Below are 234610 nucleotides of genomic sequence, written 5' to 3'. Positions count from 1 at the left end.
CTGCAGCATGGACCCAAGGTGTGCTTTATCTGAGCAGGTGAAAAGCTTGACTCAGTCACTGCAGAAGCTTAGTTTGGAACACCAAGCTCTGGCCCAGTCCCAACAGCGGGTTGAGGACTCAGTTCAGGGGGTACTTTCCGCTGGCTTCCAGCAGGTGGGGAATAGAGATGTCATTTTAGTCCCACCTGAATCCCCGGTTAAATTACCAGATGTTTTCTGGTAACAAGGATGATTTCAGGGCATTTAAGGAGGGCTGTAAGCTTTTTTTTTCTTTGAGACCCCGCTCCTCTGGGGATGAGAAACAGAGGGTGGGGGTGGTGATGTCCCTGCTTAGCGGGTCCCCACAAGCCTGGGCAGTCTCCCTTTCCTCTTCTGCCCCTGAGAGAATGTCTGTGGATGCATTTTTTTGAAGCCTTAGGGCTTATTTATGATGAGCCTGATAGAGTGCGGTTGGCTGAGGACAAAGTGATGAGTGTCTGTCAGGGGGAGCACTCGGCCGAATGGTTCTGTACTGAATTCAGACGTTGGGCAGCGGAGATTTCTTGGAGTGACGCCGCCCTGCGGGGGCTGTTCCACAGAGGCCTGTGTGAACGTCTGAAGGATGCTTTGGCACTTCATCCTCCGCCTGACTCCTTGGAGGATGCCATGGTCCAAGCGGTTCGCATGAATCGCAGGCTGCGGGCTAGAGGCATTATGCAACGGGAAACGCCCTTATTTTTCAGTGGAGATGAGACCCAGACTCTTCCTGTGGCTATGGAGGTGAACGCTGTCACCTGTGAGGGAAAGGAAAGAAGACGCCGCCGGGAAAAGCAGTTGTGCTTCTATTGTGGGAAATCTGGACATTGGAAGAAGGACTGCCCCTCCTGTCCGTCATCCTCCAAGATGGCGGGAAACGACTAGGTCTGGGTAGTAACCGAGGAGGCTACCCAGACCTTCAGGTACAATTTTCCTCATGTGCAAAAATGGTGCTGCAGGTGGAACTGGAACTTGGTTATGGTCCTGTTCAGACTACTGCTTTTATTGACTGTGGTTCGGCTGTGAACCTGATTGATACCAAGGTTATGACTCTTTATAAGATAGGGACAGTCAGGCGTCACGATCCTGTTAAACTTGTGGCAATTGACTCATCTCCTCTTACCCAAGACGGTATCTGTTGCAGGTCTGAACTTTTTTCTCTAAAAGTGGGTTCCACTCATGTGGAGAAACTAAGTTGTCTGGTGGTAGATAACTTGCCTGCAGGACTGGTACTGGGGATGCCTTGGCTTCAACGCCATAATCCTACCAATGATTGGGTTACAGGGGAAATCACTCAATGGGGATGCAATAGTAAATGTGGTAACCGGGGACATCTTGTTAACACTGTTAAATCAGTGTCTGTGTCGTCTGTCGATCTGGAAGGTATTCCGGAGTACCTGAAAGATTTCGAAGATGTTTTTTCCGAAAGTGAGGCTGAGGCGCTGCCACCACATAGACCCTATGATTGTGCCATTGATTTAGTACCCGGAGCCAAGTTACCTAAGGCTCGATTGTTCAATTTGTCTGGGCCTGAGCGCCAAGCCATGAAGGAGTACATAGCTGAGAGTCTCCGCAAAGGGCATATCAGGCCTTCTGTGTCACCTGTGGCAGCAGGGTTCTTCTTTGTGAAGAAAAAAGATGGTGGTTTACGGCCGTGCCTTGACTTTCAGGAACTGAACAAGATAACGGTTAGGAACTCTTACCCGCTTCCCCTCATCCCAGACTTATGTAACCAGTTAGCTGGGGCGCAATGGTTCTCCAAGTTGGATCTGCGGGGGGCCTACAATCTGATAAGGGTTCGGGAAGGGTCGAGTGGAAAACGGCATTCCTCACATCAGAAGGACTCTTCGAGAACCTGGTAATGCCATTTGGGTTAACTAATGCACCCGCTATTTTCCAAAATTTCATCAATGTTGTGTTTTCTGATCTGATAGGCCGTTTTGTTATTATTTATTTGGAAGATATTTTGGTGTATTCCCCGGACAGTCAATCTCACTTGCAACATCTAAGGACTGTTCTCCAGAGACTCAGGGAGAACCAATTGTTCGCCAAATTGGAAAAATGTTCATTTTTTGTACAGGAGCTGTCTTTTTTGGGGTTGATTGTGTCCTGTGAGGGGTTTCGTATGGATCCTAAGAAGGTGCTGGCGATCGCTGACTGGGTTCAGCCTAGAGATCTCAAGGGGCTCCAGCGCTTCTTAGGATTTGCGAACTATTACCAGAGATTCATTAAAGGTTTCTCACAAGTGGTTAAACCACTCACGGATCTTACCCAGAAGGGAGCTGATGTAAAAAATTGGTCTGTACTCGCTAAGGAATCCTTCTCAGCAGTTAAGAAATGTTTTATGTCTGCCCCGGTGTTGGTGCAACCTGACCCGTCCAAACCATTCATTGTGGAGGTGGATGCTTCTGAAGTGGGGGTGGGGGCTGTGCTGTCCCAGGGTCCGGCCACCCTTACCAATCTCAAACCCTGTGCCTTCTTCTCCAAGAAGTTCTCTTCAGCTGAGAAAAACTATGATGTAGGCAATAGAGAACTTCTTGTGGTCAAGCTGGCATTTGAGGAATGGAGGCACTTTTTGGAAGGGGCGGCTCACCCTATCACGGTTGTCACGGATCACAAAAATTTGGCATACCTTGAATCTGCTAAGAGGCTTACTCCTAGACAGGCCCGTTGGTCACTTTTTTTTCACGATTTCAGTTCTCAATTACTTTTCGACCGGGATCCAAAAATGTTAAAGCGGATGCCCTGTCCAGAAGTTTTGATCCAGTGTCTCCCCCTGAGCCGCCGTCCTCCATTCTTCCCCCAAGGGTGGTAGTGGCGGGGGTCTCAACTGAGTTGGAACAAGAAATCCTAAGGGCTCAGGCCCTAGCTCCGGCAACCAGGCCAAGCGATAAACTGTTTGTTCTAGATTCATTGCGGCCTAGACTTCTGCAGGAGTTTCATGATTCTAGGCTGAGTGCTCAGCCAGGTATCACGGCCACTAGAGAGGCAGTAACCAGGGGTTTTTGGTGGCCTTCATTAAGGTCCAATGTCAAGGAATTTGTTTCTGCTTGTGGCATGTGTGCCCATTCCAAAAGCTCGCATAACCGACCGGCTGGGGAACTCATACCTTTACCGGTTCCTGATAGGCCATGGACTCATCTTTACATGGATTTTATTACCGGTCTTCCACCTTCCAGGGGCAATACCGTGATCTGAGTGGTGGTGGACAGGTTTTCTAAACAGGCCCATTTCATTCCCTTGGCAGCATTACCTTCAGCAGAAACATTGTCAAGGTTGTTTGTGCAGCATGTGGTCCGATTGCATGGGGTACCCCTGAATGTTGTGTCTGACAGAGGTGTGCAGTTTGTGGCCAAATTTTGGAGGGCGTTCTGTATGAAATTGGGCATCTCACTCTCCTTCTCGTCGGCATATCACCCGGAGAGCAATGGTCAGACGGAACGCACCAATCAATCCCTGGAACAACCGGGTGAGTCAGTCCACCAACATGTCCCCATTCCTGATTAACTACGGCTTTAGTACGCATTTTGGGGAGTTTTCTCGGGTGGATTCCGGTTGTCCAGGAGCAGAGGGATCCGTTCAACGGTTAAAAAACCTCTGGGCTGAAGTCCGGCATAATATCTCTCGGGCCCATGGGAGATACAAATATTTTGCGGACAAAAAGAGAGCCTCAGGAGACATGTTTCAGGTGGGAGAGAAGGTTTGGCTCTCCACGCGTAACATCAACTTAAAGGTACCATCAGTGAAGTTGGGACCAAAGTTCATTGGTCCGTACGAGATTATGGAGATAGTCAACCCTGTGGCATATAGGTTGCGTCTCCCCGCCTCCTTAAAAATATCTAATGTGTTCCATAAGTCTCTGTTGAAACCAGCAGGATCTGTCAAAGAGAACTCTGAGACTGTTGTTCCTCCAGTGCTGGTGGAGGGTCAATTGGAGTATGAGGTCGGACATATTGTGGACTCTCGGCGGGTGCGCCGCTCTTTGCAGTACCTGGTCCACTGGAAAGGATATGGACCAGTAGAGCGCTCATGGGTCCCTGCTCGTTCGGTACATGCAGATCGCCTGGTTCGGGCTTTCCATGCCAAGTACCCGGGGAAGCCTGGGGGTCCAGAGGCCCCCCGTTGAGAGGGGGGTACTGTCATGATCCCAGTGCAGGTTTTTGAGCTGCACACCGGGGGTTAATGTCTGGAGCTCTGTGCAGGTTTTGACCTGCACACTTGGGGTTAATGATTGTGGCCTCTTTCTGGTTCTGGGAGAGCTTCATAAACCTCTGGGTAGCTTCAATCCCTGCCAGTTATACTTTTGCCTTTGGCCTAGTGTGCTGACCCCCGTGTGCCTGTTTGTTGCTATAGCTTGTTTATATGGTTCTGACCCGATTCTGTTTCCCGTTGTGAGTTTGCCTGTTGTTTTTGTACTGCGTTATTATCTGTGTATGACTCATTGCCTGTGACCTGACTACTCTCTGCTCGCCCCTCTTGTACCTTGCAGCTATCTGTGTATGACTCATAGCCTGTGACCTGACTACTCTCTGCTCGCCCCTCTGGTACCTTGCAGCTATCTCTGTGTGTGACTCATTGGCTACGTCCTGACTATTCTCCCTGTCTATGCCCCTTGGTAACTTTGTCTCGCAGTTACTCTGCTAGGAATTGTCTTGCAGCTCCTAGCTCTGTGGAGTTTAGGCCACGCCTCTAGCAGTCACGTGCTTCAGGTCCTGCGGCTCTGAAGTACGCATCTAATTGGTTGCTGCCCGCTCCACAGGTAGCTTTGAGCACGCTTTCGCTTTACTCAGGGCACGCGCACTGGCTCAGTGAGCAAGTTCAGTGCGGTGTCTCTGACAGATATGAAGTGTTCCAACACTTTGGAATTCCATGCTGCACACAATGCAGTATTTCATGTCGTATAACCTGGGCCAATGCAGTATGGACGTGGTGCATATCACATTTATGGAGTTGGCACAGATTTAGGACATCTGCACCCTTCTGCACAGTTTCGAAATGGCTACTAAGATGGTTAGTGCTGACGATGCTGTCATCAGCGTCAGTATTCTGGTCATCTATATGCTGGAGCAGACTTTGAATAGCCTGCGGGAGGAGGTCGTGAGCCCAGAGGAAGAGGAGGAAGAAGAGGAGGATGCGGGAGGGATAACATTATCTCAAAGTTCCAAGCTGTCGTCACACAGGCGGATGCCAAGGGAGGGTGGATTACTGCGATCGAGGGGGCTGCTGATAACAGACAAACTGTTAGTGAAGGTGCAAGATCCGAGGAACAAATGGAGGAAGAGGAGGTGATAGGTGAGCAACTGTCAGGAGATGAAGAGGATAATTGTGGAGACACGGGGCTCGGTGGGTGCCCCAGGTCCACTAGCCGAAACCGCATGAACCTGGGATCATCCCGCTGAACTCCTGCTCCCCTCACAGGGTGAGGGTAAAACAGTGTGGCAATGCTTTATTGAACCACAAGACGGGCAGATAACACATAGAACAGTCCAAGCAAAACACCCCAAGATGGTGCATATTACAGAGTCTCACCCTTCCGGTGACTCGCCGTGATAATGGCAGCTGTTACATCAGAGCTTCCAGGGTCTACTGCCCCACCTATGGCACGCACAGAGAGAAGGTAACGACAAGCGTAGGAAGGTGACAGTATAATCAGATACATTGGCCAGTTGACTGGAAGGTCACAACCTGGCTTTTTCCAGGGTCAATTACCCCACCTGTGGTACACACAGAGAGGAGGTAAGGACAAGCTTAGGAAGATGACAGTCCCATGAGGTACAGGCCAGTTGATCCGAGGGTAACAACCTGGCTTCTCCGTACATCTCCATGGAGTCAGGCTACCAGCGGGACCCAAACCTGGCTTTCTCCAAACGTATCCATGGTTCAGAGATGGTCAATGGTGCAGATCTGTATTCTTAAAGCCGTAGCCGTAGTGAAAGAGATATCGTTCTCCATTATACTATTTCTATTCTGGTGAAATTGATGCTACTTCAGTGGTGTCAGACCCTAATTTTTGGAAATGTCAACACTCCTGATTGGGTGGAAAAGATGTCGCTCCCCACTATACTATTAGTACTGTGGTGAAATTAGTGCCACTTTGTTGGTGTCTGCCACAAATTGTTGGAAATGTGAACACTCCAGGTTGTGTGTCCATCTGCTGGATTGGCTGTCATGGAAAAGATGACGCTCCCCATTATAATATTTCTACTGTGGTGAAATTGGTACCACTTTGTTGGTGTCTGCCAATAATTTTTGGAAATGTGTACACTCATAGTTGGGTGTTCATCTGCTGGGTTGGCTGTAGTGGGAAATGTGTCAGTCCCCATTATACTATTTCTACTGTGGTGAAATAGAGGCCGATTTGGTGGTGTCTGCCACTATTTTTTGGAAATGTGAGCACTCCTGTTTGGGTGTCCATCTGCTGGGTTGGCTGTAGTGGAAGATATATCAGTACCTATTATAAAATTTCTACTGTGGTGAAATTGATGCCACTTTGGTAGTGTCTGCCACTGTTTGAAATGTGAACACTCCAGATTGGGTCTCTCCATTTACTGGGCTGGCTGTAGAGTAAGAGGTGTCAGCCCTATTATACTATTTCTATTGTGGTGAAATTGATGCCACTTTGTTGGTGTCTGCCACTAATTTTTGGAAATGTGAACACTACTGGTAGGGTGTCCTTCTGCTGGGTTGTCTATCATGGAAAAGATATCGCTCCCCATTTAACTGTTGCTACTGTGGTGAAATTTTTGCCACTTTGGTGGTGTCTGTCAATAATTGTTTGAAATATGAATACTATTGATTGGGGCTCTCCATCTGCTGGGTTGGCTGTAGTGGAAGAGATGTCAATCCCTATTATACTATTTCTACTCTTGTGAAATGTATGCCAATTTGGTGGTGTCTGTCAATTTTTGGAAATGTGGAAAGTCTTAATTTGGTCTCTCCATCTGTGGGGTTGGCTGTAGTGAAAGACATATCGTTCCCCATTATACTATTTCTATTCTGGTGAAATTGATGCTACTTCATTGGTGTCAACACTCCTGGTTGGGTGACCATGTGATGGATTGGATGTAGTGGAAGACGTGTTGGTCCCCATGTTTCTAGTTATACTGTATTGAAATTGATGCCGCTTTGGTGTCTGCCACAAATTGTTGGAAATGTGAACACTCCTGATTGGGTCTCTCAATCTGCTGGGTAGGCTTTGGTGGAAGATGTGTCAGTCCCTAATATTCTATTTCTATTATGGTGAAATTGATGGTACTTTTGTGTCTGCCACTAATTTTGGAAAGTGTGAACACTCCTGGTTGGGGGTCCATTTGCTGGTTTGGCTGTAGTGGAAGATGTGTCGGTCCCTACTATACTATTTCTACTGGGGTGAAATTGATGCCATTTTGGTGGTATCTGCCACTAATTAATTGAAATATGAACACTCCATCTGCTGGGTTGGCTGTATTGTAAGAGATGTCTTCAAAGGCGGGCTACTAAAATGATAAATGGAGTTGGTTCACTACAATACCCAGAAAGGTTATCAAAATTAGGTCTATTTACTCTAGAAAAGAGAATACTTAGGGGAGACTTAATATATATGTACAAGTATATCAGAGGGCAATACAGAGATCGCTCCAATGAACTGTTTGTACCAAGGACTGTGACAAGAACAAGAGGGCATTCTCTTCGTTTGGAGGAAAGACAATTTCTGCACCAGCATAGAAGGGGTTCTTCATGGTAAGAGCAGTGAGGCTCTGGAATTCTCTTCCTGAGGAAGTGGTGATGGCCAACTCACTGAATGAATTTAAGAAAGGAATGGATGCTTTTCTTGTGAGTAACAGTATAGAAGGTTACGAATAACATAATATTATAGGTAGATGGTTGACCCAGCTTAGGGGAAGGAATTTTTTTCCCTATGGAGAAAATTGGCTTCTACTCTGTGGGTTTTTGCCTTCCCCAGGATCAACAATGCAGAACAGCTGCACTAAAAATAGGCTGAACTAGATGGACATAAGGTCTTCCTTCAGCCTTCAAAACTATGTTACTATGTTACTATGTCGGTCCCTATTATACTATTACTACTGTGGTGAAATCGATGCAACTTTTTTGGTGTCTGCCACTAATTTTTGTGTAGACTCCTGGTTGGGTCTCCTTCATGTGTGTTGCCTGTATCAATAGGCCTCCGAGACCGGCAGACCTCCACTACTTTTGAGTCAACTACCCATGTTTCCTTAGATTTTTCTGACAATAGTAGTCTACAAAACTGATATTTGTGGCACCTGAGTGTGGTGCAGTATGAAAGCATGGTGAGCTGTTGCATGTGGTATCAGGGCTCCCAGCACAGCAGGCCTACTCCAATCCCTCACCCACCTTGTCTTAATTTGAAGCTTAATTCAAAGCTGTAAATGCTGACCCAGACCCTGATACCTAATGCATGGCTGATTGCTCCCATGCTATTCTAAAATTTGTACTCTGAGTGAATTGAGGCCACTTTCCTGATGTCTGACCCTCATTTGATGTGTTTTGGCAGCTTTTGGGCCCTTTTGAAGGTGTTTTTTATGCGTTTATTTTTGCCTCCTATTGACTATAATGGCATTCGGCTATGTTTAGCAAATATTCGATGAATAAATCGGTGGATATTGCAAATTTGGCAATCGTAATCCAAACCGAACATTGAAATATTCGCTCATCCCTACTCCTCATCCTCCAAAATAAATTCAGCAAATTGTGCACTCCAAATCCAAATGCTATATAGCGTAAACATGTTTGGCATGACCTCCGGGAGGCAGAGCCAAGGAATGGGTGCATTCTAACAGAGCTCCCTGGCTGTAGAGGAAAATCCCTCTCCATCCCCTTAACTGGGGCATCAAAAATCCGGGATAAGGACCAAACAAGGGCCTCCACTTACAGACCCAACTCTTCGGAGACCCCGGGGTCGATAGGCGCAGGCAGCGCCATAAAAAACAGCAGAACTCCAAAGAAGGGAGCAAGAGCGCTGAGGACCACACTACTCACAGGGTCTTGAGAACAGCACAAGGGCTGCGGAACGGATCATTGTCCATCTGCGGGTGCTTGGCGGCGACGTGAAAGGCGGGCGGAAAACGGAGGCCAGGACGACCAGGTGAATGGTGGTGAGTGCTCGAGACGAGTCGGCATTGTGCAGGCACCGTTCCCCCTCAACCTCCTGAAATGTGAGGGAGCAGTACTGGAACAGATAAAGGCTAGATGATTCAGGCTGAGTGGGCCCTGAGGCTCCTCTTATTGAAGATAGTTTGGGACACAAGTGAGACAGGCTGGGAAACCCCATGAGCTGGCACTTGAGTGTGTGAGAGTGTGCTAGAGACTGGGAGAGACTCTGACCCGGGAACACCGCTACCCCCAAGGTGGGCAATGCAATATAACACCATCCACAACTCAGAGGAGATAGTAAGACAAGAGAACACTTAACACCTCTGAAACCCCTCAAGTGCCTGCTCCAGTGACTCATACCAAGGGACAGGATATACACTGCTCAAAAAAAGGGAACACTCAAGTAACACATCCTAGATCCGAATGAATGAAATATTCTCATTGAATACTTTGTTCTGTGCAAAGTTGAATGTGCTGAGAACAAAATCACACAAACATAATCAATGTAAATCAAATTTATTAACCAATGGAAGCCTGGATTTGGAATCACACACAAAATTAAAGTGGAATGTAATGTCCTTAAAACAAGTCAAAATGAGGCTCAGTATTGTGTGTGGCCTCCACGTGCCTGTACGACCTCCCTACTGTACAACGCCTGGGCATGCTCCTGATGAGGCAGCGGATGGTCTCCTGAGGGATCTCCTACCAGACCTGGACTAAATCCACCAACTCCTGGACAGTCTGTGGTGCAACGTGACGTTGGTGGATGGAGCAAGACATGATGAACCAGATGTGCTCAATCGGATTCAGGTCTGGGGAACGAGCGGGCCAGTCCACAGCTTCAATGCCTCCATCTTGCATGAACTGCTGACACACTCCAACCACATGAGGTCTGGCATTGTCCTGCATTAGGAGGAACACAGGGCCAACCGCACCAGCATATGGTCTCACAAGGGGTCTGAGGATCTCATCTCAGCACCTAATGGCAGTCAGGTTACCTCTGGCGAGCGCATGGACGGCTGTGCGACACTTCAAAGAAATGCCACTCCACACCATTAGTGACCCACTGCCAAACTGGTCATGCAGAGGAATGTTGCAGGCAGCAGATCGCTCTCCACCACGTCTCCAGACTGTCACATGTGCTCAGTGTGAACCTGCTTTCATCTGTGAAGAGCACAGGGCGCCAGTGGTGAATTTGCCAATCCTGGTGATCTGTGGCAAATGACAAGCGTCCTGCATGGTGTTGGGCTGTGAGTACAACCCCCATCTGTGGACGTCGGACCCTCAGACAATCCTCATGGAATCGGTTTCTAACCGTTTGTGCAGACACATCCACATTTGTGGCCTGCTGAAGGTAATTTTGCAGGGCTCTTGCAGTGCTCCTCCTGTTCCTCCTTTCACAAAGGCGGAGATAGCGGTCCTGCTGCTGGGTTGTTGCCCTCCTATGGCCCGCTCCAGGTCTCCTGGTGTACTGGCCTGTCTCCTGGTAGCGCCTCTAGCCTCTGGACACTAGACTGACAGACACAGCAAACCTTGACTCAGCTCGCATTGATGTTCCATCCTGGATGAGCTGCACTACTTGAGCCACTTGTGTGGGTTGTAGAGTCCGTCTCATGCTACCACGAGTGTGAAAGCATAACCAACATTCAAAAGTGACCAAAACAACAGCCAGAAAGCATTGCTACTGAGATGTGGTCTGTGGTCCCCACCTGCAGAACCACTCCTTTATTGAGAGTGTCTTGATAATTGCCAATAATTTCCATCTATTGTCTATTCCATTTTCAAAACAGCTTGTGAAATTGATTGTCAATCAGTGTTGTTTCCTAAGTGGACAGTTTGATTTCACAGAAGTTTGATTTAATTGGAGTTATATTCTGTTGTTTAAGTGTTCCCTTTATTTTTTTGAGCAGTGTATGACCATCAAATAATCTGCATAACTTCTCTGCCAGGCACTGGAGAGTGGCTGTGAAACATTTAATACATCCAGTTCTTTGAAGTCATTTACTTCTTTAAGCATACCATTACTGCAGCAGGAGCCAAGGTGGAATACATATGTACACACTCTGCCCTAGTGCTGCTCTAACCAGTCTTTCTTCTGAATCAGCAAATATTCCTCTATGTAGCTCACAACTACCAGCATCTTGGCTGATCTGCCTTACAAGGCTATATGTTATTACTAAGTCACCAATGATGTAACTGCCTTCTATACAGGAATACATTAGTGACTCTATACACCATGGATAAATTTGTGGGCAAAAATAGCAAGGGAGGCTAGACCCTCGACACGTACTCAAACCGCAAATTCCCTCACAAAGCTGGCAAATGATAACAGCAGAGACGACCCACAGCCCATAGCCCAAGCTATAATGGACCGTCTAACGCCAGAGATTGACAACCAGCTGGTGGCTTTCCGAGCCTCGCTGGAGATGATAGTGTTGCACATCAAGACACAGGGGTCACGTCTCACTGAGGCAGAGCAGAGAGTTTCTGATCTGGAGGATGCTGTAAAGGACATCACAGGAAGACTAGAGGCCAAAGAAAAAGAGACTTCTTTTCTAGGTCGATGACCTAGAAAATAGATCTCGTCACAATAATTTAAGGCTGGTGAGCCTCCCCGAGTCGGTCCCATCATCTGATCTCATTAACATCACATCAGAATGGCTTCTGAAAGCATTGAATTTAAACCTAGCTTCAGGGGAAATTAGGATTGAGAGAGCCCACCATGTGGGGCCATCAAGGAATGGTGAGAAAGACAGATGGCGACCGGTCATCTTTAGGGTCCTGGACTTTTAAGACAAGCTATGAATACTATCAGCCTTCAGGAAGAAACAGAAGTTATCCTATAACAACAACAAGCTCCTTCTTTTTCAGGACTACTCTGCTGCCCTAGCGGAGAAACGTAAAGCCTTCAGCCTAGCATGCAAAATCCTGGTGGATAGCAACATTTGGTTCAGACTAGAATGCGTGGCTGTCATACGTTGTACCACATCCGGAAAGAATTGGGCTTGTGACGATCCAATAAAGGCCCTAAGCTATCTATGTTCTGAGATCCAGTCATCACCTCGATATCTGGGTGACACTTGAACACGCGGGGTCACCATGCTTACTCATTTCTTTGACATCACTGAATTTTAAAGGCAGTGGCTATTTTCACACGTTTTACATTACCGTTATGTTATGGTTGTTTTTATTTTTTTCAAGTCATAATAGTTTGTGGGAAAAATTATTGTTGACAAGGGAGGGGGAGGGTCTCTGTGTGCTCCTATACAGCTTACAAGTTTCAGCAGCTCCAATACTTACTTGCTGAGATGAGTGGGGAGATGGAACACAAATATTGATAATTTCATGTCTGTTTCAGCGCTCTGGGATAGGATAATGGTGGATACATCTAACTCAGAGGCATCCATAACACAATCTCTTTATTGCTGTTCTTGAAACGTAAACGGACTTAACTCAACTGTAAAAAGGAAGAAAGTCCTGAATTATTTACAACGTGCAAACTTCCATATTGTTTTCTTGCAGAAAACGCATTGGGTAAAAAATAACCTTCCTTCTTTCCTTAGCAAACAATATACCGTATACACGGAGGCCTCTTATGTCAAAAAACAAAGAGGAATGTTTTTCATCCTCAATTTCAGCCACAATTAATGGCAAGCATAACCAGCTGGGAAACATTCAGTTTAATAGTGGGGGGACTTCAATGAGGCCCATGATGTGCCATTCGATAGGTCCAACCCCCACACCTCTCACCAGTCATCACAGAGCGGTTACATACAGTATCATCTGGATCATTGAATCATCTGGGATTGACTAACATATGGAGACTGCAACACCCCATAGAGAGGGATTATTCATATTACTCTCACGTACACGACTCCCATGCTGCATTGGACTGCTTGTTGCTGGGCACATCTATGCTGCCATTGGTGCTTCAATCAGATATTTAGAATATCCATATATCAGATCATGCCCCTGTGACTTTTAGATCCCACTTGGTGAGCCTAATGAAGAGGCAGAGAAGTTGGAGATTTCCTGCATATTTACATAAATCAGATGATGTCAGAGCATTTCTGCAAACCTCTTGGGACACTTATAAGAATGACAATCAGGAGCAGAGTCAAAATGCTCCCTTATTTTGGGCAGCCTCCAAGGCTGTGATAAGAGGGCAAATTATCTCCTATATAAGTAATAAAAGGAAGAAATTAATGGAAAACACCATAGAAACACAAGAGTTGCTGACACTAGCATATAAGAACGTTAAACCCAACAATACTCCCATTAACAAACAAAAATTCTTGGAGGCGAAAGAAGTAGCGGACACATTGGCACACAAAAAGGGCAATGCATAATTTAGACTACCGAAAGCATAAGTATTTTAAAAGGGGTAACAAACCAGGACGGTTGCTAATATCCCTTACTAAACCAAACCCTTCAGAGCACAAACTAGGATAAATAGGATTCACAAAAAAAGTGACCAGACAGCATCTAAAAACGAGATCCAGACAACGAACAAGACAGTGGACGAGTTCCAGAGGGTGTAGGGGGACTTGACAGTGACTCGTGCTTTTTACGGAGCGACGTTACCCCTGCACTCACAGCAGAACAAAGAATAGCTCTTAACACACCCATCACTCCAACAGATGTGGTGCAAACCATCAATACTCTAAGTATATCTACAGCTCCTGGACTGGATGGGTTTGATAATGAGCATTACAAACTATTAGGAGCTGCAGTAGGCCCACACCTATGCGAGGTGTTCAGTGGAATAGTGAGAGATGGTCAATTACCCGAGCGGTTTAATGAGGCTAATATTATTGTATTGCCAAAACTGGGTAAGGACCTCCTAAAGGTCAATGGGTATAGACCAATTTCTTTACTCAACTCTGATTTTAAAATCTTTGCAAAAATCTTGGCAAATAGAGTAAAATAGATGATTCCTGATCTAATATCACCATACCAAACAGGATTTATCCACGGAAAAGCTATCACATATAATATCAGGACAGCGATAGGGGTGGTATCCTCTAGCAGAATGCATGGACACAAAAAAAGCATTGTGGTCAGCCTTGATTCACACAAGGCCTTTGACCGAGTATCTTGGCTCTACTTGCATAAATTGCTAGAATCTCGCAATTTTGGTCCATGGTTCTGCGAGGCTGTCAAGCTAATATATAAAAAACCCACATCCTGGCTCTACTTAAACAATACATTTTCCAAACCCGTTCAAATACAAAGGGTTGCGAGACAGGGCTGCCCACTATCCCAATTATTATTCAACCTAGCATTGGACCCCCTCCTCAAAACCCTTCAAAATTTACCTGGTTTCCAAGGAATTACAGTGGGAAACATATTAGTTAAATTACTAGCCTTTGCTGACTTGTTGTTTATTGCTATCCCAGCTCAAACCATCCCAGCCATAATGAGGATCCTGGTCTCATTTGGAGGAAATTCTGGCTTCAAGGTAAACTAGTCGGAGGCTCTAGCTCTGTTCCGATCGGGCAGGATAAAAGATACAGCTTTCCCATTCCACTGGAGTGAGGAATCCATTATGTATTTGGGCCTTCGACTCCCGTCAGACCCTTCAAAGTTATATTAAACTAATTTTAGACCACATATAGTATTGATAATTGGTCTTTTATACTCATGGAGACATTTTGCACTATCCTTTTCAGGTAGATGCTATTTGATTAAAGTGGTCATCTTTCCAAAGTTGCTATACTTATTCCAAGCTCTCCCGCTGCTATTGTCACAACCAGATATTAGACAATTAAATGGAGCCTTTAGGAGGTTCATATGGGTTGAGAAAGGAAGAACGCATATAGGATTGTTCAAGCTACAATTGTCCAAAAGAGTGGGAGGAATTAATTTTCTGGATATTGGAAGATACAATCTGGCAGCTAACTGTAGGTACATTGGGGATTGGATTTGTGGGGTCTCCTATTTTGCTAACGTACAATTGGAGCAACAGTTGAGCCCTCGGGTGTCACTAACCACTCTGATCCATCTGGGTAACGATGAGCTCCCTGATGATATTAGAGGGCACTCAGTTTTGTGGCAAACTATTTTGACATGGAGGTGAGGGAGAAAAATTCGTGGAGGGACAGATGATCTATCTCCCTTACAGCCATTTCTAGGCAACCCTAAATATATGAATAATTGTCCACCTGTACATTATGCAACCTTGGCAATACAAGGATGCACCATGGTGGCTGACATGCTGGATCAGAGTCTCTCTCTGCTACTACTATCTTTTGAAACAATGACACAGCGCTTTCCTTCTTTTAGACACAGGTTGTTCCTCTTCCTTTAGGCACGTAGCCTAGCCCAAAAATATATTAGTGATAGGAAAGACACAGCTCAGACGAATAACATAGAGGTCTTTCTTAAAACCTCGAGGTTGCAGAATGCTTCAACGAGTAAAATATACTCCATACTACATCAGCGTTGATCTTGGGAGGGGAGAGACATCAGGCCTTCTAGATTGGTGAGAGATATCCAAGGGTTTGAAGTTGGGGGCTTTTTGAATGCTATGATGTCACAGAAGAAATTTATTCCCTATAGTAGTTACACGGACATGGCTTTATTGATTCTCCATAGGGCATACATCACTCCGTCAATGCAGGCCAAAAGGACACCGACAACATTATACGCGTATACTTGCTCAAAATGTGGAACACACAACACAGACATCCTCCATCGCCTGAATATAAGAATATAAGATCTGTGGCATAGGATACATGTAGAACTACAGACTACCTTTCATATTACATTCCCACTTACACCGCAATGTTCAATCTTCAATATGCTAGGGGAATCTCAGCAAGTATAATTTCCAAAATGGGGTCACTTGATGGGGAATTCTGCTCCGCTAGCGATTAGGGGCTCTATATATGGAGTTCTAAAACTGTTCTAGGAAAATCTGTGCTTCAGGAGCCAAAAAGCGCTCCACTCCCCCCCGAGTCTCTCCATATGGCTAAGTAATACAGCCACATATAGGGTATTGCCATGTTCAGTAGAAATTGTGGGACAAATTATGGTGCCATTTTTACCCACTTCTTGTGAGAAAATGTAAAATGTGGGGCTAAAGCAAAATTTTGGTGGTAAAAATGTAGTTATTTTTTCTTCACTGCCCAATGGTATAATATTCTGTGACACACCTGTGGTGTCAATATGATCATTGCACCCCTAGATGAATTCGTTGAGAGGTGTAGTTTGTAAAATGGGGTCACTTATGGTGAGGTGCTGCTGTTCTGGCAACTCAGAGGCTCTCCCAGTATGTCATGGCACCCGCAAACCATAATAGTAAAGTCTGCACTACTATAGTAGTAAATATTTCCCGATTACATGTAGGGTATTGGCGCACTCAAGAAAAAATGGACCTCAGTTTGTTGAAAAAAAAAATCCTATTAGCTGTTAGAAAAATTAGAAGCTTGGGGCTAAAACAACATTTTAGTGGCAAAAATGTAATTTATTCTTTCTTCACCACTCATTGGTATAAAATTCAGTGAGGCACATGTGGTGTCAATATGATCACTGCACCCCTAGATGAATTCATTGGGGAGTGAAGTTTGTAAAATGAGTTCACATATGGGAGGTTTCTGTTGTTCTGATACCTCATGGGCTCTGCCAATGTGACATGGCACCCTCAAACCATTCCAGCAAAAATTGGAACTCCAATATGGTGCCTCTTACGTTCTGAGCTTTGAACTGTGCCTTAAAAGTAGCATTCCCCTACATATGGGGTATAGGCGAACTCGGAAGAAATTGTACAACAAATTGTATGGTGCTATTTCTACTGTTACCCTTATGAAAATGCTAAATATTGTGCTAAAATAACATTTTTGTGGTCACCACGCATCTAAATACATCCCTTGAGGGGTCTAGTTTCCAAAATGGGTCACTTTTGGGGGTCTTGAACTGTTTAGGCACATTAGGCTCTCCAAATTGGACATGACGTCCGCTAATGATTCCATGAAATTTTACATTCAAAAAGTAAAACGACACCCCTTCTCTTCCGAGCCTTGCTGTGCACCGAAATGCAACATTTGCGGCTAAGATAACATTTTTGTAGGGAAAATGTGATTTGTTTTTTTATTTTCACTGGTCAACTTTATAAACTTCTGTGAAGCACCTGAGATTTCAATGTACTCATCATACAACTAGATCAGTTCACCGAAGGGTTCTAATTTCCAAAACAGTGTCACTTGTGGGAGATTTGTACTGTTTAAACACATCAGGGCCTCTCCAAATGCAACATGGTGTCTGCCAATTGTTACAGCAAATTTTGTGCTCTGACGTGCGCCCAAACAGTGGTTTTCCCACATATATTGGTATCAGCATGCTCAGGAGAAACTGAACAAGTTTTTTTCTCCATTTTTTTCTGTTACCCTTGTGAAAATAAAAAATTGGCATCTAAAGTTAATTTAATTAAAGTTCATTTTTAAATGTTCATTTTTTTCCACATTCCAAAAATCCCTGTGAAGAGCCTGAAGGGTTAATAAACTTCTTGAATGTGGTTTTGGGCACCTTCAGGGGTGCAATTTTTATAATGGTGTAATTTTTAGGTATTTTCTATCATATAGACCCCCCAAACTCACTTCAAATGTGAGGTAGTCCCTAAAAAAATTGTTTTGTAAATTTTGTTGGAAAAAGGAGAAATCGCTGGTCAACTTTTAACCTTTATAACTTCCTAACAAAAAAAAATTGTTTTACAAATTGTGCTGATGGAAAGTAGACATGTGGGAAATGTTATTTATAAAGTATTTTGCGTGACACATCTCTCTGATATAAGGGCATAAGAATTCATAGTTTGAAAATTGCAAAATTTTCAAAATTTTTGCCAAATTTTCATTTTTTTCACAAATAAACGCAAGTTATATTGAAATTTTTTTACCACTATCTTGAAGTACAATATGTCACAAAATAATCTCAGAATTAGTGGGATCAGTTGAAGCGTTTCAGAGTTATTAAAGTGACAGTGATCACAATTGTAAAAATTGGCCTGGTCATTAACGTGCAAACCACCTTGGGAGGTAAAGGGGTTGAATTAGGATAAAACAAGTATATGGAGGATATATATAAAAAATAGGAATATACTTTATTAATGTAACAATCACCCTGTATTTTATACTAAAAATTAAGAAAAAATAAAATTCCCACATTTTTAACAAATAGAAGAAACACACACAGAAAATCTCTATCTTATGAAAAATAGATGGTTTATATAGGGCTCATGCTATTTTATGAGATATTTTATGAGGTGGGTCTTTCAACACTCAGAGATACAATCGATGGGCTGTAGGAGAAATCAGCACAAATAGGGTTTTATTCGGTAGACACAAAGAGTGTTTTCTCAAATTATGCTAACCTGATGTACCCGCTGTAAAGACATAGAATGTGAGCATCAGTTGCAGCAGATCCACAGTACTTGTAGATGGTACATGTGGCCATATCCAGAGGAAGAAGTAATTTTGTACTTCAAAACGTGTTGAATAAACCACTACTTTTTTATCTCACCATACTAGGATATAAAGTACATCTCAGTCTATTCAGCAGCACGGAATTTATCCACAGAAATCCTTTGATTTTGGAACACTCAGAGAAAGGCTTTCTTTTAAAAAAAAACTATACCAAAGATTAGTACAAAATACTGTTGTTAACCCCTTCACCCCCAAGGGTGGTTTGCACGTTCATGACCGGGCCAATTTTTACAATTCTGACCACTGTACCTTTATGAGGTCATAACTCTGGAACGCTTCCATGGATCCCGGTGATTCTGACATTGTTTTCTGGTGACATATTGTACTTCATGTTAGTGGTAAAATTTCATTCAAATAACTTGCGTTTATTTGTGAGAAAAATGGAAATTTGGCGAAAATTTTGAAAATTTTGCAATTTTCAAACTTTGAATTTTTATGCCCTTAAATCACAGAGATACGGCACACAAAAAACTTGATAACTAACATTTCTCACATGTTTATTTTACATCAGCACAATTTTGGAACCAAAATTTTTTTTTGTTAGGACGTTATAAGGGTTAAAAGTTGACCAGCGATTTCTCATTTTTACAACACCATTTTATTTTTAGGACCACATCACATTTGAAGCCACTTTGAGGGGTCTATATGATAGAAAATACCCAAAAGTGACACCATTCTAAAAACTGCACCCCTTAAGGTGCTCAAAACCACATTCAAGAAGTTTATTAACCCTTTAGGTGCATCACAGAAATTTTTTTGAATATTTAAAAAAAAATGAACATCTAACTTTTTTTCATAAAAAAAATACTTCAGGTTCAATTTTTTTTATTTTACCAAGGGTAACAGGAGAAATTGGACAGCAAAAGTTATTGTGCAATTTGTCCTGAGTACGCTGATACCTGATATGTGGGGGGGAACGACTGTTTCGGCGCATGGCAGAGCTCAGAATGGAAGGAGCGCCGTTTGACTTTTTCAATGCAAAATTGGCTGGAATTCAGATCGGACGCCATGTCATGTTTGGAGAGTCCCTGATGTACCTAAACAGTGGAAACCCCCTACAAGTGACCCCATTTTGGAAACTAGACCCCCCTAGGAACTTATCTAGATATGTGGTGAGAACTTTGAACCCACAAGGGCTTTACAGAAGTTTATAACGTACAGCGGTACAATTAAAAAATCATATTTTTTCCACAAAAATGATCTTTTCACCCCAATTTTTATTTTCCCAAGGGTAACAGGACCCTAAAAGTTATTGTGCAATTTGTCCTGAGTACGCTGATACCCCACATGTGGGGGTAAACCACTATTTGGGCGCATGGCAGAGCTCGGAAGGGAAGCAGCGCCATTTGACGTTTTTGGCTGAAATTGAGATCGGACATCATGTCGCGATTGGAAAACCTCTGATGTACCACAACAGTGGAAACCCCCCACAAATGACCCCATTTTGGAAACTAGACCCCCTAAGGAACTTATCTATATGTGTGGTGAGAACTTTGAACCCCCAAGGGCTTCACAGAAGTTTATAACATACAGCCGTACAATTAAAAAATCATATTTTTTCCACAAAAATGATCTTTTCACCCTCAATTCTTATTTTTCCAAGGGTAACAGGACCCTAAAAGTTATTGTGCAATTTGTCCTGAGTACGCTGATACCCCACATGTGGGGGTAAACCACTATTTGGGCGCATGGCAGAGCTCGGAAGGGAAGCAGCGCCATTTGACGTTTTTGGCTGGAATTGAGATCGGACACCATGTCGCGATTGGAAAACCCCTGATGTACCTAAACAGTGGAAACCCCCACAAATGACACCATTTTGTAAACTAGACCCCCAAAGGAACTTATCTAGATGTGTGGTGAGCACTTTGAACCCCCCAGTGCTTCACAGAAGTTTATAACGCCCGGGCGTGAAAATAAAAAATTCGTATTTTTTCCACAAACATGATCTTTTAGTCACCATTTTTTTATTTTTCCAAGGGTACCAGGAGAAATTGGACTCCAAAAGTTGTTGTCCAATTTGTCCTGAGTACGCTGACACCCCATATGTGGGAGAAAACTACTGTATGGGCACACGTCGGGGCTCGGAAGGGAAGTAGTGACGTTTTGGAATGCAGACTTTGATGGAATGGTCTGCGGGTGTCATGTTGCCTTTGGAGAGCCCCTAATGTACCTAAACAGTGGAAACCCCCCACAAATGACCCCATTTTGAAAACTAGACCCCCTAAGTAACTTATCTAGATGTGATGTGAGCACTTTGAACCCCCAAAGGCTTCACAGAAGTTTATAATGCCAGGGCATGAAAATAAAAAAATCGTATTTTTTCCACAAACATGATCAATTAGTCCCCAATTTTTTCATTTTCCCAAGGGTAACAGGAGAAATTGCACCCCAAAAGTTGTTGTCCAATTTGTCATGAGTACGCTGACACCCCATATGTGGGAGAAAACTACTGTATGGACACACGTCGGGGCTCGGAAGGGAAGCAGTGACGTTTTGGAATGCAGACTTTGATGGAATGGTCTGCGGGTGTCATGTGCGTTTGGAGAGCCCCTGATGTACCTAAACTATTGAAACTCCCCACAAGTGACCCATTTTGGACACTAGACCCCCCACGGAACTTGTCTAGATGTGTGGTGAGCACTTTGAACCCCCAAGTGCTTCACAGAAGTTTATAACGCTCGGACGTGAAAATAAAAAAATCATTTTTTTCCACAAAAATGATATTTTTGCCCCCAATTTTTTATTTTCCTAAGGGTAACAGGAGAAATTGGACCCCAAAAATTGTTTTTCAATTTGACCTGAGTAGGCTGATACCCTACATGTGGGGGGTAAAACACTGTTTGGGCGCATGGCAGAGGTGGGAAGAAAAGGAGCACCATTTGACTTTTTCAACTCAGAATTGGCTGGAATTGAGATCAGATGCCATGTTGCATTTGGAGAGCCCCTGATGTGCCCAAACAGTGGAAACCCCCAATTCTAACTCCAACCCTAACCCCAACACACCCCTAACCCTAATCTCAGCCCTAACCTTAACCCTAGCCCTAACCCTAACCCTAGCCCTAACCCTAGCCCTAACCCTAACCCTAAAGGAAAAATGGAAATAAATACATTTTTTTATTTTATTATTTTTCCCTAACTAAGGGGGTGATAACGGGGGGGTTTGATTTACTATTTATGGCGGTTTTTATATTTGGCAGCTGTCGCACGCTAAAAGACGCTTTTTTTTGTAAAAATAGTTTTTGCATCACCACATATTGAGAGCTATAATTTTTCCGTATTTTGACCCACCGAGTCATGTGAGGTCTTATTTTTTGCGGGACGAGTTGACATTTTTATTGGTACCATTTTCGGGCATGTGACATTTTTTGATCGCTTTTTATTCCGATTTTTGGGACGCAGAATGAACAAAAGCCAGCGTTTCATGAATTTCTTTTGGGGGGGTGCGTTTACACTGTTCCGCGTGCGGTAAAATTGATAAAGCACTTTTATTCTTTGGGTCAGTACGGTTACAGCGATACCTCATTTAGGTCTTTTTTTATGTTTTGTCGGTTTTATGCAATGAAAACTATTTTATATTAAAAAATAATTATTTTTGCATCGCTTTATTCTGCAAGCTGTAACTTTTTTATTTTTTAGCTGATGATGCTGTGTGGCAGCTCGTTTTTTGTGGGATAAGATGACGTTTTCAGTGGTACCATGGATATTTATATGCGTCTTTTTGATCGCGCGTTATTACACTTTTTGTTTGGCGGTATGATAATAAATCATTATTTTTTGCTTCGTTTTTTATTTTTATTTTTTAAGGGGTTCACTAAAGGGGTTAACTAATGGGATAGTTTTATAGGGCAGGTCGTTACGGATGCGGCGATACCTAATATGTCTACTTTTATTGTTTTTTTTTTTTTTTATTTCCAAAAAAAGGATTTATTTGGGGAATATATTTTTTTTTTTCTAATTTATTTGGCGATTTTTTTAAATTTATTTTAACACTTTTTTTTTATTTTTTTTTAACTTTATTAAATAGTCCCAGGTGGGGCATCACTGTCCTGTGACAGATCGCTGATCTGTCACATCACAGATCACTGTGACAGATCAGCGATCTGTCACAGGCATTGAAGCAGACTTCCTCATGCCTGCGCTTTGCAGGCACTGAGGAAGCCAGCTTCCTGCAGGCCCCCGAAGGCCCCCGTCGCCATCTTGGATTCGGGGGCCTGCAGGAAAGGAGCCCCCCGCAGCAGCGCTGCACATTGCGCTGCCGTGGGGGGCTCAGGGAAGTACGGAGGGAGCCCCCTCCCTGCCGATGCTTCCCTTTAACCTCCGGTACACCGCAATCGTGTTTGATCGCGGTGTGCAAGGGGTTAACGTGTCGGGGGCGGTCCGTGACCGCCCCTGACACATTGTGCCGGGTGTCAGCTGTGATAATCAGCTGACACCCGGCCGCGATCAGCGGCGCTCACCACGTGGGCGCTGCTGATCGCGGTAGACGTACTATCCTGTCCATGGGCATAGGGGCCCAGGTCCCATGGACGGGATAGTACGTCGGATGTCAGAAAGGGGTTAATATATTGTATGAGCAAATGTGGGAGATCAATTCTATGTATGTTGTGTAGGGATTCGCTCTGGTAGGTAATGGCAGGGCTGCAGTAACGAGGCAACACACAGGCTTAAAGTCCAATTTCAGTGGTTTAATGTCACGTTGCAAACAGCAGATTAACAGAAAGTAAGGAAAAACATAGATATACTCCAGCTTGGAGAACCACTGGTCCCAGACTCACCCCTTGCATGGGACAGGCTTAACTAAGCGGCTGCCAGATCCGCGGCATCCGCCAAGTGCCATTCCCAGGGTTGTTGAGAGTCTTGCTGCACGGGGATCCTGTATACAAGTTCATGCTAAGTCCAGCCAAGTTCCTGTAACTTCCAGACACACTCATCATGTGCCAAACACTAACCTCCATTACATAGCCCATAACCCCTACTACAAGTGAGGTAAATATCATATGGGCTGATCAACGTGACCATGACATCATCGCAGATCCTAGGGAAAAACCTGGCCAAACATTAACCTGCTAGGAGAAATGTATCTCCCATCCAGTAAAACACCCTTTACTGTACCACAGTTGTTACAAAAGTTGTTGATTGCATTATATATATATATATATATACAGTATATATAGATATATATATTTATATATATATTATACACACATATATAGATATATATTATACACACATACGATACAAGAAAGAAAGAAACTAAGGGAAGATATAGAAAGACGAAAAAGTGAGGACAGGTGCTCTGAAAGTAATTGCTATGCAAAGGAGCTCCACATACTACTAGAATCGGAAAAGGTATAATAAGTTGCATGTTTCATTATTGAGCTACTTCCTGACGAAGGCTGACTCAGCCAAAACCCGTTGTGTTTTTATATTTGCAGAATCCTTGAAACACAGAGTGGAAGTTCCAATTTGTTGTATTTTTTGTTTAAACATGGACCACTCTTTTATATTGCCCCTCTGTATTACAAGCTGTCCTGCTATTTGACCTCGGCCCTCTTGATTACTGACTCCTGACTTGTCTGTGAGTAATGACTCAACACATCACACATTACTCCACTAAATAAAGGTTCACCCCTAAACAAGTGGTTTAATGGAGTTTTCAATTCTGACATTTCCTCAGGATATCTATGTATGCCCAGGTCTCATCTATAGGTGACTGTTTTAATTGGTTAAGCTAAGCAGGGCATTAAATGGTTACCTGGACAACTGCCCTGCTCATGTACAGCATCATGTCTCTATGGTCAACATCAAATATGATGGAAGAAAGCGTAAATAAACTACCATTTTACTCTGTAGTTATACAAATGTAAGAAACATACTTTGTTCAAACATACCGTATATACTCGAGTATAAGCCGAGGCACCTACTTATGCCATGGAAAATTGGGTAAGCTTATTGACTCAAGTATAAGCCGGGTTTGCATTGTCCCCTCATCCCTGTCCTGGTATGCATGGCTCCCCGTCCCTGTCATTGTATGCATGCCTCCCTGTCCCTGTATGCATGACTCCTCGTCCCTGTCATTGTATGAATACCTCTCCTGTTTCTGTCATTGTATGCATGAAAGCCTCCCCCTTTCTGTCCCTGTTTGCGTGGCACCCCCGTCCCGTCCCTGTATGCATGGCCCCCCGGTCGGTCCCTGTATGCGTGGTTCCCTCATCTAGTCCCTGTATGCATAGCTCCTTATCCCCTATCCCTGTTTGCATGTTTCCTATTGAAAAAAACAAACAAATATCCTACTCACCAACCTGCGCTCCCTGAGTGCTTGCACTGCATCTCGTTCCGGCCGCTGACGCCTGCAGCTCTTCCTGCTGAGTGGTCAAGTGGCACTGCTCAGTAAGATAATGAATATGTGCTCCACGCCTATGGGAGTGGAGAGCAGTGCATATTCATTACTTTAATGAGATGGGCCACGTGACCACTCAGCAGGAAGAGCTGCAGGCGCTGGTGGCCGGAACAAGATGCAGTGCCAGCAACGAGGGCACGCAGGTAGGTGAGTATGATGTCTGTGTGCTGGAAGCCGGCGGCTGCGGCTGGCACTGTGCGCTATTACAGCAGCAGCACAAGCTTTAGCCACAGCTGCCACCTGTTGCCTCTGTGACCTATCGCTCCCCCTCCCCCACCAGCTTTCTGGGACAATGACTCATGTATAAGCTGAGGGAGGCATTTTCAGCACAAAAAAATGTGCTGAAAAACTCGGTTTCATACACGAGTATATACGGTAGGTGTATTATTTAATGCTGAGGCCTCTTTCACACTTCAGTTTTTTGCATCAGTTATAATCCGCCAAAAAGGCGGACAAGCGGATCCGTTCTCAACTGATGTGAACGGATAGCACAGGATCCGTTTTTAGACGGATCCTGAAAATGAAGAAATTTAAAGGAACTGCTGGCCGGGAAGGAGAGAGAGAGAGAGAGAGAGAGAGATTGAGATTTTTTTCTTGTTTTGTCCGGCACCCAGAAAGAAATTCGGGTTAAATCAGTGTCTGCAGGATCCGCCAGAGAAAAAAACGTTACAAGCTCCGTTTTGAAATCTTTGAGGATGGTGACGGACAGCAACTTTTGCCGGATCCTCACAAAAAACGGATGCAAAGGACAGCAATCCGTCACAATCCGCCATTAATGCAAGTCAATGGGAAAAAAACGGATCCTCAAAAAAAAATTGAGGATCCGTTTTTTTTCAAAACCTGGCGGATTGTGACTGATTGTAAAAAACGGAAGTGTGAAAGAGGCCTAGTTTTTCTCCTGTGTGAATTATCTGATGTGTAACAAGATTTGATTTTGTATTAAAAGATTTCCCACATTCTTGAACAGACAAATAGCTTCTCTCGTGTGTGATTTCTGTGATGTATTCTAAGTTTTGATTTCTCACTATAATATTTCCACATTCTGAGCATGAATATGGCTTTAGCCCTGTATGAATTCTCTGATGTATTTCGAGGGTGGTTTTCAAACCTACTGTATAACGTTTCCCACATTCTGAACAAGAAAATGGCTTTTCTCCTGTGTGAATTCTCAGATGTCTAACTAGACCTTCTTTCCAATAAAAACACTTGCCTCATTCTGAGCATGAATATGGCTTCTCCCCTGTGTGACTTCTCTGATGTGTAACAAGGCTTGATTTACTACTGCAATATTTTCCAAATTCTGCACATAAAAAAGGTTTCTTCCCTGTGTGAATTCTCTGATGTTTATCAAGATCGGATGTGCCTTTAAAACGTTTCCCACATTGTAAGCATGAAAATGTTTTTTCCCTGTGTGAATTCTCTCATGTCCTGTTAAAACTGATTGCTGTCTAAATGATTTCCCACATATGGAACATGAAAATGGTTTCTCTCCTGTATGAATTCTCTGATGGGTAACAAGATTTGTTTTCAGGTTAAAACATTTCCCACATTCTGGACATAAAAATGGCTTTTCTCCTGTGTGAATTCGTTGATGATTTACAAGTTTGCCTTTCACTCGAAAACCTTTCCCACATTCTGAACATGAAAATGGCTTATCTCCTGTGTGAATTCTCTGATGGGTAATAAGACTTGCTTTGCCATTAAAACATTTCCCGCATTCTGAGCATAAAAATGGCTTTACCCCGGTATGAAGTCTTTGATGTTTACACAGATATGGTTTTTCTGTAAAACATTTCCCACATTCTGAACATGAATATGGCTTCTCCCCTGTGTGTATTCTCTGATGTGTTACGAGGCTTGATTTACTACTGTAATATTTTCCACATTCTGACCATGAAAATGATTTTTCTCCTATGTAAGCTGTTTCATTTTCATCAGCACTTTGACTTTGATTTTGCACATTTTTCTTTGCTGAATCAGAGGAGAGGACTTTTTTATAAGGATCAAATGACAGATTTTTTCTTAGCTGAGCTTGAGGTGTATCTGTGAAAATTACATGTTCTTCGTTTGTATCTGGTGTGCTACTATAATTATCAGCTGCAAAATTAGAGAATATCACTTGTCCCTTGGAACTCCTGGTGCAGTCATCTGCCAAGAATAAAACTGATTTTATTATGTTTAAATAATATTGCATTTAAATTATATTATTATTTACTTTTTTACATATATTTACATAGTTTCCATGCAAAATGTAATACATATACATACACTGCTCAAAAAAATAAAGGGAACACTAAAATACCACATCCTAGATATCTCTGAATGAAATATTCCAGTTGCAAATTTTTATTCATTGCATAGTGGAATGTGTTCGGAACAATAAAACAACAATTATCAAAGTAAATCAAAACGAATATCTCATGGAGGTCTGGATTTGGAATGATACTCAAAATCAAAGTGGAAAATCAACTTACAGGCTGATCCAACTTCAGTGGAAATGCCTCATGACAAGGAAAAGATGCTCAGTATTATGTGTGGCCTCCACGTGCCTGTATGACCTCCCTACTGTAGAACGCCTAGGCATGCTCCTGATGAGGCAGCAGATTGTCTCCTGAGGGATCTCCTCCCAAACCTGGACAGTCTGTGATGCAACGTCACGTTGGTGGATGGAGCGAGACGTGATATCTCAGATGTGCTCAATCGGATTCAGGTCTGGGGAATGGGCGGGCCAGTCCACAGCTTCAATGCCTTCATCTTGCAGGAACTGCTGACAAACTCCAGCCACATGATGTCTGGCATTGTCCTGCATTAGGAGGAACCCAGGGCCAACCGCACCAGCATATGGTCTCACAAGGGGTGTGAGGATCTCTTCTCGGTACCTAATGGCAGTCAGGCTACCTGTGGCGAGCACATGGAGGGCTCTGCGGCCTTCCAAAGAAATGCCACCCCACACCATTACTGACCCACTGCCAAACCATGCAGAAGGATGTTGCAGGCAGGACATCACTCTCCATGGCGTCTCCAGACTCTGTCACGTCTGTCACATGTGCTCAGTGTGAACCTGCTTTCATCTGTGAAGAGCACAGGGCGCCAGTGGAGAATTTGCCAATCATGGTGTTCTGTGGCAAATGCCAAGTATCCTGCACGGTGTTGGGCTGTGAGCACAACCCCCATCTGTGGAAGTCAGGCCCTCAGACTATCCTCATGGAGTCGGTTTCTAACCGTTTGTGCAGACACTTGGACGTCTGTGTCCTGCTGAAGGTCATTTTGCAGGGCTCTGGCAGTGCTCCTCCTGTTCCTCCTTGCACAAAGGCAGAGGTAGCGGTCCTGCTGCTGGGTTGTTGCCCTCCTACGGCCCCCTCCATGTCTCCTGCCTGACACTATGCTGACAGACACAGCAAACCCTCTTGCCACAGCTCGCATTGATGTGCCATCCTGGATGAGCTACACTACCTGAGCCACTTGTGTGGGTTGTTGAGTCCATCTCATGCTACCACGAATGTGAAAGCACAACCAACATTCAAAAGGGACCAAAACATCAGCCAGAAAGCATTGGTACTGAGATGTGGTCTGTTGTCCCCACCTGCAGAACCACTCCTTTATTGAGGGTGTCTTGATAATTGCCAATACTTTCTATCTGTTGTCTTTTCCATTTGCACAACAGCATGTGAAATTGATTGTCAATCAGTGTTGCTTCCTAAGTGGACAGTTTGATTTCACAGAAGTTTGATGTACTTGGAGTTATATTCTATTGTTTAAGTGTTCCCTTTATTTTTTTGAGCAGTGTATATAAGATAACGTTCCTAATTTGTCAGAATGAAAGAAAAAAAAAGGTTTTCTGCAATGCGCACAATGTATGGTAATTTCCACAATCGGAAAAAAGAAAAATTAAAAAGTCAAGACCAAAAATGAACAACAAAGCCTGAAAATACAAAAACTGGTATTGCATCCAAAATTAAAGGATGTTCCAATTGTGCAAACAGGATGGAAGCTGAAAAACTACCAGCTGGATTGTAACCAGCTCTCACAATGAAAATACATAAAACCAGTGGTCGATAGACAAATAGTACAAAAGTTAGATGTAAAAAGCTGTGATAGGTAAAAAAAAGCCCACTCACACTCACCCCTGTGGAAACCTGCAAAATTCCCAAGACCGGTGTATACATTTGGTTGGTGCAATATTGTCCAGTAAATGTCCCACATGCAGGTCATCTACGGAGTGCGTTTGTGGAGGCAGAGAGTGTGGGCGAGTCTTATTCAAGTAAAGTATTTTTTCTGTGTGTTTTTATTTTTAATTACTGGGTTAGTAATGGGGTGTCTGATACTAACCCCCAAGGCTTGATGACAGCTGTGATATTTGACAAATCACAACTGTCACCAATCCCAACTACCATTACCCTCATTGTCACCGCATCATTGCAATCGGGAAGAGTCGATCAAAGTACCAGAATTGGGGCATCAAATGTGATGGCCGATTCTGGGGCGTCTGCGGGCTGGTATTTTTAGGCTAGGAAGGGACCAATACCCAGGGACTTAGTGCACATGAAAGGCAATAAAGGGTGTAAGTTTATCATATGTAGGGGGCTTGTGATGTTATATATCTACTGGATATCTATCTATCTATTCCATATATCTTTCTAGTATGAAGGTCCTGGCTGTGAGTTTACTGTACTCGGCTGATTAATTTTCGGGTTTCCTTTGAGATATGTGTGTAAAAATCGGGTGGCATACACATGGTCATTGTGAAGTCTGATTTTTTTCTCACTCCCATTGACTTGCATTGACGATTCCGTCCGATACACGGGGCCACTCACAGCATGCTGAACACTGACTCATTTAATAACATTGGCGTGAGAGCAAAGAAATGTTTTCTCACATTGCACTTGTCCGATTTAAACACAAATGGGAGCGAGCCCTTAGAAAGAGAGCGGTTAAATGTTTTCGTTAGGTACATAGCAACAGTCGGGAGAGCGACTGAAGCAAATGTGAGGGAATAGGGTAATTTTGTTGCCATTTTCCAGAGACACATAATGTTTTCATTTTTTGGGACTGAGACTGGTCGGGGCTTATTTTTTCCTATCTGAGCTGACCTCTTTACTGATACTTTTTTGAGCTACATACAATGTTTTGAACAAAAAAATCGTAATTCTGCTTTTTCCTCGTTTTTTTTTATATCGTTTACTTTAAATTTTGATAGATTGGACATTTCTGAACGTGGCAATATGAAATGTGTATTTTTTCAATTTTTTTCTTTTTAATGAGACAAAAGAGGGGTGATTTGAACTTTAGCATTTTTTTATGTTTTTAAAAACTTTTTTCTTTTTACTGTATTTAGGAGACTTGAAGCTCTAATTTCCAGATAACCTGTGCTATACATAGCAGTGCTTGAGCACAGGAGGATCGTAATGACAGGCATGGGGGTCTTCAGAAGACCATCAGCTGTCATAACCACCTATCCGCGCCCCATGATCATGTGATGGGCGCGCTTATGAGTGAGATCAATGATGCGCTTCATGTCTGCGCATGTTAGCTAGTTAACAGTCGTGTGTGGATGGGAGAAAAAATTTAAATCAGTCATCAAGTGTGGGGAAAGATTCAGCCTAAGTTTGTGAGCCCGCATCAAAGGCTGGGACATGGCCGATGACGTGAAGGGGTTAAACGAAACAAAAATTATGCATGTTTGGCATCTCTATAATCATTCTGACCTTGAGAATCATATTGTAAGGTCACTTTAACAGTAAAATGAATGATTTAGATAAAAAAAACTATTGTGGAATTGTGCTATTTATGCTATATCACCACTAGAAATGAGCAAATATTTCAATTTTCGGTTCACGATCGCTGAATTTGCAATATTCGCTGATTTAATTGTCAATTAAATTGCCGAACATAGCTAAACATACACAGCACAAAAGCCAGTGTTTCACACGCTGTGTGACATTGTGGGAAATACCAGCATAGCACTTCTGATTGGCGGTGAAATCATCCCCGCCGGTCAGAGAGCCACGGTTCCCACGCTGTCAGAAGACAGCATGTGCTCAGCTGTGATCAGAGGTACAAAGTTTAACTCTGGTCACTGGTGTCAGCTGATGGGACTACTGATCCCATCATCCGACACCTGCTGTCACTAGAGTTGAGCGAAACGGGTCGAAAAAATTCAAAAGTCGCCGACTTTTTGCAAAGTCGGGTTTCATGAAACGAAACCCGACCCTAGGATGAGGTCGGCCACGAGGTCGGCGACTTACGCGCCAAAGTCGCGTTTCAAAAGTTTGTTTTGTGCTCTTTTTCAGCCAATCAGGATCCATGGACACTGTGGGCAACGTGATGACATAGGCACGGGTCACCACCATCTTTCAGAAGGGCATGCAAGTGATTGGCTTGCTTTGGTGGGCGTCACAGGGGGTATAAAAGGGCGTGCACGCCGACCGCCATCTTACTTCTGCCGATCTCAGTATAGGGAGAGGTTGCTGCTGATTCTGTAGGGAGAGCGTTAGGCAGGGAAGAAGACCAAAAAACTGCTTCTGCTGCTAGCGATTTGGCCTGCACAACACACCAGTCACTGTGTGTGCAGTGCAAGGGGAGGCTATATAGTGGTGTATCAGTGGTGTTGGTTGTTGGGCTGCCTTCTAAGGCTTCCTGACAGGCTGGCATTGCTGTTTACCCACTGCTCCGCAAACTGCTTTTTTAAAAGCAATCCAATCTCCCTTATCCTCTAGTCACTTTGGTCACAGCTGTGCCATCGAGCCTGTCACATAGCGCTCAGATATTCATTGGGCCTCAAACTGCTTTTTTAAAAGCAATCCCAATTTTTTTTTTTGTCCTGCTGAGAAGAAAAAAAAACTGCTTCTGCTGCTGATAGCAATTTGGCCTGCACAACACAACAGTCACTGTGTGTGCAGTGCAAGGGGAGGCTATATTGTGGTGTATCAGTGGTGTTGGTTGTTGGGCTGCCTTTTAAGGCTTCCTGACAGGCTGGCATTGCTGTTTACCCACTGCTCCGCAAACTGCTTTTTTAAAAGCAATCCAATCTCCCTTATCCTCTAGTCACTTAGGTCACAGCTGTGCCATCGAGCCTGTCACATAGCGCTCAGATATCAGTGGGCCTCACACAATCCAAAAGTGTCCAGTGTCCAAAAGTGTGTGCAGAGATTCAAAATCTCACTTATCCTCTAGTCACTTAGGTCACAGCTGTGCCATCGAGCCTGTCACATAGCGCTCAGATATTCATTGGGCCTCACACAATCCAAAAGTGTCCAGTGTCCAAAAGTGTGTGCAGAGATTCAAAATCTCACTTATCCTCTAGTCACTTAGGTCACAGCTGTGCCATCAAGCCTGTCACATAGCGCTCAGATATCAGTGGGCCTCACACAATCCAAAAGTGTCCAGTGTCCAAAAGTGTGTGCAGAGATTCAAAATCTCACTTATCCTCTAGTCACTTAGGTCACAGCTGTGCCATCGAGCCTGTCACATAGCGCTCAGATATTCATTGGGCCTCACACAATCCAAAAGTGTCCAGTGTCCAAAAGTGTGTGCAGAGATTCAAAATCTCACTTATCCTCTAGTCACTTAGGTCACAGCTGTGCCATCAAGCCTGTCACATAGCGCTCAGATATCAGTGGGCCTCACACAATCCAAAAGTGTCCAGTGTCCAAAAGTGTGTGCAGAGATTCAAAATCTCACTTATCCTCTAGTCACTTAGGTCACAGCTGTGCCATCAAGCCTGTCACATAGCGCTCAGATATCAGTGGGCCTCACACAATCCAAAAGTGTCCAGTGTCCAAAAGTGTGTGCAGAGATTCAAAATCTCACTTATCCTCTAGTCCCTTAGGTCACAGCTGTGCCATCAAGCCTGTCACATAGCGCTCAGATATCAGTGGGCCTCACACAATCCAAAAGTGTCCAGTGTCCAAAAGTGTGTGCAGAGATTCAAAATCTCACTTATCCTCTAGTCACTTAGGTCACAGCTGTGCCATCGAGCCTGTCACATAGCGCTCAGATATCAGTGGGCCTCACACAATCCAAAAGTGTCCAGTGTCCAAAAGTGTGTGCAGAGATTCAAAATCTCACTTATTCTCTAGTCACTTAGGTCACAGCTGTGCCATCGAGCCTGTCACATAGCGCTCAGATATTCATTGGGCCTCACACAATCCAAAAGTGTCCAGTGTCCAAAAGTGTGTGCAGAGATTCAAAATCTCACTTATCCTCTAGTCACTTAGGTCACAGCTGTGCCATCGAGCCTGTCACATAGCGCTCAGATATCAGTGGGCCTCACACAATCCAAAAGTGTCCAGTGTCCAAAAGTGTGTGCAGAGATTCAAAATCTCACTTATCCTGTAGTCACTTAGGTCACAGCTGTGCCATCGAGCCTGTCACATAGCGCTCAGATATTCATTGGGCCTCACACAATCCAAAAGTGTCCAGTGTCCAAAAGTGTGTGCAGAGATTCAAAATCTCACTTATCCTCTAGTCACTTAGGTCACAGCTGTGCCATCGAGCCTGTCACATAGCGCTCAGATATTCATTGGGCCTCACACAATCCAAAAGTGTCCAGTGTCCAAAAGTGTGTGCAGAGATTCAAAATCTCACTTATCCTCTAGTCACTTAGGTCACAGCTGTGCCATCGAGCCTGTCACATAGCGCTCAGATATCAGTGGGCCTCACACAATCCAAAAGTGTCCAGTGTCCAAAAGTGTGAGCAGAGATTCAAAATCTCACTTATCCTCTAGTCACTTAGGTCACAGCTGTGCCATCGAGCCTGTCACATAGCGCTCAGATATCAGTGGGCCTCACACAATCCAAAAGTGTCCAGTGTCCAAAAGTGTGTGCAGAGATTCAAAATCTCACTTATTCTCTAGTCACTTAGGTCACAGCTGTGTCATCGAGCCTGTCACATAGCGCTCAGATATTCATTGGGCCTCACACAATCCAAAAGTGTCCAGTGTCCAAAAGTGCGTGCAGAAATTCAAAATCTCCCCTGTCCTATAGACACCTTGTACCTTGTTTTACATACTATATAGTTTGTTGGATTTTGTCTACATTTCTACCAAAAATGAGGAAGGCTGGTGGAAGAGGCCGTGGAATTGGGTGGGGGTTGGCAGCTGGTAATGATGGTGTTGGTGGTGGATCTGATGGTAGTGGCAAGAGCAAAATAGGACCGAATGCAGGAGGTGTTGAGCCTGCGTCATCATCTGGCTACATAAGGCCTTGAACGCTTAGTTTTCTAGGAGTTGGCAAACCGCTTTTAAAGCCAGAGCATCAGGAAAAAGTTTTGTCTTACATTGCTGACTCAGCCTCCAGTTCTATCGCCTCCTCTTCTTCAGTTGTAAAAAGTAAAAGCACTGAGTCGTCATTGGAGGCTCATGTTCATGAACCACACCTTTCCTTGTGTCCTTCTCCCCAACCAAGATTGAAGGATGACGCAGGCCATACTACTGATTACTCCATGGAGCTGTTTTCACATACCATGCCTGGATTATCAAGTCAAATGGTGAATTACCCAGGCCAAGATGAATCTGACATGGAGTGCACTGATGCACAGCCGCTGATGGATGATTCTGCTGGTACATTCACTCAGAGCACTACATTGTCCTCGCAGTGTACAGAGCCAGATTCTGACCCTGATGAGACTCAGGTGCCCCTTCCCGCACACTATACCACCATACACGGTGACACAGAGGAAGGTGCACATGACATAGAAGAGGAGGTGATGGATGACCCAGTTGTTGACCCAGATTGGCATCCATTGGGGGAAGAGGGTGCTGCTTCCAATAGCTCAGATGAGGAGCATCCACAGCAGACATCGACATCGCAACAGCTGTTATCTGGCAGGCCCGGAGCACTCCAAAGACAGGTTCCAAACATCAAAAGAGTTGCTGGACAGCTTGTCCAGAGGGTCAAAAGATCACAGCGTGCTAGGCCGCAAAATGTCTGCCAAAGTAGGAAGAGTGCAGTGTGGCACTTTTTTGAACAAAATCCTCATGATCAGGCCAAGGTTATCTGTAAGAAGTGCGCAAAGACCTTTAGCCGAGGGAAAAATCTGAAAAATTTGAATACCAGTTGCATGCTTAGACTTTTAACCAGCATGCACTTGCAAGCGTGGACACAACACCAAACCTCAAGTGCCACATGTGCAACTGATCACAACGAAGGTAGTCATCAACGCTACATTGTTTCCCCCACTGTAAGCCCACCGGTTAGCACAGCAGCAAATGTTGAGGTGTCGTTGCAAGGCCACAGCAGTCAGGGAATCCCACTGTTATATCAACGAAAGACTGATTCTAGGCCATCAGAAAGAACACCAACTCCATCACCATCATCAACCCTCTCTCAGTCCGCCCTGTCCACCGCTACTTCCACCATATGCAGCTCTCAAGTCCAGCTCACCCTCCCAGACACTATGAGTAGGTCAAGAAAGTACTCAGTCTCTCATCCGCGTACACTGGGTTTGAACGCCCACATTGCCAAACTAATCTCGTTTGAGATGATGCCCTTTCGGTTGGTGGAAAGCACAGCTTTCCGCGAACTCATGGCCTATGCAGTACCATGCTATGACCTACCCACCACTTCTTCTCTCGCAAAGCCATCCCAGCCCTCCACCATCATGTGAAAGACCGCATTGTGCATGCACTCAAGCAGTCAGTGAGCGGAAAGGTGCACCTCACAACTGATGCATGGTCCAGTCGGCATGGCCAGGGCCGTTACGTGTCCATCACTGCGCACTGGGTTAATGTGGTGGATGCAGGGTCCACAGGGGACAGCGGTGGTGGGACAGTGCTGCCTAACCCACGGTATAGGAAACAGTTGGCTGTAGGCGTTCCACCCTCCTCCTCCTCCTCCAGAAGCGAAAGCTCGTCCACAGAGCGCAGTCGTACGAGCACTCCATCTGCAGCTGCCACTGTTGCACACGATGTGTCCCCCTATCGAGCAGCTAGTGGAAAGCGTCAGCAGGCTGTGTTGCAGATGGTGTGTTTGGGCGACAGACATACCGCCGAGGTGCTGGCCGAGTACTTGAAGCGACAAACTGAGTCATGGCTGGGCAGTGTACATCTTGAGGCAGGCAAGGTAGTTAGTGATAACGGCCGTAATTTTGTGGCAGTCATAGCCCTTTCAAAACTCAGCCACATACCTTGCTTGGCTCACACCTTGAACCTGGTGGTGCAGTGCTTCCTCAAAAATTATCCGGAGTTAACAGCCCTGCTCCAGAAGGTGCGAAGACTGTGCGCGCACATCCGCCGGTCGCCTGTACACTCCGTTCGTATGCAGAAGCTGCAGCGATTGCTCCACCTTCCCAACCACCGCCTCATTATCGACATTGCAACAAGGTGGAACTCCACCCTGCACATGGTGGAGCGGCTGTGCGAGCAGAGGCAGGCCATAATGCATTTGTGGGAGGATACACGGCCAGGCACTTTGAGAGCAGACATGGAGTTGACAGGTGTGCAGTGGTCGAAGCTGAAAGACCTCTGTAAAGTCCTTCAGTGTTTTGAGGAATGCACACGGCTGGTAAGCGCAGACGACGCCATCCTAAGCATGAGCATCCCACTTATGCGTCTGCTCATGCAAACTTTGACGCACCTTAAGGAGCAGGCGTCTGCAGCCAATGTTGATGAGGAGGAAGAGGAGGAGGGAATCCTTGATGACATTCAGCCATTGTCTGCTCAGGGACCTCTCCTGGACGAGGTGGAGGAAGAAGAGGAGGAGGAGGATGATGATGGGGATGATTACTTAGGGGAGGAGGATGCATCTCGTGGGGCAAGTGAAAATGTTGGCGTGGCAAGGTCTGGTACAGGGTTTATGCGTGACTGGAGGGATGTGGATTTGCCAGAAAGTGCTCCTCCAACCAGCACTCTCAGTGCATCATTGACACCGGGAACATTGGCCCACATGTCAGATTATGCTTTGCGGATCCTAAAAAGGGACCCCCGCATTGCCAAAATGATGAACGATGACGACTACTGGTTGGCCAGCATCCTGGATCCACGCTATAAAGGCAAATTACAAAACATCATGCCACAGGAGAACCTTGACCTAATATTGGCTAATAAACAAGCAACTCTGGTAAATCGGTTGCTTGAGGCATTCCCAGCACACAGCAGCGGTGATGGTTCTCACACGAGCCGTACGGGCTGGGGGCAGCTTGGCAGAGGTGTTCGTGGTGCACACAGCAGAAGTGGCGTTGGAGACAGGGGTTTCATGACAATGTTGTGGACTGATTTTTCAAATACCGCTCACACAACTGGTAATACTGCATCGATGGAAAGTGACAGGAGACAGCAGTTGTCAACCATGGTTACAAACTACTTTTCCTCCCATATCGATGTTCTCCCACACAGGTCATTCCCCTTTGACTATTGGGCCGCTAAACTGGACACCTGGCCTGAATTGGCACAATATGCCTTACAGGAGCTCGCTTGCCCAGCTGCAAGTGTGCTATCGGAAAGAGTCTTCAGTGCAGCTGGATCAATCCTGACAGAAAAAAGGACCCGTCTGTCAACCCAAAATGTGGATGATCTAACCTTCATTAAAATGAACCATGCATGGGTTTCCAAGGATTTTGTCCCACCTTCCCCTGATGACACATAGGGTGACAGAAAAATGGCTTGCTTTGGTCCACCTCTTCCTGGGACTTGACCTATTTCGCCTTTTGCATCAGCTGAATGTCCAACATCAACATATGCCACTTTCTAAAACTCCCTAACTGTGCTGCCTCCCCCCCCATGGCCGGGGTCACCACCTAGCGCACGACACCGTGCGAGTGCCGTTGCCCTGGACAGGTGGGTAGGCCGACTCTTGGGCACTGGCACAGGGTCCCTCATAGTGCAATCAAGTGTCTCTGACGGTGGTGGTGCACACCCGCCGTCAGACACACCGCTGTACTATGAGGGGCCCAGTGCCAGTACCGACGCTCACGAGTGGGCCCCCCTTGCTTGGGCAGGTCCCCAGCATTTGCAATCTTTACCTCTCCCTGCTCCTCCGCTGTGTAATCTGGGCCGTCAAATCCATACTGTGCCTGACACCGTCTGAGCCTGCCTCCTGAGACATATATTTTGAATGTGTACGCTATCCATACATGTTATCCGGGGATACGGTACCCTTTCTAACCTTTGTGCAATCACGTGCAATCCATACTGGGCCTAACACCGTCTGAGCCTGCCTCCTGAGACATATATTTTGAATGTGTACGCTATCCATACATGTTATCCGGGGATACGGTACCCTTTCTAACCTTTGTGCAATCACGTGCAATCCATACTGGGCCTAACACCGTCTGAGTCTGCCTCCTGAGACATATATTTTGAATGTGTACGCTATCCATACATGTTATCCGGGGATACGGTACCCTTTCTAACCTTTGTGCAATCACGTGCAATCCATACTGGGCCTAACACCGTCTGAGCCTGCCTCCTGAGACATATATTTTGAATGTGTACGCTATCCATACATGTTATCCGGGGATACGGTACCCTTTCTAACCTTTGAGCAATCACGTGCAATCCATACTGGGCCTAACACCGTCTGAGCCTGCCTCCTGAGACATATATTTTGAATGTGTACGCTATCCATACATGTTATCCAGGGATACGGTACCCTTTCTAACCTTTGTGCAATCACGTGCAATCCATACTGGGCCTAACACCATCTGAGCCTGCCTCCTGAGACATATATTTTGAATGTGTATGCTATCCATACATGTTATCCGGGGATACGGTACCCTTTCTAACCTTTGTGCAATCACGTGCAATCCATACTGGGCCTAACACCGTCTGAGCCTGCCTCCTGAGACATATATTTTGAATGTGTACGCTATCCATACATATTATCCGGGGATACGGTACCCTTTCTAACCTTTGTGCAATCACGTGCAATCCATACTGGGCCTAACACCGTCTGAGCCTGCCTCCTGAGACATATATTTTGAATGTGTACGCTATCCATACATGTTATCCGGGGATACGGTACCCTTTCTAACCTTTGTGCAATCACGTGCAATCCATACTGGGCCTAACACCGTCTGAGCCTGCCTCCTGAGACATATATTTTGAATGTGTACGCTATCCATACATGTTATCTGGGGATACGGTACCCTTTCTAACCTTTGTGCAATCACGTGTAATCCATACTGGGCGTGAGAACGGCTGGCGAGCTGTTAAGCAAGCTACAGCACCTGTGGTTTGCACACGTAAGTTTTTCATTTTTTCAGGAATGACGGTTAGGCCTAATTCCGGAACTGCAGTTGACCTGCACTTACTGGGAAATCATTGTTCGCGGGTAATAATTGTAATCAGTGATCCCCATCACTAACGTTGTTCAGCGGGTTATCTGCACCTGTAAGCGACAAACGCTGGCCTTTTCAGTGTAGCGCACATGCAGCCACGGACATGTAAGGGCATGACACACCAGTTATTGGCCAATCTCATGTTCCAGAGCCTCACGTGTCCCTCTAGTAAGCCGGACTCGGACCGCGGGGCATGACGGAGTCTCGTTCGTTAACGGAATTAAGCTTGCAATGTGTGCATCTGTTCTGTAGCTGGCATGGTTGAGGTTTCCCAGGTGGAGTCGAATTTAACCGTAGGCTCCACTCCTGGTGGTGCCCTTCTGGACATTCCTTTAAGGTTCAGCTTTGCAACCATACTGCCCACGTAAAACAAACACTTTGCCTTCATGAACGCTGTTTGGAGGGTCATGACTCGTGGGAATAACGCCGCCCAATCAGTTAACCTGCTAGAGAGATCCTTCGTTGCTCCCAAGCATGACATCACACTCCCTAGGAGGAAGGTAATGCCACTGTGACGACCGTACTCCTGGGGGCGACACAAGTGCACTGATGCCCAGCCACTGCTCGATGAATCTGCTGGTACATTGACCCAGACCACTACATTCCCCTCGCACGCTACACGGCCTGAATCTGACCCTGATGAAACTCAGGTTACCCTTCCCATATACAGTTCCATCTTACACGGTGACAAAGAGGAAGCTGCAGATGAAAGTGCAGGTTCGGCCCACCCGCCATCAGACACACCACCATGCTATCAGGGGCCCTGTGCCAGTGCCGTCGCCAACGAGTGGGCCCCCCCTGCTTGCTCAGGATCACAGCACTTGCAAGGTTGAAATACTGTGCAGTGAGATGGAAGATGGGGACGACGAGGAGTCCAGACTAGTACAGGGATTCCCTAGCGAGGAGACTTATTTGATTGTTTTCAATGTTGGGACAGCAATTTTTGGGGAGCACGTTAGTCTGGAGAATGATAGATGGGGCCCACCATACACTGGAACATTCCAAAGGTGGACATCAGACACTGGAGCAGCATTTACAGGGCCCATTATACACTAGAGCATTAGAAATGGGGCCCATTATGTTTGGACCATTATTTGGGCCCATAAGACAGTGGAGCTTCATCCATGGGGACCAACATATACTGTAGCATTATGTGGAGCTCATCATATACTGTTTCAAACATTATATGGGACCAATGATTCTGTATGGAGAAATAGATGGGCCTCGTCATGAGATGTAAAAAGTGAAGTATTTTTCATTGTACTATACCGCTATTTCTCTGCCGTATCGGAGCATGATCATTGATGAGTTGTGGTATGTGTTAAAGGGGCGCTCTTTCGCCCAGGGCACATGAAAACCTGCAGCCAGCCCTCCCCCCCACAACTTTAGCCAAATAACCCCCATTTTTCAGTGTGTAACTTGTATTATGAAGTTAATTAAGGTTGACAAGCTTAAGTAAGAAGAATTGATGCTTTTGGCATTCAAATGGGCACTGTAGGTGTGTTTCCTGTCCTCCTCTCACTGCCGACTTTTATTCCCCATTGACTTACATTGGGTTTCGTGTTTCGGGACGACCCTGACCTTTCCCTATAATCGGACGATCTTGCTCGACCCGACTTTTGGAAAAGTCGGGTTTCACGAAACGAAACGCGACCCTAAAAAACCAAAAGTCGCTCAACTCTAGCTGCCACTAATAACAGTGAGAGTAGGAGCAGTGGATGGAAGCATTCATCAGCCGTTCCTGCGCTGTAAATAAATAATTAAAAAAAAAACCTGTGTGGGTTGCCCTGTATTTTTGAAAACCACCAGGCAAAACTCACAGCTGGGGGCTGTAACCCTCAGCTGTCAGCTTCAGCAAGGCTGTTTATTAAGTATAGAGGGGTCCCGATGCCATATTTTTAATTATTTTAATAAATAATGAAAAAAACAGCGTGGGGTCCCCCCATTTTTGACATCTAGCCTTGCTAAAGCAGACAGCTGGGGGCTGGTATTCTCAGGCTGGTAAGAGGTCATGGATATAGCCTCCCCCCAGCCTATCAATAGCAGCCCGCAGCTGCCCATAAAAGGCAAATCTATTAGATGCACCAATTCTGGAGCTTTGCATGGCTCTTCCCACTTGCCCTGTAGCGGTGGCAAGTGGGGCTCATATTTGTGCGGTTGATGTCACCTTTGTATTGTCTAAGACTAAACACTGTATTCCATTTTATTTAAAAATAACAAGCACAGTTATACTCACCTAACGCATAATTCTACCGAAGCCCTCGTTCTTCTGTAATAAAAACAAAAATAAAGCAACAATAATGCAACCGTCCAGGCTGAGAACCACTGGTGAATGAGCTGCTGCGTGCGCAGCCTGAGTGACTAGCGGTGACATCACTGAAGTTACCTCCAGTTACTGAGGCTGCGTTCTCTGCAGGGCTGAACTGCCGTGACTTCAGCACCGTGGGAAGTCAGTGATGAGGTCACCGCAGTTCAAGCTCAGTGACTTCACAGCAGATCACTGTGAGGTCCTATATACACCTCTCCATTACTAAGCCGTGGGCTTGATGTCACCTGACAATACAAAGGTGACATGAACCCCACAAATATGAACCCCACTTGCCCTGTGCATCTAATAGATGTGCCTTTTCTGGGCAGCTCTGGGCTGCTATTTTTAGACTGGGGGGCCAATATCCAGGCCCCTTACCAGCCTGAGAATACCAGCCCCCAGCTGTCTGCTTTAACAAGGCTAGTTGTCAAAAATGGGGGGACCTCATGCCATTTTTTTAATTATTTATTTAAATAATTAAAAAAATACAGTGTGGTGACCACTCTATTCTTGTTAACCAGCCTTACTGAAGCTAACAGCTGAGGGTTGCAACCCCCAGCTGTGAGTTTTGCCTGACTGGTTATCAAAAATACAGGGGAACCCATGCAGGGTTTTTTTTAAATTATTTATTTACAGCGCAGAAGCAGCTGATAAAGGCCGGTGCCTCGCAACCATAGAATACGGGCGAGTGCTATGAGAGAAAATATTGCATAGCACTCGGCCCAGTGTTAATCTATAGGCTCATACTCATTTGCTAGAAAAACGGACAAGTTATTCAATGGGTTACATCTCATATACAATTTTTTTCTTAGCTGAAATCATAAGGAGAAAAAAACCTCAACTTACTGCGATTTGTTGCATGTCTCGGACAAGACTCACCAATGCAAGTCAATCGATGCAAGAAAAAAATCTAACAGCATTCGGACCATGTGAGTGCTGTCCGATTTTTATGCACCGGTGTCCTTTGAAAAGCCGACAATTCATATGACGCATACAGTAAAATCACGCTGACAGGTTAGAATAGAATAATAATAAGCTTTATTTTTATATAGCACTAACATATTCCGCAGCGCTTTACAGTTTGCACACATTATTATCACTGTCCCCGATGGGGCTCACAATCTAAATTCGCTATCAGTATATGTCTTTGGAATGTGGCGGGAAACCAGAATACCCGGAGGAAACCCACGCAAACAGGGGGAGAACATACAAACTCCTTGCAAATGTTGTCCTTGGTGGGATTTGAACCCAGGACTCCAGCGCTGTAAGGCTGGATTATAATACACACTTTTTTCCCCATCATTTTTGGGGAAAATGGGGGTGCATCTTATAATGCGTATATACCTTACCGGTATCGTTGCTGCAGGCTGGGATGAGGGGGTGTCTGGCAGTCCTCTTTTGAGTGGCAAGGAGCCTTTTTCGCTTTGCCAGAGCCTTTGTACTACCAGTAACGTGGAATCTCTCTATATTTCCATTAACAGATGACAGACCTGAGTGGTGGCTTGTTTTTTTTTTGTAGTTTGAGTTAAAGCTTTTATTGCTTAGCACTTAATCTGGGGTTTCCATCTAAATCTCAGAGTGACGTGATTCAGATGACATCCCCAAGGGATCCATTCACTATAATGAGGCAGCAGAGTAACTCTGGACTCCGTCTGGCCTTTATTCAGCGTTGTCCTTTTCATAAGTGCACAATACTGTGGCCGACGGCACTTTTATACAATCCTAAAAAGACAGACATCACCGCATCACAGGCCAGACGGCATTCGCAGTGCCTTCATGTGCCTCCTTATGGTAAATCTTCCAATGGGGTTCTGTCTGAATCACATATTTCAGAGATTTACATGGAAACCTCGGCGCAAGCGCTCAGCGCGGTGCGCAGGATAAATGTGCACCAAGCCTTACTGCGATCTTTGGGAGGCAGAATGAACAAAACACCAGGTGAAGAATTAGTTTTATTTATTTTTTACTCCTTTTATGATCCTCGTGAGATATAAGTTATTAGACGACTTTATTCTTTGTGTCGGTGCGATTACAGAGATACCAGATTAATATATATTTTTTTATATTTGGCTGCTGTGACTCACTAAAAGATGCTTTTTTATTGCAAAAAAAAACAGTTTTTGCATCACTATATTTTGAGAGCTATAATTTTTCCAGTCACATTGGTACCATTTTCAGGTACATTACATTTTTTGCTCTCTTTCTATTCCAATTTTTGGTTGGCAGAATGAACAAAAACCAGCAATTCAGGATTTTTTTTTTTAAATTTCTTATGTCATTCTGTGTGTGATAAAATTGATAAGGCAGTTTTATTCTTCGGGTCAGTATGATTACAGTGATACCCCATTTATATATTTTTTTATGTTTTGGTGCTTTAACACGATAAAAACTATTTAATAGACAAAATTATTATTTTTGCATTGCTTTATGCTAAGACCTATAATGTTTTGTTATTTTTCTTTTAATGGAGCTGCTTTTTTGCGGGAAAAGATGACGTTTTCAGAGGTAGCATGTATATTTATATTCATATTTTTTATCACATTTTATTACATTTTTTGTTCCGCGGAATGATAAAGCATTGTTTTTTTACTTGTTTTTTATATTGTTTTTATGGTGTTCAATAGAGGGGGTAATTAGTAGGACAGTTTCATAGGTCGGTTCGTTCTGGACACGGCGATACCATATGTGTGTGTGTGTGTGTGTGTATATATATATATATATATTTCATAACAATATTTATTTATGGGTACAATATCTTTTTTTATATATTTTTTTTAAAAATTAAACTTTTTAAACTTTTTTTAAACTATTAATGTCATGATCACGTGTGTCAGGACGCAGATGATGTCGCAAGGCGAACCCATAACTCACGTGACCCTGGATAGACCGCCTCCAGTGGGGCGAATTTAAATAATAAAGCGTGCAGGTGGATACGCCGCCTCCACCTGGCGGATTTAGGTATTACACGCTATGCATACATATATCTGGAAACACCGCCTCCAGTAAGGCGCATTTAAATAATAAGGGGGGAACCTGGGTAACTTTAACAATGGTGGGCCCTGCGATAGGGAATGGGGAAATGGAGACCTCCTGCACTCCCCTGAGCCAGTGTCCCTGCACTCCTCACATTCCCTATACAGGCTCCTCGCCTGTCGCAGCACGCGTGCCTCAATACCCTAGCTCGCCCTAAACCTAAACCCTCACTAGGGAATAGGTCGGTGCGGAGACTAATCCCACCACTGCACTAACAACACACATGAGGAAAGAGACAATACAGGGGAAACACCACTTAGCTTTGCTCTGTTGCGTACGCTCCTAGCAACAGAGCCCACCACCTGTGTGCATCTTCTCCTCCACCCTGATCCATCACCATAACTGGATCCATCACCATCGTGCAGCCTGGGAGCAGAGTCCATCACCACTTGCAGCAGTCCAGTACACAGAGTCCCAAGATGAGTCCAGCCTCTGCCAAGAATCCAAGCACGCTCGAGTCCAGTTCTCAGCAACCAAGTTGAGCATGCTGAGTGCAACTCTCTTCCTAGTCGCCACTCCTCTAAGCCATGCCCGCACTTCCCGCCGACACCATAAACTGCGACTCCACCAGGCCATGCCAGTCCTTTCTGCAGACACCATTAGCTGGCACTCGTTCTCTCTGGCTGACTGCGCAGGACTCCTATCCAGCTCCATCCTTCCACCAGGCTCTCCAACAACTCAGCAAGAAATATCACCAGCAGTGAGTGAACACCCTGAGACCCATTTATAGAGTCCCACACCTGAACCATAATTAAGTGCAACCTAACTTAAGGTGCAATACCACTAACCACCACCGGGGACAGTCAAAACACCTTTAAACTTAACCAAAGTAAAAAAAGTTCACCTTGTGCTTTTAATACCGCCAGATCCAACACTGGATCATGACAATTTTACTTTGTCCCACTATGGGACTTTCATTTTTTTGCAGGCTGATCACTTGTATAGCATAGAGACACAGGGGCAAAGTTAGTGATCATGCTTTGAGCTAGCTCTGGTGAGCTGGATATTGTCATGATGACATTGGGTCACCATAGTAATGATTGAGACCCCACGATGACGTCTCTGATCCAATAGCAGAAGGGCTGTCTTCCATCTGACTGCCTGCTCCCGAAATGCTGTGATTCAGTTCAATTGCAGCATTTAGGGGGTTTAAGTTCCGGGAGCAGTGCAGGACCGCTCCTGGCACTGAGTGCCGGGTGTCAACTGTCAGAATCAGCTGACACCCGGTGGTGATCGGGTTAATAATAATATTAACTCCTACATTCTGTAAACCGCAAATAGTTGGGGGAATGGGTAAATTAGTGGGGGATGAGCTCACCTTCTGGAGTTGTGCATCTACAGACACGACTGAAAAGGCTCGTATACACGAAAATGCTTAGAATTAAAGCTTGTCAGCTGCTGTTCCTTTCCACTGTGATGACCATTTAAAGAGTAGAAAATGTAGTAAAAGCTCTTTTATTGGTAACACATTCAAGCAATGCGCTTTGATACTGAACTGGTATTTTGCTTGGTGAAGATGCCAAATCGGTATCGAAACACGCAAACTGACTGTCTTATGCTTTAATGATTTCATCTTTTATTCTTCGGACGATCATTATCCGCAGCGCCCCTGTCCTCCATTTTCTTCTATATAGTTATGTATCAGAGGTTTCCGACGCTAACAATTGTCAAAAGTTTATTTAGAGGCATCCACTGAGCGCAGTGTCCTGAGAAGGACAGGACTGTGAATATAGAAGGATCTCCTCTACAGCAGCTCAGAAGTGATTATTCTCAAAAATAGTGTCAAAATGTGTTTTATATTTTTAAAAACTAAATCTTTAAGTGTAAAATCCACATGCAAAGCTCTGTATAAAAAGCATTTAACAGATAACATATTTCTACATTCCAATGACTCAGCAGAATCTGTGACTTCTCTACATTTAGAGGTCCCTACTCACCTGTGCGGTAGATTTCTGTAGGAATCTCCTCTTTACACCGCTCATCATCCCTCACATATGTCTCTGTAGTATTAATATGGGGCAGATCTTTATCCTAGAACAAAAATTGTTAAAGTCAAAGACAGATGGAGACGTCTTATGGAATGATTTAGGCTAAGTGCACACGTACCGGAACTCTCGCGGTAATTACCGCGAGAATTCCGGAATTCCAGTCCGCGGGAAAATCGCATTTTAAATTCCCGCGATTTTCCCACGGAAAAACTAGCATTTTGCAAGCGTCTTTAGCTTGCAAAATGCTAGCGTTTTCCAAGCGATCTGTAGCATCGCTTGGAGAACTGATTGACAGGTTGGTCACACTCATCAAACATAGTGTTTGACGAGTGTGACCAACTTTTTTACTACTGAGGCCGCCTATGCGGCATCAATAGTAAAAGATAGAATGTAAAAAAAAAATAAAAAATACTGTTATTCTTACCTTCCGACGTCCCGCGCATCCGTTCCCAGTAATCCTTTGCGAAAATGCACGCGATGACGTCCGTTCTCGCGGGATCGCGACGTCTCGCGGTAATTCGCGATGACGTCGCGCGAATGACCATGAGACTTCGCGATCCCGCGAGATCGGACGCCATCGCGGGCATTTTCGCAAAGGATTACTGGGACCGGAGCGTGGAGAGAAGCGAGAATGGTACCCTCTCCTCTCCTCTTCTCTCCTCCGGACCGTGGGTACCATCCGCAATTGTTCTGCTTACTTTCCGCATGGTGTGCACAGCCACATGCGGGAAGTAAGCGGAACAATGCATTCCTATGGGTGTGGGATCGCCGCGATTCCGCAAAATAATGAGCATGCTGCGGTTTTTACCGCGAAGCGATTCCGCCGCGGTAAAAACCGCAGCATTAGCACAGCATTGCGGAATCCCATAGGAATGCATGGGATGCTTTTTTTTCGCGTTTTCGCGGCAAAATCGCGCGGTTAAAACCGCCGCGGAAACGCGAAAAAAACGCCACGTGTGAACTCAGCCTCAGAAGACCAAAAAAGATAGTTTAACATGATGACCAAAAATGACATTGCAGCAGTAGTTATCACATAGCTGCAGATTTTATGTATAAATTCAACTTTTTGGCTCCTAATTCTAACCAGCAGTCTCCATAACTAGAAAATTGTGAGATGATCCAAACAACATCTAATGTCTATGATCAGCTTTACATCCAAATCAGGAGATCGACAAATCAGCAATGTTGGTATAGAAGAGAATGGCAGATGTGGAGGTGCTCAACTGTGTAGCAATACAATCTTCAAAAATTATGGAAGTAGAGTAAAAATGAGTGGCACTCTCTAAGGCTACTTTCAGACTTGCATTATGAGGCGCAGCGCAGGGCCGCCACTAAGCTCCATCCCTGGCCGCACCTCCTCCGGTCAGCTCCTCCTATGGGCGCATGACGCTGCATGCGACCAGCGTACCCTATATTTAGTGTTGGGTATGCTGGCCATGCGCTGGTATGAGTTGGGTATGCTGGCCATGCGCTGGTATGATTTTGCCAGCGCGTGCGCCGAACGAACAAAAATGCAACATGTTGTGTTTGGCACACGTCGGCGCACGCGCCGGCAAAATCATGCCAGCGCACGGCCAGCGTACCCAACGCTAAATATAGGGTACGCTGGTCGCATGCGGCCCTGTGCTGCGCCTCATAACGCAAGTCTGAAAGTAGCCTAATAATGTATTTTTTTGTGTTTTTTATTCGAAGGTCATACGGTCAAGTTTCAAAATACCACAAAAAACATTTGCAAATGTCGGGGCCACTGGTGTACCCGTTGCGGTACCAGCTGCCTGGGTAGAACAGTGATCCGCAAATTGAAAGGAATCATGTCCCCCCAAAAATATAAGTATTCCAATAGTTAACCCTCGGGATTATTATTTTTTAACCGATGTCTTCCAGCCTGTATACTGGTACCCTGTGGAATGTGGGGTGCAGGCTGTCAATGTTGATTGTTTCCAGCTGGAATCTTTCTTGCCAATCAAGCTGATCCAGTATTTGTAAAGAAAATTCCTGTGTGATGTACTCTATATACAAGGGAGTTTTTTAAAACAATGCGCGTAACATACAGTCCAAATATAGGGATAGAAGTAATTGAATCCCGTCCTACTATTACAGGATGTACAGGTGGATTGTCTATACATTTATGGGTTTTGTAAATAAAATACCAGAATAGTTTTAGGAGATTCTTCCATTAGTTTGTTTAACATTGTGTGGTAATACACCTTGTCTTAATAATGATCGCAATTGTTCCCTATGGGAGTGTGAGGGATCTGAACTTAAACATAAATATAGGTATTTTTATTACTTAATTATTGATTGGCTTCAGCCATATCGTATGCACAGGACAGGGGGAACAAACTATGGGTGGAAGAAAGGCAATTTCTGGCAGCTAGGTAGGAAAGTGTAGTTTATAGTTAGAGCAGTCAGACTGTGGAATGCCCTGCTGTAACAGCTTTTAGAAAAGAAGTGGATGTTTTCTTTAGCACAAATGGCATTGTGGGTTATAGATAATTTAATGACAAAGAATTTAAAATTGTTGGAGGAAGGTTGAACTTTATGGACCTTGTTTTTTTTCAACCTATGTAACTGTCACTTTTTAACATGACCACAGTATTACACCCCTTGTCTGCTAGCTTTATAACTATGTCTCTGTTGGAACCTAGTCAATTGTTGCTCCTTGGTCCTCAGATTGTGCGCCCTCAAGGGTTCACTCAGGGGTACATTAAAGATTAAAAAGGTTGTCCGACCCTCTCTCAGGCAAAAGTAGTGGGTCCAGAAAATTCTTATCTTCTCTTGCTGACAAGTTTATCTTTCAAAAGATAGAAGAGAGAACAAGAGGATCTGCAATTGATCTTCACGGTGCCATTGAATGAATAAAAAAATCCCACACTATCTATAAACAGAGATATGGTGAGGGAACACTTAGCTAATTTAAATTATTTTAAATCTCCTGGTCCAGATCACGGAGTGTGACTGACCAGTGTGACAAGACCCAACGGTTGGTCTGTCATCAAACGGCACAAACACAAAGCTGATGCAATAGGGGAAAGGAAGGCCCTGACAATAGGGAATCAAGGACAGTCACCTCCTGAGCTCCAACCTGAGCCTGTCCCTGTCCTCACCCAACACCCTATGCAGGTCCTTCCCCCTGCCGACGTCAGGATACCTCGTCCCTATTTGCCACCTAGATCTGCCCTGGCTGTCAAGGAGCTCTAGCCTCCCCTCTGCAGATAAAACACACAGAGGGAAGTGCAAATAAAGTCCATAGAGCCTCATTTAAGAGTCTCAAACACAGGACTAGCCAGATCTTCCTCCAGGGAAGGACCCAGCCAAGGAGTGGCTCCTTTCGGAAACCATCATTATCACCATATTAAGTGGCCCTTTAAGTCAATATCCAGCTCTTTACGAGTTTACAGATATGACAAGGGAAATACCAAGGCAAGGTATCCATCCACAGACAGCTATTTCGGGGTGTTGCCCCTCATCAGTGTGGAGTAGGATTCTTGCTAGGTGGGAGCAATGCCTAGTAGACCAACATCACGAAGCAATCACTGACCTCAGGGAGACCAGTCAAAGAAAACACTGCGGCAGCCGGCAAAGGCGCTCAATCAGTGAAATCCTAGGTGCATTGCTCCCTGGGAAATACGAATATGCAAATAAAGTCCGTGGAGCCTCATTTAAGAGTCTCAAACACGGGACTAGCCACCATATTAAGTGGCCCTTTAGGTCAATATCCAGCTCTTTACAAGTTTACAGATATGACAAGGGAAATACCAAGGCCAGGTATCCATCCACAGACAGCTGTTTCTTTTTTTTTTTTTTTTTAAAAACATTCAGGTTAGTTATAAACAACTCAATATAAGCTCATCAACTTAAACGTCGTTGTTTCAACTCTCATCATCATGATTCATATTTATTTTAGTATAATAAACCAAGGGTATACACAAAAGACATCCTGAACATCAATAAACATCACTAAAATTCACTGATATTTGATCAGGTGCTGCCATTTTTTAAATTTCCAGACACCCACTGCATCAGAACCACCACCACCTTCGCTGTCTAATTTATAAATCAAGTATGATCCAGAAAGGATCAGCCCGACACACTTATTCACAGATACATGCTTCTCTTTCAAAATTCCTAAATTCCTCACATCCCACAAACTCTGCATCACACAAGTCATAATTAACCATAGGATTCTATTTTTTTACACGACCACATGCACCAATTCCAAACATCGCAACACGCCAGTCAATAAAACTCACATCTGCTAACTCCTTACACAACCCACCTACACACTTCCACACACTGCACGCGTAATCACAGTCCCACATAGTATGCCACACAGTTTCACATCCACCACATCCTTCCCTCGGGCACACATCAGTTCTGGTCAGACCTCGTTGTCTCTTCTGAACCTGTCACACAGGCAAAATATTGTGCAAGGACATCCATACAATATCCCTTTGTCTATTAGACATCCCGTGCGTTTCCAAACTCTTCCATGCAACCGAAACTTCATTCCCTCTCAACCCCACAATATTACATTCCACATCATTCTTACGTATTATTTTCATCACATTCTTAGCCATTCTAAAATCATTCATCGGTATACTCAGCAAATCATGCTTCCTCACAAACTTCTCAATCACCTCATACCAGACCAGACACTTGAAAGCAACAGGCACTCTAGTATCCCTCTTTCTCCAACATAAGCCATATAACATCCAACCAGCAGAATAACTTGCCATATATACGCTCCCTTATTTCCTTTATTCAGCAAAATAACAACAGTTTTGATATACTGAAGCCCCAGAAAAATCTCAATGTTTGGAAAGGCCATGCCACCATGGTGACACGCCTTGAAAAGACTCTCTCTCTTAAGTTTCTCTATTTTACTGCTCCAGAAAAAAGTAAAAACTAACTTTTCCACTCTTTTTATTTTCCTACATGATGGTGGAAAAACTGTTGCAATAAAAAGCAAAATCGGAAGAATCATCGCTTTTATGACCAAAATCTCCAAGGTCAAGTCTCTCAGTCGCCAAAAATTTAACTTACGCTCTATGCGCAATCCACACTCCTCCCAGCTCTCCTTACTTTCCAAGTCCTTATTAAATAATACTCCCAGCACTTTGATAGCACCCTCCTCACACTTTACCCCCTCCATTTTAACCCTGTCATCCCCAAAACATTTAAAACTACATTTATTCCAATTCACTCTAAAGCCAGATGCACCACAGAAAAACTCCAGAAGCAACTTAACCCTACTCATAGACGCAACACTTTCACTCACAGCCACAACATCATCTATATATCCAAGAACTTTCACATGCTTCCCACCACTCCCAGGTACCAACAAACCTCGCATCATTTTATCACGTCTCACCAAGAACAACAAAGGTTCAATCACACATACAAACAAGACAGGGGACATGGGACACCCCTGCCTTACATCAGACTTAATATTTGTTACGTCCGTCTGCAAGTCTGGGCTGCAGAAAGACAGCGCCCCGAGTAGCACCGACACCCTTTACCCCTATACAGGGATCTGGATTTACTGCAGAGCCCAGGAAGCGCTGTCTGAACAGGAGCAGAGTACCAGAGCAGAACGGTCGCAATAGAAAAGCAGTGAGGGAGCCAAAAATGGAGTCGGAAACCAGGCGAGCAGTGGAGGTACAGAAACGGCAGGCAGAGGCAGAGTCGAGAGTCCAGGCAGAGGTCACAAACCGGGAGAATAGCGGAGGTACAAAATCGTCAGGCAGTAGAGGGGGGTCAGGAATCCAGGCCAAGGTCAGCGTCAGTAATCAGGAGAAATGCAAGGTACAAAAACGGCAGGCAATAGTCAGAAATTCAGGCTGGGGTCAGAGTTAACGATAGGCAACCACAAAGTAACACGTAGGGGAACCAAGAATATATCCGGCGGCTTGCAAGACCAGTCCCAAAGTATTTGAGGGATCAGGTCATCCCTCACAGGCTCCCGGACTGCTGATGTCATCAGAACCGCCCCCAGGACCAGACCCGATGATGATGCACAAACCCCTTCATGACAGACAGCGGAGCGGAGTCTGCGTCCACTAGATGCCTGCGCAGGAACCCTTTCACTGTTGCTGCCATCCCTCGGGCGCGAACCACGGTGCCTCCCAATGGCCGAGGCGGGAACAACAGGCCCTGAGCTCGACGGCGATGTGTCAGTCCAGTGCCTCCTGGTGGTCGAGGCCCGGACCGCAGCCCCCGAGCCCACAGGCAGCGTGACCGTCCGTCGCCTCCTCGTGGCTGAGGGCGGAACAGCAGGCCCCGAGTCTGATGGCGACGTGACAATATTCACTTTCTCACTCAACCACCCATTAAAAACTCACTTGACACACAATCATACAAAGACATTATCCCATTCACAAATTTTTGAGGAAATCCCATTCTATCCAGAACTTTAAACAAAAACACATGCGAGACCCTATCAAACGCTTTCTCAAAATCAATTGACAGAACCATACACTTCCGTTTCCTTCCCATGCAGTCTCCAATCAAATCCCTTAATAACAATAAGTTATCACTCATACTTCTTCCAGGCACAGCACACACTTGATCCTCATCCACAACACTACCAATCACCTCACGCATACGATTCGCCAACAATTTGCTATAGATTTTGTAATCTGCGTTCAGCAATGTTATAGGTCTCCAATTCTCTAAACACTTTCTCTCACCTTTCTTATGCACAAGCACAACCACCCCCTCTTTCATTGATTCACACAACTTACCACTCTCCCACATATACTTACATATCTCAGTCAAATCAGCACCGAGAAAATCCCACACCTTCACATAGAATTCTACCGGCAATCCGTCTTTACCTGGAGTCTTATTCTTTTTAGCACTCTTCATCACATTTTCTACTTCTTCCATAATTACGTCCTCATTCAAAATATCACATTCTCCACTATCCAACTTGTTCTCTAACCCATTCAGCACTTCTGAAACAAGACCAGAATCAATCCATTTTTTATCATATAATTTGCTATAGAACCTATTCACCTCCTTTATCACATTGTCACCTGACACACACAAACCATTCCTATCCAGGATTTTATCCATATCAGCCTTTCTCCCATTCATTTTCTTAGAAAAGAACCTCGTGCACTTTTCATCTTTCTCAAGATGTTCTATTTTGGTGTGATAGATGATTTCTTTCCCTTTTTCATCCATAACACTCTTTAATTCACTCTTTGTCTCAGCTAGCAGATCAGACACATCCATGCCACTTTCTCCACACTTCCTTAACCAGTCTAAGCGCCTGTTTAAATCATTAAATCTACTCCGATAAATAGCAGCTTTTTTATAGCCCCACTTTTTGAAGAATTTTTTGCAACACACCTTAACCCAGTCCCACCATTCCAGTACACACGCAAAATCCCTCTTACATACTCTCCACTCTTTATACTTTATTTTTAATTCATTCATCACATCCTCATCTTCTAACAATCTTACATTCAGCTTCCAAACCCCACCCCCATACACACGGTCATCAATCGCACTAAACACACCTCTCAAACACTCATGATCAGAAAAAGGTACAGCATTTTGTTCAAAATTCATACACAACATATTTTTGGAAAACAAAATTTTATCTATCCTGGATGCAATACCACCCCTATCAGCATGGCACGTTGGCAGTGGTGGATGCCAAATTTCAGAGCAACAGCATCTAGAAGGGAAAAATCAGAAATAAGATTGGATAACTTTTTACCAGTTATGTCACAATTCCCTTCTGTGGTGCAATTAAAGTCTCCAACTAAAACTGTAAGCATTTTGCCCGGAAGAAACAAACTTAATTTTTCCAAAAGAGCCAGACGCTCCTTTTTCCTGTCGTGTCCTGATGGACAGTACACATTAATAATTCTAGCCCGCCACCCCCTATAGCTAACATGTGCAATTATACATCTACCCACCTCTACCACCGTGTAGCTATCTAAACTAATCTCCCTGTTACCCATTAATATCCCTACACCATTTTTCCTATTAACACATGAGCCAGACCATACATGCTGTCCGTAAGGCCAGTCCTTATCGCTTGGAGCATCCACAATCCCACATTCCTGAAGACAAAAGATGTGAGCATTCATCTGTTTAATATAATCTAGAATGATTGCCCTCCTGAATTTGGATCTAATTTGCCTGACATTCAGGGACGCAATGCCCCAACCAGCTTGGGGAGCCATAACATGACTGTGTTATTTACATGACGACAAACACGCCACTTCCTCTTCAGCCGTTTTCGTCTTCCATCTGGAACTGCAACTCCTTGAATCTGTTTACGTCTGCGGGAATGCCTAAAAAGGCATTGGTGTCAGGAGAAAAGACATTCTGTGGGTAACTACGTTACCGGACTTAAACCAACTTCACCGGGGTCTGCCCAATCCGTTCTGGGCTTCTTACAGGAATTTCCAGGCTCCTCATCCTCAGAGGACCTCGCAAGAGTGAAGTCACCTTGATCTCCACAACTGGCCAACTCCTCAGTAGCAAACCAAGATACACTGGGGGTATTGCAAAGAGTACTCTCCAACTCCCCCTCCCCACAGACATCAGACTGAAGAGGGAGCTCACATTCAACATCAGTAGCTTCAAAAACTGCCACCTCTGGGCTGGGAGACTCCGTTTGGGGCAGGGCCTCCTCATGTGCATCCATGATTTCAGGTTCCTCAATAAGTTCCGGGTCTGAAACCTGTGGAATGTCAACAACAGCAGCAGGGGGTGCAGCTGCCCCACCTGAGACCTCAGCGTAAGACCTAGGACTGATCCTGGCCTTACAGTCCCGATACTTATGGTCCTCCTCACCATAAGCATTACACATAACAGGATTTGTGCAGTCTTTTGCCATATGGCCAGAAGCATTGCAATTCCTGCAAGATGGCATCTCCTTGCAACTATCCTGGGTATGCCCGAAATTTTTACACCTCCTGCAATACATCGGGGCATCTGGAAAGAACAAAAAAACAGTATTTTTCCCAATTGAAAAATTAAGAGGGGGGTAATGGATGCCTCCCGGGCCTTGGGGATCCATCCCAAATCTCACAAAAAATTTGTACTTCCCAGTCCAGAGCCCTTCTCCATTCAGGACCCTGTGGGAGTACTGAACATAAATGCAATGTCTTTTCAAAAATAAAGCAATGTCCTCCAGGGAAACAAAAGGGTTGTGCATGAAAACTACAAGTGGGAGTACAGCACAGTAAAGGTAAGACCTTCCAGCAAAGGATTTGCCACTCCATTTTACAGGGCAGTAAACAAATTCTGGCAAGCCGCCATAGAAGATAGCACCAGTACATACCTGCCTTCTCTCCTAAACTCCTGCAGGCATATTATATCGGACTTCCGAATCTTCAGGATGTTATAAAACACCATGTTGACCAAATATCCCAGGGAAAAATGCAACTTCTTATCTTCAGCGATGTCAATCCTGAATCCATTTTTGACCCGGCTATCACCGGTCCCAGAGAATTGAAGTCGGACTCCCATCGTCCACAACTCCAAGAGTCTCCTCCCTGAAACCTCCTGGCTATCTCCCAAAAGCAGCGACCGGCTTAAGCCACCGAAGTGGCGATGCCGGAAGGCCAAGAGACAACACTCAAGGTATTCAGGAAACTCCGCACCTCATCAGTGTGGAGTAGGATTCTTGCTAGGTGGGGGCAATGCCTAGTAGACCAACATCACAAAACAATCACTGACCTCAGGGAGACCAGTCAAAGAAAACACTGCGGCAGCCGGCAAAGGCGCTCAATCATTGAAATCCTAGGTGCATTGCTCCCTGGGAAATACGAATATGCAAATAAAGTCCTTGGAGCCTCATTTAAGAGTCTCAAACACGGGACTAGCCAGATCTTCCTCCAGGGAAGGACCCAGCCAAGGAGTGGCTCCTTTCGGAAACCACCATTACCACCATATTAAGTGGCCCTTTAAGTAAATATCCAGCTCTTTACAGATATGACAAGGGAAATACCAAGGCCAGGTATCCATCCACAGACAGCTGCTTCGGGGTGTTGCCCCTCATCAGTGTGGAGTAGGATTCTTGCTAGGTGGGAGCAATGCCTAGTAGACCAACATCACGAAAAAAATCACTGACCTCAGGGAGACCAGTCAAAGAAAACACTGCGGCAGCCGGCAAAGGCGCTCAGTCATTGAAATCCTAGGTGCATTGCTCCCTGGGAAATACGAATATGCAAATAAAGTCTGTGGAGCCTCATTTAAGAGTCTCAAACACAGAACTAGCCAGATCTTCCTCCATGGAAGGACCCAGCCAAGGAGTGGCTCCTTTCGGAAACCACCATTACCACCATATTAAGTGGCCCTTTAAGTCAATATCCAGCTCTTTACGTGTTTACAGATATGACAAGGGAAATATCAAGGCCAGGTATCCATCCACAGACAGCTATTTCGGGGTGTTGCCCCTCATCAGTGTGGAGTAGGATTCTTGCTAGGTGGGAGCAATGCCTAGTAGACCAACATCACGAAACAATCACTGACCTCAGGGAGACCAGTCAAAGAAAACACTGTGGCAGCCGGCAAAGGCGCTAAATCAGTGAAATCCTAGGTGCATTGCTCCCTGGGAAATACGAATATGCAAATAAAGTCCGTGGAACCTCATTTAAGAGTCTCAAACACGGGACTAGCCAGATCTTCCTCCAGGGAAGGACCCAGCCAAGGAGTGGCTCCTTTCGGAAACCACCATTACCACCATATTAAGTGGCCCTTTTAGTCAATATCCAGCTCTTTACGAGTTTACAGATATGACAAGGGTAAAACCAAGGCCAGGTATCCATCCACATCCACAGACAGCTGTTTCGGGGTGTTGCCCCTCATCAGTGTGGTGTAGGATTCTTGCTAGGTGGGAGCAATGCCTAGTAGACCAACATCACGAAACAATCACTGACCTCAGGGAGACCAGTCAAAGAAAACACTGCGGCAGCCGGCAAAGGCGCCCAATCAGTGAAATCCTAGGTGCATTGGCCCCTGGGAAGTACAAATATGCAAATAAAGTCCGTGGAGCCTCATTTAAGAGTCTCAAACATGGGACTAGCCAGATCTTCCTCCAGGGAAGGACCCAGCCAAGGAGTGGCTCCTTTCGGAAACCACCATATTAAGTGGCCCTTTAAGTCAATATCCAGCTCTTTACGAGTTTACAGATATGACAAGGGAAATACCAAGGCCAGGTATCCATCCACAGACAGCTGTTTCTTTCTTTTTTTTTAAAACCATTCAAGTTAGTTATAAACAACTCAATATAAGCTCATCAACTTAAACGTCGTTGTTTCAACTCTCATCATCATGGTTCATATTTATTTTAGTATAACAAACCAAGGGTATACACAAAAGACATCCTGAACATCAATAAACATCACTAAAATTCACTGATATTTGATCAGGTGCTGCCATTTTTTAAATTTGCAGACACCTTCTGCATCAGAACCACCACCGCCTTCGCTGTCTAATTTATAAATCAAGTATAATCTAGAAAGGATCAGCCCGACACACTTATTCACAGATACATGCTTCTCTTTGAAAATTCCTAAATTCCTCACATCCCACAAACTCTGCATCACACAAGTCATAATTAACCATAGGATTCTATTTTTCACACGACCACATGCACCAATTCCAAACATCGCAACACGCCAGTCAATAAAACTCACACCTGCTAACTCCTTACACAACCCACCTACACACTTCCACACACTGCACGCGTAACTACAGTCCCACATAGTATGCCACACAGTTTCACATCCACCACATCCTTCCCTTGGGCACACATCAGTTCTGGTCAGACTTCGTCTCTTCTGAACCTGTCGCACAGGCAAAATATTGTGCAAGGACATCCATACAATATCCCTTTGTCTATTAGACATCCCGTGCGTTTCCAAACTCTTCCATGCAACCGAAACTTCATTCCCTCTCAACCCCACAATATTACATTCCACATCATTCTTACGTATTATTCTCATCACATTCTTAGCCATTCTAAAATCATTCATCGGTACACTCAGCAAATCATGCTTCCTCACAAACTTCTCAATCACCTCATACCAGACTGGACACTTGAAAGCAACAGGCACTCTAGCATCCCTCTTTCTCCAACATAAGCCATATAACATCCAACCAGCAGAATAACTTGCCATATACGCTCCCTTATTTCCTTTATTCAGCAATATAACAACAGTTTTGATATACTGAAGCCCCAGAAAAATCTCAATGTTTGGAAAGGCCATGCCACCATGGTGACACGCCTTGAAAAGACTCTCTCTCTTAAGTTTCTCTATTTTACTGCTCCAGAAAAAAGTAAAAACTAACTTTTCCACTCTTTTTATTTTCCTACATGATGGTGGAAAAACTGTTGCAATAAAAAGCAAAATCGGAAGAATCACCGATTTTATGACCAAAATCTTACCACTCAAGGTCAAGTCTCTCAGTCGCCAAAAATTTAACTTACGCTCTATGCGCAATCCACACTCCTCCCAGCTCTCCTTACCTTCCAAGTCCTTATTAAATGATACTCCCAGCACTTTGATAGCACCCTCCTCACACTTTACCCCCTCCATTTTAACCCTGTCATCCCCAAAACATTTAAAACTACATTTATTCCAATTCACTCTAAAGCCAGATGCACCACAGAAAAACTCCAGAAGCAACTTAACCCTACTCATAGACGCAACACTTTCACTCACAGCCACAACATCATCCATATATCCAAGAACTTTCACATGCTTCCCACCACTCCCAGGTACCAACAAACCTCGCATCATTTTATCACGTCTCACCAAGCACAACAGAGGTTCAATCACACATACAAACAAAACAGGGAACATGGGACACCCCTGCCTTACACCAAACTTAATATTCACTTTCTCACTCAACCACCCATTAACAAGAAACTCACTTGACACACAATCATACAAAGACATTATCCCATTCACAAATTTTTGAGGAAATCCCATTCTATCCAGAACTTTAAACAAAAACACATGCGAGACCCTATCAAACGCTTTCTCAAAATCAATTGACAGAACCATACACTTCCGTTTCCTTCCCATGCAGTCTCCAATCAAATCCCTTAATAACAATAAGTTATCACTCATACTTCTTCCAGGCACAGCACACACTTGATCCTCATCCACAACACTACCAATCACCTCACGCATACGATTCGCCAACAATTTGCTATAGATTTTGTAATCTGCGTTCAGCAATGTTATAGGTCTCCAATTCTCTAAACACTTTCTCTCACCTTTCTTATGCACAAGCACAACCACCCCCTCTTTCATTGATTCACACAACTTACCACTCTCCCACATATACTTACATATCTCAGTCAAATCAGCTCCCAGAATATCCCACGCCTTCACATAGAATTCTACCGGCAATCCGTCTTTACCTGGAGTCTTATTCTTTTTAGCACTCTTCATCACATTTTCTACTTCTTCCATAATTACGTCCTCATTCAAAATATCACATTCTCCACTATCCAACTTGTTCTCTAACCCATTCAGCACTTCTGAAACAAGACCAGAATCAATCCATTTTTTATCATATAACTTGCTATAGAACCTATTCACCTCCTTTATCACATTGTCACCTGACACACACAAACCATTCCTATCCAGGATTTTATCCATATCAGCCTTTCTCCCATTCATTTTCTTAAAAAAGAACCTCGTGCACTTTTCATCTTTCTCAAGATGTTCTATTTTGGTGCGATAGATGATTTCTTTCCCTTTTTCATCCATAACACTCTTTAATTCACTCTTTGTCTCAGCCAGCAGATCAGACACATCCATGCCACTTTCTCCACACTTCCTTAACCAGTCTAAGCGCCTGTTTAAATCATTAAATCTACTCCGATAAATAGCAGCTTTTTTATAGCCCCACTTTTTGAAGAATTTTTTGCAACACACCTTAACCCAGTCCCACCATTCTAGTACACACGCAAAATCCCTCTTACATACTCTCCACTCTTTATACTTTATTTTTAATTCATTCATCACATCCTCATCTTCTAACAATCTTACATTCAGCTTCCAAACCCCACCCCCATACACACGGTCATCAATCGCACTAAACACACCTCTCAAATACTCATGATCAGAAAAAGGTACAGCATTTTGTTCAAAATTCATACACAACATATTTTTGGAAAACAACATTTTATCTATCCTGGATGCAATACCACCCCTATCAGCATGGTACGTTGGGGGTGGTGGGATGCCAAATTTCAGAGCAGCAGCATCTAGAAGGGAAAAATCAGAAATAAGATTGGATAACTTTTTACCAGTTATGTCACAATTCCCTTCTGTGGTGCAATTAAAGTCTCCAACTAAAACTGTAGGCATTTTGCCCAGAAGAAACAAACTTAATTTTTCCAAAAGAGCCAGACGCTCCTTTTTCCTGTCGTGTCCTGATGGACAGTACACATTAATAATTCTAGTCCGCCACCCCCTATAGCTAACATGTGCAATTATACATCTACCCACCTCTACCACCATGTAGCTATCTAAACTAATCTCCCTGTTACCCATTAATATCCCTACACCATCATTCCTATTAACACATGAGCCAGACCATACATGCTGTCCGTAAGGCCAGTCCTTATCGCTTGGAGCGTCCACAATCCCACATTCCTGAAGACAAAAGATGTGAGCATTCATCTGTTTAATATAATCTAGAACGATTGCCCTCCTGAATTTGAATCTAATTTGCCTGACATTCAGGGACGCAATGCCCCAACCAGCTTGGGGAGCCATAACATGACTGTGTTATTTACATGACGACAAACACGCCACTTCCTCTTCAGCCGTTTTCGTCTTCCATCTGGAACTGCAACTCCTTGAATCTGTTTACGTCTGCGGGAATGCCTAAAAAAGCATTGGTGTCAGGAGAGAAGACATTCTGAGGGTAACTACGTTCACTCACCGGACTTAAACTAACTTCACCGGGGTCTGCCCAATCCATTCTGGGCTTCTTACAGGAATTTCCAGGCTCCTCATCCTCAGAGGACCTCGCAAGAGTGAAGTCACCTTGATCTCCACAACTGGCCAACTCCTCCTCAGTAGCAAACCAAGATACACTGGGGGTATTGCCAAGAGTACTCTCCAACTCCCCCTCCCCACAGACATCAGACTGAAGAGGGAGCTCACATTCAACATCAGTAGCTTCCAAAACTGCCACCTCTGGGCTGGGAGACTCCGTTTGGGGCAGGGCCTCCTCATGTGCCTCCATGATTTCAGGTTCCTCAATAAGTTCCGAGTCTGAAACCTGTGGAATGTCAACAACAGCAGCAGGGGGTGCAGCTGCCCCACCTGAGACCTCAGCGTAAGACCTAGGACTGATCCTGGCCTTACAGTCCCGATACTTATGGTCCTCCTCACCACAAGCATTACACATAACAGGATTTGTGCAGTCTTTTGCCATATGGGCAGAAGAATTGCAATTCCTGCAAGTTGGCATCTCCTTGCAACTATCCTGGGTATGCCCGAAATTTTTACACCTCCTGCAATACATCGGGGCATCTGGAAAGAACAAAAAACCAGTATTTTTCCCAATTGAAAAATTAAGAGGGGGGTAATGGATGCCTCCCGGACCTTGGGGATCCATCCCAAATCTCACAAAAAATTTGTACTTCCCAGTCCAGAGCCCTTCTCCATTCAGGACCCTGTGGGAGTACTGAACATAAATGCAATGTCTTTTCAAAAATAAAGCAATGTCCTCCAGGGAAACAAAAGGGTTGTGCATGAATACTACAAGTTGGATATCTCCCTTAGAGTACAGCACAGTAAAGGTAAGACCTTCCAGCAAAGGATTTGCCACTCCATTTTTCAGGGCAGTAAACAAATTCTGGCAAGCCGCCATAGAAGATAGCACCAGTACATACCTGCCTTCTCTCCTAAACTCCTGCAGGCATATTATATCGGACTTCCGAATCTTCAGGATGTCATAAAACACCATGTTGACCAAATATCCCAGGGAAAAATGCAACTTCTTATCTTCAGCGATGTCAATCCTGAATCCATTTTTGACCCGGCTATCACCGGTCCCAGAGAATTGAAGTCGGACTCCCATCGTCCACAGCTCCAAGGATTTCCTCCCCGAAACCTCCTTGCTATCTCCCAAAAGCAGCGACCGGCTTAAGCCACCGAAGTGGCGAGGCCGGAAGGCCAAGAGACAACACTCAAGGTATTCAGGAAACTCCGCACCTCATCAGTGTGGAGTAGGATTCTGGCTAGGTGGGAGCAATGCCTACTAGACCAACATCACGAAACAATCACTGACCTCAGGGAGACCAGTCAAAGAAAACACTGCAGTAGCCGGCAAAGGCGCCCTATCAGTGAAATCCTAGGAGCATTGCTCCCTGGGAAATACGAATATGCAAATAAAGTCCGTGGAGCCTCATTTAAGAGTCTCAAACACGGGACTAGCCAGATCTTCCTCCAGGGAAGGACCCAGCCAAGGAGTGGCTCCTTTCGGAAACCACCCTTACTTACACACTGCATACCGCGATCTCGGGCGCCATACTTATATACTTATCTGACCGGGAGGAGCGTTAACGCGGCGCTTCTCTTCGGCCGGAGATCAGGGCAGGAGTGCGCGTGGGAATTGCACATGCGCATAGGGCTATCCAGCGCCATTTTCGTGAAGACACATTTGCATTGTGCTTTCAGCAACATGGCGCCGGACAGCGTGGTATGGGCATGCGTGTACTCCAGTGCCAGACTCCTCCCCCCCGGACTCCGGCAGAACAGGACAGCGCTGGACATGGAAGAAAGGTGAGTATAAATTTTTTTTGTATGTGCGCAGTTTAATAGGGGTGAGGGGGACCATGCATATCAGGAAAGGGGGGTGAGGGGACCATGCATATCAGGAAAGGGGGGTGAGGGGAACCATGTATACCAGGATCGGGGGCTGGGGGGACCATGCATACCACAAAAGGGGGGTGAGGGGACCATGCATACCAGGATAGGGGGGGTGAGGGGACCATGCATACCATGAAAGTGGGGTGAGGGGACCATGCATAGCACGAAAGGAGGGTGAGGGGACCATGCATACCACAAAAGGGGGGTGAGGGGACCATGCATACCACGAAAGGGTGGTGAGGGGACCATGCATACCACGGAAAGGGAGTGAGGGGACCATGCATACCAGGATTGGGGGGTGAGAGGACCATGCATACCAGGTTTACGAGGTGAGGGGTAGCATGCATACCAGGATTGGGGGGTGAGGGCACCATACATACCACGATAGGGATGAGGGGGTACTGTTATGAATGAGTCACCCTAGGAGGCAAAAGCAGAAAATACAAGCTAAGTCTAGAAAACCAGAGAAGTTGGCAACTATCAGATTGCAGACCCCTGAACCTATCAACACAACTAGCAGTAGCCGTGGGGGGTTCCTACGATGCCCTAGACCCCTCGATCACAGCCGGAGAAATACATAGGCCTAAAGAAAGAAAGGGGAAATCTAAACTGCCCCAGAGCAGACCCCAAAGCAATAGGCAGCCCCCAACATATAATGACGGTGCAGCAAGAGGAAAATACTAACACAGACAGAAAGATAGACTGAGCAAAGACGGGGCCCCAAAACTACCTAGATAGGAAAGGAAAGGAAGGCTGCTGTCTGCAATCTGCCAAAACCCTATCAAAGACATAAGCCAACCAGCTGATATGAAAAAGGCCCTGAAGCAGCTAGGCTTCAAAAACTGAATCAGCACTCAGGTATTTTCAGAAGACAGAGCTAAATGAATTCAGCACACCCCAGCAGGGAATGGCAGAAATCCAGAAAAACAAAGCAAAAACAAAGTCAAAGCACAAAAGCAAAAGGCCGAGCAGCAAACTTAGCTTTGGAGGAGCAGGAATTCAGACTGGTCTCCAAGGATCCCACAGAGAAATCACCCGCAGGGCAGAAGGGCGTCAGCAGCATTATATCCAGTCCGCAACTCCACTCAGCCAGTCACAATCATCAGCCTCAGGTGTTTGACAATCAGGCTCACTACCTTTCTTTACCAGAAGAGGGAGTTCCTCGGGCCTCAGTAGTGAAGGGGAAAATGAACTCACAACAGGGTACCATGCATACCACGATAGGGATGAGGGGGTACCATGTATACTAGGATTGGAGGGTGAAGGGACCATGCATACCAAGATGAGGAATGGGGTGCCATGCATACCAGGATTGGGGGGTGAGGGAACCATACATACCAGGATAGGGATGAAGGGTACAATGCATACCAGGACAGGGATGAGGGGTGCCATGCATACCAGGATAGGAGGGGGGCAGCACATACCAGGATGGGAGACCAGATACCAATAAAAATGCTCGCCACCTGGGCGTAGAACGGGTTCATAGCTAGTATATTATATTGTGTATTGATGCCACCTTTTTATCCAGTCTCTGCATCACGGAAATTCCCCTTATTTTATGTCTCCACAGACGTCTATATTTATCAGGTGAATTAATAAACATTTGTATTATTCTGTAAAGCGACGATCTTCAGTCTTTATACTTTTCTGTCTCATTCCATGTAGGATTTATACATTTAGGACTTGTGTGAGAATCTGAGGGAGTTATAGGTCAAATTAATGCAGAAATATGGAAAATTCTAAAGAGTTCCCAACCTTTCAGGCCCCGCTGTATATTCTAGGGGTCAGAGAGCCCCCGACCTTCAGCCCATTAGGGTTTAGTCATGTTCCCCCATCGCACACTCACTGCTCCCTCACTACCTGTCACCAGTGCAGACTGTCATGATCCAGGTTGGATTATGACAGATAAATGCACTAGTAACCTTTTTTTTTTTACCTGACACACCTTTATAGGCAGGACCCAAGGAATCACACCTGCTTCATTATCATGTGCAATAACACTAACCACCACCGGGGGCAAACTAGAACAAAAGACACCACTGTGCAATAACCCCAATGGCCACCGGGGGCAAAACCAACTCCAAGCAACCAGCTCAAAGGAAAAAAAAGGTTACTTATTCAAAACCTGTCATAATCCAGCATCATGACACAGACGTCTTCTCTCATATGGAGACATGTCCTAGTACATTCCTGCAAAATGGAGAATGGCTCCTCCCCATGTGACTGATCACATGACTGTGACATCACAGGTCCTGGAAGAACAGAACAGCCATATATCTAGTGTGCGGCTCTGCATTCTGGTTCAATCTCAAACAGACAAGGACCAGTGCAAGAGAGGCAAATAGCACTACTAGAGAAACGCCTCCAAATCAGGAAACAATGCACAGTACTAGTGAATTAGCACATACAGTTGTGCTCAAAAATTTACATACAATGCTGCTGACTGGCATTATCAATTCCATGGATATCTTTTTGTATACCTTTCCTATTTTATACAGTTTAACTACCTTTTACCATAGATCAGTTGACAATTCTTTTGCTTTCCCCATGACTCACAATCCAGAAATGTCAGTGGCTGGATGAAAGATGCAAGAGTCTGTCTGGATCACAGAAACTTTTATGCACACACACTGATTACAAGTAAACAAGTCACAGGTGAGGATGTTACGTTTAGTAGCCATTCAAACCCATTTGTGACAACTTGTGTGCATGTTATCAGGCCAAAATCGCCAGGGCATGTGAATTTTTGATCAGGGTCATTTGGATGTTTTCAGTTGCCATTATGATTTAAAAAGAGAAAACACAGTAGTTTGACAATAAATGGTTTCACCCAACCACTAACCATGAGTTGCGAAAAAGTTTTGGTGTTATCACTCATTTTCTCTGAAAAAAGGCCGAGAAAGCAAAAATTCTGCAGGGGTATGTAAACTTTTGAGCACAATTGTACCTATGTGCAAGGGATTTTTCCACTTGATGTAGCATTTCCTAGATAGGAGGCTTCAGATTTTAATACTCTATTCATCTCTGAATTTAATGCCATACCTGGTATAAATGTGGAGGTGAAAGGTTTTTGATAAGTTATTTTTTAAAATTTGTTTATGACTAGAGATGAGCAAGCCTTTCAAGGTTCAGTTCAGCGAACATACCCAAACCCCATTAAATTCCATGGGAGGCAAAACCAAGCAAATACACAACACCTTAAGGGTGGGCACAAATCTGTCAAAGCAGCTAAAATTAGGGGCAGACACCAGGAAAAGTGGCATCAATTGACCCAGAGTACAAATAGTATAATTGCGCAACATGAATGTGTGAGACAGGCCTTGGACCATCATTTCTAGCTTAAACATTGATCAGCAGCAGGTGGATGAGTGACAGGTGTAGGCCTGGTGCTCTGAACTGCCTGTTTTCTCTCTTCAGTCAGGTGTTTTGTACCTTCAACAATACAGTAGCCTAAAAATGTCACCTTTTGTTTGCAATGCTGTAATTTGTCACGTGAGACTTTTGCAACCCTTTTCTACTAAAAAGCATAGCAAGGAAACTGTATCTTCCTTGCAGGACATCCGGGCAGCAGATCAAAAGGTCATCCACGTACTGTAATAGTACAATCTGTGGATGAGGTGGTTGCCACTGCTCCAGGATCCCTGCCATTGCTGTTGAATAGATGCTAGGGGAGTTCATTACTCCTTGTGGGTGGACTGTCCAACTGTAGGTAATAGCAGGTACGCAGGATGCAGTGACGAGACGCGAGACTGAGTTGTACTTTGGGGAGAAACATTTATAAATTTAAGCCGCTAGGGCTATACTAAGCAACCAAAACAAAGTAACAGCTATTGTCCTCGCAGGAACTCTGCACAAACACTTTTAAAGAGAACACGACTAACCCTGCAAAGGCCGGTTAATATAGGGCCACGATATGGCCGACTACGGGTACTTATTTTCCTATAATGTCACTTATCTGTCCTGACGTCCCTTGGCGTCTCTGTTGGAGCGGCTTTGGCGTTGCAGCACGGCCTGGACCTGGGCAAACAGTTTCTCCGTAGGCAAGGAGTAGGCCCCAACTGCCGACTGCAGAGGGGTGATGTCAGCTGCGGGCGATGAACAGGCCGTAGCCGCGGGCTGAAGCGGGGCGGCAGTGGGCAGGCCGCAGCCACGGGCTGGCGTGAAGCGGCAGCGGCCGCGAGAGGTGGCAGACAGGCCGCAACGGGCTGGAGCACAGCGGCAATGGCTGCGGACGACCACGGGCAGGTCGTGACCCCGGATTGGAGTGAAGCGGCAGTCTCTTGTCGGTAAGTTCGGCGCTTCCTCTCCGCAGGCCACTGTAAATCTCCCCTCTGCCTCTGGTCTCCTCTCTGGTCACCGTCTGTCACTCTGGCCCTCTCAAACTCCCACAGTCTCTTGCTTCGTGTCTGCCGTTCCGCCAACTGACTCACTCCCCTGCACGCTCCCTGTCCCTTTTATACTCGCTCCTCCCCTTGTTGTCCTGTCACTCCCAGCAGTCCACTCTCCTCCTCCGTTCCCCGGGTACAGTTCCCTTAGGAACCTAGATGGCAGTCCCCTTTGTCCCGGCTCGGACACTCTGCGGGGGGCCCTCCTCCCTACACAACAGTACTGTTTACCTTTGTGAGTAAAAGCAAAAAGATACTGACAACCAGGGTGTAGGTGTATAGAGAAGAATGCATTTGCCAAATCAATGACTGTGAAACATTTTGACATTACTGGGATCTGTGACAGTAAGGTGTGTGGGTTAGGAACAATTGAGGTCACACTCTCTGTAACATCAGTAATAGCCATTAAATCATGAACCATTCTGTAAGTGTCAGGGGAACCCTTGGGTTCTTTTTTGTTAATGGGATACAAAGGGGTGTTGCAGGGGCAAGATCTTTGCACCAGAGCCCCTGCCTTGACATACTCTTTTATATCCCTGGTCAGGGCCATTGAATTGGCTAGGCTTAAGTGGTATTGTTTTAAACAAGGAGGAGTCGTCCTCTTTTAATTTAATCATGACCGGGGGGAATGAGCAGCTGACCCACATCAGTTTTTCCCTTTGCCCAAATGGTGTTTGGTACCTGACCCATTTCCCTGTCCTCAGACATTCTGGTGTCAGTTCTACTTTCACTGCTTTTGTCATATACACCGTTGCCTCAATCTTACACAAGTGTTTATCTGAAAGTGGACTTGTGACTGTAATACCCTTAGGAGAGTACTGTATGGTGGCCTGGATAGCACTCAACACATCTGCTCTTAGCAAATTAATAGGAGTATTCTCACTAACAATAAGCTTTGTAAGCACATCTTGGCTATCTAGTAATTTTAGTTTTATTTGTTTAGTCAGAGGGGTTTCAGTCACTTGTCCCTCTACCCCCACACATTCCACAATCTCATTAGTAATCATGTCTGGCATTATCAAGTTTTTGTGCACCACAGTCCCGGCTGCCCCAGTGTAAATAAAAAATTCTGCCTCTTTCCCACCCCCCACATTGTCATGGTCGTCATCAAGGTAGGACAAGGTCTGGATGGGACGAGAACAGGGCACACATTTGTCACTGGGTTGCCAATTTCCTAGTCTGAAGGCAAATGAAGTGGAAGATTTGTCTGCTTAGTCTCCTTTTTTGGGTTTTTGCAGTGTTTTGGCGTATTGTCCATTTTCTCCACAATTCCAGCACCTCACTGTTCCTAGGTCATTAGGTCCCCTACTATGTCTCCACTGTTTCCCTTGTGCTCTAGCATACATGTTAGGTTGCCATGCCCTTCTTTGTTCAACTCCTTTTGCCACCTTTAGGAGACCTTTTGAATCTACGTTTCTCCACTCACGTCTGGCTGTCTGTACTTCGTCCCGTAAGCCTTTGTTCAAACCGTCAATGAATGCATTTACCAGTATTTTATTGCATCAAGTGGGTTCATGGGATTGTACCCCATGTCTGCCCACTTCAGCTGGATCTGTCCAAAGTACATCTCTATACTCTCTCCTTTTTGCTGTGTCACATCAGTCAGGAGTACAGACTGCTCTGTTTGTTTCCCTGTAGCCCATTGTTTTAGTAATTCACAGTACATCTCCCTGGACCATGAAGATTGATCATTCATGCCCCATGCTTAATCCTTTGTCACATCTGTATGTGTCTTAATTATGTATGTGTCCTAGTACATCACCTGCCTTCGCACTCCCCAAACTCTCTAGGTCTGTCCAGGTGCACTTATATTTCCTTTATTTTTCTGTAAAATGGGAGAGGTTGGTTCTCAGGGTCAGGCAACTGTTTTAGCATAGCTAGCTGGTCAGAGGGGCTCGAGGGATAATACTCCTGTGTCTATCTTACTCTAGTCACTAGAGTTGAGCGATACCGTCCGATACTTCAAAGTATCGGATCGGAATGGATCGGCCGATCTTTAAAAAAAGTATCGGTATCGCCGATTCCGATACCGGAAGTCCCATTCAAGTCTATGGGACTTCCGGTATCGGAATAAGAAAAACCCTGTTTTTGCCTTGTACAGCCTCTCTGGGGTCTGTACGGGCCTTTCGGGGGGCTGTGCCGGCCTGCCAGGGGGTCTGTGCAGGCTCCGGTGGTCTGTGCCGGCCTGCCGGGGGGCTGAGCCGGCCTGCCGGTGGTCTGTGCAGGCTCCGGGGGGCTGTGCCGGCCTGCCGGGGGGCTGTGCCGGCCTGCCGGTGGTCTGTGCAGGCTCCGGGGGGCTGTGCCGGCCTGCCGGGGGGCTGTGCCGGCCTGCCGGTGGTCTGTGCAGGCTTCGGGGGTCTGTGCAGGCATCGTCCGATGGGACTACAAGTCCCATCGGGCGATGCCTGCTACCATGACAGTGATTGACACATTAGCCAATGATGGGACAGTAGTAGTCCCATCATCCGGCTAATGTGTTGAATGTAAAAAAAAAAAATAAAAAAAAAATTACATGCTACATACATGCTACATACATACAACATGCATACTACATACATGCTACATTCATACTACATACTACATACATGCTACATTCATACTACATAAATACTACATGCAACATACATACTACATATATACTACATACACTCACTGGCCACTTTATTAGGTACACCTGTCCAACTGTGTGTTAAGACTTAATTTCTAATCAGCCAATCACATGGCGGCAACTCAGTGCATTTAGGCATGTAGACATGGTCAAGACAATCTCCTGCAGTTCAAACCGAGCATCAGTATGGGGAAGAAAGGTGATTTGAGTGCCTTTGAACGTGGCATGATTGTTGGTGCCAGAAGGGCTGGTCTGAGTATTTCAGAAACTGCTGATCTACTGGGATTTTCACGCACAACCATCTCTAGGGTTTACAGAGAATGGTCCGAAAAAGAAAAAAAATCCAGTGAGCGGCAGTTCTGTGGCCGGAAATGCCTTGTTGATGCCAGAGGTCAGAGGAGAATGGGCATACTGGTTCGAGCTGATAGAAAGGCAACAGTGACTCAAATTGCCACCCGTTACAACCAAGGTAGGCAGAAGAGCATCTCTGAACGCACAGTGCGTCGAACTTTGAGGCAGATGGGCTACAGCAGCAGAAGACCACACTGGGTACCACTCCTCTCAGCTAAGAACAGGCATCTGATGGCTACTTTCAGCAGGATAATGCGCCATGTCATAAAGCTCGAATCATCTCAGATTGGTTTCTTGAACATGACAATGAGTTCACTGTACTCAAATGGCCTCCTCAGTCACCAGATCTCAATCCAATAGAGCATCTTTGGGATGTGGTGGAACGGGAGATTCGCATCAGGGATGTGCAGCCGACAAATCTGCGCCAACTGTGTGATGCCATCATGTCAATATGGTCCAAAATCTCTGAGGAATGCTTCCAGCACCTTGTTGAATCTCTGCCACGAAGAATTGAGGCAGTTCTGAAGGCAAAAGGGGGTCCAACCCGTTACTAGCATGGTGTACCTAATAAAGTGGCCAGTGAGTGTACATACTACATATATACTACATGCATGCTACATACATACTGCATGCTACATACATACTGCATGCTACATACATACTACATGCTACATACATACCACATATATACTACATACATACTACATGCATGCTACATACATACTACATACATACTACATACATACTACATGCATGCTACATGCATGCTACATGCTACATACATAACACATATATACTACATGCATGCTACATACATACTACATGCTACATACATACCACATACATACTACATGCATGCTACATACATACTACATGCATGCTACATACATACTACATGCTACATACTACATATATACTACATGCATGCTACATACATACTACATGCTACATACATACTACATATATACTACATGCATGCTACATACATACTACATGCTACATACATACTACATATATACTACATGCATGCTACATACATACTACATGCTACATACATACTACATATATACTACATGCATGCTACATACATACTACATGCTACATACATACTACATATATACTACATGCATGCTACATACATACTACATGCTACATACATACTACATATATACTACATGCATGCTACATACTACATGCTACATACATACTACATATATACTACATGCATGCTACATACATACTACATACATACTACATGCATGCTACATACATACTACATGCTACATACATACCACATACATACCACATATATACTACATGCATGCTACATACATACTACATGCTACATACATACTACATATATACTACATGCATGCTACATACATACTACATGCTACATACATACTACATACATACTACATATATACTACATGCATGCTACATACATACTGCATGCTACATGCATGCTACATACATACTACATACATACTACATGCTACATACATACCACATATATACTACATACATACAATACATTCATACAATACATACATAGACATACAGTACATATAACATAGAGTAACATACTTACCAATACTTGTCACATTGTTCCCCGAAGCCATTGTCTTTTCCGGAATAAATATTAACATAACAAACCACAAAAATACTCACCCACGATCCGAAGCAGTCCACGAGTGTGTCCCACGACGATCTTGGGTAGAGAACTGCAGCATCAGCTGTTGCTGCCGTTCTCTACGGGCTGCAGGAATCCAATGACGGAAGGTAGGTATCCTTCCGCACTGTATTCCTCTGCCACTTAAAAAAAAAAAAGTCCCTAGTCTCACTTTATGCCATTGCTGTGTGGGAATTTCCCACGCAGCAATGGCATAAAGTGAGACTAGGGACTTTTTTTTTTTTAAGTGGCGGAGGAATACAGTGCGGAAGGATACCTACCTTCCGTCATTGGATTCCTGCAGCCCGTAGAGAACGGCAGCATCATCTGATGCTGCAGTTCTCTACCCAAGATCGTCGTGGGACACACTCGTGGACTGCTTCGGATCGTGGGTGAGTATTTTTGTGGTTTGTTATGTTAATATTTATTCCGGAAAAGACAATGGCTTCGGGGAACAATGTGACAAGTATTGGTAAGTATGTTACTCTATGTTATATGTACTGTATGTCTATGTATGTATTGTATGAATGTATTGTATGTATGTAGTATATCTGTGGTATGTATGTAGCATGTAGTATGTATGTAGTATGTATGTAGCATGCATGTAGCATGCAGTATGTATGTAGCATGCATGTAGTATATATGTAGTATGTATGTAGCATGTAGCATGTATGTAGTATGTATGTGGTATGTATGTAGCATGTAGTATGTATGTAGCATGCATGTAGTATGCATGTAGTATGTATGTAGTATGTATGTAGTATGTATGTAGCATGCATGTAGTATGTATGTAGTATGTATGTAGCATGCATGTAGTATGTATGTAGTATGTATGTAGTATGTATGTAGTATGTATGTAGCATGCAGTATGTATGTAGCATGTATGTAGTATGTATGTAGTATATATGTAGTATGTATGTAGCATGTAGTATGTATGTAGCATGCAGTATGTATGTAGCATGCAGTATGTATGTAGCATGCATGTAGTATATATGTAGTATGTATGTAGCATGTAGTATGTATGTAGCATGCATGTAGTATATATGTAGTATGTATGTAGCATGTAGTATGTATGTAGCATGCATGTAGTATGTATGTAGTATGTATGTAGTATTTTTTTTTTTTTTTTTTAACATTTAACACATTAGCCGGATGATGGGACTACTACTGTCCCATCATTGGCTAATGTGTCAATCACTGTCATGGTAGCAGGCATCGCCAGATGGGACTTGTTGTCCCATCGGACGATGCTTGCACAGACCCCCGGACATCAGCACAGCCCCCCGGCAGGCCGGCACAGCCCCCCGGCAGGCCGGTACAGACCCCCACAGGGTGCACAGACCACCGGCAGGCCGGCACAGCCCCCCGGCAGGCCGGTACAGACCCCCACAGGGTGCACAGACCACCAGCAGGCCGGCACAGCCCCCCGGCAGGCCGGCAGAGACCCCCGGAAGGCCCGAAATGACGGCGCATCATGATGCGCACACACCGCGCATCATGATGACGTCAGGCTGTCAATCATTTTGAACTTCCGATTCCGATGCCGAATTCCGATATTGAAAAAATATCGGAAGTCGGTATCGGAATTCCGATACAGCAAGTATCGGCCGATACCCGATACTTGCGGTATCGGAATGCTCAACACTACTAGTCACCCTTCTTGGTCCTGATGTGGATGGTTGTCTGGTGGTGGAGGTGACCGGATGGTCGGTGGGGGTGACATGATGTTCTACAACTTCCTCCCTCTGAGAACTACTTTCAGCTTCTTCCCCAAAAGTCAATGCTCCCACTACTAAGTCAGATTCTTCTGTCACTACATGTGATCTTGTCCAGACAGGATTGAGTGTAATTCGCTTAGCTCGGGTTGCAGTACAGGTCACACAAGTATCTCTCCAGTCTGGGTTTGGCTGACCCCAGTGTTTACAAGTCCATCTGTCTTGTCTGGTTCTCTGGTTATACAGAGGTAGAGTGATAACAGTCATAGTCATAGATTTTTGTGCATCAAAGCAGTCATAATACACCTTATGTACCACTGTAGACTCTTTATTTCCATACTGTTGTATTTCCTCTGCCACACGACACCATTTATTCACTTGCTGCTCTCTTTCCTTGTCTTTTATCCAACCTTTATTCTCTTCCCTGAAACTGTGCCATTTTTGTACATCCAAACATCCACACTGGCATGTTTGCCTTTTTCAATATTGGTCCCACATCCTTCATTGCATCTTTTCTTTTTCTGTATTTTACAATCTGTATAGCTGTTTTGGATCCCATTAGGGCCCTTGACTGCACACAGAGCAAGTTGCCCATGGCTTCAACTTATTCTCCAGATAGCTCACCTTTCTGCAAATGCCCTCTTAGTGTGCCTGGACCTTGTTGACAGGCCACACTCTAGCAAGTCAGACTAAACTGTTTGGTTACAGCAGGGTTTTTCTCATTTTGTATTTTGTAGGTTTTGTATGCTTTGTGGTCAATGTGAACATGAGTTTATATGCTGCATCTATACCAACCCAAACCAAGCTCAATTTTTGTGTTTTTTTCTTTATATTTTTGCATTCTGTGCAAGCTGGGGTGTGGCCTCCCAGTCCTGTGCTAGAAACTGTATTTAAAGGCTTCCCCTGACTGGTGTCCAGTCCACAGGTTGGGACCCGGTCCCATTGTCTGCCCTTATTCACACACTAACGTCAACTTTGACACAGGATAAGGTTTTTAATATTAGACAGTGTAGGACTGCCCCGACCACAGAGTCACCTTGTCGATGGTGGGACGGCTTTTATGCTTTATTTGATCAAATGCCGTATTACTAAGAACTCTGTATTACTTAAACGCACTTTTGCTTTTTATTTGTTTGGTTACAGCAGGGTTTTTCTCATTTTGTCTTTTGTAGGTTTTGTATGCTTTGTGGCCAATGTGAACATGAGTTTATATGATTCATGTATACCAACCCAAACCAAGCTCAATTTTTGTGTTTTTTCTTTGAACTGTCAAGGTGTAGCAGAAATGCTCTCATGGCTGTCTCACCCAGTAGACCTACAGGGTGAAATGGGAAGGCTCTTTCAGCTCTCTCAGCCACTAGACCAGCTGACTAAAGTAAGAAGGCCCAGGTGTGATAGGCCTCTCACCTACTAGACCAGCTCCTTGGACAGTGGGAAGGCTCACGTGGCTCTCTCACCACATAAAAATGCTGACTAAAGTAGGAAGGCCCAGGTATAATAGGCCTCTCACCTACTAGATCAGCCGTGCAGTTTGTTACCCCCTTTTGCTGATCCTTAACCAGCTGTACACGAATCACACAACTAGAAGCAGATACCACCACACACTGATGACCAAACAATCACAAGTTTTCTCTAAAATAGGCACAATTCTCTTTCCACTTCAGTACAGGTCTGTTGCTTTAAATGCACAAATCTCTCAGCGCACACTACACCCAGGACAGAAATACAGAGACCTTGTATGCAGCTTCATCACCCCTCCAGCCATGTACTACAAAGTTAAGAGGACTTGCAGTATCTTTTACACAGAACAGAATGTAGTAATTCTTAGACTAAAGGCCCCTTTACATTTAGCGATGCACCAGCGATCTGACCAGCGATCCGACCCGGTCGGATCACTGGTGCATCGCTAAATGATCGCTAGTGAGCTGTCACACAGGCAGACCTCACAGCGATGCAGCAGCGACGCAGCGCACGATACTCACCTTTCACACACAGCGATCCTGACATCCTCCCGCCCGCCTCCACGCGTCGCTCGTCGTCACAGCAGGAAGCTGACGACGAGAAATGGAGCCGGACATTCTCGCGCGATCAGCGATGAACAGCGGGGGAGCCGGTCGGAGGTAAGTATCACACATAGCGATATCACTAGCGATATCGCTATAACGTCACAAAATCGGTGACGTTATAGCGATATCGCTAGCGATATCGCTATGTGTAAAACCCCCTTTATTTGATTTCTACAAAACCTTCATTCTCCTCTTGGAAGGTATTTCACTATAAGGGCAGATTACTGCACGATTTGAATAATCTGACCGCGTCTGGCCAAACACATACAGGAACCTGTCCAATGTCATACCATATACAAAACTGGCTTCATTATTACACAATCTCAGATGTAGATTAAAATATCTTTAATGCATCCGTCCTGGCCCATCTGCAATAATTGGCAAAGTAATGGCATCAGGAATCCATGAAAAAATCCTGTAGGGCTCTGCTTCTTGACACACTACACCCAAGATACCTTTACACCCTTCACAGAATGGAGTGTGATGATTCATTCATACGTGCTCATTCAGGGATTATTTTCCAGCTATCTGAAATCGGCTGATTTTACACAAACAAAAGATCAGAATCCCTTATCCCAATCACTACGCCTGATCCAGCTCAAAGTGAATTGAATAATGTCCTCTGTCACATACACAGGACCACACCTAATCGAACCCCTCATCAATCAGAGACTTATTTATTTGTCCCTTTATACTCAGTTATTCATCACTCAGGTCATTCAGACGTTCTCATAAACATACATACAAGAATTCAGATAGCCTGCCTAACATACCTAGGAACTAGCACAGTTTATGAGGACTGCAGTGCCCACTGACACTCTGAGAATGCCATAGCCAGCCAAGTACATAAACACAGCCTTATACAATGTACTGCTAATCCAAGATGACCAAAGCAATAAAACTGCAGAGACTGTCCCAGCTCTGCACTACACAACCAGTTAGTAGACTGATAGATAACACAGAAGACACTTATTATCTTATAACTCTATTATTCAGCTCTCATACAGACATAAACAGACAAAAATCACGAAACTCACTGGTGATGTTGGTTCTTGAACCGTGTTTGCAACCTTTGCCCATTGATATGGAGAGATCCAGAGAGATTGCAAGTACAAAAACAAAAGTGTAACAATAAGGTTTTCTACCTTGCTGCAGCTGGAATCGGTATGTCCAATCTCTCAGGAAACTCCCACATACGGATTCCTAATAGGCTAGTTACCACGGCCTCGTGTAGTAGCTGTTTTCGTTTATTCATAAAAGAAGCAGTATTTTACACCATTTACAGCAATGTAACTCAATATAACTCATGTAGCCCCCCCATTACCCAGGTCATGATGACCTTTATTTACTATGTACCCAAAACATGTAAGTGAAATCCTTGAATCGGAGACTATAAGGTTACAACAATAAAAGAATAAATTCTAGCAAAAGAAGGAAAAACATTAACCCTTCTATATCAATAGGTATGACCGCTGCAATTCAGTCCTGCATATTGACCATGGGCTCAATGACACTCTTATGTAGCGTAGGTTCCTGCTCCCACGTTTCTTTGGCTACGTCAAGGTATCCTGTGATACCTTGCGAATGGCGAACATCAAGTAGGGCAACAACATGTCCCAATCCCTTCCATCCTTGGAGACTACCTTCTTCAACATGGATCTCAGGGTTTTGTTGAAGCGCTCGACTAGTCTGTCGGTCTGAGGATGGTACACTGACGTGCACAACTGTTTTATCTTGAGGAGCCTGCACAGTTCCCTTGTCACCTTGGACATGAAAGGAGTCCCCTGATCAGTGAGGATCTCCTTCGGTAGCCCAAGGCGACAGAACATGGCAAACAACTCCCGGGTGATAAGCTTGGCCGAGGTGTGCCGAAGCGGAATGGCCTCCGGGTACTGGGTGGCGTAGTCTTCGACTACTAATATGTGTTGGTGGCCCCGGGCAGATTTTACTATTGGCCCTACCAGATCCATCGCAATCCGCTCTAAAGGTACCTCTATAATGGGCAGAGGCACCAATAGACTCCGGTAGTTCGCGGCAGGTGAGTTTAGTTGGCACTCCGGACATGTATCACAGTACCTCCAGATCTCAGCATAGACCCCAGGTAAAAAAAAATGCCCCCAAATGCCCTTCCAGCATGTGGGTGTGAGCAATGTCGAGCACCGCCCGACATTATTATTGGGGCACTACCAGTTCTTCTACCACCTCATCCCAGATTTTATCAACCCTGTATAATAACTCCTGGTTGATCGCCATATGTGGGAACACTGTCTCCACACCCGGTTAAAGAGCCACCCCATTTACCTCAATTACTCGTTCTTGTGCCCGGGTCAGAATGGGATCCTGGAAATGAGCTGTCCCAAACTTACCAGCAGACATTTTCAGCTCGGGGATCGGTGGCGTCTCCTTGACCTCCCCTGCCAATACCTCTAGGGGAAACCTATCGAGGTTACACTTTGTCCCTAGGTTGGCAACCCTTATGACAGGATCTTTGGGTTCCGCACCCGAAATAACGTTTACCCTGGGAGGGCTAACCCTAGTCTCCCACAGGGACCAGAACAGGGGTAAGTCTCTTCCCAATACAGTCCTATATGGAAGTTTTTGCCACTCCCACCACATGTCTTATCTCTCCACATAGGGTGGAGAATGTAACCTCCACGGTCGGGTACACTCGGACTTCCCCATGTATGCATACCACCACTACCTTCCGTCCATTGGGGTTGTCGCCAGCAACAAGGAACCCATGTACCAGAGTCACTAAGATCCCTGAGTCCAAGAGAGCGTCCTTCTGATAACCATTAACAAGTACCTTACACAGCTAGGCTTCAGTACCGGCAGTGCCTGTAGTGGCAATGCAAACTGGTTGGGCAAACATCTACACCCGGCGCATATAAAGTCCTGAGTGGCTTTATACCGCTCAATCAGTCCTACCACCTGGTTCAGAGTGCCCGGGTCCCCTTGTCCCATCCAATGCTGTATGGCAGCTGGTAGAGCCCTCACCAGCCGGTCGACCACCACCCTCTCTACCATCTGGAAAGGATTTAAGGTTTCAAGCTGGAGCCATTTTTTAACCAACTGCAGCAAGTCATATGCCTGAGACCTGACGGGACGCGACTCCACAAAAGACCGCTGGAATACCTGTTGAGCCCGCACATAAGTATTAACCCCCAGTCGGACAAGGATCTAACCTTTCAGCTTCCTATAGTCCAGGGCCTCATCCTGACTGAGGTCCAGGTAGGTCTTCAGGGCATCTCCTGTCAGGAAGGGGGCCACCACTTCAGAAAACTGGGTCAATGGCAGGCTCTCCCGCTCTGCTTTGCGCTCACAGACGGTAAGAAAGGCCTCCATGTTGTCCTCAGGACCCATCTTGCTCAGCGCTGACTGGACTTTATACTGTGCCTCTGAACGGATTGAGGTTGCTGGTGGGGCTGCCTCTTGCACAGCCGCGATCTGCTGCATGAACAGGTTGTTCGTCTGCTCCTGCTGACGTTGCTGCTGCTCATGTTGCCGCTGCAGAGCGAGGACCAGCTTTTTCAAAGCAGGTTTGAGCTGCAGGTTTGAGCTGCAGGGTTGTCGGCTTAATTACTGACGTGCAGCACGCTTTAGGTATGCCTCAGTACACACTGCCTGCGTTCTCCACTATATGTAATGCAGCAGGGTTGGTGCAGTATGACAGATAGGCAGGGAGCACAGGAAAGTTCACAGGAAACATCAGGGACTTATCTACAGCATTATGTAATACTGTAGATAAGCCCATGATGTAACCTGAAAGATAAGAAAAACAAGTCATATTATACTCACCTGGGGGGCGGTCCGGTCCGATGGGTGTCGCAGGTCCGGTACCTCCCATTTTCTAGTGATGACGTCCTCATCCCTGCTTCTGTCGCGCTCCTGCGCAGGCGTAATTCTCTGCTCTGTTGAGGGCAGAGCAGAGTACTGCACGGCGCAGGCACCGAGAAAGGTCAGAGATGTCTGGAGCCTGCGCACTGCAGTACTTTACTCTGCCTTCAACAGGGCAGAGAATTACGCCTGTGCAGGAACACAATAGAAGCAAGGAGGAGGATGTCATCGCTAGAAGATGGGAGGCACCAGGACCGCAACACCCATCGGACCGGACCGCACCCCCCGGGTGAGTATAATATAACTCGTTTTTCTTATCTTTCAGGTTACATCAGGGGCTTATCTACAGCATTACAGAATGCTGTAGATAAGCCCCTGATGGCGGTGGCTGCACCTCATCGGGCAAAAATGAGGTGACAGATTCCCTTTAAGGTTCAAAAACTCACACAGTGCACAGCACACGGTATCCTCCGGATCGCAGCCGGGGCATCACAACAGTCCGTACACGAGACCAGTTGCCGAGGGCGACTGCGCCACCATATGATGCTGTGGGGTGCCAGGCGTTTGCTGCTGTAGACTCTGTGTTACCTCACACAGGCTGGACACTGCAGAGCCACCTGCTCTGCTACTTCCAAACACTAACACACCTAAACCCTTCCTGCAGGGTTTTTCTAAACTTGAATCTGTGGCCATGTGTCACTTGTAAGATCGGGTCTGGAGGAAATGGACCGGCCCCACTACCTTTCTGCAGTCTGTTTAAAAAATAAAAGCCCTTACTCGGTTTTCCTTAACAATGCCTTGGCCAAATAGCTTGACCAGGTTCATGCTTACTTTTATTTTGGCTTGTGACTCACAGGTGTCCTGCCGTGATCACAAGGCACTCCAGCGGGTCTAATACGCTTTTGAGCGCATCCTGGGGAAACATAGCAACCCTCACAAATAACACCAGTCGCTGCCTCACACAGCCTTATCATGTATTGTATTGGCTGCAGAATTATTATTATTATTTATTTATATAGCACCATTAATTCCATGGTGCTGTACATGAGAAGGGGGTTACATACAAAGTCATAGACATCGTTAACAGTAAACAAATTTACAATGACAGACTGGTACAGAGGGGAGAGGACCCTGTCCTTGCGGACTTACATTCTGTGGGATAGTGGGGAAGAGACAGAAGGTTGGGGTGCAGCATCTCTGGTGGTTTTGAGGCGGCAGCTCAGGCGGTGGTGAGGCAGCAGAATGGTTATTGCAGGCTGTAAACTTTCCTGAAAAGATGGGTTTTCAGGTTCCGTTTGAAGGATCCGAGGGTCGTGGATAATCGGACGTGTTGAGGCTTGGAATTCCATAGGATATGGGATATTCAGGAGAAATCTTGGAGGCGGTTGTGTGAGGAACGAATAAGTGTGGAGGAGAGTAGGAGGTCTTGGGAGGATCGAAGATTACGTGAGGGAAGATATTGGGAGATTAGTTCAGAGATATAGGGAGGGGACAGGTTGTGGATGGCTTTGTAGGTCAGTGTTAGTAGTTTGAACTGGATTCGTTGTTGACTTGGGAGCCAGTGGAGGGATTTGCAGAGGGGAGAGACAGAGGAGTAGCGAGGAGAGAGGTGGATTAGTCGGGCAGCAGAGTTGAGGACAGACTGGAGTGGTGAAAGAGAGTTAGCAGGGAGGCCACAGAGGAGAGTGTTGCAGTAGTCAAGGTGGGAGATAATGAGGGCATGTACAAGAGTTTTAGTAGATTGAGGGCTGAGCAAGGGACGGATTCTGGAAATATTTTTAAGTTGGAGGCGACAGGAGGTGGTAAGAGTTTGGACGTGAGGTTTGAAGGACAGAGCAGAGTCGAGAGTTACTCCGAGGCAGCGGATTTCAGGTGCCGGAGAGAGCGTGATGTCATTTACCACAATAGATAGATCGGGTAGGGAAGATACATGAGATGGAGGAAAGAAAATGAGTTCAGTTTTGTCTACATTGAGTTTTAGGAAGCGAGAGGTGAAAAAGGAGGATATGGCTGATAGACACTCCGGGATTCTAGACAGCAGAGAGGTGACATCTGGACCAGAGAGGTAGATCTGAGTGTCGTCCACATACAGGTGGTACTGGAAGCCATGGGACTTTATGAGTTGTCCTAGGCCAAGAGTATAGATGGAAAAAAGTAGGGGCCCCAGGACAGAGCCTTGGGGGACTCCAACAGAGAGAGGGCAGGATGAGGAGGTAGTGTGTGAGAGGGAAACACTGAATGTGCAGTCAGAAAGGTATGAGGCAATCCAGGACAGGGCAAGGTCTTTGATGCCATGGGAAGAAAGAATCTGTAGCAGTAGGCAGTGGTCGACTGTGTCGAAGGCAGAGGACACGTCAAGAAGGAAGATGGAGAACTGTCTGTTAGCTTTGGCTGTGAGTAAATCATTAGCAATATTAGTCAGGGCAGTTTCAGTGAGTGGTGGGGCGGTAGCCAGATTTCAGGATGTCAAGGAGGGAGATAGATGAGAGGTGGGAGGAAAGTTGAGCATGGACATGCCGTTCAAGGAGTTTGGAAGCAAACGGGAGCAGTGATATGGGGCAATAGCTGTGCATAGCAGTTGGGTCGAGATTTGATTTTTTTTTTTCAATAAATGTATTTATTAAAATTTTTAAACAGTAAGAGTAGTGAAAAGAATCATTGCAGAGTCATTACAATGTCCAAAGCTATACATTACAACTCTGTAAAAGCAGCACATGTGTAGCCAAACAAAGGCTCTGGCGAGGTTTGATTTTTTGAGGATGGGTGTTATGGTGGCATGTTTGAAGGCAGAGGGGAAGGTACCAGAAGATAGGGATAGGTTGAAGAGATGGATTTGGGCTGGAATGATCATGTTAGTGAGGTTGGGGAGCAGGTGGGAAGGGATGGGGTCAAGTGCACAGGTGGTGAGGTGTGACTTGGAAAGGAGATGAGGAAGCTCTCCTTCGGTGATGTTGGAGAGGGAGATTATTAGGGAAGGGCAGAGGCCTGGAATGTGGAGTGGTTGGGGTGGTGAAACAGTAAAGGTTTGCCTTGTTTGGTCGATCTTATTTTTGAAGTAGGTGGCAAAGTCCTCAGCAGAGATGAGGAGAGTTGGAGGTGGCAGTGGTGGGCGGAGGAGAGAGTTAAATGTGCTGAACAGTTGTTTTGGGTTGTGGGATAATGAAGATACAAGGTTTGTGAAATAGGTCTGTTTAGAAGAGGTGAGGGCTGATTCGAAGGCAAGTGTAGCTTGTTTGAAAGGAGTGAAGTCGTCTGGCAGGCGTGTTTTCTTCCAACGCTGCTCCGCAACCCTGGATGCTTGTTGAAGTTTTTTTGTGAGGTTGTTGTGCCAGGGTTGCCTATTGATTTGTCGCAGTTTGACATGCATGAGAGGGGCGACTGAGTCTATGGCTGATGTGAGGGTGACGTTGTAGAAAGCGGTGGCACTGTCCATGTCGTGGAGTGAAGATATGGAGGACAGAGGTAGAAGAGAGTCTGAGAATGTCTAGGTGTGCAAAGTTTCTGCGAGGATGTGCTAGTGGCTGGACATGGGGGGCAGGTGATAAGGACAATGATGAGGTGAGTAGATGGTGGTCAGACAGGGGGGAGAGGTTGTGAGATTGGGTAGGGAACAGAGGTGGGTGAAGATTAGGTCTAATGTATGTCCATGTGTGTGTGTGGCTGTAGAAGACCATTGAGTAAGTCCAAAGGATGAGGTAAGTAACAGGAGTTTGGAGGCTGGTGGGTGTCAATGGGGATGTTGAAGTCCCCCATGATGATGGTAGGGATGTCAGCAGAGACGAAAGTGGAGGAGCCAGGAGAATTGGTCGCTGAAGGCAGTGGCTGAGCCCGGTGGTCGGTATATGACAGCTATTTGGAGATTAGAGGGAGAGTAGATACGGACAGAGTGAACCTCGAAAGGAGGAAGGATAAGGGAGGGTGGGGGGTGGATAGGGTTGAAGGAGCAGTTTTTAGAAAGAAGGAAACCCACTCCTCCACTATGTCTGTTGCCAGGGCGAGGAGTGTGGGTAAAGTAAAGTGGAGGCCGCCATAACTCAGTGAGGCCGGGGAGGCAGTGTCAGGGGGTGTCAGCCAGGTCTCAGTGAGGGCCAGGAAGGAAAGGTTGCGAGAAGTAAAGAGGTCGTGGATCAGGAGCTTGTTGCAGATGGAGCGAGCATTCCAATGTGCTCCAGAGAGAGGGTGCGGGTCAGTGGCACAGGTTTTAAGTGTGAGGGATTGCGGTAGTTTCTCTTAGTGTGAGAAAGATAGGGGTGAGGATTAGTGGGATGAATGGGGGGCAGGATTGGAGGATATGTCACCAGCAGTGAGAAGAAGCAGAGAAAGGGAAAGCAGGTGGGTGAGGGAGAGTGATCGTCTTGTATTGTATTTTAGTAGGAGAGGTCTGAGGTTAAGGAGTATGTCTGCAGATAAAGCGAGGAGGGGGGGAAAGAAAGAGGGGGGAGATAGTTATTTGGTTCAAGGATGCAGGGGTTTGGGGATAGCGAAGAAGAGTGAAGATTAGTGGAGCAAAAATGGTGATGACAAATGTGAGCATGGTTAAAGAGCAGGGTAAGAAAAGAAAGGCAAATAAAATTAGAAAGTAGTGGTTATTCTTACCTTCTGACCGATTTCTGGACTATTTCTGATGTAACACTTTAAAGATGTCACACTTCAAATGATGTCAAATCTCACCAAGGTCTTATCTGACCTGCTCTGTTCAACTTATACCATTCAAATGTCCATGAAATGAAGCCAGGTGAGTGAGAGAGGGAGGATCGATGTGAATACTTTTCCACCCAATAATGACAAAAGTATTCTCAGAGTGATACCTTTATTGGCTAACCAGAAAATAATATGTTTGCAAACTTTCAGAGCACAGAGGCTCCTTCTTCAGGCAACAAATGGATTAATAAGAAAAAAGCACATTTAAGGGATACTACAGTAGGACATTTGTTCATTAGGTGGGAGGTGTGATGCCTTCTAAAGATAAGTCTTATCTTTCCATTTGTTATCTTGCCTGAAGAAGGAACCTCTGTGCTCTGAAAGCTTGCAAACATTATTTTCTCATTAGCTAATAAAGGTATCACTCTGAGAATACTTTTGTCATCATTGGGAGGAAAAGTATTCACATTGCTTTTTATGGTTAACACGGTACCACAATATAATTTATTATTGTACATCAGAGGGAGGAGGAGAAAGGGGCTGGAGGACAGTTCACAGAAGGGAGCAATTAACAGATTGCAGGTAATAGGACATTTGACAAGCATCAAAGCTGGAAAAAGAGGCAGAATAAGATGTTAAGATAATACTATGTGTGAAGAGCATGGGCATATCAGTATGCATACACTAAGTTTGAAGCATGATATATGGAATTAAAGTCAGGGAAAAAAACAGAGTACAGACATACCAATTAAAAAACAGATGGTGAGGAATGCATGGAGGTTCAGGGGTGCAGTGGGTATTCTGGATTATGCGGGTTCAGACGCACCAATTAAAAAACAGAGGGTGAGGAATGCATGGGGATTCAGGGGTGCAATGGGTATTCTGGATTAAGTGGGTTCAGAGGTACCTGTGGATGAAAGCAGATGGATCAGGACAAGGCAGCATGAAGGAGAATATACCATGGTTTATCAATCTGGTATATTTCTGATGTAACACTTTAAAGATGTCACACTTAAAATGATGTCAAATCTGACCAAGGTCATATCTGACCTGCTCTGTTCAACTTATACCATTCAAAATGAATTGAGGGCACTATGGGGGCATCATAATGTGTGCGAGGGGCACTATGAGGAGCATCATACTGTGTGGCAGAACTGAGGGGCATCATTGTGTTGGGGAATGCAGAATGAAGGCATCATATTGTCCATGTGAGGGGTAACGAAGGAGTAAGGCCTCTTTCACACATCAGGTTTTCGCCGTCAGGCGCGATCCGGCGCTTTTGACAGAAACCGGATCCGGCGAAATGCAATGCCGGATCCGGTTTCCCCCCCATTGACTTGCATTTGCGCCGGATCGCGCCGGATGGCCATGCGTTTCATCCGGTTTTCGCCGGATCCGGCAATGTGTCGCGATCCGGCGTCTGGAAAAAATGGCTACTGTAACGTTTTTTGTCTCCGGCGTAAAAGCCGGACACGCCGGATCCGGCGCGTCCGGCTTTTTCACACAATGAAAGCCTATGAGCGCCGCAATGCGCCGGATCCGGCGGCCGGATCCGGTTTTTTGGTCTGAGCATGCTCAGTAGCTCTGCCCACAAGAGATATATAAAAGCAAGACAATGGGACCCTCAGCCACACCCAACATGCCACCCAAGCCAAGAACCAGGAGCAGGAGAAGGCAGCAGACATCTGCAGCAGCAGCACCATCAGCACCACCCCAAATGGAGCAGCAAATGGAACATGCTGAGGAGGGGAGTCCAGCAGCAGATGAGAGACGGTAATTATCAAATCCCCCATTCCTCCAAACTAGGGCCATGGAATATCAAGATATTCATTGGCCCTTTGTTTCTCTTTATTCAACAGCCGCCAAAGAGATGCAGCAGCAGCAGCAGCAGCAGAAATGGCATCACTGGCAGCAGCAACAGCAGCAGCAGCAATACCCACAGCCATGGAGTCTGGCCATCAACAGGACAGCACATCTTCTTCTGGGAGCCCTCCCTCGCATCGTCAGCGTTTGACGGTAAGTTTTTATTTCCAAAATCCATCATCTCTGTAATATATGTCTATTCATTGCCTTTTATTTCAAAACAGGAATCACAAGATGAAGAGGAGCTCCCAGAAGAAGAAGGAAGGGGTGGACAGACACCTGGAGTGGGCTTACAATTGGTAAGTTTTTTGCATCAAACGCAGAAACACAACATCACACTACACACAACACATAGAAAACAATGTTCTGCAGACCACACACAGCAAACAAATGCCTACATCCAAAGACATAACATTTTTTGTTTTCTTCTCTAGTCTTCCCAATCTGGTGCTCGGCCAAGAGGTCCTCGCAGTGCCTCCCAGGGTCGTCGGCGACAGCAACGCGGCGGTCACCAGCGTGTAAGTATAAATATTTTTGCTTTGTTTTTTTGCACTTTTTATTTCATTTCTTTTGTGGAGGCTAATTATGTTATTTTTGTCTTTTTCTTTAACAGCCTTCACAGCGTGCTCCCGACTCTGACGGTGAGGATGGAGGGATTGATGTGGACCGCCTCATCGATCTCGTCAGAGAAAGGGAGCCGCTCTGGAATATGGCTGACCGCCGCCACGCTGACCTGATCGTTACCCGACGACTCTGGGAGGAAATCTGTTCGCTCCTTGTGGGCCGCTGGGAGGACCTCGATGTTCGGGCCCAGATTAAAGAGCGTAAGTATATACAGTACCGGTTGCTTGATGTAAACCAGTGTTTCCCGAACTCCAGTCCTCGTGGTCCCCACGGATCATGTGTTCAGGATTTCTATTTACTATGGAAATCCTGAAAACATGACCCCTGGGGACCATGAGGACTGGAGTTTGTGAAACACTGATGTTGTATACTAACCACTCCTTTCTCGTTTCAGGGAACAGAATTGTGAATCGGTGGCGGTCTGTGAGGGATCGTTTCAAGAAGGAGTTCAATAAAGAGATGCGGGCCCCGAGTGGATCTGGAGGACGCAGGAGCAAGTACAAGTACGCACAAGCCCTGTCGTTCCTCCGGGAAACAATGCTCACCAGAAGGTAAATATTACACACCACATGTGAAAAAAATGTTAGATGTAACTTTTTTTTTTCAGCCAGGGCCATACCATGTCAGTATTTTAATTGTTTTTTTTTCTCTTTATTCCACAGCACGGTGAGCAGCACTCGGGAGCCTGCACGATTGGACCCTTCTGAGGCGATCCCTGAGGAGACCGGCACCGAGGGACACTTCGACCGCCCCGGTACATCTGCACCTTCCCAGCCTTCCCACACATTCGACCCATCTGTCCCATCCACCAGCACAGGAGCATCGTGGCCGTCTACATTACATGAAGCTGCTGGTGAGGAGATCGCTTTCCATTTACCCCACCCTTCTGCCCCTGCCACCTCTAGTACACCTGAGGGTACTGGGCGGCAGCGGCAGAGGGGTCAGGAAAAGAGTTATGCGCAAGAGTTCTTGCATCTGAATGCATCTTTCCAGAACTGTCTAAAAGTCTTGTCAGAGCAAATCTCCGCAGGCTTTCAGCAGATCAACTCCAGCATTCTGGAGGTGAAGACACTTCTGCAAACCATGCATTCAGAAGCAAGATCTTCGCCAAACCACACCTTTTTCAGGTCTGTTGTGGAGCGCATGGCAACACTATCTCCTACCCAGCAGATGCATGTAATGCATTCGTGCCACGGTGCTCTACAGCAGGTTACCTCCCAACCTCCACCTCCCACCACTGTAGTTCCTCCACCTGCACCCCCTCCAGCCACTTTCCATCCTCCCCCTCCTATTACATCTGCACCCCCTCCAGCCACTTTCCATCCTCCCCCTCCTATTACATCTGCACCCCCTCCAGCCACTTTCCATCCTCCCCCTCCTATTACATACCAGCAACCTCACCAGTACCAGCAACCTCCCCAGTACCAGACATCTCCCCACTTCCAGCAACCTGCCCCGTACCAAACTCCTTCCCCGTACCAAACTCCTTCCCCGTACCAAACTCCTTCCCCATACAACTTTCCATCAACATCATCTGCTCCTACAGTCCCTGCCCAACCCTCCACTCCACCGCCCACCACCTCTTCTGCCTCCCACATGTCCACCCATTCTGTAGCTTTTTCCATACCTTCACCTCTAACTGTTCCTTCCCCACCACGATCCCAGTCCTCTCTCCACACACCCAGTGTCGAAGTGTCCCGCAGCCCCTCCAGCAGTATTTCCACCCCACAGTACACAGATTTGTAATGTGTGTTTTTTGTAATAAAAATGCCCATTGGGTTTAAAACCTTTATTAAAAAAGTTTTTTGCACTTTAAAAACATTTTACAAAAAAAAAAAAAATTTTAAATAAAAGTTAAATTATCGTTTCACAATGGTTGTCTGTCATTTCTTTCTGCGGCGAACTATGTTTAAAAAAAAGGTTAAATACAGGGTATTTCAAAGGTAAAAAGGTATTCAAAACCAGGTATATAACTGTGGGTAAATTTTAGCTTTTTGCCACAGTTGTGTTCCTGGTTGTGTTTGAAGCAAAGTATTTCACCTAAAAAGTTGTGTTTATTGTTGGTGATTTCCTAACAATGTACACAACTTTTGTTAAAAGGTGAAATACTTTGCATAAAACACAACCAGGTACACACCTGTGGCCTAAAGGTAAAAATAGTAAGACCATGACAAGATAGTCAACTTTGGTTGGCAAAGGTATATACTGGTGGTCCAGAAGGTACACAAGTTTGGTTAGGGCACAAATCTTTCACACTCTGTCATCCCAGTGTACTCTGCCTTGAGGTGACATAAAGTATAGCGGAAAATTGTCCCTGAAACCGTCACAGAACTTCTAGTGGTAATATTTCCAATGACAACATCCATCTTCGCCAGTAACTTGCTCTTCTCTCCAACCTGCACTTTCTTCTCTACAACCTGTCAAAGAAGGGCTGTAGGAACATGCTATATATAGTTTTCCAGTAGCCAATCCCGTTCGGAAGGCCACAAGGGTCAATTTTAAAAACCGGATCCGGCGTAATCCGTCGAAAAACGGATAGAAACACGGATGAACCGGATGAGACGGATCCGGTTTTGTCTGTCAAGAACAAGACGGATCCGGCAGAAAACCGGATCCGGCACATCAGGTTTTACAAAACATTTGCCGGATCCGGCACGACGCCGGATCGCGCCTGACGCCGAAAACCTGATGTGTGAAAGTAGCCTAAAATGTGTACATGGAATTGTGGTGACATTATATGATGTGGGGGCACCAAATTTTGTGGAGATCTATCATTGGGGTGATGTACTTGGTGGATGCCATGGAACATGTATTATAGTGGGTGGGACACCAAGGGTATGTTCCCACAGTGAGCTTTTGGTGCATTTTTGATGTTGCAGAATTTCAGCACCATTTCTGCAAATATTATTTAAATTAGGTTACTTGTGTTTTTTCATTGTGTTTTTGTGTTTTTTTAAACATGCGTTTTTATTGCATTTTTTGTCTGTTTGCTGGGTCATGCTTTAAATAAATCTGCTTTGTTTTTGATACATCCTGTGTTTTTATTTTGACAATACTTTATTGACATAGTTGTGAGGATTACATGTGCTTTTGATACGCTTCTGCTGTGGAAACGCACTTAAAACGCATATGCGTTTTTGAATTGGTGAATCTCTGCACCTAATTCATCTCTATGGCACGAGTCACACTGCCGTATTTCATGTGCGATAATCGCATCGCACTGCACGGACTGGCCGGCAGCTCTCCTGACCTGAGCATGACCGCATGATGGATTACTATGCAGCTGTCAAGCTCAGGTCAGGAGAGATGACAGCCAGTGCGAGTTTTACGATGCGATTCTCGCACGAGAAATACGGCAGTGTGTCTTTGCCCTTAGGGGAAATTCAGCTCAGAAAACTCAGTGTGACTGCAAGAGAATTTGACATGCTACAGATTTGAAAAATGCACCACAGGTGAGTTTCATAGTGTAAAAAAAGCACTGTGATCGTGAGAATTCCATAAATCCCATCCACCTCGATAGACTGTAAGACATGTCAAACATGCACTAAAAGCTCATCGTGGGAACGTAGCCCAAGGGGCATCACAATTTTTGTATGCATGACACAATATATTTCTCTTTCCACCTTTAAAGGTTCTGAATTATACTCTAGATCAGACCTGGGCAAGGGGCAGCCCCCCACTGCCTGTGACCGGCCCGCGGAGGGGTCCGGGACTTCTCCGGTTCCTGCTTTCCTCATGAATCATTCATGAGGAAAGCAGGAAGCAGAGGAGTCCCGGAAGACGCGGAGTGGACCCCGACCTCCTGTGAGCGGCGCAGAAACATTGCCTTCAGCACACCGCCCACACACCAGACCTGCGGCGCTGACTGGTCGAGGCTGGAGGGGGGCGTGGTCTGAGAGAGGGCTGCGTAGATGTCGTTGGTGGTGTCTGCTTGCAGCAGTATAGATCACACCACGCCTCCAACTCTGTGCTAAAACGTGCGGGCGTGGAGGTGTGGTATGATCTATACTGCTGCAAGCAGACCAGTGACACTGTGGTGCAACGTAAGGCTAGCATCAATTACTTTAGACTGGGTGTTTGGGTCTGGACTGGGTGTTTATGTCAGGCCAGGGTCCATATTTTCATTGTATTGTAAATCTTTGCATTTTCTAACATACTGTTTGTTTATGAAAAGACAGCATATGTATACTATATTTTATATACATATATAGTATTGGGTACAACTGAGTTAGTTATATTAGTCCGGCCCTCTGACACCATCCCAATTTCTAATGCGGCCCCATGGCAAAATTAATTGCCCACCCCTGCTCTAGATCATGCGAAAATTGTTTCACCACTAAACAAGTTGTTTAAAAGAGTTTTCAATTCAGACATTTCCTTTTACACTTTAGGATTAGTGGTGAGCATGCGTGCTCGGATAAGGTGCACGCTCATTTCCTAATCAAGTATTTTCAACATGCTTGAAAAAATGCTTGACTCACCACGGCTGCATGTCTCGTAGCTGTTCAACAGATGCAACACATGCAGAGAGTGCCTGTTAGGATTTTTTTCAAGCATGCCGAAAATACTCGATTAGAACATGAGCATGCTCACTCATTAATACTCAGGATATCTATGTATGCCCATGGTCTCACCTATAGGTGACACTTTTAATTAGATGAGACAAGTGGGGCATTGAATGGCTATCTTGGCAACTGATTATGTATAGCATCATATCTGCATAGTCAATGTCAAATAGGATGGAAGAAAGCATCAACAGACAACCTTTTTATACTGTAGTTGTAGAAATGTAAAAACATACTTTGTTCAAATATAGATGTATTATTTTATACTTATTAGTTTTCAATAACAAATGGACATTAATAATGGTATATAATGGTATATATTTTCTATTAATCATTTAGGGCACTAAATTGCTTTCCCTTTTTTTGTAGATGAGTGACTTTACTATAACGTATATGTTTGTCTAGTACATGTTGTCATTAAAACAATTAAAAAAATAAAATGGCTACTTCCCTGTGTGAGTTTTCTGATGGCTGACAAGATATGCTTTCCGATTAAAACATTTTCCGCAATTTGAACATGAAAATCGCTTTTCCCCTGTGTGAGTTCTTTGATGTATAGAAAGTTTTTGTTTATCCCTAAAACCTTTCCCACATTCTGAACATGAAAATGGTTTCTCCCCTGTGTGAATTCCCATATGTCTAAAAAGATTTGCATTCTGATTAAAACATTTCCCACATTCTGAACAGACAAATGGCTTCTCTCCTGTGTGAATTCTCTGATGTGTAACAAGACTTGCTTTTTGTTTAAAATATTTCCCACATTCTGAGCAGACAAATGGCTTCTCTAATGTGTGACTTTCCTGATGCGTTCCAAGTTTAGATTTTTCACTATAATCTTTTCCAGACTCTGAACTTGAAAATGGCTTCTCCCTAGTGTGAATTTTCTCATGTAGTGTTAAAACGGATTGCTGTTTAAATGATTTCCCACATTTGGAGCATGAAAATGGTTTCTCTCCTGTGTGAATTCTCTGATGTATTTCAAGGTTGGCTTTCACCCTATAACGTTTCCCACATTCTGAACATGAAAATGGCTTATCTCCTCTGTGAATTCTCAGATGGGCAACAAGACTTGTTCTGCAGGTAAAATATTTTCCACATTCTAAGCACGGATATGGCCTTTCCCCTGTGTGACTTCTCTGATGTATTACAAGTCCGTCTTTCATGCTATAACGTTTCCCACATTCTGAGCATGAAAATGGTTTTTCCCCTGTGTGAATTCTCAGATGTCTAACAAGACATTCTTTCCATTTAAAACATTTCCCACATTCTGAGCATGAATATGGCTTCTCCCCTGTGTGAATTCTCTGATGTCTAACAAGGCTTGATTTACTATTGTAACATTTTGCACATTCTGGACATGAAAATGTTTTTTTCCCTGTGTGATTTCTCCGATGTTTAACAAGATGTGTTTTGTCTATAAAACATTTCCCACATTCTGAGCATGGAAATATCTTCTTTCTTGTGCGAATTTTCTCATGTCCTGTTAAAACTGATTGCAGCTTAAATAATTTTCCATATATAGAACATGAAAATGGCTTCTCTCCTGTGTGAATTCTCTCATGTGTTTCAAGTTTCTCTTTCACACGGAAACGTTTCCCACATTCTGAACATGAAAATGGCTTATTTCTTGTATGAATTCTCAGATGAGCATCAAGACTTGCTTTCCAATTAAAATATTTCCCACATTCTGAGCATAAAAATGGCTTTACCCCTGCATGAATTCTCTGATGTTTAATCAGATATGATTTTTCTGTAAAAGATTTCTCACATTCTGAACATGAATATGGCTTCTCCCCTGTGTGAATTATCTGATGTTCAGCAAGGCTTGATTTACTACTGTAATATTTTCCACATTCTGAACATGAAAATGATTTCTCCACTATGTAAGCTATTACATTTTCAACAGCATTTCTTTGACTTTCATTTTGCATATTTGTCTTTGATGAAGCAGAAGAGAGGACCTTTTCAAAAGGATCAGATGACAGATATTTTCCTTGATGAGCTTGAGCTGTATCTGCAAAAATTACTTGTTCTTCACATGTATCTGGTGTGCTACTACGATTATCAGCTGCAAAATCTGAAAATATCAGATGTCCCTCAGAGCTCCTGGTAAAGTCATCTGCCAAGAATAAAACTGATCTTATTATTTTTAAATAACATTGCATTTGAATTGTATTATTTATTTTTTATATATTTATATCACTTCCATACAAATTGTAATACAACTCCATTATCGACAGACTAAGGCAGTAGACCACAAAAGACAGGCTGATAGCTTATGGCAGGGGTCGGAAACCTTTTTGGCTGAGAGAGCCATGAACACCACATATTTTAAAATGTAATTCTGTGAGAGCCATACAATATGTTTAAAACTAAATACTAGTAAATGTGTGCATTTTATTTGTTGATATTAGCCACAATGGTATGGTAGACAGCAGTGTTTACCTTATCTTCCACCGGATTTTAGGCTACATACCATTGTGGAAGAAATGAGATGTTGTTTGTAGGTATTGCTGTGGAGTAGATGAGGTAAGGAGAGGATCGGAGCACTGTGCCGGCAGGTGACAGGCGCTCCATGCGGCTCTATTGGGCAGGCGTGGATGTTCAGGTGCTGCGGTCAAGTCATGTGGTAGGGTGGGGACCGGAGATTGCAGGACCTGCGTGACATCAGTGGTCACGTGTAGCCCACATGACTTCCGCAGGTACGAGGCGCCGTAAGGACCAAACTTATCCTACGCATTTCGGAAATCAGCGGTTTCCTTCATCATTTTTTTGTTAAATATTAGAAATGGGTGGACCCCTGGATGTTCGGGTACCAAAACAGTACCCGGACCCGAACCCAGACCCCATTCACTTGAATGGGGGCCTGAACATCCAGTGTTTGCCACAATGTCATGTGCATGACAGCATAGCAAACGCCACGATCAGAGAGCTGCGGTTCCTACACTGTCAGAAGACAGCGTGAGTGCTCAACTGTGATCAGAGGTGTAAAGTTTACCTCCGTTTACTGGTGGCAGCTGATGGGACTACTGATCCTATCATTCGCCAACTGCAGCCGCTAATAACAATGAGAGCAGGAGCGGCAGATGGGAGTATTCAACAGCCACTCCTGCGCCGTAAATAAATAATTAAAAAAAGAAACCAGCATGGGTCCCTCTGTATTTTTGATAACCAGCCAGGCAAAACTCACAGCTGGGGGATGCAACCCTCTGCTGTCAGCTTCAACAAGGCTGGTTATCAAGAATAGAGGGGTGCCCATGCAATTGTTTTTTAAAATTATTTAAATAATTAAAAAAAAAAACATTTCTGACAACCAGCCTTGCTAAAGCAGACAGCTGGGGGCTGGTATTCTCAGGCTGGTAAGGGGCCATGGATATTGCCCCCCAGCCTTAAAATAGTAGTCTGCAGCTGCCTAGAGGAGGCACATCTATTAGATTCTGGTGCTTTGCCTGGCTGTTCCCTCTTGCCCTGTAGCGGTGGCAAGTGGGGTTAATATTTGTGGGGTTGATGTTACCTTTGTATTGTCAGGTGATATCAAGCCCTCGAATTAGTAATGGAGAGGCATCTGTAAGACACCTATAGATTACTAATCCTATAGTTACATGCTAAATAAAGACACAGCCAGAATAAAGTCCTTTATTAGGTATAAAACAAAACAAAGTTTTCCATTTTTACTTAAAAATAGCAAGCAGTTATACTCATCCAATGCCTAATTCCACCGAAACCCTTTATATCCTGTAATAAACAAAAAACAATATACCATACCTGTCTGTCGTTCTGTCCAACGCCGTAATCCATGTCTGGGGGATAAACAATTTTCAACCTGGACAGTGCCAAGATGCGACCGTCCAGGCTGAGAATCACTGGTGACTAAACTGCTGTGAGTGCAGCCTGAGTGCCCGGTGTTGGCGTCATTGAGGTTACATCCGGTCACTGAGGATCCATTCCTAGCTGGGCTGAACTGCCGTGACCTCGGTGAGATCTCCGCTAGTATCGTGAGAGATGTGCCTTTTCTGGGCAGCTGCGGGCTGCTATTTTTAGGCTGGGGGGCCAATATCCATGGCCTCTTACCAGCCTTGGGCTCACCAGCCCCCAGCTGTCTGCTTTAGCAAGTCTGGTTGTCAAAAATGGGGGAACCACACGCCGTTATTTCTCATTATTTATTTAAATAATTTAAAACAGTGTGGGGACCCCTCTATTCTTGATAACCAGCTTTGTTGAAGATGACAGCTGAGGGTTGCAGCCCCCAGCTGTGAGTTTTGCCTGGCTGGTTATCAAAAATGCAGAGGGACCTACGCCAGTTTTTTTTATTATTTATTTATAGCGCAGGAGCGGCTGATGAATACTCTTATTCGGATAATAGAAAAATGTTTGTTGTGCTAGTCATTATATACTGTAGGTTGCTCTTAAATATCACCAAATGACTATTAAATAGGTTATTGCCAATCGGTGAACCAAATTCAGTAAGCCAAATAACACATCAATATGCTTTATGCTTAATCCTCTAATGAAGGAAAAAAAAACAGTAAGAGTATGCAATGTGAATAACTGCACCATTTAGTTAAAGGAGCTATGAACAAACACTATAACTCTATTTGCCCCTCAACATAAAAGGGGGATCAGAAGTAATAATTGCGGGGAAAAAAAAGTCATGGTGCCTCCTATGTGCTGTAAACTTAAAAATCCAAATATGGTTAGATTAGTGGAGGATGTGCTAACCTTCTGGAGTTGTGCATCTACAGACATGTCCCTTGTAAAGGTTTATAGAATTAGGCCATGTGCACATGTTGCGGATTCTGCTGCGGATCCGCAGCGCTTTTGGCCCTGCGGATCTGCAGCAGTTTCTGCTGCGGTGTACAGTACCACTATAGTCAATGGAAAATGAAAAACGCAGTGCACACGCTGCAGATTTTTCTGGGCGGATTTGCTGCGGTTTTAAATCCGCAGCATGACAATTCTTTGTGCGGAATCCGCAGCGGTTTTACACCTACTCCATTGTCCAGGTGTCAAACCGCAGGGGACAACCGCAGGCTAATCTGCAGGTAAAACGCAGGTCTTTTGACCTGTGGATTTTTCCAAATCCACGCAGAAAAATCCGCAGCACAATCCGCGTGTGCACATGGCCTTATGGTCTCTCAGCCGCTGCTCCTTACTAGAGTGATGAAGGACAAACATCGTAAGATGCACAATAATATGGCAAAAAATGAAGGACACAGGCGCTGCTGATAATTACCATCCAATTACCAACCAGTAGAAGACTGTTCTGTCTCCGACATATAATTTCTAATCTCTGATTGTCTGTTTATTTACTAGTGAATATACAGAATGTACAGTTTTTTTATAGATTTCAATGTTTTCAGTGTTTGTGGCTCCCTCTAGTGACCAGTGTCATAATAGCAGTCTTCTCTTGTTTTACTTTCACTTTGCTTGTATTTTTCCTTCTGTTGAAGTGCATTCTGGTAGCCTTTTGCAAAGGATTATGGTACTTTCCCTCCAGTTCTTCATTTTCCTTCAGCCTGCATTCAGGAAGCATCTAATTTCTCTTCTCCCTTTGTGATTGCATCGCTGGTACGTATTTATGCTTCCTGTAGCTAATTCCTGTCCCATATTAGACTGGTTAATCTGTCCTTCCCCTGGTTAACTATTAGTGCAGATGTTGATTTATAATGTATTATGCATAATTTGAATTCCTGATGTACCCTGTACTGACTGATTGTATATATTATGTTTGCTTGTAGTTTCACCGCGCCAATATATCAAGTTCAATAAAAGCACAGACTCAACCTACATTTTCCTTATTGGACCCCGGTATAGTGGTTTAGCTGCCTGTATAGCTACATGAATTCTGCTTCATTTAGTGAGGACAGAACAGTGAAACAGCGGCCATCCAGCTAGTGGGAACTCAAGACAGCCTTCCATCCAGCTTGCAGGAACTAGTGAAGCTGCAGCCATCCACCTAGTGAGATTCAAGTCACCAGCTACAGCAATCTCTGCACAGCCAAGAATTTCCCCCAAGATACCATGTCCCACAAATCACACAGGACAAAATCTGTTACATCTGTCTCCTCAAAGACTATATCCATCAGCAGCGCAGTCACCACTGCACGCGCAAATGCTGAAGCCGCCAAAATGCGAGCAAGCTATGCTGAAGAAGAGATGCAACTCAAAATAGAGAAGGCACGCGTGGATGCCGCCTTGGAAAGCCTAGAAGCAAAAAGAGAAGCTGCTGCAGCCCTAGCCGAGGCAGAATCTCTAGAAGCCGCGCAAAACCCTGAGCGGCATAGCCGAAGCAGTGCATCAGGTCTGGAGCTTCCACTGCAGGACTCATCACAATGCACATCTCAGTATGTTAATGAACTTCCTGATCCAAACTATAACCAAGAACACGACATCTCCAGTGAAGCGAGTGAGAGTCATCATGAGGCTCAGCTTCAGGAAAACGTGAAGCAAAACAACTCTGCTAATGACTACTTTGCCCCTCACCAGGTAACCAACGTGAATCACCTTGCTGACACACCGCACGTCAGACCGAAGCAATATGACACCGGCTGGTGCCACTCTGAGGATACTAACAGGTATGAACGAACCTCACATCACTATCAGGGTGACCCATCACCAGTATACTCTGCTGACAACCGGTTCACAACAGAATTTGCTAAGTTCTTCACATGATGTGAACTGATTGCCAAGGGACTCATGAAATTCACTGACCACGCTGAATGTTACAGAGCTTGGAAAGCTTCCTTCCAAAATGTCACTAGAGACTTGGGGCTACAACACAGGGAAGAGATAGACCTCTTAGTCAAATACCTAGGAGGAGAGTCAGTTAAACACACAGTAAGGATCAGAGAATATAAACCGCCCTGAAAATGGCCTCAAAGAGATCTGAAAGAGGCTAGATGAGTGTTATGGCTCAGCAGAGGTAACAGAGAGAGCCTTGTTCAAAAGAATCGATGACTTTCCTAAAATATCCAACAAAGGTCCACAGAAACATAGAGAACTAAGTGACCAGCTAAAGGAAGCCCTAGTTGCCAAATGTGAAGGTGACCTACAATGATTTGCATTCCTTGACACAGCCAAAGGTGTTAACCCTATAGTACAAAAGTTGCCATACAATCTACAGGAGAGGTAGCTCACACATGGTTCCATGTACAAATACAAACACAGTTTTCCATTCCCTCCCATCTCAGTTTTTGTAGACTTTATACACAAACAAGCGACAATCAGAAATGCTCCCAGCTTTGATTTTGCAATGTCATATGCCACACCATCTCCAGCTGCAAACCCATGCAGAATGTCCGTGGCAGTGCACAAGACTTATGTCTCTTCACCAAGTTTCAATTACAGGTCTGCTGGCCGCTCTCAATCAGAGACAAAAGTGCAGGACTCTGACAAGCACTACCCGCTCCATCAGAAGCCTCATCCTCTTCTGAAATGCAGAGACTTCAGGGGAAAATCTATGCCAGATCGCAGAAGCTTCCTGAAAGAGAATGGTATCTGCTACAAGTACTGCTCATCCACCACTCATCTCGCCAAGGATTGTAAGGTCAGTGTAAAATGCACAGAATGTGGCACCACAGATCATAACACTGCTCTACACCCTGGCCCAACTCCATGGAATGCACAAAACAAGCTAGCTGACAGTGAGCATGGAGGGGAGCAAAGGAACACTGATGCAGCTACTCCAGAGATCACTTCACAATGTACTGAAGTCTGTAAAGGCACAATAGACAGTAGGTCCTGTTCAAAAATATGCCTCGTCAGATTGTACCCAAAGGGTCATAGAGACAAAGCTGTAAGACTGTATGCTATCTTGGATGATCAAAGTAATTGATCCTTGGCTATATCAACATTCTTTGACCTATTCAGCATCAAAGGGCCAAGCACCCCCTACTCATTAAGGCTATGTGCACACGATGCAGATTTGCTGCGGATCCGCAGCTGATTTTTCCGCGCAGAAACACTGCAGATCCACACTGTGATTTACAGCACAATGTAAATAAATGGAAAAAAAAAAGCTGTGCAGATGGTGCAGAAAAATCAGTGCGGAATTGCTGCGGATTGAAAAGACGTGCATGTCACTTCTTTTGTGCAGATCTGCAGCGTTTCTGGACCCCTCCATGATAGAAATCCGCAGTGGCAAAAACTGAAGAAAATCCACATCAATTCCGCGGCAAATCCGCATAAAAACAGCGGCAAATCCGCGGCTGCAGATTCTGCCAGGAGATGCGGATTTTGTGCAGAAAATTCTGCACCACTTTTCCTACGTGTGCACATAGCCTAAAGACGTGTGCAGGTACTGTGACAACAGCAGGCAGGAAAGCTACTGGCTACCAAATTGAGTCCTTAGAAGGACAATTCTGCCTACCACTACCTACAGTCGTCGAGTGTAATCAAATCCCAGACAACAGATCTGAAATCCCTACCCCAGATGTGGCAATCCATCATGCTCACTTGAAACGCATAGCACACCTTACACAGGAACTCGACCATCAGGCACAGATAATACACTTGTTGGGGAGAGATATCCTACAGGTTCATAAAGTGAGAAGTCATATCAATGGACTCCACAATGCTCCCTATGCCCAAAGGCTAGACCTAGGATGGGTCATAATAGGAAACGTATGCTTGGGACGCATGCACGCCCCATCTTCTGTGACAAGCATGCTGACAAATACATTGGAGAAAGGACGCCCATCTCTGTTTCAACCTTGCAACAACGCGTTCCATGTCAAAGAACTACCAAACAGCATCCAACTGCCCAATCATTTAATAGACTTTACTCATGACAGCAGTATTGTGTCAGGAAGCTATAAGGATCACTTGGGGTGCACAGTCTTCCAGAGAACTAAGCAGGACAACCAAGTGGTAGTGTCAGTAGAGGACAAGTTATTCTTAGAGGTAATGGACAAGGGACTTGTAAAAGATGAGACCAACAGCTGGGTCACACCTCTTCCCTTCAGAACCCACAGACCACGTCTACCGAACAACAGAAATCAAGCATTAAAACGTTTCTCCTCTCTCAAACATAATCTGCAAAGGAAACCGGAGATGAAAGATCACTTTTTCTCATTCATGTCAAAGATTGTTTAGTACTGCCATGCAGAACTAGCTCCCACTCTCAAAGACTCTGAAGAATACTGGTTCCTAACCATGTTTGGAGCAAACCACCCTAAGAAACCGGACCAGATTAGAGTGGTGTTTGACTCCAGTGCTAAGTTTGATGATGTCTCCCTGAATGATGTTCTACTGTCAGGACCAGACCTCAATAACAAACTGCTGGGAGTACTTATGCGCTTCCGTAAGGATTCCATTGCTTTCATCTCTGACATCCAGCAAATGTTCCATTGTTTCCTTGTGAGAGAGAGACAAGAACTTCTTAAGATTCTTCTGGACAATGATCCTACTAAAGAGGTCACAGAGTACCGCATGAGAGTGCACATCTTTGGCAATAGTCCTTCACCTGCAGTCGCCATTTATGGACTCAAAAGGTCGGCTCAAGAAAGAGAAACAGAATATGGATCAGATGTCAGACAATTCGTAGAAAAAGACTTTTATGTTGATGACTGTCTGAAAGCCATGCCATCAAATGAGGCTGCCATCAGTCTTCTCAGGAGAGCCCAAGAGATGCTTGCTTGCTCCAACCTCAGGCTTCACAAAATAGCCTCAAACAGCCAAGAACTCATGAAAGCATTCCCTTCACAAGACTGGTGTAATGGTCTCAGAGACCTGGACATGGGGTCAGACCCCACACCAATGCAACCCAGCCTCGGGCTTCACTGGAATCTACAGTCAGACACTTTCACCTTTCAGGTCAGCCAGGAAGAAATGCCGTTCACACGCAGAGGTGTCCTGTCTACCATCAACAGCCTGTACGATCCCTTGGGTTTTGCAGCTCCTGTTACTATACAAGGCAAAGCCTTACTAAGAGACTTAACTAAGGAGACCTCTGACTGGGATGCACCTCTGCCACCTGATAAGATAATCCAGTGGGAAATATGGAAGAACTCTTTAGCAGCTCTCTCCAACCTGAATGTGCCAAGACCATACACCCCTGTGCCATCTACAGAAATACAAAGCAAAAGACTGTAGATGCTTCTGTCAAAGCCACATCAGAGCCACATCGGATTCATTATGGGGAAGGCCAAACTTGTTCCACAACCAGAGCACACTATACCAAGGTTAGAGCTTTGTGATGCAGTCTTAGCTGTTGAGTTAGCAGAGTTCATCGCATCCGAGATGGACATCGACCTGACACAGGCCAAGTTCTACTCAGACAGCAAAGTAGTCCTGGGATACATCCACAATGAAACTAGACAATTCTATGTTTATGTCAACAACAGAGTGCTATGAATTAGGAGATCAGTTCATCCAAAACAGTGGCATTACATTGAATAAGACAAAAATCCTGCAGATCACTTTGAAGAACCTAAAATATAAGACATATTTTCAGTTGTTTCACACTTTTTTGTTAATTCTATAATTCCACATGTGTTAATTCATAGTTTTGATGCCTTCAGAGTGAATCTACAATTTTCATAAGTCATGAAAATAAAGAAAACACTTTGATTGAGAAGGTGTGCCAAACTTTTGGTCTGTACTGTATATATACATGTATATATATATACACACATACAGTGTATATATATAGTGTGTATATATATATATACACACACACACACACACACACACACACACACTATGACTTATCTCAGCTAAGATAAAGCCTAGATCCTCAGGATACATTCACACTATGGGCGTAGCCAGGATCAAACCTGGGGGGGGGGGGAGAACCTCATACTGTTCTGCAGAATTTCATACTGCACACCTCAGCTGCTGCAGAACCTCATACTGCACACCCCTACACTTGAAAATAAAGCCTGCACCTTAAGAAGATGTGGTGGTGAATGCAGTCTATTTATTCTATCAATTGATGTTGATGTGTTACTGAAGACGAGCAATGCCTGTCCTGGGCGTCCTTTTGCGCAGCTATGAGGTGTACCTGACTGGTGCTAAGAAAAAGGAGTGTTAGTCTGTGTGCTATCCGGCTTTCATTCTTTTTGGTACAGATATGATATGGATAGACAGATATGGATAAATGGATAGATAGAGCAGATTTCTAATCTGCTTTTGCTATTGAAAACATTATCTATGAGCTCAAAAACCTTTCAGGTGATGCCGTTTTTTAAAAAGCTGATCTGCTTTTGCAACTGAAAAACGTATACTCAAAAAACGCAGGAAAAACGCTGTGTGTGAATGTAGCCTTAGATCAGGAATAGAACCGTCATTTATAGGACATTTCATAACTTTCCCAAATTCCTATGAAAAAATATTCAGCACATTCTGCATTGAACTACTGTACCCAATTTATTATATATTTTAGGAGTTGGAGTTGGTCCATTTTATACCGACTCCAACTCCGACTCCACCAAAATGAGCACCGACTCCGACTCCACGACTCCGACTCCACAGCCCTGGTTACCGCTTAGTTGCTTTTTATTCAGGACGTCCGTCCCGTCCTGGGGACCGTCCAACACACACCGGCCTCACTGGTTACAAAGTTTCGCCATGTGCTCCAGGGATCCAATCCTCCTTCCAGGATCTCCCAGCACAGATCTTCCAGGACCTTACAGTCTGCACCATTCAGGTACACACACTCTCTCCATGTGACCCACCCTGGTCACATTATATGGTCCATAACCACACCCACAGGTGAGGTATGGATCACACGATCATGACCTCACTAAAGGTCCTATTCCACACAGCCACACACACATAGGGTTTTCTTTGGGCGTTCAGACCCCCGCCCATGGGTGGGTTTGTAGGTGACTGGTCCCATCCATCTCACCAATTTACCTGGAAGCTTCCCCCATACACAGCAACAAACCCTCTGCAGTATATCTCTGCTGATCAATACATATTCCAGCTTCCATCACAGGGCACCCACCCCTGTGATACATAGCGGTCATTTACAAACCTGCCGCTCATCATTTCCTGATCACAATAATGGAAACGCCTGTATGCATGTCCTGGGAAGCCCATACCGCGCCCCCCAACTGTCACAGGGGTCACTGCACCACACTATATTACCTGGGACTTTGAATTTTTTCAGAAACCACATCATCTTCACTGTTCAAAGAGAAACCTACTCTGTGGAAATCCAATGTCTTACTAACAAAGCTCTAATACCAGCGAGCAGCGCATTGAGAAAACTCGACCCATTCATCGACAACTACGGCCTGCTGAGAGTAGGAGGTCGACTCAAAGAAGCTAAAATGGAGTTTGAGGAGAAATTCCCTCTTATCCTTACCCAGTAAACAGGACTATCCAGTGCCCCTCCAGGAGGATTCAATGCTAAGGACCTCTACAAGCGCCAATGGAGACAGGCACAAAGTCTTGCAAATACTTTCTGGGACAGGTGGCACCAACAATATTTGACTACCCTGTAGAAATGGACAAAGTGGCAATCTACTAGGCCTAATCTGGGCATTGGTGACCTCGTCCTTGTGAAAGATTGTCAAGTCCACTGAAACCAGTTGCCACTTGTAGAGATGAGCGACTTTGCCTTTTTTAGGGTCGAGTCGGGTTTCATGAAACCCGACTTTCTCAAAAGTCGAGCCGTACGAAAGTGGCCGACTATCGTGAAAAGTCGAAGGTCCGACTGAAACACGAAACTCAATGCAAGTCAATGGGAAAAAAAAGTCGGCAGGGAATGGAGGACAGTTAACACACCTACATGCCGGACCGCTTTTTTAAAGTGCGCGAAAACTCTCTCTCTCCCCGGATGCTGCACGTCATCTTGTTGCCCACAGTGTACGTCCTTGCTCAGTGGCTGAAAAAAGTCACATGCAAGCATTCTGGGAAATCCAACTTTGCCGTCCACATGGCCGACTTCACGCTATGGTCGGGTTTCAGTTGGCGAAACCTGACTTAGCCATAAGTCGGCGACTTATGAATCTGGCCGACCTATTTCGCTCAACTCTAGCCACATGGTCAAATGACCGCAACATTCCCAAGTAAGGATGGCAATGTCCACAAAGTTGAATTAAGGATGGCCAAAGGGAATGAACTTAAGACATTCTTCAGACCGGTAACTGAACTGGTCCTATTGTTGTCTTCGGAGAAAAAGGATACTGACATCCGTTGATGCCAGACGGGGAGTGTTCTGTCTCCGACATCTAATTTCTAATCTCTGATTGTCTGTTTGATGATTTACTAGTGAATATACAGAATGTAGAGTTTTTTTATAGATTCCAATGTTCTCAGTGTTTGTGGCTCCCTCTAGTGACCAGTGTCATAATAGCAATCTTCTCGTTTTACTTTCACTTTGCTTGTATTTTTCCCTCCGTTGCAGTGCATTCTGGTAGCCTTTTGCAAAGGATTATGGTACTTTCCCTCCAGTTCTCCATTTTCCTTCAGCCTGCATTCAGGAAGCATCTCATTTCTCTTCTCCTCTTGTGGAGAGGGTACATATTTATGCTTCCTGTAGCTAATTTCTGTCCCATATTAGCCTGGTTAATCAGTCCTTCCCCTGGTTAGCTATTAGTGCAAATGTTGATTTATAATGTATTATGTATAATTTGAATTCCTGATGTATCCTGTACTGACTGATTGTATATATTATATTTGCTTGTAGTTTCACCGCACCAATATATCAAGTTCAGTAAAAGCACAGACTCAACCTACAGTCTCCGTATTGGACCCAGGTATAGTGGTTTAGCTGCCTGTATAGCTACATGAATTCTGCTTCATTTAGTGAGGACAGAACAAAGACATAGTAAAAGGTTATATTGATAACACAATGAGGCAACACGTTTTGATACTGAACTAGTGTTTGGCATGGTGTAGATGCCAATTCAGTATTGAAACATGTTGAATGAATGTCTTATGCCTTAACCCCTTTCTGACATCGGACGTAATAATCGGTCCATGTGACCTGTCCATGTGACCATGGACAGATCATTACGTCATCGCTATCAGCCGCGTTCACGGGGGGTGAGCAGCAGGCAATCGCTGCTGGGTGTCAACTGATTCTGACAGCTGACTCCCTGCACTAATCCCTTGGAACACTGCGATTGAACAAGATTGCAATATTCCAGAAGCCGACAGAGGGCTGACTGCCCCTCTGCCTTTGGATCGGAGACCCCGCAGCATGACGTGGGGGTCTCGATCTTTGTCATGGTTACCCGATGATGACATCTGGGACACCAGAGCTAGGAAGCTTGTTGATCATGTGCATTACACGATCAGCAAGTCTCTCTGTCAGTGCAGCGCTGACAGCTTCTATGGCATGGCGATGGTGCTTCATCGCTATGCTATAGAAGGGATCAGTCTGCAAAAACTGATTGTCCCATAGTGGGACAAAGTAAAAAAGTTAGAAAAAAGTAAAAAAAAATTAAAAAGTTGTAAAAATATTTTTTTTTAAAAAATCAAAAATAATATTACAAAAATCAATATATGTTCTATCTCTAAATTAATATTTGAATGAAAAAAAATCTAAAACAATAAAATTACACATATTTGGTATAGCCACGTCTGCAATGACCTGACCTATAAAACTGTCCCCTTTAGTGAACACCATTAAAAAAATAATAAACAAGACAAAAACCAATGCTTTATCATCTTACTGCCGAACAAAAGGTGGAATAACACGCAATCAAAAAGACGGATATAAATAAAAATGGTACCGCTGAAAACGTCATCTTGTCCAGCAAAAAACAAGCCGCAATACAGCTCCATCAGCAGAAAAATAAAAAAGTTATAGCTCTCAGAATAACGTGATGCAAAACTTATTATTTTTTCTTGGCATCACAGACTTGGCCCTAACCTGGATCTCATCATACCTAACAGACTGAACATTTAGTGTCTCCCTCTCACACACCACCTCCTCACCTTGTCTGTTGGTGTTCCTCAAGGCTCTGTCCTAGGACCCCTACTATTCTCCATCTACACCTTTGGCTTGGGACAGCTCATAGAATCCTACGGTTTGCAGTATCACCTCTATGCCGATGACACGCAGATCTACCTATCTGGACCCAACCTCGCCTCCTTACTGACTGAAATCCCACAATGTCTGTCTGCTATCTCAGCCTTCTTCTCTGCTCGCTTTCTCAAACTGAACAAGGACAAAACAGAATTCATCATCTTTCCCCATCACACTCTACCCCTCCACAAGACCTATCCATCAATGTCAATGGCTGCTTTCTTTCCCCAGTCCCGCACGCTCGGTGCCTTGGGGTGATCCTCGACTCTGCGTTCTCTTTCAAACCACATATCCAAGCCCTCGCCTCCTCCTGCCGCCTCAAACTCAAAAATATTTCCCGGATCCGCTCATTCCTCAACCACGAAACCACAAAAACACTAGTGCATGCTCTTATCATCTCCCGCCTCGACTACTGCAACCTCCTACTCTCTGGCCTCCCCTCTAGCACTCTGGCTCCGCTCCAGTCCACCCTACACTCTGCTGCCCGACTAATCCACCTGTCTCCCCGCTATTCCCCAGCCTCCCCCCTATGTCAGGCCCTTCACTGGCTTCCTATTGCCCAGAGGCTCCAATTCAAATCCCTAACCATGACATACAAAGCCATCCACAACCTGTCTCCTTCTTACATCTGTGACATGGTCTCTAGGTACCTATCCGCATGCAACCTTCAATCATCTCAAGATCTCCTTCTCTACTCTCCCCTCATTTCTACTTCCCACAACCGCATACAAGACTTCTCCCGTGCTTCCCCCATACTCTGGAACCCCCTGCCGCAACACATCAGGCTCTCACCATCAACAGAAACCTTCAAGAAGAACCTGAAGACCCACCTGTTCAGACAAGCCTACAGCCTACAATGATCCTCGGTCTACTAAACCACAGCAAGACCTGCTCTACCCTCTCCTACTGTATCCTCACCCATCCCTGTAGACTGTGAGCCCTCGCGGGCAGGGTCTCCTCTCCTTATGTACTTGTGTGTCCCTTGTCTTACACATGTTTATTATACTTGTCTATATTTCCCCTTTTCACATGTAAAGCGCCATGGAATAAATGGCGCTATATAAATGCATAATAATAATAATAATAATAATATAAAATAGTTTTTATAGTATAAAAGCGCCAAAACATAAAAAAAAGATATAAATGAATCGCTGTAATCGTACTGACCTGAAGTATAAAACTGCCTTATCAATTTTAACACACACAAAACAGCATAAACCTCCCAAAAAAAGAAATTCATGAATTGTTGGTATTTGTTCATTCTGCCTCCCAAAAATCAGAATAGAAAGCGATCAAGAAATGTAATGTGCCCGAAAATGGTACCAATAAAAACGTCAGGTCGTCCTGCAAGACCTCACATGATTTTGTGGGCCAAAATATGGAAAAACTATAGCTCTCAAAATGTGGTGATGCAGAAACTATTTTTTGCAATAATAAGTGTCTTTTAGTGTGTGACAGCTGCCAAACATAAAAACCCGCTTTAAGGCATCTTTCACACGTCCTGATATTTCCGATACCGGAGATGTCAGTGTCCGTGTGTGTAATATTTGCGGCACACGTAATGAAACAGAGAAAAGAGCAACCCCATAGAAAGGAACACCTCAATTGCACACAAGTAGCTACATATACAGTGGGGAAAAAAAGTATTTAGTCAGTCACCAATAGTGCAAGTTCCACCACTTAAAAAGATGAGAGGCGTCTGTAATTTACATCATAGGTAGACCTCAACTATGGGAGACAAACTGAGAAAGAAAAATCCAGAAAATCACATTGTCTGTTTTTTTTTCATTTTATTTGCATATTATGGTGGAAAATAAGTATTTGGTCAGAAACAAAATTTCATCTCAATACTTTGTGATATATCCTTTGTTGGCAATGACAGAGGTCAAACGTTTTCTGTAAGTCTTCACAAGGTTGCCACACACTGTTGTTGGTATGTTGGCCCATTCCTCCATGCAGATCTCCTCTAGAGCAGTGATGTTTTTGGCTTTTCGCTTGGCAACACGGACTTTCAACTCCCTCCAAAGGTTTTCTATAGGGTTGAGATCTGGAGACTGGCTAGGCCACTCCAGGACCTTGAAATTCTTCTTACGAAGCCACTACTTCGTTGCCCTGGCGGTGTGCTTTGGATCATTGTCATGTTGAAAGACCCAGCCACGTTTCATCTTCAATGCCCTTGCTGATGGAAGGAGGTTTGCCGGGTCGGGTCGAGCAAGATCGGCCGATTATAGGGAAAAGTCGGGGTCGTCCCGAAACACGAAACCCAATGTAAGTCAATGGGGAATAAAAGTCGGCAGTGAGAGGAGGACAGGAAACACACCTACAGTGCTCATTTGAATGCCAAAAGCATCAATTCTTCTTACTTAAGCTTGTCAACCTTAATTAACTTCATAATACAAGTTACGCACTGAAAAATGGGGGTTATTTGGCAAAAGTTGTGGGGGGGTAGGGCTGACTCCAGGTTTTCATGTGCCCTGGGCGAAAGAGCGCCCCTTTAACACATACCACAACTCATGATGCTCCGATACGGCAGAGAAATAGCGGTATAGTACAATGAAAAATACTTCACTTTTTACATCTCATGACGAGGCCCATCTATTTCTCCATACAAAATCATTGGTCCCATATAATGTTTGAAACAGTATATGATGAGCTCCACATAATGCTACAGTATATGTTGGTCCCCATGGATGAAGCTCCACTGTCTTATGGGCCCAAATAATGCTCCAAACATAATGGGCCCCATTTCTAATGCTCTAGTGTATAATGGGCCCTGTAAATGCTGCTCCAGTGTCTGATGTCCACCTTTGGAATGTTCCAGTGTATGGTGGGCCCCATCTATCATTCTCCAGAGTATAGTGCTCCCCAAAAATTGCTGTCCCAACATTGAAAACAATCAAATAAGTCTCCTCGCTAGGGAATCCCTGTACTAGTCTGGACTCCTCGTCGTCCCCATCTTCCATCTCACTGCACAGTATTTCAACCTTGCAAGTGCTGTGATCCTGAGCAAGCAGGGGGGGCCCACTCGTTGGCGACGGCACTGGCACAGGTCCCCTGATAGTACGGTGGTGTGTCTGATGGCGGGTGGGCCGAGCCTGCACTTTCATCTGCAGCTTCCTCTTTGTCACCGTGTAAGATGGAACTGTATATGGGAAGGGTAACCTGAGTTTCATCAGGGTCAGATTCAGGCCGTGTAGCGTGCGAGGGGAATGTAGTGGTCTGGGTCAATGTACCAGCAGATTTATCGAGCAGTGGCTGGGCTTCAGTGCACTTGTGTCGGCCCCAGGAGTACGGTCGCCACAGTGGCATTACCTTCCTCCTAGGGAGTGTGATGTCATGCTTGGGAGCAACGAAGGATCTCTCTAGCAGGTTAACTGATTGGGCGGCGTTATTCCCACGAGTCATGACCCTCCAAACAGCGTTCATGAAGGCAAAGTGTTTGTTTTACGTGGGCAGTATGGTTGCAAAGCTGAACCTTAAAGGAATGTCCAGAAGGGCACCACCAGGAGTGGAGCCTACGGTTAAATTCGACTCCACCTGGGAAACCTCAACCATGCCAGCTACAGAACAGATGCACACATTGCAAGCTTAATTCCGTTAACGAACGAGACTCCGTCATGCCCCGCGGTCCGAGTCCGGCTTACTAGAGGGACACGTGAGGCTCTGGCACATGAGATTGGCCAATAACTGGTGTGTCATGCCCTTACATGTCCGTGGCTGCATGTGCGCTACACTGAAAAGGCCAGCGTTTGTCGCTTACAGGTGCAGATAACCCGCTGAACAACGTTAGTGATGGGGATCACTGATTACAATTATTACTCGCGAACGATGATTTCCCAGTAAGTGCAGGTCAACCGCAGTTCCGGAATTAGGCCTAACCGTCATTCCTGAAATAATGAAAAACGTACGTGTGCAAACCACAGGTGCTGTAGCTTGCTTAACAGCTCGCCAGCCGTTCTCACGCCCAGTATGGATTACACGTGATTTCACAAAGGTGAGAAAGGGTACCGTATCCCCGGATAACATGTATGGATAGCGTACACATTCAAAATATATGTCTATACATCAGGAGGCAGGCTCAGACGGTGTCAGGCACAGTATGGATTTGACGGCCCAGACTACACAGCTGAGGAGCAGGGAGAGTTAAAGATTGCAAATGCTGGGGCCCTGCCCAAGCAAGGGGGGACCACTCGTGGGCGTCGGTACTGGCACTGGGCCCCTCATAGTACGGCGGTGTGTCTGATGGCGGGTGTGCACCACCACCGTCAGAGACACTTGATTGCACTATGAGGGACCCTGTGCCAGTGCCCGCGCCCAAGAGTCTGCCTACCCACCTGTCCAGGGCAACGGCACTCGCACGGTGTCGTGCGCTAGGTGGTGACCCCGGCCATGGGGGGGGGGAGGCAGCACAGTTAGGGAGTTTTAGAAAGTGGCATATGTTGATGTTGGACATTCAGCTGATGCAAAAGGCGAAATAGGTCAAGTCCCAGGAAGAGGTGGACCAAAGCAAGCCATTTTTCTGTCACCCTATGTGTCATCAGGGGAAGGTGGGACAAAATCCTTGGAAACCCATGCATGGTTCATTTTAATGAAGGTTAGATCATCCACATTTTGGGTTGACAGACGGGTCCTTTTTTCTGTCAGGATTGATCCAGCTGCACTGAAGACTCTTTCCGATAGCACACTTGCAGCTGGGCAAGCGAGCTCCTGTAAGGCATATTGTGTCAATTCAGGCCAGGTGTCCAGTTTAGCGGCCCAATAGTCAAAGGGGAATGACCTGTGTGGGAGAACATAGATATGGGAGGAAAAGTAGTTTGTAACCATAGTTGACAACTGCTGTCTCCTGTCACCTTCCATCGATGCTGTATTACCAGTTGTGTGAGCGGTACTTGAAAAATCAGTCCACAACATTGTCATGAAACCCCTGTCTCCAACACCACTTCTGCTGTGTGCACCATGAACACCTCTGCCAAGCTGCCCCCGGCCCGTACGGCTCGTGTGAGAACCATCACCGCTGCTGTGTGCTGGGAATGCCTCAAGCAACCGTTTTACTAGTTGCTTGTTTATTAGCCAATATTAGGTCAAGGTTCTCCTGTGGCATGATGTTTTGTAATTTGCCTTTATAGCGTGGATCCAGGATGCTGGCCAACCAGTAGTCGTCATCGTTCATCATTTTGGCAATGCGGGGGTCCCTTTTTAGGATCCGCAAGGCATAATCTGACATGTGGGCCAATGTTCCCGGTGTCAATGATGCACTGCGAGTGCTGGTTGGAGGAGCACTTTCTGGCAAATCCACATCCCTCCAGTCACGCACAAACCCTGCACCAGACCTTGCCACGCCAACATTTTCACTTGCCCCACGAGATGCATCCTCCTCCCCTAAGTAATCATCCCCATCATCATCCTCCTCCTCCTCTTCTTCCTCCAACTCGTCCAGGAGAGGTCCCTGAGCAGACAAAGGCTGAATGTCATCAAGGATTCCCTCCACCTCTTCCTCCTCGTCAACATTGGCTGCAGACGCCTGCTCCTTAAGGTGCGTCAAAGTTTGCATGAGCAGACGCATAAGTGGGATGCTCATGCTTAGGATGGCGTCGTCTGCGCTTACCAGCCGTGTGCATTCCTCAAAACACTGAAGGACTTTACAGAGGTCTTTCAGCTTCGACCACTGCACACCTGTCAACTCCATGTCTGCTCTCAAAGTGCATGGCCGTGTATCCTCCCACAAATGCATTGTGGCCTGCCTCTGCTCGCACAGCCGCTCCACCATGTGCAGGGTGGAGTTCCACCTTGTTGCAATGTCGATAATGAGGCGGTGGTTGGGAAGGTGGAGCAATCGCTGCAGCTTCTGCATACGAACGGAGTGTACAGGCGACCGGCGGATGTGCGCGCACAGTCTTCGCACCTTATGGAGCAGGGCTGTTAACTCCGGATAATTTTTGAGGAAGCACTGCACCACCAGGTTCAAGGTGTGAGCCAAGCAAGGTATGTGGCTGAGTTTTGAAAGGGCTATGGCTGCCACAAAATTACGGCCGTTATCACTAACTACCTTGCCTGCCTCAAGATGTACACTGCCCAGCCATGACTCAGATTGTCGCTTCAAGTACTCGGCCAGCACCTCGGCGGTGTGTCTGTCGCCCAAACACATCATCTGCAACACAGCCTGCTGACGCTTTCCACTAGCTGCTCGATAGGGGGACACCTCGTGTGCAACAGTGGCAGCTGCAGATGGAGTGCTCGTACGACTGCGCTCTGTGGACGAGCTTTCGCTTCTGGAGGAGGAGGAGGAGGGTCGAACGCCTACAGCCAACTGTTTCCTATACCGTGGGCTAGGCAGCACTGTCCCACCACCGCTGTCCCCTGTGGACCCTGCATCCACCACATTAACCCAGTGCGCAGTGATGGACACGTAACGGCCCTGGCCATGCCGACTGGACCATGCATCAGTTGTGAGGTGCACCTTTCCACTCACTGACTGCTTGAGTGCATGGACAATGCGGTCTTTCACATGATGGTGGAGGGCTGGGATGGCTTTGCGAGAGAAGAAGTGGCGACTGGGTAGGTCATAGCGTGGTACTGCATAGGCCATGAGTTCGCGGAAAGCTGCGCTTTCCACCAACCGATAGGGCATCATCTCAAACGAGATTAGTTTGGCAATGTGGGCGTTCAAACCCTGTATACGCGGATGAGAGACTGAGTACTTTCTTGACCTACTCATAGTGTCTGGGAGGGTGAGCTGGACTTGAGAGCTGCATATGGTGGAAGTAGCGGTGGACAGGGCGGACTGAGAGAGGGTTGATGATGGTGATGGAGTTGGTGTTCTTTCTGATGGCCTAGATTCAGTATTTCATTGATATAACAGTGGGATTCCCTGACTGCTGTGGCCTTGCAACGACACCTCAACATTTGCTGCTGTGCTAACCGGTGGGCTTACAGTGGGGGAAACAATGTAGCGTTGATGACTACCTTCTTTGTGATCAGTTGCACATGTGGCACTTGAGGTTTGGTGTTGTGTCCACGCTTGCAAGTGCATGGTGGTTAAATGTCTAAGCATGCAACTGGTATTCAAATTTTTCAGATTTTTCCCTCGGCTAAAGGTCTTTGCGCACTTCTTAGGCCGGTTTCACATTAGCGCTTTTTAAGCGCACGCACGGCCAGGGGTAGCTCCGCCCCCGAGCCGGCTCTCTGCCCGGCTTGCCCGCCCCTTGCTTGTAGCGCCGCCTCCTAGCGCACAGCGGCGCCTGCGATCGGCGCACCCTATCTTTAGCATAGGGTGCGCAGATCGTGCGCAGGCCGTGCGCTAGTTGCGCTTTGACCTGCGCTGCGCACTTTTGACGGTGCGCCATGCGCGCCAAAATCAAACTTTTCGGATTTTGGCGCGCATGGCGCACCGTCAAAAGTGCGCAGCGCAGGTCAAAGCGCAACTAGCGCACGGCCTGCGCACGATCTCCGCACCCTATGCTAAAGATAGGGTGCGCCGATCGCAGGCGCCGCTGTGCGCTAGGAGGCGGCGCTACAAGCAAGGGGCGGGCACGCCGGGCAGAGAGGCGGCTCGGGGGCGGAGCTACCCCCGGCCGTGCGTGCGCTTAAAAAGCGCTAATGTGAAACCGGCCTTACAGATAACCTTGGCCTGATCATGAGGATTTTGGTCAAAAAAGTGCCACACTGCACTCTTCCTACTTTGGCAGACATTTTGCGGCCTAGCACGCTGTGATGTTTTGACCCTCTGGACAAGCTGTCCAGCAACTCTTTTGATTTTTGGAACCTGTCTTTGGAGTGCTCCGGGCCTGCCAGATAACAGCTGTTGCGATGTCGATGTCTGCTGTGGATGCTCCTCATCTGAGCTATTGGAAGCAGCACCCTCTTCCCCCAATGGATGCCAATCTGGGTCAACAACTGGGTCATCCATCACCTCCTCTTCAATGTCATGTGCACCTTCCTCTGTGTCACCGTGTATGGTGGTATAGTGTGCGGGAAGGGGCACCTGAGTCTCATCAGGGTCAGAATCTGGCTCTGTACACTGCGAGGACAATGTAGTGCTCTGAGTGAATGTACCAGCAGAATCATCCATCAGCGGCTGTGCATCAGTGCACTCCATGTCAGATTCATCTTGGCCTGGGTAATTCACCATTTCACTTGATAATCCAGGCATGGTATGTGAAAACAGCTCCATGGAGTAATCAGTAGTATGGCCTGCGTCATCCTTCAATCTTGGTTGGGGTGAAGGACACAAGGAAAGGTGTGGTTCATGAACATGAGCCTCCAATGACGACTCAGTGCTTTTACTTTTTACAACTTCAGAAGAGGAGGCGATAGAGCTGGAGGCTGAGTCAGCAATGTAAGACAAAACTTTTTCCTGATGCTCTGGCGTTAAAAGCGGTTTGCCAACTCCTAGAAAACTAAGCCTTCGAAGCCTTATGGAGCCAGATGATGACGCAGGCTCAACACCTCCTGCATTCGGTCCTATTTTGCTTTTGCCACTACCATCAGATCCACCACCAACACCATCATTACCAGCTGCCAACCCCCGCCCAATTCCACGGCCTCTTCCACCAGCCTTCCTCATTTTTGGTAGAAATGTAGACAAAATCCAACAAACTATATAGTAATGTAAAACAAGGTACAAGGTGTCTATAGGACAGGGGAAATTTAGATTTTCTGCACACACTAGAGGACACTGGACACTTTTGGATTGTGTGAGGCCCACTGAATATCATAGTGCTATGTCACAGGCTTGATGCAGCAGGTGTGAAAAAAGTGACTACAGGATAAGGGAGATTTTGAATTTCTGCAGACACTTGTGGACACTGGACACTTGGATTGTGTGAGGCCCACTGAATATCAGAGCGCTATGTCACAGGCTCGATGGCACAGGTGTGAAAAAAGTGGCTACAGGATAAGTGAGATTTTGAATTTCTGCAGACACTTGTGGACACTGGACACTTGGATTGTGTGAGGCCCACTGAATATCAGAGCGCTATGTCACAGGCTCGATGGCACAGGTGTGAAAAAAGTGACTACAGGATAAGGGAGATTTTGAATTTCTGCAGACACTTGTGGACACTGGACACTTGGATTGTGTGAGGCCCACTGAATATCAGAGCGCTATGTCACAGGCTCAATGGCACAGGTGTGAAAAAAGTGACTACAGGATAAGGGAGATTTTGAATTTCTGCAGACACTTGTGGACACTGGACACTTTTGGATTGTGTGAGGCCCACTGAATATCAGAGCGCTATGTCACAGGCTCGATGCAGCAGGTGTGAAAAAAGTCACTACAGGATAAGGGAGATTTTGAATTTCTGCAGACACTTGTGGACACTGGACACTTTTGGATTGTGTGAGGCCCACTGAATATCAGAGCGCTATGTCACAGGCTCGATGGCACAGGTGTGAAAAAAGTGACTACAGGATAAGGGAGATTTTGAATTTCTGCAGACACTTGTGGACACTGGACACTTTTGGATTGTGTGAGGCCCACTGAATATCAGAGCGCTATGTCACAGGCAGAAATTGGCTAGTGTATCACAAACTACAAGATGTATGTAGAATTGGGCAGAATAGGAATCTCCCTAGAGTGTAGGTCTGTAAGAACGGAACAAGTCCTCCACTTATCCTTCCACAGTGACACACAGATAGCTTCACTGTGGCTGTGATAACAGCCGTTACACGGTACTGTGTGAGGAGCGTACACTGCTGTATGGTGTGAATAAATGCACGCTCAGTACCTCAGCAGGACAAAAAAAAAAATTGGGATTGCTTTTAAAAAAGCAGTTTGCAGAGCAGTGGGGAAACAGCAATGCAGCTGTCAGGAAGCCTTAGAAGGCAGCCTAACAACCAACACCGCTGATCCACCACAATATAGCCTCCCCTTGCACTGCACACACAGTGACTGGTGTGTTGTACAGGCAAAATCGCTAGCAGCAGAAGCAGTTTTTTTTTCTTCTTCCCTGCCTAACGCTCTCCCTACAGAATCAGCAACCTCTCCCTATGCTAAGATCGGCAGAAGTAAGATGGTGGTCGGCGTGCACGCCCTTTTATAACCCCTGTGACGCCCACCAAAGCAAGCCAATCACTTGCATGCCCTTCTGAAAGATAGTGGTGACCCCTGCCTATGTCATCACGTTGCCCACAGTGTCCGTGGATCCTGATTGGCTGAAAAAGAGCGCAAAACAAACTTTTGAAACGCGACTTTGGCGCGTAAGTCGCCGACCTCGTGGCCGACCTCATCCTAGGGTCGGGTTTCGTTTCATGAAACCCGGCTTTGCCAAAAGTCGGCGACTTTTGAAATTTTTTGACCCGTTTCGCTCAACTCTAGTAGCTATACAATACCAATAATGGGTCCAACAGCATTCACGATAGAAAGAGAATTATATCTTAGTAGGATAAACCTATGGTAACCCCTAAAGAGGGCTTGTTGGCTGAGCCATAGACAAGCCACACATTAAATAAAAAAGGTGGTTGCTTGAGAAGACAGTTATAAAGAGACACATGCAGGCCAGCTGGAAAGAATAATAGTGTAAGCCCAGTGGACAATGATATGTCCAGGAGTGAAGGAATAGAGCAGCCAGCAGCGCCACAGGGATAACGAGAACCAAAGAGTGGGATGAGATCTGTTTCATTACATGCTTTTTTGCATACCCAGTGAACCCTCTTGCCTTTATTTGCTCTTATTTATACATTTTGCTAGTAGTGCTCTCCATTCTGTCTATAAATCATTTGCGGCACACGTGTGGCATCCGTGTGCCGCATCAGTACTATCCATTACTAATCCTATAGTTGTATTGTAAATAAACACAGAGCCAGAACAAAGTCCTTCATTAGAAATAATACTAATAGATCACAGACTGAATATGAGTCAACAGTGTGATGCAGCAGCAAAAAAGGCAAATGCAATTCTAGGATGTATTAACAGAAGCATACAGTCTAGATCACGTGAAGTCATTATTGCCCTCTACTCCTCTTTGGTCAGACATAATCTGGAATACTGTATCCAGTTTTGGGCGCCACATTTTAAAACAGACATCAACAAACTGGAGCAAAAGAAAAGAGCGAACAAAATGGTGACCGGTGTGCAAACCCTGTCTTATGAGGAAAGGTTGTAGGATTTATGAATGTTTAGCTTGCAGAAGAGAAGACTGAGAGGAGACTTAATAGCTGTCTTCAAATATCTCAAGGGCTGTCACATTGTAGAAGGATCATCTTTATTCTCATTTGCACAAGGAAAGACTAGAAGCAATGGGATGAAATTGAATGGGAGGAGACACAGATTAGATATTAGAAAAAACTTTTTGACAGTTAGAGTGATCAATGAGTGGAACAGGCTGCCACGAGAGGTGGTGAGTTCTCCTTCAATAGAAGTCTTCAAACAGAGCCTGAACAGACATCTGACTGGGATGATTTAGCGAATCCTGCTTTGAGCAGGGGGTTGGACCAGATGGCCCAGGAGGTCCCTTCCAACTCTACCATTCTATGATTCTATGAAACAAAACACAGTTCTTCGATCTTCTGTAATAAATAAAAAATAAAAAAAATAATATACCATACCTGTCTGTCGTTCTGTCCCACGCCGTAATCCATGTCTGGGGGACAATTAGGCTATGTGCCCACGTAGCGTTTTTCAAGCATTTTTTTCTTGAGCAGAAACGCATGCCCTTGCCAGGGAAAACGCATGCGCTTTTTGACACGTGTTTTTGACGCGACGGAGCGTTTTGACATGCGTTTTCCTATGCGTTCTTACAATTACAGGGTATGTATGCGGAATCGCACGCGATTCCGCACAATTAATGAACATGCTGCGTTTTTTTCCGCTAAGCGTTTCCACAGCGGAAAAAAACGCACCATTAGCACAACATGTGCGTTTTCCATTCTATTACATTAGATGCTTTTCTTAAGCGTTTAAGCAGCAGAAACGCTCATCTAAAAGCGCTGCGGAAACGCTTAAAAAAATGCAACCTGGGCACACAGCCTTAGTTTTGAACTTTGGACAGTGCCAAGATGCGACCGTCCAGGCTGAGAACCACTAATGAATGAGCCGCTGGGAAAGCAGCGTCACGGACAGGGGGTGATTTCATAAAGGTTACCTCCGGTCACTGGGCTCCATTCCCAGCCGGGCTGACGGTGCTAGTGGGGATCTCACCGCAGCTCAGCAGGGGTTTTTAATGTAATAGACAAACCATTATTTCTTATATTTAGGGACTCTATAGTGACGGGGTCTGTTTCACAGGACTGGCGCATAGCAAATGCGGTACCAATATTCAAAAAGGGCTCTAAAAGTGAACCTGGAAATTATAGGCCTCTAAGTTTAACCTCTATTTTTGTTAAAATATTTGAAGGGTTTCTGAAGGATGTTATTCTGGATTATCTCAATGAATATAAATGTTTAACTCCATATCAGCATGGGTTTATGAGGAATCGCTCCTGTCAAACCAATCTAATCAGTTTTTATGAAGAGGTAAGCTACAGACTGGACCAAGGTGAGTCATTGGACGTGGTATAGCTTGATTTTTCCAAAGCGCTTGATACCGTGCCACACAAGAGGTTGGTACACAAAATGAGAATGCTGGGTCTGGGGGAAAATGTGTGTAAATGGGTAAGTAACTGGCTTAGTGATAGAAAGCAGAGGGTGGTTATAATTGGTATATTCTCTAACTGGGTCGCTGTGACCAGTGGGGTACCGCAGGGGTCGGTGTTGGGACCTACTCTCTTCAACATATTTATTAATAATACATCCAAAACGAAAAAAAGATGAAGCAATGTCTAAAAATTCAAGCTTTACTAGAACATAATTGTAAAATATCTCAAGAAAAACAAGAAAAAAAGTCTTTTATTATTTATATTATCTTTTCATATGCATATAATAGCCGCACAATTATAATCAGTATATCTATGTATTATTTTGGCCCCATTTAGGCTTTTATTTGTATTTAAAGGCTTGTATGCATATGGCTCTTTATTGCAAACTCCTATAAGAGCATTTCTATTGATGCATATATATGTAGCATTGCCGTTTACCCTAAGGTGCGGTTACCTGTTTGTTATGTCCTCCATTTTATCTGTAACATGTTTTTCTTGAGATATTTTACAATTATGTTCTAATAAAGCTTGAATTTTCTGAGATTGCTTCATCTTTTTTTCGTTTTGGATGTACAATTTTTGAAGCGTTTTGTCTACTAAGGCATTTGCTATTTTGAATAAATATTTATTAATGATCTGGTAGAAGGTTCACACAGTAAAATATCAATATTTGCAGATGATACAAAACTATGTAAAGCAGTCAATACAAGAGAAGATAGTATTCTGCTACAGATGGATCTGGATAAGTTGGGAACTTGGGCCGAAAGGTGGCAGATGCCGTTTAACAATGATAAATGTAAGGTTATACACACGGGAAGAAGGAATCAATATTCACCATTACACACTGAACAGGAAACCACTGGGTAAATCTGACTTGGAGAAGGACTTGGGGATCCTAGTTAATGATAAACTTAGCTGGAGCAGCCAGTGCCAGGCAGCGGCTGCAAAGGCAAACAGCATCATGGGGTGCATTAAAAGAGGTCTGGATACACATGATGAGAGCATTATACTGCCTCTGTACAAATCCCTGGTTAGACCGCACATGGAGTACTGTGTACAGTTTTGGGCACCGATGCTCAGGAAGGATATAATGGAACTAGAGCGAGTACAAAGAAGGGCAATAAAATTATTAAAGGGGATGGGGGTGTAGGGAAGGTGACCTGACAGACGGACTGACTGGTCAGATTTAAAAAGGGAAAACAGCTAGGAAAGTGTAGGTGACGTGCAGTACCTTGAACTGACATTAAAGGGCAGGGAGGAGTGTGAGCATAGGACTTGACATCAGCTTAGGCCTAAGAAACCGTTGGTCATGGGGGGCGGAGTTATAGGGAACCGGGAAAGCTATAAATTTGACAGGAGGGTTCTAGAAAGGTCCAGTCCCCAGGGGGAGCTCAAGTGACGAAGAGAATGTGACAGTTGCTGCACTGTGAGGAAAACCCAACCAGGGGGACTGAGGAGAAAGAAAGTCAGGGGGGTGGTCCTGACATAAAGTACCGCAGTATAGACGAGGCTCCGGGTGTAGGACACCGTATTTGGAATGACGTTTGACCAGTAAAATTACTGTTGGTGCACAGGCCTACGACGGCCACAGTGACGGAGCTGTCAGAAGCGTCGCAGAGTGTAAAAGGGGACGCTACGTAAATATACGTCCCTGGAGAAAGTGTGTCACCCGGTGTTCTGTAACCGGAGAACTGTGAAGGAAAGTGTGGTGTGCTGTGAGGCCGTCTGGCGGACGGTGAGGGAAAGAATAAACTTGGACCTGTTGCACCCGAAACTTGCCTCCAGAGTATGTCTGTACGTTGCTGCACGGTATCCAGAGGGACCACCCCTCAGCCCGGCCCACCGACCCTACAGGGGAACTACAATACCCAGATAGATTAGCAAAATTAGGATTATTTAGTCTAGAAAAAAGACAACTGAGGGGCGCTCTAATAACCATGTATAAGTATATAAGGGGACAATACAAATATCTCTCCTAGGATCTGTTTATACAAAGGAAGGTGATGGTCACAAGGGGGCATTCTCAGTGTCTGGAGGAGAGAAGGTTTTTCCACCAACATAGAAGAGGATTCTTTACTGTTAGGGCAGTGAGAATCTGGAATTCCCTGCCTGAGGAGGTGGTGATGGCGAACTCAGTCGAAGTGTTCAAGAGAGGCCTGGATGTCTTCCTGGAGCATAAATATATTGTATCTTACAGTTATTGTTAGGTTCTTTAGAAGGACATAGATCTGGGGATTTATTCTGACGGAATTTAGGCTGAACTGGATGGACAAATGTCTTTTTTCGGCCTTGCTAACTACAGTGCCTTGCGAAAGTATTCGGCCCCCTGCAACTTTTCAACCTTTTCCCACATATCATGCTTCAAACATAAAGATACCAAATGTATCACGGACCTGCCTGTTGTGTTCCTTGGTCTTCATGATGCTCTCTGTGCATCAAACAGAACCGTGAGACTATCACAGAGCAGGTGTATTTATACGGAGACTTGATTACACACAGGTGGATTATATTTATCATCATTAGTCATTTAGGACAACCTTGGATCATTCAGAGATCCACAATGAACTTCTGGAGTGAGTTTGAAAGTAAAGGGGCCGAATAATATTGCACACCCCACTTTTCAGTTTTTGAATTTCCACAAAAATTTAAAATAACCAATAAATTTCGTTCAACTTCACAATTGTGTTCCACTTGTTGTTGATTCTTCACCAAAAATTTACATTTGGTATCTTTATGTTTGAAGCATGATATGTGGGAAAAGGTTGAAAAGTTCCAGGGTGCCAAATACTTTTGCAAGGCACTGTATGTTACTATGTTACTAAGTATGGTTTAATTAAGAGTATTAAAGGAGTCTGTGTCATTTTTTTTCAATTAAAGGACTTTATTCTTGGTGTGTGTGTGTTTTTATACAATGTGACTATGGGGTTAGTAATGGGGGCATCTTATTGACGCCTCTCCATTACTAATCTCAGGGCTTGATATCACCTGACAACACAAAGGTGACATCAACCCCACAAATATGAACCCCACTTGCCACCGCTGCAGGGCAAGTGGGAAGAGCTGTGCAAAGCGCCAGAATTGGTGCACCTTTTCTGGGCAGCTGCGGGCTGCTATTTTTAGGCTGGGTGGGTAAATATCCAAGGCCCCTTACCAGCCTGAGAATACTAGCCCCCAGCTATGAGCTTTAGCAAGCCTGGTTGTCAAAAATGGGGGGACCCCACGCTGGTTTTAAAACAGTTATTTAAATAATTTTTTAAAAAAACAGCGTGGGGACCACTCTATTCTTGATAACCAGGCTTGCTAAAGATGACAGCTGAGGATTGCAACCCTCAGCTGTGAGTTTTGCCTGGCTGGTAATAGAAAACACAGGGGAACCCATGCCGTTTTTTCATTCATTTACTTATTTATAGCGCAGGCGGCGGCTGATGAATACCCCCATCAGCCGCTCCTGCTGTCACTGTTATTAGCAGCAGCAGGGGTAGGCTGATGAGAGTAATAGTCCCATCAACCACCACCTGCTGTCTCTTTTATCGCTTAAATGTAACTCATCATTCTCCAGTGCTCGCACCGATTGCTTCAGAGCAGGGGAGAATGATGAGAGCCGTGTTCAGCACCCAATGCCGGGGAACAGCGCTTACTGTAACGCTTCTTCCCCGACACCGATGCATGTCACATGGATGACATCCATGTGGGTTATGCATATGCACGTCTGCAGGACGTTTTGTGGCCCGTGCTGAAATTAAAAATCGGACATGTCAGCGTGTTTTTCCCACGGACATATGGTCTGTGGAAACACACTGACATGTGCACAGACCCATTCATTTGAATAGGCAAATAATGCTCAGTTCCTCCAGAGTCTCTCCGCATGACTAAGTAGTACTGTACAGCCACATATGGGGTGTTGCCATGTTCAGTAGAAATTGTGGGACAAATTATGGTGCCATTTTTACCCACTTCTTGTGTGAAAATATAACATTTTGGCTAAAACAAAATTTTGGTGGTAAAAATTTAGATATTGGGGGTAAAGGGGTTAATGACTGCATGTGTTAATCTTTGGACGATCATTAGCCGCAGCACCCATGTCCTCTATTTTCTTCTATATTGTTCTGTATCAGAGGTTCCTAACACTAAATCTTCAAATGAATATTTAGAGGCATCCACTGATCGCAGTGTCCTGTGATGGACAAGACTGTGAATACAGAAAGATCTCCTCTACAGCAGCTTAGACGCGATTATGGCAAAAACAGCGTCAAAATATGTTTTTTATTTTTAAACATTAAATCTTTACATGTAAAATCCACAAGTAAAGCTTTGTATAAAACATTTAACATATAAAGTAATTCTACAAGCCAGTGACATATTAGAACCTGTGACTTCTCTGCATTTAGTGGTCACTACTCACCTGTGCAGTTCTCTGTAGGAATCTCCTCCTTACACCGCTCATCACCCCTCATATATGTCTCTGTAGTATTAATATGGGGCAGATCTTTACCCTGAAAGAAAAATGGTACAAGTCAAAGAAAGATGGAGACGTCTTGTGGAATGATTTAGAAAAACTACAAAGAGCAATTACCATGATGACCAAAAATGACATTACAGCATTAGTTATCACATAGCTGCAGGTTTTCCAAATAAATCCAACCTTTTGGCTCCTAATTCTAGCCAGTAGTCTCCATAACTAGAAAATTGTGAGGTGATCCAGACAACATCTAATGTCTATGATCAGCCTTACATTCAATTATAAAAATAAGCAGATCAGCAATGCTGCAAGTATATACCACTGCAGTATACAATGCTGGTTGAAAGAGAATTCCAGACGTGGTGGTGCTCAACTGTGCAGCGATATTTTAAAAAAATTAAAAAAGTAGAAAAAAAATGAGTGGCACTCAGCACTGGCGCATTATTTTATTGTACTTTTTTATTCCAAGGTTATATGGTCAAGTTTCAAAATACCACAAAGATATATTTGCAAATATTGGGACCATTGGGGTACCCATTGCAGTACTAGCTGCTTGGTATACCAGTGGTCCGCAAATTGAAAAGAATTATGTCCTAAAGCAAAGCATAAGGATTTACATATAGTGTAAGTTGTAATAGTCAATCCTTGGTATTATTATTCTTCAATCGATGTCTTTCAGCCGGTATACTGGCACCCTGTGGAATGTGGGTGTACGGGCTCTCAATATCGATCGTTGCCAGCTGGAATCCTTCTTGCCAATCAAGCTGGTTCAATACTTGTAACAAAATTCCCGCATCCTGTATATACAAGGGTGTTTTCTTAACCAATGGGTGTAACAACCAGTCTAAATATCGGGATAGAAGTAACTGAACCCTGTCCCGCAATTACAGGACATACAGACGGATTATCTATACATTTACGGATTTTAGGGAAAAAATAACAGTAAGGTTTTAGAATATTCTACCTTTAGTTTGTTTTCAAAATTGTGTGATAATACCCTTTTCTCAACTCCCTGTCTTAACATTACGATCGCAATCGTTCCCTATGGGAGTATGAGAGATCTGAATTTAAAGATATATAGGTACTTTTAGCACTTAATTGACGATTGTCATCAGCCATAAAGTATGCACGGAACATGATCAAAGAGGTTGTCTGTCCTCAAAATCCAATTTTTTTTTAAGCTAATCTGTACTGTATTATAATATATGACAGCCCTATAATTTATGTTTTTGGGTTCTACCTTTAGTTTCTCCTGAATTTCACTTCATTTCTTGCACCCAGTTTGTTTACAGTCTACTCTCCCAGATCAGGCAGCTTCCTGAGCTTTTGTTTTCTAACCTCACAGCGCGGGATGCCTGTGTACACCCACTGCTGTACATATGTGGGAACTAGAGAGGGCCAGGGAAAGAAACATGGAGGCCAATCAGTTTAGGGGTACAAAACCTATTCCATCGGTGGAGCATAGGAGGATGGCCAAGCTGGCGCAATGGTCAGTTACTGTCCAGGTTATGGCAGGAGCCTTGGCTCATCTTCACATGCCCAATACTCTGGGAGCCTTAGAGGCAGTATCGAAGCAGGAGCAGGCGCGAGGAGGGAGAGGAGTCATCTCTGCTTTCCCAAGAGAGAGAGGAAGGTCGGTGAAGGACGATGGAGTCAGAGGCTGAAACAGGCCATGTTGTGCTTGCTGCACCTAATGATTGGGACAGTTTCAGCCTCCTAAAGGCCACAGTTGAGCGGTTCTAGAACCCATATGCATCTAGGACTTTCCCACCCGCTGTGTGAACAGGTCTCTACCTGTTCCTTCATATACCACTCCAGCTTGCCCTGTGTCTCTCCCGTGCCAGCCTGACCTGTGTCTCTCCCGTGCCAGCCTGACCTGTGTCTCTCCCGTGCCAGCCTGACCTGTGTCTCAAGCCGTGCCTGCTTGCCCTGTGTCTCAAGCCGTGCCTGCTTGCCCTGTGTCTCAAGCCGTGCCTGCTTGCCCTGTGTCTCAAGCCGTGCCTGCTTGCCCTGTGTCTCAAGCCGTGCCTGCTTGCCCTGTGTCTCAAGCCGTGCCTGCTTGCCCTGTGTCTTCAGCCTTGCCTGCTTGCCATGTGTCTCAAGCCGTGCCTGCTTGCCATGTGTCTCAAGCTGTGCCTGCTTGCCCTGTGTCTTAAGCCGTGCCTGCTTGCCCTGTGTCTCAAGCCGTGCCTGCTGTGCCTACCTGCCTGCCAGTCACACCTGTCCAAGTGCTTTGACCCCGAGTGGGATCAGCAGCCACAGCCAGACACCACACTGGAGTGGCACCCGGCAGCTACCTGCCGCACAAGCCTGACCTCACCATCAGAGGCTCCAGCGAAGACCAAGGTAGCTGTCATAGTCACGCCCCTTCCAGGGTAGTCTGGTTTGTGGCACAGTGGGGACGCAACCCCCGGCTCGCGCCAAGGCGCGAGCGTGACACCTTATACTGTAAGAAATCCATGACTACATGACTCTTGTAACTTGGGTGATTGTACTTAAACTGCAGAGTCAACAGCTGACATGAAGAGATGAATTTGGTCGGAAACAATACTCAGGTAAGATCTAGTATCCAAACATCCATCCGCAGGTTTCAAAGGACCCATGATGCGCTTAGACAATATTATCCACGCCATTAATCCACCTCCACCAGCCAGAAATGTTAACACCTGACAAGAAGGGAACATGGATTCCTGCTGGTTGCATGAAATTCTGAACACTCCATCAGCAATGTGCAACAGAAATCTTATTTGAGCAGATTGTTTTCCACTGCTCTATGAAATAACTGCGGCTTTCTTTTGCCAAGTGAAGTTTTTTCTTACCGTTTGAGAGCAATGGCACTAGAATTGGCTGTCTGCTGCAAAAGCCCAATTGTGCTAAGCAACAGTGAGTGCATCTGGACACATTAGTATTCATCTAGAGATGGGGTGCACCTTACGAAGACTGGAAAACAAGTATTTGGAAGTCGCCTTGCTACACTTGTAAGGAGAGCTTTAAACTAGAACAACATGGGAAGGGAAGCAAAAGACCAGAAAAAGCCATACACCTGACAAATGCTATTGAGAACTCTGCTATTAGAAGTGGAAAGGAAGAACAAAGACAAAAGAATCTAAATAATAAAAATATTGGAGAAAGAGAAACCAATCACAAGCTAAAATGTTTCTATACTAATGCACAAAGCATGGGCAACAAACAAGGAGAATTGGAACTACTAACACAGGAAAAGAAATATGATGTCATTGGAATCACTGAAACTTGGTGGGACAATACACATGATTGGAATACAAGACTAGAAGGATACAACTTATTTGCAAGAAACAGACTTGATAAACGAGGAGGAGGTGTCGCATTGTATGTTAGAAACGCGTATATCTGCACAGAGATTGGAGCTTCAGAGACTGGGAGTTCTGTAGAGACTGGGAGTTCTGTGGAAACTGTTTGGGTAAGAATACAAGGACAGAACAATGGAAAGGACACCATTGTAGGCATTTACTAAAGGCCGCCTGTGCAAGCTGAAGATATGGATGAACTCTTTATGCATCAAATGGCCAAGTTCTCCAAAAAATATGACATAGTTGTCATGGGAGATTTCAACTATCCAGACATTTGTTGGGAATCTCTCTCAGGCAAAACTAACAGGTCAAGGAAATTCTTATCCTCTCTTGCTGACAACTTTATCTTCCAAAAGGTAGGGGAGAAAACAAGGGGAACTGTTACCTTGGATCTAATCCTTATACACAGGGAGGAAATGGTTGAGGAGGTAAAAGTGGCTGGGACCCTAGGAGGTAGCAACCATGCTATTTTAGAATTTTGGATAACTAGAGGAGGAAGACCTGTGAAGACTCAGACGTCAAGGTTAGATTTCAGAAAGGCAGATTTTAAGGGATTCAGAAAGAGAATTGGAGGGATCCAATGGTTGGATATCCTTAAGGACAAAAATGTCCAGGAAGGATGGGAAATCTTGAAAAATGAAATTCTCAAAGCACAATTGAAAGAAATTCCGAAAAGAGGGAAGAATAGGAAGCATTTAAGGAAACCAGGGTGGATGAACAGAGAACTTAAGCACATGCTAAAAAGGAAGAAAGAAATGTTTATAAAATGGAAAGAGGGAGGCATATCTAAAGAAGAATATAATGCTGTCTGCAGAACTTGCAGGGCACAAATCAGATTATCTAAAGCTGACAATGAATTGAGGCTTGCAAGAGACGTCAAAAGCAATAAAAAAGGATTTTGGGGATATGTCAAAAGTAAAAGAAAAGTCAAAGATGCTATAGGATTTTTACAGGATGAAAATGATGAAATGGTAAGACTGGATGTGTCAAATTGGTACTATAGGTTCTATGGAACTCGGTAGCATGGGTCAGAGAAGACAGACACAGTATATGTTCAAAGGTTCAGTATTGTATTGTAGCAACAGGTCACAATACTATGCAAAGATAGTTCAGGGGTATTGCAGGAAGCAGGCTTCAGTATTACACGGTAAGCAGATATAAGTTCTGGCAACAGGTAGAGTCTGTACGAACCAACTGGCGAGAGTCTGAGGTCCGGGAGCACACAGTCCTAAAGTCCTCAGCCTGGACCAGGCTTCAAGCGGAGAGCAGGCCGCAGAGATGAATGAAGCAGAGCAGATCCGGACAGGAGAGGCGGTCAGGCAGGACAGCAGGTAAGTAACAAACGGGGAATCCCGAGGTATAGAAGAAGCAGGCACAATGCGAGTTCTCCAAGCTTGGCAGCAGGTGAAGATCCAGATACACAAGCACAGGTATAATGTGCTGAGTCCCTTTTGTACACAGCAGGCAGGAAACAGGAATAGTCAAACAGGAACAAGATGGCCCCTTGTGAAGCTACTTACTCCATCTTTGATAAGGGCAAAAGTAAGGGCAAAGTCAAACAGGAACAAGATGGCCCTTTGTGAAGCTACTTACTCCATCTTTGATAAGGGCAAAAGTAAGGGCAAAGTCAAACAGAACAGGAACATGGCTCAGAGCCTCACAGGATGTTGAGAAGGCCGAACTTTTAAATTCCTATTTTGCATCTGTTTTCTCTCAGAAAGGAAATGTAACATCAGCTGTTCTTTACTGTCCTATTAATGGAATAGAAAAATCCAGGATATCTATAAACAGAAATATAGTGAGGAAACACTTACCTAACCTAAAAGAATTCAAGTCTCCAGGTCCAGATGAATTACACCCCAGAGTACTGAAGGAGATAGCAGAAGAAATTTTTGAACCCCTCTCCATAATCTTTGAAAATTCTTGGAGAACAGGAGAAGTCCCAGAAGACTGGAGAAGAGCAAATGTTGTTCCTATTTTCAAAAAGGGGAAGAAGGTGGACCCAGGCAACTATAGGCCGGTGAGTCTGACTTCTATACCAGGAAAGATCTTTGAACAAATTATTAAACAACTTGTATGTCAGTACCTGGATAAGAATGAAGTGATTAAACAGAGTCAGCATGGGTTTGTAACTAATAAGTCATGTCAGACTAACTTAATTTCCATCTATGACGGAATCACTGATTGGGTGGATCAAGGAAATGCTGTAGATATAGTATATCTTGACTTCAGCAAAGCATTTGACAAAGTCTCTCATACAATCCTTATTGAAAAAATGACTAAGTATGGAATGGACAAGGCAACTGTTAGGTGGATTCTTAACTGGCTTAGTGATCGGACCCAAAGAGTGGTCGTAAATGCCCGATTTAGATGAAGGAATTGAGGGTAAACTGATTAAATTTGCTGATGACACAAAGCTAGGAGGGATAGCTAATACTAGAGAAGAGAGAGGATTCAAAAAGATAGGCTTTTAACAGGGATAAATGCAAAGTACTACATCTGGGCAATAAAAATGAAAAAAGCATATACAGAATGGGAGGAATAGGGCTAAGCAACAGCACATGTGAAAAAGACTTGGGTATACTAATAGATCACAATCTGAATATGAGTCAACAGTGTGATGCAGCAGCAAAAAAGGCAAATGCAATTCTAGGATGTATTAACAGAAGCATACAGTCTAGATCACGTGAAGTCATTATTGCCCTCTACTCCTCTTTGGTCAGACCTCATCTGGAATACTGTCCAGTTTTGGGCACCACATTTTAAAAAAGACATCAACAAACTGGAGCAAGTTCAGAAAAGAGCGACCAGAATGGTGACCGGTCTGCAAACCCTGTCTTATGAGGAAAGGTTGCAGGATTTGGGAATGTTTAGTTTGCAAAAGAGAAGACTGAGAGGAGACTTAATAGCTGTCTACAAATATCTAAAGGGCTGTCACATTGTAGAAGGATCATCTTTATTCTCATTTGCACAAGGAAAGACTAGAAGCAATGGGATGAAACTGAATGGGAGGAGACACAGATTAGATATTAGAAAAAACATTTTGACAGTTAGAGTGATCAATGAGTGGAACAGGCTACCACGAGAAGTAGTGAGTTCTCCTTCAATGGAAGTCTTCAAACAGAGGCTGGAGAGACATCTGACTGGGATGATATAGCGAATCCTGCTTTCAGCAGGGGGTTGGACCAGATGGCCCAGGAGGTCCCTTCCAACTCTACGATTCTATGATTCTATCTGCAATTGGAATGACTGTACAAACACTACCTATTCTCAGAACAATTTTTGATATCTAGGTTGAGGAGTTTCTTATATCTATAAGAACTAATAACACTGGAAGTTTTTCTTTTATCACAATATTATCAGTATACTCCTGACAACATTGAAAGTAAAGGCCCCATCTCACATAACGAGATCGTTAGTGAGATCGCTGTTGCGTCGCCGACCACGTAGCGACGCACCAGCGATCCCTACTAGGTCATATCGTTGTCGGGATCGCTGGTGCGTCGCCAAGTGTGTCGGTACCCTAAGAACTCCATAATCTAGCAGTGATGACCTTGTGTGAAGTAGTTAAGATTGCTTAATCTTCACATTCTGAAAACTGATCATTTCATACTGCACGGTCATGTGTCTAATAAGTTACAGATGAGAAAGGGCTGCTGACTAATTTCCACACATTGAACCTCCAATTGGGAAAGAGCAGATGTATCTAATAAATTGTCTATTAGGTGTATAATTGTGGTGTATAAAACAAAACTGAAGACAAAACCTTCACAGTTTCTACACACTGTAGGGGATTTTTCATGACACTTTCTCTCCATTGTAAGGATGTGTGCACACGCTGCGGCTTCTGCTGCAGATCGCAGCGGATTTGGCCCTGCGGATCCGCAGCAGTTTCTGCTGCGGTGTACAGTACCATTAAAACCTATGGAAATCAAAAACCGCTGTGCAGACGGTGCGGATTTTTCCGCGTGGATTTTCTGCGGTTTCTAATATATTATTGACATCAATTCTTTCTGCGGATTCCGCAGCGGTTTACCATCTCCTCCATTGTAGAGATGATAAACCGCAGGGAAAAACTGCAGGCTAATCCGCAGGTCTTTTGACCTGTGGATTTTGCAAAATCCGCGCTGATCAATCCACAGCAGAATCTGCAGCATGTGCACACACCCTAAGTTGGCTGCCGGACACATAGCGGATGGGAGATATGTATCACAGAGGTGAATGTCCTCTGTGATGTAAATGTGGAGTAATGCTCTAGTATAAAAAGTACTAAGAGGGGTTAATAGGCCATGACAGGGCCAGGCTTAATGTGAACAACTGAAGAGTTGGGCTGGACAGCTGCTCACCATATCTCCACCCTTGGGTGTTTTTCATATTCTAAAATGGGGCCGGTTTGTCTCACACATGGTCTCTGTGTGGAGGTGTGCAGGCCTCCACGATTGTGTCCCTTTGCCAAGAGACTAAGAAGCTGGACTATTGTATGGAGTTTTTACTTTATGTTTCACTTTGTGCCGGACAAGGGCTGTATTTAAGTTTTCCTGTAATGTGGTTTATGAGGAGTGAAGTAAACCAGCTGGACTTTTAAATAGAAACAATTCCTGTAATACCTGATCCTGCTCCCAAATGAGTAACTTTGTTACACCATCTACCAGATGATCCTGAGAAACATTGTGAATTTCTTGTTTACAGTCCTGTGGTAGAAGAGGAAGGGGACATCTCTCTGGTGTTATCCTCTTATTGTATGGGTCTGTAGGAAACACATACAGGATCTGAATTCATTCCTTACATACAGATAATTATATGCTGTGTGTATTTAGTCCTGTCTATTACCTGGTGATGTGAGGGGCTGGGGAACCTCCATCATGACGTCCTTGTACAGATCTTTGTGTCCTTCTAAATACTCCCACTCCTCCATGGAGAAATAGATGGTGACATCCTGACACCTTATAGGAACCTGACACATACAATGATACCATCACCCCCCGATCCCTCCATAGAGTTACTGTATAATGTCCCAGCATTCCCAGCAGTGTCACCTCTCCAGTCAGCAGCTCAATCATCTTGTAGGTGAGTTCTAGGATCTTCTGGTCATTGATGTCCTCATGTATCAGGGGGTGAGGTGGAGGCCCCGTGATTGGGCTCAGGGGTCTTCCCCATCCCTCAGACACAGGGGCCTGACAGCGCTCCCTAGAGGTCTTCTTCACTACTGTGTAATCCTGGTTATGGAGAGACACATTAATAAACCTCACTACAGACATTTCCAGAGTCCTCACCTCTCCAGTTCTGTCTGTTATTCCCATAGATAAGAATGATGTAATGTGACGTCATCAGAATCTCTCACCTCTCCAGTAAACCGGAAGAGGATCTCTAGGGTGAGGTGTAATATCCTCTCCGCCATCTTGTCCCTGTCCCTATCCATCCTTGTAGGGTCACTCAGGAGAATTCTCTTATATAGAAGATCTCCACTGAGAGGATCCGATATTGTAGGGACCTGAATGGGGAGAAGATGACGATGTAACATCATAAAGATCCCATGTAAGAAATCTCCGGAGCTGTTACCGGCTTCACATGATCACTACATCCAGTCATGGCCCCGTCCTGCCCCCGGTATAACACACAGTCCCATTATAGGCACACACAGAGATTTATCCCAGGCTCAGCACTGAGGGGGTTAATGTCTCCTGTGCCCAGTAATGGGGAATCTCCAGCACCTACCTCCACCTGCAGAGCCGCACACCACATATATGGCTGTTCTGTGCGCACAGGACCTGTGATGATGTCACAGTCATGTGATCAGTCCCATGGAGGGGAGGAGCCAGGCTCCATTTTGCAGGAAGTGTAGGTTGGGACACTATATAAGAGAAGAGTCTGCGCTGGTGACAGGTAATGAGGGGGCAGGGAGTGTGTGATGGGTGAACAGTACTAAACCCTAATGGGCTGAAGGGCGGGGGCTCTCTGACCTCTAGAATATACAGCGGAGCCTGAAACGTCGGGAACTCCTTAGAATTTTCCATATTTCTGGATTAATTTGACTTAAAACGCCATCAGATTCTCACACAAGTCCTAAATGTATAAATCCTACAGGGAACGAGACAGAATAGATTGTCGCTTTACAGAATAATAAGTGTTTATTAATTCACCTGATAAATCTAGAAGTCTGTGGAGACATCAAATAAGGGGAATTTCCATGATACAGAGACTGGATATAAAGGTGACGGCCATACACAATATATGTACAATAGATCAGATTCTGTCAGCGCGGAGTAAGTCACGGTGTCAGAGAGGAGTGAGGGCCGCACTTCAGAACATAGCAAAGCAGGAGAAGAAATACAGGTATAATAGGTATATACTGTAGACAACAAGGCTGTTACCCCCTTCACCCCCAGCCTCATTTCACCATCATGACCGGGCCAAATTTTACAATTCTGACCACTGTCACTTATGCGGTAATAACTCTGGAACGCTTCAATGGAGCCCATTGATTCTGAGATAGTTTTGGTGACTGTTAGAATAATTGTAATAAAGTCCTTTTATGTGTGTGCATATATATCTATATACATATGTGTATATGTGTGAGTAGATATATATACACAGTATATACACATGATTGCATAAGCCAGTTATTTTGCCTAGACTTTGAAACTCTTTTTAGCTTAGGTATTGTGAATATATGGTTGTTACCTTTGGGTGTTACTTTTTGTGAACGTTAGCTGGTTTTCCTTGTCTTGCGTGACTTCTCTGGTAGCGCAGATAAGGATAGCTAACAGCTAAGCAAATTGTATGTGCCATTTCTGCAAACGCAATATGTTTCAACACCCTTTCGGCTTTGCTATTTAAACTCCAAGAATATGTATTGAAGTTAGACAAAGGACGGCCCACACCTGGTGTGGCCAGCATTCTCCCTCCATGCCGGCATGACCAAATAAAGAAGCATCTTACTTATTCAGGTCTGGACGATTTCTAATTGGAACATAAAAAATCCCTGACATTTGGTGCATTGGCCGGGAATCCAACACCTTTCCCTCACCGGTGAGTACTGTAAACCGTGCACGGGGGAGTCTGGGACTCCTTAAGTAAGTCCTCCGCCTTGACATTAGGCGTCACCAGGGGCATTAATCAGTTATCCCGGTCTGAGGGAAAGTGACGGATTTCGTATAGTCTAAGAATCTCTGGGAATCGTCTGTATCTGAATACAGGTAAGAACATGTAATAATTTTCATTATATTCGGTAACCTTGTTAATCCAGTATGAATGTTATTCTTGGAATTGAATGGGGACTGTGATTGTGGACTTTTCCAATTGGGGTTTGTGATTGGCTCCTGTAAGTTGGAAGTTTACATGCAATTGGAGTTATAAGAACTCCTGTAAGTTGCTAAGCTCCATAGGAATGAGGTTTGTTGTTCTTGTAAAATATTCTGAAGAATAATAGTAATCTTTATTTTTTAGACAGAGGACGGCCCACACCTGGTGTGGTCGTCATTCTCTCTCCATGCCGGCATGACCAAATAAAGAAGCATCTTACTTATTCAGGTCTGGACGATTTCTAATTGGAATATAAAAAATCCCTGACAGTGACACATTGTACTTTATGTTAATGGTAAATTTAGGCCAATAATCTTTGCTTTTATTTGTGAAAATATCGGAATTTTGGAAAAAAGTGCAAATTTCAAACTTAATTTTTATGCCCTTAAAAACCAGATAGTTACTGTATTTTGCAGACTATGAGACACACCCCAAATTTTGGTGAGGAAAATAGGAAAGAAATGTTTTTGTTTTTTTTTTTAAATAAAATGGGGGTGCGCCTTATAGTCCCATTTTTTTTGTTAGCTTACCTGGGAAGGGAGGTCAGCTGTGGTGGAACAGGGTCATTGGAGGCAGAAAGCGGGCAGTGGCAGCAGGAGTGGGGCAATGCTGCAGTGGGCCCTGGGCTTTCAGAAAATGTTGGTGATGTCCCCGCAATTGCCATTGTTTTCACTGCCGTGGACTTTGGGAAAATGGCCGCCAGAGTCTGTGCATGAGCAAATTTGATTTGTTGTGCGATTCCTCCTGAGTATCAGGGCTGTGGAGTCAGAGCCGTATAGTCAGTTGTGCATTTTGGTGGAGTCGGAATGAAATTGACCAACTCCGACTCCTAAAATATATAATAAATTGGGTACAGTAGTTCAAAGCAGGATGTGCTGTAAAGGTTTTCATAAGACTTTTGAAAGTTATGAAACGTCCTATAAATGCCTGTGCTGTTCCTGACCTAAGGATCTTGGCTTTTAGTTTAGATGAATCTGTGCTGCACTTTATGTACATGCTCAGTAGTGACCAGTGCTGTGGAGACGGGAATTGGGGAAATTGAGAAGTTGGAAGTTTGGCTTACGGACTCCGTAGGCCTGCTGAGTTATGTGGATACCACATATATGGTGGAAAACTACTCTTTAGGTGCACAGCAGGTCTCAAAAGGTAGAAGCACCATTTGACTTTTGGAGTACAAAATAAGCTGGAATAGATAGCGGACGCCATGTCGCATTTGCAGAGTTCCTGATGTGACTAAACAGTGGAAAAACCACAAAAGTGACCCCATTTTTGAAACTAGACCTCATAAGGAATTTTTGTTTGGGCACCCGGCAGGGCTCAGAAGAGAAGGGGAACCAACTACATTTTGGAGCTCAATTTTTGTTGTTAAGATTGCGGATTCCTTGTCCCATTTGAAAAGCCCCATGACAAAACAGCATAAATCCCCACAAGTGACCCCATTTTAGAATCTACACCTCGTGTGTGGGTGCATTGAGCATTTTTAAGCGTCAGGCGATTCACAGGACTGTATAATATTAGGCTGGGTAAATGGAAAATTACCATTTTTTGGCCCCAAGTATTTAATTTTCAAAAGGGGTAATAGAAGAAAATGAATGGTACAATTTGTTGCGCAATTTCTCATAATTATGCCAATACCTCATATGTGGTTGAAAACTACTTTTAAAAGAAACCTGTCTGCAGGATTGTGCCCAGTAACCTACTCACAGTGTCAGGCCAGCGCCATTACAATGATACCTTGGTTGATGAAATCTGTATTATGGTTGTTCTTTAATCTTTATTTTCAGTTTTGTGTTAACGAGATTCTCATGCCATAAGGCCGGCGTTGGTGTATGCAGTATTGGATTATAATGAGGTCAATCTGGGCGGTAGCCCAGGGCCCAGTGGTGTTGGGGGGTCCTCCAGCCCAAGGAAAATTGCCCCATTATAATCGGCCACCATAGCGCCACGCCCCCCCATGTACCGGCCCCTTCCTCCCCCTCCCAGACCCACCGACCACCACAGCGCCAGCCCCTCACTAATAAATCCCTGCTCTGTGCACACAGGACCTGTGATGAGGTCACAGGAGGGGAGGAATCAGGGGTTACATGATCAGGGGCCCTTCAGTGGATCATGTGACACCTGACTCCTCCCCTCCTGTGACCTCATCACAGGTCCTGTGCACACAGCCCTCAATGTATTGTATGTGGGACTGCTGTGCTGGTTGTCATGGTGCTGGATGAGGGAATTATGTGTGGGGTCAGGAGGGGTTTACAGGGTGAATGTAGCTGTGTGTGTGCGAGGTGTACAGAGCAGAGCCGCATGTATGCGAGGTGTACGGAGCAGAGCCGCGAATGTGCGAGGTGTACGGCGCGGAGCTGCCGTGTGAGAGGTGTACGGAGCAGAGCTGCGCGCGTGAGCGGTGTATGGAGCGGAGCCGTGTGTCATGGTTAGGACATGGTTAATATCCTGTTCTCACAGGGTTAACTTTTGCCAGCCTCTCTTTGGATCTGGGAGGGGTATTTATACTCACTCCAGACTAGGATTCCCTGTCAGCTATACTGTTATTCTGGCTGTGTGTCTGACCCCCCTGGTGTGCGTGTATACTGCATTGCTTATTTGATTCCCGTGTATGACCCGGTCTGACCCCTCACTCTGTACTCCGTCTCGCGCGTACTGAGCGGAGCAGCGTGTGTGTATGAGGTGTACGGAGCAAAGCCGCGTGTGTGTACGGAGCGAAGCCGCGTGTGTGTACGGAGCAAAGCCGCATGTGTGTACGGAGCAAAGCCGCATGTGTGTACGGAGCAAAGCCGCATGTGTGTACGGAGTGAAGCTGCGTGTGTGTACGGAGCGGTGCCGCATGTGTACGAGGTGTATGGAACGGAGCCCTGTGTGTGCAGAGCTGAGCCGTGTGTTTACGGAGCGGAGCCGCGTCTGTGCGAGGTGTACTGAGCGGAGCCGCGTGTGTGTGCGAGGTGTACGAAGCGGAGCCGTGTGTGTGTAGGAGGTGTACGGAGCGAAGCCGCATGTGTGCGAGGTGTACGGTACGGAGCCCTGTGTGTACAAAGCTGAGCCGTGTGTTTACGGAGCGGAGCCGCGTGTGTACGAGGTGTATGGAGCAAAGCTGCATGTGTACAAGGTTTACAGAGCAGAGCCATGTGTGTACAAGGTGTACAGAGTGTGGCCGCGTGTGTATAAGGTGTACGGAGCAGAGCCGCATGTGTACGAGGTTTACAGAGTGGAGCCGTGTGTGTGCGAGGTGTACGGAGCGAAGCCATGTGTACGAGGCATACAAAGTGGAACCATGTGTGTATGAGGTGTGCGGAGCCATACGTGTACAAGGTGTATGATGTGGATCATTCATACCTCCCAACCGTCCCAGATTTTGAGAGTCTGCCCCGACTGGGAGCCTACTTTTCCCGCAGACACAGGAGTATACTGTGGAGCACCGAAGAGCACTTGAAAGCTCGCACGTGACATTCCATCGGAAGTGACGTGCTGGAAGCTGACCGGAGATTGTGACGGAACCATGGAGGCACTTCAGGGAATGGTTCAGATCATCACTATGTCCTCTTCCGACAGCGCGGACAGCGGGATCTCCTTGGACTCTGGGATGTCGGCCATATGCGTGGTTTATGATATGTCCTGCACCAGGAAGCTCAGGTGGGCACTACAATGTGAGCCGGGCTGGTATAGTATCTTTATAGAATCTTTCTTTCTCCTCTTTCCTTGTCTTTCTTTCTTTCTCTCTCTGTTCTTTCTTTCCCTTTCTGTTCTTTCTTTCTCTTTCTTTCTCTCTCCCTCTCTGTTCTTTATTTCCACTTTCTTTTTTTCTCTCTTTGTTCTCTTTCTTTCTTTCTTTCTCTCTTTCTTTCTCTCTTTGTTCCTTCTTTCTCTCTCCCTCTCTGTTCTTTCTTTCTTTCTTTACCCTTTCTTTCCCCTCTTTCTTTCTTTCTCTCTGTTCTTTCTCTCTCCCCCTCTCTGTTCTTTCTTTCCCCTCTTTCTTTTTTTCTCTGTTCTTTTTTCTGTCCCCTCTTTCTTTCTCTCTGTTCTTTCTTCCTTTCTCTCTGTTTCTCTCTTTCTTTATTCTTTCTGTTCTTTCTTTCTCTCTCCTTTCTTTCTTTTTTCTTTTTTCTCTCTCTCTCTGTTCTTTATTTCTTTTCCTCAGTACCAGTCAGTGTGCCCACAGTACCAGCCACTGTGCCCTCAGTACCAGTCAGTGTGATCAACAGTGCTAAATGGGTGTGGTTGGGGCGTGGACATGGGTGTGACTAGTTGTGAAATGGGTGTGGTCGGGCGGCCAGTAACCAATCATCATAGTGGAAGTCATCTGTTTCCATCAACTTTGTTATATGTGGGCACGAGATGGCAGGTCTTGTCACCTCTGCCTCACACATAAGTTACTATGAGGTGTACTTTATTCCTGCCACATTTCTTTCTTGGCCTACTGAGAGAAATGTTTTGACCAGTTGAAAGTTAAACAACCTGAGGATTGTGCATGTGTGCGCTGCCCGCATATATATATACAGTGGGGCAAAAAAGTATTTAGTCAGTCAGCAATAGTGCAAGTTCCTCCACTTAAAAAGATGAGAGGCGTCTGTAATTTACATCATAGGTAGACCTCAACTATGGGAGACAAACTGAGAAAAAAAAATCCAGAAAATCACATTGTCTGTTTTTTTTTCCTTTTATTTGCATATTATGGTGGAAAATAAGTATTTGGTCAGAAACAAAATTTCATCTCAATACTTTGTGATATATCCTTTGTTGGCAATGACAGAGGACAAACATTTTCTGTAAGTCTTCACAAGGTTGCCACACACTGTTGTTGGTATGTTGGCCCATTCCTCCATGCAGATCTCCTCTAGAGCAGTGATGTTTTTGGCTTTTCGCTTGGCAACACGGACTTTCAACTCCCTCCAAAGGTTTTCTATAGGGTTGAGATCTGGAGACTGGCTAGGCCACTCCAGGACCTTGAAATGCTTATTACGAAGCCACTCCTTCGTTGCCCTGGCGGTGCGCTTTGGATCATTGTCATGTTGAAAGACCCAGCCACGTTTCATCATCAATGCCCTTGCTGATGGAAGGAGGTTTGCACTCAAAATCTCACGATACATGGCCCCATTCATTCTTTCATGTACCCGGATCAGTCGTCCTGGCCCCTTTGCAGAGAAACAGCCCCAAAGCATGATGTTTCCACCACCATGCTTTACAGTAGGTATGGTGTTTGATGGATGCAACTCAGTATTCTTTTTCCTCCAAACACGACAAGTTGTGTTTCTACCAAACAGTTCCAGTTTGGTTTCATCAGACCATAGGACATTCTCCCAAAACTCCTCTGGATCATCCAAATGCTCTCTAGCAAACTTCAGACGGGCCCAGACATGTACAGGCTTAAGCAGTGGGACACGTCTGGCACTGCAGGATCTGAGTCCATGGTGGCGTAGTGTGTTACTTATGGTAGGCCTTGTTACATTGGTCCCAGCTCTCTTCAGTTCATTCACTAGGTCCCCCCGCGTGGTTCTGGGATTTTTGCTCACCGTTCTTGTGATCATTCTGACCCCACGGGGTGGGATTTTGCGTGGAGCACCAGATCGAGGGAGATTATCAGTGGTATTGTATGTCTTCCATTTTCTAATTATTGCTCCCACAGTTGATTTCTTCACTCCAAGCTGGTTGGCTATTGCAGATTCAGTCTTCCCAGCCTGGTGCAGGGCTACAATTTTGTTTCTGGTGTCCTTTGACAGCTCTTTGGTCTTCACCATAGTGGAGTTTGGAGTCAGACTGTTTGAGGGTGTGCACAGGTGTCTTTTTATACTGATAACAAGTTTAAACAGGTGCCATTACTACAGGTAATGAGTGGAGGAAAGAGGAGACTCTTAAAGAAGAAGTTACAGGTCTGTGAGAGCCAGAAATCTTGATTGCTTGTTTCTGACCAAATACTTATTTTCCACCATAATATGCAAATAAAAGGAAAAAAAACAGACAATGTGATTTTCTGGATTTTTTTTCTCAGTTTGTCTCCCATAGTTGAGGTCTACCTATGATGTAAATTACAGACGCCTCTCATCTTTTTAAGTGGTGGAACTTGCACTATTGCTGACTGACTAAATACTTTTTTGCCCCACTGTATATATATTTACCTACTCCGACCCCTATATAAACCCTGCCCCTCTGACCGCCGTCCACTTTCCCATGCTCCTGTTCCAATCCTGGGGTCTTTTTTGGTCCCCCCTTGGTCCTCCACATGCTGAACATCTGGGACATGACTAACATTGCGCAATGTGCGCTTGTTTGTCGCCAGATGCAGCGTCGTGTCCAGTGTGTGAGGAGACGGCGACTTGTCTGTGGCATTAACCCCTCTGCTGACATGTTGGGCACAGCCTGTGATGAGGAGCGTCTCTTCCTGTGTATCTGACCACAGGCTGCACATCGGAGGCTGCTTCTTCTATCTGGGGAAGTTCATGAAGCAGAAGCCTCTGTGTGATTCATGTGAAGTAACTTGTCTGACAGGTCATGGGTCCAGGTCAGCAGGTGATTGCAGACTATCAGCTGGTTTCGATGTTAGGTACAGGTGAGTCGTCAGGACTAGATGTTGGGTGGAAGCCTTCCAGTATTTGTAAGGCCTCGTGCACACGCTGAGTATTTGGTGAGTTTTTACCTCAGTATTTGCAAGGCCTCTTGCACACGCTGAGTGTTTGGGGAGTTTTTCACTCAGTATTTGTAAAGCCTCATGGACACACTGAGCATTTGATGTTTTTTACCTCAGTATTTGTGAGGCCTCATGCACACGTTGCCTATTTGCAGAAGTTTTTTTACCTCCGTATTTAAAGGGGTTGTCCGGGCTTTTCACATAATCTCAGTGCATATCTGGGCTGCAGAATGCTGACAATAAGTAATTTACCTTCTGTGGCCAGTCTGCACGGTTTCCAAGATATCATCTCTTGCTTGTAAGAAAAACGTCCAGGGGGGGTGTGTTCTGGCATTGAAATGAGAACTGGTTGTTTCCTCCTACTCTACTAAAACATGCCCTCTATAGCAACAACCCCACCCTCCATAGCAACAGGCCCTCCCCGACCACATGAAGAAGCCCTCCTCACACAGTAACAAATCCTCCCCCTCTAGCAGCCTCACTGCAGAGAGCAGCTGCTCCTCCCCCAGACACACGCTGAACAGTGATCTATGGAAAGTGAAACTAGTGAGGAGGAAACGACCAGTTCTCATTTCAATGCCAGAACACACCCTGGACGTTTTTGTATCAAGCAAGAGATCATATCTTGGAAACCGTGCAGACTAGCCACAGAAGGTAAATTACTTATTGTCAACATTCTGCAGCCCAGATATGTACTGAGATTATGTGAAAAGCCCGGACAACCCCTTTAACCCCTTCCCGCCCCTTGACGCACCGTAGGCATCATGAAAACTAGTGACTTCCCGACCCTGTCACATGACCGGGGGCCCACAGAGTATGAACAGCCTGGGGCCCTAGCTACCCTTAATACACCCCTGGGTGTATGTGGTACTCTGATTAGATATAGAGTTGAGTGAATTTGTTCAGGCTCCCCTTTATTCGGCAAGCTATAGCAGTTACCGAATAAGCTACAATGGGAACCCCGATATATGAAGCTCACCGGCAGATCGGGGCAGTAGTTGCATGTGTCGCGACTGTGTCACAGCACATGCATGGAGAGCCTGTGTGTTAAAGCAATGAGTATTCACTTCTCTCCACTCCCTGCATACCAGCATCAGGATAAGGATGAAGCCATGCATACCAGTACAAAGATTGGGGACCCTGCATACCAGGATAGGGATAAGGGGGACAATTCCTATCAGGATGGGGATGAGGGCGGCATGCACACCAGGATAGGGATAAGGGGGCTATGTATACCAGGACGGGGATGAGGGGACCATGTGTATCAGGATGGGGATGAGGGGACCATATATGCCATTAACTACAGAATTGACCACATTTTTTGCTTCAATTATTCTTTCCAACTTCCTCCTCTAAAACCTAGGTGCGTCTTATGGTCTGAAAAATGCGGTAGTTACATTTTTTTCTCTGTCAGAAGCCACCTTGAACACAGATCAGACAAGCCAGACTGTTTTCTCAGTCTTCCTGTTTAACATTGAAATAATAACAAAATATTTGGTTTCAGTTTTTCAGTCGATCTTATTTGTGAGTGACTATGCGTTTTAACTTATCCCCTTCATGACCGGAGCTTTTTTCGTTTTCTGCTCCCCTTCTTTCCAGAGCCATAACTTTTTTATTTTTCCATAAATATGGCCATGTGAGGGCTTATTTTTGTGGGACAAGTTGTACTTTTGAACAACACCATTGGTTTTAGCATGTCATGTACTTGAAAATGGGAAAAAAATTCCAAGTGTGATGAAATTGCAAAAAAGTGCAATCCCACACTTGTTTTTTGCTTGTCTTTTTTGCTAGGTTCATTAAATGCTAAATCTGACCTGCCATTATGATTCTCCAGGTCATTACGAGTTCATAGACACCAAATATGTCTAGGTTCTCTTTTATCTAAGTGGTGAGAAAAAATTCCAAAGTTTGCTAAAAAAAAGCGCATTTTTTCAAGACCTGTAGCGTCTCCATTTTTCGTGATCTGGGGCCGGTTGAGGGTTTATTTTTTGCGGACCGAGCTGACGTTTTTAATGATACCACTTTTGTGCAAATACGATCTTTTGATCACCTATTATTGCATTTTAATGCAATGTCGTGACGACCAAAAAAACGTAATTCTGGCGTTTCGAATTTTCTTTTCTCGCTACGCCGTTTAGCGATCGGGTTAATCCTTTTTTTTATTGATAGATCAGGCGATTCTGAATGCGGCGATACCTAATATGTGTGATTTTTTTTATTGTTTTATTTTGATTGGGACGAAAGGGGGGTGATTTGAACTTTTAGTTTTTTTTAGCTTTTTTAATTTTTAAACTTTTTTTTATGTTTGGCATGCTTCAATAGCCTCCACGGGAGGTTAAAAGCATGCAACACTTGATCGGCTCTGCTACATATGGGCGATGAGCAGATCGCCCATATGTAGCAGATTTACTGCATTGATTTAAGTGCCCACCATCGGGCGATGCTCACAGCAATGTGCCTGCAACAACCATAGAGGTCTCTATGAGACCTCTGGTTGTCAAGGCAACGCGTCGCCAACCCCCGATGACGTGACGGGGTCGGCGATGCGCTCACTTCCAGCCGGAAGCGGTAGTTAAATGCCCACTGTCAGCGTTTGACAGCGGGATTTAACTAGTTAATCATATGAACCCGGTAACAGTCTCAGGAAATTTCTTACATGGGATCGTCATGATGATACATCGTCATCTTCTCACCTTCAGGTCCAATATCGGATCCACTTAATGGAGATCTTCTATATAAGAGAATTTTCCTAACGTACCCATTAAGGATGGATAGGAACAGGAACAAGATTGCACAGAAGATATTTCAGCTAGCCCTAGAGATCCTCTTCCGGCTTACTGGAGAGGTGAGAGATTCTGATGACGTCACATTACATCATTATTATCTATGGGAATAACAGATGGACAGAACTGGAGAAGTGAGGACTCTGGAAATGTCTGTAGTGAGATTTATTAATGTGTCTCTCCATAAACAGGATTACACAGTAGTGAAGAAGACCTCTAGTGATCTCTGTCAGGACCCTGTGTCTGAGGGATGGGGAAGACCCCTGAGCTCAATCATGGGGCCTCTACCTCCCCCCCTGATATATGAGGACATCAATAACAAGAAGATCCTAGAACTCACCTACAAGATGATTGAGCTGCTGACTGGAGAGGTGACACTGCTGGGAATGCTGGGACATTGTACAGTAATGTTATGAAGGGATCGGGGGGGATGACGGTATCATTGTATGTGTCAGATTCCTATAAGGTGTCAGGATGTCACCGTCTATTTCTCCATGGAGGAGTGGGAGTATTTAGAAGGACACAAAGATCTGTACAAGGACGTCATGATGGAGATTCCCTGGCACCTCACATCCCCAGGTAATAGCCAGGACTAAATACACACGGCCTATAATTATCTATATGGAAGGATGAATTCAGTTCTTGAATATGTTTTCTGCAGGTCTATTCAATAAGAGGACAATACCAGAGAGATGTCCCCGTCCTCTTCTTCCACAGAACTGTAAACAAGAGGATCCTGATGTTCCTCAGGATCATCAGGTAGATGGAGAGAAGGTGTTATGAAATCTCCCCTATGATGTAACATAGTAACATAGTTTTGAAGGCTGAAGGAAGACCTTATGTCGATCTAGTTCAGCCTAGTTTTAGTGCAGCTGTTCTGCATTGTTGAAGCCAATTTTCTCCATAGGGAAAAAAATTTCCTTCCCGACTCTTAAGCTGGGTCAACCATCTACCTATAATATTATGTTATTCGTAACCTTCTATACTGTTACTCACAAGAAAAGCATCCATTCCTTTCTTAAATTCATTCAGTGAGTTGGCCGTCACCACTTCCTCAGGAAGAGAATTCCAGAGCCTCACTGCTCCTACCGTGAAGAACCCTCTTCTATGCTGGTGCAGAAATTGTCTTTCCTCCAAACGAAGAGAATGCCCCCTTGTTCTTGTCACAGTCCTTGGTACAAACAGTTCATTGGAGAGATCTCTGTATTGCCCTCTGATATATTTGTACATATATATTAAGTCTCCCCTAAGTCTTCTCTTTTCTAGAGTAAATAGACCTAATTTTGATAACCTTTCTGGGTATTGTAGTGAACCATCTCCATTTATCATTTTAGTAGCCCGCCTTTGAACCCTTTCAAGTTCAGTAATGTCTTTCTTGAGCACCGGCGTCCAAAATTGCACACAATACTCCAAGTGTGGTCTTACGAGTGATTTGTACAGAGTGTGTAGAAGGCCATGAAGGTCTTGTGTTCAGTCTTGTTTTATCCACCAGTATTATACTCTGAATGGCCATATTATTAGAAACACTGGCTATTTCCCAACTGAACCTTATTAGAAACATGACCCCGGGGTGCAGTATGAAATTATCAGTTTTCAGAATGTGAAGATTAAGCAATCGGAACAACTTTGCACAAGGTCATCACTGCTAGATTATTGTGTTTTACATGCAATGATGTCAATTGAGAATAGTGTGATAAAAGAAAAACACTGTGGTCGCACAGACCACGGTGCTGCATGCAACCATAAACACCAGTGAAATGGGTTCCTCAGGGGGTGTGTTTTAAGTTCTGCAGATGCTTTCCTGTACTGGCTGTGTAACGTGTGTATGTGTGTGGGAGGGAGTTTTTTACACTCCTACATGTTAAATTAAGAAGGGGGTTTTGGCTGGATATGTGGACTGGTGTTATAGGAACTACACTGTGTGCAGAATTATTAGGCAAATGAGTATTTTGATCACATCATCCTTTTTATACATGTTGTCCTACTGCAATCTGTGTAGGCTTGAAAGCCAACTGCCAATTATGTAAATCAGGTGATTTGCTTCCCTGTAATGAGGAGAAGTGTGGTCTAAAGACATCAACACCCTATAAAAGGTGTGTTTAATTATTAGGCAACTTCCTTTCCTTTGGCAAAATGGGTCAGAAGAGAGATTTGATGGACTCTGAAAAGTCAAAAATTGTGAGATGTCTTGCAGAGGGATGCAGCAGTCTTGAAATTGCCAAACTTTTGAAGCGTGATCACCGAACAATCAAGCGTTTCATTGCAAATATCCAACGGGGTCGCAAGAAGCGTGTTGATAAAAAAGACGCAAAATATCTGCCCATGAATTGAGGAAAATCAAGCTTGAAGCTGCCAAGATGCCATTTGCCACCAGTTTTGCCATATTTCAGAGCTGCAACGTTACTGGAGTATCAAAAAGCACAAGGTGTGCCATACTCGGGGACATGGCCAAGGTAAGGAAGGCTGAAAAACGACCACCTTTGAACAAGAAACATAAGATAAAACATCAAAACTGGGCCAAGAAATATGTTAAGACAGATTTTTCTAAAGTTTTATGGACTGATGAAATGAGAGTGACTTGTGATGGGCCAGATGGATAGGCCTGAGGCTGGATCAGTAAAGGGCAGAGAGCTCCACTCCGACTCAGGCGCCAGCAAGGTGGAGGTGGGGTACTGGTATGGGCTGGTATCATTAAAGATGAACTTGTGGGACATTTTCGGGTTGAGGATGGAGTGAAGCTCAACTCCCAGACCTACTGCCAGTTTCTGGAAGACACCTTCTTCAAGCAGTGGTACAGGAAGAAGTCGGTATCATTCAAGAAAAACATGATTTTCATGCAGGACAATGCTCCATCACATGCATCCAAATACTCCACAGCCTGGCTGGCCGGTAAAGGTCTAAAAGAAGAAAAAATAATGACATGGCCCCCTTGTTCACCTGCTCTGAACCCCATAGAGAACCAGTGGTCCCTCATAAAATGTGAGATCTACAAGGAGAGAAAACAGTACACCTCTCGGAACATTGTCAGGGAAGCTGTGGTGGCTGCGGCACGCAATGTTGATCGTAAACAGATCAAGCAACTGACAGAATTTATGGATGGAAGGCTTTTGAGTGTCATCGTAAAGAAAGGTGGCTATATTAGTCCCTGATTTTTTTTTATTTTTTTTTGTTTGTTTGTTTGTTTGTTTTTGAATGTCAGAAATGTTTATTTCTAAATTTTGTGTTATATTGGTTTACCTGGTGAAAATAAACAAGTGAGATGGGTATATATTTGGTTTTTATTAAGTTGCCTAATAATTCTGCACAGTAATAGTTAATTGCACAAACAGATATCCTCCTAAGATAGCCAAATCTAAAAAAAACCCACTCCAACTTCCACAGATATTAAGCTTTGATATTTATGAGTCTTTTGGGTTGATTGAGAACATAGTTGTTATTCAATAATAAAAAAGAATCCTCTCAAATACAACTTGCCTAATAATTCTGCACACAGTGTATATGCCCTTGCTGCCCACATGTAACTGATATTGCTGTCTTGCCAGGACCACATATTTTACAGTTCAAGGACAGAGAGAACTAGTTCTTTAAACGGAATCTGTCACCCCTTTTTTGAGATATCATATAATGATATCATTCAATTGTGTGTCACATAAGGATTCTCTTAGTACTTTTGCTTCCCCCTGACCCCGTACCTTTCATGCATAAATACCTTTTTTATATCAGTTCAGATGTATGTAAACTGCCGCTGTCTGGTCCGCTGGGCGGGGCTTATTCAACTGCTCCCCCCCTCCCTGTCTTGCTCTACGCATTTCTTCTTGTATGGAGCAAGACATGGTGGGGGGAGCAGTTGAATAAGCCCCGCCCATCGGACTGGACAGCGGCAGTATACATACATCTGAACCGATATAAAATAAAATTTATGCATGAAAGGTGCGGGGTCAGGGGGAAGCAAAAGTACAAAGAGAATCCTTATGTGACACAATTGAATGATATCATTATATGATATCTCAAAAAAGGGGTGACAGATTCCCTTTAAGAACGCAGTTTAACTGAACAACAGTCTGATGAAAACTATATACAAGCGCTAGCGGGAACATTTATTCTAGTACGTTTCAACATCACAGAGGATATCCATACATATTCAATGCACTTCCCTGGTTCCAGACTCCACTAGTCCCATTTGCTCTTGCAGATCCTGGCCTCGTACCACATTACAGTCTATGAAAGTCCTCTTTTCCTCTCGTGGTTCCGTTTCTGTTTCCCTCTTAAAGGGATGGGGTCAATATGACCAAAACCAGATTTGTAGCTGGATGACGCTTAAAGAACTCCCGCCTGTGACATTCACTTCATTCACATTTTGCTCCATCCAGTACTAGAACCCGTTTCACTCATTCTCTTAGTGCTTCGGTCAGTCCACTGACCCGTCTTACCTTGATCACTCTGTAACTCGGTCTCCCTTGCCTCTTCCACCTACACGGCCACATCTACCTCATCCTCCACGTGGAACTCTTCAGCCTGGTTTGCGATTATTTTTTATTCTCTGCTTCGCGTAGGGACAGGAAGCAGCTGTAGTGAGGAACAGTATTGGGTTTTGGGTGTGCGCAGATTTCCAAACACTCTCTATGTGTGCTCTGCACCCATATCTGTGATAGTACTGTAAGTACCAAAACATTTTTCTAATTTGCAACAGTGTCTGTGGGAGTCATGTGCATAAAAAAAAATTGACTCTCATGCACCCATGTCTCAGCTAGTAATGTGGGTAAAAACAAATTTTTCGAATCTTATTCTCCGATAGTCCTGGGCCTAAAAATAAATTTTTCTATTCTGCAACCATGTCTGTGGGAGTACTTTGCCTAAAAACCACTTTAAAAAAATCAGGAAAGCATCAAAAAAGTGACGTGGATGTCAATTTCTTGATTTTTTTTTTTTTGCCATCTTGTTTTGTTAGTTGTGTCATATCTGTATCATCTGCTGGAAATCAGTGTTCATTCTGGTCACATAATTCTCTTCCACAGTCCACAACATAATGGCTTTTTCCATACATTCATTGACAGATTCATGTTTTTTTTTTATGCAGATCTGTAGCCAGAAATTCATCATAGCAGGTGTAATATGCTGCAGGTTCTGAGGATGTCGCCACGGATCCTAGACAGACCAAGAGTTAAATGGTTTATTGACAGGGCCTTTACTCTCCACGCAGAGAGAAGCAATGGGGAGTTAAATGAGACTGGCTAGGTGGTTCTGGTTACGGAGCAGAGAAGGTAACCCCTTTTTGACTCTTCTTCCTCTTCACGTCCTTACATTCTCCCTCTCTTAAAACTCGCCATTCCACGGGCGAGGGTTTGCTGTACTCTGTGATGTCCACCTGAAGACCTACAGCTGCCCACAAGTTTCGCAACTCCTCCTGTCTCACTGGTCCCAATTTCTTCCAGTAAGGCTGGTCGAAGATACTCCAGTCCTCATCTTCAGCAGTTGCAGAAGAAAATACTTCGGCTGAACTTGGCTTTATCTTCTTCTTTTTAGCTTTTCCGCTAGCTGATGTTTGAGTAAACGGTTCGTCCTTTTCTCTGTCATTATCGAAAACTTTAGGGATTCCTTGCTCGGGTTCCTCAGTCTGGGGGCTTAGTACAGGTGCTTCTTCTCCATAGCTCCCCACCCCTTTGACAGGAGCACTCTCGTCAAAACTAGAACCAGATGGATTAAGACAATACAGGCCGGAACCTTCATCATCTGCGCCGGGCTCTGCGGGTGTCACTTCCCATGGCTCCTCAGCCACACTCCTTGTCTTACACAGCTGCTTCATGTCTTCCATCCGGTCAGAGTCTTGTGAGCGGACGGCTGGCAAACTTTCCGCCTCAGGGGACGACACTAGCGGTTCTTCCTTCTCATTGACGAGAACCGTAGGAGCGTGCGTTTAGGGAACTCTTGTCACCTCTTCCGCTTTGACGGTAGCTTTCTTCTTATCTTCAGCCGTGAATCACCTGTCCATGTCGTCTCTTCTTCTTTCGGGCTGAGTACTCCACAGTTGTAGCATGTGGGCGGTCTCTCTCGCACCAGTGGGCTGGACTCTACAGCAGGGGTCCTCTTATATTCAGCCATTCCTTCACGGATCCACTTAATCTCCTTCAAGTCTTCCACCCATTGGGGGGCAGCGGTCATGGTGGAAGCTACCTCCCCATGCCATACCTTCCCAATCGGCACTATAACTCCCTGCTCCTGCTTGCGCGCCTCACTCCCAACCTCAGGAAAAAGTCATGCCTGGCTTAACCCGCATACACTCTCGCAGGGCCTGCTGCATCATCACATCTCCCAGCTGGTCTCGTAGCACAACGTCAATTGGCCCTACATCTATGCCGTCCTTCCGTACAATGGCAGTATGGAGTTCCTGCAGTTACTGACTGTCTTTACATGCAAAGTCTGGATCAGAGCAGGCCATGAATCAGCAGAAATGTGTCCTGGATTTCTGTGGAGCAGACAGTCCATCCATGTGTATAAAACACAGCACTCTATGTACAATCCCTGGCACCGAACAGGGTGCCCCCCCATAGACCAGCACACTGCACTCCTAAAATACTCTGTGCTGCTGTCACCCTGCTCCTTCCACCATACATCAGGCTCCTGTCGCCTCGCTTTCACACATCGCCCGGACAGGATCTGAGGAGAGTAATGGGGTCTTTGGTCACTGAGCATGGCAGGCTGCAAGGATTCTGGGAGCAGGGTGACAGCAGCACATAGTATTTCAGGAGAGCAGTGTGCTGGTCTATGGGGTGCACAGAGGGAGATATATGGGGAGGAGCAGGGTGACAGCACCACAGAAATCCAGGAAACATTTCTGCTGATTGATGGCCTGTTCTGATCCAGACTTTGCATGCAAAGACCACATTCTCCTCCTCAGATCCTGTCCTGGCGATGTGTGAAAGCGAGGCGACAGGCGCAGTCTGGGGTGACGCTGGGAAGCAGGATGGGGGGAAATGTAGCCATTCAGTAACGATAAAAATGAGACCCCTCTCTTCAGCTGCCTCACCAGCCCTCCCCTGACTGCACCTATTACCCCTGACCCATGTGCAGGTGCTCAGTCAGAACCACCCTAGAATGGGTCCCCTTTTAGCAGATAATACTGCCATAGTGTTCTCACATAATACCACCATATACTTCACACATAATACCGCCATATAGTTCATACACAATACCACCATGTAGTTCACACATAAATCCAGCAGGGTGACAGCAGCACAGAGTATTTCAGGAGAGCAGTATCACACTGGATAGGATTAGATACACGGCTCAGCAGTCAGTATCACACGGGATAGGATTAGATACACGGCTCAGCAGTCAGTATCACACGGGATAGGATTAGATCCACGGATCAGCAGTCAGTATCACACAGGATAGGATTAGATACACGGCTCAGCAGACAGTATCACACAGGAGAGGATTAGATACACGGCTCAGCTGTCAGTATCACACAGGATAGGATTAGATACATGGCTCAGCAGTCAGTATCACACAGGAGAGGATTAGATACATGGCTCAGCTGTCAGTATCACACAGGATAGGATTATAGATACACGGATCAGCAGACTGAATCACACTGGATAGGATTAGATACACGGCTCAGCAGTCAGTATCACACGGGATAGGATTAGATACACGGCTCAGCAGTCAGTATCACACAGGATAGGATTAGATACATGGATCAGCACACAGTATCACACAGGAGAGGATTAGATACACGGCTCAGCAGTCAGTATCACACAGGAGGGGATTAGATACAGGGCTCAGCTGTCAGCATCACACAGGATAGGATTAGATACACGGATCAGCAGACAGTATCACACAGGAGAGGATTAGATACACAGCTCAGCAATCAGTATCACACAGGTTAGGATTAGATGTCCAGCAGATTGCCAAGTGTTTTGAAACAGCAGGGAGAAGCTCCTCCTATGTTTTGCAGGGGCAGCAGCTGGCCGTGTGTTTTGGAAAGAGCAGCTTGGTGTCCAGGAGCTCGTTCCTCTCCTACAGCTGGTATGTGCAGAGTGAACATCCAAGCCGTTATGCTGGAACAGTACAGCATCCAGGGCTTGCAATAGAGTGTAAATGGAGCTAAAAGGAAAGCACTGGGCTCTAATAAGATGGCGCCTGGCCACACCTACAGCTGTGAATTGAGCTGCCCACAGGGGCGTGGCCAGTTCACTCCTGATGCTGCTGCAATGAAAGAGATAGGGTGGGGAGCCGACTGTTATGTCTTATGCCCAGGGACTGCCGTAAATGAGCATGGAAAGTGTCGTTCAGCAGCCAGAAAGGTAAGATGGCAGCCCCCAGTGGCTGCAATAATACAGTAAAACAAACAAACCATACACACCACTGAGTCAAGCTTAGGGGACAATATCTTTTTATACTATTTTCTTTTTTACATTAAATTATGAAAAAACACGGCACCTTCCCTTTAAGGGGTTAAATCAAATCCGCTTCACAATCTTTTAAAATTTGTCCCAAAATTTTTTATAGGCCAAGTTAAATTCTTGCTTTTTAACTTCTTGTTGTGTTTCTTGTTTTGTCCTTGGTATCACCTGATGGAAATGAGTGTTCATTCCGGTCACATACATCTCTTCTATAGTTTTTATCTGGATAGCTTTCTTCCATACATTCTTTGAAAAATTCATGTTTTTTACAGTGATCTGTAGTGAGAAATGTATTTACTGATTTTACTTATATAGCACCATTAATTCCACAGTGCTTTACAGACATTTTAAGTACTGTCCCCATTGGGGCTCACAATCTTGATAACCTATCAGTATGTCTTTGGAGTGTAGCAGGAAACCGGAAAACCCATAGGAAACCGATGTAAACACAGGGAGAACATACAAATTCCTTGCAGATGTTGTCCTTGATGTGATTTTAACCCAGGACCCAAGCGCTGCAAGGATGCTGTGCTAACCACTGAGCCATTGTGCAGTCAAATTTAACTCCTTTAATGACAATTCGCAGTTTCACTGTACCACCCGGCATAGATAGGAGACTTTATTGTAGTGTTTGCCACTGGAGCTGGAATTACGGTGGCTGCTGACACCAGGTTTGCCCTCCAATAGATGTTCATTAAAGGATTTAACTATTCATTCCAATTACAGAGCATCTAAATTGTCATAGATGGCTATTCTGTCTTGCAACATCAACTGCAGACTCAGTTGAGGAGTAGTTAATTTGCTTTACAACTACCTTCCTTGGATGTGCTACCTGTTTATCAGGCTGCCTCTCCGGAGACAAAGTACACCAATAATGCCGGATGCCCACGATATGGAAGTAACAGCGCTTTGGACGCACCGTATGTTTGCTGCGTCCAAAGCGCTGCAGTCTATTAAACACAGGTAAATCCGCATGTGTTGACTGAACCATGCGGATTTACCGCACTCAATGCATTCTATTGATGTAATTTCTCAAGATAAATTGACATGCTGTTATCTGGAAAGGCTCACCTCATGTCAGTCTCCGCTTGCGACTGTGGACGCATAGTAGACATTTGATTTCTTGAAATCCCATCCACTATGCTGTAACAGCTGGCCGCTGTGGGTTTTATGTTGCATAAATACGCAGTGTCAAACCCGCAGCAGTTCCTGACCGTGGGCACATACCCTTAAAGGGAATCTGTCACCCCATTTTTGCTCTGAGCTGCGGCCACCGCCATCAGGGGCTTATCTGTAGCATTCTGTAATGCTGTAGCCCCCAATGTAACCTGAAAGATAAGAAAAACAAGTTAGATACTCATTGGAGGTGGGTGTCGCGGTCCGGTCCGACGCCTCCCATCTTCTAGCAATGACGTCCTCCTTCTTACTTCTGCCTCGACTCCTGCGCAGGCGTACTTATTCTGCTCTGTTGAGGGCAGAGCAAAGTACTACAGTGCGCAGGCGTCGGGAAAGGTCAGAGAGGTCCGGAGCCTGCGCACTGCAGTACTTTACTCTGCCCTCAACAGGGCAGATACAGTACACCTGCACAGGAGCCGCGACAGAAGTAAGAAGGAGGACGTCATTGCTAGAAGATGGGAGGCGCCAGACCGGTCTGCGACACCCATCGGACCGGACCCCTGGGTGAGTATAATCTAACTCGTTTTCTTATCTTTCAGGTTACATCGGGGGCTTATCTACAGGACTACAGAATGCTGTAGCTAAGCCCCTGATAGCAGAGCAAAAATGGGGTGACAGATTCCCTTTAATGAAATAATTTAGAGGTGCAGTGAGCATATGACACCATGTGTGTTTCACAAAATTTTATACCATTGAGCGTTGAAGAAATATTACATTTTTAAAATTATAATGTTGTTTTAGTCCCAGATTTTACATTTTTACAAGGGGAAATGGGTAAAAATGATCATATAATTTACCCATCGTATCATATAATCCCGGTGAGACTTGGGATGGAAGAGCAATATGACTCCTGGAGAACAAATTTTCGTAGAATAGTTGGTGTACTCCATATACAGAGCCCCTAAGTGCCAGAAGAGAAGGATCCCTCAAGAGACCTCATGTTAGAATTTATCCCCTCTGGGAGTTAATCTACATCCCCTTGAGAAAGCGACGTTGTGTGCCTGAAAAACGCGCATCGGGGTTCTGACATCCATTCCAGGGTCATCATTATTGTCATGTCGGACGCTGTTCACACCACAGCGTCCGGCAGGCAGAGGTAGTTCCACCTCCGTCCACTATAGCCTCAGTGGTGCCAGCTTGATCTTCAGGCTCTCGGGGGTTAATCTTGCTGGAGACCAGGTTGGATGTTTAGTCACGCCCACGGTCTTTAAATAGTCATGCTGGCCTATGGGCATCGCCGATTATAGCTTGTGTTTCATACCAAGTGGTTCCGGTCTGGAGTGGAGGTGTTGAAGAGAGAGCGATTCGTATCTGGTGGCGTATGATCCGTTGTTTTCCTTTCTCCTTCCCATATTTGTGTTTAGTTGTGCCCTGTTCACATTACTGTATATTCCTGTGTGCGTGTGGTGCAGTGCAGTTTAAGTTCTCCCTGTCTGTCATAATTTGTGTGGGGGCTTTGGTGGTGTGTCTCCTCACTGGGTGGAGGGTGGAGGGTTAAGTGCAGGGCTGAGCAGGAGATAAGGAAAGGTTGGAGGCTCAGGCATTTGCACCATCAGCAAAAACCCTGGGTTGAGGGTCAGACAGGGTTTCTCCTAGTTAAAGGGACATCACAGGGGCCCCGGGTATTTCAGCCTTAGTTGAACTAAGCCCCGCGTGACAATTATACTGCTACATACCGCTGTTAAGCTCTGCCCTTTGGCATTACTTCACATTATATTGCCGTTTGTTACATGCTTCTCTTATTCATTTAGAATGGTTTCCACCTGATTGTGGTCTCATTTTTGTGTATATATTTAACATCTGATCTTCTCACTCTTAATGGGTGACCCTGGTATATCTGCACGGTCTTGTAGTTCTGTTACTGTATTGTACCGATTTTTTTTTTTTTTTTTTACTCTTATCTTTGATAAATTTATACTGGATTTTACCTAATTATCACCTGTTACTTTTTTTCTCCTTATTTCCATGTCTTTTGGAGTTGGTGTTGGTCTTTACAGGGTGGGTCACTAATAGTGCTACCTCCCTGGTATTTAGCATGCACCTGGGTTTTGCTGTCATCGTTCATCTTACAAGTGTAGTGAAGATTTTGACTCTATGGGTGTTTTCCAGAAATAAGCAGCAGTAGATGTTGTAAGTACAAATGCAAATCTGCCACTGTAGTGCCCGTACATTGTGCCCAGTAGGTTGTAGTGCCCTTACATTGTAGTGCAGTTTAGGCACACTGGGGATCAGAAGGAGGGGTATTTGGGTTTGGGTGAGCAGATTTTGCTGGATTTCTTTCGAAGGGAGCCATGTCACTTTTAAAGAGCCTTTGTGCTACCAGTAATGTGGTCACTCCCTATATTTCTGTTAACAGATGACAAATTTGTGTAAGGACTTGGGTTTTTGTGGGTGGAGTAGAAGCTTTATTGGTGGCATTTTGGGGTACAGAACATTTCGGATCAGTTCACATTTATCCTGTGCTCTACGCTGAGCATTTGTATCTGGGATTCCATGTAAATCTACAAAATATGTGATTCTGATGAAACTTCCAAGGGATCCATTTACTTATGAGGTTATACAGTTGCTCTGGACTCAATCTGGCCTCGGTTCAGCTGTGTCCATCTTTTAAGAAGTGCACAAAACTGTTGCCAACCGTTCTTTATGCACGCCTAAACGATGGGCATAGTCTACATTGTCCCCATCTATCTCATTATAGGGAATTTTCCGCCGGGGTTCCGTCTGAATCACGTATTTCAGAGATTTACACAGAAACCATGTTGTAAGCGCTAAGAGTAGAGCACAGGATAAATGTGAGCCGAGCCTTACTGCGATCTTTGGGAGACAGAATGAACAAATCAACACCATTTGAAGAATTGGTTTTATTTGTTTTTTAATCCGTTCATTGTGCTGGGTCAGTGCGGTTATAGTGATACCAGATTTCTATCTTTTTTAATGTTTGCCTGCTGTCTCACACTAAAAAGAAACCCTGCTTTTTACAAAAACTAGTTTTTGCATCATATTTTGAGAGCTATTATTTTTTCATATTTCTGCTGACAGTCATGTGGGGGCTTGTTTTTTGCAGAACGAGTTGATGTTTTTTTCGTACCAATTTTGAGCACATGACATTTTTATATCTTCCTATTTCAAATTTTTTATGCCATTCACAGTATGGAAAAAGGAATAAAGCATATTTATTATTCGGGTCAGTACGATTACAGTGATACCACATTTATATCAATTTTTTTATGTTTTGTTGTTTCTGCACAAACATTTTTTTAATCCCTTAAGGACCAAGTAATTTTGTAGTTTAATGACCGGGCCTCGTTTTTTTAAAATCTGACCAGTGTCACGGAGGTAATAACTCTGGAACGCTTCAACGGATTTTTTAGGGACCACATCACTTTTGAAGTGACTTTGGGGGCCTATATGACAAAATACTCGGAAGTGACACCATTCTAAAAGCTGCACCCCTCACTGTCCTCAAAACCACTTCAAGAAGTTTATTAACCCTTCAAGTGCTTCACAGGAATTAATGCAATGTGGAAGGAAAAAATAAGCTTTTTACTTTTTTTTTCACAAAAATTTTAATTTGGCACCAATTTTTTTATTTTCACAAGGGTAACAGGAGAAAATGAACCTCAAAATTTTTTGTTTAATTTCTCCTGAGTATGCCAATATCCCATATGTGGGTGAAACTACTGTTTGGGTGAGATTTTTATTGGTACCATTTTCGGGCACATGATATTTTTTTTTATCGCTTTCTATACCGATTTTTAGGAGGCAGAATGAACAAAAACCAGCAATTCGGGTATTGTGGATTTTTTTTTTGTCATGTCGCATGTTGTAAAATTGATAAGGCGACTTTATTCTTTGGGTCAGTACGATTATATTTACCGTATATCATTTGTTTTGTTTTACCGCTTTTACACAATAAACTTTTACAGAAAAAAATATATTTTTACATCGCTGTATTCTGAAAGCTATAACTTTTTATTTTTTTACACTGATGGAGCTGTTTGACGTCTTGTTTTCTGTGGGATAAGGTGAGGTTTTCAGCAATACCATGTTTATTTACATTCATCTTTTTTATCGAGATTTTTTTCCAGCGGAATGGTGAAAAAGCATAATTTGCCATTTTTAATTTATGTTTTCTCCATCGCTTCATTGGGGGACACAGAAACCATGGGTGTATGCTGCTGCCACTAGGAGGCTGACACTATGCACAGAAAAAGGTTAGCTCCTTCTCCGCAGTATACACCCCACCGACCGGCACTAATTTCCTCAGTTTAGCTTAGTGTCAGTAGGAGGTGGACACGGGTCTTTCATTAGACCCATATCTACCTCAGCGTGCGTCGTTCCCTTGCAGGTTTCGGAGGGATACGGAGTGAATAGTCACATCTGTAGTCCCACAAAGAGACTATGAGTATGGCGTGTACTGCCACCCCATATCCTCATAGCTCTCCACGGCAGGACCAAGAGCTCAGCACGGATGCGTGTCAGGCGATCCACCTGGTCCTCGCCCCCCGTCTCCCACCCACTCGCCCACCAGAGCCTGTCGGTCTGGATGAGACGCAGACCTCCTTCTATGGAAGAGGACAGGATCATAAGGTACAGGTTTTTGCTGTGAGGTAAGTATGGGACCCCGGAGTGTCACCTCCTCTCCCTAGCCTCCCACGTCTCTCTCTCTTATATTCGCCAGCCATGCTGCAGGCTTGGATACCTTGCGGAGCGGGCGCCCTTAGTGACATCCCCAGGAGTCACGGCTCCTTTCAGCAGCCTCTTCCTCTCTCTGCGCCCCCCTCCCCGGCTGCACTTATCTTGTTTCGGCTCAACAGCCGGGCGGCAGGCATGGATCCATTGCGGGGCGATCGCGCGGCAGTGCAGCGTTGCCTCCGCGCCGCCCCGCGCTCCCCGCCGGCAGCCGCATCTACTCCAGGCCCCGGCTTCTATTGCGGCCTTGTTCGGCGTCGTGGCCACACCCCCGCCTTTTTCCTTAGGCGGGCTTCTCTCCCGCCCGTTCTAAGCCCGCCCACCGCTCGCTCCCTCCCATTCTAGGCCACCCTCCGCTCTTTCCCTTCACGTCTGCGCTCCGGAGGCGGCGCTCAGCAGCAGGCGGTACCACCTTTGGCTGCAGTTAACCCCGCCCTCCTTGTCTCCACAAGGAAGCGTGCGTTTTTTCTACCAGGCCGCCATTTTCTCCAACCTGCCAGCCGGACTCCTTCGCCTCTTCTGTGGCCCTACAGATATGGACGAGCTGTGCAGCAGCGCTCACTGAAAGCATCCACAGGACACAGGACCGTGAGTAGCTCTGCATCTGCAGACTGACACTCTCCTCTGCCTCCTGTCCCCCATCCTTCCGGCACTGCTTCAGTGACTTTCCCCCCATCCAGCCCGCTGCCCAAGAGCCCCCTATTGCTCCACGTGAGAGCGAATCTCCCATTCCTGACTGGGCTTCTTCCCTATCTCAATCAGTGGCATATCACCAGGGTGTCCTAGTGGCCATTCTTCATAAGTTGTCCCTGGACTCCTCTGCAGGACCCAGCAGGTCACAAGAGGTTCCACCTGAACCAGCCACCATGAGCCGCAAAAGACCCAGGCAGGATCTCCGGCAGGAATCCTCCCCTCGCTCCATCTCACCACATAGTCCTTCCCAGCAGTTTCCTTCCCGTGCATCCTCACCTGAGTCAGGCGAAGCGTTCTCGGATGCGCCATCCGAGGAGATTTTAGAGCTGGATTCGGACCATACCGCGGACATGAAGGTTACGGTACAGAACCTCATTGCAGCGATTAACCATACTTTCGAGATCACAGACTCCCCTGCGAAACCCTCAGATCAGGAGGTTTCGTTCAGACGGGCATAAACACCTTCCGGAGTCTTCGCTCCTCATTCTGAGTTTGCCAAGCTCCTCACCAGGAAAGGGAAAATCCGTCCAGGCGCTTTCAAAGAGGGAAGCGCCTCGGCGTGCTGTATCCATTCTCTCGAGCTTACCGACAACTGGTCGGCTTCTCCCTCTGTAGACGCTCCTGTGTCCAGACTATCTAACAGCACGGTCCTTCCGATTTCAGGTGTGGCGGCTTTGAAGGATTCTAACGACAGGATCATAGAATCCTTAGCAAAGTCAGCATTCGAAGTGGCTGCGACGGTGCTAAGCCCAGCCTTTGCCTCCACTTGGGTAGCAAAGGCCAAAGCTGCTTGGGCGGAAGATCTCGGCCAAGGCATTCTTGATGGAGCCCAACCAGAGTGTTTGGCCGAGATCTCCAACCAGATCTCCCATGCCGGGGATTATCTGGTCTCGGCCTCCTTGGATGCCGCCTCTTGTGCAGCTCAAGCGTCCAGCAACTTAGTTGCAATCCGGCGTACAATTTGGCTCAAGGCTTGGCAGGCGGATTTGTCGTCAAAAAAATCCCTTACCAATCAGCCCTTTTCAGGGTGCGCGTCACTTTGGATCCAAGCTGGACCAGATTATAAAAGACGCCACTGGGGACACAAGCTCTCTTCCACAGTCCAAGCCTCGTAGACCCCCTCCAGGGTGTCAGTTTCGGTCTGTCCGCCGCGTCGCGACGGCAGAATCTTTTTCCAACCAACAAAGGCCGCAAGCACGCCAGGATAGGAAGAAGGTCTCCTTTATGCCCACTTCATCCTGGCGATCTCACTCCTCCCAGGGCAGAGGGTCCAGAACTGGAAGGTCCACCTCGGCATGACTAGCTACAAAGCCTGAGGTGCCTTTCCAACTGGGCGGCCGACTCCTTTTCTTCAGGGACATCTGGCTTGCCTCGGTGGAAGTCGCTTGGGTCAGGGAAGTTGTATCCTCAGGATACAAGATAGAGTTCGTGTCTCGGCCCCGGGATCGCTTCTTCGAGTCCCATCCTCCAAAAGACCCCGCCTTAGTTCCGGGCGTCTTTGCACCCATCGACTCGCTTCTCCGTTCCGGGGTCATTGTGCCCATTCCCGAAACAGAGCGATTCACAGGGTTTTACTCAAACCTGTTTGTAGTGCCGAAAAAAGGCGGCGCGGTTCGGCCCATTCTGGACCTCAAACTGCTGAACAAGAGGGTCCGCCTGCGTCATTTCAGGATGGAGACCCTTGTTCAGTAATCGCTTCCATGGAGGCGCAGGAATTCATGTGTTCAATAGACATTCAAGATGCCTATCTGCATGTCCCCATCTTTTACAGGCATCGGATATTTCTGCGTTTTGCGATTCATCAGGACCACTACCAGTTTGTCGCCCTGCCGTTCGGTCTTGCCACCGCGCCCAGAGTGTTTACAAAGATCATGGCGGCGTTGATGGCCCTGTTGAGGATCAGAGGTCTCGTACTCTTCCCGTACCTCGACGCCATTCTAATCAAAGCTCCGTCTTTTCACCATACTCTCCAAAGCCTTACCATCGTTCGACACCCTGTCCAGTTTTGGGTGGCTCGTAAACAAGAGGAAGTCCTGCCTCGTTCCGACTCAACGTCTTGTGTTTCTAGGCTTATTGTTCGACACCCGTCGATCGAGGGTCTTTCTCCCGGAAGAGAAGTTGATCTCTGCGGCAAGATGTTCGATCGCTGTAGAGCCTAAAGCTTCCATCTTTCCGGTCAGCCATGAAAGTCTTCGGAAAGATGGTGGCGACGACGGAAGCGATCCCCTTTGCTCAATTTCACACGAGACCGCTTCAACAGGCCATTCTGTCTTGGTGGAACAGGTCCGTTCTCTCCCTAGATCGTCCAATTCGCCTCTCGTTCCGGGTCAAACAGTCCCTCAATTGGTGGCTGACGTCACCCCTCATTTCCCTGGGCCGGTCATTCCTTCCGATTTACTGGCAGATTGTGACAACGGACCCCAGCCTTCTCGGCTGGGGAGCTGTGTTTCGCAATCAGATGGTTCCGGGTCGGTGGTCGACCCAAGAGACAACTCTGCCGATCAACGTCCTCGAGATACGGGCGATTTATCATTCACTGGGAAAGGCTTCTCTGGGGTCTGGCGGTCCGGATTCAGACAGACAATGCCACAGTGGTGGCATATGTGAACCACCAAGGGGGGACATGGAGCCCCTCGGCTCTAGCGGCAGTGTCCAGGATTCTCCACTGGGCAGAGGTATTGGTCCCAGCGATATCCGCAGTGCACATTCCCAGTGTGGACAACTGGGCCGCCGATTTTCTCGGCCGTGAGGGTCTCACGGCGGGAGAGTGGTCCTTACATCCGGACGTCTTTCATCAGCTTTGCCGTCGTTGGGGGACTCCGGACGTGGACCTGCTGGCGTCTCGCCTGAACAGGAAGGTCCCACAGTTCGTATCCAGGGCCTGAGATCCTCTCGCAGTGGGCGCCGATGCTCTGACCATTCCCTGGTCGCAGTTCAAGCTCCCTTATCTGTTCCCTCCCCTTCTTCTTCTTCCCAAGCTGTTGAAGAAAATCAAGGTGGAGGGGTACTAGTCATCCTCATCGCTCCGGATTGGCCCAGAAGGGCTTGGTTCGCGGACATCGTCAATCTTCTCGCCGACGCCCCCTGGAAGCTTCCAGACAGAGCGGATCTGCTGTCTCAAGGTCCAATCTGCCATCCCAATTCTCTGCCACTTAATTTAACGGCGTGGCTGTTGAAACCGCGGTTCTGAAGTGGTCACGTTTTTCAGATCGGGTTATTCACACCATGATCCGGGCTAGAAAACCATCATCTTCGAGAATTTATTATCGTACATGGGAGGCCTATTTCACTTGGTGCGAGGCCAATGACGTTCCGCCCATGTCCTTTTCTCTCCCTTCTATCCTGCGTTCCTCCAGGCAGGCCTAGATGCAGGCCTTGCCCTCAGTTCTTTGAAGGGTCAGGTTTCAGCGCTCTTCATTCTTTTTCAGAAGATGTTGGCCTCCCGTCCGCAGGTCAAAACCTTTCTTCAGGGAGTGGCTCATACGGCACCTGCGTACCGCTCTCCCGTGGATCCATGGGATCTCAATCTGGTTCTGGAGGCTCTTCAACGGTCTCCCTTTGAACTTCTCAGGGAAGTCTCCCTGTCCCTTCTCTCCTGGAAAGTGGACTTTCTGGTGGCCATCACCTTCATCCGGAGCGTGTCGGAAATGGTGGCCCTTTCTTGCGCCCCCCTTTCCTGGTGCTCCATCAGGACAAGGTGGTCCTGCAGCCCCCGCCTTCCTTCCTAAGGTGGTGTCCACTTTTCACCTAAATGAGGACATTGTTCTCCCGTCCTTTTGTCCGGGTCCAATCCACCCTCTGGAACGCTCCTTGAACAAGCTAGACCAGGTCGGGGCCATGAAGGTCTACCTGGCTAGGACGTCTCCCTTGCGGAAGACAGACTCTCTTTTCATCATTCCAGATGGTGCGCGGAAAGGTCAGCCGGCCTCCAAGGTGACCATTGCTCGCTGCATCAGATCGGCAATTTTGGAGGCCTACCGGGTCAAGCATCGAGTGCCCCCTCTGGGAATTAGAGCTCACTCTACCCGGGCAGTGGGTGCCTCCTGGGCGGTGCACCACAGAGCTTCTGCGCAGCAGCTCTGCAAAGCGGCAACCTGGTCTTCGATCCACACGTTTGCCAAATTTTACAAGGTCCACACCTATGCTTCGGCGAATGCCAGCCTAGGCAGAAGGATCTTGCAGGCGGCGGTGGTGAGTCCGCTGACCTGATGGAAGTTTGTTTCCCACCCCAGGGACTGCTTTGGGACGTCCCATGGTTTCTGTGTCCCCCAATGAAGCGATGGAGAAAACAGGATTTTTGGTTGCTTACCGTAAAATCTGTTTCTCGGAGCCTTCATTGGGGGACACAGCACCCTCCCATATTCTTGCAACTCCTGTTCTTAGGTTGTTTGTTGATTACAGTTGAGCTGTCTGTTCTGTTTTCATTCTGTTTTGTTACTTCTCCTACTGCTTTCTCACCAACTGAGGAAATTAGTGCCGGTCGGTGGGGTGTATACTGCGGAGGAGGAGCTAACCTTTTTCTGTGCATAGTATCAGCCTCCTAGTGGCAGCAGCATACACCCATGGTTTCTGTGTCCCCCAATGAAGGCTCCGAGAAACAGATTTTACGGTAAGCAACCAAAAATCCTGTTATTCCGTTCACTGAAGGGGTTAACTTGTGTGACCGTTTTATAGATCAGGTCGTTCTGGACGTGGCAATACCTTATATGTACTTTTTTTTACTCAATGAGTTGGTGTAATTTTTTTTTAAACTTTTTTTTTATTTTTTAAATAATTTTTAATTTTTTTTTTACTTAATCCGTCTTAGACTGTCACTTTTTTCACTTTGATTCCAGTTTTAATGCACTGCAATGCTCCAGTTTTATTTATTTTACACTTTATTAATTCCAAACACATACATAACATAAACATATAAAAACATTTAATGTAAATAAAGGGCAAGCGAGTACTGAAAGATTACCCTTATACAACAAAGCCAGTAGCATAGCTACCGAGGGGGCAGAGGGGGTTGTTGCCATGGGCCCCGAGCTCTGAGGGGGCCCACCCGGAGCTACACTACTGTATCTGTATCCCGGACGCTATGAGGCCCCTGATCAGAAGGAGGACCAATGCTGTCACCGATACAGCTGACTGCATTGATGGGAGTGGGAGCGTTAACGTCACAACTCGGCGCCTGCTGTCCAGAGATGTGCGGGCGCTCAGAGCTGCAGAGGAACTATTAGGAAGAGAGGTGAATATTTTTATTTAATTTTTATGGAGGTGCTCTATATTATATAGAGTCTGCCTATGGGGAGTGCATTATACTATATAGAGTTTTCCTATGGGGAGTCTATTATACTATATAGAGTCTGCTATGGAGGCCGATGGGGAGTACATTATACTATATGGTGGCCTATGGGTAGTGTATTATACTATATTGAGGAATATTTGGTGCATTATACCAGGACCAGGGAGTCGGTGTTGTGGAAATTGAGGAGTCCGAGGTTTGGCTTACGACTCCACAGCCCTGCATTATAGTACATTATATGGAGGCTATCTACGGGGCCATCATACAGTGAAGAGATTACAGTCAAGGGGTCATCATACAGTGTTGAGCCATCAGTTTGGGGGATACTAAGAGGTCAGTAAAGATACAGTGAGGGCGCATTATACTGTGTATAAGATAGCATCATACTGTATATAGGGGAGCTATACAGGGGGAGAATCGGAACATTATTAATGTAAAGTGGGCACTTATTGTTATAGGGAAACTCATATTATTTTTTAGGTGACAAAATGTGGGCAATTTTTCGTAGGGCACTTGCACACGGCATTACTATATTCTAGAGGATTGCTTTAGAATTTGGAGGGCACACAGAACCACACAGCAAGTGCAGGAGAAGGGGACACATACGGCAGCAGCTCAGATAATGATAGGACGGTCAAAAAGGAGCACCAGCCGTGCGAAATAAGGGGAATAATGCAATTCCAGCCGGGTACCTCAAAAGAGGGAAGTAGTTGCAATTGTAGGTGATAACACGGTCAAAGAGGAGTGCAAAAAAAAGGGGGGAATGGTCAAATATAATCTTTTTATTGCATATCCACAACGCGTTTCAACAGAATCGTCTGTCTTCCTCAGGTGGACGTCTGCCACCTGAGGAAGACAGACGATTCTGTTGAAACGCGTTGTGGATATGCAATAAAAAGATTTTATTTGACCAGTCCCCCCTTTTTTTGCGCTCTTTGACCGTGTTATCACTTACAATTACATACGGCAGCAGCGGCTCAGTATTTGGGTATCAGCAGGATGAGGAGTTTGTGCAGGTTGGGAATAGTCCCATTGGGGACAGTGCTGAAAATGAGACGTGAAATGTGTCTTTGTTGTAATCTCTGCAGCCGAGTCGTGGCTGGAAGAAATTGTCACGTCGGTCTGGGCTAGATGGAAAAGACGTGAAAAGTGAACGATTCCATCAGAAAAAACATCCTCTGTCAGTAGGACTGGTATCTACCACTGATCATATGTTAGTAATATCCATGTTGGTCTTTATATAGAGATTATTTTCAGTAACAGCGCCGTCATCTGCAGAGGTTCTCGTACATCCACTATTGAGGAGCGTCACCCAGTTGTAATCAAGGTTACCTGGTTAGGGACCCACTCAGAAGTCCCCCCCCCCCCCGAACCAAAACCCTAGATACGCCTCTAAACAAAGCACATTTATTATTTTACAATAGACAAGGCTAAAGGCGCAAGACTAAGTCCCACATGGATAATAAATACACACTTAATGATATAGATTAAATAAGGGTTGTACACGGCACCATAAGGCTCTGTACACACGGTGCGGATTCTGCTGCGGATCCGCAGTGGAATTGCCGCTGCGGATCTGCAGCAGAACTGCAGGTGATGTACAGTACCATTATAGCCTATGTAAAAAAAAAAAAAAACCACTGTGCACATGCTGCGGATTTTTCCGCGTGGGTTTTGTGCGGAAAAAAAAGCAGCATGTCACTTCTTTTGCGCGGTTTTGCTGCAGTTTTCCACCTGCTCCATTCTACAAATCCGCAGGTGGAAAACCGCACAAAAACCGCAGTAAGGCCATGTGCACATGATGCATTTTTCCTGCGGATCCGCAGCAGATTTTACCGCGCAGAAACGCTGCGGATCCGCAAAGTGATTTACAGTACAATGTAAATCAATTTAAAAAAAAAAACGCTGTGCAGACGCTGCAGTCTTTTCCGCGCGGTTTTTGTGTGGTACAAAAAATGCAGAATGTCACTTCTTTTGTGCGGTTTTCCACCTGCTCCATTCTCCAAATCCGCAGGAGGAAAACTGCAGTGGAAAACCGCACAAAAACCGCAAGAAAACCACACAGAAACAGGAAGAAATCCGCAGGAAAAATGCAGGTCATTTGACCTGCAGATTTAGTCAAATCTGTGCGGAAAAATCCGCGGGAGGATCCGCACTGTGTGCACATAGCCTTAATCAGTTTTTGTACAAAAGTATTCAATCTGTTACAAAAAATAGTGACTTACTATAAGTCATACAAGTCAAGATGCCTATGTGAGTATAATACTCACAAAAACAGTGGCATGCTGGAAAGAAAAATTTATGACTTCAGTAACTAATTGGAAATATTTAGATAGTAATAAAACATCCAGAACACTGATCTGCAACCCACGATATAGACCTGTAGAAGGGAGAGAGCCAAGGACCCCATGTGTTAGACCACAACCATGTGGCTTCCTCAGGGGTGACGTAAGTGTGAGCAACGTTAGACCTTTTCCCACAGCGCTTGTCCTGACTTAATTGAGGTGAAAAGAGTACATTGGCTCTGAACTCCGATGGCCTTACTGACGGCACTGCAAGCGTAAGAATTTTCTCACGATCGTGCTGATGTCTGTGAGGTGAAAAGAATTCATTGGATATGAACCCCGCTCCATGCCACTGTGAGGCACTGATCTGAGCAAGTACACACAGCTCAGTGTCTCTGCTGGATGACAGGCTGTATAGTCGCATCATGCAACAATTCAGCCTGCCATATAGATGTAGCAGAGATGGATGCGTAGCTGGACAATTGGATTATTATCTTGGTTTTTATTATTTTAATTAGAGTTGAGCGAAACGGGTCGAAAAATTTCAAAAGTCGCCGACTTTTAGCAAAGTCGGGTTTCATGAAACGAAACCCGACCCTAGGATGAGGTCGGCCACGAGGTCGGCGACTTACGCGCCAAAGTCGCGTTTCAAAAGTTTGTTTTGCTCTCTTTTTCAGCCAATCAGGATCCACGGACACTGTGGGCAACGTGATGACATAGGCAGGGGTCACCACCATCTTTCAGAAGGGCATGCAAGTGATTGGCTTGCTTTGGTGGGCGTCACAGGGGGTATAAAAGGGCGTGCACGCCGACCGCCATCTTACTTCTGCCGATCTCAGTATAGGGAGAGGTTGCTGCTGATTCTGTAGGGAGAGCGTTAGGCAGGGAAGAAGACAAAAAAACTGCTTCTGCTGCTAGCGATTTGGCCTGCACAACACACCAGTCACTGTGTGTGCAGTGCAAGGGGAGGCTATATAGTGGTGTATCAGTGGTGTTGGTTGTTGGGCTGCCTTCTAAGGCTTCCTGACATTCCTGCATTGCTGTTTACCCACTGCTCCGCAAACTGCTTTTTTAAAAGCAATCCCAATTTTTTTTTTTTGTCCTGAGAAGAAAAAAAAACTGCTTCTGCTGCTAGCAATTTGGCCTGCACAACACACCAGTCACTGTGTGTGCAGTGCAAGGGGAGGCTATATTGTGGTGTATCAGTGGTGTTGGTTGTTGGGCTGCCTTTTAAGGCTTCCTGACAGGCTGGCATTGCTGTTTACCCACTGCTCTGCAAACTGCTTTTTTAAAAGCAATCCAATCTCCCTTATCCTCTAGTCCCTTTTGTCACAGCTGTGCCATCGAGCCTGTCACATAGCGCTCAGATATTCATTGGGCCTCACACAATCCAAAAGTGTCCAGTGTCCAAAAGTGTGTGCAGAGATTCAAAATCTCCCTTATCCTCTAGTCACTTTGGTCACAGCTGTGCCATCGAGCCTGTCACATAGCGCTCAGATATCAGTGGGCCTCACACAATCCAAAAGTGTCCAGTGTCCAAAAGTGTGTGCAGAGATTCAAAATCTCCCTTATCCTCTAGTCACTTTCGTCACAGCTGTGCCATCGAGCCTGTCACATAGCGCTCAGATATCAGTGGGCCTCACACAATCCAAAAGTGTCCAGTGTCCAAAAGTGTGTGCAGAGATTCAAAATCTTCCTTATCCTCTAGTCACTTTGGTCACAGCTGTGCCATCGAGCCTGTCACATAGCGCTCAGATATCAGTGGGCCTCACACAATCCAAAAGTGTCCAGTGTCCAAAAGTGTGTGCAGAGATTCAAAATCTCCCTTATCCTCTAGTCACTTTGGTCACAGCTGTGCCATCGAGCCTGTCACATAGCGCTCAGATATCAGTGGGCCTCACACAATCCAAAAGTGTCCAGTGTCCAAAAGTGTGTGCAGAGATTCAAAATCTCCCTTATCCTCTAGTCACTTTGGTCACAGCTGTGCCATCGAGCCTGTCACATAGCGCTCAGATATCAGTGGGCCTCACACAAACCAAAAGTGTCCAGTGTCCAAAAGTGTGTGCAGAGATTCAAAATCTCCCTTATCCTCTAGTCACTTTGGTCACAGCTGTGCCATCGAGCCTGTCACATAGCGCTCAGATATTCATTGGGCCTCACACAATCCAAAAGTGTCCAGTGTCCAAAAGTGTGTGCAGAGATTCAAAATCTCCCTTATCCTCTAGTCACTTTGGTCCCAGCTGTGCCATCGAGCCTGTCACATAGCGCTCAGATATCAGTGGGCCTCACACAATCCAAAAGTGTCCAGTGTCCAAAAGTGTGTGCAGAGATTCAAAATCTCCCTTATCCTCTAGTCACTTTGGTCACAGCTGTGCCATCGAGCCTGTCACATAGCGCTCAGATATCAGTGGGCCTCACACAATCCAAAAGTGTCCAGTGTCCAAAAGTGTGTGCAGAGATTCAAAATCTCCCTTATCCTCTAGTCACTTTGGTCACAGCTGTGCCATCGAGCCTGTCACATAGCGCTCAGATATCAGTGGGCCTCACACAATCCAAAAGTGTCCAGTGTCCACAAGTGTCTGCAGAAATTCAAAATCTCCCCTGTCCTATAGACACCTTGTACCTTGTTTTACATTACTATATAGTTTGTTGGATTTTGTCTACATTTCTACCAAAAATGAGGAAGGCTGGTGGAAGAGGCCGTGGAATTGGGCGGGGGTTGGCAGCTGGTAATGATGGTGTTGGTGTTGGATCTGATGGTAGTGGCAAGAGCAAAATAGGACCGAATGCAGGAGGTGCTGACCCTGCGTCATCGTCTGGCTACATAAGGCCTCGAACGCTTAGTTTTCTAGGAGTTGGCAAACCACTTTTAAAGCCAGAGCATCAGGAAAAAGTTTTGTCTTACATTGCTGACTCAGCCTCCAGCTCTATCGCCTCCTCTTCTTCAGTTGTAAAAAGTAAAAGCACTGAGTCGTCATTGGAGGCTCATGTTCATGAACCACACCTTTCCTTGTGTCCTTCACCCCAACCAAGATTGAAGGATGACGCAGGCCATACTACTGATTACTCCATGGAGCTGTTTTCACATACCATGCCTGGATTATCAAGTGAAATGGTGAATTACCCAGGCCAAGAAGAATCTGACATGGAGTGCACTGATGCACAGCCGCTGATGGATGATTCTGCTGGTACATTCACTCAGAGCACTACATTGTCCTCGCAGTGTACAGAGCCAGATTCTGACCCTGATGAGACTCAGGTGCCCCTTCCCGCACACTGTACCACCATACACGGTGACAAAGAGGAAGGTGCACATGACATAGAAGAGGAGGTGATGGATGACCCAGTTGTTGACCCAGATTGGCATCCATTGGGGGAAGAGGGTGCTGCTTCCAATAGCTCAGATGAGGAGCATCCACAGCAGACATCGACATCGCAACAGCTGTTATCTGGCAGGCCCGAAGCACTCCAAAGACAGGTTCCAAACATCAAAAGAGTTGCTGGACAGCTTGTTCAGAGGGTCAAAAGATCACAGCGTGCTAGGCCGCAAAATGTCTGCCAAAGTAGGAAGAGTGCAGTGTGGCACTTTTTTGACCAAAATCCTCATGATCAGGCCAAGGTTATCTGTAAGAAGTGCGCAAAGACCTTTAGCCGAGGGAAAAATCTGAAAAATTTGAATACCAGTTGCATGCTTAGACATTTAACCACCATGCACTTGCAAGCGTGGACACAACACCAAACCTCAAGTGCCACATGTGCAATTGATCACAACGAAGGTAGTCAGCAACGATTAGTGTTGAGCATTCCGATACCGCAAGTATCGGGTATCGGCCGATACTTGCTGTATCGGAATTCCGATACCGACTTCCGATATTTTTTCAATATCGGAATTCGGCATCGGAATCGGAAGTTCAAAGTTGATTGACAGACTGACGTCATCATGATGCGCGGTGTGTGCGCATCATGATGCGCCGTCATTTCGGGCCTTCCGGGGGTCTCTGCCGGCCTGCCGGGGGGCTGTGCCGGCCTGCCGGGGGGCTGTGTGGACTGCCCGGGGTCTGTACCGGCCTGCCGGGGGGCTGTGCCGGCCTGCCGGTGGTCTGTGCACCCTGTGGGGGTCTGTACCGGCCTGCCGGGGGGCTGTGCCGGCCTGCCGGTGGTCTGTGCACCCTGTGGGGGTCTGTACCGGCCTGCCGGGGGGCTGTGCCGGCCTGCCGGGGGGCTGTGCTGATGTCCGGGGGTCTGTGCAAGCATCGTCCGATGGGACTACAAGTCCCATCGGGCGATGCCTGCTACCATGACAGTGATTGACACATTAGCCAATGATGGGACAGTGGTAGTCCCATCATCCGGCTAATGTGTTAAATGTTAAAAAAAAAAAAAAAAAAAAATACTATACATACTACATGCATGCTACATACATACTACATGCTACATACATACTACATATATACTACATACATACTACATACATGCTACATACATACTACATGCATGCTACATACATACTACATGCTACATACATACTACATGCATGCTACATACATACTACATGCTACATACATACTACATGCATGCTACATACATACTACATGCTACATACATACCACATACATACTACATACATACTACATACTACATATATACTACATGCATGCTACATACATACTACATGCTACATACATACCACATACATACTACATACATGCTACATACTACATACATACTACATACATACTACATGCATGCTACATACATACTACATACATACTACATGCCACATACATACCACATACATACTACATGCTACATACATACTACATATATACTACATGCATGCTACATACATACTACATGCTACATACATACCACATATATACTACATACATGCTACATACATACTACATATATACTACATGCATGCTACATACATACTACATGCATGCTACATACATACTACATGCTACATGCATGCTACATACATACTACATACATACTACATGCTACATACATACCACATATATACTACATACATACAATACATTCATACAATACATACATAGACATACAGTACATATAACATAGAGTAACATACTTACCAATACTTGTCACATTGTTCCCCGAAGCCATTGTCTTTTCCGGAATAAATATTAACATAACAAACCACAAAAATACTCACCCACGATCCGAAGCAGTCCACGAGTGTGTCCCACGACGATCTTGGGTAGAGAACGGCAGCATCAGATGATGCTGCCGTTCTCTACGGGCTGCAGGAATCCAATGACGGAAGGTAGGTATCCTTCCGCACTGTATTCCTCCGCCACTTAAAAAAAAAAAAGTCCCTAGTCTCACTTTATGCCATTGCTGCGTGGGAAATTCCCACACAGCAATGGCATAAAGTGAGACTAGGGACTTTTTTTTTTTTTTAAGTGGCGGAGGAATACAGTGCGGAAGGATACCTACCTTCCGTCATTGGATTCCTGCAGCCCGTAGAGAACGGCAGCAACAGCTGATGCTGCAGTTCTCTACCCAAGATCGTCGTGGGACACACTCGTGGACTGCTTCGGATCGTGGGTGAGTATTTTTGTGGTTTGTTATGTTAATATTTATTCCGGAAAAGACAATGGCTTCGGGGAACAATATGACAAGTATTGGTAAGTATGTTACTCTATGTTATATGTACTGTATGTCTATGTATGTATTGTATGAATGTATTGTATGTATGTAGTATATATGTGGTATGTATGTAGCATGTAGTATGTATGTAGTATGTATGTAGCATGCATGTAGCATGCAGTATGTATGTAGCATGCATGTAGTATGCATGTAGTATGTAGCATGCATGTAGTATATATGTAGTATGTATGTAGCATGTAGTATGTATGTAGCATGCATGTAGTATATATGTAGTATGTATGTAGCATGTAGTATGTATGTAGCATGCATGTAGTATGTATATGGTATGTATGTAGCATGTAGTATGTATGTAGCATGCATGTAGTATATATGTGTTATGTATGTGGTATGTATGTAGCATGCATGTAGCATGTATGTAGTATGTATGTAGTATATATGTAGCATGTAGTATGTATGTAGCATGCATGTAGTATGTATGTAGTATGTATGTAGTATATATGTAGTATGTATGTAGCATGTAGTATGTATGTAGCATGCATGTAGTATATATGTAGTATGTATGTAGCATGTAGTATGTATGTAGCATGCATGTAGTATATATGTAGTATGTATGTAGCATGTAGTATGTATGTAGCATGCATGTAGTATATATGTAGTATGTAGCATGTAGTATGTATGTAGCATGCATGTAGTATATATGTTATGTATGTAGCATGTAGCATGCATGTAGCATGCATGTAGTATGTATGTAGTATATATGTGGTATGTATGTAGCATGCAGTATGTATGTAGCATGCATGTAGTATATATGTAGTATGTATGTTGCATGTAGTATTTATGTAGTATGAATGTAGCATGTATGTAGTATGTAGTATGAATGTAGCATGTATGTAGTATGCATGTTGTATGTATGTAGCATGTAATTTTTTTTTTTTTTTTTTTACATTTAACACATTAGCCGGATGATGGGACTACTACTGTCCCATCATTGGCTAATGTGTCAATCACTGTCATGGTAGCAGGCATCGCCCGATGGGACTTGTAGTCCTATCGGACGATGCCTGCACAGACCCCCGGAGCCTGCACAGACCACCGGCAGGCTGGCACAGACCACCGGCAGGCCGGCACAGCCCCCCGGCAGGCCGGCACAGCCCCCCGGAGCCTGCACAGCCCCCCGGCAGGCCGGCACAGCCCCCCAGCAGGCCGGCACAGCCCCCCGGAGCCTGCACAGACCACCGGCAGGCCGGCACAGACCACCGGAGCCTGCACAGACCCCCTGGCAGGCCGGCACAGCCCCCCCGAAAGGCCCGTACAGACCCCAGAGAGGCTGTACAAGGGCAGGAAAGGGTTTTTCTTATTCCGATACCGGAAGTCCCATAGACTTGAATGGGACTTCCGGTATCGGAATCGGCGATACCGATACTTTTTTAAAGATCGGCCGATACCATCCGATACGATACTTTGAAGTATCGGACGGTATCGCTCAACTCTAGCAACGATACATTGTTTCCCCCACTGTAAGCCCACCGGTTAGCACAGCAGCAAATGTTGAGGTGTCGTTGCAAGACCACAGCAGTCAGGGAATCCCACTGTTATATCAACGAAAGACTGATTCTAGGCCATCAGAAAGAACACCAACTCCATCACCATCATCAACCCTCTCTCAGTCCGCCCTGTCCACCGCTACTTCCACCATATGCAGCTCTCAAGTCCAGCTCACCCTCCCAGACACTATGAGTAGGTCAAGAAAGTACTCAGTCTCTCATCCGCGTACACTGGGTTTGAACGCCCACATTGCCAAACTAATCTCGTTTGAGATGATGCCCTTTCGGTTGGTGGAAAGCACAGCTTTCCGCAAACTCATGGCCTATGCAGTACCACGCTATGACCTACCCAGTCGCCACTTCTTCTCTCGCAAAGCCATCCCAGCCCTCCACCATCATGTGAAAGACCGCATTGTCCATGCACTCAAGCAGTCAGTGAGCGGAAAGGTGCACCTCACAACTGATGCATGGTCCAGTCGGCATGGCCAGGGCCGTTACGTGTCCATCACTGCGCACTGGGTTAATGTGGTGGATGCAGGGTCCACAGGGGACAGCGGTGGTGGGACAGTGTTGCCTAGCCCACGGTATAGGAAATAGTTGGCTGTAGGCGTTCGACCCTCCTCCTCCTCCTCCAGAAGCGAAAGCTCGTCCACAGAGCGCAGTCGTACGAGCACTCCATCTGCAGCTGCCACTGTTGCACACGATGTGTCCCCCTATCGAGCAGCTAGTGGAAAGCGTCAGCAGGCTGTGTTGCAGATGATGTGTTTGGGCGACAGACACACCGCCGAGGTGCTGGCCGAGTACTTGAAGCGACAAACTGAGTCATGGCTGGGCAGTGTACATCTTGAGGCAGGCAAGGTAGTTAGTGATAACGGTCGTAATTTTGTGGCAGCCATAGCCCTTTCAAAACTCAGCCACATACCTTGCTTGGCTCACACCTTGAACCTGGTGGTGCAGTGCTTCCTCAAAAATTATCCGGAGTTAACAGCCCTGCTCCAGAAGGTGCGAAGACTGTGCGCGCACATCCGCCGGTCGCCTGTACACTCCGTTCATATGCAGAAGCTGCAGCGATTGCTCCACCTTCCCAACCACCGCCTCATTATCGACATTGCAACAAGGTGGAACTCCACCCTACACATGGTGGATCGGCTGTGCGAGCAGAGGCAGGCCATAATGCATTTGTGGGAGGATACACGGCCAGGCACTTTGAGAGCAGACATGGAGTTGACAGGTGTGCAGTGGTCGAAGCTGAAAGACCTCTGTAAAGTCCTTCAGTGTTTTGAGGAATGCACACGGCTGGTAAGCGCAGACGACGCCATCCTAAGTATGAGCATCCCACTTATGCGTCTGCTCATGCAAACTTTGACGCACCTTAAGGAGCAGGCGTCTGCAGCCAATGTTGATGAGGAGGAAGAGGAGGAGGGAATCCTTGATGACATTCAGCCATTGTCTGCTCAGGGACCTCTCCTGGACGAGGTGGAGGAAGAAGAGGAGGAGGAGGATGATGATGGGGATGATTACTTAGGGGAGGAGGATGCATCTCGTGGGGCAAGTGAAAATGTTGGCGTGGCAAGGTCTGGTACAGGGTTTGTGCGTGACTGGAGGGATTTGGATTTGCCAGAAAGTGCTCCTCCACCCAGCACTCGCAGTGCATCATTGACACCGGGAACATTGGCCCACATGTCAGATTATGCCTTGCGGATCCTAAAAAGGGACCCCCGCATTGCCAAAATGATGAACGATGACGACTACTGGTTGGCCAGCATCCTGGATCCACGCTATAAAGGCAAATTACAAAACATCATGCCACAGGAGAACCTTGACCTAATATTGGCTAATAAACAAGCAACTCTGGTAAATCGGTTGCTTGAGGCATTCCCAGCACACAGCAGCGGTGATGGTTCTCACACGAGCCGTACGGGCCGGGGGCAGCTTGGCAGAGGTGTTCGTGGTGCACACAGCAGAAGTGGCGCTGGAGACAGGGGTTTCATGACAATGTTGTGGACTGATTTTACAAATACCGCTCACACAACTGGTAATATTGCATCGATGGAAAGTGACAGGAGACAGCAGTTGTCAACTATGGTTACAAACTACTTTTCCTCCCATATCGATGTTCTCCCACACAGGTCATTCCCCTTTGACTATTGGGCCGCTAAACTGGACACCTGGCCTGAATTGGCCCAATATGCCTTACAGGAGCTCGCTTGCCCAGCTGCAAGTGTGCTATCGGAAAGAGTCTTCAGTGCAGCTGGATCAATCCTGACAGAAAAAAGGACCCGTCTGTCAACCCAAAATGTGGATGATCTAACCTTCATTAAAATGAACCACGCATGGGTTTCCAAGGATTTTGTCCCACCTTCCCCTGATGACACATAGGGTGACAGAAAAATGGCTTGCTTTGGTCCACCTCTTCCTGGGACTTCACCTATTTCGCCTTTTGCATCAGCTGAATGTCCAACATCAACATATGCCACTTTCTAAAACTCCCTAACTGTGCTGCCTCCCCCCCCATGGCCGGGGTCACCACCTAGCGCACGACACCGTGCGAGTGCCGTTGCCCTGGACAGGTGGGTAGGCCGACTCTTGGGCGCGGGCACTGGCACAGGGTCCCTCATAGTGCAATCAAGTGTCTCTGACGGTGGTGGTGCACACCCGCCGTCAGACACACCGCCGTACTATGAGGGGCCCAGTGCCAGTACCGACGCCCACGAGTGGGCCCCCCTTGCTAGGGCAGGGCCCCAGCATTTGCAATCTTTACCTCTCCCTGCTCCTCCGCTGTGTAATCTGGGCCGTCAAATCCATACTGTGCCTGACACCGTCTGAGCCTGCCTCCTGAGACATATATTTTGAATGTGTACGCTATCCATACATGTTATCTGGGGATACGGTACCCTTTCTAACCTTTGTGCAATCACGTGCAATCCATACTGGGCCTAACACCGTCTGAGCCTGCCTCCTGAGACATATATTTTGAATGTGTACGCTATCCATACATGTTATCTGGGGATACGGTACCCTTTCTAACCTTTGTGCAATCACGTGCAATCCATACTGGGCCTAACACCGTCTGAGCCTGCCTCCTGAGACATATATTTTGAATGTGTACGCTATCCATACATGTTATCTGGGGATACGGTACCCTTTCTAACCTTTGTGCAATCACGTGCAATCCATACTGGGCCTAACACCGTCTGAGCCTGCCTCCTGAGACATATATTTTGAATGTGTACGCTATCCATACATGTTATCTGGGGATACGGTACCCTTTCTAACCTTTGTGCAATCACGTGCAATCCATACTGGGCCTAACACAGTCTGAGCCTGCCTCCTGAGACATATATTTTGAATGTGTACGCTATCCATACATGTTATCTGGGGATACGGTACCCTTTCTAACCTTTGTACAATCACGTGCAATCCATACTGGGCCTAACACCGTCTGAGCCTGCCTCCTGAGACATATATTTTGAATGTGTACGCTATCCATACATGTTATCTGGGGAAACGGTACCCTTTCTAACCTTTGTGCAATCACGTGCAATCCATACTGGGCCTGACACCGTCTGAGCCTGCCTCCTGAGACATATATTTTGAATGTGTACGCTATCCATACATGTTATCTGGGGATACGGTACCCTTTCTAACCTTTGTGCAATCACGTGCAATCCATACTGGGCCTAGCACCGTCTGAGCCTGCCTCCAGAGACATATATTTTGAATGTGTACGCTATCCATACATGTTATCTGGCGAGACGGTACCCTTTCTAACCTTTGTGCAATCACGTGCAATCCATACTGGGCCTAACACCGTCTGAGCCTGCCTCCTGAGACATATATTTTGAATGTGTACGCTATCCATACATGTTATCTGGGGAAACGGTACCCTTTCTAACCTTTGTGCAATCACGTGCAATCCATACTGGGCCTGACACCGTCTGAGCCTGCCTCCTGAGACATATATTTTGAATGTGTACGCTATCCATACATGTTATCTGGGGATACGGTACCCTTTCTCAACTTTGTGCAATCACGTGTAATCCATACTGGGCGTGAGAACGGCTGGCGAGCTGTTAAGCAAGCTACAGCACCTGTGGTTTGCACACGTAAGTTTTTCATTTTTTCAGGAATGACGGTTAGGCCTAATTCCGGAACTGCGGTTGACCTGCACTTACTGGGAAATCATTGTTCGCGGGTAATAATTGTAATCAGTGATCCCCATCACTAACGTTGTTCAGCGGGTTATCTGCACCTGTAAGCGACAAACGCTGGCCTTTTCAGTGTAGCGCACATGCAGCCACGGACATGTAAGGGCATGACACACCAGTTATTGGCCAATCTCATGTGCCAGAGCCTCACGTGTCCCTCTAGTAAGCCGGACTCGGACCGCGGGGCATGACGGAGTCTCGTTCGTTAACGGAATTAAGCTTGCAATGTGTGCATCTGTTCTGTAGCTGGCATGGTTGAGGTTTCCCAGGTGGAGTCGAATTTAACCGTAGGCTCCACTCCTGGTGGTGCCCTTCTGGACATTCCTTTAAGGTTCAGCTTTGCAACCATACTGCCCACGTAAAACAAACACTTTGCCTTCATGAACGCTGTTTGGAGGGTCATGACTCGTGGGGAATAACGCCGCCCAATCAGTTAACCTGCTAGAGAGATCCTTCGTTGCTCCCAAGCATGACATCACACTCCCTAGGAAGAAGGTAATGCCACTGTGGCGACCGTACTCCTGGGGGCGACACAAGTGCACTGATGCCCAGCCACTGCTCGATGAATCTGCTGGTACATTGACCCAGACCACTACATTCCCCTCGCACGCTACACGACCTGAATCTGACCCTGATGAAACTCAGGTTACCGTTCCCATATACATTTCCATCTTACATGGTGACAAAGAGGAAGCTGCAGATGAAAGTGCAGGTTCGGCCCACCCGCCATCAGACACACCACCGTACTATCAGGGGCCCTGTGCCAGTGCCATCGCCAACGAGTGGGCCCCCCCTGCTTGCTCAGGATCACAGCACTTGCAAAGTTGAAATACTGTGCAGTGAGATGGAAGATGGGGACGACAAGGAGTCCAGACAAGTACAGGGATTCCCTAGCGAGGAGACTTATTTGATTGTTTTCAATGTTGGGACAGCAATTTTTGGGGAGCACTATACTCTGGAGAATGATAGATGGGGCCCACCATACACTGGAACATTCCAAAGGTGGACATCAGACACTGGAGCAGCATTTACAGGGCCCATTATACACTAGAGCATTAGAAATGGGGCCCATTATGTTTGGAGCATTATTTGGGCCCATAAGACAGTGGAGCTTCATCCATGGGGACCAACATATACTGTAGCATTATGTGGAGCTCATCATATACTGTTTCAAACATTATATGGGACCAATGATTCTGTATGGAGAAATAGATGGGCCTCTTCATGAGATGTAAAAAGTGAGGTATTTTTCATTGTACTATACCGCTATTTCTCTGTCGTATCGGAGCATGATGAGTTGTGGTATGTGTTAAAGGGGCGCTCTTTCACCCAGGGCACATGAAAACCTGCAGCCAGCCCTCCCCCCCCACAACTTTTGCCAAATAACCCCCATTTTTCAGTGTGTAACTTGTATTATGAAGTTAATTAAGGTTGACAAGCTTAAGTAAGAAGAATTGATGCTTTTGGCATTCAAATGGGCACTGTAGGTGTGTTTCCTGTCCTCCTCTCACTGCCGACTTTTATTCCCCATTGACTTACATTGGGTTTCGTGTTTCGGGACGACCCCGACTTTTCCCTATAATCGGACGATCTTGCTCGACCCGACTTTTGGAAAAGTCGGGTTTCACGAGACGAAACGCGACCCTAAAAAACCAAAAGTCGCTCAACTCTAATTTTAATGCTTCGGTGGATCTGGCATTGATGTGAGTATACATGTTTTTGCGAAATTTAGATTCATTAAAGGAGTCTGGGTGTTGTGTTTTTTTTACAATTTGACTATGGGGTTAGTAATGGGGGCGTCTTATAGACACTTCTCCATTACTAACTATCATCTCACTTGCCCTCACACTGGGCAAGTGGGAAGAGCGAGGCTTTTGCTGGCTATTAATTATAGGGGGACCCTACGTCTTTTTTTGGGGGGGTCCCCCATTTTAATAACCAGTAAAGGCTAAGTATACAGTTGTGAGCTGATATCAATAGCCTGGGAAGCTCCATGGGTATTACCCCCTTCTCAGGCTATAAACCTCTGCCCGCAGGCTGTCCGCTTTCCCGCTGGTGGTTAATAAAATGTTGGGTGATCCCACGTCATTTTTTTGGAAAATAATTTTAGTAAAAATATACATATACAATAAGCTATACATGCACTGTACTAATTATATATGTCACTGATATCTTTATCTGTTCTATGTGTGTATACTGTATGTATTCTTTCTATTCTATTATGTCGGGTCGTGCTGTGATTTTACTGTACGCTGCTGATGAAATGTTGAATTTTCAAGGACGTGGGTTTGTAAAAAAAAAACAAAACAAAACAAAAACATGGCCCGAGTGCTGTCCGTTTTTTTTATCACACCCATTGACTTGCATTAGCAAGTCTCGTCCGAGATACGAGGACAATCGCAGCATTCAGAGATCACAAATCCTAGATTTACATTGGTCAGAGAGGAATTCTATTTTATTTTTGCTAGTGAAAAATTGATTATTGTCATCCATAGAGTATTATGTGCTTTGTCGTACATTTCAGTGTTATGTGGCAGTCCAAAAAAAACAATGAAAAATTTTTCGGGATTGAATTTGTCATCCATACACTTTTGTGTGGTTTGTGTCACATTATGGTGGTATTAAATTCTAAAAAAAAGCTTTGACTGCTGGAGTTATTACATATAAACATAGTTTCAAGAGACCTAGCAATTAGAAAATGCGAAAGGTGTGCTGTAAAGTATGGGGAAGTGAAGGTGCTGATAATGGTGCACACAGATGTAGGGGAAGTGGGCTGACATACGGACCTGTCTGCAGAGGAAGGGTTAATGTACACTGTGCTGGACATAGACTGCTGTAAATGAAGGTGGGAGACAGGCAGAGGTGAAGTACTGGGTTTTGCCTCTAGGGGGAGACCAAGGACAGTAGAAGAGTAGGAAGGTGCAGTACTGCAGTTTGGCCACAAGATGGGAGTAGAGAGCTGTGAGGAAAGGACTGAACATCAGCTTAGGGCTACGAAACCGCACAGTCATGGGGGGTGGGGTTACAAGGACTCTAGGGGGAGTTCCCAAGGAGGGGGATAAAAGGAAGGCAGAGTTCTAGAAGCGGTCAGTCCAGGAGAGGAGAAGACTAAAGGGAGAGGTGAACAAAGAAGAAGCCCTGGAAGGGACTGGCAACAGAGACAGTCAGGGGGGTGGCCCTGACGGGAGAAGCCACAGACAGAGTGAGAGCCTGGGGTACCACAAGACGGACGGACTCGGATGGGTGAAGCGCTGTGGTGGGAGGCCTAGGGCAGCCACAGTGGAAGAGCCGTGAGGGACGTCAGACAGGAAAGGAAGGAACTGAAGGTACCCTGGCCTGTGTGTGGAGTCGAGTAGCTGCTGTGTGGTGCTGCGGAGTCGAGCAGCTGCTGTGTGGTGCTGCGGGTCATCAAGAGGACGGCCAATAAAGAGGAGCTGTTGGACACACTACAGTCTCTGTCTCAGTCTGTTCGCGGCGGTAAGAGGACCACCCCCCAGTCGGCTCACCTACCTACATTTGGCATAGTAGGCAGGATCATCGCCGCCAATACACCATCTTCAGCGGTAAGCCTGCACAGAAGACCCAAGCTGAACGGGTTGAAGAATTTCCATGTTGATTACAAAATTAGACTGTGACCAGGATTGTCGGTTTTCATCAGGTGGATCCGGAGCGGAAAAGAACTTGACAGAATGAATGTGGCACTCCAGCGCCAGAAAGAAGCACAAGAGTTTGTAGCTACATTGGACAATCTGGGACCATGTCGCACCCGCCCCTGGGGGGAGCGGCGTACATCTGGAGACAGCCGCCTCCTCATGCTGGACCCTGGAAGATGGGTGGAGAGGCCGACCAACGCCCCACCCGAGAACGGGAGTGGCCAAGGTGGAGAGGCTGGGTGCGGCTGCTTGGCGCCATTAAGCTTCTGGACATCGGACGAGAGGCAACGCTGCAGCTGCCGTGGTCTCGGATGCCTGGAATGGAAGTGGCGTCAGGTGATCGAGTCCCATAGGGAGAGCTGCCCATGGAAGCCACTGTCAGTACCCCGGACGCCTATCAAGGAAGAGGAGCGACCCCGGACCCTGTTGAGAAACGGCCACTGGAAAAACCGCCATGGAGTTTCCCTGTGGAACCACCGGGCCTGGAGGTTGGCCCTGCCGGACGACGGGGTGAAGATCGTCGGCTCCTGGAGGAGCTGCAGGATGGTTTGTCGGAAGCCGCGGCATCGGGGAAGGTGAGCGTTCCCCCGGCTCAGCCGGCGGCACTGCAGGCAGCTTCCTTTCAACCCGCCTCGTGCATGAGCCAGGTCCAGGGGCGCCGCCATCGGCTCCCGGCCTCCCCGCTCGGCCTCCTGCCCTCCCGCGACCAAGGCTCTGGATGACTTCGTGGCCCTGACGGGGCCGACCACCGTTCCCATCCACGACCCCGCTCTGTCCCGCGTCGCTGGTGCGGAACAGACACGCGGCGACTCCTGCCGCGCTCCACACTCCGGCTGCGGCCTACTCCGCGGCCGCCCCGGCTCCACTTGTGGTGTTGGCCGCGGCCTGCCTGCTGACGGCTACGGACGTCTCTGCCCCACGCCAGGCCCCTGCTGCGGCCTATGGGAAGACATCTGCGGCCGCCCCTGCCCCGCTGCCAACTTTGGCCGCGGCCCGCTCGCTGGGCTCTGCGGCCTACACCGGACCCTCCGCCTGGGTTGCGGAGGTCATTGAGCAGAAGAAGGCCAAAGAGCGGGAAGTGTGGGCGCTGCTGCACGAGAAGGGGGAGGCAGCCATGTCTACCCCTCGATCGTATGGCCGGCTTGTGCACACCAACACCGTAAAAGGTTACGGATTTATTCGGGACCTCGCAACCGGCCACAAAGTCTATCTCAACGTGGCTTCTATCAAGCACGGGAGGGAGACCTGGTCTCCTACTATAAGGAGTACTGTCCCCGCAGCTACTATGCGGTGGTGGTCATCGCATACCCTGAGGGGTATGAGCCCCCATAAAAGTGAAGAGGACTCCTGGGTCTTGGGCATCAGGAACACTCGGGGCCCAGAACAATTCAAGCATCTCGGGGACTTCATGGCTGTGGAGTTCCCTGCTGATTGGCGAAACATCGGCCGCCAGGAGGTGGCCTGGAGTATCCTTCAAAATGGACCGCCAGGACTGCTGTGCGCTGTTGCATAGCCTGGGGACAGTTCTGCATCCTCAAAGTGGGTGAAAAATGCCCACTCCTGATGTGGTGGGGATGCATATGGGGGAATGCTCTCCATAAAGGAAGGGGGAGCACTAATGATCATGTTTTGTTAAAAAAAAAAAAAAAAATAATATGTCTTATTTGAAAATACTGAAAGTAAAAGAAAAGTTAAAGGCGGTAGTAGTATTGAAACATAGAATAGTTAAAAACTATGTATAGTATATAATAGTAGACTTGAAATGTTTTGCATCTAAAAAATAAAACGTTCAACAGGTCCCGGGTACTAAGGGTACAGAGGAAAAACGCCGACCAGGACTATTCAATTTGACAGGACAAAGAGACAGACGGAATTGTAACAGACAGCGATCCATGGGTCAGGCCCAAGTACCACGAACACCCCAAAAGGAGAGGAGGATGCTGACGATGACCTGGTAGGCTTGAGTGTTATGATGAGTCACCGAAGGAGGAAAAAACAAAATACTAGCTAAGTCCAGAAAAACCAGAGAGGTTGGCAGCTATCGGATTGCAGACCCCTGAACCTATCCACAACAACTAGCAGTAGCCGTGGGGGGGTTCTTACGGTGCCCTAGACCCCTCGATCACAGCCGGAGAACTACATAGCCTAAAGACAGAAAGGGGAAAAACTAAACTGCCCCAGAGCAGACCCCAAAGCAATAGGCAGCCCCCAACATATAATGACAGTGAAGCAAGATGAAAACACTAACACAGATAGAAAGATAGGTTGAGCAAATGATGGGGCCCAAGCTAACTAAATAGGACAGGATAGGAAAGCTGCTGTCTGCCATCTGCAAAAACACTATCCAAAATGAGCCAACCGACTGATAGGAAAAACAGGCTCTGAAGTCGCTAGGCTTCGAAAGACTATATCAGCACTCAGGTATATTCTGAAGACAGAGCAAAAGATCAACAGATCAGAGACAAAAATGGAATTCCGCTCACCCCCGGGCGGGGATGGCAGAACTCCCAAAAAACAGGGCAAAACAAAAACAAAACAGAAGAGTACAAAGCAGAGCAGAAAAACTTAGCTTTGAGACTCAGGAATCAGACTGGTCTCCAAGAATCCAGCAGGATCACCAGCAAGGCAGAAGGGCGTCGGCTGCCTTATATCCAGTCCTCAATTCCAGCCACCCAGTCATCATCTAGCTGCCCAGGTGTTTGGTAATCAGCCTCACTACCTTCCTTGACCAGAGGAGGGAGTTCATCAGACCTCAATGGTGAAGGGAAAAATGAACTCACAACAGTACCTCCCCCTTGAGGAGGGGTCACCGAACCCTCATCCATGCCACCAGGGCGATCCGGGTGAGCCCGATGAAAGGCACGAACCAATCTTTCGGCATGAATATCAGAGGCAGAGACCCAGGAATTATCCTCCTGACCATAACCCTTCCACTTAACCAAATAATGGAGTCTCCGTCTAGCCAAACGGGAATCCAGTATCTTCTCTACCTCATATTCCATGTTACCTTCAACCAATATAGGGTCAGGAGGTGCCACCACAGGAACTACTGGTTCAACAAACCTCTTCAACAAGGACTTATGAAACACATTATGAATTTTAAATGTGACAGGAAGAGCCAACCGAAAAGAGACCGGATTAATAATCTCCAAAATCTTGTAAGGTCCAATAAATCTAGGCTTAAACTTAGGAGAAGCCACCTTCATAGCGATATTTTTTGATGACAACCAAACCATATCACCCACCTTTAACTGGGGACCACAGGGTCCTACGCCGGTTGGAAAACCGCTGGGCCTTTTCCTGGGAGAGAGACAACTTATCCACTACTTGGTCCCAGATCTGGTGCATTCTCTCCACCACAGTGTCAACACCTGGGCAGGCAGAAGGCTCCACCTGCCCTGAAGAAAATCGAGGGTGAAACCCAAAGTTACAAAAAAAAGTGACATCAAAGTGGCAGAACTAGCTCTATTATTTAAAGCAAATTCGGCCAAGGGCAAAAATGAAACCCAATCATCCTGATCGGCAGAAAAAAAACATCTCAAATATGACTCCAAAGTCTGGTTTGTTCTCACCGTCTGCCCATTGGTCTGAGGGTGAAACACAGAGAAGAAGGACAACTGAATTCCCAGCTTGGAAGAGAAAGTCCTCCAAAATCTAGACACAAACTGAACTTCTCTGTCAGATACAATGTTCTCAGGAATCCCGTGCAAGCGAACCACCTGTTGCAAAAACAAGGGCACCAACTCAGAGGAAGATGGCAACTTAGGGAGTGGTACAAGATGGACCATCTTAGAGAATCTATCACAAATCACCCAAATAACAGTCATTCTCTGAGAGACAGGCATATCAGAGATAAAATCCATTGAAATATGGGTCCATGGCCTCCTGGGCACCGGCAAAGGCATCAACAAGCCATTAGAGCGATAACAAGGTTTAGACCGGGAGCAAGTCCCACAGGACTGCACAAAATTCCTGACATCATGAGACAAGGCGGGCCACCAAAAAGACCGACTCACCAGATCTCTAGTACCAAAAATACCTGGATGACCAGCCAATGCAGAGCAATGAACTTCAGACATCACTCTCTTCCTCCACTGGTCAGGAAAATACAACTTTCCACTGGGACAACGGTCAGGTTTGTCCTCCTGAAACTCTTCCAGAGCACGTCTCAAATCGGGCGAGATGGCAGAAAGAACTACCCCCTCGCCTAAGATGGTAGCAGGCTTAGTCACAACAGGAGAATCAGCAAGGAAACTCCTAGAGAGGGCGTCTGTCTTGACATTCTTAGTGCCCGGAAGAAAAGAGACCACAAAATCAAAACGTGTGAAAAACAAGGCCCACCTAGCCTGTCTAGGATTCAAGCGCTTGGCCGACTCCAGGTAAATCAAATTCTTGTGGTCAGTAAGGACCACGACTTGGTGTTTGGCTCCCTCCAACCAATGTCTCCAATCCTCAAATGCCCATTTCATGGCCAACAGTTCCCGATTCCCCACAACATAGTTACGTTCGGATGGGGAGAACTTTCGGGAAAAGAAAGCACAAGGATTCATTTTAGATGTCACAGGATCTTTTTGGGACAACACCGCTCCTGCACCAATCTCAGAAGCGTCCACCTCCACCTGAAACGGCAGTGAGACATCAGGTTGCCGCAAAACCGGAGCAGAAGTGAATCTTCGCTTCAGCTCCTGAAAGGAAGAAACAGCCTCCGGAGACCAATTCAGCACATCAGCACCCTTCCTAGTCAAATCCGTAAATGGCTTAGCAATACCAGAAAAATTAGCTATAAATTTCCGATAAAAATTAGCAAAACCCAAAAACTTCTGGAGGGCCTTCAAAGAAGTGGGCTGAACCCAATCATAAATGACCTGTACCTTGGCCGGGTCCATTTCAATAGTTGACGGAGACAATATAAATCCCAAAAATGAAATCCTCTGTACCCCAAAAAGGCATTTCGATCCCTTGACATACAGGGAATTCTCCCTCAAAATCCGGAACACAGTCCGAACATGTTCCACATGAGAGTCCCAATTCTTGGAGAAGATCAAAATATCATCCAGATAGATAATCAAAAATGTATCCACAAAGTCTCGGAATATATCGTTCATGAAGCATTAGAAGACAGAAGGGGCATTAGTGAGCCCAAAAGGCATCACCAGGTACTCAAAATTTCCCTCCGGAGTATTAAACGCCATCTTCCATTCATCCCCATGCTTAATGCGAATAAGATTATACGCCCCCTGAGGTCAAGCTTGGTAAACCAGCAAGCACCTTTAACTCTGGAGAATAGATCAGAAATCAGGGGTAAAACGGATACTGATATTTAACAGTAATTTTGTTGAGGGCACGATAGTCAATGCAAGGCCTTAATGAACCATCCTTTTTAGCCACGAAAAAAAACCCAGCACCTAAGGGTGAAGAGGATGATCTAATATGACCCTTCTCCAATGACTCCTTAATATAGGATCGCATAGCCTCGTGCTCGGGTACAGATAAATTGAAAAGCCGACCCTTGGGGAATTTCCACCCCGGGTTCAGCTCAATTGCACAGTCATAACTCCTATGAGGAGGCAAAGACGCAGATTCATTCTCACTAAATACATCATAAAAGTCAGCCAAATAGTCAGGAACATCAAGCGACTGGGGAGAGGTGGAGAAAACAGGAGCATCACTAAGGGCACACCGACAACCCCAACTCACCACAGACAAAGATTTCCAATCCAGAACTGGATTATGGATTTGTAACCAGGGAAACCCCAGAACAATGGTATCATGCAACACCAAAAATCTGCAATTTTATTGATGGTCTGGGGCGACCCGCATTACCAGCTGGGTCCAAAACTGAGGTTTATTCTTCGCCAAAGGAGTAGCATCAATACCCCTCAAAGGGATAGGCGTCCGCAGAGGTGTCATAGGAAATCCACAACATTTAGCAAAATCCAAGTCCATCAGGTTCAGAGCTGCTCCCGAATCCACAAAAGCCTTGGCGGAAAATGTGGACAGAGAGCAGATCAGAGTAATTGCCAGAAGAAACTTAGGTTGAACGCCACCCACAGAAAACGTGTGTGCACAACGTTTCTCTCGTTTAGGGCAGACAGAAATAATATGCGAGGCATCTCCACAAAAAAAACACAGCTTATTACGCCTTCTGAACTCCTGACGTTGCGCCCTAGACAAAACTCTATGACATTGCATAGGTTCAGACATTTGTTCAACAGGTGGCAACATCTCTCGTGTAGTTTTGCGTTCACGTAAACGCCGATCCACCTGAATGGCTAATGACATAGAATCGTCAAGACCAGAGGGAACAGGAAATCCCACCATAGTATCTTTTACAGTTTCTGACAAACCCTTCCAAAAGAGGGCTGCCAAGGCACCATCATTCCAGGTAGTAAGGACCGCCCACTTTTGGAATTTTTGACAGTACAACTCTGCCGAATCCCGACCCTGGCTTAATGCCAACAGGGTCTTTTCAGCCTGATCAATAGCATTAGGTTCATCATACAACAACCCCAAGGCTTGAAAAAATGCGTTGACATTATTCAAAATAGGATCATCAGGTTTCAAAGAAAACGCCCAATCCTGGGGATCGCCGCGCAGCAAAGAGATGACAATCTTAACCTGCTGCGCGGAGTTCCCCGGCGAGTTAAGCTTCAAGGCAAAAAATAATTTACAATTATTCTTGAAATTCAAGAATTTCGACCGATCCCAAAAAACACATCAGGAGTAGGAATCTTTGGTTCAGCAGCATGTGAATGAGCAAGATAGGCAGAAATTCCCCGCACTTCAGCAGCGAGCTGCTCCACACGATCAGACAATTGCTTCATCTCCATTGAGAGAAAAATTCCCCCTACGGCCTCAGAGATAGAGGAAAAAGTATGCACAAAAAAAAAAATTCTGACACACTTTTTTTTTTCCCTTTTTTTTTTTTTTACAATTCTCTCCTGCTATTGAGTACCCTAGGATCTGCGGCATGGCTGGTGATTCTGTTATGATAAGTCACCGAAGGAGGAAAAAACAAAATACTAGCTAAGTCCAGAAAAACCAGAGAGGTTGGCAGCTATCGGATTGCAGACCCCTGAACCTATCCACATCAACTAGCAGTAGCCGTGGGGGGTTCCTACGGTGCCCTAGACCCCTCGATCACAGCCGGAGAACTACATAGCCTAAAGACAGAAAGGGGAAAAACTAAACTGCCCCAGAGCAGACCCCAAAGCAATAGGCAGCCCCCAACATATAATGACGGTGAAGCAAGATGAAAACACTAACACAGATAGAAAGATAGGTTGAGCAAATGATGGGGCCCAAGCTAACTAAATAGGACAGGATAGGAAAGCTGCTGTCTGCCATCCGCAAAAACACTATCCAAAATGAGCCAACTGACTGATAGGAAAAACAGGCTCTGAAGTCGCTAGGCTTCGAAAGACTATATCAGCACTCAGGTATATTCTGTAGACAGAGCAAAAGATCAACAGATCAAAAACAAAAATGGAATTCCGCTGACCCCCGGCCGGGGATGGCAGAACTCCCAAAAAACAGTACAAAGCAGAGCAGAAAAACTTAGCTTTGAGACGCAGGAATCAGACTGGTCTCCAAGAATCCAGCAGGATCACCAGCAAGGCAGAAGGGCGTCGGCTGCCTTTTATCCAGTCCTCAATTCCAGCCACCCAGTCATCATCTAGCTGCCCAGGTTTTTGGTAATCAGCCTCACTACCTTCCTTCACCAGAGGAGGGAGTTCATCAGACCTCAATGGTGAAGGGAAAAATGAACTCACAACACTAGAGCCTCTGTCATTGCGCTCCAAATGTGCAAAATGTCACAGGACGGGAGAAAAGTAGGAAGTACGCACCCATAGAGGAATCCGGGTGGTCTTAGCCCAACCAGACGGAATTGTCATAGTGGCGTATGCAGCGGCGGGTAGCCGTAAGCTACTCGGAGCATGGTTGCTCCCGATTTGGTTCATCCCCCCCGCGTATCGCGGGCCTGGTTCAACAACCAGTCCGACAAAAGAAGGTGGGGAAGTTTCAGAACAGAAAAGAGGGGAACGAGATTGTCGAGGACGACAATGGTCAAAGGAAGGGGAGTGCAGGGGAAGTGGGCTGACATACGGACCTGTCTACAGAGGAAGGGTTAATGTACACTGTGCTGGACATGGACTGCTGTAAATGAAGGTGGCAGACAGGCAGAGGTGAAGTACTGGGTTTTGCCACTAGGGGGAGACCAAGGACAGCAGAAGAGTAGGAAGGTGCTGTACTGCAGTTTGGCCACAAGATGGGAGTAGAGAGCTGTGAGGAAAGGACAGGACATCAGCTTAGGGCTACAAAACCACACAATCATGGGGGACGGGGTTACAAGGACTCTAGGGGGAGTTCACAAGGAGGGCGATAAAAGGAAGACACAGTTCTAGAAGCGGTCAGTCCAGGAGAGGAGCTCAGGAGAGGAGAAGACTAAAGGGAAAGGTGGACAAAGAAGAAGCTCCGGAATGGACTGGCAACAGAGACTGTCAGGGGGGTGGCCCTGATGGGAGAAGCTGCAGACAGAGAGAGCCTGGGGTACCACAAGACGGACGGACTCGGACGGGTGAAGCGCTGTGGTGGTAGGACTAGGGCAGCCACAGTGAAAGAGCTGCGAGGGACGTCCGACAGGAAAGGAAGGAAGTGAAGGTACCCAGGCCTGTGTGCGGAGTCAAGCAGATGCTGTGTGGTGCTGCGGAGTCGAGCAGCTGCTGTATGGTGCTGCGGGTCATCGAGAGGACGGCCAATAAAGAGGACCTGTTGGACGCACTACAGTCTCTGTCTCAGTCTGTTTGCGGCGGTAAGAGGACCACCCCCAGTCGGCTCACCTACCTACACAGATGCCGAGGATGTGAGGCAGATGCCAGATGCGGCTACGCCTGTTACTGGAGCACAAGAAACACGCCCATCCATGACACATAAGTTCCTGTCCCATTTTGCAGGGAGTCACGGTGCACCACTTCTTAAGCCAGAGCAGTGCAAACAAGTGGTCAGTTGGATAGCAGAAAATGCTTCCTGCATGCTTGGCAGCATGACCCAATCTTCCACATGGTCCAGTCTCATCAGCCAACAGTCTGGATCACTTAATCATCACTCTGATCCTTCTTCCTCCCACCATGTTGATTCACAGGAGACAATTAATCTCACACTAGGACACTCCGAGGAGCTCTTTACAACATCGCTGTTTGATTGTGGCTTCTCCCCTGCATGTTCCAGAAGGGACAAGAGGAGATGCTGTTTAGTGATGCACAAAACTTGGAACAGTCACTGCGACAAGGAGATGACGATGGTGGGGGAACAGCAAATTTTGTCTAAGGAGGAATATGATGTTGACACAGTTGCCAATAAGTCAGGTTGTTGTTAAGTCGCCAAGTCAGGAAGACCAGGGTACGGCAGTGGATGACAGTCTCTAACCCAATCTGGCAATCAGAGCAAGACCAGCGACGCTGAGGGAGAGCGATCGGCCGCACTAGCGACGCTGAGGGAGAGCAATCGGCCACACTGAAACAAGCAGGAAGTGGCGGTGGGGTGACCAGGAGTATGCGGGCAACTTTTCCACAATGAAGAGACACTCAGAAATTTCTCCATGAAAGAGATAGGTGTTCTCCAGTCTGGGACTATTTTAGAAAGAGTTCTGAGACAAAAAAATGGTAATTTGCAACCTGTGCCATGCCAAAATCAGCAGGAGCCTGACCACTAAGAACCTAACCACCACTAACATGATAAGGCACATGCCTGGGTCCATGATTGGTGCCAGTGGGTGTCACCACTGCCTCTTCCCCTGTGCCAGGTGCTTCCCAATTCCCTGTCCATGACCCTGGCACAGATGCCTCCCACCCTGCACCCGTCCTTGTACTTTCTGATGCACCATCATCAGACGTTTACAAATTCTTGTTCCAGTTCAGCGTTCAGCTGTCCCTACCCCAGGCCTTGAAACGAAAGAGAAGGTTTCTAGCCACCCAGACACAGGCCCAAAGGCTTAATGGGCACTTTTCCAGGCTGCTTGCCCTGGAAATGGTGCTGTTTAGGCATGTTCACATGGAAGATTTCCAGCAGCACATGGTGGCATCTGTCCCTCGGTACTCTGTCCCCAGCTGCCATTTTTTCTCCCAATGTGGCATCCCCGCCTTGTACCAGAATGTGTCCAGGAGCATCACCTGTGCCCTTAACATCGTGCTTACTGGGATTGTCCACTTAATGACATGTGGACAAGCGCTTGTGGTCAGAGATGCTACGTTTCCCTGACAACACACTGGTTGAATATTGTGGGGGTTGGGGCCAAGTCCCACCCAGGCACGTCACATGTGCTACCGACGATGAGGATCGCTGACCTTCTATCAGGATGTTTTCCACCTCCTACACCAGTTCCTGCACCACCTCCTACTCCTCATCCTCCATCTCCGATGTGCTTTATCGGAGTATCAGTCAGAAGCTGGAAGTTCTGCAGCACTAGCTTAGTGAAGCAGCAACAGGCTCTGCTCAAGCCAATTTGTCTAGGAAGCAAACCACACACCACAGCAGCATAATTGAAAGGAATAACAGACCAGACAGATTTGTGGCTCTCGCCAATGAACCTCCAACCAGACATGGTTGTTTGTAATAATGGGCGTAATCTATTGCGGCTGTAAAGTTTGTCAAGCTAACATACGTACCATGCTTGGCCCAAATGCTAAACTTGGTAGTTCAGCAGTTTCTGAAAACCTACCCAGATTTGCCAAAGCTTCTGGTCAAGGTACGCCTCATCAGCCCCTATTTCCGCAAATCGGCTACAGCTGCCGCCATTCTGCAGCAGTGCATGCAAGTGCCAGCTCACCGACTGGTGTGCGATGTGACTATGTGCTGGAACTTCACACTGCACATGTTTGCATTGCTTTGTGAGCAGCAGAGGCCAGATGTGGAATACCAGCTCCAACACGCTGGTCAGTACTCTGGTCAGCCTCAACACATATAACTGAAGAGTGAGCATGAATACCTGACATTTTGCAGTTCTCCATGACTTTGAGGACTCCACGGAGATGTGGAGTGCCTACTTTAGGCTAGTTTCACATTAGCGTTTGGAGGCGCAGCGTACACTTGCTGTGAAGCTCAACCCCCTGCCGCGCCTCCTCCGGTCAGCTCCGCCTATGGGCGCATGCCGCTGCATGCGGCCTCCGTACCCTATCTTTAGCACTGGGTACGCAGGTCATGCGCAGGTATGCTTTTTCCGCCGCATGCGTCCTTTTGACTGTGCGGCGATTGCACCAAAATGCAACACGTTGCATTTGGCGCATGTCGCCGCACCATCAAAAGGACACTTGCGCCGGCAAAAGCATACTTGCGCACGGCCTGTGTATCTAATGCGAAAGATAAGGTATGCAGGCCACATGCGCCCATAGGCGGAGCTGACCGGAGGAGACGCGGCAGAGGGCGGAGCTTCACGGCGAGCATATGCAGCGCCTCCAAACGCTAATGTGAAACTAGCCTTAAAAAGTTGCTATTGACAATTTAAACATGAAGCTTTGCTGCTCCCATGCATTGAAGACCAGGTATTTTTGTTGAAGAGGGAAAAGATTTTAAAGATGGTCAAGCAATACCTGGTGTACAAAACCAGCGTACTCCCTAATTCCTCTTTAGCTATTGGGCCTCAAAGCTGGACACCTGGCATGAGCTGTTTCTCTATTCCTTTGAGGTGTTGTGCTGCACTGCAGTTAGTGTCTTTAGTGCCCCCAGGGAAGTCATAATAGACAGGTGCTTTTGCCTGTAAACAAAGTGCTGACCGGCTCACTCTGATAACAATGAACAAAGCCTGGATTAGACCCAACTTTTCCACATAACCAGATGACGGCAGCAAATAGTATTTTTAATGTTCATATATTTGAGGCCCGTCAGTTGTTGCCTTCTGGGGTCTATGGAGGACTGGACCCTACTTATCATTGCAAAGCATTTATGAGTGTAGAAGTGCCACAATGACACTTTCTTAATTTTTTTATGAGGCAATCCAGTTGGTGCCTTCAAGGGTGTATGGACAGCCCTGCCTATAATTATTGGCAGGCTTTGCACTGTGTGCATAGCTTATGAGTTTAGGAGTAACACAGCTACACTTTGTTCACAATATTTGAATGATACACTACAGTTGGTGCCTTCAAGGGTATGTGGATGACCCCGCTTGTAATTTTTGGGAGGATTTGCACTTGGTGCATAGCCTTTGAGTACAGGAGTACCACTGCATTACAATTTAACAGAATGTGTATGAGGCCCTCCTTTATGTCTAATACAGGGGGTGTATTTGAGTCCCTCTTAGTCCCTAATTTTAGCACTTCTTGCTTCCTTCATAAATTTCACTGAAATTTCCATTTTTTTAATTAAAAATTCAATTTCAGTTTACTTAAATGTAATTGTTTTCTAAAAGTTTGCCTGATATACAAGTTATTATACAGGAAGTGTATGTATGTTTTTTTCCTGTAAACTCAAATTTCTCTTCAATTTTGAATGTTTTGTTGTTAGTCCTTAAAGTGGAGTAAACGTGTGACACCATTGTCCTCAGCAGCGATTTGGGAGTCACAGATGCTTTCAGGGGTCTTCCCCATGCTGTTCTCCATCCATTCAGAACTTTTTCCATCCAATTCAACATTTTCATTGCCCCCTAAACTTCTTTGTAGGGTCTGCCGGAAAAATGCTTGTATTTTCCATTGACTCCCAGTATACTTGTTACTCGAAACAAGCATCTGAGCATTAGAAATTGCTTGGTTTACGTAACGAGCATTCGAGCATTTTAGTGCTCGCTCATCTGTAGTAACAATGTTTTGAACATATGAATTCAGGCTCCAGATCTCATCATCAGCTACAGCTTCGAACGTGCGACTACCAATATCTTATACATAAATTTGACATGTAACTATTTAGCATATGGTTAGTTATGCAGATTTCGATCATGTCACTGCGTTCTAACGGTTTTGCTCTTGGTGGTGGAAAAATCTTTTTCTTCCAGTATGCTACAGAATAGAACCTGTTCTTCCATTCCCTAAAAGCTAAGTGCGTTATTAGGTTGATTCCCATGCCAAAGGTCACTGGTTTGAATCGGGGAGCAGCCATGAAGAAGATTTCCAAACAAAAGAAAAACCGCATCATCCAGCTCATCGACAGCAGTCTCTTGGCCAAGAAAATTGACAAACTGCATCATGTGAGTGCCATAACAGTTGGAAGAATATGAAATGAAGTCCATCCATCCATTCAAAAGCCAAGAGCTGGCCGTCCAGGCAAAATATTGGAGTCAACAAGACGGCTCATCACAAGGTCTATTAGTTCAGGCTCGTCAAACACCTCAGTGAAGGTGGCTTGTATGTTTCATAATAGTGAGATCACGGACATCCATGCAAGCACCGTTCAATGCACGTTACACAAGTCTGGAATGGTGACCAAAATTAAAAGGGAAGAAGCCTCGATTTCAATATCGTCATAAGAACTTGAATTTGGAAAAAAAAATATGAAAAGTGAACAGTAAAAGCTTGGAATCGGGTGATTTGGAGCGATGAGACGAAAATCAATAGACTAGGCTCTGATGGGTGCAAATGAGCCTGGAAGAAACAAGGGAAAAAAGGCCAGGCAGATCAAGAAATTGAAGGAACTATCAAGTTCAGTGGAGGAAGCCTGACGAGAGAAGAGGCAATTTGCATATTGTATTTCCCAGAGGAGCATTGCATGGCGAATAAGCCTCCTTACATTTGTATGGCAGGGCCGGTGTATCTCTCTCTCCACAAGGAGAAATGTTATCCCTTAGACATCAGTCCGAAGCCTCTCACGGATCCAAATCCGTTCTCATACTTTTTTTTTTAATTCGTTTATTAAGCCACAAACGGTATGCAATGCACAGACTTGTACATGGTATATAAAATATTGTACAGAATATACATGTTCCATATGACATAAAATACAAAACACACTATGCATACCAGTCGTATTACAGAATAAAGCAATGTCAATTAAAGCATACTGGTCTTTGTGTTATTGCTCAAGTGGTAAAAAACATCTAACTTTTAAACTAAACCTATATCTGCAAAAAGAAAAAGAAAAAAACTTATTTCGCAGCCTATTACCCATGCTTAACCATCTATTATGCGATACCTCCAATCTGCAAGGTGAGGTGAGAGGCGTTCCATCTCTCCCAAATCTTCTCGAATTTACCCAGGCATCCTCCATTTTGATACAGCGTGCGCTCATACGGGATGATAGAGTTCACTAAATTGATCCAGAACCCAAGAGAGGGAGACGAACCTCCCATCCACCGCAGTGCCAGTACCTTTCATGCCATAAACAGCGTCTCCTGCAAAAAGATCCCAGTATATTGATCCCCATGTCTCCTCATCCCATACCCCAAATAAACCAGTGGCTCAAGGGGAATGGGGACTTGTACCAGGGATGTTGATAATGATGTCACCTCCTTCCAATATTGTGCAATAATAGGACACTGCCAGATCATGTGAATAAAATCTGCATCCAAAGAATGGCATCTTAAACATTCTGATGATTGGTATCGGCCCATCTTAAAGAGCCGAGTTGGAGTCAAATATGATTGATTAATAATATATAATTGTATCATCCTATTATTGACAGACAGAGATACCTTGATCGGAGACTCCAAGATTTCCTCCCACTCCTCTCCCTGTACATTAGGGATGAGCCTTTCCTATTTCCCCTTAACCAAATTTATGGCAAACTCTGACCCCACTGATAGCATGTATGTATACAGAGAGGAGATACGACCCTGGGGGCCCTGTGACTTAAGAATTCCTATCAAGGGCAGAGACGAGATAGCATTGTCTATACCTACTGATCTCATGTGTGACTGAAAGGCTGACCTTAACTGTAGATAACGAAAGAACTGGGATCTCGGGACATTGCATTTAACCTGTAGTTGTTCAAAAGGTATCAGAGTTCCGTGGTCATGTAGATCACCTATCGTATAAACAGTATATTGAATCCAGAATTCGGCAGATGTGTGTTCAATAGAGTTGAGCGACTTTGGTTGGATCGGGTTTCATGAAACAAAATTTGTTTCAGATGAAACTGGTCCGACTAAAGCAAAAAAAGTCGGAGTTTCGTCTGAAACCCGACCCCAATGCAAGTCAATGGGGAATAAAAGTCGGCATTGAGCGGATGACATTCATCTACTCAATGCTGACATATATTCCCCATTGACTTGCATTGGGGTCGGGTTTCGGACGAAACTCCGACTTTTTTTGCTTTAGTCGGACCAGTTTCATCTGAAACAAATTTTGTTTCATGAAACCCGATCCGACCAAAGTCGCTCAACTCTAGTGTTCAAGTAATGTCGGAAGATAACCATTATTCCACAGAGGCATCTCAGCTATGATATCTCTAAATCCAATCACCCTTTTAATCTGTTTCCATACTGTTCGTGCCAGGCGAAGTAGTTGTAACAAACGAGGAACATTTATTTTCTCCAGTTCCAAAAATCCCAGGGGACAATCCGCCCGTGCAGCATGAAGCAAATGATGTTCAGAATTAGGGAGGTGACCCCCGGGCATCCACACACTTATAGCTCTGGCCTGCCCAGCCAAATAATACAGAAAAAAGTCTGGTAATGTGCCCCCCCCCCCTTTTTAGGTCTCTGCAGAGTGGACAGCCTGAGTTTGGGTCTGGTCTTCCCCGATATAAAGGATGTAATTTGGGAATTCAAGTTCGCAAAAAAGGATCTGGGCACCACCACGGCACTATGTTGAAGAGAGTAACTGAGTTTAGGAAGTAGTATCATTTTAATTAAGTTGATACGCCTGGCCACTGACAGCGGGAGTTTACTCCAAATTGTAAACTTGACCTTGACCATCTCCAGTAGTGGGTGTATGTTAAGTTGCAAGTCAAGTGTACTGCCTTTAGAAATATGGACACCTAGGTACTTAAAATTGGATATGATGGGCAATGACGAGAGGTTCTCAAGTTGTGGCATTGGGGCAAGGGAGAGAGGCATCAGAGCAGAATTCTCCCAATTTATATACAAGCCAGAATATTTACTGAATTTATTTATAGTGGTGATCACTCTTGTCAGTGTTTCTTCCGCTCTGTCCATAAATATCACCATGTCATCAGCATATAAACCTATGGTATCTATCCTATCGCTATTTCTATGCCCACAATACTAGGGGAGGATCTTATGCGCATTGCCAGTGCTTCGATTGCAAGAGCAAAAAGGGCCGGGGAGAGGGGACACCCCTGGCGGGTTCCCCTGTGTAGTGAAAAGGGCTCAGATATGGAACTATTTACAATGACCTGGGCTCTGGGCTTCATATATAGTATACTAATCCATTTTAAAAATCTCTCCCCAAATCCATATTTCTGTAAACATGCATGAAGGAAGGGCCATTCAAGGGAGTCAAAAGCCTTAGCTGCATCCAACGATGCAAATGCCCATTTGTTGTCTGGCACCAGGGAACTATATTGGACCACCGACTGAACTCTTCTAATATTAATGGAAGTGCTCTTACTGGGCATAAAGCCAGTTTGGACAGGGTGTATAAGTTCTAATATAATTGAATTCAACCTGGTAGCCAAGATCTTCCCCTCCTTTTTAAGCACTATTATATTAACTTCATAAAAGGACTCCGGCATATATCTCCCCTCCCAAATCCCCCGAAACACTGACAGTAAAAGTGGCGCTAATATCTCTTGGTATTTCCTGTACAGTTCAATAGGAAACCCATCCGGTCCAGGGGCCTTCCCAGAGGCCATATCCTTCTATCTTCTCTAAGGTGAACTCAGCATCCATAAAGGCCCTCTGGGAAGAATTTAGTATGGGGAACGCTATATCAGACAGGTAGTCTAGACACCCCCGGCTATCAACCTCAGTCTTAGAGTTATACAATGAATTATAATAATCATGGAAACAGCTCAATATTTCTTCAGTTGAGGATACTAAGGTGCCATCCAAGTTACGGATCTGTAATATTGTATTAGTCGTATTATGCTGACGTACCAAATAGGCTGGAAATTTACTCGCCTGATTTCCCAGCTCAAAGTAGGATTGTCGGGCAAAGAATAATTTACGTTTGGATTTGGTGTCAATGTGCTGGGTGTATAGCCTTTGAGCGGTCAACCATTCCACCCTATTACCACTAGTCTGATCAGATATGTAGGCTGCCTCTGTATCTTTCAAATGTTGCTCCACCTCATCATCCTCTTTTGATGTCACTCGCTTAATATAAGAGATCGTGGAGGATAGACATCCCCTGAGATATGCCTTAAGGGTGTCATGATCCAGGTTAGATATGACAGGTTTTGAATAAGTAACCTTTTTTTTCCTTGGAGCTGGTTGCTTAGAGTTGGTTTTGCCCCCGGTGGCCATTAGGGTTATTACACAGAGGAGTCTTTTGTTCTAGTTTGCCCACGGTGGTGGTGAGCGTTATTGCACGGGAATCTCTAACATGTGTGAAACTCTGGCTCCTAACTATAAAGGTGTGTCAGGTCTTCTCACTCACTGTTGGTGATATTGGTGTTTTCCAACCATCCTTGGTGAAGGAAGGAGCTAGAGAGAGTTCCTGGCACTCAGTCAGAATCCTGGAATGGCAGCTATGGTGTCAGCGAGGAGTTCTGGCAAAGCTTGGAGGAGTGGCAGCTATGGTGTCAGCAAGGAGTTCTTGTAAAGCATGGTGGAGTGGCAGCTATGGTGTCAGCGAGGAGTTCTTGCAAAGCTTGGTGGAGTGGCAGCTATGGTGAAAGCTGCACTCAGATGCTGGACTCTGTTGCTGGAAAGCTGCACTCAGATGCTGGACTCTGTTGCTGGAAAGCTACACTCTGATGCTGGACTCTGTTGCTGGAAAGCTGCACTCAGATGCGGGACTCTGTTGCTGGAAAGCTGCACTCAGGTGTTGGATCCGGTTGGAGGAAAAGATGCACTCAGGTGTTGCACTCTGTTGCTGGAAAGCTGCACTCAGATGCTGGACTCTGTTGCTGGAAAGCTGCACTCAGATGCGGGACTCTGTTGCTGGAAAGCTGCACTCAGGTGTTGGATCCAGTTGGAGGAAAAGATGCACTCAGGTGTTGGACTCTGTTGCTTGGAGCATTAGCAACAGAGCAAAGCTAAGTGGTGTTTCCCTGTTTGTCACTTTTCTCAATGTGTCTTTTAGTGCAGTGGTGGGATTAGTGTCTGCACCGTCCACTTTACTAGTAAGGGATTGGTTCAGGTCGAGCTAGGGATTTCAGGTATCCTGATTGGCGCCCGCTGCAGAACCGGCCTAGGGATCGTTAGGAGTGTAGAGACACTGACTCTGGGGAGTTGAGGAGGTCTCCACGTCCCCGTTCCCTATCGCAGGGCCACCATTGTAATTGTTTTCCTGGTTTTCCCCTTTATTCTGAAATTCGCCCTGCTGGAGGCGGTGTATCCAGACATACGTGTACTACTGAAATTCGCCTGCTGGAGGCGGTGTATCCGGCTGCACATTTTATTTAAATTCGCCCTGCTGGAGGCGGTGTATCCAGGGTCACGCGTGTCATATAAATTCGCCCTGCTGGAGGCGGTGTGTCCAGTCACATGCGACCATGACAAAGGGTATCCCAAAATAAATTGATGTTCAGGGTGGGACGAGATGAAGCAATGCAACTGACTGATCGTTCTGTCGGGCGCTTTCACTAGTTTTAACCAGAAAGGGTTCAATTTCCATGTTATCCTGTTATTCAACGATCCATATTTAAGCTTAAGAATAACCGGACTATGATCCGAAATCCCCCTACTGCCATGCTCAATACTATCCACCCACATTGCCAGACTGCTGGATCCAAAGATATAATCTATGCGAGACAAGGAACGCTTAGTGGATGAATGGCAAGTACAGTATATTCTCTCGTCTCAGGATGACGCAGTCTCCATAGATCCAGCCACTCACTACCTTCCATAAATTGTGACAATTGGGATGTAGCCGGCGGTGGGGCCCCACTCTGTATACCATCACCCAGTCTTAATTTGTCTAGACGGTTATTCATGACCAATTTAAAATCACCCATGCAAATGACATCTGCATCTGGATAATTCAGGGCGAAACTCAATGCCTTTTGGAGAATTAACACATTGGCCGGAGGGGGGTTATAAATACATAGAATTACATATTTCCTAGAGTTGATCAGTGCATATACAAACACAAAACGCCCCTCAGGATCTTTTCGGGCCTCCCTAATTTCCCACCTAACATCCTTATGTATTAGTAAGGATAAAAAGTGATAGAAAGCAAAGAGTGGTTATTAATGGTGCATACTCAGATTGGGCCAGGGTTACTAGTGGGGTACCACAGGGTTCTGTATTGGGCCCCCTACTATTTAATATATTTATTAATGATCTAGTGGATGGCTTACACAGTAAAATATCAGTATTTGCAGATGATACAAAACTAGGTAAGGTAGTTAACACAAAGGAGGACAGTTTGTAACCACAGACAGATTTGAGTAAATTGGAGAATTGGGCTGAAAAATGGCAAATGAGGTTTAACACAGATAAGTGTAAGGTTATGCACATGGGAAGGAGAAACAGATGCTACAATTACTTACTAAATGGGAAACTGCTGGGGAAATCAGACATGGAAAAAGACTTAGGCATCTTAGTCAATAATGTCATGGTCACGTGTGTCTGGTCGCAGATGATGCCGCAAGGCGAACCCATAACACACGGGACCCTGGATACGCCGCCTCCAGTGGGGCGAATTTAAATAATAAAGTGTGCAGGTGGATACGCCGCCTCCACCTGGCGAATTTAGGTATTACGCATTATAAATATATTTCTGGAAACACCGCCTCCAGTAAGGCGCATTTAAATAATAAAGGGGGGAACCTGGGAAACTTTAACAATGCTGGGCCCTGCGATAGGGAATGGGGAAATGGAGACCTCCTGCACTCCCCTGAGCCAGTGTCCCTACACTCCTCACATTCCCTAAACAGGCTCCGCACCTGTCGCCGCACGCGTACCTTAACGCCCTTGCTCGCCCTGAGCCTAAACCCTCACTAGGGAATAGGTTGGTGCGGAGACTAATCTCACCACTGCACTAACAACACACATGAGGAAAGAGACAATACAGGGGAAACACCACTTATCTTTGCTCTGTTGCATGCGCTCCTAGCAACAGAGCCCACCACCTGTGTGCATCTTCTCCTCCACCCTGATCCATCACCATAACTGGATCCATCACCATCGTGCAGCCTGGGAGCAGAGTCCATCACCACTTGCAGCAGTCCAGTACACAGAGTCCCAAGATGAGTCCAGCCTCTACCAAGAATCCAAGCATGCTCGAGTCCAGTTCTCAGCAACCAAGTAGAGCATGCTGAGTGCAACTCTCTTCCTAGTCGCCACTCCTCTAAGCCATGACCGCACTTCCCGCCGACACCATAAACTGCGACTCCACCAAGCCATGCCAGTCCTTCCTGCAGACACCATTAGCTGGCACTCATTCTCTCTGGCTGACTGCGCAGGACTCCTATCCAGCTCCATCCTTCCACCAGGCTCTCCAACAACTCAGCAAGAAATATCACCAGCAGTGAGTGAACACCCTGAGCACACCTTTATAGGGAGTCCCACCTGATCCATAATTAAGTGAACATTAACCTAAACCTAAGGTGCGATACCGCTAACCACCACCGGGGACAGTCAAAACACCTTTGAACTCAACCAAAGTAAAAAAAAGTTCACTTTGTGCTTTTAACACCGCCAGATCCAACACTGGATCATGACAGTACCCCCTCCTTAATGAGGGGCCTCTGGACCCTCAAGACCACCCCTCATTAGGGAAACACCTACAGCGGGGACGCCCAGACCCTGAGTTCACCCCACCATCCCCTGACACTTCAGGTTTATGACAAACACCGCTGATATTGGCAATATATGTTCCTTTTGGAGGCACCACTCATCTCCACAGCGCCGACCTGGGGAACGAGTTAATGTATGTGTAGGTTTGCTCAGAGCTGATCAGACTCCACAACACATTTCCACAAGATGTTTTTTGGTGGCACCCATACATGCTCGTTCACACACAGGTCCGGACCTGAACGTTTATTGCACACATACATTGGTCATTTTTTGGTGAACTCACTCTGGACTTGACCGAGGCGTCCCCCTGTGTCACCACACTCACACCCCCACTATTCACCAAGGGACACCACCCTCCAACCATTTCACCATGAGGACTGCGCCTCCTAGGGATGGTTAATGCCGAGGGTAGAGATTTGTCCCTACTCCCCCGCAGCACACCTGCTGCACACACCAGGAGGAGAAGGGGACCGGGAAATGGAGGAAATATACTCTCGCTGGTCACCTCCACACGACCAGGAGGGCGGCTTCTTCGATGGTATGAAGATTTGGCGTAAAACCCTGCGGACTATCACACCAGTCAGCTCACCACAGGGGCGTACCCCTTCACCTCGGGGAATACCAGGCAGCTCCGTGGGGCACCATTCCTCCCACCTGCCTGGGTGCGCCCGCCTGCATGAACCAGTCCTGCTCCCCAGCAGCGACTCTAGGGGGTTTTAGTACCATAGCCGCAGGAATATGGAGGAAAATATATATATATACTCGCTGGTCGCCTCCACACGACCAGGAGGGGCGGCATCGAAGATTTGGCATGAGCCCCGTGGACTATTCACCAATCTGCTCACTACAGGGACGTACCCCTTCACCTCGGGGAATACCAGGCAGCTCCGTGGGGCACCATTCCTCCCACCTGTCTGGGTGCGTCCCCTGTAAGAGCAAGTCCCGCTCCCCAGCAGCGACTCTACACCTAGTCTGCTCACCACAGGGATGTACCCCTTCACCTCGGGGAATACCAGGCAGCTCCGTGGGGCACCATTCCTCCCACCTGCCTGGGTACCTCCCCGTGCGAGAGCAAGTCCCGCTCCTCAGCAGCGACTCTAGGGGCTTTTGCCAGACCGCAGCCGCCATTTTTGTTTCTCTGGTTATCTGAGCAGAGGCCCCAGACCCTGATAACTGCTGCTGCAGCGGCTTAAACACACCTTGCCGCTCCCCACTGCACCTCAGTGAGGCCCGGCAGCAAATACCACAGGTCTCCACATGGCCAAAGCTCACCAGAGAAAAAAAAAGTAAGGGCTGGTGATAATGTCATGGTCACGTGTGTCTGGTCGCAGATGATGCCGCAAGGCGAACCCATAACACACGTGACCCTGGATACACCGCCTCCAGTGGGGCGAATTTAAATAATAAAGCGTGCAGGTGAATACGCCGCCTCCACCTGGTGAATTTAGGTATTACACGTTATAAATATATTTCTGGAAACACCGCCTCCAGTAAGGCGCATTTAAATAATAAAGGGGGGAACCTGGGAAACTTTAACAATGCTGGGCCCTGCGATAGGGAATGGGGAAATGGAGACCTCCTGCACTCCACTGAGCCAGTGTCCCTACACTCCTCACATTCCCTAAACAGGCTCCGCACCTGTTGCCGCACGCGTACCTTAATGCCCTTGCTCGCCCTGAGCCTAAATCCTCACTAGGGAATAGGTCGGTGCGGAGACTAATCTCACCACTGCACTAACAACACACATGAGGAAAAAGACAATACAGGGGAAACACCACTTATCTTTGCTCTGTTGCGTGCGCTCCTAGCAACAGAGCCCACCACCTGTGTGCATCTTCTCCTCCACCCTGATCCATCACCATAACTGGATCCATCACCATCGTGCAGCCTGGGAGCAGAGTCCATCACCACTTGCAGCAGTCCAGTACACAGAGTCCCAAGATGAGTCCAGCCTCTACCAAGAATCCAAGCATGCTCGAGTCCAGTTCTCAGCAACCAAGTAGAGCATGCTGAGTGCAACTCTCTTCCTAGTCGCCACTCCTCTAAGCCATGACCGCACTTCCCGCCGACACCATAAACTGCGACTCCACCAAGCCATGCCAGTCCTTCCTGCAGACACCATTAGCTGGCACTCATTCTCTCTGGCTGACTGCGCAGGACTCCTATCCAGCTCCATCCTTCCACCAGGCTCTCCAACAACTCAGCAAGAAATATCACCAGCAGTGAGTGAACACCCTGAGCACACCTTTATAGGGAGTCCCACCTGATCCATAATTAAGTGAACATTAACCTAAACCTAAGGTGCGATACCGCTAACCACCACCGGGGACAGTCAAAACACCTTTGAACTCAACCAAAGTAAAAAAAAGTTCACTTTGTGCTTTTAACACCGCCAGATCCAACACTGGATCATGACAAATAAAAAGCTAAATTGGAGTGCCCAGTGTCAGGCAGCTGCCACCAAAGCAAATAGGGTCATGGGATGCATTAGAAGAGGTCTGGGGACACGAGATGAAAACATAATTCTCCCTCTGTACAGATCACTTGTCAGACCACACTTGGAGTATTGTGTGCAATTTTGGACGCCGGTGCTCAAGAAAGACATTACTGAACTTGAAAGGGTTCAAAGGCGGGCTACTAAAATGATAAATGAAGTTGGTTCACTACAATACCCAGAAAGGTTATCAAAATTATGTCTATTTACTCTAGAAAAGAGAAGACTTAGGGGAGACCTAATATATATGTACAAGTATATCAGAGGGCAATACAGAGATCTCTCCATTGAACTGTTTGTACCAAGGACTGTGACAAGAACAAGGGGGCATTCTCTTCGTTTGGAGGAAAGACAATTTCTGCACCAGCATAGAAGAGGGTTCTTCACGGTAAGAGCAGTGAGGCTCTGGAATTCTCTTCCTGAGGAAGTGGTGATGGCCAACTCACTGAATGAATTTAAGAAAGGAATGGATGCTTTTCTTGTGAGTAACAGTATAGAAGGTTATGAATAGCATAATATTATAGGTAGATGGTTGACCCAGCTAAGAGGAAGGAAACTTTTTTCCCTATGGAGAAAATTGGCTTCTACTCTGTGGGTTTTTTGCCTTTCCCAGGACTCACAATGCAGAACAGCTGCAGTAAAAATAGGCTGAACTAGATGGACATAAGGTCTTCCTTCAGCCTTCAAAACTATGTTACTATGTTAGTAGTGAAACCCCCCTTGAATAACTGTTATGAAATGTATGAATAGACTGTTGTACCCACGGCTTTTGAACACACCGAACTGTATCTCTAGTCAGATGTGTCTCGACCAAAGCCACAATGTGAGGGCGGTATTGCCTAATTTGTGAGAACACCTTAATTTTCTTCTGAGGGGTCTTTATACCTCTCACATTCCAGGTCATACATATTAATTCAGACCCCATTCTCACCCATTTGGATATAATGCAGGTTAATGTTCAAGCAAGATTCAGAGATATCACACAGATAATAGAACTGACACTGGCAGCGATTGCTACCTAGGTAACAACAAGAACTAAAACATTTAACAAATAAAAAAACAAGGAAAAAAGAAAACAAAATAAAAAGCTAACAGTATAGGAGCCAAGTCCCACGCTCCCATATAAAACTAAACAAGGGGATACCATCACTGAGCTCAGTGTCCGGTATTGTTGGTAACTGGACACCCGCAAGGAAGGCTCCAATTATATCTTCAATAGAAGGATACGAGTTAGCAGTAAATACATTAGAATTCCTTCACAGGGGATCACTTATGGGACCGCAGCCACTCAGTCGCCTCCGCCGGATCCGTGAAAAACACAGAGGAGCCTCCGTGGACAACCCGAAGTCGGGCCGGATAGATCATCGAATACATGATGTTCCTCTCTCTGAGCCACTTCTTGACTTCAATGAATTGTGCCCACTGTTTCTGGAGTTCCATGGAGAAATCCGGGAAAATCGAGATCACAGCCTTATCGAACTTGATGGGACTTTTTTGCCGCGCGAGGCGCAGAATGGTGTCTCTATCCTTACAATTGAGGAGATGTGCCAGGAAGGGTCTGGGTGGGGTTCCCGGAGGAAGGGGTTTTGTAGGAACCCTGTGAGCTCTCTCGACGGTGAATACTGGAGAGAACTCATCTCCCAAAGAGGTTTTGAGCCAGCCCTCCAGAAATTGCTCAGGGTGCTGACCTTCCAAGCGTTCCGGCAGACCAATGATACGGATATTATTCCGGCGCATTCTGTTCTCCACATCATCTGCCTTCTGCCTCCAGGCATTCACAGAGCCTGCCACCTTGGTTAATTTGGCCTCCATAGGCGTAATGGTGTCTTCCACCTGGGACACTCTTGTCTCCACTTCAGTAATGCGTCCTCTCATGGCTTGCAAATCTTGTCGAAGTCACCCCACCTCAATGTAAACATCCTCTATTTTATCAGTCAGGGATGTTCTTGTCAGGGAAATGGCCTGCATCAGTTGTTCAGATGCCTGTTTGAGAGTTAGTTCCTCCTGCTCGCTCTCTTCCTCATCCCCAGGGGGACGATTTTTGCGCTGAGCTTGTAGAGGATTATTTCTAAGAGACCGTGCACTTTCAAAGGGGTCGGGTCTGACAAACTCTTTTAGCTTTTCTGCTGCTGCTGATCCTTTAGACTGATTCATGGCCATTATTGATGTGGCACAGCAGGATATCCAGAGGTATATGTCCCGGAGGATTTCCCCTCCAGTTGTAAGCAGAGCAGGGCTGATGTTAAATAATTATGTCCCAAGAGCAGCCCCTGCGCTGGAGGGGGGATCACACAGATCAATAGGCACAGTATCTGGTGCTGAATCGATGAAACCTCTTGTGACCAGGGAAGAGGAGAAGCAGGTAGCCCCACAGGGACAGCAGCGGTGAGGGGAGCATAAGTCCCCACAGTAATGGTGCCAACAGGCAAGTAAATCTATTAGTGAGAGGGGGGAACGAGGGGCCCAATTTTCCAGGGCACTCACCTCATATCCCCTAAGTGTTCCGGATATAGGCCACTGCCCGGCAGCGCTGCAACGGTGAAGGCTGGACGCTGCAGCTCTCACTGATAGAGCGCGCGTCTAAGATGGCCGCCGCCTCGTGCAGGCCCCACCGCTCACTCCAGTCCCTCCAGCCACCAGCACAACAGAGCCACTATATGTCCTCCTGCGGGGGGGCCTAGGGGGGTCCCGACGTCCAGGTGTCGCCAGAGATGTCACAGTGAGAAGATCTGGTGCAGGATATGCAGGAGCTCCCTCAGCGTGCGTCCTCTCTCTTCGGCTACATAGCCACGCCCCATCCATTCTCATACTTTGCACTGACGAGAGGTAATATCCCAAAACACAGTGTCTCAAAATCGAGATTCTGATTTGGCTTTTGTCCTAAGTCATATTGCAAGACTTGTTGATAGTGACTTGTAGGATTTCTGCTTCCAACAGGTGGAACTATACAGTAGAGTTCAAGTCCTCTTCCTCTCCAAAGAGGCAATTTGCATATTAAATTTCCCAGCGTAGCATTGAATGGCAAATAAGCTTCCATACATTAGTAAATCAGAGCTGGTATGTTACACTCCACAAGGAGAAGCGTTACCCCTTAGACTACTGCTGTCATGTAATTTTTGATTTGCTAATTTATGCACTTTTCTGTTCTTCTAAATCATTTATCGTGACCTCTTCTGTCTGTGACTTTCACAATCTTTGTTTCAGGGTAAAGAACTGCTCCATATTAATACTTCAGAGACATATGTGAAGGGAGATGAGCCGCATAAAGAGGAGATTCCTACAGATAGCCACACAGGTGACTACTGACGACTAAATGCTGAGAAGTCACAGGTTCTACTTTGTCAGTGGCTTGTAGAAATACTTTATATGTTGAATGTTTATTATACAGAGCTTTACGTTTGGATTTTACACTAAGCTTTAGTATTTAAAAATATATTTTTACAGTATTTTCCATAATCGCTTCTGAGCTGCTGTAGAGGAGATCCTTCTGTATTCACAGTCATGTCCATCACAGGACACTGCGATCAGTGGATGACTCTAAATATTCTTTTGAAGATTTAGTGTTGGGAATCTCTGATACAGAAGTGTCGCACCGCCTTGTGGGATGCAGGGCCTACTACCTCGGAGGGTGGTTCAGTCACGGTGACTCTGATGGCTCTAACAATCCCTAGGTTAGGTGGCAATTAATAAAGGGGGAGAGTTGACGGATATATGAGTCTGAGAATTATGTTGATGCCCGCAAGATATGAGGCCGCGGACGAAAGAAGCATACACCAGGGGTCCCGTGCAAACTTGAAAGATGAACTTTACTGAATACTTGTAACAATTCTTATGTTTTTCAATGTAACAGTCTTGGATAGCAGATACAATTTTCCTTACACTTTGTGTCAGTCAAAGCCTTTTCTTGGTCCCGGCCTTGGGAGGATGGCAGTAACTTTTCATTTGTGCAGCGTGAAGGGGGAGGATTAGCTAACCTTAATCAGATCGGAGTATCCAGAAAAATCTGCTGCGCAGTTGTGCAGTTCCTTCTCTTGTCCCAACACTCTGTTGCTGTAAATGCGGGGCACTCCTAAAAGGGTGCTATTTGTACTACCCGCTTGGTCTAGACGAGGAGCCTCAATTTCCTACCTCCTCTCACCACCAAAGCCGCACGTAACACTACCTTTTCAGTCTCCCTCACACCTCCAACTGCCACTTATTTTCAAATCAGTTTAGCAAGTTGCAATGCCAAACTAAGGCAGAAGAGGGCAGTATAGAACTACAAGTTGTAATACCAAAACAAGGAGGGCAGCATAATATTAAATAATTTACCTCCTCCCAAGGCTAGACGGGAAATCGGTGTTACAAATGCAATCATGTAAGGAATAGAGAACACATTTACCATATGACATATGACATACATTAGTAATGGTTTTTCTGGTCACTACAGAAGGATATAGAAGAAAATAGAGGATGGGGCGCCGTGGATAATGATCATCCAAAGCATAAATGGCCTAAAGAGAAATGGAGAAACATTTTGTGGACTGATGAAAGTAAAATTGTTCTTTTTCTAGTCATCTTCCATGACAGCCATATCGGAGGATGTCTCCCCGCCCTAATGGGGGACAGGAAACACACAAGAGGTTAAATACCCCTCCCCCTTCCTGCTATCTCCAGTGTTTTTCCTGTCCCCTATGGGGCATGAAGAGGTCCTGATAGTGCTGCCGTGGCCGGTGACCGGAGGCACTATTTCATCTACCTGTATGCCGGGCAGACAACGGTCGGGGGCTCTGCTCTCCTCCGCTGAAAAGGGCTGCTCCCGTCTCCGCTTCTGGTGGTACTCGGGACCCCTGCCCGCCCCTCCTGCACCTCTGCAGTGCGGTAAAGCGGGGCGGTGATGTGTGGCCGGGGTCCTCCCCTCCCATGCAGCTGTATCCAGGGCCATGCGCACCGGAAATGACGTCAGGACCGTCACCGAACTTCCGCGTTCCAGGCTGGAATGCACGCGTGGCCTGTAATTATCGGGCCGCTGGCGGCGGTTCCGGGGCCCCATCAGAGCAGCTGGAGCACCACCGACCCTCACAGGGCATCACCCGACGGGGTGAGTGAGCCCCAGCAACCCCACGGGGTTGATGGATGGGACAGCCGCTGAGCAGCTGGGGAATCAGCTGTGGAGAAGGGGTGATTGAGATAACCCCCACCTGTGGACCGAGGGGAGGAGCACAGAACACGCTGGTGGACCTCGGTTATTTAAATCCTGTTCTGAGTGCGTCCAGGTAAGGCCACTATCTGTACAGGTGACTGTGACAGACTGACCATGGACGGCGACAAACCCTTACTGCCTGCTTCTGCGGAGCCCAGCATTCACCCTCCTACTGTAAGTAGTGGGGTGGGTCCCCCCTTTTCTGTCCGGGTAGTTTCTGAGGTGACTTAGTATGCCTTCTCTCTGTTTTAGGGAGACATGGCCTCTGCCCTTAAAATGATAAACCAAGCCGCAAGTGTGTGTGTGGTTCCAGACTTCCCTCTGCATATAGGAAGAAGCTTTGTCAGCCCTGCACGGACGATGTATTACGTGCAGAGCAGCCCTCCCTACTGGACAGTATAAAAATACTCATCAGACAGGAAATCCAATCTTCTATGACAACATTTTCCCAGACCCCGACACCACAGCCCCCTCCTACTCGGAAAAGGAAAATGGCACCTGTGGAATCTGACTCGGGCGAGATTGATACCTTTCAGAAGATGCTTGGGAAAATGAGGGTTACACTTCCGCCCCTAAATCCGATAAGAAGAAATACTTTTTCTCTTCCGAGGATATGGGAGAATTAGTTAGTATGGTGAGGGGCACTATGGGATTTGAAGAGGAGGAAGTGGAATACTCTATACAGGATGAGATGTTTGGGGGGGCTGAAGCCTAAAGCCCAAAAGGGGTTTCGCCTGAACCAAGACGAAGAGAGGTCCCTGGAAATTTTACAGTCCTTGGGTTGGATCCCAAACTTGGAGAAATCAGACCTTCATCCTTCATCGAGGAAGAAGTTCTTAGGAATACTCCTGGACTCAGAAAAGAGAACGTCTTTTTTACCCAGGGAACGACAGCTCGACCTAGTTCAGAGGATCTCCAGGTTCAGGGATCAGAGAGCACCCACCCTGAGGGACTCGATGTCCATCCTGGGTTCACTTATAGCATGCATCCAAGCTGTCTCCTGGGCTCAAGCCCATACTCAGATTCTTGAGTCCCATGTACTCCGGTGTTGGAACTCACTGACCAAGAGAACCCCCCCTTCGGGTCATGTGAAGGCTTCTCTCCTACGGTGGCTTGACTACCAGAACCTCCAGCGGGGTGTCAGCTGGGATCAGCTTCCCCTAAAAATCCTCACCACAGACACCAGAGGCTGCGGTGCTATAGTGGAGAGATCACACTTCCAAGGGGTATGGACCCCAGGCATCAGAGCCAGCTCAAATGTGAGAGAGCTTAAAGCGGTAGAGGAGGCGTTGAAGGCAGCATCAACCCTTGTCCGAAATCATGTACGCGTCAGCTCAGACAACTACAACTAACTACAGTGGCCTACCTCCAACACCAAGGAGGCACGAAATACCTCAATCTAAAATTAGTGGTTGCAAGATTTTTTTCCTGGGCAGAGAAACATCTGTTGTCCGTATCAGCAGTACATCTGAGGGCATCGTACAATACACAGGCGGACTTCCTCAGCAGGAAGGACGTTAATCCCGGGGAATGGTGCATGAACCAAACAGTATTTTTGTCTCTGGTGTCAAGGTGGGGAAATCCCGATGTGGACCTTTTTGCCAGCAGTCAAAACGCGAAGGTGGAAAATTTTTTTTTTCCCCTCAGTCCCACCAAAGGATCATGGGGAGTGGACGCCCTCTCCCATCCTTGGTAGTTCGGTCTGGCTTACACCTTCACACTGATTCCCATGATAGCAACAACACTACAGAAGATACACTCAGAACAGGTCACTACAATCCTGGTGGCTCCCATGTGGCCAGGGAGAAGTGTTATGAACTAGTCACCAAGGAAGATGGCAGGAATAGGCTAGGCCACCAGGAAACCAGAAAGGTTGGTAACTGAGCAGATTGCAGACTCCTAATCCTAACGACACAACTAGCAGTAGCCGTGGAGGGTACCTATGATGCCCTAGATGCCTCGACACAGCCGGAGAGCTAACTAAGTCTAAAGCAAGAAAGGTGAAATCTAAACAGCCCCGGAGTAGACCCCCAAAGGAATAGACAGCCCCCAAACATATATTGTCGGTGAGACAAGATGAGACACAAACACAGGCAGAAAACAGACTGAGCAAATGATGGGGCCCAAACTGTCTAGACAGGATAGGACAGGAAAGACACTGTCTGAAATCACGCAAAAACCCTGAAAAATCCAACACGTCTGATGTACAAAAAACACTGAGGCCTCACGACCTCTCCCCCACTATATCAGCATTCTGGTGTAATCTGGCAGAAAAGCAAAAGAGACTAATATAACAGGGGACTGAACAAACTGACACAAGCTGTAATATATGGAGCGGGGTCCAGCGCTGCCCCAACAGGGAGCACACTGAACCCTCAAAGCAAAGCAGCAAGCAGAAAAGGCAAAACCAAATCAGATGCAAAGGATTAGCAAAAGAATCACTTACCTGAAGAATGCAGGATCAGACAGGAGACAGCAGACCTCAAAATGCACAGAGAGAAACTAATCACCAGCAGCCACTGAAGGAAGCCTGCTCACTTAAATACTCCAGTCTGTGACCCCCTGATTTCCAATCATCATCGTCAGGTGGCAAACTTTCATCAACCCAGCCAGCTCCACTACCCACAATAACCACCAGAGGGAGCCCCGACCCAGAAGTCAGATTAAGAGAATTCACAACAGAGAAGCTGTTACGGAGCTCTACACAATATGGCTCAGGAAGGCCCAATATTTCTGCCCCAGAAGGTCAGCCTCCTTCACCAGGGTCCTCTGCTGCGCCCAGACCCGCACAAGTTGAACCTTGCAGCCTGGCTACTGAAGCCAGAATTCAGAAGGCTAAAGGCCTTTCCGAGAAAGTGATTCAAACTCTACAGAGAAGTAGAAAACCCATGACTAATGCCATTTACGGAAAGGTTTGGAAAAAGTTTTCATCTTGGTGTTTCCCAGTTACTCCAGATCCCTTCCATCCTAATATCACACAGATATTAGAGTTTCTTCAAAACGGCTTAGATTTAGGAGTCACACCTAGTATACTGAAGGTATAGGTGTCAGCTCTTAGTTCATTTTACGATCAAGATCTGGCGTCCATCAATGTGTCAAACGCTTCATGACCTCAGCAACTAGAATCCGTCCTAGACTTCATAGTCAAGTTCCCTCCGGGACTTGTATCTAGTTCTTAAAGGTTTGACCAAGGATCCGTTTGAGCCTCTGTCATCCATAACTCTAAAGAACTTAACACTTAAAACTGTGTTTTTGGTAGCAATTACTACCGTGAGGCGTGTAGGAGAATTACAGCCCCTGTCAATACAAGAACCCTATTTGACTATCACGGAGGTTAGTATCATCCTAAGATTGGATCCCTCCTTTATGCCTAAAGTAGTCTCGAACTTTCATAGGTTTCAGGACATTGTGTTGCCTTGCTTCTGTCCAAATCCCTCCAATGTGAGGAAAGAAGTCTTCCACACCATCAATATCCGTAGGGTAGTTTTCTTCCACCTCCAGCAGACGGAGAGTTGGAGGATTGACCAGAATTTATTCGTTCAGTTTTCCGATCGGAATTAAGTTCAAAAAGGCGGCAAAGAATACAATTGCAAATTGGATCAGGCAAGCTATAAGCCTCACATATTCATCAAAGAACGTTCCTCCTCCTACATCTCTGAAAGCCCATTCTACTTATTCAGTTTCAACATCATGGGCAGAGAGAGGGGACGCATCTTCTGAGCAGATATGCAGAGCCGCCACCTAGTCGTCTGTCCATACATTCACCAGACACTATAGACTAAATTTCAACAGGGATTTAATATTTGTTAGACGAGTTGTGCAGGCTGCTGTCCCTCCATAAGAAATTAGTTGTTGGTACTCCGATATGGCTGTGGTGGAAGGTGACTAGAGAAAATCGAATTAGTCTTACCGGCAATTCGGTTTCTAGAAACCTTCCATGACAGCACTATTTTCCCTCCCTATCTAATACTCTTATTGGATGATACCTGCACTTTGGTGGTAACTATACATGCTAGTCTGACCAGAAAAAACACTGGAGATAGCAGGAAGGGGAGGGTTACTTAACCTCTTGTGTGTTTCTTGTCCCCCATTAGGGCGGGGAGACATCCTCCGATATGGCTGTCGTGGAAGGTTCCTAGAAGCCGAATTACCGGTAATACTAATTCTATTTTTTGGGTCCAAGGGCCGTAGACAGTTCGTCAGATGACCCCCAAACTCTGCATTTAAGCCACAGTACACTCTGAAGACAATGAAACGTGGTGCAAGCCTCAAGATATGGGCATGTTTCTCTTACTATGGTGACAGACCTTTTTAACGCTTACCAGAGATCATGGACCAGTTTGCATATATTAAAATACTTGAAGAGGTCATGTTGCCTTACGCAGAAGACGATATTCCCTTGAAATTGGTGTTTCAACAAGACAACAACCCTAAACACACCATAAAACAAGCAAAATATTGGTTCCAGTCCAACAAAATTGAGGTTATGAAGTGTTCAGCCCAATCCACGGACCTTAATTCGATAGAACGCTTGTGGGGTGACACAAAAAATGCCGTTTCTGAGGCAAAGCTAACAAATGGCAAGAAATTGTGGGATGTAGTCCAAGCATTCTGGGCTGGAATAACAGTTGACAGGTGCCAGAAGTTGTTTGGTCATCTGTCTCATATCTAGGGCCACTAGGCTTTCAATAGGGATAGTGGATATAGAAGCGGGGGGAGCTTATTCTTGCTATCTCTACATAGGGTGCCTGCCCCCGCAGACAGGAAGGTGCTTCTACGGCTCAGATCTTAGGATCAGACCACCTCACTGATAAGTTTGTTTTCAATCTTTTTGCACTTTTGCACTTTTTTCACTCTTGCAGGATCGTATTGTAGTACTTGTTTAATAAAAGTTAATTTTTATAAGGGTTATTTACAGTAATCCACCTGATTCACACCTGTTTCATCACAGAATGATTGACCTCACTAATTGAACTCCACACTGCTATTATTTTGAACACACCCTTTCAATTAATTTTTCTTATACACACAGTCAAAAACATGCATGTCATGAATGCCGAGTCTGTTGGTTTTCTTAGAATCCAGTGCACCAACCGGTAAAGTGTTTGACATGTAGTAATACAATTTATACCAAAAACAGTGATTAATCTGGTTAGTCATATTGGACTGCTATATTTTGAATACTACTGTAAAATACAGCAATAATAATTACTGGTAATCTATCACCACAACTAGATTATTACTGATTTTGTGCCTGCGCACTATGCTTTGACCTGCTGTGGGCACATGCACACTTATATTTTCGACTCTGTCCACAGTATGGCAAAGCATAGTACGCAGGCGCAAGCTGCGATTTCAGTGCGCAAGCGCAAGATTTTGCCCAGCAATGTGAATGATGTGAGGAGTCTTCCGGGGAGCGATGGCAGCACCTGCCCAAGAGTGACAACACTATACCACGTGACACAGTATACTTTAATATCTATGGCTAAGTCCTCTCGCTGTGCTACTGGGCATGCCCGCAAGATGACCTCTCAGTGGAGAGCAGGGGTCACATGCTCAGGTCCTGCGTCGGATCTGATTGGTCCTTCTCAAAGTACTGGAAGGTCCCGGAAGCACATGGCTATAAAAAGCCCGCATGGCGGCTCGGCCATGCGCTAGTGTAGACTTATCTGCTATGTGTGTATGGTGATGGATGCATGTGTCTGGTGACTGACTTATTTGAAACCCCTTCCCTCTGGTATTATGAATGGTGACAGAGTGTTGGTATTAGTCAGCTCCAGGTTGTGGTAAGCTATGCGCCACTGTGCTTACCGTGCCTATCACTAGCGTCCGACGGTGTCCGGTCTCCCGGCACTGTCGTTAAGCGGCTGCAGTTACTGCCGCACTGCGCTCAGCTGCACCTCTTGGCGTTTGCAGCTGCGACGCCACACGCTGGCTGGCCCTGTGAAGTCAACAGGCCCAGCGTGTACTCCTAATTTATATTAGGGCTTCTCTGTGCCTTTAACAGGAGCCTGCCTTAAGTGCCTCGGGTGACGCTAACCCGAGCGCAGTACTCAACCTCCTGGCGAGTCTGCCATTAGTCAGCAGTGGTCTTCCCATCTACCGCACGGTGGACCCCGGGCGGCAAACGCACCTCCTATTATTTATATTTGGTGCGTTCTGCCGTCCCTAACACTTATTATGTACAATACAAAATAATATTGTGGTACCGGGTTAGCCAGAAAAATAGATGTAAATACTTATGTCCCCCCCAAAAATTGAGAAAAGTATTCAAGGAGTGATACCTTTATTGGCTAACCAGAGAAATTAGATTTGCAAGCTTTCAAGGCTCAGAAGGCTCCTTCATCAGGCAGCCTGATGAAAGGGCCTTCTGAGCCTTGAAAGCTTGCAAATCTAATTTCTCTGGTTAGTCAATAAAGGTATCACTCCTTGAATACTTTTCTCAATTTTTTTTGGACGCAAGCTTATTACATATCTGGGACACAAATAATCTACATCATTCAATGAGGGGACAAGCAAATCTGGCGTCTAGACCTGGGAGTCTTATTTAAACTCTGCATGTGGTTACCACCAGACATATCAGGAAGACAATGTTATAAGCACATCAATGCTTGTTTCTTCTATGAAGTTATCTGCAATGACATTCTTTTTGATGACGTCCGATAAGCACCTTTAGCCTCCCAATGAACCGTAGGAAAAAATAAGGAAACTTGTTGAGGCGACTTCAGCGACATAAGTGCTAGATCTATTTTTCTTATGAATCATATGAGTCATATTGATTTGAATCTGTACTGAATCTATATTAATCACATTATTTCAACTCTTACATCTATCTGAAGGAGACATATTGAAAGGTTTTTGATATAATTTAGTAATACAATCTGACCTACAATATGCCTTTCCACCCTTTTTCACTATCATGATCTTAAAGAGATGGGGCAGAATCATTTAGTAGCACAGTGTGAACACTATCTGAATATAGTTGCCACAATCAATTCCTGTTGTGCCTATAAACCTTTTCTGTATTCATAACTCCTTTGTTTTAGAGACAGATCTTACCTGTGATATAAGGGAGAGCCGTTGTCAAGCAGAGGCTAAATTTACTATCTTAGGGTGCCAAGTTTAGGTGCAAATCAGGGCGTTATAATTTTTTTTCTTGGCTGTGATCAGTCCCTTCTTTTTCTGAGACTACATAAATTTCATATTTATCCTTGCACAAAAAGCATTTTTTAGTTTTGGAGTATTTTAATTATAACAATAAAAATCTAATTTTTAAGGGAATATATGTTCACTTACATTCAAAGGCTTTTCACAAAGTGCAAAGCCAGGACAAAATTGTAAGTAGGGTCATCCATAAACCCTAGAAGGCAACAACTGGCGGACCTTATTCAAATATTAAACATTAAAGACACTATGTGCTCCTGTCAGCACTTTCTATTGACTGACGAAAGCACCTGTCTATTATGACCTCCCCAGGTGGCACTAAAATCCTGCTTAGACAAGACGCTAGTGGCAGGACAGCACAACACCTCCTTAGAGGGATAGCTCATGCCAGGCGTCCAGCTTTGAGACCCAATAGCTGAAGTTCACATAGGAATTGGGGAGTACGTTGGTTTTGTTATCCAGGTATTGCATGATCACATTTAAAAACTTTTCCCTCCTTGTCAAAATTACCCAGTCTTCAGGGCCTGAATGCTGGGAGGGTTTCATGAAATTGGACCAAGCCTTTGACAGTGTACAACTGTCTCATCTGTACCTGGTGTGTGTCTCCCCTGCCTCTTCTTGGTTGGGCAAGGAAGCTTGCCCCCTGCTGCTACCGTTTTCTCATTTTTTCAACAATTTTCCACAATGGCCTTCTGGTATATAGCACCAGCTTAGAAGACCTCTCCGCCTCAGGAAGAAGAGATGCAAAGTTCATCTTGTAGTGTGGGTCTAGCAGGGTGAAGAACCAGTGCTATTTTTTTGGCCAAGATGAATGTAACGTCATGGGAAAGCCAGTGGTTCATAAATTTGCCCTATGTTCCAAGCTCCCTACAGCCAACACTTCCCTGTCTCCACCATGATGAATCCTTCCCATTTCCTCCTACATCTCTTCATCCTCATTCCCCTTCTCAGCTCATCCACATATGAGGGAAGCTACAAAGGTTGTGTGTGTACTAGCCACCAGCTCCTGTTCCTCCTCAGATTCCACATCATCAGTGTTACCCAATACATGCTGAGCAGATGAGATGAGGCTGGGATGGGTAATATCTCCCTGTCATGTGTTTTCTCATCTCCACCTGGTCCATATGCAAAACTTCATGTTTAATTGTTAGAAGTGACTGTTTAAGTAGGCACAGAAGTGGAATTGTTTCCATGACTATGGCATATTCACCGCTAACCATCTTTGTGGACTCAATTTCTTGGAGAAAAGCACAAATGTCAGACATCCATGCCCACTCTTCAGTTATGTGCAGAGGCTGACCAGAATACCAACAAGCAAGTTGGAGCTGGTACTCAACAGCTGGCCTCTGCTGCTCACAAAGCCTTGCCAGCATGTACAGTGTGTGAATTCCAACACGTGAGCATGTCGCATACCAGTCGGTGTGCTGGCACTTATATGTTCTGCTGTAGCTGACTTGCGGAAAAGGGCGCTGATGCAGTGTACCTTGCCCAGACGTTCAGACAAATCTGGATTAGTTTTGCAGAAACCGCTGAACTACCAAGTTGACCACGTAAGTCAAGTATGGTACTTGTGTGAGGTTGCCAAGCTTCACAGTCGCCACCAGGTTACAGCCATCATCACACACGACCATGCCTGGTTGGAGGTTCAGCTGCAAAAGCAACAGATCTGTCTGGTCTTTTATTCCTTTAAGTAACTCTGTCATGGTGTAGGTTTGTATTCTAGGCAAATTAGCTTTACTAAAGTCTGTTGCTGCTTTGCTGAGACAGTGCTTCAGAGCTTCCGACTGATGTGAACAATGTACTCTTGGATAACACATCAGAGAAGGGGGATGAGGAGGGTGCAGTAACTGATGTAGGAGGTGAAGGAAATCCTGATACAAGAAGGGCCAGGAATCCTTGGCATTGGGAGCACATGTGCCGTGCCAGGGTGCGTGGGACTCTACCTCAGCTTCCACAATATTCACCCGTTGACCCATCAGGGAAATGTAGTGTCCCTTACCACAAGCGCCTGTCCACGTCTCGGTCATTAAGTGGACAATCCAAGTAACCACATTGATAAGGGCACAGGCGGTGTTCCTGGACATATGCTGACACAAGGTGGGGATGCCACACTGGGAGAAAAAGTGGCGGCTGGGGACTGAGTACCAAGGTACAGCTGCCTCCATGAGTCATCGGAAATCCTCCTTGTCGACAAGCAGCCTGGAAATGTGCCCGTTTAGTGTTTGGGCCTGTGGGTGGCTGGAGAATTTCTCATTTGTTCCAAAGCCTGAGGTTGGAACAGCTGAATGCTGTGCTGGGACAAGGATTTGTAAGTGCCTGATGATGATGCGTCAGAAGGACAGGTCCAGGATGGGATGCATCTGAGCCATTGTCACGGACAGGGGAATCGGAAGCACATAGCACAGGGGAAGAGGCAGTGATGTCGTCTGCTGGCACCAATCATGGACCCAGGCGTTCGGCCCACGGATTCTGATGCTTTGCCTGATTATGCTGGCTGTGGTTAGGCTCTTAATGGTCAGGCCCCTGCTGATCTTGGCTTCCCACGTGTTGCAAATGACTGTGTTTTTTTCTCTAATTCTAATTAAAACTCTAATTAAAAAAGTCACAGACTGGGAAACATCTAACTCTTTGACGGACAAATTCCAGAGTGTCTGTTCTCTGCAGAACAGTTGCCTGCCTTCTCCCTCTGGACACCCTACTGCCTTTTCTTGCCTGTTTCAGTGCTGCTGATCCTTCCCCCCTCAGTGTTGCTGGCCTCGCTCTCAAGTTGAGTCGGTGACTTCGTCATGCACCACCTCATCTTCCACCACCTCACCCTGGTCCTCCTGACTTGGTGACTTACCAACAACCTGACTTATTGCCAACTTTGTCTTATCATCATCTTTATTCTCTGTCTGTGGACTGAAGGTTCGGATTAATGCTATTATAGCTTTATTCTAGATATCCGTCCCTTCTGATCTGAGCACAGGCTTGGGACATCTTCCAGCATCACTCTGCATTATTTCCACATTTCAAGCACTTGACACTTTTACAATATTGGTCTGCACTTTATGTGCTATGCTACTCCCTGAGATGTTTGGCATGACATTTGTCACCCATCAATAGTAACTGCTGCAATATTAGGTATTGCTTGCAATAGGTGTTTACCCATTTTTGCAGACATTCTATTTAACAATATTGATGATTTATTTCCTTGCACAGTGTCTTTCGTATTCTGTGCACTGTACAGCATGTGTGGCCGTCTCCTTTCTTTCTTTGTTTTATGTCATTATTATGTATTTAAAGGGAACCTGTCAGCTGTTTTGGCTACTATGAGATGTGGCCACTGCCTTTCAGAGGTTATCTACAGCATTTAAAACCTACAAGAGAAAAAGTGAGCAAAAACCCTGATGTAACTAAGTAAACAGAAACCAAAAAGTGCATTTAAATAACAGAGTTTTAGTAATACTTTTTTTTATCAAAAATAGCATAAAAGCCATTCCACCATGACAAGGTAACTCTGATCGGGACAGTCCTACACTGTCTAATATTAAAAACCTTGCCATGTGTCAGTGTTGACCTCAGTATGTGAATAAGGGCAGACAAAAGGACTGGGCCCAATCAGTGGAACACCAGTCTGGGGAAGCGTTTGTATACAATTTCCAGCTCAGGAGAGGGAGGTCACACCCTGGCTTGCACAGAATGCAATAATACAAGGAAAAAACACAAAAATTGAGCTTGACCTGAGTTGGTACTTATGCAGAGCTCAATTTTTGTGTTTTTTCTTTGTATTACCTCATTCTGTGTAAGCCAGGGTGTGGCTTCCTCTCCTGAGCTGGAAATTGTATATAAGGCTTCCCCAGACTGTTTTGTGGCCAATGTCAACATGCGATTATGTTCTGCATGTGTATCAAGTCACGTCAAGCTCAATTTTAGTGTTTTTTGTTATCTACAGCATTCTATAATGCTGTAATAAGCCCCCAATCTGACCTGCAAGATAAGAAAAATAAGTTTTATTATATCCACCCTGTGGGGGAGGTCTGGCTTCGGCGCCTCCCATCTTCTGTCCACCGCCCTCCTACTTGCTTCATGGCTCCTCGGCATCACACTCCTGTGCAGGAGTACTTCTCTGCGTACTGAAGTACTGTGCTCTGCCCTCAACAGGACAGAGACGTACGCCTGCGCAAGAGTGCGATGCCGAGGAGCCATGAAGCAAGCAGGAGGGCGGCGTCTCAAGAAGATGGGATGCGCTGGACCCGGACCTGTGGCACCCATCGGACCGGACGCCCCCCCGAGTGATCATAATAAAGCTTATTTTTATTCTCTTGCAGGTTGGATCGGGGGCTTATCTACAGCATTATAGAATGCTGTAGATAAGCCCTGAAAGGCAGTGGCCGCATTTTATAGCGGCCAACACAGCTGACAGGTTATCTTTAAATTACATTGGTAACTAAATACGATTAATTCTTATTTACCGCATATACTTGTGTATAAACCAAGTTTTTCAGCACTTTTTTTGTGCTGAAAACGCCACCCTCGGCTTATACATGAGTCATTGTGACAGATGACAGAGGGGGAAGTGGAACGGGGGAGCTGCAGGTCACAGGAGGCAGGAGCTGGCTAATGTGGCTAACTCCTGTGTCCGCTGCTAAAGAGAAATGAATATTCACTGCACTGGCAATATTCATTTCTGTTACAGCGTGCGCAGTTGCAGCCACCGGCTTCCAGCAGCTCCTACGCCCGTGTCCCTGCTCATTAAGGTAATTAATATTCACCTTTGGGAGTGGAGAGAGGTGAATATTCATTCCCTTAATGAGCAGGGACAAATGATTGTCCAGCTGCTGGCACTGGTATTTTTTGACAAGGATGGGACTAAGGAGCCATGCAGACAAGGATGGGAATAAGGAGCCATGCAGACAAGGCTGGGAATAAGGAGCCATGCAGACAAGGCTGGGGATAAGGAGCCATGCAGACAAGGCTGAAGTTGAGGAACCATGCAGACAAGGATGGGATTAAGGAGCCATGCATACAAGGATCGGGATGAGGAGCCATGCGTACAAGGCTGGGGATAAGGAGCCATACAGACAAGGATGGGAATAAGGAACCATGCATACAAGAATGGGGATGGAGAACCTGCATACCAGGATAGGGATGAGAGGAAAATGCATTCCCAACTTATACTCGAGTCAATAAGTTTTCTCAGTTTTTGTTGCAAAATTAGGTGCCTCGGCTCATACTCGGGTTGGCTTATATACAAGTATATATGGTATTTTGTTTTTGGAGTATTCTCACGGTCCTCTTGTTATTATAGAGGGTTCGTTTTTTACTTAAGTTGAAAAAAATCCAAAGTTTGCAAAAAAAAAAAAATAGCACCATTTTCCGAGACCTGTGGCATCTCCATTTTTCCGAATCTGGGGCTGGATGAGGACTTATTTGCTTGCCAATCTGACGTTTTTATTGATACCATTTTGGGATAGGTACAATATTTTGATTTCCTGTTATTGCATTTTAGTGCAATGTTGTGGATACCAAAAAAATGACTTTTTGATTTATTTTTTTTTTCTCGTTATGACTTTTTACCTAATGGATTCATTCTTTTTATATTTGATTAGGCGATTCTGAACTCGGCAATACCAAATATACTTTTTTGGGTTTTTTGTTTTATTTTGAATGGGGCGAAGGGGGGTGATTTGAACTTTTACAATTTTTTTAATTTGTTAAACATTTTTAAAAACTTTTTTTCACTTTTTACTGGCTTTAATAGTTGCTGTAGGAGGCTAGAAGCTGTGATTATCATCTGTTAAGAGTGCCGGCCACAAAGCTGCGCTAATAGCAGATAGGCGATGATAACCACAGGAGTCTTCTGTAGACCCTGACTTGTCGTGCCAACCTATCAGCGCCCTGCGGTCATGGGACATGAGTGCCGATGGGCGGGAATAGTGATGATTCTGGTTCGGATATGTTAAACACATCTGTAGAAGATAGCAGCATTTAACATGTTAACAACTGCACATGTCAGCTGATGAAAATGTAGGCTCATTTCTGGAGCCCACATGGAGTGCAGGGATATGAAATATGTTGTATAAATGCGTCCTAAGTCATGAAAGGATTAAAAATATCTGTTTTGTTTTTGGCAGATGACTGTACCAGGAGCTCCAAAGGACATGTGGTATTGCCAGATTTTTCAGCTGATAATCGTAGGAGCGCACCAAATACATATGAAGAACCTGTAATTTTCACAGATACACCTCAGGTTCATCTCAGAAAAGATCAGTCACCTGATCTTTTTCAACAGGTCCTCTCTTCTGTTTCAAAGACAAATAAACAAAATGAAAGTCTGAGAAGTGCTGTTGAAAATGAAATAGCTTTCGTATGGGAGAAATCACTTTCATGTTCAAAATGTGGAAAATATTACAGTAGTAAATCAAGTCTTCTTTCACCTCAGAGAAATCACTCAGGGGAGAATCCATTTTCATGCTCAGAATGTGGGAAATGTTTTATTCAGAAAGCAAGTCTTGTTAACCAGAGAGTTCACATAGCAGATAAGCCATTTTCATGTTCAGAATGTGGGAAATGTTACAGTGTGAAAGCCAAACTTGAAATACACCAGAGAAGTCATATAGGGGAGAAAACATTTTCATGCTCACAATGTGGAAAATGTTTTAACCAGAAAACAAATTTTGTTACCCATCTGAGAATTCACACAGGTGATTCACCATTTTCAAGTTCAGAATGTGGGAAATGTTATAGTGCAGAAGCCAAACTTGAAATGCATAAGAGAATTCATACAGGAGAGAAGCCATTTTTATGCTCTGAATGTGGAAAATATTTTAAATGCAAATCAGATCTTGGTAGACATCAAAGAATTCACACAGGAGACAAACCATTTTCTTGCCAAGTATGTGGGAAATGTTTTACAGGCAAATCATATTTTGCTAAACACCAACTAATTCACACAGGGGAGAAGCCATTTTCATGCTCAGAATGTGGGAAATGTTTTAATAAGAAATCCTATCTTATTACACATCAGATAATTCACACAGGGGAGAAGCCATTTTTCTGTTCAGACTGTGGGAAATGTTTTAATCAAAAAGCAAGTCTTGTTAAACATCAGAGAATTCACACAGGGGAGAAGCCATATTTATGTTCATACTGTGGGAAAGGTTTTAATCAGAAATCAACTCTTGTTAGACATCAGTTAACTCACACCGGGAAGAAACCATTTTCATGTTCCGAGTGTGGGAAAAATTTTATAAGTAAATTAAGTCTTGTTATACATCAGAGAAGTCACACAGGAGAGAAACCATATTCATGTTTAGAATGTGGGAAAGATTATAGGAATAAATCAGATCTTTCTATACATAAAAGAACCCACACAGGGGAAAAGCCATTTTCATGTTCAAATTGTGGGAAATGTTTTACTCGGAAGTCAATTCTTGTCACACATCAGAGAACTCACACAGGGGAGAAACCATTTTCATGTTCAGAATGTGAAAAGGGTTTTAGAAATAAATCAGAACTTTCTATACATCAGTTAACTCACACAGGGGAAAAGCCATTTTCATGTTCAGAATGTGGAAAAAGTTTTAATAAGAAAGCAAATCTTGTTAGACATCATTTAACTCACACAGGGCAGAAACCATTTTCATGTTAAGAATGAAAGTAGTAATGTTTTAATTGTTTTCTTGACAACATGTACTATAAAAATACATAAGTTATAGTAAATTTACTAGTCTATAAAATAAATTTTAAATAATTTACTCCACTAAATAATTAGAAAATGTATACAATTACCAATGACCATTTGTTATTGAAAACTAATAACTGTAAAATAAAGCATCTTTATTTGAACAAAATATGTATTTTACATTTGTATAACTACAGTATTAACTCTTTCTTCCATCCTATTTGACATTGACCATTGCGAGAGAGATTGTTATACATGATCAGAACTTTTGCAATGTAACCATTTAATGCCCCACTTGTGTCATCCAATTAATAGTGATCTAAAAATTAGATGAGACCCAGGGGGTACACACACCAGAATCATGAGGTGTCAAAGTAAAAGTCTGAATTGATCACTCCTTAAAACCACTGACCCCTAAACAAATCAATTATGTAGCGTGGTCATCAAATGTAGAATTCACAACTTTTAAAGACAAGGAAGAGAGAAATGTATTGACATACATACAAAAATAGTGATTTCCCTTAGTGTACCACCCACAACGATACACCTTCCATGGCATCCACCCAGGACAACATCCCCAAGATGCCCCCATAAGATATAATGCCCACCCCAATTCCATATACACATTTTACCCCTATGTTAACCCACACATGCACAGTATGATGTCTTCACTGTGCATTCCCCTACACAATGATGCCCACTTGGTTCTCCCACACAGTATGATGTGCCTCATAGTGCCCCTCACACAGATTATGATGTCCCCATAGTGCCCTCAATGCCTTATAAAGTCACCACAGTTCTCATAATACATACGGTTACCACATTGTCCCAAATACGGCATGATGACCTCAGTATATTCCCTAATTCAGTATGAGGCCACCAATGGGCTCCCCGATACTGCATAATGCGCCAAATGTGTTGGGCAATATAATATGAATCCACAAAAAATAGTCCTCCAATACATTTGTGTCCCTCCTCCTTTTGCAGGAAAATGTACAGACGATAAAAAAAATCACCTAGTCTTAAAGGGAATCTGTCACCTTTTTTTCTTTGCAGCTGCCGGCATCGACATCGGGGGCTTATCTACAGCATTCTGTAATGGTGTAGATAAGCCTCCGATGTAACCTGAAAGAGAAGAAAAACACGTTATATTATACTCACCGGAGATTGGCGGTCCGGTCCGATGGGTGTCGCCGTCCCGTCCGGCGCCTCCCTTCTTCATGCGATGACGTCCTCTTCTCCCGTCCTGTAATGGCTCCGGCGCAGGCGCACTGCTCTGCCCTGTTGAGGGCAGAGCAGAGTCCTGCAGTGCGCAGGCGTCGGGAGAGGTCTGGCGCCTGCGCACTGCAGAATTCTGCTCTGCCCTCAACAGGGCAGAGCAATGCGCCTGCGCCGGAGCCATTTCAGGACGGGAGAAGAGGACGTCATCACATAAAGAAGGGAGGCGCTGGACGGGACCGCAACACCCATCGGACCGGACCCACCTCCGTGAGTATAATATAACGTGTTTTTCTTCTCTTTCAGGTTACATCGGAGGCTTATCTAGAGCATTACAGAATGCTGCAGATAAGCCCCCAATGTCTATGCTGGCAGCTAATAGGGGAAAAAAAAGGTGACAGATTCCCTTTAATGCTGAATGAGGACTGAGCCTCCTCACAGAAGGCACAATGATATTGCTTGCCATCAAGGCTGCCACTAGAAATTTCAGGGCCCCATACTGGCAAAATTTTCGGTATCCCCTTGAGACTCCTCCCATGCTCCACCCCAGCCCCGTCTCCACCCCTCGTACTGTCCACAGTCAAAAGATTTTTTTAAGCAGCCACCACAACAAGTTAGACCCTTTTGGCCGAGCACTACCCTACTCTAACCTATTAAACATTTGTTAAAATATCCTATACAATTTAGGTACATTTTTTATTTATTTTTCAATTTTTAAAATGACCAATAATATCACATACAAGGGACAAATACCACTGCACCATGACTAGACACCATATTACCACCACATAGTGACCTATAATACCACATACAAGGAACAAATACTGCCACACCATGTCCAGACCACCACAGTGACCAAAGAATATCACATACAAGGGACAAATACCACCGTACCATGTCCAGACCACATCTTACCACCACATGATGCCCAATAATATCACATACAAGGAACAAACACCACCCCACTACGACCAGACCACATATTGCCACCACATAGTGACCAAATAGCACATACAAGGAACAAATGCCGCCACATCATGACCAGACCACATATTACCACCACAGTGACTGAATAATATCACATACAAGGTACAAATACCGCCACACCATGTCCAGACCACATATACCACCACAGTGACCGTATAATATCACATACACTACCGTTCAAAAGTTTAGGATCACTTAGAAATTTCCTTATTTTTGAAAGAAAAACAGTTTTTTCCAATGAAGCTAACACTAAATGATTCAGAAATACACTCTATACATTGTTAATGTGGTAAATGACTGTTCTAGCTGCAAACTTCTGGTTTGTAATGCAATATCTTCATAGATGTATATAGGCCCATTTCCAACAGCCATCACTCCAGTGTTCTTATGATTCTTTGTGTTTGGTAACTGTGTAAGAAGGCTAATGGATGGTTAGAATACCCTTGAAAACCCTTGTGCAAGTATGTTAGCACAGCTCAAAACAGTTTGGCTGATTAGATAAGCTAGAAACCTGACCTTCCTTTGAGCATTACATTTGTTGGTTCTATTAATCTCTCAAAATGGCCAGAAAAAAAAGAGCTTTCATGTGAAACTCGACAGTCTATTCTTGTTCTTAGAAATTAAGGCTATTCCATATGAGAAATTGTCAAGAAACTGAAGATTTCCTACAACAATGTGTACTACTCTCTTCAGAGGAGAGGACAAACAGACTCTAACCAGAGTAGAAAGAGTAGTGGGAGGCCCCGCTGCACAACTGAGCAACAAGACAAGTAAATTAGAGTCTGTAGTTTGAGAAATCAACGCCTCACAGGTCCCCAACTGGCAGCTTCATTAAATAGTACACGCAAAACGCCAGTGTTAACGTCTACAGTAAAGAGGCGACTCCGGTATACTGGCCTTCAGGGCAGAGTGGCAAAGAAAAAGCCATATCTGAGACTGGCTAATAAAAGGAAAAGATTAATATGGGCAAAAGAACACAGACATTGGACAGAGGAAGATTGAAAAAAAGTGTTATGGACAGACGAATTCAAGTTTGAGGTGTTTGGATCACACAAAAGAACATTTGTGAGATGCTAAACAACTGAAAAGATGCTGGAAGAGTGCCTGGCGCCATCTGTCAAGCATGGTGGAGGTAGTGATGGTCTTGGGTTGCTTTGGTGCTGGTAAAGTTGGAGATTTTTACAAGGGATTTTGAATAAGGAAGGCTCTCACTCCATTTTGCAACGCTATGCCATACACTGTGGACAGCGCTTGATTGGAGCCAATTTCATCCTACAGGACAATGACCCAAAGCACACCTCCAAATTATGTAAGAACTATCTAGGGAAGAAGCAGGCAGCTGGTATTCTATCTGTAATGGAGTGGCCAGCACAGTCACCAGATCTCAACCCCATTGAGCTGTTGTTGTGGGAGCAGCTTTACCGTATGGTACGCAAAAAGTGACCATCAAGCCAAACCAACTTGTGGGAGCGGTTTCTGGAAGTATGGGGAGAAATTTCTCCAGATTACCTCAGAAAATTAACTGCTAGAATGCCAAAGGATTGCAATGCTGTAATTGCTGCAAAGGGAGTATTCTTTGATGTAAGCAAAGTTTGAAGGAGAAAATTATTATTTAAAATAAAAATCTTTTTTTCGATCCTTGTCAATGTCTGGACTAGATTTTAAATTAAGTTGGCAACTCATTTGATTAATAAAAGTATGAGTTTTCATGGAAAACACAAAATTGTCTGGGTGACCCCAAGCTTTTGAACACTAGTGTACAAGGAACAAATACCACCACACCATGACCAGACCACATATTACCACCACATAGTGACCAAATAATAGCACATGCAAGAAACAAATACTGCCACACCATGGCCGGACAACATATTACAACCACATAGTGACTGAATACTAAAATACAGATCAGTAATAAAAAAACCCACAATACTAATATCACCATAAGTGCCATTATACACATGAGATCTGTACTTAGTGTGCAGTGTCTGTGTACAGGTAATACAGTGATCACCGGTAGCATTATACACAGGAGCTCTGTATATAGTGTAAAGGTAATACAGTGATCACTGGTCACATTGCACACAGGACTGCTGTATATAGTGTATAGTGTCAGTGTACATGTAACACACTGAATCACCAGTGACGTCTTTAAGTGAAGTCCTTCATCTTCACTTTTCATCTTCATCCAGCACAGACCGCTGTCACTTCTTCCAGCCAGGGCTCGTCTCAGAAGGAAATAACACAGTTATCTAGAGCACCGCTTGCAGAACACATTATTTTTTTTTCCCAAATTCTAAACTACACCAGATGGAAAAAAAGGCAACAGTGTTGCTCTGCACAGTAACAGGACCGGCTCCCCCATTTAAAACAGTATCCTCAAAAAATAAAATACATCACTGCCCCCGTGTCTCATTCCTGGCTCCAGCAATATGTTTTCCAATCCTGTCTCCATGTTATTTCCCATCCTGCCCCATCTGTCCCATGATCCTGCCCCATCTGTTTCCATCGTATCCATCCTGCACCATGTGTTCCCATCCTGCACCATGCTCCTGCTCCATCTGTCTCCATCTTGCCCCCTAAGTCTCCATCCTGCCCCCTGTATCTCCATCCTGCCCCCTGTGTCTCCATTCTGCCCCATCTCCATTCTGCCCCATCTCCCATTCTGCCCCCATGTCTGCCATTCTGCACCTGTGTCTCTCATCCTGCCCTGTGTCTGTCATCCTGCCCCTGTGTCTCCATTCTGTCCCTGTCTCCATCCTGCCCCCTTGTCTCCATTCTGCTCCTGTCTCCATTCTGCCCCACCTCTCAAATCTTGCCCCGTGTCTCCAATCCTGCCCCATATTCCTGCCACCTGTGTTTCTCATCCTGCCCCGTGTCTCTCATCTTGCCCCCGTGTCTCCATTCTGCCCTGTGTCTCCAATCTTTCCCCCATGTCTCCCATTCTGCCCTGTGTCTCCCATTCTGCCCCCGTGTCTCCATTCTGCCCCGTTCTCCAATCTTTCCCCCATGTCTCCCATTCTGCCCCCGTGTCTCCCATTCTGCTCCTGTGTCTCCAATCTTTCCCCCATGTCTCCCATCCTGCCTCCATGTCTCCCATCTTGCCCCTGTGTCTCCCATCTTGCCCCCGTGTCTCTCATCCTGCCCCCGTGTCTCTCCTGCCCCTGTGTCTCCCATCCCCTATGTCTCCATTCTGCCCCATCTCCATCCTGCCCCCGTGCCTCAAATCCTGCTCCATCTCCATCCTGCCCCATATTCCTGCCCCCTATGTCTCTCATCCTGCCCCGTGTCTCCCAACCTCCATCTCTCCCATTCTGCCCCGTGTCTCCCATCCCCCTGTGTCTCCATCCTGCCCCATCTCCATCCTGCCCCATATTCCTGCCCCGTGTCTCTCATCCTGCCCCCATGTCTCTCATCCTGCCCCGTGTCTCCATTCTGTCCCTGTCTCCATCCTGCCCTGTGTCTCCATTCTGTTCCTGTCTCCATCCTGCCCCGTGTCTCCATTCTGCCCATGTCTCCATTCTGCCCCTGTCTCCATTCTGCCCCGTGTCTCCAATCTGTCCCCCGTGTCTCCCATCCTGCCCCTGTGTCTCCATTCTGTCCCTGTCTCCATCCTGCCCTCGTGTCTCCATTCTGCCCTGTGTCTCCCATCCTGCCCCTGTGTCTCCATCCTGCCCCGTGTCTCCATCCTGCCCCGTGTCTCCATTCTGCCCGTCTCCATTCTGCCCCGTGTCTCCAATCTGTCCCCCGTGTCTCTCATCTTGCCCCCGTGTCTCCATTCTGTCCTTGTCTCCATCCTGCCCTCGTGTTTCCATTCTGCCCCATGTCTCCCATCTTGCCTCCTTGTCTCCCATCCTGCCCCCGTGTCTCCCATCCTGCCTCCATGTCTCCCATCCTGCCCCCGTGTCTCCCATCCTGCCTCCATGTCTCCCATCCTGCCCCCATGTTTCTCATCCTGCCCCCATGTCTCTCATCCTGCCCCCGTGTCTCCCATCCCCCTGTGTCTCCATTCGGCCCCATCTCCATCCTGCCCCCGTGTGTCAAATCCTGCTCTGTCTCCATCCTGCCCCATATTCCTGCCCTCTGTGTCTCTCATCCTGCCCCGTGTCTCCCAACCTGCCTCCATGTCTCCCATCCTGCCCCGTGTCTCCCATCCCCGTGTCTCCATTCTGCCCCATCTCCATCCTGCCCCATATTCCTGTCCCCTGTGTCTCTCATCCTGCCCCGTGTCTCCCATCCTGCCCCCATGTCTCTCATCCTGCCCCATGTCTCCATTCTGCCCCTGTCTCCATTCTGCCCCATGTCTCCAATCTGTCCCCCGTGTCTCCCATCATGGCCCTGTGTCTCCATTCTGTCCCTGTCTCCATCCTGCCCTCGTGTCTCCATTCTGCCCCGTGTCTCCCATCCTTCCCCCGTGTCTCCATTCTGCCCGTCTCCATTCTGCCCCGTGTCTCCAATCTGTCCCCCGTGTCTCTCATCTTGCCCCTGTGTCTCCATTCTGTCCTTGTCTCCATCCTGCCCTCGTGTCTCCATTCTGCCCCGTGTCTCCCATCTTGCCTCCATGTCTCCCATCCTGCCTCCATGTCTCCCATCCTGCCTCCATGTCTCCCATCCTTCCTCCATGTCTCCCATTCTGCCCCCGTGTCTACATTCTGCCCCGGTGTCTACATTCTGCCCTGGGCAAGATCAGGGCCGCCATCAGGGTATTACTGCCCTGACTGGCATATGGGGCCCAATCTCTCCTGCTAATCTGGCCCCAGGGACAGGATTCTGTCGGTGCAGTAACTGAACCGGCGTCCGAGACGCAGGTTCAGTTACTCTATTGCCGTACTGGCCCACAAGGCAATAGTTAAAGCCACCAGCCAATCGGAGGCTGGCAGCTGACATCAGCGTGCACATCGCCGGCGTATGACATCACTGTCATTCGCCGGTGAATGCGTGCTTGAAACGCCTGGAGGGAACTTCGATGTAGGAGCGCGGCCAGGTAAGGAGAAAGGTTTTATTTAATTTTTATTGAAAGCGGCAAGCTGCATTATGTTTCTCCGGCAGGATGGAGACACACGGACCGTGTATCTCCATCCTGCCCAGGGCTGGCTCTAGGAGTTTTGGGGCCCCATACTGGCAAAATGTTCGGGGGCCCCTTGAGAGTCTGCCCAGGCTCCACCCCTCGAACCGTCCAAAGTCCCACCGCCCTCTCGGAAAAACTCCACTTCTGCACCACATCCTTACCAATCACACATTAAGAGTTCCCATCACCAAATCACAAACATAGCCAGTAGATTTTTTAATCCACCACCATGACAATGAAGACTCTTTTGACCGAGCTCTACTCTATTGTGTAACTTATTAAACATTTGTTAAAAAATCCAATACAATTTTGGTATATTTTTATTTTTCAATTTTTAATATTACCAATAATATCACAAACAAGGAACAAATACCGCCACACCATGACCAGACCACATATTACCATGTATGTACCATGTAGTCTACAAACTTCTGACAACATGTCTCCGAATTACCATGCAATAAATGTTGTTTTTTTTCTGAAAAGGAGAAATGGTCAAAATTTAAAAAAATTGCTTTCAGACCTCAAATAATACAAAGAAAACAAGTTTATAATCATTTAGAAACAACAATACTAATGTTTTAACTGGGGAAGAGTTCAGAAATCAATATTTTGTTTACATTCCAGAGGTTTTCACTGAGGTTCAGGTCTAGAGAATGGGCTGCCCATGACAAGGTTTTGATGTGGTGGTCTCTTAATTTTTGCCAGAGCTCTACATACAAAGAACAAATACCACCACACCATGACCAGATCACAAATTACCACCACAGTGACCGAATAATACCACATACAAGGAACAAATACCACCATACCATGACTAGATCACATATTACCACAACATAGTGACCGAATACTACAATACTGATCATTAATTAAAAAAAAACAATACTAATATCACCATAAGTGCTATTATACACAGAAGATCTGTATGTCGTATACAGTGTGTGTGTGTGTACAGGCAATATACAGTGATTACCGGTGACATTATATACAGGAGTTCTGTATGTAGTGTATAGTGTCAGTGTAGAGGTAATACAGTAATCACCAGTTACATTCTACACAGGAGCTCTGTATATAGTGTATAGTGTGCAGATAATACAATGATCACCAGTGCCATCATACACAGGAGCTCTGTATATAGCGTATAGTGTACAGGTAATACTGTGATCACCAGTGACATTATACACAGGAGCTCTATATAGTATACAGTGTATAGTGTCACTGAACAGGTAAAACAGTGACTCACCGGTGACATCTTTAGTTGAAGTCCTTCATCTTGATCCAGCCCAGACTGCCATCACTTATTCAAGCCAGGAATCGTCCCTGCATAAAATAACAGTTATCTAGAGCACATTCCCCAATTTTTCCACAGCCTCTATACTACACCAGATGAAGAATAAAGCAACTGTGTCACCCTGCACGGTAACAGGACCTCTCCTCCCCACACTGAAAACAGTATCCTCAAAAATGATATCCTTTAATTAGCCCCAGTAACAGTAATAATATCCCACATTCTGAACCCCATGTGTCCTCCCATTGTGGACCCCATGTGTCCACCAATTCTGCCTCCATAGTCATCCATAATAGCATAATTCATCCCATAGTCATATATAGTAGTATAATGCAGCCCCATAGTAGTATAATCCAGCCCTATAGTGGTATAACGTAGCCACATAGCAGTATAATGCAGCCTATAATATAATGCACCCCAGTAGGTGTATAATGCAACCCCATAGTAGTATAATGCAGCCCCATACTGGGGCTTTACAAAAAAAAGCTTTTCCTTACCTGGCCAGCGGTGGCCTCCTCTCTGATTCAGATAAGGCGCACAGCATTGTTCCAGCATATGACAGTGATGTGCGCGCTGCTGTCAGCTGCCGGCCTGTGATCGGCTGGTGGCTGTTAACTGTTGCCGTGTGGGAGGAATCTCCCACACGGCAACAGATTTCAACTGATTGGAGGAAGCACGATCAGTTACTGAAGCGTCAGGATCCTGCCGCTGGTGCCCGGTGAGCAGAACAGTGGTGCCACGGAGGACCCCCTCAGCTCATCGGGCCCCATACGCCAGTAAGAGCAGTAATGTCCTGATGGTGACCCTGTTCACTAATGTAAGAGTCCCATTTCTTACAAAAGGGAAACAATTTCAGAAATCTCATGCACACGATTTCTTACTCCTTTTTTTCACTACTGAAATAGAAAACAGTTGCATTTTTGAAAGAAGGAGCATGTTAATTCTTTCAGCGGTTTTGCCCAATGAAAAAGTACAAAAACGCTGTGTGTGAACATAGCCTGTGGGACGGAGGAGGCTTTTTTTTTATATTTCTCTCTTTTTACTTGCCTTATATACAAGTTATTATACTGGAAGGAATGTTTTCTAACCTTTTTTTCCAGTAAAATCCATTTTATCTTTGGTTTGTTTGGTTTGTGGACCCCATGTGTCCACCAATTCTGCCTCCATAGTCATCCATAATAGCATAATTCATCCCATAGTCATATATAGTAGTATAATGCAGCCCCATAGTAGTATAATCCAGCCCTATAGTGGTATAACGTAGCCACATAGCAGTATAATGCAGCCTATAATATAATGCACCCC

The 234610-nt window shown here is 45.6% G+C and overlaps 2 protein-coding genes and 1 pseudogene across 4 annotated transcripts; 1 reads left to right on the top strand and 2 right to left on the bottom strand.

Moving 5' to 3' along the window:
* Positions 1 to 12545: 12545 nt before the first annotated feature.
* Positions 12546 to 29217, bottom strand: LOC141070599 (uncharacterized; annotated as a pseudogene).
* A 59749-nt stretch (positions 29218 to 88966) lies between these two features.
* On the bottom strand, positions 88967 to 132108 carry LOC141073734 (uncharacterized). Of its 2 annotated transcripts, XM_073561130.1 has the most exons (4): positions 131988 to 132108; positions 131765 to 131904; positions 123772 to 123862; positions 88967 to 93932 (listed from the first exon to the last, which is right to left on the bottom strand). In XM_073561130.1, the coding sequence occupies exons 1-4, from the start codon at positions 132070 to 132072 to the stop codon at positions 92257 to 92259; spliced, it is 1992 nt and encodes a 663-aa protein (XP_073417231.1). In that variant the 5' UTR covers positions 132073 to 132108; the 3' UTR covers positions 88967 to 92256. The 2 variants fall into 2 exon arrangements, with proteins under 2 accessions (XP_073417231.1, XP_073417242.1); XM_073561141.1 differs by lacking the exons at positions 131765 to 131904; positions 131988 to 132108 and adding an exon at positions 128349 to 128904.
* Positions 132109 to 132986: 878 nt separating this feature from the next.
* On the top strand, positions 132987 to 224910 carry LOC141073662 (uncharacterized). Of its 2 annotated transcripts, XM_073561019.1 has the most exons (8): positions 132991 to 133040; positions 134604 to 134687; positions 143787 to 143932; positions 144062 to 144241; positions 144326 to 144449; positions 144532 to 144629; positions 207934 to 208024; positions 223192 to 224910. In XM_073561019.1, the coding sequence occupies exons 3-8, from the start codon at positions 143855 to 143857 to the stop codon at positions 224706 to 224708; spliced, it is 2088 nt and encodes a 695-aa protein (XP_073417120.1). In that variant the 5' UTR covers positions 132991 to 133040; positions 134604 to 134687; positions 143787 to 143854; the 3' UTR covers positions 224709 to 224910. The 2 variants fall into 2 exon arrangements, with proteins under 2 accessions (XP_073417115.1, XP_073417120.1); XM_073561014.1 differs by lacking the exon at positions 134604 to 134687 and having other exon boundaries at positions 132987 to 133040.
* The last annotated feature ends 9700 nt before the right edge of the window (positions 224911 to 234610 follow it).

Source organism: Dendrobates tinctorius, unplaced genomic scaffold, assembly GCF_039654945.1.
Source record: "Dendrobates tinctorius isolate UK_male_01 unplaced genomic scaffold, ASM3965494v1 ptg000014l, whole genome shotgun sequence".
NCBI classification, from domain to species: domain Eukaryota; kingdom Metazoa; phylum Chordata; class Amphibia; order Anura; family Dendrobatidae; genus Dendrobates; species Dendrobates tinctorius.
This window is presented reverse-complemented; position numbering and strand designations above follow the sequence as displayed.

What these genes read in the sequence shown, in the direction of transcription:
- LOC141073734 (XM_073561130.1), bottom strand. Translation starts at nt 132,072, where the DNA reads ATGGAGGAGTGGGAGTATTTAGAAGGACACAAAGATCTGTACAAGGAC. An exon ending in TCATTTGGGAGCAGGATCAG is followed by an intron (nt 123,863 to 131,764) that starts GTATTACAGGAA and finishes TTTTTCTTTCAG; the next exon opens with GGTAAAGATCTGCCCCATAT. An exon ending in TCCTACAGAGAACTGCACAG is followed by an intron (nt 93,933 to 123,771) that starts GTGAGTAGTGAC and finishes TATTCTTGGCAG; the next exon opens with ATGACTTTACCAGGAGCTCT.
- LOC141073662 (XM_073561014.1), top strand. Translation starts at nt 143,855, where the DNA reads ATGGATAGGAACAGGAACAAGATTGCACAGAAGATATTTCAGCTAGCC. An exon ending in CTGGCACCTCACATCCCCAG is followed by an intron (nt 144,450 to 144,531) that starts GTAATAGCCAGG and finishes TGTTTTCTGCAG; the next exon opens with GTCTATTCAATAAGAGGACA. An exon ending in ATGTTCCTCAGGATCATCAG is followed by an intron (nt 144,630 to 207,933) that starts GTAGATGGAGAG and finishes TCTTTGTTTCAG; the next exon opens with GGTAAAGAACTGCTCCATAT.